This window comes from Sapajus apella, unplaced genomic scaffold (assembly GCF_009761245.1).
Source record: "Sapajus apella isolate SASKATOON/1434 unplaced genomic scaffold, GSC_monkey_1.0 scaffold1, whole genome shotgun sequence".
NCBI lineage: Eukaryota > Metazoa > Chordata > Mammalia > Primates > Cebidae > Sapajus > Sapajus apella.
This window is the reverse complement of record NW_022436941.1, coordinates 72,058,862-72,291,435: the sequence shown is the minus strand read 5'-3', so window position 1 is coordinate 72,291,435 and position 232,574 is coordinate 72,058,862. Positions and strand designations below refer to the sequence as shown.

At 36.9% G+C, this 232,574-nt stretch overlaps 1 protein-coding gene and 2 long non-coding RNA genes across 10 annotated transcripts; 2 read left to right on the top strand and 1 right to left on the bottom strand.

The window, feature by feature from the left end:
- Positions 1-30,067: 30,067 nt before the first annotated feature.
- On the top strand, positions 30,068-170,224 carry ERBIN (erbb2 interacting protein). 8 transcript variants are annotated; one of them, XM_032279398.1, is made up of 27 exons: positions 30,070-30,435; positions 84,842-84,889; positions 88,828-89,025; positions 90,899-91,016; positions 105,119-105,197; positions 106,607-106,696; positions 107,718-107,774; positions 114,747-114,810; positions 116,699-116,773; positions 117,402-117,546; positions 118,898-118,970; positions 119,886-120,015; positions 120,418-120,533; positions 122,604-122,673; positions 132,907-133,006; positions 137,608-137,729; positions 138,672-138,845; positions 142,171-142,356; positions 144,322-144,436; positions 146,126-146,309; positions 149,026-150,571; positions 158,866-159,009; positions 162,131-162,250; positions 164,933-165,139; positions 166,190-166,282; positions 166,760-166,834; positions 168,123-170,224. In XM_032279398.1, the coding sequence occupies exons 3-27, from the start codon at positions 88,837-88,839 to the stop codon at positions 168,228-168,230; spliced, it is 4,380 nt and encodes a 1,459-aa protein (XP_032135289.1). In that variant the 5' UTR covers positions 30,070-30,435; positions 84,842-84,889; positions 88,828-88,836; the 3' UTR covers positions 168,231-170,224. The 8 variants fall into 8 exon arrangements, with proteins under 8 accessions (XP_032135298.1, XP_032135341.1, XP_032135289.1 ...); XM_032279407.1 differs by lacking the exon at positions 84,842-84,889 and having other exon boundaries at positions 30,068-30,435; XM_032279424.1 differs by lacking the exon at positions 158,866-159,009 and having other exon boundaries at positions 30,072-30,435.
- Positions 64,258-81,239, bottom strand: LOC116552710. The gene is made up of 3 exons (XR_004269502.1): positions 81,228-81,239; positions 76,233-76,238; positions 64,258-64,342 (listed from the first exon to the last, which is right to left on the bottom strand). It is a non-coding gene; the product is annotated as an uncharacterized LOC116552710 (long non-coding RNA).
- A 3,674-nt stretch (positions 170,225-173,898) lies between the features above and the next one.
- On the top strand, positions 173,899-178,294 carry LOC116552712. The gene is made up of 2 exons (XR_004269503.1): positions 173,899-174,678; positions 176,222-178,294. It is a non-coding gene; the product is annotated as an uncharacterized LOC116552712 (long non-coding RNA).
- Positions 178,295-232,574: the final 54,280 nt, after the last annotated feature.

Genomic DNA, 232,574 nt, shown 5'->3' with positions numbered 1-232,574 from the left:
CTATGGAATTGCACCCAGAAGGAAGAATAGCATTTCTGTGGGAAGCAAAAAAAAAAGTGAAGCCATTAATACTTGGGTCAAATGAGTAGAGCACATAGCCCAAAGTTAAGCCAAGAGTTGTGTTTATTCATTTCACAGATTGAGAACTCAGGGGCCTCAAGAATATGGAAGAGAAGCAAAATACATGTTAAGTATGTCATACCTATTTTTAAAGTTTGTTAATTTTTCTTGATGACACCAAAATACAGAGCCTCTTCTTGTAGAAACATTGGGGAAAATATGAAGAAGAAAACAAAAATTAATGATAATCCCACATCACACCAACCTAATATTTTGCTGTCTTTTCTGACACTTTTTCTCCAAATATAAGTGTGTATGTATGTGTGTATTTAAGACACACATTCTTTCATGGTATAATTTGTTGGAAATTGCACTGAGCCTTAAAATTATTGGCTACATTTATTTTCTTTTCTCTCTCTCTCTCTTTTTTTTTTTTTTTTTTTTGTTAACTAATTTGGGGTCTTGACACATTTAATTTCTTTCTTTCCTTTTTTTTTTGAGACGAAGTCTCGTTCTATTGCCTAGGCTCACCATCTCAGCTCACTGCAACCTGTGCCCCCCTGATTCTCCTGCCTCAGCCTCCCAAGTGGCTGGTATTACAGGCATATGCCGCTATGCATAGCTAATTTTTGTATTTTTAGTAGAGACAGGGTTTAATCATGTTGGCCAGGTGGGTCTCAGACTCCTGATCCCATGTGAGCCACCCACCTCAGCCTCCCAAAGTGCTGAGATTACAGGCGAGAGCCACTGCACCTGGCTGACACATTTCATTTCATATTTGTTTTTTTCCCCGAAAAGAAAAAAAATGGCATTTTAGAATTGTGGAACTACAATGTATGATTTTCTAAAAATTAAAGTTCATGTCATTTTATTCAGAGGAAAGGCAATGTGTTTATATTAGGATAAAATATTATAAACTGGAATGAGGTTATTTAGAAGTATTTTATGCAGAGGTAGGAACTATAAGAGAAAGGGTGGCAGCGAGTAAAAGGTGACTTTCAAGAAAAGTTAAAGACCTCATCAGATAACATTAGCTGTCCAGGTATACTTATATACTACAAAATACCCTACAAAATAACATCAGAGCCAGCCCTTTAATGCGTATCCTGGATATAAATACACGCTCAACCCAAAGTAAACATTCTAATCTCTTCCTTCCAGGAATTCAGTAAAGAACAATATTCATGAACAAAACTATATTAACACAACTTAATAAAGTAAGCTGATAAGATTCTTCTTTTTCGTGGTTCCACCATTACCCAATGTGACAATCCTATTTTTCACCACAAAAGAAAGCATTCTTCTTTTTCCAGAGTATATCTTTAATTGATTTAAGTGCCTACTCATTCCAGGCCCTGTGCTAAGTTCTAGCGATATAATTGAACGTGTAAATAAGGTCCCTGTCTTCATGGAGCTGAGAGCCCTGTGTGGGAATCAGGGCAGTAAAAGACAGTGCAGAGAAGTAATAGACAATGATAGGAAGCACAGGGTGCTTTGGAGGCATAGAAGAGGGTTTTTAAAACCTAGATTTTGGAGACTGAAGGGATTTCCAGGGGTTATGATATCTAAGTGAATTCAAGGATAAATAGGAGTTAGCCAGGTAAAGATGGGGTAACAGACGGTTTCAGGAGCAAGAGAGGGCATGGTGAGTTCCAAGAATAGAAGAGCTGGAGCATAGAAGGGGGGGCGGTGGCAAGAGAAGATGAGGAGGCAGGAGCCACATCCTGAAAGACCTTGCAAGCTACAAAGGAGTCTAGGCTTCTCCCTAAGGACAATGAGAAACCATCCAAAGGTTTAGAGTGGGAGATACATGATTAGATTGCTGGCCACAATGTGGAGAAAAAATTAAAGGGAAAGAGGACTAAAGAAAGAGAGGTTTTATCATGGGGCTGTGAAGGTAGCCAGGAGTGGGCATATAATGTCCCAGGTCAAATTAGTAGCAGCAAATGGAGAAAATTAAACACATTTGAAAGGTGATCATTTAAAATGCTACTCTCGGCCAGGCGCGGTGGCTCAAGCCTGTAATCCCAGCACTTTGGGAGGCCGAGGCGGGTGGATCACGAGGTCAAGAGATCGAGACCATCCTGGTCAACATGGTGAAACCCCGTCTCTACTAAAAATACAAAACATTAGCTGGGCATGGTGGTGCGTGCCTATAATCCCAGCTACTCAGGAGGCTGGGGCAGGAGAATTGCCTGAACCCAGGAGGCGGAGGTTGCGGTGAGCCCAGATCGCGCCATTGCACTCCAGCCTGGGTAACAAGAGCGAAACTCCGTCCCAAAAGAGCGAAACTCCGTCCCAAAAAAAAAATAAAATAAAATAAAATGCTACTCACAATTTCTGCCTCAGGAATTTTCCTATCAAGGTGCCACAATCACCAATAGCAAGGAAAATAAGACACGTCTGGTTTAAGATCTTGTTCTCAAACAACATAGTAGATCACTTGGCTATTTCGGTCAACGATGTTAAAAAAATGATCCAAATTACGTAGAAAATGAGAGGGATTAAAACCAACAGTCAGATCAATGGAAAAAGGCACAGAGTTTTTGAAACTTTGATATTGACCCAAACAGGAATACAAGATTAATGTTTTTATTAATTAATAGCTAATGCTGAATAAGTAATACATATAATATAAAATTCCAAATAGTATCAAGAGGTCTGAAATGAAAATTCTCCCTCATACCCTGTAGAAATCTGTTCTTGCACTGCTACAAAGAAATACCTGAGACTGGGTATTTTATAAAGAAAAGAAGTTTAATTGGCTCACGGTTCTGCAGGCTGTACAGAAAGCATAGTGGCTTCTGATTCTGGAGAGGCCTCAGGAAGCTTCTAATCCTGGCTGAAGGCAAAGGGGGTGAGAGGCACATCATATGTCTGGAGCAGAAGGAAGACAGATTGGGAAGGTGCTACTCACTTTTAAACAACCAGATCTTGTGAGAACTCACTATTACAGGAACAGCACCAAGTGAATACTACTAAACGATTCATGAGAAACCTGTCCCCATGATCAAATCACCCCTGACTAGGCCCTACCTCCAACACTGGGAATTACAACTGAATATGAGATTTGGGTGTGAACATAGATCCAAATCCTATTATATCCCAGCTCCTGCAGTTTAGGTCTCCTTCCTAGGGGCAATTACTACCAATTTCCCACATGTTCTTCTAAAGATGTATCATGAATATAGAATCATATGTTAAAGCATAGTATCTTGATACTTTATATCCTACTTTGATATTTTCTTTACAAGTATCAGTTTATAACTATTGTCATAAACAGTAAATTGCCCAAAGACATGCAATATTTTAATACCATATCAATTCATTTTTCTAAATAATGTAATAATTCTTTTCCAGATAAGCAGATCTCATTTCAAATTTAAGGAAACATTTAAGAGCTTAAAGGAGTACACGACCTAACGTGTTTTGTAAATACCATGAGCCTGAATGAGACTCACTCATCAATGGTTCTGCCGTTGTCTCAAATTTCTGATTCATTCTTCTGCACATTTCTTGTTCTAGTCTAGTTAAACTGAGAACTTCTTACTATGCCCATTCTCTTTTCTCAATCCCGGCTGTATGATGTAGAACAATTTTTTATTGTTTTCCTGAAAATCAGGTCCATTCTGTTCCTCAAAGTATTTTAAAAATCAACCTCTTCCAAGACATTGATCTTAAAACTCTCCAGCCTTTGGAGATAATTTGGGATGACTCAAGAATGTTATGAATTCCTTATCCTTGCTGTATCTTACTTCATTTTCTCCTCAAATCTGAAGCGAATCATCCCTTTGAATTTTTCAGTTTCAAAAGACAATACATCCTCTTCAGTGTGCAAACTGGTTTGAACTGAGTTGCAACATGACTAATACAGATACCTTCTTATGGTTAGGTTCTCCCTCCCAGACCCAAAATGCCCTGCTAAAGCTTCCACTCATTTACATTTCCTACTTATAAAATGAGATTAAAACTATCCCCTCTTCTGCAGAACAGCTATTCATATACAGAATACAGTTGTACCAACTACACATCATTGCCTTCTGTTGTACAGGTTAAACTCCTCCAGTTTCACTAGGCTTTCCTTGTATAGCATAGTCTTTGTCAGTCTTTTGGCTAAGATCAAATGTGTACATATGATATGGTTTCCAGGTATTTCATTATCTTGGCTGCCCTTAGTTTATCAATGTCTGTCTCAATAAAACTCCCATACACAAATAAAATGTTCCATCATAGAGTTAACTAAGACTTGCCAAATCTCTTGCCAGATTACTGGGGCCCAAGTTTGATTCAGACAGAATTTGTGGGGTGGTCATGGGAGTAGACATTGCTGGCACAAAGCAATGACAGTTGGTGGCCATTTTCTGAGTGTGATAGTTAATTTTAGATATCAATTTGACTGAATTGAGGAATAACTAGAAACTTGGTAAAGCATTATTTTGGGGTGTGTCTGTGAAGGTGTTTCCAGAGAAGGTCAGCAAGTGAGTCTGAGTGGAGGAGTTGAGGAACATCTGCCCTCAATGAGGATGGGTACCACCGAAACAGCTGGGGCCCCTGAGAGCACAGAAACAGAGAAAAGGTGAATCTGTTGATCTACCTGTGAGAGCTGGGATACACTCTTCCTCTCTTGCCCTTGGACATCAGAAATCCAGGCTTCCCAGCCTTTGGATTCCAAAACTAACACAAGCACAACCTCCTCCCAGCCCCCCAAGGTCTCAGAACTTGGCTTTCCTTGTTCCGAGGCTTTCAGACTAGGACTGAGCCATGCTGGCAGCCTCCTATGGTCTCCAATTTGCAGATGGCTTGTGGGACTTCTTAGCTTCTATAATTGTGTGAGCCATTACCCTAATAAATCCCATATCATCCATCCATCTATCTATCTGTCTAACTATCTATTATCTATCTATCTATCTATCTATCTATCTATCCATCCATCCATCCATCCTATTTCTTCAGTCTGTCTGGAGAACCCTGACTAACACACCAAGTAAGGATAGGCCAGAAGTAAGGGAAAATCCAAAATGCCAAACAAGGGGAACACAGGGCAAGAATTGGACCTGAAACAAAGAACTGGTAATCAAGAATGATTAAAATTGGAAATCTTGGACGGGTGTGGCAGCCCACACATGTAATCCCAGAACTTTGGGAGGCAGAGGCAGGCAGATCGTATGAGGCTGGGAGTTTGAGACCAGCCTGGCCAACATGGCAAAACCCCGTCTCTACTAAAAATATAAACATTAGCCAGGCATGCCAATGGACATCCGTAATCCCAGTTACTCAGAGGAAGCATGAGAATCTCTTGAACCTAGGAGGCAGAGGTTGCAGTGAGCTGAGATTGGGCCACTGCACTCCAGCCTGGGTGACAGAGCCAAGACTCTATCTCAAGAAAAAAAAGAAAAAGAAAAAGAAAAAAAAGGCCTGGCGCAGTGGCTCACGCCTGTAATCCCAGCTCTTTGGGAGGCCAACGTGTTCGGATCACGAGTTCAGGAGTTTGAGACCAGCTTGACCAACATGGTAAAAACCCGTCCCTATTACAAATACAAAAATTAGCTGGATATGGTGGCATATGCCTGTAATCCCAGCTACCGGGGAGGCTGAGGCAGGAGAATTGCTTGAACCCGGGAGGCAGAGGTTGCAGTGTGCCGAGATTGTGCCACTGCACTCCAGCATGAGTCTGTCTCAAAAAAAAAAAAAAAAAAAAAAGGGACAAAGTCTTAATCTGTTCTTGGTTACTTTTCTGTATGAAGTGAAGCCTGCACATTTCCGGTGATAGTAAAACACAGGGACACAAGGACAAGGGACTGAATATTTTTACAACATCCTGTCCAAGGCATTGGTCAAGGAGATAAAAGTAAAAGGTGCTGAGCTGGGTTAAACAGGGCTTTTACTGCTTTAATATGTTGATTAATGTAGCTTCAGACAGAATTCGCTTTTCTAGTGGTGTGTCACACTGTGGGCTCAGCTGACATTGTGGTCAACCAAAGCCATGTGGTCTCTTTTATATGAGCAGTGACCATTAACAATACACAATTCTGCACTTGTGCAACTTATTTTTGCTTCTTCAGGGCAGGAATTTACATTTACCCTATTAGCATTTCTTTTCTGAGTACTCCACCTCGTTTAGAGGTTAAGTGCTCTGGAGTTAGCCTGGGTTTGTAACTAAGTTCATTCTCTTTTGGCTGTCTGAGTATGGGCAAACTCCTTTTTAACACTATTTGCTTAAACAACATTTTTAAAGAATTAATTATATTGATTTTGCCCCAACAGTCATTTTTCCATCTATCAATTCATTTACTCATTCGTTCAACAAATACATGCCTTTTAAGTGCCAGGCACTGTGTTAGATATGCAGTAAATGCCTTCTCTGGGGTCTTCATTAAGTTCACAAATAAAATTGTTTTACAAACGGAATTCAAGGATCAACCCCTGGACACATCTCTTAACTCTAGCTTTTTCTCTAAGTGGGTAAGTAGATAGAAATCTATTAATAAAAATGCAGAGGTTAGGCATGTCTGTAATCCCTGCATTTTAGGAGGCTGAGGCAGGTGGATCACCTGAGGTAAGGAGTTCAAGACCAGCCTGGCCAAAATGGTGAAACCCTGTCTCTAATAAAAATGCAAAAATTAGCTGGGCATGGTGGCAGTCGCCTGTAATAGCAGCTACTCAGGAGGCTGAGACATGAGAATCACTTGAACCCAGGAGTTGGAGGTTGCAGTGAGCCGAGATGGTGCCACTGTACTCCAGCCTGGGCGACGAGAGTGAAACTCTGTCTCCAAAAAAAAAAATGCAGAGAGTGTGATGGTAGCTGAACCTGATATGAATACAACTGAGTAGGCCGGGCAGGGTGGCTCATGCCTGTAATCCCAGAACTTTGGGAGGCCGAGGTGGGCGAATCAGTGGAGGACAGGAGTTTGAGACCAGCCTGGCCAATGTGGTGCAACCCTGTCTCTACTTAAAAATAAGAAAATTAGCCAGGCATGGTGGCACATGCCTGTAATCCCAGCTGCTCTGGAGAATGAGGGAGGCTGAGGCAGGAGAATTGCTTGAAACTGGGAGGCAGAGGTTGTAGTGAGCCAAGATCATGCCACTGCACTCCAGCCTGGGCCTGGGAGTGAGACTCTGTCTCCAAATAAAAATAAATAAATAAATAAATAATTACAACTGAGTAAACTATGTTCCAGTCCATGGGCACATCTGTATACTTTTTTCGTTAAATGTCTCACATTGGGCAAAGGAAAGAGCTCCAGACCCAGTCAATATGATTAATAGAATAACAGAAATACGGTCAACATACATGTTCTCCTAATGAATGTACCTTTTTAGCCTATATTTGTTTCAAAAAATAACTATTTTTAATATCTAAAACTGAAAACAACCCAACAGTAGAGAAATTAATTGTGGTATATGAACTCATTGGAATAACAGCTAGCAATGAAAAAGAACACATTACAATTATAACAATCTGGATGGATCTCACAAAACAATGTCAAGTGAAAGAAGATGTAATACAAAACAGGCAAAAGTTTATGCTGTTAGAAGTTGGTCTGATGGGGAAGGGCGAGGTAGTGACTGGAAGGGGGAATGAGATTTAGCCCATATTTTGTAGTAGTGGTGTTCAGAGTACCAATTCATCAATCATCCTGTTGTCATAACTTAAGACTTTCTCATAAAACTAAGACTTTTGTCCATAAAATATATACAAATATATAAAGGGGGCTAAAACACATTTTGTCTAAATATGGCAGAAACACCATCAAATTTATATTTAAGTTCTTCTTTCTTCTTAAAATCCTTAATCATCACCTCCGTATCTGCTCAGGCCCAATATGCATTTTGAGAATGGTTGCATGACCCAAGTGTCTGGCAGCCTTTCTGCTAGACCAGCTGTCAATGACTGAAAAACAAGCAAGCTCTCAATTGCACAATGTGTATCAAGTCATGCAGTTCTATAAAAGGAATACTTGATTTGATCTTCAGCAGCCAGAGACGGGCGGCCGGAAGGTGATTATAACTACGTCCGGTATTTATATCAACCTCAATCATTCACTGTCTACCAATTGACTCTAATAAGATGCTCTCAACCCTATATTTAATTCCCATGAATTACTTGTTGATTATCCACACTGCAGATTATCTGTAACAAATTTTCTTTGTCCTGGGCCAGCTTCATCTTGTTCTCTCCTAGATCACTTTCCCTATTGTCCAGCTGGTGTGTGCCTAGCAGAAAAGGTGAACTAATTTTTATATTGGTGTATATCAGTGGTTTTCAACTGGGAGAGATTTTGGCTCCAAAGGGGACATTTGTCAATGTCTGTAAACATGTTTGGTTGTCACAAATAGGGGGTGCTTTTGGCATCTATTGGTAGAAGCTAGGGATGCCAGTAACATCCTATAATGTACAAAACAGCCCTGAGAGTAAAGATTTGTCCAGTCTAAAATGTCAATAGTGTTGAAGTTGAGAAGCCCTCACCTAAGTAAAGATAAAATAGGAAAGCACTTTACAATTAACAAATATACTTCAAATTGAAGTATGAGTGATTTGGAGTTAACCTTTTGGATTCTCTATTTCATAGCTTCCCTTATGAACAAGGGTAATAGACATTGAATATACATTTATTATTTCCTGTACATGACTTTCAGTGGTTATTCAAGTTTATAGCTTTCAAATTAGGGTGGTAAACATGCCTTCTTTTCACATGGGAATTTTTTCAAGAGACAGGGTCACATTCAGGCAGGAGTGCAGTGGCACCATGGTAGCTCACTGCCTTGGCCTCCCAAAAGTGATGAGATTACAGGTATGAGTGGCCTTGCCTGGTTCCAACTGCGAAAGTTCGTCATTTGTACAATGGCTGGGGCACATTTATGGGCAGCAGAAATTCATGTAAAGAACTTCTTACAAGGGTTTATTAAGGAGTGTGGAAGACACTTTCAATGTCAAATATGTTGGACTCTATGAGGGTCAAGCCTGTAGGGGGTGGTTGTTGTTGGGTTTTGTTGTTGTTGTTTTGGTTTCTGCATGTTTGTCCAATTTTTATATATTCTTTATATGTCTCAAAGGGCCTATTTCATTATCCTCCTTTGATTCTGATTGAGTCACTTGCATGCTCGGACTTCAGTTCTGCATGAGTGGACAAATTCTCAGCATGAACTTTACTTTTTCATCCTCATACTAAAAGCATGGTTAATATTGATAATTTTAATTGTTTTTCATATTTCTTTCAGTAGTGAGTTTGCAAAGCTCCCAAATTTTCATTTGTGTTGACAGCTCTCAAAATAGCATTCTTTATTTTGAATGAATTCATTATTATATTTTATTGGGGGAAATTAAGTCAATGCAGTGCAAAGTCATAAGCAGGCTTCCTGTACACTGTTTCATTTCATTGCTCATCTGCACTTCAAACCCTAGGTAACTTACAGCAACCCAAATCTGAGCCTTCAGTATCCAAGGGGTCAGTACAAGGGGCTCAAAGAAACATGCTCCTATTAATTGCTCATCTAAGAGTGGGTCACATGTCTGGTTCAAAATTGAAATTCATAATAGCATTTAAGGGAGTGGATTTGTTCTAGGGTCCTTGCAGTAACTCTAAGCCATGCCAGAAGATCCTAGTGGGTATAAATTCTACCAACCCTTGACCAGCACTCACTCCTAAGAACTTTGGAGTATGAGGAAGAAGTAAGGGGCAGGTCTTAGAACTAACATGCTGCCATTCCGTTCCGGTATACTAGCAAAGGATACAATTTAAGCTTCCAAATTGGAAAAAGAATGTGTGAGCCAACTGTGTTTCTTAAATTCAGGACCAAACCTTGGTCCTCTCCCCAGACCCTCTCCCTAGACTCTGAATTGATGAATTTAGAAAGATGATTCCATGATTCTTTTCCACATCATTTCCAGAAAGTTGCTAACCTTGCTTCAGAAAAATGTGTTCAAAATGCATCTTAAATTGCACCTTCTTGCTAACCAAAATAAACATACCGTAATGATCATGTTTAGCATGATGATAAATAAGAATAAAGTTAATAAGAATAATAATCACGTGAATGATTTAATAAGAATAATAATCATGTGAATGATTTCCATGAACATTGTTAATCAGTTTTTTAAATATAATGGAAACACAAAAGTTTAAAAGTAAACGTGGCAGACATTTTAAGTAAACACATAGCTGGAAAGTTAGGAAATAATTTTTTAAAACCACAGGGATGCTGTGTAACAAGTTTCTCTATGGCAACACTGCATATAGCTGGTGTCGTTAAATTGCTATAACAAGGAGGTGAAGAGCAGTGATTTGATGTCAAATAGACCTTGAATCAAACCCTAGCTTTGCTACTTACTAGCTGAGTGGCCTTTGACAAATTACTTAAACTTTCTTAGCCTCAGTTTCTTCATATTCAAAATGGAGATAATAATGGTGTTGATCTCATGTAATTTGGGGACTATTAAATGATTTATTGTGTGTAAAATGTACACACATTTTATGTTTAAAAACTCAGTCCCTCTATGTGAAAAAATATATATACATGAGCCACAGTAGCACACACTTATAATTCCAGCACTTTGGGAGGCTGAGGCAGGAGGATCACTTGAGCCCAAGAGTAGGAGAGCAGCCCGGGTAACATGATGAAACTCCGTCTCTAGAAAAAATACAAAAATCAGCCGGGCCTGGTGGGGCTGCCTGTAGTCCTGGCTACTTGGGAGGCTGAGGCGGGAGAATCACTTGAACTCAGGAGGCAGAGGTTGCAGTGAGCAGGGGTCACACCACTGTACTCCTTCCTGAGAGACAGTGATAACTTGTCTCAAAAAAGAAAGAAAGGAAAGGAAAGGAAGAAAGAAAGAAAAAGAAAGAGAGAGACAAAAGAAAGAAAGAAAGAGAGAGAGAGAGAGAGAAAGAAAGAAAGAAAAAGAAAGAAAGAAAGAGAAAGAAAGAAGAAAAATATCAACTTCGTAGGCTTGTGGGGAAAAAGAAAAACTCAGCTGCTCAATAAATATTAATTTATATTTTTTACTCTTATACACCAAGCAGGTAATAATGTTTTGAATACAAGTCTAAAGAATGTACGTGAAGGATGGGAAGACCATGGTCCATAAGAAATTTCATTTAATTCTAGGGATCATCTGTAGTAATATTTTTAACCCCTTTATGTATTTTTTAAATTGTGGTATAATATTGCTTAACACACATTGTTATTTTAACCATTTTAAATTGTACAATTCAGTGACATTAAGTACATTGACAAGGTTGAGAAACAATCAATCACTATGCATTTCTAAAACTTTTTCATCATCCCTAACAGAAACTATACCCATGAAACAATAATTCTACATTTGAGTGGTCCTTTTAAAATGATTATTTTATCTTTTTATGAAAAGGAAAGGAAACTTTCTTTTTCACATTATTTGAGTATATTATCACATAGAAAATGAGAAAATATAGATAAAAACAAATGAAAATGAAATTATTTTAAATTTCTCTCCACAAATAAGTAGCCTCAATATTTTGTGATATGTGGGAGCTAAGCTATGAGGATGCAAAAGCACAAGAATAGTACAATGGATATTGGGGACTCAGGGGAAAGAGTGAGAGGAAGGCAAGGGATAAAAGACTGCAAATAGGAGATGTATATACTGCTTGGGTGTTGGGTGCACAAAAATCTTGGAAATTGCCACTAAAAAACTTATTCATGTAACCAAACACCACCTGTTCCCCCAAAACCTATGGAAATAAAATTAAATAAATAAAATCTTGGGGGAAAAAAAGAATGAGATTGGAAGTGTAGAGTTGAAACCAGAGATATCACACCGAATTTATTAAGCCTTAGTCAACTCAATGAAAGCTTGTCAACCTCACAAACTTAAATTGATATGAATTACTGACTTGAATAAATTACCCCAGTGCCCTGGGGGGGAAAAATGTGACATAGTTGTCACTAGTTTTCCTCTTGCAAACACCTACATATGTAAAACAAAATCCTATTACAAATTCTACTTTCTAACCATTAAAAAAAATCTTTTAACTAGATAAGCACATTTTAGTAGATGCAGTAGGTAAATAACTATGTGGAAGACAGGCAGAGAACTACCTCTCCATTTTAAAAAGACTTTGATGAGGAAGCAGTGAGGGGATAAAACCAAAATGACTTGTTGTTGTGAAGACCACTTCTTCGGAAGACTAATTCTTCCTCAATCTACCAGTGCCATGATCCTAAAAATTACGGTAGCAACGTGGCTTAAAGCCCAATTGTCATCTCTCATGGTGTTTCAAAATGAACATAAATGAATGAAAATCTTTAAAAAAATAACACCAAACAAAACTAATAGAAATGACACCTAAAGGGAGGGAACAGGATAGTGGAAGAATGAATAAAATGAGACTTCTCTGATATAAGATATGAAAGATAAGCTGGGCGCGGTGGCTCAAGCCTGTAATCCCAGCACTTTGGGAGGCCGAGGCGGGTGGATCACAAGGTCAAGAGATCGAGACCATCCTGGTCAACATGGTGAAACCCCGTCTCTACTAAAAATACAAAACATTAGCTGGGCATGGTGGCGCGTGCCTGTAATCCCAGCTACTCAGGAGGCTGAGGCAGGAGAATTGCCTGAACCCAGGAGGCGGAGGTTGTGGTGAGCCGAGATCGCGCCATTGCACTCCAGCCTGGGTAACAAGAGTGAAACTCCGCCTCAAATATATAAGTATAAAATAAGATCTGATACTAAAGATATAAGATAGATATGATAAGATATATCTTATTATATACTTACATATAATATATAGATATAGATATAGATCTTATTATATACTTATATATAATATAGATATAATGTATCTTATTATATATTTTGGCCCTGTAAATTACATGAATGTTTTATATGTAAAATAAAATTTTATTTATTTATTTATTTATTTAGAGACAGGATCTGGCTCTGTTGCCCAGGCTGGAGTGCAATGGTGTAATCATGGCTTACTGAAGCCTCCACTTCCTGCACTCAATTGATCCTCCCACCTCAGCTTCCTGACTAACTGGAACTACAGGCACAAGCCACCACTCCCGGCTAAACATTTTTTTGTATTTTTCGTAAAGATGGAGTTTCATCATGGTGCCCAGGCTAGTGTCAAACTCCTGGCCTCAAGCAATCTGCCCACCTTGGCCTTCCAAAGTGTTGGGATTATAGATGTAAGCCACCATGCCTGGCCTATATAAAATATTTTTAAAAATCAATTTATAACAATTTAAAACAAGCTGAAACAAATGAACCTAATGAGATAAGGTGAAAGAATCAAAACAAATGAACTTAATTATCAAGTTGATAACACAAAAAGACAACTAAAAAGACAGAAAGAAAATAATTATTTTAAAGGTATATCCTAGTGGAACATATTCTAAGAACAAATGAAGAAATAAATCATAAACCGTATTCTGTAGCCTAATTGTTAGAGGTAATATTGCCATTATTATTTCAAAACCATTTAAAATATGCTTAGGTGGCTGGGTACAGTAGATCATATGGTAATCCCAGCACTTTGGGAGCCTGAGGGAGGAGGATCACTTGAGGCCAGGAGTACGAGACCAGCTTGGGCAACATGACAAGACCCCGTCTCTACAAAAATTGTTTTAAAATTAGCTGGGGTGTGGTGTGGTGGCTCATGCCACACTTTGGGTGTCTACGGCAGGCAGATCGTTTGAACTCAGGAGTTCGAGACCAGCCTCGGCAACATAGTGAAACCCCATCTCTACCAAAAAAAAAAAAAAAAAAAAATTAGCCGGGAGTGGTGGTGCATGCCTATAGTTTCTACCTACTTGGGAGGCTGAGGTGGGAGAGTTGCTTGAGCCAGGGAGGCAGAGGTTGCAGTGAGCCATGATGGCATCACTACACTCCTGTCTGGATGACAGAGCAAGACACTATCTCAAAAAAAAAATAAAATAAAATTAAAAAATCTGCATTCTTTGGCACCTTCCTGTAGTCCCAGCTACTCCAGAGGCTGAGGTGTGAGGACAGCTTGAGCCCAGGAGTTGGAGACTGCAGTGAGCTATGACTGAGCTACTGCATTCCAGCCTGAGCAACAGAGTAAGACCCTGTCTCTAAAAAGATATACATATGTGGCCAGGTGTGGTGGCTCATGGCTGTAATGCCAGCACTTTGGGAGGTCGAGGTGGGTGGACCACGAGGTCAAGAGATCGAGACCATCCTGGCCATCATGGTGAAACCCCGTCTCTACTAAAAATACAAAAATTAGCTGGGCGTGGTGGCATGCGCCTGTGGTCCCTGCTACTTGGGAGGCTAAGGTGGAAGAATCACTTGACCCCAGGAGGCGAAGTTTGCAGTGAGCCAAGATTGAGCCACTGCACTCCAGCCTGGCGACAGGGCAAGACTCCGTCTCAAAAAATAAAAAAGATATACATATGTATCTATACACACGTGTGTGCGTGCACACACACAGACACTGTAAGTATTTAAGTAACCAAGTAAGCAAATATTAAATAATATTTATAAATAAATTTAAAACAAGTTGAAACAAATGAACCTAACTTGAAATAAGGTGAAAGAATTTAAAATATATATTTAATTAAATTAAATAAGTATAGAAGTAAGCAAATAAGTAACTATGTGGATATTAGGAACAAAGACTTTAAGCTTTAGTGAAACAAGTGGAAAGGCAAAGAATGTAAATTTTAAAATCCTACAGGATTACAGTTACAATGTTAAATTTGAACAAGAAATATGACTATAATAATTTTTTTCCTTTTCAAATACACTACTTCCTAGCACTATTGACTGAAAAGACCTAGAAGCAGTAACAACTCAGTAGCAATGATGAAATACTTGATTCAGGCAATGATCATGGTTGGATGAAACTTTAGTTGAAAGGCTGATGGGAACTTTATCATGAGGGTCAGGCTGTCAGCACAAGCCTGATCAATCTTCACACAACTAGATGTGTGCCTCCTGGTGTGATGCACTATGAAGCACACAGCACTTACCAAGTATCCTTTAAAAAAGAAAAGGTATTGACCTGAATCTAATCCATTCTTTAGAGCCAACTTTCATTTACAAATTAAAGCAGAAAAAGGAGTAGGTTAAAGGATACCAGGAGGAAGCAAACATTCCTGATGCAACTTATGTGGTTTATGCAACTTGTTGATGGGAGGGGCAAGACAGAAGGAGAAGAAGTGATTGTTTTAGACTAAAAGAGGCTAAGAGTTATAAGCAAGTGCCATGTGTGAACATTGTTAGGGGCCTAATTCTACAACCATAAGAACACATTGTTTAGACAATCAGGAAATTTTATCATGCCTGGATATTAGACAGCAAAGAATTACTGCTAATTTTGTTAAGTGGGATAATGACATATTGGTTATGTCAGAAAATGTCTATATTTTTTAGATTTTCATAATAGGGTATCATATAATAACATAACACAATATCTTGGATTCAGTTTCAAATATTTCAGCAAAGAAAAAAGGGGAAACAGATGAAGAAAATGTAGCAAACATTTTTAATAAGTGCTGAATCTGGGTAATGTGGATGAGAGCTCACTGGTCTCTCTACTCTAGGATGTCTCTGAAATTTTTCAATATAAACATATTTTTTAACTAAAATTTAATATTTGTTCTAGTTTCTATTGCTGAATAACAGACGGCCCCACACGTATCTATTTAAACTGCAATATCATTTTATCTGGGTCAGAAATTTGGAAGGACTTGGCTGGGCAGTTTTGGATTTTGGTTTCTCCTGGGATGGCTAGAGCTGAACAGTTCGGAGGAGGGGAGGGTGGGGCAGCTGGGGGCTGGTCAGGCAGCTCTCCCTTTTTCTCTCTAAATTCCTGTATGTAGTCACAGGGCCTCTCCAACTGGTCTTTCCATGTGGGCTAGTTTGGCCTTTCCCATACATGGCACCCTCATGGCAGTCAGAATGCTCACTTAGCAGCTGATGTCTTCAACAGCAAGTATTCCAGTGAGCAAGGTGAAGGCTGCATTGCCTTTTATGACTTCACCTGGGAAGTCACACAATATTATTTTTTCTTCTGTACTCTGTTGGTTGAAACAGAATAAAAAAACAGCCCCTTTTCAAGGAGAGCGTTCATAGGTCTCTCAGTGAGAGTAGCGTCAAAAAATTTGTGGACAGATTTTTAAACTGCCAGCTATAGCATCCTGAAAAACCTCACAACAGTACCCAACACAAAGGGCCACAAAAGCATGGACAGTCTACATATCATAGTTACTCACAAGTAGCGACTTTTCTGATTCCCAGGCCCAGGGAACAACCAGTGCTACTTAGAATTGCATATACCTTATAGATTTATCTAAAACATCATAACTTGGTATCTTTTAAATTACTTTATGACTTACGACATGTGAAATGCTCAGCCTAGTACTGGGTCCATAATAGACACTCTGTAAATATCGACGATAGCTGACATTTGTTTGAATTCCTCAGAAGTGTTTACTGATTGAGCACACTATTAATACATAGTGGTTTGCGTGATCTCATGATTCTCTGAAAGACTTGGCAAGAGCTACAGTTTGAAAGAAGAATGGACCTCTAGAAAACTAAAATTCAATATAAAATGTTGCAGTTAGCTGATATTTAGTGATAACAGAGAGTGCGTAGGCCAGAAAAGTGCCATTTCTCTCTCTCTCTCTTTTTTTTTTCTGAGACGGGGTCTCACTCTGTCACTCAAATTGGAGTGCAGTAGTGCGATCATGACTTACTTCAACCTTGAACTCCTGGACTAAAGCAATCCTCGCACCTCAGACGACTCCAGAGTAACTGGGACTACAGGTACATGCCACCAGACCTGGCTAATTTTTAAAAAATTTTTGTAGAGATAGGATCTCTCTATGTTGACTATGCTGGTGTTGAACTCCTGGCCTCAAGCGATCCTCCTGCCTCAACCTCTACTTTTACTTTCTATCAGCTTTCTTCTTCCACAGATTGCCTTTTGAAAAACTTTCCTGAGCAACAGAAAAAAAGGAGCATCTCCCTTATGTGAAATATGAATGTATCATGCCAAAGCCTTTTTAAAGAATACTAATGATGTTTAGAATCCAATCTGTTTAAAAATATTTCTGAAGATGAAGCAAAACATACACCAGATTTTTGAATCTAGAGTATTTCTTTGGCTTATAAGAAACCTCAGATTTTCTTTTAAGTGAGAAATGTCAAAAATGACTTTAAGTTATGGTGTTAGATACAGTAATTCATTTTGTAATGTAAATTGGTGTGTAATCTCCCAAACTGACAGAAATGTTAGATAATACCTATAGCCATTCAAAGAAAGAAAATCTAATACTAGCCGGGTGCGGTGGCTCACGCCTGTAATCCCAGCACTTTGGGAGGCTGGGGTGGGTGGATCACGAGGTCAAGAGATCGAGATCATCCTGGCCAACATGGTGAAACCCTGTCTCTACTAAAAATACAAAAAAATTAGCTGGGCGTGGTGGCACGGGCCTGTAGTCCCCGCTACTTGGGAGGCTGAGGCAGGAGAACTGCTTGAACTTGGGAGGCAGAGGTTGCAGTGAGCCGAGGTCATGCCACGGCACTCCAGCCTGGCGCCTGCTGATGAAGTGAGACTATCTCAAAAAAAAAAAAAAGAAAATCCAATACTATACTAAAGTAGAAGTTCCCTTAAAATTACAAGTCACATAAACAATGGGTAATTATAAATTATGAGTGTTTATTTATTAAAATACTCATCAATTATAATTGATGCTACTATATTACCTAATAAAATTACAACATAGTGTTCCAACTCTTTGCTAATATAGATTGCAAACAATTACATAAATTTCAGTGCTTTTACTTTTCCTATTTAGCAACTTTATTTACCTCAGAATATTTGTGGAATTGTTATCTAGCTCCACATATCTTGATCTAAGAAGCTTAAGAACTCTGTGTACTCAATCAGTCAATTATGATGTATCAAAGGGCACAAAATTTCAGAGGTTCAAAGCCTGTTGACTGAATTCAATTGTGCTTTTTATATCACAGATACACACCAAAAAAATCTCAAAAATTGCAAACAGATGATTCTAGAACTATGCGAGTCTCTTCATATTCTCTGCAAAATGACTTACTTTCTAAATTATGTTCTATAAGAAAAATGGTTTTTTTGTAGATGGAATTTTCTTAAAATTAGTAATAGGCCTAAAAAAAGAGAAGTACTACATATACTTTATTACATTCTTTGCGGAATATGTTCTGGAAAAATAGAAGGCATTACAGAAATCATTTAACTGAGGAAAAAGTTCTACTCTGCACAAAACTCCCATTGATGTCAGTGGGAGTTCTGTGAATGGAACAAATGTTGAACTTGACCCTGCAATGTTAAAACTGCAATCCTCCCTGCTCTTGGCAGAGCCTGGCTTCCCACTGAAAGGCGTTGTGGTCCGTGCAGGGATTACACAGCAGGTTAATAGTCTGGTTTTTTTGCTTCTTCTGGAGCAACAGATGAAATATGTAACTTCTTTTAGGGCTACTACATACTTTTAAACACAAAAGACTTTAAATGAGGTGGGGTGAGAAAGTAAAAGGTAGAATCTGTGAATGGAACCTTCTGTTGGGAATGATTTTTAACCTATGTCCTCCACTAGCGCCTGAGAAGCATCAATGAGTCCTATTCACATGAAAGGAAAAGGGAAGAATACCAAGATCTTAGAGACCACTTAGTATATCAGTATTGAAAATCAACATTGAGTGAGCCATGTTCAGTCTGTTTTTGTTATATTCCATTACACATGTATGCAGAATGCTTACCAGCAAGATTCCAATACAAGTGTTTTTTGGTAAAATAAGATGGTATGATTATAAATGAAGTTAAGAAAAAAACACACATTTTTACCACAAGGTAAGCTACTGCAGAACCAAACTGGAGTGGCTCATTTTTCACTCAATCTCACAACAAGAGATGTGACTCAAGTTATGGATCTAGCATAATCATGTATTGCTGCTACCCAAAAATGGGTATTATGTTCTGGAACAAAGGCCTTGAAATTACCTAGTCTATATAGTTACACTCAGGCACTTGAATGACAACCTAATCAGGGTCTTATTTTTAGTTGTTGGTATTCAGTGGAAATTTTTTGTCTTCCTGTACACTTTGTAAATCCTTCATTTTCTATGACACATACATACTGCTCTTACAGAGAGAAAATAATAAAAGAAAGGGATAAGCTTTTGTTTTAAAGGAGCAGAAGAGGAAGATGAAAAAACAGGAAGTATTTCAAGTTGAAATTAAAATTTTTTGTTTTTATTTGACAGAAGATTGTGGATTATTTAAAAAAAAAAAAAAAAACAATGATTAAAAGTGAAAATGTTGGCTTGTACATGTTGTGGGAAATCTGTTGCAGGCATTAAAAGTAGTTACAGGTTTACATATAGTTTATGCTTGGCGTTTATGCTCTGGTCTCTCAGGTTGCTGGGTTCATATTCCAGCTCTGTAACTTCCTAGCTACATAGTCTTGTACAGGCAGGTTATCTATTAACCAGCATCTTAATTTATTATTCTGATAAGAATGTATTGAAGAGGAGGAGGGAATGGAAGCCTTGGGAGAAGTTTACAGAGGCCAGACTGTGTTGCTTGTATTAGCTATAGAAGCTTGGGCTCTCAGGCGTCAGATGCTTGCTTGCAGAGGTAGCTGAGGACACTTGGGAGCCATGAGCTTCACGGTCCCAGGGCACTTTCAGAGTGGCCTTCTGTTTCATTAATTCTCTACCTAGGGGGCTCCCTGGTGCTGCAGGATCCCCTTTTCGGGGGAAATCAGACTCACTCAGAAACTGAATGGCTTCTAGCAGTTTTTTTCTTTTTAACTAATTCAGAGCTTGTTATTGTTTTATTATTTTTATATTATAGATTTAAGTTTTAACTCCATATGTCTTTTAAGGTTAGTGCCATTCTTTTTTAAATATTTATATTAAATTTTTCTTATGTATACATTATATTGAAATCCATTTCATGTTTTGGCTTTTATGAACATGAAATGGATTTCAATATAATGAAATCTACCTTTTTCCTCTACTTGTTCTTTTTTGCATTTTTAACTCTCACATATCTCTCTCATTTCTTGTTTTCTACAAACATTCCAATCTTTTAAAAAGATTTTATTTAAATTCCTAGTTTTAGGTCTGTTTTAGTCTTTTATTTTTTATTTCTATTTATTTATTTTTTGAGACAGTCTTGTTCTGTTGCCTGGGCTGGAGTGTAGTGGCGCAATCTTTGCTCACTGCAATCTCCACCTCCCAGGTTCAAGCAATTCTCCTGTCTCAGCCTCCCAAGTAGCTGAGATCACAGGTGCTTGCCACCATGCCGGCCTAATTTTTGTAGTTTTTCTAGAGACAGGATTTCACCATGTTGATTAGGCTGGTCATGAACTGCTGACCTTCAGTGATCCACCTATCTCGGCCTCCCAAAGTGCTGGAATTACAGGCCTGAGCCACTGTGCATGGCCTGTTTTAGTCTTTCAAAAATTTATGTTAAGCCTAGTTTTTTCCCTTCTTCTACCTGAGCCCATACCCATATTTTTTCTTTATTACTTGTCTTTTCAATAGCTGGCAGAAAGTAAATTCAAGGAAGTGTGAAGAGTGGAGAAAGTCCATATTATAAATAGAGGCAGAAAGACTTTATTCCTCTCTCTCTCCCCGATTCCTGTAGCTATTTCTGCACTAGCCTCCTTAGATCCTTCCACAGGATTCTTTAGCCCAAACAGAACCTTAATCCATTTAGCCTGGGAGAATTTGAGCGTTAATTCCCTTTAGGGTCTTAAACCCATTACACAAATAGCACTTTTCATTTGCTAGAACAATTTGCTGCCATCTCACACTGTTCAGCCCTTATTTTAAGGAACCTATTATCTTAAAATCCATGGTTTTCAAATTATACAATTATTAGAATTTGGGCAAACTATGGCAAATATGCACTCAGAAGCCTGATGGTCTGCCTAGAGGAATATGCCCAAGGAGGGATTCACTGAGATATGCCCAGGTCTGACCCTTTTGAGATGGTGCTTCCTCAAAAAAATTCCATGAAGTTCCCTATTGACATTCATGGAGAGTGGCACCAGAAAGACTCTTGTCTAGTTTCAGGAACCATGTTTAAACCGGCTTATTTCCAACCCACGATCATCAGATTGGTTCACTTCCCTTTTTGTTCAGGTCATGGGAGCACCCTTTAATTATAGTCCAGTGGAGTTCTTTTTGCTTGAGAGAACTGAAAAACAATCACCGCCCCAAATACAATAACAGCCGAAGCTGGCTAGAGTTTCATTATCCTGGTTTTCAAATGGGGTTATTCCTTACCCAGGTTTTTAAAGCTGCTACATGTTTTCAAATGTTGACTGGCTCTTTATATATCTTTTTTTGTAAGCTTTTTAAATGTCTTTTGTCAATAGTTTAATTGGATTGTCCAGTTGGAGTTTGTAAATAGTTCAACTGGATTGTTATTTTCTTCTGGACTTATAAGAGCTCTTTGTATATGTGGATATTAAATTGTTTATTTGTTTATAATCATTTAACTTTGTTTGGTGTCTTTTGCCAACAGGAATTTTAAACATTTAAGTAGTTCTGTCAAACTTTTGTTTGGTGGCTTCTGGGTTGATCCGTGTTTGAATTGCTATGTGGTAGCAATGTGGCATCGTTGAACATATACTGAGGTAAGAGAGAACTGAGTTCTAATTATGGTTTTGCTAGTAACCAGTAGAGTGACTTTGGGTAAGTCTTCAAACCTGTGTTCGCTCAGCTATAAAATGTAGTTGAAGCAGAAACAAAATGACCTCTGAGGTTCCTTCCTCCTTATTTATCTACTACTGAACATTCTCAGATTCCAGAATTTTAAAAGCTTATTTTAAGTAGGCCAATCATTCTCCCTGAAAAAAACACTTCTTATTTACCTAGTGACATTTTCATATTGCAAAATCTAGCTTGTGTCAGAATTATCAAAATTTCAGAATTTTTGGTATTTGGATGAATAATACATTTTTATATAAGATTTGATGAGTTTATGCTTGTTTTCTCTTATGGGTTATAGCACAGACTTTACAGAGAATAGATATTACATTTAATATGTAATCTAAAATTTGTGTATTATGGAACTACTAAGTCAATGGGCATTTAATATGGCTTATTTTGTCGATAATGAATTGTACTCCTTCTGATACAAAAAAAAAAAAGGGATAGCTTTTATTTGTGTAGTGTTGACAGTGTGCTTTCACGTTCATCATCTTGTTTGGTGTCTACAATAACCCTGTGAGATAGATTAGATAGGACTTATTCTATTTTATAAATCATGAAGCATTAAACAAAGAGATTAAATGATTTATCCAGTCACTAGCTAGTTAATGCTAATGTCAGTGCCCATACTTTACTTAAAGATGATAATACTGATGAGAAAGAATTTATTGGTTAGGTGTCATTACTACTAAGACAAAGTAGAAATATCAGTTATCTACAAGATAGGGTGGTCAGATATAGGTATACAAAATAAAATATCAAGAATAAAAAGTATTTCTATTAGTAGCTTGGTATGCCACATACCAGGAAATATGAAAGATATACTATATACAGTTTTGTGTAAGAAAAAAAAAAAAAGCCTCAGAAGGAATTTCAAGAAGTAGAACGAACCATCCATCTTAGAGAGAAACTAGAAGAACAAGAGAATTGAAAATAAATTAGAATTGAAAAACCATCCATCTTAGAGAACCACCCATCTGAGACTAAAACTAGGACAAGAGACTTGAAAGTAACTAAAAACTAAGGAAACTAGAGCCAGGCATGGTGGCTCACACTGCAATCCCAGCACTTTGGTAAGCTGAGGTGGGAGAACCACTTGAGCTCAGGAGTTTGATACTACAGTGAGCTATGATCATGACACAACACTCTAGGCTGGGAAAAAAAAGCTAAGAAAACTAAAATAATAGATCTGAAGCTAGAGAAAAACAGAAGAGAGAGGAAATATTTAAAATATAATTTAGGTTATATAATTTCCTTCAGCATTTTTGATGGAAATTGACAGCATTTATAGTCACTTCCCAGAAAATAAATTTCATCCCAAGGGAATAAAGTATGTGTGCCAAAGTATATTCAGAATTATTTTATAAAATTTGATGAAAAAAATATCATTTTCCAAATACCGATTAAATCAGACATAGGTGAGATTTGTCTAGTAGTCTGCTTATGATACAGTAGTTTTTGAAAATACAGAGAGAATTTACTCTGGCTTTAAAATAGGAATAATGTGATGCTTAACTAATAAAGTTTTTATGTAACATAGTTGGCATTTTTGAACAGGGCATTTAGCGTCTTAACTACACCTGGAATTATGTTTAGTAACCATTTATTGGCTATTTTCATGATATTTTTGATGCTAAACGGTTTTCTAAAATAAAATACTACAGAAAAATTTAAATTTATTAAGTATAGGAATAAGTGAGGAAAAGAGCAATTTCATTAACCAAAGAAAGAAAATATTAACTGAAAACCTGCATTGAAGGGCAATAAGCAGCCTAACAGAAGCCTAAGTAGAAGTCTAAATAAATGCCTTTTTTTTAATTTAATACTGCTCTGATTTGGAAAGAGGTAGGCATATTGTAATATGATAGAAATAGATTATGATTCATAACAGGGAGTATTGGAGAGGAGAAGTAAATCAGAAGAAGGAAACAAGGTTGAAAATTATTAGTTTGATCATTTGCCACAGTTGATCCAGGAAAGTCCTGGTTTTACATTTGTTGTCCTTTGTAATTATCATTTATTGTTTTGAGACAGGCTCTTACTCTGTCATCCAGTCTAGAGTATAGTGGCATGATCTCAGCTCACTGCAACCTCTGCCTTCTGGGCTCAAGTGATCCTCTCACCTCAGCCTCCCAAGTAGCTGAGACTACATGCAGCTACCATATAACCAGCTAATTTTGTATTTTTTATAGATATGAGGTTTCACGATGTTGCCCAGGCTGGTCTCAAACTCCTGGGTTCAAGCAATCTGCCCACCTTGGCCTCCAAAAGAGCTGGGATTACAGGCAGGAGCCACTGAGCCCTGCCCCTGTGTAATTATTAATAATGTCTTCATTCACTCTCTAAGTGTCCTAGTTTAGATGATAGACTATATGGTCACCTTAGAAATAATGGAAGCATAGTACATATTATTGGTGCCTTTAAAAGTACACTGCTAGGCCAGTATTGGCCGAGTAGTATATTAGTCCCAGTAACTCAGGAAGTTGAGGTGGGACGATCGCTGGAGCCCAGGAGTTCTAGGCCACAGTGTGCTATGATTGTGCCTGTGAAGCACCACTGTAGTTTAGCTTGGGGCAACATAGTGAGACCCTTGTCTCTAAAAAAAGAGTGCACTACTAGTAATAGCTAATACTTTTGAGTCTGCCAAGCATGGTGATACTGCGTTAAGTACTTCATGAGCATTGTCCTATAACTCCTAATAATCGGTAAGGCCATATTACAATCCCCTTTCTAGAGAAGAGGAAGCTCAAGTTTATGTTTATAGATGTTCAGGAACTTGCCCAAGGTCACTCAAGTAGCCAAGTTTCTAATTCAAGCAGTCTTGTTTCAGAAGCCACACAAATAATCACAATGCATTATTTATTTCTCTCCCCATATTTAAAAAATTCATAAGACATCTGAAAGAAATTCAACTTTGATCGTTTACAGAATATATATCATAGAAAAAAAGATTATTAAGCATTTACTAGAGGAAAAAACCACGAAAAGTTTTCCAAAAGCTTTTCACAAATAGAGGCAGACTTTCCATGCTATTCATAAAATATTACAGAAAATATGCTTGAAATGTCAAAACATGTTATGGGAGAGGTGATTCCATTCTTAAAGAATTACAGAATCCCTAATATTGGTTCTTGCATGTACTGCCTCTTTTGAGCCAAAGAACTTCTTTCCTGCAGACTTGACACCCTAACCTCCTGGCCTCTCTATCAAGGGACTAAGATGGAAGTGAAAATAGGGAAGTCAAGTTTCTATTAAAAGTACATGTTACAGTGCATTTTGGCTTAACTGATTCAATGCTTCTAGACTTCATTTGAATCTAACCCTATTCTAGCCTGAAGATGAACTTTTCCCAAACACTTCTCTACTAAAAACTGGTTTTAGGTAATCAGTTCTTTACTAGGGGTCTGGTAAAGGAGAAAAGAAGAATTATCATCCCAAACTTGTCCTTGACCTTTATTTTGTCTCCTCAGTGCTCCTGTGCAGGTGCTTGGCCAGTATGGGGAAGTGACAGGGATACCCTTTTTGTAACAGTGGATAGGCTCCTCTCTTAGAGCGCTTCCCCCTGCTGTATACATTCTCTGGAATGGTTAAGGCCTTAAGGCTTTCCTTCTGATAAAATGGCTTATCTCTGGCAGACAGTAATTCCCTTCCTGAGCCCAGCCACTGGGAAGGGGAATCCCCAAGAAAAGATTTTCTGCCCTTCACAGAGAATCATTCAGAGAATCACAACAGAGAACTTGAAGCTATACTATCAATAAACATTAGTTAACTTACCATCTAAGGTGGTCTTGGAATTCAGTTCATTGTTGCAGAATCACAGGCAGCCTTGTTTAAGGTGGGGTTTTAGATCTCCTTTTAATCACAACTGAAAAGTTAAGTTCATCTTAGTGTAACATCCTGCGGGAGGATTTTCAAAGGAAATGAATCTGTAAAGCATGGAATGAAAGTACCTTGTAGAATGACTGAAGATTTGGCTGTGTCTGTGTGTGCTGCCCATATGAAACAAAACTAAATACTCAGTGATTAATAACAAAGATGAATCGTTTGTGGTTGCTGAATACTCTGATCATATACCTGCCATTTCACCCTTCTGTATGAGCACAGATGCAGAATTCCAGAAAAAATACTTTATAGATTATTAAATACATATTTGACAAAATAGATAACTACATTTGATCTTTGAACAACACAGGGTTGAACTGCATGGGTCAATGCAAAATGTTTTCAATAAATACATTGAACTTTTTTTGAAGATTTGCAACAATTTGAAAAAACTTGCAAACTGTGTAGCCTAGAAACACTGAAAAATTTTTAAAAGTTACGTCTGTCATGAATGCATAAAATATGTGTAGACACTAGTCTATTTTTATCATTTACTACCATAAAATATAAACAGACCTATCATAAAAAGTTAAAATTTATCAAAATGTACGCACACACTTGCAGCCCAAACATGGCGCCATTTGTAGTGGACAGAAATGTAAACAAACGTAAAGATACAGTATTAAATCGTAACTGCATAAAACTGTCATACACATTGTACTGCTTTAATAATTTTATAGCCACCTCTGGTGCTATTGCAGTGAGCCTAAGTGTTGCCAGTATCCGCTTTAAGCTGTGTAATGCTAATCATCTCTGAGTGAGCAGATAATCTCTCCAGTAAATTGTGTATTACAGTAAAAAGTTATCTTTCATGGTTCTCACATATTTTCCATTGTGTTTAGTGCAATAGTGCAAAACTTTAATAACATTATGGCACCCATAGGAAGTGTCACTGTTAATACTGGAAGTGTTCCCATGAGGCAAAGTCACAACATTACAAGAAAAAGTTGAATTCCTTGATACATACCATAGACTGAGGTCTGTAGCTGAGATTGCCTGCTATTCCAGACAGACAATTCATCTTGTGAACAGACAATGTAAACTTATGGTATTGATATAGTACAGTACTGTGGTTTCTCTTATGATGCTCTTAATAACATTTCTTTCTCTACTTATTGTAAAAAGACAGTACATATTATATATAAGATACAAGAAATGTATTAATCAACTGTTTATGTTATTGGTTAGGCTTCTGCTCAGTAGTAGGCTTATTAGTTGTTCAGTTTTGGGAAAGTAAAATGTTACATGCTCAAGTGATTGGTTGGTGCCTCTAAATTCCATATTATTCAAGAGTCAAATGTATTGACAAATGTATCCTGGATTCCATCCTCTTTTTTTTTTTTTCTTTGTAGAGGCAAGACCACGTTGTTCAGGCTGATCTTGAAACTCTGGGCTCAAGCAATCCTCCCACCTCAGCCTCCAAAGTGCTGGGGTTACAGGTGTGAGTCACTGCAAATGGCCAGATTCCATCCTCTTAAGGCCAATGTATTAGGGGGCTCATTCTTACAATATGAGTAAGCAGGACTTATTTAACCATCAAAAGGGTGCTTTTATGGCCTATAATCTTTTACTCTCTATATATTACTCCAAGGAATGAGACTACATTTTTTTGTCCTATTAACTCAGCCTCAGCATATGTTATCTCTATTTTTCCCTTCCAGCAAAAGCTGCTTTAGGGAAACAATCTGATGAATTAGGTATAAATGACTAATAAGGCTTAAAATATTACTTTTCCCAGGATTATGGTTTTGTGCCAGAGAAAAAAAACTAAAGGGATAAAATTCTAATGGCAGAATTTCAGGTGAGTTGGAGAAAAGGTTTTTGGTTATAGGGACTTTTCTAGCCTGGATGGTAGTCTGCCAGATTGGTCCTGAGTATGAGTTTAAATTTTAAAAAGGCTAGGACCAGGGCAGGTCTTAGCCTAAAGCAGTGGCCTAATCACTTTAGGTTTGGGGGGCGGGGGTAGGTTTACTCGAATCTATGGCATCACATTTAAAGAAGTCTTGAATCAACCTGAGATTAGAGGCAACTCTGGAATCACAGAATGCAGCTGGTTTTCCACTGGTATGGGAGTTAGTCCATCCTGGGATGCTTTAGGAGAATGACGCTTTCATTTCAAAGCAGTGCCACTGAGTTCTAATCAGACCCAAGCCGGTTTTTGAAACGGAGAAAGAAATCTTCCTAGCGATGATTACAAATAGCTTGTACTTTAGCTTTGTATGCAATGGTTAAGATTCATTTTCACATAAAATAGATATGCAGCTTGGTATTACTGGTATAGCTGCCTGCCATTTCCTAGCTTCCAGCTAATACTCTTACCTCTAATCCAGCACTGAATCTATCTGAACACTTCAGTACTACTTCAACTTCTGCTCTGTGCTAAAGAAATAGTACCTGAATTAATTCTAGCAGTTCTGCAAGTAGTTAAAAATGCTCCCAACCTGAATAAAATAACTTGAATATCTTTGGCATTATTTCAAGTGTTTGCCTCTAATGTACAACTCATTTTAGTAAATAATTACTTAGTGGAATTTATAAAATTTCCTTTGCAAGCCAAAAAAAAAAAAAAAAAAAAAAAACTCTGTAAGGCATATAGCTCTTTATTCAAAAAATCGTCTGTAGGTGATATACCTCTTTATTCAAACTTGGTAATAAATAATTATCTCTGGAATACAGACAGAACCGAACCAGGGACTTCAGGGACTCAGAGGCTAATTATCATCACTATTAAGTACAGCAGAGAATGGGGGTGGCGGATGGTTTGCTCTGCATTACGCTCCTTCTCTGGGTAAAACAAGGCCGTCTTTTCTGTGAACATATTTAAAGCAAGAACTGCAAAAACTGTGCAATGTTATGGTTGAGGCTTTCTATTTGCCATATGTGTTGACAGAATGCTTAAGAGTCTCTCTCCGCAATAAACGCAGACCCTGCCAGGCTGAAATATTAGGGCCGGAGCAATTCAACCACTGCACCACCACCGAACCGCTGGGGTTGGAAGCCCGCGTTGCATCGGAGCGTACCCAATGTTTCCTCTAACAAAGGCATGATCTTGAGGCCATTTCGCGGGCCATTTTACCCCTCCCAGAGCCAGCTTTGTCTCCCCGCCGGTGTGAGGCTGAGACTTGGAGGCTGAGCTGCGCGGCTGGGGAACAAGCTCCAAGGGCGGGCGTGGGAAGCTGCGCAGCGCTGCCGCTGTGGTTTCCTGCGACCTGAGCGTGCCATTAGAGGAAGTTGGAGCGCTGCAGCTGCAAGAGATACCTGCTGCCTTCAAATAGGGGCTGGACTCCAGAAACCCCTGTGCACCGATTACTGTCGTACAAAGAAACTCAGTCGGCCGGGGCGGGGGAGGCCTGGGGGCTATCTGTCTCCCTGGCTGGGCGTGCGGCCGCGAGCAGACAGCAGGGTCGGCGTCGCCAGCGTTCTCCACCTTGGGGGGCTTCCGAGTAGGGGCGTGCGGGGTCGAGGAGCCGGCGGCGACCGGCAAAGAAGGCCTAGGGGACCTGGGCCGGAGCGGGCCTCCCGCAGAGCCTCGCACGCGAACCTGCGGCCGCCGGCGGCCCCTCCCCCCGGCCCCCGGCCCCCGGCCCCAGGCCCACCGCCCCCAGCCGCCGAAGTCGGGTCGCGCCGCCCCCGCGCGCTGACTGGCCCGCGCCAGCCTCCAGCCAGGCTGTTGGCGGTTGGGGCGAAGCCGGCGGGAGGGCGCCCCGCCCCCGCCGCGGATTCGCGGCGCGCAGCCTCTTTCCCCCCTCACGGTCGGGGCGGTGGCGCTGTAGCCGCTGCGGCCTGTGAGGCAGTAACTCCCCTCCGCCCCTGCCCCATTCCTCCTCCTTTCTCTCCGCTCCCTCCCACCTCCCTCCCCTCGCAGTCTCTCGCTCGAGTGAATGTGGCGCGGCGGCGCGGGACGCAGCCTCGGCCCCTGCCGCGGCCCCGCGAGCTCGTGAAGAGACGAAGCTGCCCCCTGCTCCCGCCCCCTGCGCGTTTCGGGGAGCCACCACTGCTGGGGAAGGAGAACAAGGAGGGCAGCGGAGGGACGGCGGCGGGAAAACGGGAGAGGGAGGAGAAGAGGGTTCGAGGACTAGCGGGGAAGGCAGGGAGGGACGGACGGAAGGACGGACGGCCCGACGAGGGGGCCGCCATTGAGCCTGCCAGGCTCTTCGGCTCAGGCTCCGGGTGGCGGCGGCAGAGGCGGCGCGGACGAAGGGCGCGGCAAGCACTGTCGAGACAATAACCCTGCCGCCCGGCTCTGGGGGCGGCGGAGAGGAAGCGGTGGCGGCCTAGCGCTGCGGAGGGTCGCCGAGCGCCTGGGCAGTGTCCTCGCCCCCGCCGGCCGGGTGCCGCCGCCGTCCGGTGTGGGGGGCGCGCCAGTTGCCCGGAGCCCTAGGCTCCCGGCGGCCGTCCCCTCCCCTCCCCCTCTCCGGTGCGCGCGGAGCTGGTTTTCCGGGTTCCCCTGGACGGAGCTGGATCTTGCTTCTCGCCAAGGCAGGAAGTGAGTTTCGCACTGCAATTCCGGGCGGTGTCACGAGTGAAAAGTTTTTTTTTTTTTTTCGGCGGAGATCCTAGTTGGGGCTGGGAAACTCCTGCAAAACTCGAGACCAGGAAGCCAGCCCGCACCCCAACCCCCACCAAAGCCACCTACTCTTCTTCTGCGGGAAGCCAGTCCACATCCGCTCTCAGCGGAGAGAGAAATTCAGCTGGATCCAAAGTGACTAATGAAGGAAAGGAAATCATGTCAAGCGAAGCCTTGAAAAAGCTGCCCTGAGACGCTGTCCCACCGAAAGGTAATTTTCACGAAAAGTGTCTCTGAGTCACAAAGTTCATGGGACTTAGTGACTCGGAAAAGAGATGAACTTTATACTGTTTTTCACTTTTCTCCAAGTTGCCCTAAATCCTCCTTTTCTCGTATAGAAGCGGATAATAATTGAGGGGCCAATCGGTCGAACTGCAGCCCCTCCCCCCACCCCCCATCTGGACTTCGGATTTTTTTGGAAAAGGTTCTAAGAATGCAGTGGGACGAATAGTTTTCAGCAATCCGAAGAACGAATGTCTTTGTTCAGTACAGGGGCCAGAAGTTTTGGCTTTCTGGAACGTATAGAGTGTATGTTAAGTTGCTCAGTCTGGCACCTTCTGTTTGGGAAGAAAGTTTGGTCGCTGCTGCGAGTGATTTGCTGTTATTGAGATGGCTGCCGCGTTTGTTTATACTTCTACCGATTATATTGGCGCTTGCGTTAATCGAATATAGAAGTTTTTATTTTTTTTCCCAAGCCTGATCAGTATATTTCGTTGGATTTTAGAAACAAACAAAAAAAAAATCTTGCCTTTCTTAGTTGTTTTACAGAGTGAGTAATATATTTCTTTAGTTGTATAGTAATGTTTTTTTTTCAGACGTTTAGCGCCACATAACTTGTTTAATTAATTGAAAGCAAGTATCGACTAGACTTTTCTTGTAACTGATCCATTAGGAAAAAAGGAATGAGGACTAAGTATAAAGAGAGAAGTATACTTAAACAACAATAACAGCAACAACCTGTAAGACGTTTGATTTCTTAGGATTTCTGTACAGTTCAGAACAGACTGGGAAGGGAAGTATAAAACGCTTAAACCGATTTTCAAGGGAATCGCAGTGATTGTGATAAAAAGCTGTGCTTTTTGAGTAGTACGGTATTTACATTTTTGTGTTGGCCCCAATGTGTTTGGTCGGTTCCACCTAAATAGTGATAGGTTCTGCCTAAATCTGTGGGGGCAGATTTCATGAAGCATGGCAGACATTCCACCAGTCAGAGCTATGAGCACTTCTGAACCAATGTGTCGTCTTCATAGATCAAACTAGTTTTGATAGCAGCAAACCCAAACTTTTTTTCAATGGTGGTGTAGTCTTTTTCTGTTTAGTTTTTTTTCCCCAGTACTTTTGTGGTGCAGGGAGGTGAAATACAATACTGTACTTTTGAATATATATGAAATAAACTTGGTATCCTGGTGGTAGGTATATCCTGAATATATATTGATGTTTAGATTGCCTTTGCTATTTCACGTAATGACCGGAAGCTGGAGGACAGAGTTGATTTTCCTTAGTTCAAAGAGGAAAAATTAGGTTTTAAAGATCAGGATAAAATTATTTCACAATTTGTTCTTTGCTACTTCAGCTTTATTAAGTACATCTCCAAAAGCAGTCTTCTATTTATTACTGTAGTTTACTTTTTTCCCCCCAGGGCATGGTCTTAGGAGATTTTTTTTTTTCTTTGTTGGTAAGATTTGTGAACCATCAAGTAATTCCTGTTAAGTGAAAATAGCTTTATCAAAGAATTTAAAGTGCATAACTGATCTACTTTATGATTTTGGAACACATCATTAGGCTGCAAAAGAGGTTATTCCTGGGCATCTGAAAGAGCTCAACAAAATAAGTGACATTGAACTTCAGTTTCCTTATATGGCTTATACTTGGCTTCAAAGCAGCAAAACCTTAATAGACCAAGTCCTTTACAGAGAATTATCGCTTTATGAAGATGGTTGTTTATTAGCAAATTTAGTATAAAAAATGTATTGCAGCACTTGAAAATGACTATTCGAACCTCTATTTTTAGATTTAGTTCTTGATTTTTTTTCCAGGAGAAGAGTAGTATGTTTCAGTGCAGGCAACACATTTTATAAAGTAAGGTGTTTACATTTGTGTTTCTTTTTTTCTTCTCAGTAAGGCATAAATTACTTCGTAGTTTACTTGGAATTCTGTTAATCACTGAATTAACTTAAATTTTAGTTTTTATACTATTGTCAAACTATAAAGATTTTTGAAGTCTTGTTTAAACCGTGACAGGTTTGAAAAGAGGTTAAAAGAACACAGTCAGTTAAAATATTTTTAAATGGCTTCATAATTTGGATATTTTTAGTATTGTGTGGATTTTCTTAGATTAAATTGGGAAATAGTACTTCCAAAGTGTATATTGCACAAAATGGATGCTTAAAGGCTGTATTTATTCAAGGTAATTATGAATTTTCAGGACTTCAGCTGATTCAAGTAGTACTAAGGTATGAAGTCTCCTTGCTGTTTGAGATCAAACTATTGTAAACTTTATGTATAAAAATCTTACAGTGGTACAAACATGGAATACAAATTTTTATTGTGTGCTGTTTGTTTAATGAAGTGGTAGCTAGAGATACAATTTAACATATATCATTGGTAAATCACTAAAATAGATTGTTTTAGACATTGTTGGTGTTGAACTATTAGTAGTAAATAATACTTTCTAATAAATACACTTAAAAGTTTCAGAAAATAGGTGTATATTTCAAAATTACTTATTTGAAATAACTGCTTATAGATAATATGATTTAGACTTTAAGCTGCTTTTGTTTTGGGAATAGATTATGGCAGTATTTACAGAGTATTTTGGGTTATGCAGAATTTTTGTGATGTTGGGTAGCAATTTTTTTTTTCCCCGTAATTGCTGCTTATCCAGATTCTCTTTAAATACCTTACTTGGCTGCCTGCATTTTGACTCTTTGCTTTGCTTATTCATTTCTCTTATCTGTTACATGCTTGCTTGAGTTTTCTTTTTCTGGGAATACATTTCTATTCTAAACCTCTAAAGATGTCTTTGTCTTTTCTTTTCCTTTTCTTTTCTTTCTTTTTTTTTTTTTTGAGATGGAGTCTTGCTCTGTTGCCCAGGCTGGAGTACAGTGGCCGTGATCTTGACTCACCACAGCCTCCGCCTCCTGGGTCCCAGCGATTCTCCTGCTTCAGCTTCCCAAATAGTTGGGATTACAGGCGCATGCCACTGTGCCTGGCTAATTTTTGTAAATATTTAGTAGAGAGAGATTTTGCCTTGTTGGCCAGGCTGGTCTTGAACTCCTGACCTCAGGTAATCAGCCAGCCTTGGCCTCCCAAAGTGCTGAGATTGCAGGCATGAGCCACTGCGCTCTTTTTTCTTTTCTGACAGCGTATATTTTACCTATGTTTAGCTGTTTGCAGTGTATTGATTATTCAGTTTTTGAATGTACACTATTTGCTGCTGTAGAATATGTGTACATGAATTATGCTCTATAATATCTGCTTTTGAGTTTTGAAAGGAAATAAGTTCAGCATTTTTGCTTTTTGCTTTTGTTTATTCCTCTACATTGTTATTTTTCTTTTTGGGTACCCAGCTTGCTAATTTTTTTTTTTTTAAGTTGGAGTCTCTCTCTCTCTTGCTCAGGCTGGAGTGGAGTGGCACGATCTCAGCTCATTGCAACCTCCGCCTCCTGGGTTCAAGCCCTCTGAGTAGCTGGGATTATAGGCCTGTGCCACCAAACCTGGCTAATTTTTGTATTTTTAGTAGAGATGGGGGTTTCACCTTGTTGGCCGGCCTGTGCTTGAACTCCTGACCTCAGGTGATCTGCCTGCGTCGGCTTTTCAAAGTGCTGGGATTATAGGTGGGAGCCACCATGCCCTGCCTGCTGCTAACTCTTGAACCATGCTACTCCTGTTTTTCAGATTTACCATTTAGTGTCTCTTCTTAGGTTTCCTAATTGTAAAATAGAAATAAAGCTGCTATTCAGCTTTTTCTTCTGATTCCTTTGCTCTCTATTTTTATAGTTTCATTGACCTAGCCTATTTTCTCTGCATTTAGCTGGTTCTTAATTATATTTTGCCATTTTTCTCTTTTCCAAACTCTGTTAGTCTGTGTTTATCACCTCAAAAAACTGTTTAAAACATGCAGTAGAAAAAAATTTATCTGATTTTATTTTATCAGCTCATTTAATTCTGAATTTTCACTTTGCATTTCAACTCAGTGTACATGCCAGTATTTTAATAAATTCATCAGTATATTGTTTTGTTTTATACTTTGTTTCTTTAGTGTTCTCAAAATTAACTATTAAGATAATACCAAGCTGTTATTTATTCTTTTGTATTAAGACTTTGTAACCCCCTCTGCCTTCTTGTTTTTATACTCTTGGCCTCTTAGAACATGCAGACTTATTTCTCTGTTCCTTCTTCTCTGTATCTTTCTCTTCTGTCCTACCTTCCAATTTAGATGTCTTCTCTGTCACAGAATCCCTAAAATTTTGAAATTATCTTCCTTTGAGTTCATCTATCACTCTATTTTTGTCATTTCAAATTTTGTTCTACACACCATCGAATGAAGACCTTGCCAGGTTTTAAGTAATAGTATGGAAAACAATAGAAAAGAAGAATATCTAAAAATTTACTTAATAAGACTTTACTTATTGAAGATTACCTATTATAGCTTTAAAAGCATATAGAATGTAGTACAAAAACGAGAAAATAAAAAATGACATCTTAATCAAAACGGGTATAACAATCTGGGGACCTCACTTTTAGGGCTAATATTCAGAGCCCCTTATGTGCATAATGAGCTGATTTTGGTTCTTTGGCGTCCTAGAAGGGGCGAGAAAGGCACGTTTACAGCATTGTGAAGTTAGGACCTGTGGCGTTACAGTGAAGCAATAGAAAAATAGAAAGATGACTGAATAGCTTAGAAAATACTCTGTGACAACTTACTTTGAGGAGAAGTGCCTTGTACATGTCATTTGTCTGTAGGAGGATTCACTCTGTTTTAACATGGCACAATTACAAGAAATAGTAAGAGCCTTAAGGCAATTGTTCTCTAACTTTTTTGTTTGGTTCAGAACAGAAATTTTAAAAAAATATTTAAAAATAACAAACTATTGCATGTTAATGTAACATTGTTTTAATAAAAATATAATTGTTTTCTAAAATACTTAGCAGAATGAGTGGCAGTGTTTTATATTTTTGCAGGTCTTTTATGTTTGACTTAATAGAGAAAGCTCAATTCTCATATCTGCTTCTTCATTCCATCTGTTGCAATATATTCTTTTGGCTAAAGTGTATGAAGAAAATCCAGCCTTATGCAGTTATTTGGTTGGAAAAGGGAGGAATATTTTCATATTGTTTGTAGATAACTGTAGATACTTTTTGGTAACAAAATTTGACAAGTCCTTTATATGTCGAAATTTGGTAGCTAGTAACTTTTTAAAAAGTTTGTGGCAATGTTGAATGTAAGACCACATCAGTGAATTTTTTATTTCTTGTTGTTACCTTGATACTCCATTGGTTTATCTTGTACTTTGGAGAAATCTTTTACCCATTCATGATTTTGTAACATCATGCATTTGATCATTTGGAAAATATTGGCTCATTGAGTTACACATATTTTCCAGATGTTGACCTGTTTCACTATACAGTAGCATACAGAAACAAAGTATCTTTATGAAAGATACTCTTAAGTGGCATTTAAAAATAAACCTGGGACCACGTGGTGATGCTAGTGTAGCTTGACGGCATTGCTTTTGTTCTCCTAAAGGCCTTAGCTGTTTTGTTCACCATTGCTTTTGAAAATCAGTGTGAAATGTAAATATAATGGAAAAGGGAAAAATGACATCTCAGTATTATTATAAACGCAGTGTTAAATTGGAAGATTCCCTGAAAGTATCTCAGAGACTCTCAGGGACTTGGACTCCCAGGACCTATTGACTGCACTTCGAGAACTTAGGTGGATGTTGGGATTTATAGAACTTGCATTAATTCATTTTTTATTTATTGTCTGTATTGCATTCTGAGAGAGTCTTGAAGCTTGATCTTTTAGCCCACTTAATCTTCATTTTCATTTGTTTTATTTTGTTACTTGTTTTTGGGATAGAGTTTCTAAGAATTCTAGCTTTTAATAGTTTATTTTTATTTATTTGTTTTTTGAGATAAGATCTCACTGTGTTGCTTAGGCTGGAGTGTAGCAGCATGATCATGGCTCACTGCAGTCTTGAACTCCTGGGCCCAAGTTATCCTCTCACCTCAGTTTCCTGAGTAGCTGAGACTATTGGCATGCACCACCATGCCCAGCTAATGTTTACATTTTTTTGTAGAGATGAGTCCTTGCTTTGTTGCTTAGGCTGGTGTTGAACTCCTAGCCTCAAGCAGTCCTCCCACCTTGGTCTCCCAAAGTGCTGGGAGCCACTGCACCTGGCCCAATTCTGTTTTTTTTTTTTTTTTTTAAGCTTTTTTTTTTTTGTTCTAGGTAACCTTTAATCGCTGAGATGTTCTTTTAACATTGTCTTTTGTTTCTTCTACTAACACTACAGAACATTTGATCTTACTGTGCTTTTGGTATATCTGTCATGCTTTTTCTTTTTTCTTCAAATAATTGGATTTTCATGGTAGTCAAAGTTTTATATTTTGACCTAGTCTCTACTGTATTGGTCATTTAAATGTATGTTCCCAGCCCAGTGAATCCTTCTTCTGGCTTTGGTGATTGCTTAGAAGAGGAAAGAGAGGACTATTTAAGGAGTTTCTCTTTGAAGGTATATAGGTAGCTTGACTTTTTGGTACAGGTGTTTACTGTTCCTCAGGAAGCAGTCTTCTTTTTTCATGGTCACACTGTCCAAGTGTCACATCTCCCACAGTACATAGAGCTGTACTAGAGGCTTTAACCACACAGTGTTCTATTATGGCTTGACTATCTGGCTGACTGCTCAGGACATACTTCTCTTAATCCTTCTTGCTAAGAAAATATCTTTTTTGCAGATCCCACTTTCTGCTTGTTTTGGGTATCTGTCTCCTTAAGTAAATTTTGTTTTATTATCATACTCTCTGACCCCAATCTACTTTGTATTCTCTGTAAATTCCTTTCTGTTCTTATATCTGTAAATATACCCCTCTCAGGTTTTCAGCACTGCTATAGATATCTTTAAGTTAAATTTTAATTTTAGAAACAATGACCAACATATGGAAAAGTTTGAACTTTTTTGTTCCTGATGAACCATTTGACTAAGTTGCTAACATGATGCCCTGTTGTCACCCCTAAATATTTTAATGTTTATTTCCTACCAACAAGGACTTTGTCCTGCATGCAATGATGTCATTACCATCAAAATCAAAAAGTTAATACGAATATATTACTAATATCTGAACCTCATTAATTGTCCCAAAATGTCTTTTACAGCAAACTGATCCAGTTTAGAATCATGTGTTACATTTTGTTGTCATCTCTTTATTCTCCTTCAATCTGGAGTAATTTCTTTCTCTTTTTTTTTCAAGGCCTTGACAGTTTTGAAGATATAAAGATGACAGGTCTAGTTATTCTGTAGAACACTCCTCAATTTTCATTCGTGTGATATTTTTCATGACTAGATTTTTGATTTGATTTTTATGATTAGATCTTTGGCAGGTTAATCATAAAAGTGGTGGTGCATTCTTCTCATTACATCTTATCAGGCGGCAGGCAATTTCAGTCTGTCCTATTACTGGTATTCACTTTATGTGATTAAAGTTGTGCCTGCCAGACTTGCCCTTTTTCAAAGTACTCATTCCCTATTTGTAATTAATATTTTAAGGCAGGTGCTTTGAAACTATGTAAATATTTTGTTTGTCATCATATTTTAAATTCACTTATTTACATCTTCCTAGGTTTATCTTCACAGGGAAATAATCCATTATTATTTATTTTGGTGCTCAAATTGTTCTTGATTGGCCAATAAGAACCCCATCTTCTTATCTTTTTTGTTTTTGATGTCTCTTCCTTTTTTGAGCACTCCTTGTTTTTTAGCACAATTAGATATTCTAAACATATCTTCTACTTTTCCTCATTGTTTTTAGTGGAAAGTGGTACTTAGAAGCCAAGATCTGGGCACTGTGTTCATTGTTGTTCTTAGAGTATTGTTACTTTCAGGCCCTCTTAATATATAGTGCTAGGAAATATTTTTATGTACATATACATGTTTACATCTATTTTTATTTCTATATCTATAAATATATACAATGGTCCTTGATTTATACTTCTTTGACTTTACCAGGAGTTTTATTGGGGTACTAAGTGCATTTTCAACCTATGATAGTTTTGATTTAAATGATGGATTTATTCAGTGGCATGATCATTACTCACTGCAGCTTTGAGCTCCTTGGCTCAAGCAATCCTCTCACCTCAGCCTCCTGATTACCTGAGATTAAAGGCATGTGCCACCACGCGCAGCTAATTTTTCTATTTCTTTTTTTGTAGCGATAGAGGTCTCACTGTCTTGCCAGGATTGGTCTCTTAACTCCTGGGCTCAAGTGATCCTTCCACCTCAACCTCCCAAAGTATTGGAATTACAGGTGTGAGCCACTATGCCCAGCTGTGGTTTTCATATATTGAGGTTATATTGTTTGCATGATCATGAAGTTTTAAAGCATCTAATAATGGTGTTCTTGGAGTCTCAAACCTTAGGTCACTCTAGACTCTTTGCGGGAGTGTGGAGGGGCGGGGGCTAGGGGGAGCAGGATGGGGAGGATATGTTTATATTAGGACTAGTGCAGGAAACTAGTGATCTAAAAATGTGTCTCCTTCTTGCCAAGGCTATAACCCAACCTAGAATAAGTTGGTTTGACTTTCCCCTTCCATATAGATTTTAGAAGTGATTTAAGAGGCATATCCTTTGAGACTAGAATAAATCTCTCCATCTTCTAGGAAAAGATAAGGATCCTGGCAGCATCAAATGGATTCTTTGGGTGCCCTGTTAATCCCTGGGGACTTCAGAAGATATATTGTCTTGATGCTGACTGCAGAATAGCAGGGACTGTGTATGGTAGATGCTTTTTGATTTGTTGTGGATACCTGGTATCAACAGTGTCCTATCTGCTCTTTCTTTTGAAAGCCATTTCCAAGCCAGGGTCCCTAGGAGTCATCTTGTTTATCTTCCTGACCTTAGTAATTGAAATTTCTGTCAATTCTGGCTTGTAAGTGTCTACAGAGTGTGATAATTTAGGGTAGGATAGGAAGGCTGGATAAGGTGAAGGACTTTTGATAGGCAAAGGGTGAAAACAATTACTGTAATCTTCTCCCCTTATAAAATTAATCTTGCTGTAAAAATTCAAATACAGAAGTATATAATATAGAAAATGAAAATTCTCCACGATTCTGTCTCCCAGATATACTTCTGTATGTGTAATTAAAATTGACAGCTTCAATAAAATTCTCTCTGAAGGGTGTGTATCAATTTGTACTTCCACCAATAATATATAAAATTACCTGTGTGCATTTTTTACCAAAATGGATATTGATTATCTTATAATACTTGTGCACATCTGAGAGAGGCAATATAGTATAGTATGTAAGAACATAGGTTTTAGAGTCAGATTGCCTGGATTTAAATCTATGACTTACTAATTATGACATTGAGAAATTAAATGTCAATTCTTTTAAATGTAGTAAATATGCAGTATGCCTTTTGTGTTTTACATGGTTTTTATTGATTTGTTGCTTATCCTTAGCATTGGCTATGGTGTTTGCCATATAGATGCTTAAATTTTAACGTAATCTAAAGTTCATGTCGGTCTCTTTATGTCTTTTGATTTTAATGTTATTCTTGGAAAGTATTTGCACCAAGATTATAAAAGTAATAACCTAGTTTCTTAAATTTTGGCTTAAGGAGTGAAAAAAATCATCTAGCTTTATGCTTCCCAAATTTCTAACTAGTTATAGCACCATTTGTTGAATAATCTTTACCTTTAAAAGTCTGCCTTTATCAATAGTAAATCCTCAATATGTTTATACTAAGTCAAGATTTTCTTTTTTGTTGTTGTTGCATTTTTTGATACTATGCTATTCTGACATCCCTCCCCTTTATAGTCTATTTAATACCTGGACGTATTGCTTTATCACTCTATTTGTAAAGGAATTTTCCAGGTGGCCATGAATCATTTTTTCTCAACTTCTAAAATAATTCTTGTTGGTATGTTGATTGAGAGGGTGTGAATTTGTAGATTAATTTAGAAGATAATTGATAACTTTACAGTAGCATATCTCTAGGAAGATAGATTTCTCACTTATTTGATGTTTGATGCCCTTCAGTGGCATTTATTTCATCTTGTCTTACCTGTGTTTCCTGTTGATATGCATATTTGTTATTTTTAAGAAACATGTATTTTTGTTAAATTTATTTCTAAAAACATTTTGGAGGGAGGGCAACCGCTTCTGTCATGAGGGTATTTCATCAATTGTATTATTATCCGGCTATTTAAATAAAGGAAGCAATTGCATTTCTTATTATCTATTCTAGTGATGACTTTTGAAAAATTGCTTATAGTATTTTAGTTCATATGCTTGTATTTTCTAGGTGTATAGTGATAGATTCATTAAGAGTAATACTTTTTTTTTTTTTTTTTGAGACATGGTCTCTAGCCATGTCACTCAGGCTAGAGTCAGTGGTGCCATCACAGCTTATTACATCCTTGACCTGGGCTGAAGTGACAGGTGTGCACCACTCAGCTTGCTTGCTTGCTTATTTATTTATTTGTTGAGATGTGGTCTCACTCTGTTGCCTAGGCTAGGACTGATTCTTTTTTTTTTTTTTTGAGACAGAGTCTTGCTCTGTCACCCAGTCTAGAGTGCAGTGGTGCGATCTTGGCTCACTGCAGCCTCCACCTCCTGCGTTCAATGATTCTTCTGCCTCAATGTCCTGAGTAGCTGGGACTACAGTTCGCACCATCACGCCTGGCTAAGTTTTGTATTTTTAGTAGAGTAGGTTTCACCATACAGGCCAGGCTGGTCTTGAACTCCTGACCTCTTGATCTGCGTGCCTTGGCCTCCCAAAGTGCTGGAATTACAGGCGTGAAACTCTGTGCTCGACCAGGACTGATTCTTTAAGTAGAAATTGGTCCCTTCTACTCTTCTTCTGTCCCTTGAAGGTGTCATCAATCATATGCGAATGGCCTCTTGAACTTTGTTGTTCTTTAACTGTTTGTTTATCGCTAAGAAATTAATACGAATTATAAACGTTTTCTTTGAACTGCTTAGTATTTAGTGTGATGTACAATAATATAGCTGGCCTTCTTTATCCATGGGTTACATATCCATGGATTTTGTACTCATGAATTCAACCAACTATGAATTGAAAATAATTTGAGAAGAAAACCAATAAAAAAAATAAAATAGTTGGGCACAATGGCTCACCCCCATAATCCCAACATTTTGGGAGGCCGAGGTGGGTGGATCATGAGGCCAGGAGTTTGACACCAGCCTGGCCAATATGGTGAAACCCCATCTATACTAAAAATACAAAAATTAGCTGGGCATGGTTGTGTGTGCCTGTAATCCCAACTACTCGGGAGGCTTAGGTAGGAGAATCATTTGAACATGGAAGGTGGAGGTTGTGGTAAGCTGAGATTGTGACACTGCCAAGACTCCGTCTCAAAAAAAAAAAAAAGAAAACAGTAAAGAACAGTACAAATAAACAACAGTATAACGGTTATTTATATAGCATTTGCATTAGGCATTATAAGTAATCAAGAGATGATTTAAGGTGTATAGGAGGATGTGCATAGGTTATATACAAATACGACACCATTTTTTATGGGGAATACTTGGAGCATCCTCAGATTTTGGTATGTGTGAGGGTTCTGGAACTAATCCCCCATAGATACTGAGGGATGACTGTAATTATGTATATCATTAAAGGACAGTTATTTATTTGATTATTATAGTAACTTTGATGTAATTTACATGTATGATAAATGCATAAATGTGTGACAAGCAAAAGGATTTTTGTCACTATTTATACCCTAAGGTTTATTTTTGTTCCATGTGTTTCATTGACCTAATCTTACCCTTTTTTGTAAAATATTTAAAAGATAAGTTTGTGTAAATGATAGTTGTGTCCCCCAGAATTCTGATGTTTTCCTCATACTCACTGTATCACTGAAAATGGCTAGTCTGGAATACCCCCTCTTTTTTTTCTTTTTAATTAATACAACAGGAAGCTGTTAGGCCAGTTGGAGAAGTGAAATATGGAGGTAATTTAGCTTATTAATGACATAACTCAGATTAGAAAAATACATCCAAGTTCCCTGACTCTTGTTGTTTTCTTTATACCAACATTTTACTAGGTATGTTCTGAAGAATATAGTTTTTTTGAATAATAGTATTCCCCAAAGATGTTTAATAGATGTTAGAGAAAAATAGAGTTTTGGCCTCATGTAAGTGAGGAAATTCTGGGTTGATAGACCTGTTTTTCCACCTTCTCTTTGGTGGATACCAGTTTGTTATAGATGATTATTTTTTAGTTTAGAAATAACTGGATACAGCTTAATTTACAAAAAAAAGTTCGCATCCATATTTGAGCCAAGAAGTTCCAGAGAAAGATTTATCCTAAAGTAGTGTGTAATACTTCAGCATGATCTCAAGTTTTAAAAAATAGACTTTAGACTGGGCAAAACAAAACAAAAGACTGGGTGCAGTGGCTCATGCCTGTAATCCCAGCATTTTGGGAGGCCGAGGCAGGCAGATCACTTGAGGTCAGGAGTTCAAGATCAGCCTGGCCAAAATGGCAAAACCTGTCTGTACTAAAAATACAAAAATTAGCCAGGTGTGGTTGTGCATGCCTGTAATCTCACCTACTCAGGAAACTGAGGCATTGGGAGGCGGGGGGGTGCCGCAGTGAGCTGAGATGACACCACTGCATTCCAGCCTGGGCGACAGAGCAAGACTTTGTCTCAAAAAAAAAAAACGACTTAAAGTTTTTTGAGTAGTTAGTTTCAGGTTTACAGGAAAATTGATTTAGAAGTATAAAAAATTCCCATACCCTCCTATTTATCCTCCGCTTTCCCTATTATTAGCATCTTGCATTCATGCAGTATGTTTGTTAAAATTGATGAGCCAGTGATGATACAGTATTATTAGCTGAAGTCCATCGTTTAATGTATTAGACTTCACTCTTTGTGTTGCACATTCTGTGGGTTTTGACAAATGTATACATATCCTTCATTAGTTGGCCTCTTTCTATACATCCTGTTCATCAAGTCCAATTCAAGTACTATTATTTCCACTGAAGGCTTCCCCCCCAATATTTAAAGTTTCCCATCTTTGGATTTATAGCTTTTTCTTCTCAACTTTTTTGTTGTAGTAAAATACAAATAAAATAACTATTTTTAAGTGTATTATTCACTGGTATTAGGTACATTCATATTATTGTACACCCTTCACCACTATTCATCTCCAGAACCCTTTTCATTTTGCAAAACTTTAACTCTGTACCTATTAAACAATAACTCCCTAGGTCTCCTTGCCCCTGGCAACTATCATTTAACTTTCTGTGTCTGTGATTTTGACTGTTGTAAGTACCTCATAAATCACTTGGCATATTGTCCTCAAGGTTCATCTGTGTTTTAGCATGTGTCACAATTTCCTTCCTAAGACCAAATAATACTCCATTTTATGTATATACCACATTTTGCTTATCCATTCATCTGTGGGTAGACACTTGGGTTGATTCCACATTTTAGCTGTTGTGAATAATGCTGTTATGAACATGGATTGATAAATATCTCTTTGAGACTGGGTTCACTTCTTTTGGATATAAACACAGAAGCAGAATTGCTGGCTCATATGGTAATTCTATGTTTAGGTTTTTTTTTTTTTTTTTTGAACTACCATATTGTTTTCCACAGTGGCTGTACCATTTTATATTTCCACCAACGGTATACAAGAGTTCAGTTTCTCTACATCCTCACCAAGCCTTGCAGTTTTTTTTCCTTGATAATAGCAATTTTAATGGATGTGATGGGTAACTCATTATGGTGGGTCTTTTTTTCTTTTGAGGCAGAGTTTGCTCTGTCATCCAGGCTAGAGTACAGTGGTGCAATCTTGGCTCACTGCAACCTCCTCTTCCTCCCATGCTCAAGCAATCCTCCCACTTCAGCCTTTCTAGTAGCTGGGACTATAGGCATGTGTCACCATGCCTGGCTAATTTTTGTATTTTTAGTAGAGATAGGGTTTCACCATGTTTGCCAGGCTGGTCTTGAACTCCTGGGCTTATCTGATCCACCTTGGCCTCCCGAAGTGTTGTGATTACAGGTGTGAGCCACCACACCCAGCCTCATTATGGTTTTGGTTAGCATCTCCTTGATAATTGGTGATGTTGAGTATCTTTATATGTACTTGTTGGCTATTTGTATATCTTTGGAGAAATGGCTATTCAGGTTCTTTGATTGTTTTTGATTTGGGTTGTTTTTTAGTTGTTGAATTGTATTAGTTCTCTATATAGTCCAGTCTGTTATTAGATACATGATTTGCAAATATTTTCTCACATTCTGTGGGTTGTCTTTTTAACTCTTTTCATAGTCTTTTTTTTTTTTTTAAATCAAAACAAACATCAAATTTTAAAAAAATCAGAAATTGTAAGAATAATGGAGCAAATGAACTCCTGAAAAAGTTCTGTATCTTGACCACATTTATTGGAATGGAGAAAAAATAAAAATACCTCTTAGGTTAGGAAGTTGTGAGTTATCTGCAAGTCTGTTCAGTTCAGGAGTGGAAGAATCCTTGAGTCATTTATTTCAAAATGTTTGCAGATTTCTCTTTTATTCGAATGTTTTACAGAGTTAAAGAGGCCATTGTACAAAGTCTTTTATTTTTTTATACAGGATAAATTCCTTGTTTCAGCCAGCTGTCAGTGGAAGGCAGCTAGTATAACACCGTTTCCATGGACAAAGAATGTTGGAATATTCCATTTCATTGATTTATATATCTCTTTATGTGTTTCTTCATCAGTTTCTACAATAGTCACAGTTTCTTCCAACATCTCCCAATGTCATTTAAATGTTGATCACATGACTGCAGTCTGCTTTTAGGTTCTTGGTCATTTCTCATTTTCACGTAAATTTGTTCATCCAGGATGAGCCTGATGGAGGTCCAGGAGCTCCTTTATGGTGTTGGTAATTTGTTTTGGGTCCATGTCACCTGCCATATTTCAAACACCGCACTGTTTTCCTCCTCTCTCGAATAGTGTCTTTGGATTTATAACTTAAAAACTGCTTAGCCATTCAATTTAAAACTTAAATATATAAACCATTTTATATAGTTTTCTAATTGTTCTTGGATATTTTGGTTGCCTCAGCTAATTTTCTATAAAGATAGTTAAAATTCTAATCTCTCTACTACCAGTTTATAAATATGTTTCACTTTAGATTTCTCATTGAAATTAAGTTTTTATTTTGAGATACCTATAGATTCACATACAGTTTTAACAACTACTACAGTGAGGTCTTGTGTATCTTTTATCCAGTTACCCCTAGTGGTAATATCTTGCAGAATTACGGTATAATTTCACAACCAGCATATCGGAATTTTGATAGTCAAGATATGGAATAGTTCCATCATCCCAAGGATCCCCCCCCCGCCTTTTTTTCTTTTATTGTGAACACACCCACCTCCCTCCTATATTCCCTTTACCTCCTGCATTTTGTCTTTTCACAAGTGTTATATAAATGGAATCAGGCTGGGCATGATAGCTCATGTCTGTAATCCCAGCACTTTGGGAGGCTGAGATGGGCAGATCACTTGAGCTCAGGAGTTGAGGACCAGCCTGGGCAATATGGTGAAACCTTGTCTCTACAAAAATCACCTGGGTGTAGTGATGCATACCTGTAGTCTCAGCTACTCAGAAGGCTAAGGTGGGGGGATTGCCTGAACCCAGGGAGTCGAGGCTGCAGTTAGCTGAGATTATACCACTGTACTCCAGCCTGGGTGACAGAGCAAGACTCGGTCTCATGAATGAATGAATGGAATCGTATAGTATGTGAGTTTTGGGTTTGGCTTTTTACTTGGAAGATTCCAGAGTTGTTGCTTATAGCTATAATTTGTTCATTTTTATTGAGTAGTATTCTATGGTATGCATGTACTACCAATTTGTTGAATCACTTCATGTTGAAGGTCTTCCGGATTGTTGTCAATTTTTGGTTATTAGGAATAAAGCTGCTATGAATATTCATGTAGAAGTTTTTCTGTGAACATCCCAGTTTTCATTTCACTGGGATAAAAGTATAAGATTATGATTACTGTGTTGTATTGGATACAAACTGCCAGAGTGTTTTCCATAGTGGCTGGCTATTCCCACCAGCAGTGTATGAGAGAGTTAGTTTTTCCACATCCTAGCCAGCAATTGATTACTTTTTTTTTTTTTTTTTTTTAACTATTTTAAAAACTATTCTTATGGATAAAGAGTGTATATCTCATCATGGTATTTCATGGTAGGTAGCTTTTTCCTAATGGCTAATATGTTGAACATTTTTTCCTGTGCTTTGCAACATCTGTATGTTCTGTTCATAGCTTTTGCCCATTTTCTAACTGGATTTTTTTTAACGGTTGCATCTTTATATGGGTCCTTTGTTGGATATAGTTTGCAGGTATTTTCTCCCATTCCATACCTTGTCTTTTCATTCTTTTAACATAATCTTTTGCAGAACAAAAGTTTTAAATTTTGGTGAAATCCCATTTATTATTCTTTTATGTATTGTGCTTCTGTTGTTTAGTCCAGGACTTTTTGGCTATTCTTGTATCTTGAGAAGTTTATCTTATGCATTTTTCCGAAAGTTTTTTAGTTTTGCACATCTATTTGTGATCCATTTTTTTTTTTGATACAGAGTCTCTCTCTCTCTCTCTCTCTCTCTCTCTCTCTCTCTCTCTCTCTCTCATCCAGGTTGGAGTGCAGTGGCGCCATCTTGGCTCACTGCAACCTCCACCTTCTGGGTTCAAGCAATTCTCCTGCCTCAGTCTCCTGAGTAGTTGGGATGACAGGCACATGCCACCACACCTGGGTAATTTTTGTATTTTCAGTAGAATCATTTAAAATAGGATCCCTGTATGTTCAACTTCATTGATTATTATTTTTAACATTTCTCCTTACAGAAGAGATTTGAGGTGACTTTTAGTAGGATGTAAATATATAGTTAATAGAAGTAGAAAATCAGACCCAAGGAAAAAAGTGAAGAAATATATTACTTTTAAGTAATTTAACATAGCTGCTGTGATAAAACATCAAATTTAGCTAAGCTTCCTGGGAGCTAGAATTTTCATTACCCTAAATGAAGAAATATGTGACAAATTCTCTGGAAGAGACAAATATTTTTCTTGCATTAAATCTTAAATAAGCTGGGTGTGGTGGCTCACACTTGTAATCCCAGCACTTTGGGAGGCTGAGGAGGGCGGATTACCTGAGGTCAGGAATTTGAGACCAGCCTGGCCAACATGGCGAAACCATCTCTACCAAAAATACAAAAATTAGCCGAGTGAGGTGGCAGGCGCCTGTAATTCCAGCTACTCAGGAGGCTAAGGCAGGAGAATCACCTGGACCTGGGAGGTGAGGTTGCAATGAGGAGTGATCATGCCATTGTACTCCAGCCTGGGCAATGAGAGCGAAACTCCGTCTCAAAAACAACGACAACAACAACAACAACAAAATAAATAATTTCTAATGTGTGCATTCTCTATGTAAGAACTTTTGAGTAATGAATGGACAGTGCTGTTGACAACGATTTCACAGCGCATATTCTGTAGCTGTTAAGCTCTTTTTCAGGAGGTTTTTTTGTTTTTGTTTTTTTTTGAGATAGGACATTGCTCTGTTGCCCAGGCTGGAATGCAGTGGGTTGATTACTGCAGCCTGGGTCTCCCAGGCTCAAACAATCTTCCTGCCTCAGCCTCCCAAGTAGCTGGGACTACAAGTGCAGGCCACAATGCCTGGCTAATTTTTTTTAAGTAGAGACAAGGTCTCACTGCGTTGCTCAGTCTGGTCTCGAACTCCTGAACTCAAGTGATTCTCTTGCCTCAGCCTCCCAAGGTGCTGAGCTTAAAAGGTCTGAGCGACTGCTTCCAGCTGATTTTTTTTTTTTTTAAATAAAAAGAGAAGGGTAAAAGTACGAAACACTCAGGGAAGATAAATTATATGTAAGGGTTGGCTAATGTATTTTTGCAAGTGTAGATTTTTTGTTTCTAACTTCACCTAAAGATAACATAGACATAGCCATTTATAGAAACAACATTTCTTACACCCCTCTAAACATCATTATTCTAATTTGGATTTTTGATGGCTGAGTAACAGTTTCAGGACTTTACTTCCTGATGAAAGGATGACATACTGGAATTCTGTTTTGCTTCTTTTTTTTTTGAGGTAGAGTCTTGCCGTGTCACTTAGGCTGGAGTACAGTGGTGTGATTTTGGCTCACCGTGACCTCTGCCTCCCAGGTTCAAGTGATTCTTACGCCCAAGCCTCCCAAGTAGCTGTGATTACAGGGATGCGCCACTATGCCCAGGTAACTTTTGCATTTTTAGTGGAGGCAGGGTTTCGCCATGTTGGCCAGGCTGGTCTTGAACTCCTGACCTCAGGTTCATCTACCTCAGCCTCCCAGAGTTCTAGGATTATAGGCATGAGCCACCGCACATGGCCATGTTTTGCTTTTTGATGCAAAATCAGTTGAGGAAATGGTATGTTGAGTATCATATTAAGAAAGTTGAGAAGTAGTTATGTCTGTGTAGAAGTCCCTTTCTTCTCAACAAGGGCTACTTGCTATTATGAAATTTATAGTTTATTCAGGAGTCAGGTTTACATCCACTCCTGGCACTTAATGCAAGTGTTTTGAAGACCCCTGAAAACACCAAAAAATATGACACAGATGATTTTTGCTTAGGAGATTTTCAGGCTTTATAATAGTTACCAGTCACATCTATGCTGTAAAAAAAATCCTCAGTCACAGTCCCAGGAAATATTTAATTTGGTCAGGGTAGTATCTCATTTTGTTTGACTGTACTAGCTAAAAAACAAGCAAAAAACCCCACTTTCTGGTAATTGAAGGAGGTGATTTGAAGTGAAGTGTTGTTTGACACTACTAAATGGTTGGGATATGAGTGCTGCTGACTCACATTATAATTTTTCTAGTTAATGTTCAGCCATTCCTTTTTCACAATAAGTTAAATACCTGGATTAGTAGTCCTTTAGAAGAACTTTATTTTGAAATAATTTTATATTTCTAGAAGAACTGTTCAATAGTCCAGAAGATTCTTATATATCAACATCTTATATAGACATGGTACATTTATCAAAACTAAGAAATTAACCTTGAAAAAATACTAGTAATTGAACTACAGAGAGCAATTCTCCTGCCTCAACCTCCTGAGTAGCTGGGACTACAGATGTGCACCTCCCACGCCTGGCTAAGTTTTTTGTATTTTTAGTAGAGACGGTTTTACCATGTTGGCCAGGAAGGTCTCGATCTCCTGACTTAGTGATCCCTGCCTCAGCCTCCCAAAGTGCTGGGATTATAGGCGTGAGCCACCATGCCTGGCCCATCTTTTATTTTTTTAGTTTTCATTTTTGTGGAGACAGGATTTTGCTATGTTTCTCAGGCTGGTCTCAAACTCCTGGCCTCAAATGATCCTTCTTCCTAGGTCTCCCTAGGTGTTGGGATTACAGGCGTGAGCCACTGTGCCCAGCCCAGTTTTCAGGTCTTATTTAGTTTCCTGCAATTTGTGACAGTTTCTCAGTCTTTCTTTCTTTGTTTTTCATGACTTTGATTTTTGAGGAGTACTGGTTGGATGTTTTGTAGAATGTTTTTAAGTTTGGGTTTTTGTGATGTTATTCAAGATTATACTAGATTGTGGATTTTAAAGAAGACTATCACACAAGGGAAGTGCTCTTCTTACCATATCAAGAAGAGTATATGATATTGGCATTATTTATTACCGGTGATTTGAACTTTGATCACTTGGTTAAGATGGTGTTTGCCAGATTTCTCCCCTGTAAAGTTACTATTTTTACCTTTCCATAATGCATTTGTTAGAAGCCCAGCTCACCCTTACGGTGAGGGGAACTAAGCTCTACCTTCCTGAGAGAAAAGTACCAAATAATTTGCAGGGATGTTTAGACCACCACATAGATATTTTCAGGAGATACTTTCATACTACTTCTCCTTAAAGGTTTGACTAGTAATTTTAGCATTCAGATGTAATTTTTTTTCCTGTAGGATCTGTTGTCTTTTAAAGAGTGTGTCATTGGCATATGAAAGAGAATATGGCTTAGTAAGAGGGCTTATATCTAGTTCCTGTAAAAACTTAAGCCAGTAAAGAATAGTAAAAAGGGCCAATCAAATACGGTCACTTTATACTTTTGAAATTCATTTGATGTATAAGATGGTTCTGGATCCTGATTCTTGCTGTACTATTACATTAGAATGTGGATTTTGTGAAGGTACTATCACCAATCAAGTGTGTGCTGGTCTGTAGCTGGAGTTTATATAGAGACCAAATTATGGTGACAGGCCAGTGGAAGCCCTCAGTTTAATCCCATTAGTGAATTTATTTCAAGTGAACATAAAATTGGTATATTAAGGGGTTGCTAATTCTAAAGACTGCTGGCCTCGTAAGTATTTTTCACATCTTTTTCCCTCTCTAGCAGTTTACTTGTTTAGTATTTAGACTACTTAGGCTATTTTTTATCTCCCTCTTGCATTAGAAATAAGTTTCTTGAGGGCAGGAATTTTAGTTTTGTTCTCTACCTCACTACCTTGAGCAATATCTGGCACATAATAAGTGCTCAATAAATATTTGTTATGTGAATGAAAAAAATATTAAGATAAAGAATTTCAGTTGAATGAAAAATCTAGTATGAGGTCTTGATATGTTGAGTTAAATAACTTCTGTAACTTTGAAGTTAGAAGTGGTGTGCATTTTTAGGTCCTCTGCAGAGACCTTTGCAATAATTCAGTAGGCTTAGTCACTGTAACTATTTTAAAGTATTATTTCCTAAATTTTTATAATTTTTGTAAACCTTTGACCTCAATTAAATGAAAAACAAAAATCAAGGAATAGTACCTCAGTGTTGAATTTTTAAAATAATTGCACTTAAATATCTCCATTCTTAAAACTATGTATAAAATCCTTGTTTTTTAGACTGTATACAATTATAACAACACAAGTTAATTGTATGTAAACTATAAGATTTAAATTTTCATTAATATCAAGTTCACATAAGTGATGTTTTGCTGAAATTTAATTGGAGGTTATATCATGACTGATTCATTTGTGTTTGACAGGTGTATGCTGTTTAGTGCCTTATGTTAATTTTCCTGTCTTTCTCTTGGAACTGTTGCAAATTTTGGACAGTGTGTCATCATGAATTTACTTTGCAAGTTTGATTCCGCATTTATAGATTTTCTACTTGGGTGATTTTCCCAGTAGGATGTAAATACAATTCAGACATTAGTACTGATGTTCTGTGGGGTGACTCCCGGGCAGATGGCTCTAAGTATAGTTGTACAGTATACCTGAAAAGTCAGAAAACACAGGATACTCTTATTTTTATATGTTATATTTTCACATGAAGAATCATTAGCTTATTTTTTTCCCCCAACCAGACCCCTTCACTGGTACTGAATTTAAAGCAGTATATTCTATTAATCTAGGGGGGAAAAGCATAATAGATAGGCTACAGAGAGTCCACAAAGTCTGGAATAACAGGTTAAATTCTGTATTGTACTTCTAAATTGTACTTCTACAATTTTTATTTATTTAGTTAGTTAGCTAGTTAGTTTTGAGACGGAGTCTGGCTCTGTCACCAGGTGGGAATGCAGTGGCGTGATCTTGTCTTACTGCAATTTCCGCCTCCCAGGTTCAAGCGATTCTCTTGCCTCAGCTTCATGAGTAGCTGGGACTACAGGCACGTGCCACCTCCCGCAGCTAATTTTTGTATTTTTAGTAGAGACGGGATTTCACCATGTTAGCCATGAAGGTCTGGATCTCTTGACCTCCCAAAGTACTGGGACTACAGGTGTGACCCACTGTCCCGGTCTTTATTTTTATTTTTTAAAGAGGTGGTATCTCACTATGTTTTTCAGGCATGAGTTCAGTGGTTATTAATAGGCATGATCATGGTGCATTGCAGGCTCAAACCCTTGGCCCCAATGATCTTCCCACCTCAGCCTGCCAAGTGGCTGGGACTATAATGAGACTACAGGTGGGCGCCGCTGCTCCTGGCTTGTGTATTTATTAAACTTTTTTTTTTTTTTTCCAGAATAATGATTGGACATACTGCTTTAAACTTAGAGATACTTTCCCTGAAAGGGTATATAGAAATAGAAGGAAAACATAATAAGCATATTCTATGAATATGTAGCTAGCATACTTGAAAATTTTTTGTTTCTTGACTTTACAGATACCTTGTATATTAATTTGTCTTAATTTGAAACTCATAGAACTTGTGATTTACAGTTTAGTGAATACTGTTAGCTTAAAGTATCTTTATCCAAGGGCTGTATTTAGATTGAGGTGATTCAGAGAAATAAGCCTTTCAGACATGCTTGCCCTTTTGTGGGTCTAGAAACAGGAGTGCAGATGGAGTCTCACATACCACACGTCTGATTTAAAAGTTATAAATCAAGCCAAAAAGAAAAACTTGCCAAAAAAAAAAAAAGTTTCGTCCTCTTTTCTTCGTTAGTGTACCATAATAAGACGTTGGGAGGCCAGGTTAGAATTTGATATTTTCATACTCATTGGAGTTTCTCATGTCAGACTGTGGTGGTAGAGTTACCATCTGGCTTCTGGTATACAACCCCTCTCTGCTTCTCCTTCTCCACTGCTTCATTACCACAATTGAGCGTATTTGGGCAGACCTGTATAGACATGCCAAGCAATGTGTCTAGCTGTTCACATCCTCTGCATACAGTTGCCTCTTGTACCCTTCAAGCCTAGGGTTACACACTCTAGTTGGTATAGTTTTCTTTCTGGAGGACTGATCTGGGGAAAAAGGCTTTGGAAGCTTGTTGAGGGCTGTTTGGGCAGATATTTTAGGTTCCTGCATGCCCATAGAATGATGTAGCATTAGCGGAGGAAACATGTGCTCCAGTTAGACAAGTCTTCTTGGTGCAGCAGACTCCTTGCTTCATGGGGAGGGTTGTACAGCCAGAGTGGTACCCCCTAACTCAGGAAATCTAGGGCTGGAGACACCGTTTTTTAGGTCTAAGGGATTCATGTTGCTACATTTCTCTTTGCTGAAAACTACAATGGTCATACAAGTCACAATACTTTACCCTTGGGAAAATTCAACTAGGATTTATTATGCTTTTGAAAAATATAAGGATAATACAGACATTGTGGGGAGATTTAATTTCAATTATTTCCTACGTTTTTCATGATAGTTCTACTTTACTCAACCCACCCAAGTGAATTTTTTCTTTCCAGTTGTTTTGAAACTAGAAGCTTACTGATATTAAGACATGGGCTACTTTGGAAAAGTTTTTGGTGGTCAGTCCTTTGATACAAAGCAGAAGCAGCAAATTCAAAAGCCAATATATCTCATGTTGCATATAAGCTAGGAATGTTTAGGCTGTGGGGGATTGTAGAACGTTAATTCGACATTCTTTTGTGCCTATACATGCAATTAGACCCCCAGCCCCACTCACAGACATTATAGACCTAGATTCTTTTTCAAAATGTAAAGCTTACTGATTTCAGAATGTTGGTTTCCCTACACTCTTTACTCCTCTACTCCCTACCCTTTTAAAACTGGTAACTGAAGAACACATTAACCTCAAGTTGGGTTTGGTTTGCTGACTGACATTTGGCTAATAATGATGCATGGAGAGAATCAGCTTGTCTTTGATTGATACAGTATATTAAAAGTGCATATAATCTCCCCTCCGCTCACCCTCAGATTTTTCTCGAGAGTAGTAAATTTTGAAAATAACCTGTGAGGGAGAGGAGAAGGGAAAAAGAACTGAGCTGCAATTCCTGTCACAGAGGTTGTGTCCTGTGCTTGAAAAACATCATGTAGGAATTGGTGAAAATTAGTCATTTTAGTCTATGCATTGACTCTTGGGAAAGCATGTTGTACAAGAGATGAGAGTATTGTACTGTATTAGAAAGTGAGGGAGCCCTTTGTTACATGTCATACTTAATCTTGCCAGTCGAGTTTTAGTTACATGTGAACCTGAGTACATCAAATTTGAGGATTCAGTTTAATGAAAATGATAAACATTGTAACATTTTAGTTTGAGTTTCTTCATAGTGCTGCAAATACTGCTTCATACTGTTTCTTTTTTGTGTTAATTTGCTTTTATAAATATATAACACTTATCTTGATAAATATACTACAAATGTGATTATTTATTGAGATTGGCATGTCCCAAGAGACAAAAGTTTAAAAATTGAATGTGAAGCAGTTTTAGCAGGAATATCTTTGCTCAAAGAATGAGTTTTTTCAGAACTGAAAAAAAAAAAAAAAAAATGTACTGTAGGCCAGGCACAGTGGCTCACGCCTGTAATCTCAGCACTTTGAGAGGCCAAGGCGGGTGGCTCACTTGAGGTCAGGAGTTTGAGAGCAGCCTGGCCAACATTGTGAAACTCCGTCTCCACTAAAAATACAAAAATTAGCTGGGCATGGTGGCGGTTGCCTGTAATCACAGCTGCTCTGGAGGCTGAAGCAGGAGAATGGCTTGAACCCAGGAGGCAAAGGTTGCACTGAGCCAAAATTGCCTCACTGCACTCCAGCCTGGGTAACAGAGTGAGATTCCGTCTCATAAAAACAAAACAAAACAAAACAAGAAAAATAAAACCAAAAGTGCACTTTAGATTCTTAGGACAGTTATGTTAAAAATGTTTTAAAATGGTTCGGATTTTTTAAAAATGCCAACCATTTTTTTCTAAAGAAAATTGTGCTAGCAAATATGGGGACCAATGAGAATATTTAGGAATTTTTGTGTCTGCAAAATATGTGCTGAATTAGAAACACTGAATATTTTGGCTTTTGGCATTGCTTCTCAGTTGCTCTAATCTGCTTCTTGAAGATGAAAAGAAAATCAACTCGGGGCGGGCGTGGGGGCTGCAGGGCAGGTGCCGTGGCTCATGCCTATAATCCTAGCACTTTGGGAGGCCAAGGTGGGTGGATCACCTGAGGTCAGGAGTTCAAGACCAGCCTGGCCAATATGGTGAAACCCCATCTTTACTAAAAATAGAAAAATTAGCCAGGCGTGGCAGTGGGTACCTGTAATCACAGCCACTTGGGAAGCTTAGGCAAGAGAATTGCTTGAACCTGGGAGGCAGAGGTTGTAGTGAGCTGAGATTGTGCCACGACATTTCAGCCTTGGGGAGAGTGAGACTCCATCTAAAAAGAAAAAAAATCATCAGAATATGGATTAACATATATGTTTCTTTGAGAAAATTTTCTCATATCCCACATGATTTTTGGCTATAGGACAAGAGATAACTTCAGGTTAGTAAGTTGTTAGAATTCAGTGACAACTACAATGGTTTCTCCTTACACGAGGCTTTTTGCCTTCTGCAATTTCAGTTATCCTTTGTCAACTACAGTCCAAAAATATTAAATGGAAAATTTCAGAAGTAATTCATAAGTTTGAAATTGCATGCTGTTCTGAGTAGAGTGATGAAACCTTGTGCCATCTTGCTCCATCCAGGGCAAGATGTAAATTATCCCTTTGTCTAGGATATCTATATATGATACCTGCCCATTAGTCACTTAGCGGTAGCTGTCACAGTTATTAGAACAGCAATACATAGTGTAAGTAGAGTTCGATACTATCTGTGGTTTCAGGCATGTTGAGGGATCTGGAAATGTATTCACCTCTAATAACGGGGGACCACTGTATAGCAAGAAGAGTTCACATTTGTCCAATGTTTTATGTTAGAATGTGGCTGTTGTTAGGTATTAGGAATGCTCTCTGTGGTAGAGTGTCTACTGCATTATTGAATCCTGTGGTGGTTGGAGATCAGAAAGTGAAGACCCTTTGGGGTGTGTGTGGGTGCGTGTGTATATGTGTGTGATGGTGGTAGTGGTGATGTTTTTTAAATGTCCATATAACATGCATGCATGCATTTATCTTTTCACTGAACTAGGATGATTAATAACCACATAGCATTCTTTAAGGTGATTTTTCTTTTTTCTTTGAGACGGGAGTCTTGCTCTGTCACCCACGCTGGAGTGCAGTGGCACGATCTTGGCTCGCTGCAATTTTTGCCTCCTAGGCTCAAGCAATTCTCCCACCTCAGCCTGGGACTACAGGCACGCGCCACCGTGCCGAGCTAATTTTTGTACTTTTTTTTGGTACAGATTGTGTTTTGCCATGTTGCCCAGGCTGGTTTCGAACTCCTCGGCTCAAGTGACCCATCTGCCTCAGCCTCCCAAAGTGCCGGGATTACAGGCATGAGCCACTGCCCGTGGCAGGAAAAAGTTTCTTAAAAAGAAATTTTCAACCTTCAAAACAAAAAGTATATAAACCTGAACACAAGCTGTGCATTTGGAAGAATTTGCTCTAGTCTGCTCATATTTTTTTACCCTGAAGCGCACAACACAGCTGGAGTTGGATTTCTGGTGAAGACTTTAATAATTCCACTTGGAAATGACATTGTCATGTCACCAGAGATCTTCACAGTACACCTAAACGGAGTTTTTGAAAAGTGCTGGGATTACAGGTGTGAGCCACCACGCCTGGCCTTCTTTAAGGCAGCATGACCATGCTGCTATTTGTGTTTGGTAGTAATATTACAAGCAGCTTAGAACATTGTTGTTTGGATGAGTCAGAATATACTTAACCAATCACTACTAAGATATATTTATTTAGCACCCTCTTCCATTATTTTTTGCTTTTATAATTTAACCCTTTTTGTGAAACTTTGGTGCATATGTCTAGGTGTACTTTTTATTACAGATGGCTTCCAATTTAGGATGGTTAGGATTTTTTGACTTTATGATGGTGTGAAGCAGTACATATTGAGTAGAAATCATACTTTGAGTACCAGTACAACCATTCAGTTTTTCACTTCCAATAGAGTATTCAGTAGAATACATGATATGTTCAACACTTTCTTATGAAATAGGCTCTGTAGTGGGTGATTCTGCCCAGCTGCAGGCTAATGTAAGTGTTCTGAGCATGTTTAAAGTAGGCTAGAGTAAGCTATAATGTTTGGTGGGTTACATGTATTAAGTCATTTTTGACTTAAACCCATCATAAGTTGAAAATGTTTAATCAGGATATAACCCCCATCATAAGCCAAGGAGCATCTGTACTTTCTAAGGATAAAATTTTAAAAGCAGAGTTATTTCATATACACATTATTTATACATGTTGTCAAATTGTCATCAAGGATGCTTATGCTATTGTATGCTTCCACTAGGAGTGTGATAATAGATGTGTCTATATCATGTTAGCTAACACATGGTGTTACCAGTTTTTTTTTTAAAAAAATTGCCAATCTGATGGAAAAAATGATAATTTGATCTCTTAAAAATTCATCTAATGAGGTGAGCATCTTAAATATTCTGGCTGGTTTTATTTCGTTTTAGGAGTAATTGCTCTTTGTTCATTTTTCTATAAAGGTCATCTTTTTTCTTACTGATTTGGAAGAAGTCTTAATATTTAGATTCTTTTTTTTTTTTTGAGACAGAGTCTTGCTCTGTTGCCAGGCACCAGGCTGGAGTGCAGTGGCGCAGTCTCGGCTCACTGCAACCTCCGCCTCCCGGATTCAAGCAATTCTTCTGTTTCAGCCTCCCAGGTAGCTTGGACTACAGGTACATGCCACCACACCCAGCTTATTTTTGTATTTTTAGTAGCGACAGGGTTTCACCATGTTGGCCAGGGTGGTCTTGATCTCTTGACCTCATGATCTGCCCACCTTGGCCCCCCAAAGTGCCGGGATTACGGGTGTGAGCCACCTTGCCTGACCTAGATTCTTTAATTTCATACTTTTAAAAACATCATTGATAGTGTCTTTTGTCATATGTTTTAGTAATTTAATATATTTTGTGATTTCTAGCTTTGGTCATTTACAAAAAATGAAGTCAGGACTCATAGAATTTAATGTAAATATTGTTATTATTAAGAGCAGGAATTTTAAATTTGGGGTTGGTCCGTGGACTTGTAAGTATTCTAAAGATGGACTTCATAGTTCTCAAATACAAATTGAACACTACATTGGAATTATACATAAATTTTTATTTTTCTGGTGACAGGTTCAGTCAAATTCATCTGGTTCTCAAATCATATGACTCTTATGACTGTGTGCCCCCTTTCATACACCATATATATTTAAATGCCCCCTTTTTCTGTTTCAAGTGAAGTTCATAGGTAGTATAATCTTCCAACCCACACAAGATTTAAAAAAAGAAAAAGCAACATAATTTTTTTTTTTTTTTTTTGAGACGGAGTTTCGCTCTTGTTACCCAGGCTGGAGTGCAATGGCGCGATCTCGGCTCACCGCAACCTCCGCCTCCTGGGTTCAGGCAATTCTCCTGCCTCAGCCTCCTGAGTAGCTGGGATTACAGGCACGCGCCACCATGCCCAGCTAATTTTTTGTAGCTTTAGTAGAGACGGGGTTTCACCATGTTGACCAGGATGGTCTTGATCTCTTGACCTTGTGATCCGCCCGCCTCGGCCTCCCAAAGTGCTGGGATTACAGGCTTGAGCCACCGCGCCCGGCCCATAATTTTTTATTGATTGGAACAAAGAATGTGTGACAGACAAAAATGTTAGAATACTTTGCTATGACCTCATTAGAAAATATTGTTAAGGCTTTGCATTGGAGTTACCTGGAACCTTCAAAAAATGTTGATACCCGTTTCTTTTAAAATTAAACATATAGCTACATCAGTTCCACTCCTAGGTATTTGCCCGAGAGAGGTGAAAACATGTCCCCAAGATGTATAGGGAGATTTATAACAGTTTTAATAGTCCCCAAATTAAAACAACTCAGCTGTCTGTTAACAGAAAGAGCAGATAAACAAATTGCAGTATATTCATACACTGGAATACTACTCTGCAGTCAAAAAGAATGAACTATGTTTTTCATGATGAAATGATTATGAATGAATCTCTGAAACATTGTGTTTAGTCAAAGAAGTCAGATACAGAAGAGTATATACTGAATGATTGATTATGTTTATATGAAGTTCAAAAATGAGGCTATAGCATTAGAAATATGAGGAGTGATTGCTTATGGAAAGTAGGAGCATTGATTGGATGTGGGGCAGGAGGGTACTTTCTGAGTAGTGGAAATGTCCTGTATCTTGATTGGGGTGTTTGTTACTCCAATAGAGTTGTACACCTAAGAACTCTGCATTTCACTATACATAAACTTTACCTCAAAAACAGTGAAACAAAGCAAAAATACTGATGCCTATGTCCTACCTTCTAGAGATTCTAATTTAATTGGTTTAGGGTGTTGGCCTGACATAGATGATTGTCATATACAGCCAGAGTTAAGAATCACTGATTAGATGCTTGCCTTTAGATGTATGCTCATCATGAATGCAATTGCAACTCATGCAGATTGGCAACCAAATTATAATTAAGAGAGGTATTGTTATCCTTGACAAGATTTTTTTGAAGTGGAGAGATAACACTTGGGAAAATTTCAAACAAAACAAGGTTAACTTTCCTTTAATTTACAGTCTATTAAAATAGTGTGTAAAAAACCCCACCCCTTTGTGTTTATATGTGTGCAGAGTTAGGTTCTAGACTCAGATAATTAAAATTTTTTTCAGCTTCATGGCTGGAGGATATTTAAAAGTTGTTACAGGATATTAACCATCACTGGCCTTTGGCAAATCCTTTCATTGTGACGACAAAAATGTTCTCATGTATTTTCAAAGTCTCTTTTTGACAACTACTGACAGTCTTAATTTTCCCTAAACCTTGCTATCCGTATGTGTTTAATTTCCATTAAAAAGGAAAGTTCTAAACATTTGATAAAAACTTTAAAACATTTTAATTTTAGGTGCACAGTTCTTTGTGTGCAATTCTGAAACTCAGAAATCCCTGAAATTGAATTTGTCTCTTTTTTTCCTGTCTTCACTTTGCTCCCAGTTAAAAGGGCTGGCTGAAGAGGGCATGTGGCCTTAGTTATGCACAAGCAAGTGTTCTGGCACTATAGCCTGACCCCTGGGCATGAACTTTTTTCCCTAATTCATTTGGTTGATAAAATCTGACTTACGCTGAACTGTGATGTGAGGCTGATATTGGTATTTATTTATATCATTTTTCCATTAGAGGTAATATTTGTAAATTATACTTCACTGTAGCAGTATGTTCCAAAATGAAAAATTCTAAATTCTGAAGCACACCTGCTGGCCTGAAGTGTTTGGATAAGAGATTTTAGATCTTTATTGCCGATGTAAATATATTAATTGTATTTATTAAGAGCAGGAGTTTTTAATTTGGAGGTTGATCCATGGACTTGTAAGTTAACATTAGCTAGCAATTAACGTTAGAGAAGGTGGTGTTTTTGAGGGGTTTGAGGGGTCTAATAAAGAGTATCTAGACTTATTTCCATTAGGAAATTCTAACTGTTTTATAATATTAAGTATGACTTGATAACAGTTTTTCTCAGTTCTTTGTTTCTTATTCTGCAGTCTATTTCTTTTGCATTTGAGGTAGAGAATGGGAGATGATGAATTTTAGGTATCTTTGGTGGGGAGGGTACTTTTTGGTTTTGAGACCAGGTGGTCAATTTGACTGACATGATTCCTATGTTGGTATCATGGGAGCATACACATGAGTCATCATGAGATTTCCTAGGGTGTCTTAAATAGTACTATACCTTTTTCGTGCTGCAGAAAGCTAATTGTCTGACATTTTACCAGACAGTTGTTGTAAAACCAAGTAAGGTTTCTTATAAGTTGTATGTATTTTAATATCTGAAAGAAATGCCTGTTAGAATAATTACTGAAGTGCTTGACTATGTCACATGTTTTAAAGCTATGTGGATGGAAGAGCAGTTACTTGTAAATGTATAATGTGTATTAAACATGATATCTTAATAAAGACAATCAAGAGTGAGTGATTTTGCATTTGAATGCAAAAGTTCTATAGGTCAGTGATTTCCTTCCTGACCTGTGTTCCAAAATGTACATAAAATGTGTTTGATTACAACATTTCTTATTTTCTTCATTAATTGCCACTATGAAAATTTTATTGGGAAATTGGAGAAATTGGCTGTTAAGCTACTAGAAAAGTGTCAGAATCCATCCGTAAGGCTTCAGAGTTTAAAACACAGGTTTACAGGGTGTGTGTGTGTGTGTGTGTGTGTGTGTGTGTGTGTGTAAAATTTGGATGTGGAATAACTAAAACCAAATATTAGGACTTATGTAATGTGAGAGAAGAAACAGTGAATTTGTACACTATGATTCTGCTTAAATCTCCTAACTTTTTATAATATAGTGTGTTAAATGATGGTATATTTATATTTAGACATTTCATAAATGAAGGTGTTTCATATTGCTGCTTTTATATTTAATGCTGAGGAGTTGAGTATCTTAAATTATTTTCCCCCTGTTTTAGTAATTTTCATCGGGGCCCACAATTTTCTTCAAACATATGGTTCATCCTGAGGTTAGAAAGGTAAAGAAGTAACACTTGAACTGGCAATATTATTTTTCCATGACTGCAGTATTCTCTAGGTAACTATGCATTTCTAACTGAAGCCTTTAAATCTGATGTTTTTCATCAGTGAACAGTTTGGTTTGGTAGTACTAATTAGGGATGGTTTTAAAATCTAGAACTTCAAAATCAGGATTGTTTCATTTAGTCTAATGCCTCTGACTTGTAATTCTTAACAGTGATTGTTCATAGGATATTAGCTTTTCCACTTAAAGGTTTTTTGTTTTCCAGATGATCTGTCTGTCCTACGATTAATTTTTTAAAACCACAAAAATACATTTGTCTCATTTTAGTATCAGGTCACAGTTCCATTATTCATAGAAGTCCCATCATGTGATTCATTACTTTTTAAAAGATAAGTTTTTGATAGAATTAATTAAAATAACTATTTTAGAGTAGCTTTTTATTGCATAACAATAATTCTCATAAATCCATCCAAATACATTACTTTTTTATTCTTTTTATTCTTTTCTAAAGTAGTTTCCTATATGCATTGGTTGTTATTATTTGGAAACTATTAACTGAATAATGTTAAATAGGCAACTTTGATGTAGAATATAACCAAACAAATGGAATTCTCAAGTTATTCTGTCAACTATTTCTAGAGTTTAGTTTTGAGCTTTAAAAACTTTACATGAAATTCTTAGGGAAAATAAACGAGAATGTACTGTTACTCTGCAAATGAAGATACCACTGCTAAAAGTTGTATTTGGTAGTGAAATTTTAATATAGACAAATTTTATCTTTTTATAAGTGATTTGGATTTTTGGTGTGACTATTTTCTTTAAAGATGAAAGTCAGGTTCCATGAAACTCTAATAGATGGATTTAGGTGAAGGTTAATACCTCTGGTTGTTTGAGGCCTGAAACATAAATAAGCAATAGTGAACCTTTTACTACATTTCCTTCAAAGCAGCTACTTCGTAATGGAATATATGTGTCATTAATTCTAGAAATCTGTTAAACATTGATTTTGTGTTGTATCAGAGGAAGGTACAGAAGAGGAATGACACTGACTAGTGGTTTTAGGCCACAATATTGGAATCACCTGGGGAGCTCATAACATGCATATGCCTGGACTGCATCCCAGGCCTTTTGAGATAGAGTCCTGCTGGTTGGAGGACAGGCAATGTAGTTTGGTAAACTTTTCAGATAATTCTGATACACTCATTTGCATAAAATTACTGAAATTAATTTTATCCTGAAGGAATACATAGTTTATCAGAGGAAGGAAAACTATATACTTGCAACAACATGGACTATGTATAATGATAGCAATAATAATGATAGCCAACATTTGTAGGGCACTTATCTTGTGCAAAAGCATTGATTTTCAGGTGCTGTAGACATTTGCACTAATCTTACCTCTCTATAGCCCTTTCTCAGTCCAGCAGCCAGAACAATGTTTTGTTTTTGTTTTTTTTTTGAAATGGAGTCTCAATTTGTCACCAGGCTAGAGTGCAGTGGTGTGATCTGAGCTCACTGCAACTTCTGCCTCCCAGGTTCAAGCCATTCTGCCTTAGCCTCCCAACTAGCTATGACTATAGACGTGCACCAGCACACCTGGCGTGTGTGTGTGTGTGTGTGTGTGTGTGTGTGTGTGTGTGTGTTTTATAATAGGGATGGGGTTTCATTATGTTGGCCAGGCTGGTCTTGAACTCCTGACTTCAAGTGATCCTCCCACCTTGGCCTACCAAAGTTCTGGAATTACAGGTGTGAGCCACCGTGCCCGGCCAGAGCAATCTTTTAAAAACTTACATTAAATATTAGTCTTCTTGTTTAAAACCCTCTAATAAATTCTCATTGTGATTAGAATAAAATGTGAATTCCTTATTATGATTTGTAAGGTGAGTACTTGGTCTGGTTGGGCTCTGTGATGTCATCTTACATGATTCTTTTTGTGTTCATTATGTGTTTATTCCCACCTCTAGACATTTATACCTTCTCTTTTGGCTGGGTTGCTTTTCTCCAGATCTGTGACAGGCTATTACCAGATTTTTTTTTTTTTTTTTTGAGGTGGAGTCTCACTCTGTTGCCTGAGCTGGAGTATAGTAGGCGATCTTGGCTCACTGTACCTTCCACCTCCTGGGTTCAGGTGATTCTTCTGCCTCAGCCTCTCGAGTAGCTGGGACTACAGGCATGTGCCACCATGCCTAGTTAATTTTTGTATTTTTAGTAGAGGTGGGTTTCACCATGTTGGCCAGGCTAGTCTTGAACTTCTGAGTTCAAGTGATTTGCCCACTTCAACCTCTATAAGTGCTGGGATTACTGGTGTGAACCACCGCAACTGGCCCTATTCTTAATCATATTTAACCTTCAGTGAGATTGCTGCTGTTCACTCTGTCTGAAGTTGCTCTTCCTCTGATTCCTCTCCCCTTAATATGTTTTTAGTTCATGGCACATATCACAGTCTGAATTTTCCTTATCATTTACTATTGTTTTTTCCTTCTTGGAATGTAAGCCCATTAAGCCCAGACATCGTGTATATTATATTCATGCCTATATCCTCTTTGATAAATCTGTGGGATCAAATAGTGTCCCTTGAAGCATCATCACATGCAAATAAAATGATGATTCAGTTAACCTCTACTATAACAAGGCATGTTAGGCTTTTTCTTTATCTTTTCTCATGTGAAAGTATGGTAGAGTTGAACATTTTCTGTAAAATTGTTTAATATACAGTCATTGCCCCATAATGACCTTTTAGTCAATAATAGACTGCATCAACAATGGTGGTTTCGTAATATTATAATGGAGCTGAAAAATATCTAATCCCTAGTGATTTAGCTGCTATAATTTTATAGTTTATTACATGACTCATGGGTTTGTGGTGGTGTTGGTGTAAACAAACTTTCTGCACTGCCAGTTATATAAAAATATAGTACAATTATGTACGGCACACAGTACTTGACAATGAAAATAAACTGTTAATGGTTTATGTATTTACTATATGATAACTTTTATTATTTTAGAGTGTGCTCCTACTTATTAAAAGCTAAATAGGCCAGGCATGGTGGCTCACACCTGTAATCCCTGCACCTTGCGAGGCTCAGGCGGGTGGCAGATCACCTGAGGTTGGGAGTTTGAGATCAGTCTGACCAACATGGAAAAACCCCATCTCTACTAAAAATACAAAATTAGCCAGGCTTGGTGGTCCATGCCTGTAATCCTAACTACTCAGGAAGCTGAGGCAGGAGAATTGTTTTGAATCCGGGAGGCAGAGGTTTCAGTGAGCCAAGATTGTGCCATTGCACTCCAGCCTGGGCAACAAGAGTGAAACTCTGTCTATATTAAAAAAAAAAAAAAAAAAAAAAAAAAAAAAAGTAACTACAAATCATCCCATGACAGGTCCTTCAGGAAGTATTCCAGAAGAAGGCATTATTATTATAGGAGATAACAGCTCCAATTATGTTGTTGCCCCTGAAGACATTCCAATGGGACAGGATATAGAGGTGGAACACAGGGATAGTGTAATGTTCCTGACCCTGTGTAGGCCTAGGCTAATTTGTGTGTGTTTTCATTTTTAACAACAAAGTTAAAAAATAATTTAAAAATAGGAAGGAAAAAGGCTTATAAAAGAAGAATATAGGAGCTGGGCGTGATAGTGTATGCCTGGTAGTCCCAGCTACTTAGGAGGCTGAGGTGGGAGGATCCCTTGAGCCCACTATGTTATCCAGCCTGGGTAGCATAGTGAGATACCATCTCTAAGAAAAAGAAAAAATATTCTGGTTAGTTGTACAGTGTGTTTGTGTTTTATACTGTGTTATTACAAAAGTTATAATTTTTCTTAAAAGTTTATGAAGTTACAGTAAGCTAAGGTTTATTAAAGAAATTTTTAAAATAAATTTACTGTAGCCTAAATGTTTATAAAGTCTACAGTAGTGTACAGTAATGTCCTACACCTTCACATGTACTCACTCACTGACCCAGAGCAGTTTCCAACCCTGCAAGCTCCGTTTATGATAGTTATACTGGGTATTTTTAATCTTTTATACCATATTTTTGCTATACTTCTTCTATGTTTAGATATGTTTAAATACACAAATACTTACCATTGTGTCACAGTTGCCTGCTGTATTCAGTACATCAGCATGTGGTATGTGTTCTTAGTCTAGTAGCAAATAGGCCATACCATATAGCCTAGATATATAGTAGGCTATACCATTTAGGTTTTGGTAAATAGACTCTCATGTTTATACAATGATGAAATTGCCAAGCAGTGCATTTCTTAGAACATATCTTGTCAAGCAATGTATGATTGTTTCTTCTAACAAAGATGTCAGACCTTATACCGGTTATCTGTTGTGAAATAAACCATCTCAAACTTAGTGATATTATAAACTAAGAAGAGTCATCATTATTACGGGTCATGGGTCTAGGGCTTGTCTTGGCTCAGCTAGTTGGTTCTTTCTCCAGTTCTTATGCGGTTGCAGTTAGATGGTTGCTGGGAGCCATAAGCCAGAGCACCTATATGTAGTTTCTCGGTAAGACTTGAGTTTCCTTACAGCAAGTGGCTGGTTTCAGAGGACAAGTGGATGAAAGGAAAAGAGCAAAAGCCTAAGTGGCAACTGTATTAGCCTCTTTATCCTAGCCTTGGATGTCGTGTAGCATCATTTTTTTTGGTTTTTTTTTTTTTTTTTTTTTGGTGGTGGTGGTGGTGGTTTTTGTTTTTTTGAGGAGTCTCTCTCTGTTGCCCATGCTGGAGTGCAGTGGCATGACCTTGGCTCACTGCAGCCTCTGCCTCGTGGATTCAAGCGATTCTCCTGCCTCAGCCTCCCGAGTAGCTGGGATTACAGGAGCCTGCTACCACGCCAGGCTAATTTTTATATTTTTAGTAGAGACAGGGTTTCACCATGTTGGCCAGGGTGGTCTCAAACTCCTAACCTCGTGATTTGCCAGCCTTGGCCTCCCAAAGTGCTGGGATTTACAGGCGTGAGCCACCACGCTTGGCCCGTATTTTGTTTTTAAGCAGCATGTTATTAAGACCAGCTCTTATTCCAGTGACAGGGAAGAGGATTTCACCTCTTGAGGGGAGAAGTGTAAAATACTTTGTGGAAAATGTAATACTTAACCACAGACCTCATTCTACAAAGTAGTGGCCTCTTGTTAGGGATTACGTTCTAAAGTCAGTGTAAATAGGAGATATCATGATGGGAGACCATTATACAGTGTCTGTCCAGCACAATGAGGATTTTTCTCTTGGTTCAAGAAAAAGTCACTGTTTCTTCCACTGAATATCAAATAAGATATATTTGGCTTGTGTTCACTGCCTCTCATGGAAAATAAGTACTAGAGAAGCATTCAGCAAGGTGCGATTATCAGATTTTGAGAGGGTCTGTGGAAAGGGAAATTGACATCACTATCAAACTCATTTCAAGACCTACATTTACTGAGTAAAGAAGGAAGGTAGGCAGAATTACTTGCATTATTACTTTTATTTTTAAATTAATTTAGAGAAATTATATAGCTCAATTCATGTAAATAAATACATGAATGATGCAACTACTTTCTTTTCCCAAATCTTTGTTTCAAATAAGAAGGGAAATAACATGATTGAGAGTTCTCTTCCCTTTTTATAGTAAAAATAATGCAATACAGTGTTTAAGGGCATATAAGTGAATGAGAGTTAGTGTTGACCTTAAGCTGCTGTGATATATGTCAGTTTTAAAATGCTAATGTGTCACCTTCAGGAGGATAAATCAAAAAGAAAAAAATGCTAATGTGAGAACAAGCGTGCCAGCAAGCCACGATCACCCCACACCTAATAAAACAGGTGAACAGGAAAACATAAAAAGTACCTGTGAGAATGAATAGTATATCTAAAATATTTTCAAAGAAATAAGTTACTCTTATGTATCTTCAATAGAAAGGAAAAACTATTATTTATTCAACTTAGGTATAATGTCATGTTTTCTGTTGCTTATGCAATTTCTTTTGGGAAAGATAACACAGGTAAAGCCCCTCAATATGGCTTTGTGTTGGGCAGTTAATGTTTCTTAGAACAGCTAACAAAAATGTAGCTTTTATGCCCCCCCTCCTTTTTTTTAAACACAGAATCTGAGATTAAAGAGGTAACATGTTCAGGATTACAGAATGGGAAATGGTGGAATCTAGACTCAAATGTAAAGCAGTATTATTTCCAAAGCAAGCTTCTTTTGTGTTCAGATATATTGTTTCATGAATTTTCGGTGATTTATTGATAGGCTTTTTGTTATCTTCTATTAAAATTATATTGTCAAGTGTTGAAATATGCAGGTTTTAACTAGTTGAATTGACACAGCTTGATTTAATGCTACTTTTAAACTCACCCCTCCTCCCCCAGGTAGCAAAAACAAATAAAAACCACATATAAACAGCTTTCTAGGAACAGTAGTTTCAGATACTGCTTCCTAAATTGTTCAGATATCTTAGCTCTTCAGTTCTGTTTGTTCCAAGGTGGTCATATATTGTTATTTTTCAATAATCAGATTTAGTTGTTTGCCATTTTTGTTTAGGGAATTACTATTAATTTTTTTAGACTATTAAGCATGGTAAACTTGAGATGTTCCTCCTTTTAAAGACCTGGTTCTTGTATATTCAGTGGTTGCACTTTTGTTACCTTGCTCCAATGTTGTTGAATCAGCAAACGAAGAAAACATGACATTTTAATTATTTGCATCAAATTACATAATCTGGGGATGTATGAAGACACTGTTAAATTACATTATTATGACCTTTGTTTATTAAACCAAGCAGTGAGAGAGATGGTATCGGGACATTCTCTCATTTTATAAGTCGTATTATTGGCTAAATAGTATCGAGACTGTTGTTAGCTCTGCCTTGCTAACTGAGTGATCTGTCTGCAACTTAAATTAGACTATGTCACTCCTTTGCTTTTAAGTATTAGAAACTGCTGCTTACCAAAGTCTATATTACTTAGCATGGTATTTAAAACTTTTAAGCTCTGGCCCCCTGCTGACTACTCTAGTGTCATTCCTATATATCTCAAAAGTCTATCCTACCTAACAAAGTTTGTCAGCCGGCAGCACCAGTTACTTTTTTTCTGTATGTAGAGATATTCTACACTTTGGTTTATATTCTATTCTGTCCTATTAGACTGACTGTCCCTTACCACCAGACTATTTGGTCTCCTTTATCCTCACATTTGTAACTTTCTATATTCTTTTTAAAATGTGCTCTTGCTCTTTTGCTCAGAATTGAGTACAGTGGTGCAATCATAGCTCACTATGACCTTGAACTCTTAGGCCCAAGTGGTCCTCCTGCCTCAGCCTCCCAAGTAGCTGGCTACATACATATACCACCATTGCTAATTTTATTTTTATTTTTAGAGACAGGGAGTTGCTATGTTGCCCATGCTGGTCTTAAACTCCTGGCCTCAACTCTTGCCTCAGCTGGGATTAGAGGTGTGAACCACGGGCTGGGTGGCTATCATGTTTTATCTAAAATTAGAAACTGCTTGAGGCAAGGACCATTGTCTTTTTTATCTTTGTATCTTCAATGCTCAGCACCTAGTAGCAACTCAGAAAACATTTCAAATCTTTCTGAAGTATTTGTCGTGTTTATATATGTCGTATTTAGCATCAGAAAGCCAAATGTGGTCATTCAACGTTAATTTGGCTGATTCCATTTATTTTAGTCCAGAACTGCTACTTAAGAGTTTAGGCTTGACCTTTTTGTGCCCGTGAAGTCTGGTTGTTTTGATAATAGATCTAAATTGGTTGAGGTGTAATGAAAAAGGCAGTCAGGTGTCTAGAAGTGACTGTGACAATTGCAGATTTATCTTGTTAGTGTATGACTGGTTTTTTCAGTGTTTAAAGTCTGTGTCACATTAGGTTTTCAGGTTTAGATTTCCTAACTTTAAAACACAAATTTCCCTTTTTAGAAGAATAGGTATTGAGCTCTTGAGCATGGGTAGAAAGATGGAGACAGAGCAATTTGCACAATAATTAAGGATTATATTTATATTTGAATTTTCACTTATTTGAACTTTCAGATTTCAGCTCAAAAGCTTTGTTATAAGTAAAGTATATTAATAAGACTCCTTGGATGAAAGTAACTGAAACCAGTAAAAATAAGGAAATAAGAATGTAATAGTGTCTTATGGACACTCAAGGACTAGAATGCAGTTAGCCTCAGAAAAGACATAGAACAAATAACTGGAAGGCCATCAGGAATCCAGAGCCATCACTCTTTTATATTTTTTTCTCTTCAAATGATCATTCTGTTTCTGTGTCCATATGGTAGAAGATGGCAGCTCCATAGATTATGGCTTCAGATGTTGCACACTAAATGCAGAGACAGAATTGCTGTCTTTCAGTCCCATAGAGGGTCACCCCTGTTCTGAGGGCTGTTCTCCCATTTGAAAGGGGTGGCCCTCTATGATACCAGGTAACACTGCTCTTCTAGATGGAGCACATTGGAAAGAGGAAGGACACCTGACTCAAGCCAGTCAATCATTTTCTCTCTCCCCAGGATATGTAAGTGGGGCTGAAAGGTAGTAAGTCTATGCAGGTTGCTTATTGCACATGCTGCTTGCCAAGCTGTATACCTGTAAGGGCTGCAGTTTTAAAATTTGTGCAAAGGTGCTTTATGGATTTGTGGTAACTTTTTCTCAGAGGAAGGAGGAGTCATTGTCAATTTGGGGGGCTATTCCAAGGGGGTCTGCTATTTCATTCTTTTGGGTGTTTATTGTCCATCTTAGTATAGCTAGACTCTTAGCATTGAAATATTAGGTGATATTATAAAGCTTTACTTATAAGTGGTAATAATAAACCTTTGAAAATCCTTCTGTAATATAATGCTGAGAGTGATCTAGCTTTCTTTGGAAGGTTTTTGATGTTCCTAATCATTCCCAGCCTAAACTAACCTCGAGGAAAATGAGAACTTCAACCTGACCTCTCATTGTTTTGCCAATTCCTGCCATTTTTTCTGTTTCCTTTTGGTTCTTTTATTTCTGTTCCTTCTGTTCAGATTAGGGAAAATAATAAACTTATAAAGAAATTCACCTTAGTAAATTAGGGCTCTGTCTCTTCCAGATTAATTTGCATTTTAATAGAGGATGTACGAAGAGGGACCAGAAGAAATAACTAATGGTGGAATTTTATGCACTGTGGCACTCACGTCTAGGATTCTCAAATCAGGTCATGCTTTTCAGCAGGTTCGGTTTCTAGGACAGTAGACACACTGCATAAAAACATTTTATTTATAGTCAGTTTCATTTAAAATACCACTTAAAGAACCAAAGAAGTAATTAGTATATTGAATTGGGTAGGCGGAGTTGAGGAGTCAGTAAGGCAAAAGGCCTCACCTGAACAAAGGATTTGATTCAGTAGTAAATTGTATGAAGGCAAATTGGGAATTACTAAGGAGGTTTGGGGATTAAGTAATGTATTTTAGGTTTTTAAGTAGGAAAGGGAGATAGTAAAATAAATAATTTTAAGGAAAAAAATTAGGTGCTGACTGAATAGAATTAGGGAATCAGTTTGGAATCTGTTGTGCTAATACATAAAACTGGGCTGAGGCCAGGCTCAGTGACTCATGACTATAATTCCAGCACTTTGGGAGGCTGAGGCTGGAGAATTGCTTCAGGCCAGGAGTTCAAGACCAGCCTGGGCAACATAGTGAAACTCTGTCTCTACAAAATGAAAACTAAAACAATTAGCCAAATGTGGTGGTGCACACATTTAGTCCCAGCTACTTGAGAGGCTGAGGTGGGAGGATCACTTTGAGCCTAGGAGGTTGATTATGCCATTGCCCCCCAGCTTAGGTGACAGAAGAGAGAGTCAGTGTCTCGAAAAAAAAAAAAGACATAGAAAAGTGGCATTAACTGATGTCCTAAAATTTTTCTTTTAAATATACGTTTTAAATGAGGTATAATTCACTTATAATTTACCCTTTTAAAGTATACAATTCAGTAGTTTTTAGTATTTTTTACACTTTGTATACCCATTGTCACTGTTTAATTCTAAAACATTTTATCAGGGCTTCAAAAAAAAAAAAACCAAACAAAAACCCATACTCATTGGCACTCACTCCCCATTTTTGTCTGTCCCCAGATCATGGCAACCTCTAATCTACTTTGTTGATTTGAGTATTCCTGACATTTGATAAAAATCAAATCATACGGCTGGGCGCGGTGGCTCAAGCCTGTAATCCCAGCACTTTGGGAGGCCGAGGTGGGTGGATCGCGAGGTCAAGAGATCGAGACCATCCTGGTCAACATGGTGAAACCCCGTCTCTACTAAAAATACAAAAAAATTAGCTGGGCATGATGGTGCGTGCCTGTAATTCCAGCTACTCAGGAGGCTGAGGCAGGAGAATTGCCTGAACCCAGGAGGCGGAGGTTGCGGTGAGCCGAGATCGCGCCATTGTACTCCAGCCTGGGTAACATGAGTGAAACTCCGTCTCAAAAAAAAAAAAAAAAAATCAAATCATACAATATGTGGCCTTTTGTGTCTGGTTTAACATAGCTAATGTTTCCAAAGTTCATCCATGTTGTATCACGTATCAGCGCTTCTTCCTTTTTATAGCTGAATAATACTCCATTCTAGGGATTGATGACATTTTGTTTTATTCATTGGCTGATGGACATTAAAAAAATTGTTTTTACTTTTTGGTCACAGAATAAGGCTGCTATGAACATTAGTTACAAATTTTTCTAAGAACACGTGTTTTCAATCCTTTTGGATACCTGGGAGTGAAATTGTATCATATGGTAATTGCGTTTAACTTTTTGGAGGAACTGCCAACTTATTTTTCAAAGTGACCACACCATTTTGCATTCCCATCAGCTGTTTTTGAAGTTCCAGTTTCTCTACATCCTCCCAGTTTGTTATGGCCTATCTTGATTATATCCATCCTAGTGTGTTTAAAATGGCATATCATTGTAGTTTTGACTTGTATTGCCCAAATGACTAATGATATTAGCAATTTTATGGGCTTTTTATGGCATCCGTTTTATCTTTGGAGAAATGCCTATTCAGACCCTTTGCCCATTTTTAAGTTTTTGATTTTGTTTTTTTGTTTAGTTGTAAGAGTTCCTTATTCTGGCTAACAGTTCATTATCAAATACACGATTTATATATATTTTCTCCCATTCTGTGGTTTGTCTTTTTACTTTATTGGTAGTGCTAATATTTTTTATTTTAATAGGAATATCTCTAGTGTTTGTTTTATTCTGGACACTGCTAGTTTCTTAATGAGGAAATACACTATTTCTAATATACTAAGAATTTTGTCAAGAACAGATGTTGACTTTTACTTAGATGCCTTTTTGATATTCCCCCTTTTGTTTTATTGTATGATGATGTATTGTCAGTAGATTTTTCTCACGTATATTCACCTTGGCATTCCTAGAATCAATTCTCCTTAGTCATATTTTACTATTACTATTGTATTTGAGTTGCTTCTGTGTAATTTAGGATTTTTTGAAATATTCTTTAAATATAACATTTTTGTTCTTGAGTCTAAATGTTAAATTTAGATTTCACATTAGATTTAACATTAAATTTAGATTTAAATGTTAAATTTAGATTCAAGAATACTTCAAAAAATCCTATATTACATAGAAGCAACTAAATGTTTGCTTCATACTAACTTTGAGAGGTGTTGGTATCAGAGTTATATTGAATTCGAAATCTTCCTTCTTTCTTGTGAACCCGGAACCTTGTGATCAAATTTCATCCCCTGAAAGTGCAAGCACTGAGTTCATGTTGTCTTTTACGGAAGTAACTGGCAAATATTACCCATGATTTCATCTATGATTTTCCATTTCTTGAGAAAATTTTTGTAATTTATATAAAGTCATATAATATAAAGCACATCGCTATTTGAGCTTAGTAATTTTTTATTTTTAAAAAATACTTTTTGTTTGTTTGTTTTTGAGGCAGGGCCTCGCCCAGTCACCCAGTCTGGAGTGCAGTGGCATAATCATAGCTTACTGTAGCCTGATAGCCTCAAAATCTTGGACTCATGTGATCCTCCTGAGCAGCTGGGACAATAGGCACATTGTCACCATGCCCAGCTAATTTTGTACTTTTTTTGTAGAGATGAGATGTCACTATGTTGTGCAGGCTGCTCTCTAACTCCTGGCCTCAAGTGATCCTCCCACCTCAGCCTCCCAAAATGCTGGGATTATAGATGTGACCTACTGCACCTGGCCTAAAAATACTTTTTATCTGTGTTGTTAAATTACCATTCTAATTACTACTTGTATTTTTTATTTCTTTAGATCTGCTGGGAAATTGTCTGTTCTTTATATTTTTCTACTTCCACCAAAAACAGAAAAGAATGATGGATTTAATCATCATTTTTACTGTTTTTCTTTTCTAAATAATTAATTTCTGCTTTTTTCTTTAAATCCCTTCATTGAATGGAGATACTGAATGGGCAGTTGGATATACAAGTCTGAGGTTTAGGAGAGCGGTCCAGGCTTCAGTGTAGCAGGCATTTCTAGTGTCCTGCATCACAGTTCTATTGGCTCACCTCTGATTTTTAACCCCTCCTGCAGGAAATAGTGCCATGAAAGCTTAGACTCGCCTCAGGCTGAGCTTCCTGCTGCAAACACACTCTTCATTTTTTGGCCCCAGTGATTTCTTTTCTGTGGGAGACCAACAAGATTAGAAAGCAAGCATAGTTTGGTAGTGAGGCAGAGGTAATGCCTATAGAGGCAGTGCTCCTCCTGTATCTTACTGGATGGATAAAAAGCTCACCTCTCATCCTATCTGAAGATAATTTTGAGATACCATCTGTATGCTTCTTGAGAGATTTAAGTAGATTGAACCCCTGTTGTCTTTAGGGATGATACTTTATATTGGCTTTTCTTCCATTCCTGTCTTATTCTTCCTGCTCCCTTAGGTCGTTCTCTAGACAAACTGCTTTTACTCAGGTTCTTACCTCAGCCATTGCTTTTGGGAGAACCCAAACTAAGACAGCAGTCATTAGCGTACTTAGTATTTAAAAGGTAGATAAGAGTTTAGGAATTGAAACGGGATGATCACCAAAGATGTGAGTATATATAGAAAAGAAGGCCAAGATCTATGTTCTTTGTATCATTAGGAATGTGTTAAGAGGTTGGCATAAAGAGGAGCAACTAGCAAAGGAAACTGTGGTTTGTCCAGTGATGTAGGAACAAAACTAGGAGGATGTGTGGTGTCCTGGAAGTGAAGTGAAGAAAACTTGTAAAGTAAGGGGAAGTGATGCTGCTAAGAAAGCAAGGGGGAGATGTGAATCTAGGTTGTCTGTTGAATTAATTAATTAATTAATTAATTTTGAGACAGAGTCTTGCTCTGTCGCCCAGGCTGGAGTGCAGTGGCGCGATCTTGGCTCATTGCAACCTTTGCCTCCTGGGTTCAAGTGGTTCTGCTGCCTTAGCCTCTTGAGTGGCTGGGATTACAGGCACGTGCCACGATGCTCAGCTGATTTTTGTATTATTAGTAGACATAGGATTTCACCATGTTGGCCAGGCTGGGCTTGAACTCCTCAATCTCAAGTGATCTGCCTGCCTCAGCCTCCCAAAGTGCTGGGATTACAGGCATGAGCCACCCACCCAGCCATGTTTTTTTATTTTATTGGTTTTTTTTTCCAAGATGGAGTCTCGCTTTGTCACCTAGGCTGTAGTGCAGAGGCACAATCTCAGCTCACTGCAACCTCTGCCTCCCAGGTTCAAGTGATTCCCTTGCCTCAGTCTCCTGAATTGCTGGAATTACAGGTGCCCGCCACCAACACCTGGCTAATTTTTGCATTTTTAGTAGAAATGAGGTTTCACCATGTTGGCCGGGCTAGTCTTGAACTCCTGGCCTCAAGTGATCTGCCCACCTCAGCCTCCCAAAGTGCTGAGATTACAGGTGTGAGCCACTGTGCATGGCCAGATTATATATTGAATTTAGACATTTTAAGAACAGTTGGCCAGACGCAGTGGCTCACATCTGTAATCCCAGTTCTCTGGGAGGCCGAAGCGGGTGGATCATGAGGTCAGGAGATCGAGACCATCCTGGCCAACATGGTGAAACCCGTCTCTACTAAAAATACAAAAATTAGCTGGATGTAGTCCTAGCTACTCGGGAGGCTAAGGCGGGAGAATCGCTTGAACCCAGGAGGCAGAGGTCTCAGTGAGCCAAGCCACTGTACTCCAGCCTGATGACAGAGGGAGACTCTGTCTCAAAAAAAAAAAAAGAACAGTTTTTCTTGAAATGATGGGGACAAAAGTGTGATTGGAGTGGATTTAGGAACACTTGATAGAATAATTGAAGACAATGCATATGGACAACTTGTTTGAGGAATTTTTCTGTAAAAGGCAGCAGAGTAATGGGTTGGTAGCTATAGAGAGAGATGTAGTTTCAGGAGAGGTTCTTTTTAAGATGAGAGAAAAAATATAGCTGCTTGATATAACATATTACTGTGTGTGGTCAAAATCAGTTTAGAATATTTTAGACTGTTTATAAGGATAAACTTAATATTCCCCATCATAATTAGGGTTCTTTCGGGTTAGTTTGACTGTCTTTTTCTGTTTCCATTTAGGGCTCCCTAAGTCATGCATAATGAATTAATGTAGGAAAAGAAGTTGTTAAAAGTTGCTAGGAGAAACAAAGGTGATTGGGAATTACTCTGACATAGACATAAGCATTAGGAAGTGAAGATAAGTGATGGAATATATGTAGGGAAATTAATCCTGCTACAGGATTTCGTTTTATGGGGAAAGAGTTTAGAATCCAGTCAAAACTGTGTAAGAAGCTGGGCGCAGTGGCTTGCTCACACCTATAATCCTAGCACTTTGGGAAGCTGAGGTGCTTGGATCACTTGAGGCCAGGAATTTGAGACCATCCTGGCCAACATAGTGAAACGCCATCTCTACTAAAAATACAAAAATTAGCTGCATGTAGTGGCACACATTAGTAATCCCAGCTACTCTGGAGGCTGAAGCATGAGAATTGCTTGAACGTGGGAGGCCGAGGTTGCATGAGCCGAGATCATGCCACTGCACTCCAGCCTGGTTGACAGAATGAGACTGTCCCACACACAAAAAAGAAAGATTATATGAATAAGCTATTTCTAGGTTTAAAACAATGCCATGATTTAATTTCCCTGTCATATTAAGCAACAGCATTCTGAATATACATATTTGTGATCCATATTGTCACAAATGTCTTTTTGCACAGCTTTTATTGACCTATTTGTTGAAAATAGCACATCAACTTTATGCTAGGAACAGGTGAAATTTACCCACAGACTTCCATTCTTTATTTTCTGCAGCTTCACCTTTTCCAAGTATTGTTATGAGTCACGTTGAGCTGTTTTTTTTCCCTCATTCTCTTCCACCTCTTCCTTCAGATAATAGAATGGTCTAATGTTGGTCTTTCAGAGTTAATTCTGTTTGAGATGTTTGCATTTGTAGTCATATTTCTAATTGTGGAATGAACAAGTTTTTCAGTTGAAAAAAAATTGAGGCTCTCTTTCCTAAATTATGTTAGTCCTCCTACACTGAGATAGAAGAGAATTCCACAGATTCTTCTTCTACCTTGACCTATACTTTTAAAAATAGGGCTAGCAAAAATTGGTTGACTCAAGGAAGTCTTAATGATCTGAATTTCAGAGATAACAAGAGTTCTGTGTAGGTGAATGTGGCAGTTTCCCTGCCTCGGGGCAGGTGCATGGTGTCAGTATAGGCAGATAATATGGGAAGACATTGAAGGGATAGGATAAAGGCATTCAAGAATTAGGATCCTTGAATGACATTGTGGGCTTTAGAGAAGATGTGGGACTCTTGACAGAGTCCCAAAGGCAAAAATCAAATAAATAAGCATGATACTTTGACCTATCTTCCCCTGTTACATTTTGACAAGAAGTTGAAGGAGAGGAGAGGATTGAAAAGCGTAGAGAAATCATGTAGTCCTGCAAATTCAAGGAGTGCTTGAAATTTGGGACCCTGTTGGACTTGAATCTGAAGGTAAACTGAACCAAAAGTATTTGGAACTGCAACCCAAGCTTCCATTACCTCAGATTTGACAAGGTTGAAAAGGTGGCTGTGGGTGGTGATAGGGGTTGTGGGTTGGGTTGATTGCATATGAATTCAGTCTGATTAAAGCTGCTGCCAGTCCCAGCTCAAATGGACTCTACTGGAAATATGAATTACCAACCATTTATCCTGGGAGAAGTAGAAGGACCTTACACTCCCTGGGAAATAACACTTAATATTATAGTTGAGCGTGGTGGTTTTTGTCTATAATTCCAGCACTTTGAGAGGTGGAAGCAGGAGAATTGCTTTATCCAGGAGTTCAAGACTAGCCTGAGGAACATAGTAGGACTCTGTCTTCATACAAAATAAAAAAATTGCTTAGTGTGGTGGTACAAACCTATAGTCCCAGCTATTTGGGAGACTGAGGTTGAGGATTGCTTAAGCCTGGGAGGTTGAGGCCGCAGTGAGCTGAGATTGTGCCACTGCACTCCAGCCTGGGTAACTGAGACCCTGTCTCAAGAAAAAAAAAAAAGAAAAGAAAACCCAAAACCAAATGAATCAAAAATTACACTGAATTTTTGACTGTTACTTTATAGTGTCTAGAATATTATAAAAACCATGAAACTTACAAAGACATGGAAAAGGGTGAATGTATAGGCTTGTAGATGACCCAGCTATTGGAATGAGGAGACAAGAACATTAAGGCAGTTGGCAGGATAATATGTGGGGGATTGAGTATTTCAGGAGAATAATGGAAATTTAAAAAACCAAATGCATATTCTGGAACTGAAAAATAGAGTATCTTAAATTAAAAAATTGATCAAATAGCCTTAACGGCACAGATCTATGATAAGAAACAAAGATGGAAGGAAAAGGTAAATGTGTGGATAAATATGAAAGTTTACTTTTGAGTTTTTAAATTTATATAAATGACAGTGGATAGCACAAAGCAAACAATAACAATGTATTATAGAATTTGTCGTATGAGAGCACAAAAGATGGAAGTAAATATACATATACTCTTTTATATATGAAATGGTATATTTGAAAATGGGCTATGATGATGAAGAATGCATATTGTAAATTCTAGAGCAACCAATAAAAGTAGGATAGTTAAAAGCCTATAAAAGGAGATAAAGTGGAATTTTCTAAAGGAAAACTTTATTAGAAGGTAAGAAAAGGGGAACAAAGAACAAATAAAAATAAATAATGATGAGGCTGGCACGATGGCTCACGCCTGTAATCCCAGCACTTTGAGAGGACGAGGCAGGGGGATTACTTGAGGTCAGGAGTTTGAGACCAGCCTGGCCAACGTGGGAAAACCCTGTCTCTACCAAAAATACAAAACTTAGCCAGGCGTGGCGTTGGGCGCCTGTAGTCTCAGCTACTCAGAAGGCTGAGGCAGGAGAATCACTTGAACCCAAGAGGTGGAGGTTGCAGTCAGCCGAGATCGTGCCACTGCACTCCAGCCTGATGACAGAGCAAGACTCCATCTTAAAAAAAAAAAAAAAAAAAAAAAAGACTGAGTATGGTGGCTCATGCCTGTAATCACAGCACATCAGGAGGCTGAGGCAGGCAGATTACTAGGTCAGGAGATTGAGACCATCCTGGCTAACATAGTGAAACCCTGTCTCTACTAAAATAACAAAAAATTAGCCAGGCATGGTGGCACATGCCTGTAATCCCAGCTATTTGAGAGGCTAAGGCAGGGGAATTGCTTGAACTTGGGAGGCAGAGGTTGCGGTGAGCTGAGATCACACCACTGCACTCCAGCCTTGCTACAGGGCAAGACTCTCTCTCAAAAGAAAAGAAAAAAAAGGAAAATAATGTGTAGTTTCAAGTTCTGTCATAGCAATAATTACATAAAATATGAAAGATCTAATCCCACCATTAAAACAGAAATTATCACATTTGATTTCTAAAAAGATCCAATATTATGCTTTCTACAAATGGTTATTTGAAATGTAAAGACATTTGGTTAAAAGTAATTGATGGAAATATATATCATATTAACACTAACAAAAGAAAGCTCCTATGGCTATAGTGACATCAGAGAATATATTAAAAGACAGGGATTACCAGCAGGAAAAAAAGCCCTCATAATGTTAAAAGGATCTATTCACCAAGAAGATATGAGCCCTAAATATCTATTCACTTTATAATGGACCTCCAACATGCATGAAATAAAAATAGACAAAAGAATAGACAGATTTACAACTATAGTTAAGAGATGCCTATACTTTTTGGTAACTTACAGAAAAAGCCATAAATTGGTTAGAATATAGAAGATTTGAACCCAACTGTCAACCAATTTTATCTAATTGACATTTATAGACGTCACTCTTAAATCCCCTTCACTCCACACCCACCAGGCTGCGTGCTCAGCCAGGCCTCCGATACTCTCAGTGCAGCCCGTGATTGGAAACTCATCATCATCAGACTCTGTTTAAGAGATGGTTGCAGAGGGAGCTGGGTGTGGATGTGGACTCGGATGCCCTGTGGGTATCAGTTCTGCTGACACTTTGACCCAAAGTAGATAAAGTGCTGAGCAAGCAGTGTACGCTGGAGCCTCAATGAGTCCATCTGCACAGTGGGGAGCATGAAGAGATGGTTTTGGCCTATACTTCTGCTTGTTCAGTTCTTCAGCTCACAAAAAGGATACTAGTCCATGAAGGTGACCTCGTAGTACTGGTTAATTAAACTTTATTGCTCACTGAAAAAAATATAGCCAGGTATATCTTGTGATCTCTTTAGGTAAATAGAAAATGTTCTGTATTTAAAAAAACAAAACATTTATAGTGATTTTACTTTTCAATTTTTATAGTAATTCTCAAACTGAGACTTTTGTCAAAATAATCTCCAGTAGAGGATGGGGAGAGCTAAATGATAGTGGCTATAGTATGGATGAAATAAGATTGACCATGCATTGATTATTATTGAAACTGTGTTGGAAAAAGGAATCACATGACATTTTGTTTAAGACAAAGACTTTTGAGTTTTATACTGTACCTAATTTACTAAATCAGAATTTCTAGGGAGAACATAATAGTATCTATATTTTTCAAAAATAATGAGTGAATATTAACTAGCTACTTACAATTACAGCCAAGTTTTGTTTTATTTTCTTCCTCATGAGCAGCTTACTAAATGGATGGCAGGATTTACTAGGGCAGTCTATGAATGGTCACCCAGATCCTACTTATGAAAATATCCATGAGCTCTTCTTTTTCTCTACTAAATTATTTCTATCTGCCTACAAATCCACTGTTGTATCTCTTCATTCATATTTGGTGCTAGCACCTAGTTTATTTTTCTAATGTTTTATGTAGCAAAACTATCTGAGTTGTCTATTGGTTTGTTCTTTCTTGAATTTCCTCCAAATAGTGTTTTGCCCCACCAACTAGAGGTGATCTTGTCAAGATAACCAGTCACTTTTATATTCATACACAGTGGCCATTCTAAGTCCTTATTAACAGAGTTTTGGTACCTTCTTCCTCCTTAAAACATTTTTTTTTCCACTTGGCTTTTAGAATGGCACACTTTTTTTTGTCAGGGGACAGGTGTTTCTTTTGCCCCACTTGACTGCTTCTCTTCAGTGTCCTTTGCTGGTCCTCTCTCTTCTTTCTAACCCTTAACTTTATAATGTTCAACCATTGAACCTATTCTCTTTTTTGTCTGCCTTCATGCCCCTGATGATCTCATCTAATTTCATTGCTTTAAATATCATCTATAAGCAGATGACTTTCAAATTTATATCCTCAGCTTGGATCTCTTCCCACATCTCTGAATGCCTATATCCAGCTGCTTACACAGTGTCCTACTCACATACCTTTCAAGTATTTCAAACTAAAGTTTTTGGATACAAGCATCTCTTTTTCTCTCTGCCCTGCTCCTACCATGGTCTTTTTCCATTTCAGTTTACTGGCAGCTCCATTCTACCAGACTGTCATACCTGGGAGTGTATAGGAGTGACAGAAGATTTGGTGGCCAACTTTGCTTGCAGTACACACAGGTTTTTTTGTGGCATGCAGAATATGTAGAATTCTTTAGAGAATGTTAAACAAATTAGTCCTATACCATTTGGCATAGCGACAGAGTTTGATGTATTTAGGGTAGTTCTGTAATTTTGAAACACATAAATGAATATCACTTGGGGTTTTTAAGAAAAAGATTATTATGTATACACTTTTTATTGACTGTTGTTTCGTGTTTTAGGCTGTCTCACTTTGGAATGTGTTGGCTGCAAGTACAGAAAACAGCAATAGTTTAAGCAAATAAGGGAATTAGTTTTCCCACATACCAAGAAATCCAGAAGTAGGGAATAGTTAGCATTAATTCAGCTGCAGCAGTGCTGTTTGAAACCCCAGCTTGTTGTGTCTTTTTCTTCTGTTAGTCTTATTTATTGGCTGATTATTAATCCTCATGCTTGTTGACTTACAGTAATAGGTTGGTTGTTGCAGTATTAGACACGTTTACAGATACAAGGCTAGAAAAATGAGAGAGTGGTGGTGTCAGATATATTTGCTCCGATTTATCAGGAAAGCAAATGTTTTCCCAGGATTAATCCCCATTTCACCCCCAAAGCAGGCTTCAGAATATAAGTCTTTGATATTCACTGTGTTATCCATTTCTTATTGATCCCTCCAGGCATGGAAAGCTCAAAAGTAGTAATTGAGCTGGGCCCCTTACTGCCCTGAATAATCCAGAGTCCTGAAAGGAAAGCCAGGTCACACCTGTAAACCCAGCACTTTGGGAGGCTGAGGTGGATGGGAAAACTGATTGAGCTCAGGAGTTTGAGACCAGCTTGGGCAATGTGGTGAGACTCTGTCTCTTAAAAAAAAAAAAAAAAAAAAAGTAGCTGAGTGTGGTTAGCTGGGTGTGCATGCTTATAGTCCCACCAGCCCCTCAGAAGGCTAAGGCAGGAGGATCGTTTGAGCCCAGGAGGTCGAGGCTGAAGTGAGCCATGATTTTAACACTGTATTCCAGCCTGGGCAACAGACCAAGACCCTGTCTCCAAAAAAAAAAAAAAAAAAAAAGGCAAAGTGACTCACACCTGTAATCCCAGCACTTTGGGAGGCCAAGGCAGGTGGATCACTTGAGCTCAGTTTGAGACCAGCCCAGCCGACATGACAAAACCCCGTCTCTACTAAAAATACACACACACACACACAAATAGCCAGGTGTCGTGGCGTACACCTGTAATCCCACCTACTCGGGAGGCGGAGGCAGGATAATCGCTTGAACCCAGGAAGCAGAGGTTGCAGTGAGCTGAGATTGCACTACTGCACTCCAGTCTGGGCAACAGAGTGATACGTCTCGAAAAAAAAAGAAAAAAAGAAAGTTTTAGAAGGGAAAATAAATCCCATAAGCATCATTAACAGTGCCTGCCAAATAGAACTATGAAAAATTACCAAAATATAATTGGTCATTCGAGTTTATTTGCATAGAAAATTATTTCTCAGTAAGTTCAGATTAATGGCATTTTAATGGTAGGTGAAAGAGTGTTTATATAATGAGGGCTCTCAATAGTTTATAAAGGTATGAAGACTATTCACTATAAAGATAGTCATTTAGCTGAGTGCAGTGGCTCACGTTTGTAATCCCAGCACTTTGGGAGACTGAGGTGGGAGAATTGCTTAAGCGCAGGAGTTTGAGACCAGCATAGCCAACATAGTGAGACCCTGCCTCTACAAAAAAGTTTTAAAATTAGCAGGGTAGAGTGGCATTATAAGTAAAATTTTGATGCCGTAAAAGAAACGGCCCTCGGAAGGGTGTGGTGCTTCACGCCTGTAATCCTAACACTTTGGGAGGCCGAGTCGGGCGGATCGCCTGAGGTCGGGAGTTCAAGACCAGCCTGAACAACATGGAGAAACTCCGTCTCTACTAAAAAATACAAAACAAATGTAGCCGAGTGTGGTGGCACATGCCTATAATCCCAGCTACTTGGGAGGATGAGGCAGGAGAATTGCTTGAACCTAGGAGGCGGAGGTTGTGGTTAACCCAGTGCCATTGCACTCCAGCCTGGGCAATAAGAGCAAAATTCCATCTTAAAAAAAAAAAAAAGAAAGAAAGAAAAAGAAATAGCACTCGAAGATAAATCCTCTTAGCAAGGCAGTTTACTTCTATAGAAGGGTGCAGTGTATGGATGGAGCAATGGTAGCCACACGCTTGGACAAGTAGAGAAAGGGTACTTATGCCTGATGGTGGGGGTGGAGGCTGGGGAACGGGGGTGGGGGGGATAGGGAGGTGGGAGAGGTGTTTTCCCCTACTGCTGTGTTGTTCCCCTACTGGCTAGGGTTAGACCGCACAAGCTCTAGACTAATTCCAATTGGCTATTTTAAAAAGAGCAGGGATCCAAGCTGGCGTGGCAGGGTGGGTGTGTTGGTGAAGGATGGTTATGGACAGGATCAGAGCAAGTAGCCAGGGGTGACCTAGGTCAAAGAAGGTGACTGGAGCAGATGACCCAGATGAGTCAGGATGGAGCCTGGGGCAAGAGGAACAGATGTGAACTACTGATTAGAACCAGTGGAGAAGGTTGTTTACTGGAATTACAAGGAAGTTAAACCTTAAAATAGAGGATTAAAGAATAAGAGAGCTGAACACACATACTAATTCTTTGAAGAGAAACTTGGGGTTCACTGTTACAGTGGTATGCACCTGTACTACTTAGGAGGCTACTTAGGAGGCTGAGGTGGGAGGATTGATTGAATCCAGGAGTTTGAGGCTGCAGTGAGCCATATTTGTGCCACTGGACTCCAGCCTAGGTGACAGAGGGAGAACCAGTCTCTCAAAAAAAAAGAAAAAAAGCCTAATCATTTATTTAGAAACTAGTAAATGTGTGTGTATGTGTGTGCATACACTTGTGTGTGTGTGTTTTAAGAGGCTACTATTTTGGTTTGACTATTTGGTCTTAACTATTTTCAGTTTACAAATTTAAAGTTTTGAGAAGTTTAACTTTTATATAAATTAGAAATTAAAAGAGACGTTTCTTAGTCATAAAGATCCATTTTTATTGTTAATTTTGGCTCTGTTTTTGCTTTCCATAGAATGTTGGCTCAATTAAGAAACATCAGGGAGATAAATTCAACCCAGTGGTAAGTAACTTTGATTTATTTTGGTAGAAAGTTTTCAGCAGCCAGTTGCGGGGGCACATGCCTGTAATCCCAGCACTTTGGGAGACCAATGTGAGAGGATCACTTGAGTCCAGGAGTTCAAGACCAACCTGGGCAAAATGGTGAAATTCCCATCTCTGCAGAAATTACAAAAAGTAGCTGGGCATGGTGGCTGGTGGCATAGCGATAGCCTCGGGAGGCTGAAGTGGAAAGATCCCTTGAGTCTGGGAGGTCGAGGGAGCAGTGAGCCAAGATTGCACCTTTGCACTCCAGCGTGGACAAGTGTGACCCTGTTTTTTTTTTTGTTGTTGTTGTTGTTTTGTTTGTTTGTTTTTGAGATGGAGTCTCTCTCTGTCGCCCAGGCTGGAGTGCAGTGTCGTGACCTCGGCTTACTGCAACCTCCGCCTCCTGGGTTCAAGTGATTCCCCTGCCTCAGCCTCCCTAGTAGCTGGGACTACAGGTGCATGCCACCATGCCCAGCTAATTTTTTGTATTTTTAGTAGAGACGGTATTTAACCATGTTAGCCAGGATGGTCTTGATCTCCTGACCTCATGATCTGCCTGCCCCGGCCTCCCAAAGTGCTGGGATGACAGGCATGAGTCACTGCGCCCGGACTTTTTTTTTTTTTTTTTGGAAGCTTATTACGGTGCTCATTTTCTGGGTCCATACTTTCTTTTGCATTCTGATTAGAAGATTCTTACGTCTACAGTGTTATTTCTGATTTATAAAGTGACTCTTCCTTAAGACATACCTGAAATTCTAATTAGCAGTTCCATGTTGATCAGTTCAGTTCTGATCAGGTGGGGCTTTTTTCCTTTTTGACTACTTCCTTGTATTATTGTGTAAAGGAGAATTGGTCTTTGGGTACTATTACTCATTTACTTCCCTTTCATATGTTACTTTCCTCCTCTGCCCTCAAGAATTAAGGTCCTTATCCTTTCTTATCAGTCAGCAGTTTTTAGTCTATACCACTTCCATTTGCAGTCCTATATAGATTTGGGGTTCATTTTTATATTGGTACCAGGCCTACTGAATTTGATCTGAGGTCTAAAGTGCTTTCTTTATAGTTTCAATTTATAGAAAGTTTTCCTTTGAGATGTAAACTCTGTGTAGCTTCCTAGAATCAAACATGTAATCTTCCTTTTCTGAATTCGTTCTCCTTTCAGAGAAGTTCTGTAATTTCTGTTTATCTGTCTGCAACGTAATTAGCTCCACAGGAAAAAACTTGGAAATTATTTTATCTCCATCAATAATTACTTGATCCTATAAATTGCCTTGTACCTCAAGTGCCCTATGTATTTTTTTTTTTTTGAGACGGAGTCTCACTCTGTTGCCAGGTTTGAGTGCAGCTGCTCAATCTCAGTTCAGTGCAGTGGCTCAGTCTTGGTTCACTGCAACCTCTGCCTCCCTGATTCAAGCGATTCTCCTGCCTCAACCTCCTGAGTAGCTGGGACTACAGGCACGAACCACTGCACACAGCTAATTTTTGCATTTTTAGTAGAGATGGGGTTTCACCATGTTGGCCAGGATGGTCTCGATCTCCTGACCTTGTGATCTGCCCACCTTGGCCTCCCAAAGTGCTGGAATTGCAGGTGTGAGTCACTGCACCCAGCCTAGTGCCCTGCATCTTTATATGTTATTTTTAATGTTTGGACCTCTTATTGTCCAGTGGCTATTAAGCATTTAAAATGTGTGACTGATAAGGAGTCTTAAATTTTTTTTGATTTGGCTTTTAATATTAAGTTTAAATAGCCAAATGTGTCTAGTGGCTACCATACTGGACATAGCAGACAGAATTCTTTCCCATTCTTAAGTGTCCTCCTAACTCAATATCAGTGTATTAAAATGTCTAGAACAAGAAATTTTGTGTTCATTTTTGGAATTTTTTAAATGATCTAATAAGCACAGAAGTAAAATCTAAATTCTCTTTTGGCAATTAAAATCTTATTAGGTGAACTGTTTATTCTTACTGGTAAAACATGCCTTAAAAACATAAATTGTTACTAATAAACTTTTCTGAATATTATTTGTTGACAAAGATTTTAGATGGAAATATTTAATGTTTGACATCTTAGTTTCTTTTTGTAAATTCTGAAGGAGAAACATGTAGTGAAGATTTACTGATACTTGAATTGTTTAAAGCAACTTCCTTCAAGTATATATTATTACATATTGAGAAGCAGTATAGAAGAGCACAGACTCAGTTTCTTCATGGAAAAATGCAGATAACAGTACATATTTTAGAAAGTTGTTGAGATGATGAAGTGAGAGTCTGCCTATAGTTTATCTAGAGAACTTTGCACAGTGCCTGGTATAGAGTGATTGAGTAAGTATAGTCAAAAAACTTTTTTTTTTTTTTAAGACAGAGTCTGGCTGTGTCACCTAGGCTGGAGTGCAGTGGCACAATCTCGGCCCGCTGCACCCTCTTCCCTCCCAGGTTCAAGCAATTATTCTGCTCAGTCTCCCAAGTAGCTGAGATTACAGGCATGCACTACCACACCCAGCCAATTTTTTTGTATTTTTAGTAGAGTTGGAGTTTCATCATGTTGGCCAGGCTGGTTTTGAACTCCTGACCTCAAGTGATCCACCTGCCTCGGCCTCCCACAGTGTTATGATTACAGGCGTGAGCCACTGTGCCAGGCCTAGAATAGTCAAATTTTTAAAAAGATTGCAAGGGAAATACATATCTTACTCATTCTCACTTTTAAAATATCATGTAGTATGAAGTAGAAGAGTTAGAAGCAGTGCCTTGCCAGATCCATGTTAATAGCCCAAGGCAAAAGGAAAAATCACTAATATCAGATCCTGTCTTTATTTTAACATTGGATATTTTGTTTATACATGGATTCTTTTTCAGTAATCTGTATTTTTAAAACATTATATTGAGATATTGTACTTATCTTGATTACTGAAGTTTTTGATACCTCCTTATATTTTGTGCCTGAGGCCTGACTGGTCTTAACCTAGTCTTGGTCCTGGGTAATCTAATACTCTAATAGCATCTTCTGTCAACAGCAAGAATGGATTGCTTTACATAGAATTGATAACACTAATTATCATTTTTATTTATTCCTAATATTGCTATAAAGTTGCCAATATATTTGTGTGAATTTTTTGGTTTAATTTTATCTTAGAGTATGCTGCACAATTCAGATTTTTAAAAGTCTGTTTTTAAACTTGTATTTCTTCAAGTGAATTGCTTTAATATTTGTGCAAATATAATCTTACTTTGCTAATATAATCTTAGCCTAGTTAGAATTAACCTATGTTCACTAATTCAAAATTGGCCTTTTCCCTCAATTAATTTGAAATCTTTATTTAAGCAAGTTTATGCACCAATGTGTTACCATAAACACATTTGAGACATATAAAAGTTCTTTAGAAAAACAATATGACCAATATTTAATTGAAACAAAATATACTTGGGGTAGGCGAGAATTTTCATGTGTAAATTTTCATGTGGAAACTTTGACTTTTCATAGGGAAGTTACAGGATGATTGATTCCTGATGGCTGGTTAGGAAGACCTGAAAATATCTTCACATTCCCACTTCCTACTCAAAACTGTACCTAATCAAGTCCTTAATGAAGACACATAGAACTTTTAGAGCCAGAAATTAAGTAAAATTAAGTAAAAGTCTTGCCATATTAAGAGTTTTTCTTACTTATGGTTTTTGAAGAAGCATGTAAATGGCCACTTCATGGATTGTTTTGTGAAGTACTAAAGAGCTTCAGTTTAATTTGAAATCCAGTAGCTGTGAATGTGGATATTAAAGCAATGTTAAATGGGTTCCATTGTGCTTGTACCGTGGCGGGAGAAGTATTCATCTGTGACATATGAACTGTAATAGATTGCAATGATTTGTGAAAAACCATTGTAATATGTATGTTTTAAATTTCTTTTTATTTGAATATTACAGTGTCTAAAAATGACTACAAAACGAAGTTTGTTTGTGCGGTTGGTGCCATGTCGCTGTCTACGAGGGGAAGAGGAGACTGTCACTACTCTTGATTATTCTCATTGCAGCTTGGAACAAGTTCCCAAAGAGATTTTTAATTTTGAAAAAACCTTGGAGGAGCTCTATTTAGATGCTAATCAGATTGAAGAGCTTCCAAAGGTATGCTAATACTTCCTTTCAAGAATTACCTTTGGATATTTTTATACCGAGAAATACAATATTCCTAATATTGCTATAAAGTTGCCAATATATTTGTGTGGTGTCTGAATTTTTTGGTTTAATTTTATCTTTTTTTTTTTCCTAATTTTATCTTAAAGTATGCCGCACAATTCAAATTTTTTAAAGTTGATTTTTAAACATATTTCTTTAAGTTAATTGCTTTAGTACTTGCGCAAATAACTTAAAGTTTTGTATTTAATCTTAGTTGTATCCATTAAGGTAAATAATGAGACTAAATAATTTCTGGAATCAGTAGTTTTAACTAGACCAATAATTGAAATTAATGCTGTCTTTTTCTAGTTTTCATAAGACATTAATGTGCATTGTTATAATTGAGGACAATTGCCCTTTTAGTTACCATATTATAATTTTATCGTTAAATAGCTTTTTTGAATTCATACAGATAATGTTTTTCTCCATTTACAATTTGTTTGGAAAGATTCTGGAGGACTTAGATTTCTGAAGTCTAGTAACATAACAACTGGAAGGAGAAAGTTGGTTTGTTGCCCTAAAACACCTTCTCAAGTTATCACCTTGTTTTTTTTTTTAACTAAACTTTTTTCAGCGTACTTTTTCTTCTTAAATCCCAGTCTCTCACTATCGTATAACAATTTCCCCTCTCATTATCCTATACCAAATTAAATTGCTTTAATTGTTAAGATCTTTTGCCATTGAAACAGCAGTGTTTTTGAAACTATGGGCGGAGACCCATTGGTAGCTCAAATCAATTTAGTATGTGTGGGCAGCATTTTGAAAAAAAGGACTATAAATCTGAACTATGAGAATTAGGAACAATAGGACACTTAGATAAGTTAGAATTTTCACATAAACAAGGAATAATTTGTTAGTGTCAGTATGTCCTGTATGATTAAAGTGTGTCCCTATAATTGTGGGATATACTTGTACTAAAAAAATTATTTGTTGTTTATCTGAAATTCAAATTTAATGAATATCTTATATCTACTCTTACAACCTTAATTATAAAAAATAGGAAATAGAGTGTGTTACATATAGCTATTGTTTCATGAAAATATTTTAGATTTGTGTGTGTATACATACTGTTTGCAACAGGTTTTTTTCTGGTGGTCAGTAGTAAGCACATTTTGAAAGCCACTACTATCCTAGGGGTTATCTTATACAGAAATTTTTATATGGCTTTGGATAAAAATTAAAGGCTGTTAGTCATATGTTTATGAACTAGAAACCTAGGTTGTGGTAGGGTAATTTACTGTTCTTCCTTATATGTTGTTTTTCAGCAGGCAATTTATCTTCCTTAGCCAGTTCTAGAGAATATGGAAGACCAAAATTGGTCTTCTTCTCTAATCACCACCAGTAGAGTCTTGGTTTAGTAGTTTTATCGAAAAGGGAAAATCTTGCTGTAACAGTGCAAATAACTGAATCATTTATGTCTTATCATTGCTAATATTAACATTTTTAGAAGAATACTCTTCTTAAATAGGGCTTTCATTTCAGAATAAGGTTGCTTGAAAGCCAACTCCAGAGCTTATCACATTTAATAGCCACTTTTTTTGTTACTAACCCAACAGAGGATATAGCCATATACTTATTCTCACTAAGTGCATTTTACTTAAGGTAGAAGTATGAAGATATAAATTAATCTGAATGGTTCAGTTGTATTCATATCCATAATAGCATAATCAGAACAATGAGACATCTTTCCTGGTGTTAGTGTAGATGTTATAACTCACTCAGTTTTAATATGGCTAATTTTATTTATGTGTGTAAAAGTTAGTACATGAAATATTTAAGGTTATATATATAATTGACATTCTTTCTTCCCTTTTTTCAATAGCAACTTTTTAACTGTCAGTCTTTACACAAACTGAGTTTGCCAGACAATGATTTAACAACGTTACCAGCATCCATTGCGAACCTTATTAATCTCAGGGAACTGGATGTCAGCAAGAATGGTAAGGTTTTTTTGCCCACAATTTTTTGTACTTGGGAACATGTTTCATTACTAAGATTTCTATTGCATTTTCCAAAAGTAAAAATATAAAAATAAGTTAAATCTAATGTATTAATACTAAATTCATCTAAGAATATGTTTGTTTTCTGTAAAGACATTTGCCCCACTTTAAAGGTTTTACAACCCGTTTTGTATCAAATACAGTAAAATTAAATGTTACAGCCTTGGCTTGGCATTTGTTTATGTACATATAAAATTCGTGATAGCTTAAAGCATGTGGAGAATAAATGTAAGGGCTTTTCATTTATATTTTTAATTGTGGTCATCATGTTGCAGGTTAGATCTCTTGTACTCAATTCTCCTGTCAAACTGAAATTTTATATCCTTTGAACAACATATTCCAGTCCTCCATCCCTGCTTCCCCATCCCCAGCCCCTGCTAACCACCATGATACTCTGCCTCTGCAAAATTCCATTTGTAAGTTAGCTTATTTGGTATTTTTTTTTCTCTGTCCCTAGCCTGTTTTACTTAACATAATATCCTCCAGGTTTCCCTATGTTATTGCAAATTAACAGAGTTTTCTTCTTTTTAAAGGCTGAATAGTACTCCATGGTGTAACATTTTCTTTATTCATTCATCCATTGATGGACACTTAGGTTGACTTCTTATCTTGGCTATTGTGAATAGCGCTAAAATTAACATGGGAGTGTAAATATTTCAACATACTTATTTTATTCCCTTTGATACATATTCAGTAGTGGGATTGCTGGATCTTGTGATAGTTCTCATTTTTTTAAGGAACCCCCAAACTGTTTTCCATAATGGCTATACTAATTTACATCCCCAGCAACAGTGTGCAAGCATTCTCTTTTCTCCACATCCTCGTCAGCACTTATCTTTTGTCTTTTTTACTCATTCTAACAGATGTGAGGTCCTATCTCACTGTAGATTTAATTTGCATTTCCCTGGTGATAATGATGTTGAACATTTTTCATATATCTGTTGGTCATTTGTGTCTTCTGTTGAGAACTACCTATTCAGGTCATTTGCCAATTTTTAAGTCAGGCTACTTGTTTTTTTTGTTATTGAGATTTTTGAGTTCCTTATATTTTGAATACTAACCCGTTATCAGATGTATAGCTTGCAAACATTTTCTCCCACACCATAGGCTGTTTCTTCTTTGGCTGTACAGGAGCTGTTTTGTGTGATGTGATCCCATTTGTCTGTTTTTGCTTTTTTTGCCCGTGTTTTTGGGGTCATATTAAAAAAAAATCATTGTTCAAGCCATTGCCAAGCTTTAGAATGTCATGGAGCTTTTCTCCTATATTTTCTTCTAGTAGTTTTATAGTTTCAGGTGTTATAGTTAAGTCTTTATCTGTTTTGAGTTGATTTTTTATATGGTGTAAGATAAGGGTTTAATTTCATTCTTCTGCTTGTGGGTGTCCAGTTGTCCCAACATACTTTATTGAGGAGACTGTCCTTTACCCATTGTGTATTTGTGGCACCTTTGTCAAAAATTGACAAAATGCATCGATTTATTTTTGGGCTTTCTATTCTTTTCTATTGGTCTGCATCTGTATTCCTGTCCTTACTACGTTACTTTGATTACGATTGCTTCGTAGCATATTTTGAAGTCAGGTGTGATGCCTGCAGTTTAGTTCTTTTTGTTCACCATTGCTTTGGGTATTCAGTCTTTTGTGGCTCCATATGAATTGTAGGATCGTTTTTTTCTTTTTCTATGAAAAATATCATTGGAATTTTGATAGGGATTGGGTTGAATCTATAGACCACTTTGGGTAATATGGACATTTTACAATATTGATTTTCAAGTCTATGAACAAAGGATATATTTCCATTTATTGTGCTGCTTCAATTTTTTTTCATCAAATGTTCTATAGTTTTGAGTGTGTATGTCTTTTACCTCTTTTGTTAAGTTTATTTCTAAGTATTTTATGCTTTTGGTAGCTATTATAAATGGGATTGCTTTCTTAATATCCTTTTCACATAGTTTGTTGTTAGTATATAAAAATGCTACTGATTTTCATATGTTGATTTTGTATTTTGTAACTTTACTGAATTTATTCTAACAGTTTGTTGGATTCTTTAGGGTTTTCTATATATAACATTCTGTTGTCTGCAAATAGGGACAATTCAGCTTCTCCTATTCAAATTTGGAATCCTTTTCTTTCTTTCTCTGGGTAGGACTTAAGTACAACATTGAAAAGAAGTGGCAGGAATAGATATCCTTGCCTTGTCCCAGATCTTAGAGGAAAAACTTTTAACTTTTTTTTTTTTTAATGGAGATGGGGTTTTACCATGTTGGCCAGGATGGCCTCGATCTCTTGACCTTATGATTTGCCCGCCTTGGCCTCCCAAAGTGCTGGGATTACAGGCGTGAGCCACAGCACCTGGCCAGCTTTCAACTTTTCATTGTTAAGTATGATGTGAGCTGTGGGTTTGTCACATATGGCCTTTATGGTGTTGAGGTGCTTTCCATCTATACCTGATTTGTTGAGAGTTTATTATGAAAGGACGTAGAGTTTTGTCAAATGCATTCTCTGCATTCATTGAGAGATTTTTTTCCTTCATTTTGTTAACGTGGTATATCACATTTATATATATGTTGTAATTATTAACAAGGCTAAGTAGTCTTGTTGAGTGTGTTTAGTTTGATATTCATTGAGAAAAGTATGGAAGATATATTTTAAAATGTTAAGTCCTTACCTCAGAAGGAGAGAAAAATCAGCGCTTGAAATTTTAGAATGAGCATATGTTTCTTTTATAATTACAAAAGAGAAATCACATGAGGATAAATTTTAAATGGTCTGACCACATATAGGACTTTCAGTAAACACTAAATACTGTCATGTTCAAATAATACTTCTCATGAGAATTGGGGAAAAAAACTTTAATAAGTACCACTAAGTTAGTGCAGCAGTGCCAGCAAGTATGTAGTAATCATATTCCACAGCCCTTAGCTCCAAAGTCATTCTTTGTTCTAGTGATGTGAGTATCCAGAAGTAATCCTTCCTAAATTTTAGGACTTATTATGAACCATTTTAGGGCTTATTAGAAGTCATTTTGTTTTCACAATTAACAGTTAACTTTGGCAAGCTAATATAACCAGGTGTCTGTCTGCGCGCGCGCGCGCACGCGCGCACACACACACACACACACAGTTATGTTGGCTCACACCTGCTATCTAAGCACTTTGGGAGGTTGAGGCAGGCAGATCAGTTGAGGTCAGGCGTTCAAGACCAGCCTGGCCAATGTGGTGAAACCCCATCTCTACTGAAAGAGAGTCGTTAATTTTTAATACAAAAATTAACCAGGTGTGGTGACTCACGCCTGTAATCCCAGCTACTTGGGAGGTTGAGGCATGAGAATCACTTGAACCCTGGGAGGTGGCGGTTGCAGTGAGCCGATATTGCAGCACTGCGCTCCAGCCTGGGTGACACGGCAAGACTCTGTCTCAAAAAAAAAAAAAAAAAATTAATATACATATATAAAATCCACTTACAAAGTTCTATTTATTTTAGTTTCAGGCTGTTGAAATATATGTTTTGTAGGATTAAGATCAAATTAACACTTCTGTTTTAAGAAATAAAACCTGTTTTTAGGATTTATGATTTACTTATATCCATCCTAGGTTAAGGTGAAGTTTGTAGTGGTTATTTGACTTTCAGTTCACAATAGCTAATAAATTTTAGCTTTAAAGGTAGTATTGTATTTTATTTTATCTTTTGCTATTGAGCTGTTTAACTTTAGGGCTATTTGTATTTTTAATAAATTTGTTATTTAATTTGTATTTAGATTGGATTTATTCATAGTGATGTCTTGCTTTTTATCTAGCTATCTTAAAAATTTTGAGCTGGGCACAGTGGCTGACACCTGTAATCCCAGCACTTTGGGAGGTCAAAGTGGAAGGATCTCTTGAGCTCAAGAGTTTGAGACCACCCTGGGCAACATAGCAAGACCTTGTTTCTGCTAAAAATCATAAACTTAGCTGGGCATGTGGCATGTGCCTGTGATTCCGACTACTCGAGGCTGTTGTGGGAGGACTGCTTGAGCCTGGGAAGTTAAGGCTGCAGTAAGCTGTGATCATGCCATGGCACTCCAGCCTGGTAAATAGAGCAAGACCCTGTCTCTCCCCCCCACCCCCCCAAAAAAAAACAAACCCAAATAAGAAACCTACATAAAAGGTAAAAGAACACCCATGGCTTGACCAGTTTTAGCGTTTTGTTACATTTGTCTTATTTCTCTTTTTCATGTACGTGAATTTAAATATGTTCAAGAAAAAGATATATGCGTATTATTGCTTATATAAAATGTCTTTTTGCCTGGGTGCGGTGGCTCACGCCTGTAATCCCAGCACTTTGGGAGGCCAAGGCAGGTGGATCACCTGAGGTCAGTAGTTTACAACCAGCCTGGCCAACGTGGTGAAAACCCATCTCTTCTAAAAATGCAAAAAATTAGCCGCGCGTGGTGGCAAGCGCCTGTAATTTCACCTACTTGGGAGGCTGAGACAGGAGAATTGCTTGAGTCTGGGAGGCGGAGGTGGCAGTGAGCTGAGATCACAACATTGCACTCCAGCCTGGGTGATAAGAGGGAGAATCCATCTCAAAAAATAAAAAAAAGCAACTTTTTGCTAAGTTGTAGGCATCATGTCTTTATTCCTAAATGTAGGAATATGTATACCTTAAGAACAGGGAAATCGCAATAACCACAACATCATTATCACTCTCGAGAAATTTAATATCACTTTTTTCCTGTTGCCTAATAATGCCCTTTGAACTCTGTCGGCCCCTTCTCCACATCCTGTCTTACAAGTTAAAGATGATGTAAAGCATTTAGTTGTGTCACTGGTCCCTTTAAATCAGGAACAGTTTGCTTACGTTTTTCACGACAGTTTCCATTTTTGAAGAGTTTAGATCAGTCGCCTTTTGATTTGTGTGACTTTTCCCTTCATGATTTTATTCAGGCTAAATGTCTGCCATTTCAAGCTTTTCCTTGAGGGCAGTGTGAAATTTGTGTTTCCATCCCTAGTACTTAGTATAGTGCCTGGTGGTGCCTGATAAATTCCAAGGTAAATGAACTTGATTACCATCCTGTCTCTACCTATGTTGACAGATAAATTAATCCAGAGTATTACAGAATTGTAGAATTATCATTTTAGAAGTCATCATATCTACCTTTTCATCCTAAAGGAGTATCTCTACATATGTTAACAGATAAATCAATCCAAAGTATTATAGAATTCTGGAATTATTTTCACTTTAGAAGTCACCACATCTCACTTTTCATCCTAAAGGAGTATCTTTCTCGTCTTTTTAAATGGGGGTTTTTAAGTCTAATATTCAAGTTTATCATAATATGCTAGGTACCGTTTTCAGATTCGTTGGCTGTTGTGCCCTGTTTAAAAGGAGTCAGGAAACTGGCGACATACTTCGTTATTCATCATATCATCAAGCTGTATTTCTTTAAAAGCATTTGCTTTTAGGATTTTTGCTTTAAGGCTGTCATAGTTTCTGATTTTTAGGTAGTTCTTTCAGTGTTTTTCAATTGGTAAGGTAGCATGGTTTAGGAATAAAAAGAAATGACCTCTGTTCTTTGTTTATTGGTCTGGTTCTTACCTTGGGGACTTAATCTAAATTTGTTAGTTCATCTGTGTGACTGTTAAACACATGAAATGGATCAGTCTAGGAAGTACATAATTTTAAGAGCTTTAATATTTGTGTTAAGAAATTCAGGTTTTTTTTTACAGTCTGTGATAAAACTGGAGTGTTAATTTGTTCTGAGTCTTATTTTGCTCTTTTCTTTCTTTTCCAAATTTTTAGTTTACTGTACATCTTTATTTTACTTAAAGTTTGGGGGAATACATGTGCTGAACACGCAGGTTTATTACATAGGTATGCATAGGCCATGGTGGTTTGCTGCACATATCAACCCATCATCTAGGTTTGAAGTTTCACATGCATTAGGTATTTGTCCTAATGCTTTCTCCCTCCTTTCCCCTCACTCCCTGTCAGGCCCTAGTGTGTGATGTTTCCCTCCCTGTGTCCATGTGTTGTCATTGTTTAACTCCCACTTAGAAGTGAGAACATGCGGTATTTGGTTTTCTGTTCATGTGTTAGTTTGCTGAGGATGATAGCTTCTAGCTTCATCCATGTTCCTGCAAAGGACATGAACTCATTCTTTTTTATGGCTGCATAGTATTCCATGGTGCATATGTGCCACGTTTTCTTTATCCAGTCTATCATTTATGGGCATTTGGGTTGGTTCCAAGTTTTTGCTATTGTAAATAGTGCTGCAGTAAACATACGTGTGCATGTATGCTTTTTAAAGTTACAAAAAGTTCTCCAAGCTGCTATCCCAAGACATTGCAAATGGCACCCAGTATTAGAGAAATGATCTGTTATTGTATTCAAATGGCTTTTCTTGTAGGGAAGACTGAGATGATGATGAAGACATTCTGTCAAGGTGGTTGATGGGGAAAGCTGGTGGGGAGGGGAGATAAAAGAAAAACTGTGTAAGCTATTAATTCTCTTATATGAACATACTGAATAAAACGCCAAAGATTACAAGGCAAAGAAACCAGAAAATGTAGCTCAGATCTTTCTGTCTAATATGGGAATACTAACGAGGTTAACCAAGGTCTTTCTTTTTAGTTGAGTCAAAAAGCCCAGGAAGAGTGAATTGAAAGTTTGTGGTCAAAGCACAAAGCAGTTCTTTGAACCTGAGAAAATCTGATGATTGGGGAGAAACTAGTGGAAAAGGCTTTTCACATTAAGCTAAAAGAAGTTAAATTGAGGCCGAGTGCAATGGCTCATGCCTGTAATCCTAGCACTTTGGGAGGCTCAGGCGGGTGGATCACTAGGTAAGGAGTTCAAGACCAGACTGGCTAACATGGTGAAACCCCATCTCTACTAAAAAATGCAAAAATTAGCTGGGTGTGGTAGCTCGTGCCCGTAATCCCAGCTACTTAGGAGGCTGAGGTAGGAGAATTGCTTGAACTGGGACCTGGGAGGTGGAGGTTGCAGTGAGTCGAGATTGTGCCACTGCACTCCAGCCTGGGCTACAGACGAGACTTATCTCAAAAAAAAAAAAAAGACGAAGTTAAGTTGATTGAGAAGATATTACAGATTGATGGAGAAGTTATGGTTTTTTGCTCTTGTATTTTAAATTTCTAAAATTACCATTTTGCTTTGTAGTTAATGATGTTTGAGCTTAGCTTTTTTAATAAATCACTTTATTTAAGATAATGAAAGAAGAAAAACCAGGTTTTACACTGTCCTAAAACTTAATGTTTAGACTGATGATTTCTGGCCACTGCCAAGTGTTTATATAAATGTAGACTGTTAACTAGAGTGTGCACTCACTTGTGTCCTATCATAGCATAGGCCTTACTACTCATTGTGTTATATCTGGTCTGAATCATAACATCTAGTATCCTCTGAAAGCTATCGTCATTTGAGTTTGCCATTTGCAGTTAGTTTTGACCAGAACTCAGTGTTTTATTCTGTAGTATGGTAATCATTGCCTTTGGAGTGCAGGAGCAGTAAGGGACTCCTGTTCACTTATTTCAACAACTGGGCCAGTGGGATGTTGACACCTGCCTGGCAAAGACCACCGGTTTAACAATTTGGATTTACTACTTTATAGTGAGCAAAAACTCAATATTATTGGGATTCTTGAGGGTCACAGAAGGTGTAGAAAAGAAAAAAGACATACAGGATTTGGGCTTTTCTTGGTGATACTGGGAAAGTTTCAGATAATAAGGGTTGCCCTGGATGGGATACTGTCAAGAAGTGGAGTAATTCTATGATGAGGTATCTTAATGTTATCTATAGGGAAGTTGCTTGGAGTACAACTAAAGCTGTAATCAGTAAACAATACATCAGTCACTTATTATCTAGGAAAAGGGGCTGTTGAGTATTTTTTGGCTTGGACAATAAGCATGTTTTGTCTTTTTTCAGACATGATTATAAATTTGTTTTTGTCTTGATACGTCATCATTACAGAATGGCGTAGTGTGATATTGATGTTCTGTGAAATAGTTTTGTTCAATAGGAGAATCTGAATACCAGGGCTTGTTTGTAGTAAGACCAAGGACCAGCTGATACCATCAGCCCAGGTCAGCTCCTAGGTGTCAGGAGGAGTTTTCTCTTTCTCAGAAGTTAAGAGAGAGAGTTCTTCTGTAACTAAATGAGAGTGATTTGAAGAAGACAGCTGTGTTTTATGATATCTAATCTAGTGCTTCATTTTACGTTTGAATGGCAGTCTTTTTCTTTCTTTTTTTTTTTTTTTAAGAGGCAGCATCTCACTCTTTTGCTCAGACTGGAATATAGTAGCATGATCATAGCTCACTGCATCCCAAGCTCCTGGGCCCAAGGGATCCTTCCACTTCAGCCTCCTGAGTAGCTGGGACTACAGCTGTGCACCACCATGCTTGGCTAATTATTTTTTAATTATTATTATTTTTTTTAAGAGATAGGGTTTTGCCATGTTGCCCAAGCTGATCTTGAACTCCTTGGCCTCAAGCAATACTCCTAATACTTCTGCATTGACCTCCCAAACTGGTGGGACTATAGGCATGAGCCACCATGCCTGGCCAGCAGAATTTTCTTACTAAAAAAGTATATGTCAAAGAAGCAGCATTATTTATTGAAGTTGTGATAATGAGAAAAGAACAGATAGTTGACACTGTTAGAGAATTAAGAAGTAAATTGTGATGAAATTCAGTCCTGCGTGTGTGTATGTGTGTGTGTGAGAGAGATAGTTAAGACAGAATCTTGCTTCGTCACCCAGGCTGGAGTACAGTGGTGTGATCTCAGCACACTGCAGTCTCCACCACTCGGTTCAAGTGATTCTCGTGCCTTAGCCTCCCACCTGTAACTGAGACTACAGGTGGAGGCCACCACACCTGGCTAATTTTTTTGTTTGCTTTTTTAGTATACATGGGTTTTTGCCATGTTGGCCAGGCTGTTCTCAAACTCATGACCTCATATGATCTGCCTGCCTCAGCCTCCCAAAGTGCTGGTGTTACACATGAGAGCCACCACACCCTGCTGGTGTACTTTATATATAAGGATAAAATGAGCCATCTTTGGAGAGTAGGTAACACAATTGTTGAGGGTAGGCCTTGAGCAAGAACTTCCAAAAGCCATGTGGATAACTAAGGTAAGGATGTACCAGAAGCTATTTTGTAAGGTGCAGGTGTCTATAGCATGTGTGAGGACTGTTGTTCCCAGGGTAACTAAAACATTTAGGGTAAGCAAGATGGGAGTGCAATAGGAATAGAAGCCAGGGAGGTAGGAATTTGGAGAAGCAGCTAATGAAGGGCCTTGGAGGCACTTTAACATTTACTGCCAGTAAAATAGAGTTACTTGGAAAGTTTTGAATATGATGTGACTTGTGTTTAAGTTCAGAGCATGTGACTTGTGTTTAAGTTTAGCTATATATATAGACAGGATCTGTGGGCATATGGGTGAAAAACAACCATTTCAAATGCTGTTTCAGTCATCTGAGGTGATAGTGATGGAAATAATGAGATGAGGACATTCCCTGGATATGATTGAAGGTGGAATTGACAGCAGTTCATGATAGATTGGATGTGGGATGTGAGAGAAGAGTCAAGGATGTCCTCAGTGATTTTGGTCTTGCCCTTGGAAAGACAGAGTTGCCATCAGCTGAGATGTGGAAATCTGTGAGAGTTATAAGTTTTAATGAAACAAATCAGGAGCTCAGTTTTTTTGAGATCTAGTTGTTCATAGGGGTCTGGAGTTTAGTCAAGAGAAAAGCTGCGCTAGAGATACATATTTGGGAATTGTCACTATATGGATGTTTAAAGCTTGAGATTAAATGCATTTGCCAAGGACATGAAAATGAATCAAAAGAAGGCTAAAGAATGAGCCCTTGTTGGACCCCAACATTGAACAGATCTAGAATAAGAGGAGAAAGTACAAAAGCTACCGAGAAAGAACATTGCTAATGTACGTGGGAGAAGCTAGTCAAGTAGAAATGTTTGTTTTCCTAACTACCTTTTAGCCTTAGTATTTGAGTTACCTAGCAGTTTCTAATACTAACACATTTGCTGAATAACTTTGAAGACAGGTAATTTCAGCTTGGGATAGGTCGAGTTTGAGGCACCTGAACAAAATGTAATGGGCTTTTGAGAATTCTCAGCAGCAGCTAAAGAAGAAGGTGGGAACTGGAGGTTAACAAACTGAGAACCTAGAAATGTATATGGTAGGAATTAAAGTCAGACTAAATGCATTGCTAGCAATTTTCAAAAGTAGAAAACCAGTGTTTGAAAACTATTTGCTTAGGGCAAAATACTACTGTGTATCTGAAAACCAATAATTATTTAGAATTTATAATTTCACAGGCATTTGTGGAGTACTTTTTATTAACAACATGCTATGGAATCAAGTACTTTAAAATATGAAAATATGAAGTATTCATTTGTATTTGTGGGAGATGATGCAAGCATTAATTTCCATTAAATAATATTAAGCTAATAAATATATTTTTATGTGAATTAAATATAATATTTATATTATATTTAATTATAATATAAATTATATTATATAATTTATATTAAAGATATATAAAATATATCTTGAAATTATTCTCCATATGGTATTTTAGATCAGTAGAACATATTATATGGTCTTAGGTCTCTTTCTGTTTAGATAGACTTTATCATATACTAAAAATGCTATAACTCCTAGAAATAATATCTTTATTTGGCTATTTCAAAAATACTTTATAGATTTTAATAAAAACCAATAAAGATGAGATATTTAGCAAAATTTTAAAATGAATTGGGATGCCAGTGAGAACAGTATAGAATGTTTTCCTGCCCCACCCAAACGTGGAATGTTTCACTTTTTAAAAAGTATACTGTATATTAAGAATTATATACCACAACCAGATCCATTCCATGTATTCAAGGTTGAATCATTATTTGAAAATCAGTGTAATCCACCACATCAGTAAACATATAATTAACTCAGCAATTCCAGTCTTAGGTATTTACCCAAGAGAAATGCAAACATTTTCACAGAATGACTTTAAAAAAATCACAAAAATGTTCAGTGCGACTTTTTCATAGTAATTCAAAACTCGCTCTGCTTACTCTGTAACTCTACAATTCTACCTTGGCCCTGGAGCAACACACATACCCTAGAATTCTAGCCCCACTGCTACCAGTTAGCACTACATGCTCTCCGTAGGCTCTGCAGCAGCAGACACTGTCCTTTCATTTAAAAAATATTTATTCAGTTCAGCAAAGGGGTGCTCTTGTAATATATTAGGAGCACCATTTTAATGCATTCTCAATGGACTGATCACTTAAAGACAATTTTTCGTTGAAGAACTAATAAAGACTTCACTCCTAAGGAAAATGTTCAATAACAAAGTATTTTGTATGTAAATGAATGAGAGAAAAGAAGATGGTAGGTAAGTGAAATTCAGCAAACGTTTGTTGTACAGAGATACAATGTACTAAATAGTTACATGTACTTAAAGTGGAGAATTGAGTCAATCTAAATAAAACCTACTAGTAATAATACAAAGAATACACAAGTACTACAAAATAATTCATTGTATAAATGCCCTAAAATGTATAATTGAAGTTTTTGGAGAGTTAGATTTCATTGAGTTTAGAAATCAGGACAGGTTCTCAGATGATTCTTCTGGTTTTACTGGGAGGAAGAGCATTCTAGGTAAAAAGAATGTCTTGTAGATCAGTGTTAATTTGGGGGCTTGGAATAGGATTGGCAAGTTTGTTTTACCAGTAAGAAAATTCCCATCTCCCATCTACAAAAGAAACATCTCCCATATTCCTTTTTGTCATCTTTCTATTAAAAATGAGTTTTTTCCCACTTAAAAGGGGAAGAATGAATGATGCAAAGCTACTAAATTTTGAAAGAGATTAAATGAAAAATAAATTACCAAAATCAATGTAAGAAGTAGAAAACTGAAAAGGCCAGGGAATGCAACATTAAATTGAAGTAGTAGTAAAAAAAAAAAGTTCCAGTTAAAAAATTCTATGTTTAGCATTTCGAACAACCACCAAACTATTTTCCATAGTGCGTATATCAGTTTGCATTCTTAACAGCAATGTGTGTAGTTCCCAGTTTCTCAACATCCTCACAAACACTTGTTACTTTCACATATTCCATTTATTTGTTAGGTCTCATGGATCCTTAGTCGTCTTTAGTTACTTCCTCAGTCTTCCTTTGTCTTTTTTTTTTTTTTTTGACCTTGATAGTTTTGAAAATTATTGGCCATTTATTTAATAGAATTTTTACTTTATTTGGATTCATTTGATGCTTGCTTATGATTAAATTCAGGTTGTATGTTTTTGGCAAATATATGTCTAAAGCGATATGTTATTGTTTCTCAGTACATCTCAGATTAGTTGCCAAATGATGATGATGTTAACTGATAATGCCAACTTTGAAGCAATTTTTAAGGTTAAAGTGGTGCTTGTCAGATTTACTATAAAGTGAATTTTTCCTTTTTAATTGCTAAGTATTTTGTGGAAGGAGTGTTTTTGAGTCTCTATTAATACTTTGTTGATCATCATACTTTTACCCACTAGTTTCAGCATCCATTGATGAGTTTTGACTGAAACAGTTACTACTGTGTCATTTCCTGTTTGGTGGTTTTGCATCATTCATTTTTCATCACCTGACATTCTATATATGATACTGTGGTAGACTTAGTGATGAAATTGAAAGGGTCTGAAATGGTTCTCTAATGACAATTCTGTTAATCATATCATGTTAATGGAGCAATAGGCTTTACAAACACGGGCTATGTAAAATTCATTTTTGGAATTTTTAAATGTTATTAATTAGCATTCCTTTAGTCTAGATTAGAACAGTGCATCTTAAAGTTGATCTGTGGACCAGTGGTAGTCCAAAAATTATTTGTTACTTTATTTTGGCTGTGATAATTTCAGGGAATGAGTAAATGTTCAGAATCTTTCACTGTAGTTGGACATTATTCTAGTCGTACAGTATTTTGTAAATGTATTGGTCCACAACAGATTGGAAAATTTGAAAACCGTAATCCTTTACCTCATTTGTCTTGAAAAGCACTGATCTAGGATACTCAAAAGCTGAAATGTCTAATAGAGCTATTGAATATCATCCATCATTGTATTCAGAAATCACTGCGTTTTAAAGCAGTTATCATATTTTGAGCATGACACTGGCTTATGTGAAGGGAAAAGGTTGAGAAAGGGGAATATAAATATAGTTAGGAAAAATAGGATAGGTGCAGGAAAGAGAAAATAATTCATTATTTTCTGGATAGACAATGCTGCCTTCAGGCATATCCACTGGCATATCTGATGTAGATTGTCTTCCTCTTCTGTGTGCAGCTTTATTTTCAGCTTTGCTTATGAATATTAGGAACCAGCTTAATCAAGAGCCCAGCATTTAATAAAAACAATCCTTGGCCTGCGTGGTGGCTTTTAGTAATCTCAGCATTTTGGGAGGGAGAGGTGGGTAGATCACCTGAGGTCAGGGGTTTGAGACCAGTCTGACCAACATGGTGAAACCTCATCTCTACTAAAATACAAAAATTAGCTGGGCGTGATGGTGGGTGCCTGTAATTTCAGCTACTCAGGAGCCTGAGGCTGGAGAATCACTTGAACCCAAGTGGCAGAGGTTGCAGAGTCTAGTTTGCGCCACTGCACTCCAGCCTGGGTGACAGAGCAAGACTCCCTCAAAGAAAAAAAGTCCTTTTTTAAAGTGAGAGAAACAGAAAGAACGTTAAATGTTCTACAATTTATGTCCTTAACATCACATGGGGAAGGCACTAATTTTCAGAAGAGGTAATAGAAGGAAAGAAAGGTAAAAACCAACCAAAGTAATCAGCAGTTATAAAGAGGCAAATGAAAAAAAGAGGAAAGAAAAAGAAATCGTTGCGGAGGTCATTGTTTAGTTCACAGTGGTGGTGTCAGTTCATCTAGTTCCTTATTAATTGGTAAATTACTTTAGAATCTGGAAAGTATATATTATTGTTACTGTTATTATTTAGGCCTTTGTAATAGATCTTTTAATTTGATCATTGTTTGTTTTCTAGGAATACAGGAGTTTCCAGAAAATATAAAAAATTGTAAAGTTTTGACAGTTGTGGAGGCCAGTGTAAACCCTATTTCTAAGTAAGTTCTGAGGTGAATTATAAATTACTTTTGTGAATAAAACAATTATGAAACAGTAGTAGATATTATTTTACCTATTTTAACAAAAATTTTATCTCAATCTTAAGTCTGTACAAAATACCAATTTTAGAGTTAAAAAGGAATCTTTTAAATAATCTTTCTAACCCCATATACTACTAACATAAAATTGTGATCCAAAAGAGATACTGAGAGTGTTTTACTCCAAGTTTTACAGATAGTTAAATGTCAGAAGTGAGACTAGAATCCTCATTTCTTATTGTTTTTTACCTGCTAGAAGAGTGTCTTTGCCTTCAAATCAGGTGTGTGGTGCCTTCAAACTTTTGAAAACAATAAAGGAAACCAAAAGTTTCTTCACAGTTTTAATAGAAGACAGAACAACAAGAAACAAAAACAACAAAACAATAACAAAAAAAGAAAAACTATGCTATTTGTTGCAGTGTATCAGATTGTGAATGTCCTTTTGTGATGGTGATGACTGCAAACAAAGTTTTCCTGGCATCAAGACTGTTAAATTTTGCGAAAATGGAATGGTGAAGCAAAAGATGGGTAGAAAGAAGCATACCAATCCAAAACAAACATGTAAAGATTATGTATAGTCTCACATGAAAATACTGCTCTAGCATCAAATTCTAGATCTGTACTCATTTCGTAATCAACAAAAAATAGAAGTAAAGCTAATACATGTAGGTTCTTACATGGCCCTGACATGTCATTCAGCTTTAAATGTTACTTGTTTTCATTTGCTTGTTATGAAATCGTATAATCTTTAAATTTAGGAGCCAAATGGTGAAATTGAAAATAATCTAAACCAGTGGTTCTCAACTGGGGGCTGTTGTGCCCCAGGAGACTTATGGCAGTTCCTGGAGACATTTTTTGGTTTTCATAATGGGGTATATGTGTGCATGCATGCACACTATTGGCATCTAATTTGTAGAGGTCAGTGTTATAGCTAGACATTCTACAGTGCACAAGATAGCTCATGTACAACAAAGAATTATTCAGCCCAGAATTTCTGTGCCAAAGTTTAGAATTTAGTCCTTTTAAGTGAGAGTAGATAAGGTAGATTTCAAATGATTTCAAGAGTGCCTGCTGATTTCAGAGCTATATCCTAAATATATTTTTATGTATTGTGGCTCATTCATAGTTGACTGTTTTGTTCAGATTTTACATTATTAAAACAAATATTACCTCATTTTCTGTTTACAAAGTGATGAAGATACATTGAAACAAGTAAGTTATTATAGAAGGCAAATCTTTGAAGGGGCTCTCATAAAAGTAAAGAAGTGATTATTATCTGTTGGAAAAATATCTTATGGGAGTCTTAGATTTTAATAAGAGACTGAATTTCTTATATGAAATTAATTTAAATTTTGATATGTTTTATATAGGCTCCCTGATGGATTTTCTCAGCTGTTAAACCTAACCCAGTTGTACCTGAATGATGCTTTCCTTGAGTTCTTACCAGCTAATTTTGGCAGGTAAATTATGGTTTCTTCTAAAACCTTTTATTATTAGCTCTTATAAAGTTTACAAAACTATAAGCTGCTTTGGTAGTACTAATTACAGTTTCATAGACTCTTTTTAAATTATTCCCAAGGATTGTGACTTTTATAGTTTCTTTGGTGACTTTGAATTAATTTTTCCAAGTAAACAATAATCAGTGAGAGTTTAAAAGAAAAAAAAAATGTTTTTTAAGGTGGCCAAAACAGGAAGTTTCAATGAGATTAATTTCTGTATGCTTGAGATACTGAATGTTACATTCTTAGCATTACATTCTAAAATGATTTAATAATTGGGTGATCTGTCTTCCCCTATAGAATCAAAATTCTTGAGAAAAGGGAATCTGTTTCTGGGGCAACCTCATTGTCTCTCTGCCACCCTCAAGTCTGAGTAATTTTTTTAAACAGATGAATGTATAATAGATATGAAGTTATTACTGAATTTAAATTAACTACTAGAGAAAATGGTAGCCAACTAAATGTTAATTTTTTTAGCCATCTTTTATCTAAAAATCATTGACGTACTTGTCAGGTTGCTCTTCAGTATCTGGCATTTACATCACTTAATCTGTTCATTTTCCCTCCAGTTTTAGTAGAATGTGCATCAATGAAGTGCCAGAGCATTTCTCCTCCTTTTGTTTCTTTATTTCTTCTCAGAGCTGCACTTTAGAGTTACATTATTGCTCTTGAATCTACCAAGAGTTAACAGTTTTTGGTAAAAGGTATGAAATGCTAGAGGATTGATACTTTTGAATAATCACTTTATCACTTTGAAAATGTGTGGAAGTGCTCACCCTTTTCCTCTGACCGTATTTCTGATGAGCAGAAATAGTCTTTTCTTCCTTTATATTTTATGTTGTATTCTGCAATTTTTAATATATTGCTTTGCATATAGTAATTATACAATTACATTGCTTCCTTTAAAACATTAGAATATGACATTAATTTATTAAATTCATTGTCTTTGTCTTAGATACATGATTTGTTCTTTGTATTGCAGATTAACTAAACTCCAAATATTAGAACTTAGAGAAAACCAGTTAAAAATGTTGCCTAAGTAAGTAAAGGTGCTATTCTTTTAAAAACTTAATTTATAATTTTTAATGCTTAAGTCTTTAAAAATGTAAATTTTTATTACCTAAAATGTGGTGCAAGTTATTTGTAAATCTTGTGTGGTCATCATAGTTTAATTAGTGGTGTTAAAATATTAAAATGTATGCATCTGTTGTTGGTGCTTAATGTGGTACTGTATTGGTAATGATTTATAGCTGTCTGAAATGCAGTCTTATGTGTGACATAAAAGTCAAAATAATTAAGTATGTAAAGCCCACCTCAGTCCTGAATAGAAATCCCAGGTTCATCTTCTAGAGTTCATACACATATTGCCCATTAAAAAGATCCATTGGGTCTTCATGTGAATCCTGATGATGATAGAACTTGATTGTCTGGACTTCTAGTGTATTATAAATTAGAAATGGTTCCCTAATGGTAAGCTAACATCAACAAGAGATGGCAATCCAAGAGCAAATAAAAAGATACAGCTGTAAAAGAAACAGCTCTATAAACTCAAAATGCACTGTAGTCTGTGGCTATTTATGGAACAAATGTCTTAAAACACTATGACTACATTGCTATGGTATTACAGTTTAAGGGTTGGCAAATTACAGTCTGTGATAAAATCTGGCTCACTGTCAATTTTTTTTTTTTTTTTTTTTTTTTTGAGACGGAGTTTCGCTCTTGTTACCCAGGCTGGAGTGCAATGGCGCGATCTCGGCTCACTGCAACCTCCGCCTCCTGGGTTCAGGCAATTCTCCTGCCTCAGCCTCCTGAGTAGCTGGGACTATAAGCACGCGCCACCATGCCCAGCTAATTTTTTGTGGTTTTAGTAGAGACGGGGTTTCACCATGTTGACCAGGATGGTCTCGATCTCTTGACCTCGTGATCCACCTGCCTCGGCCTCCCAAAGTGCTGGGATTACAGGTGTGAGCCACCGCGCTCAGCCTCACTGTCAATTTTTATAAATGAATATTTGATTGGAACACAGCTGCATGCATTCATGTACATATTGTCTGTGGCTGCTTTTGCTCTACAGTGATAAAGTAGTTGTCACTACTATATGCACCTGTTGTTGGTGTTAAGAGTGGTTGTCACTCCTCTATCACTGTAGGCCCTAAAATTTTTTACATCTACAGGACTTAAAATATTTACTGTCTGGCCCTTTACAGGAAAAATTTGCCAACTCACATTGAAATTACATCATCAAGATTTGTTACCACCCAGCCTGGGCAACAAAGCGAGACCCCCATCTCTATAGAAAATTAAAAAATTATTCAGGTGCAGTGGCATCTACTATTGCCTATCTTTAGTCCCAGCTACTTGGGAGGCAGAGGAGGGAGGATCGCTTGAGCCCAGGAATTTGCACTTGTAGTGTGCAATGATTGTGCCATTGCATTCCAGCATAAGAACAGAGTGAGACCCTGTCTCAAAACAAAGAAACAAACAAACTTCTCATCTCTTCAGAAGGAAAACATCTCCAGTTTCCCCAGGAGCTGTTCTGTTTACTCGGCTTCTGTGACATATTGATGTCTGTTGCAGTATTTGCTGGATAATGTTAATATATGTCTTTTTATTGTATGTCACTCTCTTCTTCCCTGACCAGCATATAACATGCATGTATGTGCATGTATCTTCCCCTCAATCTCCCTTAATTATCTGTGAGGACAGAGACCGTATCTATTTTTTTATTCCAAAAGACAGTATGTTTAATTGAGTAATTGACTGCCGAATGCATAGATGAATGTTTATAGTGATGATGTGAGTATAAGTTAAAGTCAAATTATAATCCATATTAAAATTCAAAAACATAAGTATATATTACAGATTTGATACTTTCAGTGATAATTCCTTAGCTAAAAACGTGACTAGTTTCTAAGAAATTTGAATAACCAAGATGTAAATTGTTTACTGTAATAGCTAAGCCTACAATTACTAGGTGATATCATAGGCAATTAACTGATTTTAACAGATTTTAGAGATTCAAATTAGACTCTCAGTGAGTTTGCAAGTATTCTTTTCTCCTTTTAATATAATGGTTTTTAATTGAGGTTTTTAATATGTTTTTATTGAGGTAAAATATATGTGTAAAATTTACTGTCTACCATTTTTAGGTATACATACATTTATATTTATATTCTTTTCCCTTCATTTCTTCCTCCACTACCATTCTCAGGCTCTGGTAATCACCATTCTACTCTTTATCTTTATGAGATCTACTTGTTTTTTTTTTTTTTTGACACAAGAGTCTCACGCTGTCGCCTAGGCTAGAGTACAGTGGAATGATCTCAGTTCACTGCATCCTCCGCCTCCCAAGTTCAAGCAGTTCTTGTTGCTTAGCCTCCGGAGTGGCTGGGACTACAGGCATGCACCACCATGTCTGGCTAATTTTTTGTATTTTTAGTAGAGACAGGGTTTTGCTATGTTGGTCAGACTGGTCTCAAACTCCTGGCCTCAAATGACCTGCCTGCCTCAACCTCCCAAAGTGCTGGCATTACAGTCCTGAGCCACTGCACCCGACCTGGGATCTACATTTTTTAGCTCACACGTATGAATGAGTACATGCAATATTTGTCTCTCTATGCTTGGCTTATTTCATTTAATGTAATGGCCTCCTGATCAACCCATGTTACTGTAGGTAGCCTCTTTTATGGCTGAATAATATTCCATTCTGTATATGTATTTTCTTTATCCATTTATCTGTTGATGGTTAAATGGATTCCATATTTCGGCTGTTGTGAATGGTGCTGCCATAGACATGGGAGTTCAGATAACCCTTCAATATACTGATTTCCTATCTTTTGTATATATACCCAGTAGTGGAACTGCTGGATTGTATGATAGTTTTATTTTCAGTTTTTTTTTCTTTTTGAAACTTCTGTACTGTTCTCCATAGTGGCTCTACTAATTTACATTCGCACCAAATTGTTCAGAGATTCCTTTTTGTTCACATCCTTGCCAGCATCTATTATTGACTTTCTTTTTGATATGCTGTCTCATTGTAGTTTTCTCTGATTAGTGATGAACATTTTTTCATATACCTGCTTGCCATTTATATGTCTTTTGAGAAATGTCTATTCAGATCTTCGGCGCATTTTTTTGCTATTGATTTGTTGAAGCTTCTTATATATTCTGATTATTAATCCCTTGTCAGATTGATATTTTGCAGATATTTCTCCCATTCTTTGGGTTGTTCATTTTGTTGATTGTTTCCATTGCTGGGCACTTTTTTAGCTTGCTGTAATATCCCTTTTGTCTATTTTTGTTGCTTTGGTTGCCTGTGCTTTTGAGGTCTTACATAAAAAATCTTTGCCCAAACCAGTATCCTTGTTATTGAAATTGGGAATTAACAATCTCCAATGTTTTCTTCTGGTAGTTTCATAGTTTTAGATTTTAGTTTTATGTCTTTGATCCATTTTGATTAATTTGTATATATGGTGATAGATAGAGATCTAGTTTCATTTTTCTGCGTGTAGTTATCCAGTTTCCCAGCATCAGTTATTGAAGAAACTATCTTTTCCCCATTTTATCTTCTTGGCACCTTTTCTAGGATGAGTTGGCTGTAAATGCATGAATTTATTTCTGGACAAATGATCCATTGGTCTCTATGCCTGTGTACTGTGCTGTTTTGGTTACTGTGGCTTTGTAGTACATTTTGAAGTCTAGTAGTGTGATGCCTTCAACTTTGTTCTTTTTGCTCAGTGTCAACGTTGGTTATTTGAAATCTTTTGTGGTTCTGTATACATTTTAGGATTTTAAAAATATTCCGAATGTCATTAGTGTTTGATAGCGATGACACTGAATCTGTATGTTGTTTGGATAGTATTGTTTTAATTCATAAAATCCATGAGCATGGAGTAGCTTTCCACTTTTTGTGTCTTCTTTAAATTTCTTATATCAGTTTTAGTTTTCCTCCTATAGATCTTTCACACCTTTAGATTGATTCTCAGGTATTTTATGTTTTTTTGTAACTACTATAAATGGGAATGCTTTCTCGATTTCTTTTTCAGATTGTTTGCTGTTGACCTGTATAAATCCTCCTGATTTTCATATGTTGATTTTGTATCCTGCAACTTCACTTTATTTATCAGTTCTAACAGTTTTTTTGATGGAGTCCTTAGATTTTTCTAGCTATAAGATCATGTTGCTGGGTGTGTTGGCTCATGCCTGTAATTCCAGCACTTTGGGAGACCAAGGCGGGCGGATCACAAGGTCAGGAGTTCGAGGCCAGCCTGGCCAATATGGTGAAACCCTTTCTCTACTAAAAATACAAAAAAAGTAGCTGGGCATGGTGGTGCATGCCTGTAATCCCAGCTACTTGGGAGACTGAGGCCTGAGGCAGGAGAATCGCTGGAGGCCGGGAGGTGGAGGTTGCAGTGAGCCAAGATCGCACCACTGCACTCCAACCTGGGTGACAGAGCAAGAATCCATCTCAAAAAAAAAAAAAAAAAAAAGTTGTCTGTGAACAAGGCTAATTTTTACTTCTTCTTTAACAATTTGGATGCTCTTTATTTCTTTCTCTTTCCTAATTGCTTTTGCCTGATGATAACTTTGGAGACCTCACAAACAAGAGGATACAGTTTTAAATATTACAAAGTCATGTGCATTTAGGTTATGTGACTATATCAAAGACTAGAGCCACAGAAAGAGCTGTTGCTTTAGATACATAGTTAAGTGAAATTTAATGCTGCCTAAAGAATACTGGAGGGCACAGTACCAAGTACATAAAAGATGTTTTACTTTGCCTTTGAGGAGAGGAGAAGGTAAACGGAGTTAAATACAAATGAATTTTAGAAACTGATGGGAGAAAATTTGAGGGATATTGTTTATGTTTTCTCCTTGACATAGGCAGCTAGATCTTATTCTGGGATGCAGTTTTATTTCTGAGATTTCTATGAGTACAGCCAAACTTGTCAGTATTGACTATAAAGAGTTGAAGTGGAGACACTTTTTTGGCATGACCATATATTTTCTTTTTTATTACATATCTGTGTCACATTTTTCTAAAATTGTTTTAAAATTTAACTTTAGTAGGCCATCATCTGTAATTGAATTTTTCCAGTGCACTACTTTTCATTTTTGTGCCCTATTCTAAAAGTGTTATGCTTTATTTTTCACAAGTTACCTCCATTGATATTATGTGCTCAATAGTTGCATGTGAATTTTCTGTTACCTTGTCATTATAACAATATTGAAGCAAGAAATGTAACAATATGTTTTGTTATTTCAGTCTTCCCTTCCTCCTCACACTCCTATTTACTTTTTGCAAATCTCTACCTGGTATAGTTATTTGAATATAAGAAATTACTAACATAGCATGTGATGTAATACATCTGGAGAAAGATCCTGGAAACACCTTTTGCTTATTATGAAGGAAGCTAGATCTTAACAGGTTTTCTGGGCAAAGATGTGAGTAAGGAAGTAGAATTATAGTACGTAAGAATAGGCACTTAGTAAGTCTCAGTGAAAGCAGTTTTATAAAAATTGGCGTTATAAGATGAATTGAAGGGATGATGACAGAATGGCATATTTAAAATGTAAAGGGAAAATTCTCTTCTAATGTAGACTAATAACAGTGTCATTACAATGATGGTGTTTGTTATATTTTTTAACTAAAAAACTGGAGAAATGTTGCAACTTTTATTTTACTTATTACTAATTTTTGTTAAAATTCCAAAGAAGATAGAAATAGTCTGTGTTGTTTGTGCCATAAATCAAAAGTGCCTGTGGATTTTAAATGATATTCATTTTCAATGTGTTAACATATTAATGTAATATACTGATATTGTGATTATAACTATATTTTGCTCTCATTTTGTCATATCCTACAAAATCTGTAATACAGAATTTCTTATCTGGGTAACTGGTATCATCTCAGTGTATTAAATAATAGGGGTTATACAAAAATAGCAACTTAAGAGCATAAATGTTTGCTTGAATTAGTTTCAAAAGTACCTTTGTTAAAGGAGAGATTAAAAGATAAAAGTGCAACATAGTTTATTTCATTACAAAACTGATTTGTGTATCTTTCAAGTTTCTGTAGTTTCCGAGAAGTGTTGATGTTAAGTTGGAAGTTAAGAATGGTATATTATTGCTGTTATTTAAAATAAGTGTCAACTACTAATTTTGATTTATATAAAACTTTATTTTGAATTGTGCTGGCTTTAATTTGAACATATGAGGTGTAATATACCATGTACCGTTTTTAGCATTTTGAAAATTTTCAGAGTTACAGTTATCTTAAAGTCTTAAAAATATATGAGCAGTTTAGAAAAAGGATTTTTATAATTATGGTAGTTATTACTAGGCATCTGCCAAAATTTATTAGCTGACTTGTACTATATGAAAGTTTATTATGTGAAGAAGTGAAAACTCTATTCATATTCTGGCCTGTGGGTTTAAATTTATTCCAGTTGCTTCTTAAAAATATAAATGGAAAGAGCGATGAAAAGACAAAATAAGATAATAGTGGATAATTCATTTTATCTAGAAATCTTTTTAAATTTTTTAGAAAATATATTTTTATGTCTGGGCATGGTGGCTCACACCTGTAATCCCAGCACTTTGGGAGGCTGAGGCAGGTGGATTACCTGAAGTCAGGAGTTCGAAACCAGCCTGACCAACAGGGAAAAACCCGGTCTCTATTAAAAATACAAAAAAATTAGCCGGGTTTGGTGACACATTCCCATAATCCCAGCTACTTGGGAGGCTGAGGCAGGAGAATCGCTTGAACCTAGGGGGTGGAGGTTGCAGTGAGCTGAGATTGCACTCCAGTCTGGGCAACAAGAGCGAAACCCTGTCTCCAAAAATATATAATTTCATATATTATATATGTGAAATATATACATTATTTTGTCAACATGTGAAAGTCCATAAATAACTGCATAGTCCATAAGAATGTTTTAAACTGTGTTTTGAAAGCTTCCATGTAATTGATATTTTTGTAGTTAATTTTTTATTACTCCATTATGAATAGAACCATGAATAGACTGACCCAGCTGGAAAGACTGGATTTGGGAAGTAATGAATTCACGGAAGTGGTAAGTTCTCATCAGTGTCACTTTCCCTAAATTCCTATATTTGATCAAGAACAAAATGTGAAAATTAATGTATTTCTCTTAAAAGTTAGATAAAGGTTTACTTCTTTTTTCTTTAGTTACAAGATATGAAAGTTCTTAGCCAGAACTTTCCAGACAGATAGAAAAATTAACCAGACAGATAAAATTCTGATCAAAAGTGAGGATAAAATGTAAAATCAGTGAGAGGTCCATGGAAGAGATACCTAAACAGTTTTTAGCATAGGAAGCAGAAAATTTGAGTGATTATACAGTGAGAAACATCAGTCTGGAGTGCAGCAGGTAAAAGTAGCTCTGAATCAGAGATAGCTCCATGGGGTATTGCTTGTGAATTTATTCAGTAATAAGATACTTCTCTATAATGTTACTTAATAGCTAAGGGGAAAATCATTAAGTGAAACAACTGTTATTTTTGAAGTGGTAATGAGAACCTTTGTATGCCAAGTGCACTATGAGGCTGAATCTAAAAGGAAAGGAGCAGTATGTAAGTAGTTTTTTGTCTTTAGTGAGTTTTCCAAGATTTTTTTTTTTTGAAGCTAGTTTTTTTTTTTTTTTTTTTGAAGAGGAATTAGTCAAGCTGAGTATCATTATTATTCAACTTTTAAATTAGTTTGCAAATTCGTTGTTTAAAATTGTGGTAGCTCACAAATGATGGTTTTAAGGATAGGAATTTCTCAGAACTGTTTGCTGTAGTATTGCTCTATGGATATTGTGTTAATAGTATAAATTTCAGCTGAGACTTGAGGAGGAACATGGTGGTTTGGAGTAGTACCTCATTCTCTAAAATACATGCTGTGCTTCTGAAATTACTTATCTATTATGTCCTTTCTCAATATTTGTTCTATAATCTGTTTCTGTATTAACTTTAGAAAATCTCATTTGTTCATTTTAAGAATCCAAAAAGATTTCAAAATCATCATTCGTTTTTGTACTATTTTGGCCTTCCAACATTGTACACTTTTAAAAACTTACAGTAGAATTATAACAGTAATGCACAAAAGGAAATTTCTTTTAAATTACATTTGGAATTTGTATCTATATTTATATGTTAATAGTAAATCTGATTGGCATTCCTTTTATGTAGGACTGTTAACTGTGGTCATTAGATATGATGGTACTCTGTGTCATCACATGATCATTGATTCACGTGACTTTGTGAGGTGATAGAAATAACTTTGAAGAGGGCAGCCTTGAAGGGACAATGCCCAGGAGCAAATTTTGCCAGGATCTGAAGGTCTGCCACAACACTTGGATTAATTTTTATGTCCTCAACACCATCTTATAAAGAATTTTCTACCATGTAATTAGAAGTTTTTACTAGAGGTTTAAATTACAGTATATTTGTATCATGTGGTTTTGACTTTGTTTACCTTTCCCTGATTATGAACATTTGGGATGTATATTGTCTTTTATCTCCCTCTTGATGAATGTTACCAGGGAACATTTGTAATTTTTCTGTTTTCTAAAAGACTGTATCTTCTTATTGATAATGAATAAGTGTATGTTTTTATTGTCTACTTCTAAGCAGTGGGTCCTATTTTTTTTATTTCTTTACTAATTATATAAATATTTGACCCTATTGTGTAATCCAAAGCTTAAATGTTTTTTTTTTGTAACCTAATTCTGTGGACTGTCTCTTTGATTTCTCCATTAATAATTTTACTATAGTAATTATAATGCAATGGAAAGGCTCACATCCTGGCCCTGCTTTTTTATTTTTCTTCCCCCTACTCCTTTAATTTAATGATTTGAAACTAAAGGTTATTAGAAATTCCCAGGGCTTCTTTTGCCAGATAAAGATATTCATGTAAATTAATTGAATTACTGCTATTCCCTACCCCAATCCCAACAGCCTGAAGTACTTGAGCAACTAAGTGGATTAAAAGAGTTTTGGATGGATGCTAATAGACTGACTTTTATTCCAGGGGTATGTATATGAAATTTTAAATGGCATCACTTATTTCTGGCTCTCCTTTGCAGTTTTGTGCATTGCACCTTTTATAATTACTTTTAATTAATAAAAAGAAATTGGATTATTCTTTGTTAAACAGTAGGAAATTATATTTTTTTTGCCGTGAGCACATCCTTGATTATAATCTTTCTCATAATAAACATTTGTAAATCTCTTTTTAATACTGTTGAGTGTGTCCTTTCCAGTGGTATCAATTGAACTTATGTCCCAATTTGGTTTTCCCAAGAAATTGGTAAACTGGTATATTTTCCATGAACTTTCTGTTTTAACAACTGACAAATTGTTTACTTCCATAAAGAAACACAAGAATCCCCATATATGTGGTCTCCTTAGGAGACAATGGACAGCTGAATTCCCAAAGTATATGTCATTTGTCACTTCTGCTAGGCTACAGTTAGTAGGAGATCTTAGCTTTATTACTGAATACATTTCTAATGGCATTTATAAAGCTGTCTGGGAGTCTTCTTTCTTGTATTAGCATTTAATTTTGAATTAAAACTTGGTATCAGATTTATTGCCTAAACTTTTTACAAATTAATGATGTTAAAGTCATTAGATTCATTTTTTTTTTTTTTATTTATAGTTTATTGGTAGTTTGAAACAGCTCACATATTTGGATGTTTCTAAAAATAATATTGAAATGGTTGAAGAAGGAATTTCAGCATGTGAAAACCTTCAAGACCTCCTGTTATCAAGCAATTCACTTCAGCAGCTGCCTGAGACTATTGGTTTGTACTGCTTTCAAATTCATGTAATTTTTATTAAAGTAAATTCAAGGCTTCCGCATAATCTCAAATTTCACTTGTTATGAGGTAGGTATACTGCATTACCACAGGAACAGATTTTATTTGAATTTTTCCCTGGTATGATCAGTTGTACAAGTTACTTCTTTGTCAACGTTACTGTTTTTTATTTACTGTAAGAAAATCTCATTTTTATTACTAATATATTTAAATTCTTTAAAATAAATTTATCTGAATTTGGTTTAACTCTTAGCTTTTATTATAGCTTTTGTTTTGGTAATTTTTTTCAGTTCTATTTTTTTTTTTTTTTTTGGTCATTTACAACATAAATCATTTAATGTAACATTTGCAACCTTAGAAAGGCAGACATATTTAATCCAAAGTCCGTTTATAAATTCCAATTTCACATGGATTAAAAACTGCAGATAAATTAAGTCACAATAATATCCTGTACATGCTCAGATAAGAAAACAGATCAGTTGAACAAATCATGAGAGATCTATAATTGAGTCTGTATTTGTGTAGTTGCTTGTTCAGTTATATGTCAGTGGAATCGAATTATTTTGTTGAAAGGACCCAAAACTTCAATCTTGACATCTTTTTGATGTTTTAATATAAAAACTAAAAATATTTTTATGTATTTCTCAAATCACATGGTGGTTGTAGCTAAAAGTACGTTTTTACAAGTTTGTTACGATTCTACTCTAATCAACACTTTTTAAACTTAGAAGATATTTTACTGTTTTGGTATTGAGTATATATGGAATAGTTTGTTATATACCTGTTATGAACTACCTTCATAGTACCGTTAAATGGAGTATTGTTCTGTCGCCCAGGCTGGAGTGCAGTGGCTCCATCTCAGCTCACTGCAACCTCCGTCCTCTGGGTACAAGCAATTCCCCGGCCTCAGCCTTCCGCGTAGCTGCAACTGCAGGCACGCACCATCGCGCCCAGCCATTTCTTTAGTCTATTAATTCAACAAGTTTATATTGTCTGTCTTTTCTGTGCCATGCCGTTGTTTTTAGGAACAGAGCTACAGCAGTGAGCAATGAAAGTAGAACTTTTAAGACTAAAAGTTCCTACTATCAATAAAGCTTATATTTTAGTCAGAGTTAATAAACAAATGTACACTATGTTAAATGGTGATGTGAATGAAGATTGAAAGTATAGGATGAGGGAATAGAATGTTGGGATTGGGAGTGGTATCTCTTTTAGATAAGTTTGTTAGGAAAGTTCTTTCTAATTTTTGTCAGATGTAATATGTCTCACATTGACTGTTGGTGGACTTGCTTATAGTTTAAGATGAAAAATTGTATGTTGTTTCTTCTCTCAATAGGTTTGTTGAAGAATATAACAACTCTTAAAATAGATGAAAACCAGTTAATGTATCTACCAGACTCTATAGGAGGGTAAGTTTTTTGTGAATTATACACCCTCGAAGATTTTTCTTTCAGTTCACCATGTCATATATATTTTCAGATATTTGCATAAATGACCTAACTTTTTTTTTTTTTGAGACGGAGTCTTGCTTTCATTGCTGGGCTTGGAGTGCAGTGGCCATGATGCCAGGTCACTTGCAACTTCTGTTTTCCGGTTTCAGGCAGTTCTCCTGCCTCAGCTTCCCATGTAGCTGGGACTACAGGCACGCACCACCGCGTGGCTAATTTTTTGTAGTTTTAGTAGAAATGGGGTTTCACCATGTTGGCCAGGATGGTCTCAATCTCTTGACCTCATGATCCACCCGGCTCGGACTCCCAAAGTGCTGGGATTACAGGCACGAGCCGCTTCGCTCGGCTGACTAAAGATTTTGTGAACATTTAAGTAATTAGTATACAGGTTGGGTATGTTTATAATAGTCAGACCTACTTATTGGTGAAATTTAGCTTTGTGAAATGGTTTCACTAGATTTTTTTTTTTTTTTTTTTGAGACGGAGTTTCACCCTTGTTACCCAGGCTGGAGTGCAATGGCGCGATCTCGGCTCACCGCAACCTCCGCCTCCTGGGTTCAGGCAATTCTCCTGCCTCAACCTCCTCAGTAGCTGGGATTACAGGCACGCGCCACCATGCCCAGCTAATGTTTTTTTTTTGCATTTTTAGTAGAGACGGGGTTTCACCATGTTGACTAGGATGGTCTCGATCTCTTGACCTCGTGATCCACCCGCCTCGGCCTCCCAAAGTGCTGGGATTACAGGCTTGAGCCACCGCGCCAGGCCTGGTTTCACTAGATTTTCAAAGTCAAGTTCAAATGTTTATATGTTATGAAATTTTGGATTGTATATAGGAAACCTTTAAAAAATAATATGCGTTTCCTTTTTAAATTAAAGGTTAATATCAGTAGAAGAACTGGATTGTAGTTTTAATGAAGTTGAAGCTTTGCCTTCATCTATTGGGCAGCTTACTAACTTAAGAACTTTTGCCGCTGATCATAATTACTTACAACAGTTGCCCCCCGAGGTAATGTATTTTAAATTAGTTTGGATTTTTGTCTTTTCATCTTTTTTTGATTATTTTAGCTATCCGTGGTGACTACATTTATTTCTTTCTAAAAAGAATTAAGTTGTTATATAGTTTATTAATATATAATTTATTAAATTACATAAACTATATATAGTTTATGTAACTTAATTATATATAAACTATATAATTATATGGTTTATTATTTTCTGAATAAGAATTCGTTTAGAAGAGGTTCTTAAATGCTTTCCTATGTACATGAAAATTAATAATTAAAAAGGGAAAGTCTATTTCTTCTATAAACGTGGAGTATTTTTCATAACTTTCAAAAATGTTGTTTTTTATATGTTGATCAACCTGTAGGCAAAATTTTTTTGTCTTCACTTTATATTTATCTTTCAGATTGGAAGCTGGAAAAATATAACTGTGCTGTTTCTCCATTCCAATAAACTTGAGACACTTCCAGAGGAAATGGGTGATATGCAAAAATTAAAAGTCATAAATTTAAGTGACAATAGGTTTGTAATACTATATTCATCAGTTGGTTTATAGGAGACATTGGTTAGATGAAATTAAGTTTCATATGATATGTGATAGAATAGCTAGCGCTTGTTTCTCTTTAAATATACATAGTAAGTCCTCATTGTTATTGATAGGCTCTTGGAAAGTGTGACTTTGAGTGAAACAACACATAATAAAACCCAATTTCTTTCGTTCATCAGTGTTATAAGAAAATGACATTATTTGAGGACCTGCCATACACAGTTTCTATAAAAGTTATGGTTTCCAAGAACCTAGCAATAATGTTAAATGAGGACTTGCTGTATCTTTTTATTTTTTCTTTAAATAGAAAGAGTGGTCTAATTGTATCTTATTTTAATTTATCATACAGTGGTTGTTACTGTTCATTTTGAGTTAACTTAGGTAGACAACCTTTATTCTTTCCTTATAGTTTCCTTTTATTCCTAAAGTCATGTCTTCACCTTAATATTGCTATTTAACAAAACAACTTTAGAATATATCTAGTATGTTGCTAATATTTTCCTGGGCAGAGGTTTGGTTTCAACAAAGCCAAGGTGCAGAGCAAATTGATCATTATTAAGTTATTTTCTGAATAATATTTAGTTAGGTTAATTCAGAAGAGGTTCTTAAATGGCTTTCCTATGTACGTGAAAATTAATAATTTAAAAGGGAAAATCTATTTATTTCTTTTATAAATGTGGAGTATTTTTCATAACTTTTTTTGCAATATATAGAGCATTTTTCAGAAAACCATTAGATTGAGTTCCAGTTGTAAACTGGAACAATGTTTCAGTTAAAAACAGTCCATACTTTTTCCTGAGGTAAAGATATTAATGATGATTAAACAGCATTTGTAGAGTGTTTTTACTTTTTGCTTTCATAGTGTCTTATGAAGCCTTCAAAACAGCTCTATGAAATAGTATTATAGTATTCCCGTTTTATGTAGGAGGGATTTAAGACTTAGATTTAAGGTGACTCACATAGCTTGTAAGGTAGAGCTTTAATTTAAACTCAATTTTCTGACTAGTTATGATATCCTAACCCCTGTTTTATTTAAAAGAACCACTGCTTTCTTAAGTCACTGTTCACTCTTTAATTCCTACTTCCAAACTAGAGCAGTAGGTTGTGCAAATTACCTTGAAAGATAGGCATGGAAGACTAGTTAGGCATAAGATAGCATGGCTGAAATAAGATGACTCTGTTAAATAGGATATTTTCATTTAGTATTCTAATGAGTATATTATAGTTGACCCTCTGTATTTGTGGGTTCTGCAACTGTGGATTCAAACAACTTCAGATCAAAAATATTTGGAAAAAAAATGTGTTGATACTGAAAACGTGTACCAACTTTTGCGTTGTTATTCCCTAAACAATACAGTATACCAACTATTTACATAGCATTTATATTCTAGTAGGTATTATAAGTACCCTAGAAATGATTTAAAATATATGGAGGTGGAGGGAGATGTGCATAGGTTATACACAGATATATACAATTTTATTTAAGGGATTTGAGCATCTGCAGATTTTGATATCTGAGGGAGAGCCTGGAACCAATCTCTCATGGATACTGAGGAATGACTGTACTTTGTTTTTACTCATTATCATCTTATGATAGTCTTCTAGATTATGTAACTGCTGGCTCACAAATAGAGAACAGTGCAGTTTTTATAATAAACTATCACTAAGAGTGCTTCCTATAACAGTTTGTTCTCTCTAAATACAAATAAACCAAAGCAGTTTTATGAGACATTCCTTAATGTGTCCTTTTCTAAGGCAGGGACAATTAACTTATTTTTTAAGAGATTTTTAAGGTTATTATTTACCCATTTTCTTGCCAGGTGAATTGAGTCAATTGAAGAATTATATTTTTGAAACTAATTCTTATAAAACTAGATATTTTGTCTTATGTCCTATACAAAGAAGTATATTGGACTGTTCTCTTTTTTTCTTCTATTTTCATATGCAATTATATAGCATTTTTCAGAAAACCATTAGATTGAGCCCTCATTCATTTTAAATTTTCTCATTTTAAGCTTAATTTTTGTTTGTATTTTTTCCTACAGATTAAAAAATTTGCCCTTTAGCTTTACAAAGCTACAGCAATTGACAGCTATGTGGCTCTCAGATAATCAGGTGAGCATTCTGATTTTATAAGTTAATGGAGTTCCTATTTGTGTTATATAATTTTGTACTCTTGATTTAGATAGGGTTATTTAAGTGCAGCTATACAGTGGTACACATGTAAACATGTATTTTATATAAGAAAAATTTCTGAATATTTAGAAGCAGATACTTTTTATAAAATAGTTATAGATTTATAAGTAATACATTCCATTCTACTTGCCTAATTTCTCCTAAATCTATGAGAATATTGATTAGGAAGTCAGACTCAAACTCACTGACTTTAATAGCATTATCTCATACACTTGTCATATTTTATAGTGAGAACACTTAAAAATCTACTCAGCAATTTCAAGACTGTAACATAGTGTTATTAACTGTAGTCATCCTGTTGTACATTAGAGTTCTTGAACTTACTCCTCCTGTCTAACTAAAATTTTGTACCCTTTGAGCAATATATCCCAGTCCATACTGTAGCCCACCCCTGCCAACCCCAGAACCCACCATTTTACTCTGTTTCTATGAGTTTGTTTTTTAGATTCCACATATAAGTGAAAACATGTGACATTTATTTTCTTGTTCCTGCTAATTTCACTTAACATAATGTCCTCTAGGTTCATCCATGTTGTTGCAAGTGACAGGATTTCCTTCTTTTTTAAGGCTGAAGAGTATTCCATTGTGATTGTATATGTATGGTTGTATACACACTACATTTTCTTTATCTGTTCATCTATTGATGGACAGTTAAGCTGATTCCATGCCTTGCTATTGTGAATTCTACTGTAGTGAACATGGGAGTGCAGATATCTCTTCAACATACTGATTTTATTTCCTTTGGATATATACCTAATAGTGAAATTACTGGATCATATGATAGTTCCATTTTTAATATTTTGAGGAACCTCCATACTATTTCCATAATGGCCGTACTAATTTACATTTCCACCAACAGTAAGGGTTCCTTGTAAATTTTTTTAACAAAATATAATATACAATTTGCTGATCTTTTTAATTTAAAAATTAATACTTATTATTTGATGTTGAGCAATACTTTATAATAATTTATTTAAAGCTCTGTTTTCCCAGTGTTGAATACACTGGTTTCATGTGATACTCATGAATTCCCCAGCCAATTTTTTTTTGGAAACTATATTACATCCTAATTCTGGATTATATTAACAACCCTAAGGTATTCATACCGTAAAGAAACCCATGAGAATTCTTCATATTTTTTAACTGGGGACCTCTTTACCCCTTCCCCTTGCTCTTCTCCTTCCCCTTCCCCTTCCCTTTCCCTTTCCTGGTCTCACTTTGTTGCCCAGGCTGGAGCACAGTCTTGCAATCTTGGTTCACTGCAACCTCCACCTTCTGGGTTCAAGTGATTCTCCTGCCTCAGCCTCCCTAGTAGCTGGGACTACAGGTGTGTGCCACCATGCCTGGCTAATTTTTGTATTTTTAGTAGAGGTGAAGTTTTGCCATGTTGGCCAGACTGGTCTCAACCTCCTAACCTTAGGTGATCCACCCACCTTGGTCTCCCAAAAGTGCTGGGATTACAGGCATGAGCCACTACAGCTGGCCTTGGGGACACCTTTTTTATTTAGCCCTTACTAGTATCCCAAAAGCCTTAAATTTATGTTAATCCATGGTTATGAATAAGATTGTATTAGTTAACTGCTTTGCAAATTCAGAGAAAATATTAAAATGATGATACATTTGCCTTTATTAGAGCTTTTTAAAGAGGCAGTTACTGTATCTATTATATGTGGAACTGATTTCTCTTAATCGAATAGCATATATTTAAACTTGATTTGAAATTTTGCAACTAGATTCAGAAAACATTTGCTGGACCCCATCTTATTCATGTACTGACCTCACAATGAATGAGACATATCTTCTGATCTTGAGGAACTCTTAGACTAATTCTAATTCTATTAGTACAGTAGCACTTTTTAAATTTTTGAAGCAGGGTCTTAGGCTGTCAACTAGGCTGGAGTGCAGTGGTGTAATTAAGACTCACTGGAATCTTGAACTCCTGGCCTCGAGCAATCATCCCAGCTCAGCCTCCCAAGTAGCTGGGACCACAGGCACATGTCACCACACCCACCTAGATTTTTTTTTCAAATGTTTTTTGTAGAGACAGGGTCTCATGATATTGCCCAGGCTGGTCTTGAACTCCTGGACTCAAGCCACCCCCCCACTTCAGCCTCCCACAGTGCTGGGATTATAGGTGTTCACCACCATGCCTAGCCTGCAGTAGCACTTTTGTGGATAAATCAGTGCCAAGAAATCATACCAGATGGTTTAATGAAATCAACCAAGTATCTGCTACACTTTCTTTATACTTACAGCATTCTCATCCTATTCACAATCTCCACTTGGTTTAAAACAAACACTGTTTGGTGGGGGGTCTTTGTTCTTCAGAGTTTGACAGAATGTTGAGTAAAACATATCAGATATACCTAGAAAATTTCTCTTACTGTATGAAGCAATAATTTTGCTGTGAAAGAATGACATGTAGAGGAGAAGGTGTACAGAGGTTTGGTTGTGAATTAGGAAAGTAAATTATTCTACTATTTAACATTTATGAAAGTAAATTGCTCTGCTATGTAGAACAGTACATACAGTAATATAATTTTCATGAGTTGCTGAAGGCATGAGCAGAACAATTATTTATTAATTTATTCCCTCGTCCATTTTGTGATTCTCAAGAACTCTTTATTGAACAGCTGCTTCGTGTCAGGCAGTTTAAGGAGGGAAGAACAGTATTTAGAAAGTAACTTTAATACAATGTGGTTAAAAGACTTAATAGGACTATGGCTGGGCGTGGTTGCTCACGCCTGTAATCCCACCACTTTGGGAGGCCAAGGCGGGCAGATCATGAGATCAAGAGATTGAGACCATCCTGGCCAGCATGGTAAAACCCTGTCTGTACTAAAAAAATACAAAAATTAGCTGGGCACGGTGGTGTGCGCCTGTAGTCCCAGCTACTCGGAAGTCTGAGGCAGGAGAATTGCTTGAACCTGGAAGGCGGTGGTTGCTGTGAGCCGAGATCACGCCCCTGCGCCCCAGCCTGGTGCCTGGTGACAGAGCAAGACTCTGTCTCAAAAAAAAAAAGACTTAATAAGACTAAACTTTAAGATCCAAGATGAGGAAGATAACCAAGGGATGTAAATGCAGATTTATCAGAAGAGGAAATGCATGCAATGCCTGAATTCTCTCTCAAAAGAGGAATGGGGTTAGACCTGATGGTTCACACCTCTAATACCAGAGCTTTGGGAGGCTGAGGTGGGAGAATCTTTTGAGGTCAGGAATTTGAGACCAACCTGGGCAACATAACAAGATCCTGTCTCTGCAAAAGAATTAAAAAATTAGCCAGGTCGGGTAGCACATGCTTGTAGTCCAAGCTACTCAGGAGGCTGAGGCTGGAGGATCCGTTGCTCCCCGGTGTTCAAGTTTACAGTGAGCCATGACCATGCCACTGTACTCCAGCATGGGCAACAGAGCAAGATCCTATCTCTAAGATAAAGTTGTTTTTTTTTTTTTTTTTTTTTAAATAGAGGAATAAGGGTTTTGGTCTATTTTTTTCCTTCCTTAAGATGGGGTTTTCCTGTGTTACCCATTCTGATCTTGACCTTCCAGGCTCAAGTGATCTTCCCACCCTACCCCCTTGAGTAGCTGGGATTATAGGCCTGAACCACCGTGACCAGGTAGGCATAGGATTTAAACAACAACAAAAAGAGAACAGTGTTCTGCTTTGGAAGAATATCATGAGCATACGCATTTAGGTGCAAAGCAGTCTTGTATATTCCTCGAGCAAGTTATTATGACTAGAGTATAACAATGAGAAGGAAAAAGTAGAAAACAAGGCTACAAAGTCTGATAGAGATCAATTGGTGGAAGGAGGCTCTTGTATGCCATGCAAAGGAAGTTGTATTGTATCTCAAGGATGGTAAATAAGATTTTTTTAAATCTTGTACTCTTATCAGTTATGAGTGGCTTCCTGAAAAATTGTGTTGCAGATTCTGACTCATAATCAAATTCAAGCTAGTGGAAAATTGCTGTGATTTGGGTGGCTGTGTAATTTATTGTCCATAGTAGGATACTTTCGGGGAGGGAAACGGGTTCCATTGATAATTACATGAGAACAACATGTGTAAATTGTGCCTGTCTTAGGCAAAATGGACATTTGATCATTCTAGTCATGATCAATTATTCATATCTGCCATGAACGTAAGAGGAAGAAGTGATTTTTGTGATACATATAAGATAATATGGGAACCAGTATAACATTGAACAGGCAAATAGTATCATTTCATTGATATTTTAGAAAGGGCTTTTTGGCTGCATGGTGGAAGATGTATTCATCAGGGGTTAGTGCCAAGCATGAAAGCAGGGGAAACTGAATTGGAGGACATTGCCATACCCTAGTAGGCAACAGAACATGTTGCTTTGAACTAAAGTAATGATAACAGGGCCAGGAAAAGAACAGGTATTTTTGAGGAATATTGAAAAAGTTGCATCAGTAGAACATGTGAAGAATGCATGTATGTGAGAAGAGAGTAAAAGCAAAGATGAGTATCAGAGATTTGACTTGAGTGACTAGGTGGATAATGCTGCCACACCAAGAAAAGGAACCACAAATGAAAGAAATATGTTTATGGGAAGATGTTAAGTTCTAGTTAAACATGTTGAGTTAGTAGTACCTTGGTATATCCAGTAGCCACGTATAGAACACACTGGTGACTGTGAACCTCCTGACTTCATTTTCTTCTATATGGTTTCTGTGCTCTTTTTTTCTCTATTTTTAAATTTCTAACCTTGAGGAATTTCTCAAAATTGGTCCTGAAGACTTCATTTTCTTTTTTCAGTACTATTATAGGTTTATCCTTGGTGCTTATTTGTAAAAATGTATTCACTTCATTTTAAAAGATTTGTGGCACAAGAAGAAATACACATTTTTGTTTAGCCCGTGATTTTAATTAACTTTTTAAGGGAATGGTTTCATAGCTTTTGTTGTTTCTCAAAAGGAATTATGTAATTTTTTAAATGTTAGTGATGATGAACCCTGAGGATTCATTTAAAAGGCAGTAGATTAAGAGGTGTAGGCTGGGCGCGGTGGCTCACGCCTGTAATCCCAGCACTTTGGGAGGCCGAGGCGGGCAGATCACGAGGTCAAGAGATCGAGACCATCCTGGTCAACATGGTGAAACCCCGTCTCTACTAAAAATACAAAAAGTCAGCTGGGCATGGTGGCGTGTGCCTGTAATCCCAGCTACTCGGGAAGCTGAGGCAGGAGAATTGCCTGAACCCAGGAGGCGGAGGTTGCGGTGAGCCGAGATCGCGCCATTGCACTCCAGCCTGGGTAACAAGAGTGAAACTCCGTCTCAAAAAAAAAAAGAGGTGTAAAGAGAGTAGCCATAGAAGTAGGAGGAGTACTGGAGAATGATGGTCTCAAGAGTGAAGAAACTGGCCTGAAGGAAGAAGTTGTTAATGGAATAAATGCTGTTGAGAAGTCAGTTCAGATTAAATCTGAAAAATATTCATTTCATTTGGAAACTTATACTTGCCAATTTAAATTGACTAGCTAAAGTAATTATAGAGGTATATGTCAAAACCCAGGTTGAAGGAGTTTAAGGAATAAATTGATAAAATGGAATGTTGATTATTCTTTAAGAAGGTTGGATGAGAAGGAAATGAAATGGAACATAAAGAAATTGATAGCAGGAAAAGCTCAGGGATCCTTTAATATTGGAGAGCATGTTTATAGGTTGTTGGAAAGAAGCTATGTGATAAGTAAGATTAAGAATATGAGGAATATGAGGGCTGGGTGCGGTGGCTCACACCTGTAATCCAGCACTATGGGAGGCCAGGGCAGGTGGATCACCTGAGGTCCACAGTTGAAGACCAGCCTGACCAATATGGAGAAACCCCATCTCTACTAAAAATACAAAAATTAGCCGGGTGTGGTGGCATGCACCTCTAGTCCCAGCTACTTAGGAGGCTGAGACAGGAGAATTGCTGGAACCCAGGACGCGGAGGTGGCAGTGAGCCAAGATCATACCACTGCAGTCCAGTCTGGATGACAGAGCGAGACTCTGTTTCAACAATAGCAACAAAGAATATGAGAAGCAATTGGATAATGGGTGCAAATTGATGGAAAAGCTATGACAGGAATTCTTAACCTGTTGGAGGGAGCTTGGGTCTGAAGTTTGTGAAAGGGAGAGCAAATAGTATACATTTGATACTCTTAGAATATAGCATTTTCCATACTCATAGCTGTTTTTCTTTTCTTTTTTTTTTTTTTTTTTTTTTTTGAGACGGAGTTTTGCTCTTGTTACCCAGGCTGGAGTGCAATGGCGCGATCTCGGCTCACCGCAACCTCCGTCTCCTGTGTTCAAGCAACTCTCCTGCCTCAGCCTCCCGAGTAGCTGGGACTACAGGCATGCGCCACCATGCCCAGCTAATTTTTGTATTTTTAGTAGAGATGGGGTTTCACCATGTTGACCAGGATGGTCTCGATCTCTTGACCTCGTGATCCACCCGCCTCGGCCTCCCAAAGTGCTGGGATTACAAGCGTGAGCCACCGCGCCCAGCCTTCTTTTTTTTTTTTTTGAGGAAGTGTCCCACTCTGTCGCCCAGGCTGGTGTGCAGTGGTGCCATATTGGATTTTCAGATAACATGTAGAGCTCAGATGAAGTATTATTAGTATCAGTACACAAATATGAGTACAAATTAATAATCACTGCACAGGTTTGTGGTGATACTAATTTGCTCAGCTCTGTAATATAGAGAAAGCACACAATTGGAAGGATTCTGGGCTGTAGTTTTGCCAAGCCAGGTGCAAGAAAACAATAATGCAGCAAGGAGGTCTTGGTTTATGGCAAGAAAGTGGTTTAAATAAGATATGGTGTGGTACAAAAGGGGAATCAACGACAGGAGCAAATGGTGGGAAGAATGTCAAAAGGTCAAGGGAATAGTAGTCTTGGTGAGGGTGATCGGCAAGTACTGTGAGAGCAGTGGAGTTGGAGGGCTGCATGTTATCTGGGTTACCATACTCTGCTGGTTATCCTTTTGCCTGACTGCTCCTCAGTCTCCTTCTCAGACATATTTCTTCTGCCTTTGTCTTACGTGTTTTTTTGCTCCTCATGGTATCCTAGGCTCTGCTTTAATTTCTTCATACTTTCTCCTGAAATTGCTGTCTGTATCTTCATTATTCCTAACAGTGTCTTCAGCCAAGTTCTTGTGCAGAGCCTCACATTCATATAGTTCAATTCCTACTTAACATTGCCACCTAAATGTCTCAAATTCAACGAACCCAAAATTGAGTATACCATCTTCTGCCCCAAATATATTTCTCCCACACTCCCCAGTTACTTTAGCTTGGTAAATAATACTTGATGGAGGTAGAGACCTTGAAATGCAACCCTTAACTACTGTTTTTTCCTGTACTTCATAGACAAGCGCTATTGAATCTTAAACATCCTCAGGTATTTGTATATTCTGCTTTATCCCTACTGCTACTTCTCTTAAATACTGTTCACCATAATCTTTCACTTAAACCTAGCTACTATCCAAATTGAGATTTGGTGTGAGTGTAAGATGGTATCTGTAACCTTAGAATGAACAGAGAATATATATGATCCCATTCATACTTTTTATAGCATGTTAAAATGATATTTTGAATATGTAAAGTTAAATGCATTATCAAAATTTCATCTTTTTTGCCATTTTAAAATATGTGGCTACTAAAAAATTATAAGTAATCAGGTGGGGCGTGGTGGCTCACACCTGTAATCCTAGCACTTTGGGAAACCAAGGCAGGAGGCTTGCTTGAGGCCAGGAGTTTGAGACCTGCTTGGGTAGTATAACAAGGCATTGTAATTTGAGTGATACTTTAATCTGATCCCAGCTCTAACTTACTTAAAACCTTTTCATTGTTTCTTTTATCTTTATATCATATGCCTGAAGAGCCTCTTCATTCTGTGGCTTCATCTCTACCCCATACACCTTCATTCTCATTTCTCCAAATCAGTTCTTTCTTGGGACTTTCTCCCTTCTTTTTCTTACCTGGCTTCTTACCTTAGACTTTTTTCTCACCTTAGACTTTCTTCCAGGAATGCTTTGCTAATCATTCAATATTGTGGTAAGTTAATTTTTCCTCCTGTTGTTCTCTTAGCACTCTTTACCCTGTCTACCCTGTAATTACAATTGCAATTGCCTGTTTTGTTACCTGTATTCTTCCTCTCATATACTCTCATAAACTCTACAAAGTCAGTATGTACACAGGGCCTGTCTTAGTGCTTTGCACTGTAAAAGGGTCTTAGTAAATATTTGTTGAGTGAGTGATTTTTATATTTCAGACAAGAATATTTACAGGTGATATTTTAGAAATTATGGCAAAGGAATAGAATATCTGAAATGAAATAGGATTAGAAATTGCTGAAGTTAGATGTTCAGGGAACTGAGAGGCCAGATATACTGTTCTCAATTCCATTTTCTGTCTTTGTGCCGCATAAATAGCAAGTGACTAGTTTTCTTATTATACCTTTGTTGACATGTAATTCACACATCTTACAATGAACCCTTTTTAAAGGATACAATTCAGTGGTTTTTAGTATAGTCACAGAGTTGTGCAACAATTATAACAGTTTTAGAAGATTTTCAGGGCAATGAGCTTTTAAAAGCCTCCCAGATAATTTTTATATGCTCATCTAAGGGGACTTTTTTTTTTTTTTTTTTTTTTTTTCTCCCCCTGACACATTCCTCATCTACTAAGAAGTCAAAGGTATGGAAATGTCATCTGTTTTCTAACATGACTTTGGAAAGATTTGATGTAAAAGAGCCAGGAATAGATGAATACCATCAGGAGGCCAGTGGATAATATGAAAGGAGATTGACTGTGGAAGGTGCTGGTTATAGTCCTCAAAGGAACAGGAATTTAAATTTGAGGATAGGGGCAGAATGATGTCACAGCGTTGTAAGTGCTACTCTCACCTCCTGCCTTGGGGTGGATGAGGTAGGAGAGAATAAAACACCTATATGTGAGGCTTAAGGGAAGCACTGTCTTTGGGAAGGGAATAGAGCTACCGTTTCCATTATTGGAGGAAGTCAAGGAAAACATTCAGGAATTTGAAATGTAGGGCAGTTTTTGTTTGTTGAGGAACAGAGGGGAATGTTTGAATGGGAGTAAGATTACAGGATGGAATTAAGTAGATGGAAAGTTTTCACAAAAGTCAGTGCAAAGATTTAAGTAATAGGGTGGCATGTGAGGGGAGAATTGGGTAGTTCTCTGCCTGTCTGGAACAGCCAAGGCTTTTATTGGTAGGATTTAGGTGAATACCAAAAGGAATTAGTTATATTAAAAAATAGGTGGATAACATTTGTTAAGTAATTAGGGAAAGAAATCCTAAGAAAAAAGAAGATCCATACTTTGGGAGGCCAAGGTGGACTGATCAGGAGGTGAGGAGTTCGAGACCAGCCTGGCCAACATAGTGAAACCCTGTCTCTACTAAAAATACAAAAATTAGCCAGGCATGGTGACATGCGCCTGTAGTCCCAGCTACTTGGGAGGCTGAGGCAGGAGAATCACCTGAACCTGGGAGGTGGAGGTTGTGGTGAGCCAAGATCATGCCACTGCACTCCAGCCTGGGCAACAGAGCAAGACTCCGTCTCAAAAAAGAAAAAAGAAGGTCCAAATTTCCTGTAGGCTCTACCACTAAGTAACTTACTGATATCACTACTATAAACAGGAGACACAAGAGGAAGAGAGAGAAGCAGTTTATGGTTTTCATCATTCTCTTTTCAGCTGCTGGCTAGAATAAACATTTAGATAACCAGGCTAACCCTTCCAAATAATTTTTTCCAAAAGCATCTTAGTGATGGGGAATACTAGATAGGGCAAACAATGGAAAGGCTTATTTTACAACTTCATTAAATATATCACTATGATAAGTAATTATTGGACTATGAATAAATTTGTTATCTGAAATCTTTTAAAACTTGAAATTTCAATAATAATTGCTGTATAGTATGAACTTGCTTTATACTAAAAACTAAATTTTATTTTTTGAATTTTAATAAGGTTTCGAATCAATGCCTAAAGTGTTATTGTGTATAGTTAAATTTGTTTGTAACCTGCACATTGGTGCTTTATAGAAAAAGTGATGTGTACTTATGCAGAGGAATTGCTAAATATGTGTTTGCTTTAGGGTTAATGAAAACTAAGTATTTATTTTCTTTCTCTAGTCCAAACCCCTGATACCTCTTCAAAAAGAAACTGATTCAGAGACCCAGAAAATGGTGCTTACTAACTACATGTTCCCTCAACAGCCAAGGACAGAGGATGGTAGGAATTTCAGAATCTGTTTATTTTTTAAAAACAAATACTAATTTAAAAGGTGTGAAGTTAATTTTAAGTCTCAAAGACTTTTACTAGTTTGATGGGACTTTAGAGAATTGATTTTAAAAGTTTATTTCAAAGTAATGGGAAAATAGGGCACTATTTCAGGGGTATAGACAGTTGAATTTAGAGGTATAAGTATAGCATATGCTTCCTTAAATGATTCCTTTAAATTAAATCACAGTGTTAAAATTGATAACTTAAAAACATTTAGCTAAATGCTAGAAATACATAAGTATTATGTGATTGGAATTCTTAAAGCAGGAAATATTTTCTTCACTTGTGAACTTAATACTACACGTGGATCTACACACTGAATCAGGGTAATCTGTAGAACTCTGAGTATAAATGCTATTCCTAAATTCTTTTCTTTCTTTTGCCAGACAAAGCAGAATATACTTTTTTCTGCTGGGCACAGATGTTTTTTATAGATTATGATGACCTCTTAAGGAGCAAATTGTTTCTAATATATGTTGTACTGTGTGTGTGTGTGTGTGTGTGTGTGTGTGTGTGTTGTGTTGCATTATACTTAAAGTAACTAGTTTTTATGTATCTTTCTGACAGTGAAAATCTCTGTGATTTGAAATTATTTATAAATTAATTCTTAGCACGTGGAAACACTGAAGAAAAAATGTAAATCAATCATCAGTCTTAATTTATAAACTATACCATGGGCAAGACAAATAAGTTTTTGAGCTTCAGTTTGCTTATCTTAAAATGATGATAGTAGTTCCTTTGGAGCACAGCCACATTCATTCACTGCAAAATACTCTGGTCCCAAGCATTTCAGATAAGGGATACTTATGCTACTATTCTGTCCTTTTATGTAAAAAGAGCAGTTATCCAAGTATATCGTATAGCTGACTATAATATTATTTAGAGGATGCCTACCTTTACTTCCTATTTTCCAGAAATCATCTTCAGAGACAAAGAAAAGTAGGAAATTGAGACCTAAGTCAGGGAATAAGACAAAAAACTTAGCTATTGATGCATTCGAGTATTTGCTGTAATGCCCCACATGGTACTGCTTACTTTTCTAATAGAAAAGTTTGAAATACAGTATCAACATAAGCAGAGTTTGCACGTCTATTTTTAACTTCTTAATTTCTAATTCATGAAATTATTGTTCACATAAAACTAATCACATTGACAGCTTAATATTAAGTATACTATATTTTGTTATGGAAAGATACTTTCATATTTTATCATACTGCTAAATTTGGAGGTTATGGGTGAATTTAAATACATGGAAGAGAGTTATTTGTAAACCTATTCTCAAAGCTTTAACTATAGAACCTCCCTGTAAATGAAGCTTTTTACATTTGATGTCTCACAAATTTTCTCATTTGATTAGGAAGCTGAATAGGTTTTGGTACATCTAAATAAAAGTCATTAGGTATACCCATGAAATAATAACTTATCAAAGCAAGTCTTTTATTTCTTCTAGCAGAGAACAGTAAATAGTTATCCTATAGAAGGTAAAGAGTTTTCTAATAGTTTAGAACTAGTTCTGGAATACAAGTTAGATGTGTTTTTATTCCAGTTCAGTATTTCAAAGCTAAACCTGCTATAGCAATGTAAGAATAATAGCCAATTTGAGTCAGACACAATGCTAAGCACTTTAGATATCCATAACTTCTCATCTTTACAATAATCCTTCAAAATAGATACTATTATGATTGGTTGTCTCTCACAAAGCTTAAAATATTTATCTGACCCTTTATAGAAAATGTTTACTCATTCTGCCTCTAAACTGTCTTGAATCATAGGTACATTCATGCTTTGATCTCTTCTCATACTGTTCTACTTTAATGATTGAAATCTACCTTGCCACCCTTTTCTATTCTATCGTTGTAATTTATCCCCTTCCTGTTTAATTTAAAAAGAGATCACAATTCAGATAAAACATTAAGTTTTAATAAGAATAGAAGTAGAAAAATCTTGCCACTACTAAGTTTTGATTTTGAGATTTGTTTTAGAATGGAAGACTTTCTAATAGAAAAGTTTGAAATACAGGATCAATTATGATATTCTGGGCCCTCTTAGAGTTCATGTGTCACTTAAAGTATTTCATGGATACTATAAGCAGAACACTAAACAAAGTGAATGAATTTTCTTTCAACTATCAGAAAGGGTTTTTTGTTTATCCCAATGCCTCTAAGAAATAGATGAATAAAAAAAATATTATCTTACTGGGTTTGGGTTTTATAACAGTTTGAAAGAAGTAGACACTGTTCACACTTATTTTTCATCCCACCTTTGTGACAGGTATTGTGCTAGAGCTAAGTAAAGACAAATATTCTTACTTTCAAAATTCTAAAGGTAGGAAGATCAAAAAAAAAAAAACAAGAAGGAAAAGAAAGATTCTAAAGGTAGACAGTGATGAATAAATGTGCAAGAGTAGCGATGAGATGTTGGGCCTAGATAGAGGAATCAGTCTTAATCAGAGAGAAAGGGAAGTATGTTTTCATATTAACAATACATTCATATCTAAGAAAGCAGGATATTAGTGGAAATATGAGTCAGAGGGTTTTTATTGCATTTCTTTTACACTGAAGTGAAAGAAATTTGCCTGTGGAAGTTGGGGTAAGGGCATTTCAGGGAAGTGGTAGTGATTAATGTATCATAAAATCTAAACTTAATAGAGAAAGAAGTAAAATCTAGAGTGATTTTACAAGGAGCAAAATAAAGGTAGTTAAGGAACTGAAAGTTTACCAGCAATAATAAGGAATTGAGTGATTTGGAAGAACAGGTGTAATGGTCAAAGAGGTGGAAAAGTTTTATGGAAGCCAAGGTCCTGAGTATGACTATGGTTGTGAATCATTTGACCGATGTGCATATGGGCATTGGGATTGAGGACATCAAGGAATTACAAAGTTAGGGTCTTGGGGTGGTACATTTGTCATCCCACATTGACATCATTCAGGAGATTAGCATGTGTTGCCAAATACTAGAGTCCTCAGTCTATACCTGGGTAATCAGTTTGAGTAGCCCCTAGAATGGCTGTAAAGTGATATTACCTGATGTCCTGAATCTTCAAAGATGTGAGATTTATACTAAAGAGTAGAAAGTTATAAGTGACCAGAAATTGACATGAATGAGAGGCATGGTAAAAGTTACTTATTTTAGGGTTCTGAATAAATTCTGGTATAAAATTGCTTTAGACATAAACTAACAGTCATTGGAATCTCTGGGCCAAGCTGGTGATTGAAATTACTACCTGAAATAAGGGAGAGAGTAGAGGGAATTATATGAATTCAAAAATAGACTTTGTCAGAAACTGCTGAGCTGTCTTTGCCCTTCCAATGATGCCACAAAAGTATGTCAATAGGAATTTGAATCACATTCCACATTTGTTTTGAACAAAAACAAATACACTATTTCATTGAGTACATGTTAAGCAATTATAAGGAAAAAAAATCTTGGAGTAATGAAAACAAAAGGCTAAATAAAAAAATTTCATTCCTTTGCTAAGATTTGGTTTCATGGCATCCTTAGTTTAGATATGAGATTTTAAAGTTAAGCCCTAAATAAAGGCTTAATAAAAAATGATAACTAGAAGTTTTTGTATTTTGTTATTTTTGCAGAAATAATTCAAATTGACCATATTTGGATACTCCAGGAGTTTCTAGGGTTTTTTAAAGCTTATTGTGGTTACTTGAAATCTCTGTTTTGAGTAGGGGATAGTAATTTTCTTTTAATGGGCAAAAAAGTTGTGATTTTTATTTTATATTGTACGACTTCTATGGAGTGATATATAGTAGTTGAATGAATTAATTTTTAAGCCTTATATATTTTTTTAGTTGCCTAACAATAACAAAAAACTGAGAGTTGTTAAATCTTTACTTTTAATATTACAGGTTGAATATCTCTTATCCAAAATGCTTGAGACCAGAAGTGTTTCAGATTTTGAGTTTTTTTGGATTTTGGAATATTTGCAGAATTCATATTAGTTGAGTATCCCTAATCCTAAAACCCCAAATTCAAAGCAAAATCCAGACCTTTTAGAATGCCGACACAATGCTCAAAGGAAGTGCTTATTAGTTTTTTGCATTTTTTATTTTTGGTTTAGGGATGTTCATCTTGTATATCTGATAGAATATATAAGTGTTGAGTTTACCTTAAAATTTCCATTTTCTTTACATTTTGACATAGAAAATATATTGTAAGAACTTTACTTAGTATATAATCCACATAATTTTTAATGCAGTGATGAAATTGCATTTCAACCATAGCACCTTTTAGAGCACTGCACAAAACCATGTGTCTGTGGTGTTTTAATGGGTAGATTCTCTTCAGGAATGCTTCTGGTAAGAAAACAAGATGAATCAGCTTCCGGGAAGAAAGGATATGTGGTTGACACTGTAAAAAAAAATCTTACATTCGCATTATAAAAAATCACAGCCTACTCATTAGGATTTCGAATTTCTTGCATTGACTGCAGTTAACTAATGAACATAACTCATACAGAAATTATGAGCAAGTGATAGATTTCCATAATTACAGTAAAATATAGAGGATTTTGTTTCTTCCTTACTTTTCTCTAGTTATGTTTATATCAGATAATGAAAGTTTTAACCCTTCATTGTGGGAGGAACAGAGGAAACAGCGGGCTCAAGTTGCATTTGAATGTGATGAAGACAAAGATGAAAGGGAGGCACCTCCCAGGGTGAGTCTGTTTTTTATTCTTTCAAATTTGAAACAAGTCTGCTGATATTTAAGTTGGTACTATATATACTATGATGTTTGGGGATATAAAAAACTATTGGATTTATTGTTTGTCCTCAAGGCACTTGAAGTGTTATTGCTTTAGAATATTTCACACATGAAAGAATTTGGGAAAAATATAAAACTATGTGATTTAAAGCTAAATTTTATAGTATATATAAATATAAGAGGAAAACATTATTATAGGCTAGAGAAATTAACCAAGACTTTATTTCAAATTAGTGCCCCTTATGTTTAACTTCAGTTTAGTTGACTCCCCCTCCATCATATTTGTAATGATTATTTTTCTCCCGTTTCCCTTTCTTTAGTGAATTACTTATATAAATCTAGAGATAAAGAACTCTTTGTTATGAACATTTTGTTTCTTTATGGAATTGAAAACGTCACAGTGATATGAATAGTAAATACATATTTTTGAGTTACTTAACGAATGTAATTATTTGCTCCTTATACAAACTAGCTGAATCTCAGAAAACGACAGATTGACCTTGAAAGAATATGGCTCTTGGCATGTGAGACATAAATATATGAATCTCTCAATTTTATCTGTGCATAGATTAATATCTAGCTGAAAAATATGTATCTGTTTCAAAGCTAAGTGACACAATTTTTGGCAGTATTCATACTATATATCTCTAAATGGAAATATTTGAGTCTGATGAAACTTTTAAAACATTGAAATTTACTGTGAAGTCTTATTATTTTGTTATAAAACCATATTTTTATCAAGCCTAAAATGGCCTCAAAGCCTATCATTGGTCTTCACAGTTATCCCTATGAGCTTGATATCTAATGTAATTCAGATGGATTCTAGATTAAATTTTGTTTGAGATTGACACAAGAAATATTCATACTTCATATTTCACTTATTTTGTTTCTCTAGGAGGGAAATTTAAAAAGATACCCAACACCATACCCAGATGAGCTTAAGAATATGGTCAAAACTGTTCAAACCATTGTACATAGATTAAAAGATGAAGAGACCAGTGAAGACTCTGGAAAAGATGTGAAACCACATGAAGATCAACAAGATATAAATAAAGATGGAGGTGTGAAGGTTAGAAAATTTAAACATTAACTAAAGCCTATTTCAAGTTATTTTAAAATGACAGTTGATACAGTGACCCTTTCATGTACTCTAAATGTGGAGTTGTGCACCACAGAATGATATTTCGGTTGACACACTCACATGCCTATGATGGTGGTCCCATAAGAGTGTAAGGGGCTGGGCGCAGTTGCTCACACCTGTAATCCCAGCACTTTGGGAGACCGAGGTGGGCAGATCACTTGAGGTCAGGAGTTTGAGACCAGCCTGGCCAACATGGTGAAACCCCATCTCGACTAGAGAATATAAGGGAGATGGCTGACCATGGTGACTTACAACTGTAATCTCAGCACTTTAGGAGGCCGATGTGGGACTGTCAGTTATACCCAGGAGTTTGAGACCAGCCTGGGGAACATGGCGAGACTGTTTCTACAAAAAGGTTAAAAAAAAAAAATTAGCTGGGCTTGGTGGTGTGTGCCTGTTGTCCTAGCTACTTGGGAGGCTTAGGCAGGAGAGTCATTGGAGGGCAGGAGTTCAAGACCAGGCTGGACAACATAGCAGGACAACCTGTCTCTACAAAAAATTTAAGCAAAGGAAAAATAAAATCTTTGGTGAACAAGCAAGCACTCAGAGATTTCATCACCACCAGGCCTGCTTTACAAGAGCTTCTGAAAGAACCACTACAAATAGAAAGGAGCAACCAGTATCAGCCTTTCTAAAAAATACCAAAAAATAAAGAACATCAACATAATTAAGAAATTGCATCAACTAATGGGCAAAACAGCCAGCTAACATTAAATGACAGTATCAAACACACATATATTGTTATTAATTCTAAATTTAAATTGACTAAATCCCCCAATCCAAAGACACAGACAGGCAAAAAAAGCCAAGACCCATTGGTATGCTACATCCAGATCCATCTCACATGCAAGGATACATAAAGACTCAAAACAAAGGGATGGTGAAAAATTTACCAACCAAATGGAGAGCTAAAATAAATAAATAGAAAGCAGGAGTTGCAATATTTGCTGATAAAATAGATTTCAAACCAACAAAGATCAAAAGAAGCAAAGAAGGATATTACATAAAGATAAAAGGATCAATGTAACAAGAAGAACTAAAGATCCTAAACATATATGCACCCAATACAGAAATACCCAGATATATAAGACTTACAAAGAGACTTGGACCCCCACACAATAATAGCGGGAGACTTCAACATCAATATTAGATAGATCAATGTGACAGAATGTTAACATCGATATCCAGGACTTAAACTCAGATCTGGAACAAGTAGACTTAATTAACATTCATAGAACTCTCCACTTTAAATACACAAAATATACACTCTTATCAGTACTACAGCACACGTATTTACAGGTTTAAATGAAATATTGGTTGGCTGCTAGTTAATTATTTTCTTCCCTCATTTTTTTTTTATTTTTTTATTTTTATTTATTTATTTATTTTTTTATTTTATTTTTATGTCTCTATTATTAAACACAATTACAGGCATACCCAGTTTTAGACTGCATTCTAGCCCAGGCAATAAAGCAACACCCCTGTTCTCTCTCCCTCTTCTTCCTTTCCTTTATTCTTTTTCTTTTTTTTTTTTTTTATTCTTTTTCTTTCTTTCTCTCGTTCTTCAAAAAAAAAATAAAAATAAAAATTTAAAAAAATAAAAATTTAAACATTTGGCTGGTCGCAGTGGCTCACGCCTATAATCCCAGCACTTTGGGAGACCGAGGCAGGTGGATCGTGAGGTTGAGAGATCGAGACCATCCTGGTCAACATGGTGAAACCCCGTCTCTACTAAAAATACAAAAAATTAGCTGGGCATGGTGGTGCGTGCCTGTAATCCCAGCTACTCAGGAGGCTGAGGCAGGAGAACTGCCTGAACCCAGGAGGCGGAGGTTGTGGTGAGCCGAGATCGTGCCATTGCACTCCAGCCTGGGTAACATGAGTGAAACTCCGTCTCAAAAAAAAAAATACAAAAATTAACTGGGCATGGTGGCACAGCCAGTAGTCCCAGCTACTCGGGAGGCTGAGGCAGGAGAATTGCTCGAACCCAGGAGGTGGAGGTTGCGGTGAGCTGAGATTGTGCCATTGCACTCCAGCCTGGGTAACAAGAACGAAACTCCATCTTAAAAAAAAAAATTAGCTGGGCATGGGCTTGTAGTCCTAGCTTCTTGGAAGACTTGAGATGGGAGGCTCCCTTGACCTAGGAGTTCAAGACTGCAGTGAACTATGATCATGTCAAACTGCTCCAGCATGGGCGACAGAGTGAGACCCTGTTTCAAAAAAAGAGGAAAAGTATAATGGAGCTGAAAAAATCCTATGGTCTAATGACATCATAACACAACGTTTCTATATTCAGATACGTTTGCATACACAAATAACTTTTTATTATGTTAGAATTGCCTGCAGTGTTTGGTATAGTAACATGTTATACAGGTTTGTAGCCTAGAGACCATAGGCTATGTCATGTAGGCTATATATGTAGTAAGCTATAACATGTGGGTTATGTAAGTAAACTCCATGATGTTCACAGAATGAAAAAAAATCACCCAACAAATCTCTCAGAATGTGTCACCGTTAAGTGCCACATGACTGCACTTACAAATTTATGGTTTATTCTCAGCTACCTGAACTGGGAAACTATAATAAGCAGTGAACTCTCTGATTACTGTCATTACCACTCTCTGGCTATAGAATGTTCAGTTGGCAGGGTAGTGTCAGCCTAGCCTTTAAAAAAATTGTCTGAACAAAGAAGATAATGAGTGTCAGAAAAGTCATTAATACGAAATTTTTTCCCCCTGGTAATATTTGTCCATTTTATCCCATTCTCTTTTTAAATGTAATTGCAATAATAGACATTTGGCATTTCTTTGGGATATTTCAGAAACTTTCGCAAATCCCTGAATGGTATATACCTTTAGGACTTTGCCACACACACACATACTGTATCACATAAACAAAAGTTTTACCATGTCATTAGAGTTACTATACAGTCCACAATGAGCAGAAAACAATTTTAACCATCTGGAGTTAAGTGTGCTGAGCCAAGTAACTCAGTTATCCACACTTAGAAGCCTTGCAGCTTCTAAGAGGAAAGTAACCTTGGCTGAGTTTTACATTATAATGTGGCTCATGGATCTTTGGGGACCATGTGCTCCTGAAATTAGCATTTTATCTGTTAGTGCTGCAGGTTTCTATGTTTAGTTTTCTTGTTTGAGATGTGTCCAGAATTGGAAGTTGGCAAATTGCTTACAAATTTTTATCTGAACTTTAAATATAGAAATTAAAGAATATGAACTCTTTATCTTTTACTTAGACCTCAGAAACTACAACTACAGTAAAAAGCAAAGTTGATGAAAGAGAAAAGTATATGATAGGGAACTCTATACAGAAGATCAGTGAACCTGAAGCTGAGATTAGTCCTGGGACTTTACCAGTGACTACAAATACGAAAGCCTCTGAGAACTTGAAACATATTGTTAACCATGATGATGTTTTTGAGGTATGATATTATGATTATTCTGGAGTAATCATAAGAACTTTCAATTTATATTTTATTGTTGTTAAAAAGCTGATATTGATTATAGAAAATATGTTAATGCATTCATCATTGAGAAATTTTATATCTGCAAAAATATCACTCATTTATCACTTTAAACTTACAATTATTATGCCCTTTGTATTCAGATGTTTATGCAAATTATATATGGATGGTCTAGTCTACTGTAAAATACATAATTGCTTTTATTTCTGTAACTTGAAAAGACTAATATCCAATTATTTAACTTATTTATGCATTTATCATTGAATGTGAAGGGTTTTTTGGTTGAATCTCTGAGACTTTTTTTGATGTGGAATTTCTCTAGTGGATCAATAAAAGCAAGAAGTTTTTTTAAAAAACAGCTTTATCGAGATATAACTCACGTACCATACAAATTACTCATTGAAAGTATTCAATTCAGTGGCTTTCAGTATATTTAGTAAATTGTGCAGCTATTACTACAATCACTTTTACAACATGTTTCTCACCCCAGAAAGAAATCCTGTACTCCTTAACTGTTACTCCTCAGTCTTTATCCCCTTCATCCTTAGGCAACCAAAAATCTACTTTATATGGCTCTATAAATTTGCCTGTTCTTGACATTTCATTTAAGTGGAATCATACAATTTGTGGTCTTTTGTGCCTGGTTTGTTTCACTTAGCATAATGTGTTCAAGTTTATCTGTGTTATAGCTTATATCAATACAGTGTCCATTTTTATGACCAAATAATACTACATTCTATGTATCCATACTTTGTTTATGCATTCTTCAATTAATATACATTTGCGTTACTTCCACTTTTTGGCTGTAATGAGTAAGGCTGCAATGAATATTTATGTACAGGTTTTTGTGTGGATATATATTTTCATAAATGAAAAATGATTGCACCATTTTATATTCCTTTCATATACTGCTGGTGGTAATGTAAAATGGTGAAGCTGTAACTTTTTAATATGAATATCTGAAGTGGTTCTGATTTATAGCTATGTTGTTCACTGTAGTATATACTAGCTCCAATTGGCCATTTAATACATCTTTATTCCTAAAAATTCAAAATGCGTTCAAAGCACACCAACTATTACTGTTCCTGGTTATCCTGTGAGCTGTCATTTACAACAGGAATACTTTTTTTTTAAAATGATGGTTAATGTCACTCAATACACTATGGTATGCACTGAAGCTAATGTAACATAAGCTGTGAAAAAATTGTTAGGTTTATCACAGTGAACTTATGCCTCATTTAGTGTAATTTCTATGTGTAAGGCACTGTGTTTGAAGGTATGGTGACAAAATGAGTAAGTGAATGTAGGGATTTAAATGAATGCAAATAAATATAATTAAGGATAAACTATGCTGAGTGTGTAAGAAAAGTACTAAGTGTTAACAGAAATTTAGAAGATTTATGGCTGCTTTAAGGAGAAGGGGGTGTTTGAACTGTGTTTTCAAAGATTTTAATTCACAGATACAGGAGAATGGAATGAAACGGAGAAGGAATGATGAGAGCCAAAGAATGGCATGTGGAACATACAGAAAATAACGTTTTATCTTACTGAATAAGTCAGAGGCAATATTATGAAATAAGATCAGTAGAGTAGATTGGGCTCTGATTATGAAGGCTCTTGAAAGCCAAGCTAAGAAGTTTGGACTTAATGTTCTGTAGGCATCACGTGAATATCTCAGTATAAAGAAGGCAGTAGAGAAAACAATATCCTAATGCTTGATTAGGATAATGATGCCATGAACAGGACAGAGGTGCTAAGAGTACAAACAGGCTTGCAAGGACTGGTTGTGTTTTATTACCATATCTTGAAAAGGTTTAATATGTGTTTGTAATATTTGTTATCCCTTTAAAGTCTTATGACTTAATATTTATTTGAAGAAACAAAAATTTAATTTTTAATCCCCTTCCCTCCCCTTTTGACCAGGAATCTGAAGAACTTTCTTCTGATGAAGAGATGAAAATGGCAGAGATGCGACCACCATTAATTGAAACCTCTATTAACCAGCCAAAAGTCGTAGCACTTAGTAATAACAAAAAAGGTTAGATGTTGAAGGAAAGTACTAAGAAGAGAAATTGCCTGAATAAATTTATAATTTTTTGGAATAAATTTTATTTAATATTATGTTATTTGAAACATTTTAGAAACAAATTTTTAGACATGGCTTTCTGAAAGGTTGTTTCCTTCTGTCACATTTTTAGAGAAAGGCTTTGATAGTCTTTTCTTTTCCCTCATGCATATTTACTTATAAAGGCATGGACTTCACAGACAGATAAGCCTAGATTGTAACTTCATTTCTGCCTCTTACCTGCTGTGTGATCCTTGAGTTACTCAATTTTATCCATGTGTACATATCTGATTTGATGTACAATGAGGCTAATGAAGGAGCTGGCATCAAATGGGCTAGATAACGCATCTTTCAGCACAGTACCTGATGTAGGTGCTCGTTATTTTCATTCTGTTGCAAAACACTTTTTTACACTCTATCCAACCTCTGACAGCCATTTTTCATATAAGAGAATCTCAGACTCTTAGAGATAAAATGGATCTTGAAGGGTATCGGTCCATTCCCTCAGCCCTCCCCTCCAGCACCTGAGTATCTTTACATCATCTTCCTCAAATGTTTAGCCTTTTGTCTTTGTGACATCAGTGATGCTTATTATCAAGGTGGTGCTTAGATAGCTCGGATTCATAATACTTGTAGTAATGATACCTAGAATTGGTTGAGCACTAATTGCTTAGGTACTATACTGAATATTTTACGTGTTATTATCTAATTGTCACAGTAGCCCCCATGATAAGGAAGAGGAAAAGGAGTGTATCTAAGAAAGAACTTAACCATATATTTTAATGATACTTTAAAAGTTAAGAACCCAAAACCTGAATACCTTGAGATCAAAGTTACAGAGTCCCATTTGCTACTGTTAACTGTAAATACAATCCAAACTACTAGATCTCTGCTCGTAAGATCTCAGAACATCAAAGATATCCTTAATTCATATAATCTGCTATGGATATGTCTGTATACACTGTTTCTGTGATTTGGCTAGAATTGAGTTAGTTAAAAACAACTTTTTAGCACTACTTTGAAAAAATATTACTTTTTATACTACCTATTACAGAATATGAACACTTGTCTGTTTCTGTTCATATAATTGCTATACACACAACCACCTCACATATTTAGAGTTTACCATTCATAACAAGTCTATGAAATGTTTTAAAAACATTAAGAAATGAAAGATCTGACTTTTGTAAATCCCTTGATTGTTTGGTGATTGTGTGTTTGTGGATTGACGGCTTATTATCAGAGTAGACGGCAAAAAATTCCTTATATGTATAAAATAATTTCTTGCCCAGATAAGTTTACAAAGGTTATAATCTATGTTTTTATTATCAGTTTTTAAAATTGTAAATGGGTGAAAAGTATACTTACTGGAATTAACTGACCTTAGAAAACAGTATATAATATCACCTTCCTTGTCAGTAACTAAATCAAATTCTTAGTAACTCCAACATTGGTTACTTTTAAAAAATAATATCACCATTTAAAAATTCTTTAATCTTTGTATTAGGACTGACTTTTCAGGGTGCCTCTGATTATCTTATCAATATAATTTATTACCTCATGTAGAACCAGGACAGTATAAATGCCATTTGTCATCACTGAAAAGCATTTCACAAAATTCTTGGCTAATTTATCACTGATCTTAAATTTGTTTTGTTTCAGATGATACAAAGGAAACAGATTCTTTATCTGATGAAGTTACACACAATAGCAATCAGAATAATAGCAATTGTTCTTCCCCATCTCGGATGTCTGATTCAGTTTCTCTTAATACTGATAGTAGTCAAGACACCTCACTCTGCTCTCCGGTGAAACAAACTCATATTGATATGAATTCCAAAATCAGGTACGTGAGCATCTTTTGTGATTTTTCATTTGTACAATAAATAGAAGTGGTAAGGCAGGTAACAAATACATAAACATAAAGGATTTCATAAATAAATATTATAGAAGTGATGTTTTCTTTCCCCATTTTTATTGCTGATTTTCTATTCAGTTTTATATATTTCCATTCTAAATTAGATTTTTAAATGGGAAGGATAGACTAGATTCTCTGTCTCTCAATTAAAAAGTTGAATATTTATATAATTTTTAGATATGGCAACATAAACAGCATAGTTGAGGCAATTTAAGTTGAAAGGAGTATTTTTATAGTTAGAAATGCAGAATCATTTTGGATGGCTGTCATTAGAAAGTTCAAATACTCAGCCAGGTGCGGTGGCTCACACCTATAATCCCAGCACTTTAGGAGGCCGAGGCAGGTGGATCATGAGGTCAAGTGATCCAGACCATCCTGGTCAACATGGTGAAACCCCATCTTTACTAAAAATACAAAAATTAGCTGGGCAAGCTGGTGCACGCCTGTAGTCACAGCTACTCAGGAGGCTGAAGCAGGAGAATTGCTTAAACCCAGGAGGTGGAGGTTGTGGTGAGCCGAGATCACGCCATTGCACTCCAGCCTGGGTAACAAGAGTGAAACTCCATCTCAAAAACAAAAACAAAAACAAAAAAAAGAAGGCTCAAATACTCTTGACTGGTGTTGTATATTTGACTTAGGCTTAATTTTGTAGGACAAACTCACTGAGAGAGAGAGAAATGTTAATTTGTGTAGCCTGGAATTTAGGTGAAGTCTAAAATACGTTTTATTGTTTAGGCTCTTGAGAAGGTTGGTTGTCTGTAATGTAGGCTATGGGTTTGAAAAGAAAAAAAAAAAAGAAGAAATTTGGTTATCAGAGTAAGGCCCTGCCATTCTACCATAGTGTTATCCTATCAGCTAAACTCTGCTTGTTAGAAAGATGGGAGTTGGCTGGGCTGGATGCAGTGGTTCAAACCTGTAATCCCAGCACTTTGGGAGACTGAAACAGGAGGATGGCTTGAGTCCAGGAGTTTGAGACCAGCCTGGGCAACATGGTGAAACCCTGTCTCTACCAAAAAAAATACAAAAGTTAGCCATGTGTTGTGGCACATGCCTGTAAAACCAGTTACCTGGGAGGCTGAGGTGGGAGGTGGAAGTTGCCGTGAGCCTTGATCATACCACCACACTCCAGCCTGGGTGACAGAATTAGACCTTGTCTCAAAAAAAAAAAAAAAAAAAAAAATTGGGGTTGGCTCGATGTGGTGGAACACCTGTAATCCTAGCACTTTGGGAGGCTAAGGTGGGTAGATTGCTTGAGTTCAGGAGTTCAAAACCAGCTTAGGCAAATGGTGAAACTATGAATCTATAAAAAAAATTAACCAGGTATGTTGGCATCTGCCTGTAGTCCCAGCTACTCTGGAAGCCGAGGTGGGAGGATAATTTGGGCCCAGGATGTTTAGGCTGCAGCGAGCCATGATCATGCTACTGCACTCCAGCCTGGGTGACAGAATGAGACCCTGTCTCAAAAAAAGAAAGATTGGCATTACTACTAAACCAGAAGTTTGATGTATGGAAAATTTTAACAATTATTTATAGTTGTTCTTAAATTTCAGACATATTTAAGTAAAATTTGTTTATTAATGTGTGTTTTTGGAAAAGAGAGATGAATTTTATGCCCGAAAATGAGTTCAGATATTGTATAGTTATAATCACAATCAGTCATTTTTTTTCTATTTGAATTTGTGGCTATGAGCTACTGTTTAAAATACTAATTTTTATAACCTCCTAGATGTTATAATATTAATTTGTTGAATAATAAAATTCTATTTATTTATTGTTGAGAAAGTGGTATGGTGTTTTCTAAATTCTGCTTTTAATATAATGAAATAAAGCCTAAGCAAGAAGTACAGCAGCACCTTTTTGTGCTGTATTTCTAGTAATGAAGGTTATCTTTTTTGTAATGGGAAAACCAGTATTAGGGAATTTTTGTGGAAACATAACTTGAATATGTATACAAGAGGTCACAAATATGTTCAGTACCACCAGGTAAAAATAAAATATTTTCTATAATTTTGGAATGACATATTTAAAAGTATTTGCCAAATACAGCTAGCTACTTAAAAGAGTGATTAGACTCCATTTATCTTTTTATGCCTTTTACATATTTTATGTAAAACTTTGGACAATTATTCACTTCTTTGCTTTGTACAATTTTCTTACCTATATATTTGAATGCAATAATAACTATGTACTTAGTCAACTATGATTAATTTGGTTAATAATGTAAAGCTTCAAAATTAACTATAAAATTGTCCTATGCTCATGACTCCACTATTCATGTTACTAGTTTTCTCTCCATATATCTGCCCTCCATCAAGCATTTCATTTTTTCCACATTCATGAAAAGATGTAGCAAAGATTAATAATTCCACTTTTGTTCATAGTTAAGTCCCTTAAATTATTTTGTGACAGACGGAGTGTATTGATGAAAATTAATTTTGGTATTATCTGTGAATTCTAATTATATTACTTGTCTCCAACTGAATATAAAGCTATATCATCTATTAAGATAATATTTTAAAATGACATGATAATAAATGCCTTTTATCAACTTGTCTACCTATACAATTTAACTATTTATTAATGTTCCCTGTTACTAAGAAAACTTGGCTTTATTATGTTTTTCATAAAATTATCTTTATTTTAGGCAAGAAGATGAAAATTTTAACAGCCTTTTACAAAATGGAGATATTTTAAACAATTCAACAGAGGAAAAGTTCAAAGCTCATGATAAAAAAGATTTTAACTTACCTGAATATGATTTGAATATTGAAGAGCAAATAGTTCTAATTGAGAAAAGTGTTGATTCAACAGCCACAGCTGATGACACTCACAAATTAGATCACATCAATATGAATCTTAATAAGCTTATAACTAATGATACATTTCAACCAGAGACCATGGATAGATCAAAAACACAGGATATTACGTGTGGAACAGACTTTTTAAGCATTAATTCTAAAGAGGAAACTCAGCACTTGGAAAATGGAAATAAGTATCCTAATCTGGAATCCGTAAATAAGGTAAATGGACACTCTGAGGAAACGTCACAGTCTCCTAATAGGACTGAACCACATGACACTGATTGTTCTGTTGACTTAGGTATTTCCAAAAGCACTGAAGATCTCTCCCCTCAGAAAAGTGGTCCAGTTGGATCTGTTGTGAAATCTCATAGCATAACTAATATGGAAATTGGAGGGCTAAAAATCTATGACATTCTTAGTGATAATGGACCTCAGCAGCCAAATACAACAGTTAAAATCACATCTGCTGTCGATGGAAAAAATATAGTCAGGAGCAAGTCTGCCACATTGTTGTATGATCAACCATTGCAGGTATTTACCGGTTCTTCTTCATCTTCTGATTTAATATCAGGAACAAAAGCAATTTTCAAGTTTGATTCAAATCATAATCCCGAAGAGCCAAATATAATAAGAGGCCCCACAGTTGGCCCACAATCTACACCTCAGATATATGGTCCTCCACAGTATAATATCCAATACAGTAGCAGTGCTGCAGTCAAAGACACTTTGTGGCACTCCAAACAAAATCCCCAAATAGATCATGCCAGTTTTCCACCTCAGCGCCATCCTAGATCAGAGAGCACAGAAAATCAAAGTTATGCTAAACATTCTGCCAATATGAATTTCTCTAATCATAACAATGTGCGAGCTAATACTGCATACCATTTACATCAGAGACTTGGCTCAGCAAGACATGGGGAAATGTGGGCCATCTCACCAAATGACCGACTCATTCCTGCAGTAACTCGAGGTACAATTCAGCGACAAAGTAGTGTGTCCTCCACAGCCTCTATAAATCTTGGTGATCCAGGTCCTACAAGGCGGGCCCAGATTCCTGAAGGAGATTATTTATCATACAGAGAGTTCCATTCAGTGGGAAGAACTCCTCCAATGATGCCAGGATCACAGAGACCTCTTTCTGCACGAACATACAGCATTGATGGTCCGAATGCATCAAGGCCTCAGAGTGCTCGACCCTCTGTTAATGAAATACCAGAGAGAACTATGTCAGTTAGTGATTTCAATTATTCACGGACTAGTCCTTCAAAAAGACCAAATGCAAGGGTTGGTTCTGAGCATTCTTTATTAGATCCTCCAGGAAAAAGTAAAGTTCCTCATGATTGGAGAGAACAGGTACTTCGACATATTGAGGCCAAAAAGTTAGAAAAGGTAATTGAACATGAGTTTTTCACTCTTTTCTTTATGAACTTAATTATTTTCCTTAAAAATAATTGGCATTCTCTGTTTTCTAAACAAGATGAAGCAAGGTACCCTGAATTACTGATTGTCTCTTTATATTCTAGGTGTTTTTTTTCTGGTACTGGGAATAGAGTTCTGAATTTGAACTCAGCTGGGACAATTGGGTTAATAATGTTTGTTTCTATCCTCTCCCTTACGCCCCACTGTTTCTAACAGAAATGTATTTATTTTATACGCTTATAAGTGTATCTCTTTTAGATTTTGCACACATACTAAATATACATTTGCCTCTGTTTAGCATTCTGACGTTTTCTATTAATAATTGTTAATTATTTAAATATTATAGGAAAATATAGTTAACAGAATAACAAAAAAATGTATTGCAAATGTAATTATTTCATTTAATATTTTTCCCCAGTCCACAGTATATGAACTAACATTGTCACTGACACAGATGGCTTCTGGCATGGCGTTTATTCTTAACTTTTCTGAATTTCTGCATTTCTGACCTACTTAAATTCAGTTAAGTGTTTCTATGGCTCTAGAGTGGCTTAGCAATAGTTGGTTAAATAACTAATGCTCCTGTTCAGTTTACAATTTTATATGTAGGTACTCATCTGTTGAAAGGAGTTAAAATGTAAATACAAATACACACAGACACACACACATTTATAAATATATATATCCTTGTAAAACCAATATGAGTGCCATAGTCATGTGGCCCGAGTGTACAAGGCATGATCTTTCTTTAAGATTTAACTTTTTATTTACTCACTAGATTTTACCCAAGCATTATCTTTCCTTGCTTATTAAATATAAAATGTGTCCTTTTTTTTTTTTTTTTTTCTTAAAGACAGAGTCTCGCTCTGTTGCCCAGGCTGTAGTACAGATGCGTGATCTTGGCTCACAACAACCTTCACCTCCCGGGTTCAAGCGATTCTCCTGCCTCAGCGTCCCAAGTAGCTGGGTCTGCAGATGTACGTCACCACGCCTGGCTATTTTTTTGTATTTCTAGTAGAGAGAGGATTTCACTGTCTTGGCCAGGCTGATCTCGAACTCTGTACCTTGTGATCCGCCTGCCTCGGCCTCTCAGAGTGCTGGAATTACAGGCGTGAGCAACCGTGCCTGGCCTGACATATGTTCTGCAACTTCAATTAGCCATTTAAAAAAATGTCTTAAATAGGCCGGGCGCGGTGGCTCAAGCCTGTAATCCCAGCACTTTGGGAGGCCGAGGCGGGTGGATCACGAGGTCAAGAGATCGAGACCATCCTGGTCAACATGGTGAAACCCCGTCTCTATTAAAAATACAAAAAATTAGCTGGGCATGGTGGTGCGTGCCTGTAATCCCAGCTACTCAGGAAGCTGAGGCAGGAGAATTGCCTGAACCCAGGAGGCGGAGGTTGCGGTGAGCCGAGATCGCGCCATTGCACTCCAGCCTGGGTAACATGAGTGAAACTCCGTCTCAAAAAAAAAAAAAAAAATGTCTTAAATAAAATTTTCAGAAATAAATGCCTAAAATATATAAATTGTATTTTATATAAGTTTACATGAAATGTGAGCCTATAATTGTTCTTTTTAGTGCAGTCCTCTCAACTTCAAGTAAACTTTAAATTGGTAAACATCCATAAGTATTAGGCTACTTCATTCTCATCTATCCAATTTATTTCAACTAGTAATTCTGTACACACTGTTGAGGCTATTTGAACTTGTGTGCTTTTTCTAAAGCACTTGGAAATTTCTTAAGCAGATGTGTTTTATAAATAAATTTCTGGTGATGGTGTGAAACTAGATTTTAGAGGCTATAGTCAAAGATATTGAGTTATGATGCTATTTAATGATCTAGATAAAAATGAAATATGAACTGTTATCAGTGGAGTTAAGATAAATGAGTTCAAGAGAGAGTTCTGAAATAGACTTTACAAGAATTTACTTTTGATTGAATATTCCTATAATCAGAAAGGAAAAGGGATAAAGCTTGAGATTATTGTGCCTTGAATGACTGGTTGTTGGGAATGTCTTTATCTATTAGTGGGCATAGAGAGAGGAGTAGGAGGTTTGGAAGAAGGGATGAGTTCGATTTTTATGTTCTGTGTAGTTTCCATCTTATATGGCTGTTCTCCTACTTTCATGTCTGACAGAGATATACCTGGGTAAATAAGAAGCAAGTAGTAACTATCTCATTGTTCAGTGTGCCACTCAGCTTTTTTAAAATTGCCTAAAATACTTACATATTTTGAAATTCGTGGTACAGTTTCTTGAAGAGTATATGGCAGTAGTTTCTCAGTTGTGTCCACTGGTAATTTAGAGGTGTGAATTAATTGATTGAAACTAAAGAGAAACCTTGTGAGAAAAGAAATAGGTCAAACTGTGCCTGAACACAAATCTGCAGCTGATAACTCCCATTTCCAAGGATATCACACTTTGAAGTTATGAGGGGTGCTGCTTCTCTCATATGCGTGCCGATACGCCCGCCTTCCAGACTACTAGTTGACTGCACTATAGTGTATTGTAGCTCATTTGTTGGGAAGCACTTCTAGCAAATACCAAAGTATATATCCTGCCGTTACTGTAGCTCTACTATATTCCTTCTAGGGTATTTTATTCTCCATGTTTTTCTTAAATGTATGCAATGTGTGCCTCTCGGTTCTTAAAAAGTATTCATATGTGAGACTGCTTTTACTTAACGCATGTGAAAGTTTTATTTTAAATGGATTCATATGTTTTATAAACCACGTTTTTAAAAGAATTTAAATTTTTAAAGAATTTTTTACTTTTTAAATTTTTTTCAAAAAACAGAGAGACATTTTAGTCTAACATTTCGGAATCCTAGCTCTGCTGCTCAGTTAGCTACTTGGACAGGTAACTTTGACTTTCCTTATGTTGGTTGCTTCATGTGCATATTAGGTGCCATGAAAGGAACTACTAGGACTGTTTAAAAAGTAAATGGGTTAATATATGCAAAGCACTTAGAATGGTACCTGGCATATATAACTAATTGCTAAATAAGTGTTTATTGCTATTATCTTCATCCTCATCATCACCATCTTTTAAATATAAAAAAAAAGTTATCAGCTGATTAAATTTGTTTTAAACAGTCAAATCCTTTATTGTGCAGTAGGTTATTTTATGATGGTAAAATAATTGTGTTTTTCTTAAAATTTTAAATATAGTTCCTAATTTTAAAATATAAACAGATTTCTTGTATCAAAGATTAAGGTCTTTTTAGAAAGTGAAGATAGTCTCTGTCTGTTTAGATTGTAAAAATTTGTTTCAAATACCTATTACGGATGATGATCTTGAATAATATTTCTTTTATATATATTTATCTGTCAATACCAATAAAATGTCAATAGAGACATTCGTATTTATACATACATACACACACAATAACAAAAATAGAAATTTCAAAAGAAATTTGATACATCATGATTTCATTATCAGTCATTATCTCTTCTTCAGAAAATACAGTTCAGAAAATTATTTCATAATTTAGGAAATAACTGGTTCAAAAGATGAAATTTTAATATATTGCTAGTAATTATATGCAATGAAATTTGGGGACTTTTTGATAAATTTCTAAAATGTTTTCATTTTGAAAAATAAAATGATATGGCAAATGCAAGAGTAGTCACAGAAGATGGGCTTATTCAAGAAACAGTGCTTTTTGAAAAACAAAATTTTGATAAATAGGATTAAGATTAATAGGTAAAGATAAAAGTTATATCAAGAAGGAGTTCTGAGAGCAGAGAGAGACAAGGAGTTCAGCCTGGTTGAATTAGGGATTTATTTTGAGAACATTTCATAATAAAGTTTGGGCCAGATTATGGATATTAGAAAGTCATAATATGTAACAGTTCAGCTTATTTAGTATTTACAAAGTGCCAGAACTATCACTGTAAAATAACCTTGCTGTACAAATGTTTTTCAGTTCACATGAGTCCTGTGTGATATTTTTATTACCTCATTTTACCACAAGGAAATTTAGGCACAGAATAATTAAGTAATTTTCCCAGGAAAATGTGTGTTATGTAGTGGAGAGGAAATAACTTTAAAGCCTATCAGAAGAATTTCAAGTTGGCACAATAAACAATAGAGAGCCACTATTATTTCTTGAGCAGATAGAGCATTTTAAGATCTCTTTGGGAAAAGGGTTCAGGATGAATTGATAAGTAGTTTAGGAAACAGTTTCAATAATAAAACAGCCAAATAACAGATACTTGAGCTAGGGTTTCAGCTCTAGTGGTGTTGAGTCTGAAAAACACTTGGGTTAAAATTATTTAGTTTTAGGGATTGAATAAGAAAAAATATTCAAGACGTAGCCAAGGTTTCTGCTTTGGGATATTTGGTCATCAACCTTATTTATTTTATTTTATTTATTTTTTAATAGAAACAGGGTCTTGCTATGTTGCCCAGGCTAGTCTCAAACTCCTGGCCTCAAGCAGTCTTCTCGCCTCAGCCCCCCAAAGTGCTGGGATTACAGATATAAGCTACCATGCCCTGCCAAATATTTTTTTAAAAAAGATCTGGTAGTTAGGGAAATGAAGTCTTTAAAACATTGTGGTATAGTATAAAAGTCTGGCAAAAAATTAACTTAGTTGGTTTTGAATATATTGAATTTGATGTGATGATAATGTGTGCAAGTAACATGGAACACAATTCGTTACTACAATTAGTGATGCAAATTTGAGATACAAACCAGGTGATGAGTGAATTTTTCTAGGCAGTAATTATGTGGGATAAGAAAAAAGTGTGTTGTTAAGAGATACTGAAAAGATGTATTGTTTTAGGTTAGGTAATGTTAAATTGCTAAGATTGCTAGACACGCTTATTATCCCAAAGAACAGGCCATTCCAATTCAGTGATACGTACATACTTAAGATTTCAGTATCTTTTCCCGTCCTGCCTACCATTAACTACTAGAAATTTATTATTTTAAGGCAGCATGGTTTGAATAACTAACTTAACCTAGATTTTACCTTTGTTCTTCCTTTAACTTAGGTCAGTGGTTTTCAAACATTACTATATGGGCTCTATAAATAAAACTGTATATTCTGAGTAGTTTCAGAGATTTTCAAAGATTCATTTTGACCTGTGTGTCTGTGTGTTTTACTTTGTATGTGAACCAGCATCATTTATTTATTATCCCATTTTGCAATAATGAAATTTAGGCACAGAATAATTAAGTAATTTTCCCAGGATGATATATATGCTACGTGAAGGAGAGGGAACAACTCTAAAGCTGGTCAGAAAAATTGCAAGTTGACTAAAGTGAAGCCACTGTTACTTCCTGCGCAGATATAGTACTTTAGCTTATATAATGTTAGGTATGGTTCTTTTGAGTTGTCTGAGAGTGGTTTAATGTGATTCTACCCCATTCACCTAAAAATAATTTTATTCAATAAAAATAATCCTTAATGAAGCATAATTTGAGTAATTTGCCAGTGAAAGTTAACTCTTTCTGTAAGTCTGTAGTGTGGGGTTACTTTCTTTTCATATGTTCAAAAAATTCTAATATCATGTATTGTGGTTCTGAAAATTGTCCCTGTTTTATTTATAGAAGCTACTTTGTGCTACATTCATGCCCTTAGGCATTAGATAATATAGTCAAAATGTGTGCGCATTATAAGCATATTGTAAGTGCTACATACATATATTTACTAATTAACTAGTGTAATAGCAGCAGGATTTAGACTCCAAACTTCAAAGCATTGGTTCAAAGTGTTAGAAGATGATGGAGAATCTCTATTCACTCCTTTACACCCACAATCTTAATTCTGATGGCTAAGCAGATGTTTACAGATTTTCCCTGGGGACTTTCACAATGCCTGCCTTACCTCATGAGATAAGTCCCCAAATTAAAAGCTAATTTGCTCAGCTGAGAGTAATAATAATCTGTTGAAGCTTAAGTAGTTTTTAGACCTTTTAATAGTCACCCCTCTTACCTCCCACTGCCAAAACAAAACAAAACAAAACTGTATCTGGAACCCAAAAATAGAAAGTAGATGTCACCTTGAAAATCTCAAAATTAATTTAATAAGCAAAATTTGAAAAGGAATAAGAACTTTTTATTTTAAAGTTGAATAGTTACTATCAGCATTTACTCAGATTCTTTATGAGAACTCAGATAATATGATTAACACAACATGGTGTAAGTGTTAGATTCACTTTTTATTATACAACTATCAGTATGTAATGAACAACGTTGCACAGGACATTATGCCTAGCATTTAATTGAGCTCTGCACAATGTATTATGACAGGGAGCAGTTTTATGTGGATGTCTGTGCACAAACCTGAATTTAAAACCAGACCTGTTTTGAGCTTCGGTCTTACTTGTCAGTGAAATATTTATAGTAAGCTCATATGTTTGGAGATGACAGAGAAAGCTTTTCTGCAAGATCTGTATATCATTAAAAGGGTTAATCAGGCCACTTGAGTCAATAACACATTAAAGCTCTCTGGATAACAAATGTGTGTGTCTGTTATGTATGTATGCATGAATGATTTTCTTTTTTATTCCAATCAAATGTTTATGAAACCGCCGAATTGCCTCTGCTAAATCATTTTCTTTGTTGAAGTGATTTGGGAAAATGCAGATCTGGGCTGTAAGTTCAGCTTTTTATTTATTCATTACTTAAAATTCACAGAATAACTGGAAGTATATGTGGTAATTCTATAGATCCTTTCCTTCCTGGAATCCTGTAATGTTTCTTGGTATTAGATGTCAACTTCAAAATTTTGAGAAGGAATATATTTGCTAAGAGTAATACAGAAATTCTTGTTATGATATTTCTGTATTTCTTAATAACAAGTCATGCTCAAAATGTGGTTTCTCCAGTTTGACCATTAAGCCCTCAGTACTCAGGGACATGACTAAAAGCACTCATGAAAGAACAGCAGTTCAGGAAACTGGGAATAAACAAGTGGAACAGTGGGAATCAGGCAGTGCATTTCAGGCCGTTCTGGGATTAGCAATTAGTTATTCATATGAACTCAGTTTGTGAGAGGATTCCATCAATGGCTCTTCAAATTTAAGCAGCAAAGGCCACCAACTCCTAAAATACAGTGATCTTTAATACCAGTTTATTTGGGGAAAATTTGCCACACATTTTCTCATTTTCTTCTTCTTGTAATTATGGAGCAGCAGGAGCATTTTAAAAGTTACATCCATCAGCCTGGGCAATGTGGTGAAACCTTGTCTCTATGAAAAATAAAATTATCCAGGCATGGTGGTGCACACCCATGGTTCCAGCTACTCAGGAGGCTGAGGCAGGAGGATGGCTTGAGCCCAGGAATTTGAGGCCAGCTTGGGCAACATAGCAAGACCCTTGTCTCTTTAAAAAGTAAATTTAAAAAGGGTATATCATAAATTTGTGTATGTTAAAACTATTTTCTATTGCAAGATATTTTTCTAAATATGGAAGGTAATTTTTAGAAATTGAAATGTGGTCAGGCACAGTGGCTCACACCTATAATCCCAGCAATTTAGGAGACTGAGGCAAAAGGATTGCTTAAAGGCAGGAGTTTGAGACCACCCTGGATAAGTGTAGTGATACCTCTTCTCTACAAAAATAATAATAATTAGCCAGGTGTGGTGACGAGGACCTATAGTCCTACCTACTCAGGAGGCTGAGGCAAGATCATTTGATCCCAGGAGTTTGAGGCTGCAGCGAGCCAGGAGCATGCTGTTGTACTCCAGACTGGGAGTCTACCTCTTAAAAAAGAAATTGAAATGGTATTTATACAAATACATTTTGTGCTGTGGTATGTATATTTAAATGCTCAGTTTAATATGTTAGAATTTTTATAAAGTGAAATAGAATCTCTAAAAATTCATTTGACTTAGAATTACTGGTTGTTAGTAAAATTTATCTTTAGATAGTGAAATTCGTTTATGTTCTGGGTATGACTTTAGATACACATACACTGCATATGGTGTCAATTCCTTTTTTTTTTTTTTTTTTAACATATATAAGATGTGTTAGAAGTAAAGGAAATAGCATTCCAAAAGCAGTATATGTCTACTTTCTTCCTTTGCTTAAACATGTGAATGGTTGTATTTACATGTAATACGTGTATATGTGTATGTCGTCATGTAAATACAGGTAAATGGTTCCAATTTCTTTCAGTGGCTCTTAAAATTTGGTGTTGCATGATACTTCTGTGGCTTTGGGGTTACTTGTGAATAAGTCTACGTATATAACATGTCTTGTGGATTTTGCATGCTACACTAATCTCTGTTAACTCTGTCCCCTCTTTATTCAGAGCATGCTGTCAAGGTCCTTTAATTCCAATTTTACTGCTGTAAGCAGTTTTCACTATGGCAGCTCTAGGGATCTGCATGGCAGCCAGGGCAGTCTTGCCTTGAGTGTTGCAGACGGAAGAGGTTCTGGTGGGCACATTTTTCGAGTGAGTACCTACATTAGACCAATACTTTTAGCTTGTAGAAGAGAAAACCCAAAATTTTAAGTGTTTGATTGTTTCCAGGAAACACTTCTAAGTGTTTTAATGTTTCTGGGTTAGAGTAGAAACCTTGATTTCCTCTGAGTTCTTCCATGGCTTAGTTCTAAATCATTCTTCAAAGCTGATACAGTCAGTATCTCTTGAGTTTCTTTGGTCATAAAATAATGATATAGTTAGCTCTTGTTTATGCAAAAAGCAGTGAACAATAGGAATAACTGAGAGATTTTTTAAAACTATTGTTTGTAGTATTTTTTCTTTTAATATTAAAATTTTCTATTCCTGACTAAAGATTTTAAGGCTATGCTATATGTAGTTCAGAGAGCTGTTAATAGGGAGGAAAAATTTTAATTCCAGCGATTGAGAATTGACTGAGAAAAAGCACTAACCTGAACTAAGGTTAATCATAATTCACTGAGCACAATTAATTGTGAGGCTGTAGAAATTGTAATAAGTATCAATGAAAAGACAAAACACCAGTCCTTTTTTACTCACTTTTTACCATATTTCCTTAGTAGTGAAGAAGAAAGATTTATGATTTTAACCAAAATTAAGTGTTGGGGGGATAAAAAGGCAGAGAAAGAAAAAGAACAACTCTGGCTTGGCCCTGTTTTAACATTTTTTTCCCACAACAACTTGAAGTGGTAGCATGGTCTCTAAAATATTTTCTTCTACCCCTCTCCTTCAATCCTGAAAATACTTTTTTCTCTCTAATAACCCTATTTTGTCCTTTCCTCATAGTTTCCATGTGAATTCTTTGCTTACTTCTGGGTCCTTCACTTCTACCTGAGCTATGGTATCTCCCATTTTAATATATCCCTGGGTTTGTTCTGTGGTGTTCTGGACTAGGAGCAGTCTCCTGGATTATCTTTGCTCTGGCTGTACCTGACCTAGATTACCCTGTCTTTTGTCACTTGCCACCATGTGATTCCTATGCTGTTAGAGTGGCAGCAGTCATGTTGAAATCTCCCAATTTATTTTATGTTATTTGCTTATTTAGAGATGGAGTTTCATTCTTGTTGCACAGGCTGGAGTGCAGTGGCGCGGTCACCGCTCACTGCAACCTCCACTTCCCGAGTTCAAGTGATTCTCCTGCCTCATCCTCCCGAGTAGCTGGGATTACTGGCACCTGCCACCACACCTGGCTAATTTTTGTATTTTTAGTAGAGATGGGGTTTCACCACATTGGCCAGGCTGGTCTCGAACTCCTGACCTCAGATGATCTGCCTGCCTCAGTTTTGCAAAGTGCTAGGATTACAGGCGTGAACCACTGTGCCCAGCCAGGAACCACCCAATTTAAAATATGTGAGAGAAGGGTAATAATTATCAGTCCCTCATTCCAGGAGTCCATGGGGGTAAAGATTGGTGGCTTTTATCGAGGATAATCTTTGCCATTTATCTCACCTGGAACAATTGTATTTTCCAGATACTTTTATAGTAACATTTTGTGCTTGTTTTTTTTATTTTTAATTCAGAGCCTTTGAGTCCATTGAATTTTACTTTTTCCTTCATGGTATGCTTGTTCTTTAAAAAAGTAGATAAACATACATTCACACTTGAGTTTGAATTTCAAGCTAGTGCTAAATTCATTATTATGTATTCTCAAAGCACATCTCAAAAAGGGAGAAGGAAAATAAAGTATTCATTGCATAAATACACAAAATTAGATCAAACCACATCTAAAAATTCTAAGCCATGGTTTGAACTAACTGCATATGATAGATCTGTTACAGATATAATTTCTATGATTAAATTAGAAATCCTTTATATGTATGCTGTAATATAACAAAGTAGATTTTAGATTATTTTTTCAATATGATGTAGTTTGCATTTCTTTGTTGCTAGCTGTAAATTGTTTTGAAAGTAACAGTAGCGCTATTTATCACAATCTGTTTTCTAAAATACATCTGGGATCTTTAGAACTAAAATTGAAGTGAAAAACATATGTGTCTTGCTTCCTGGCATATTTATAATAAGAAATATTCAGAGGCTCTGTGCAGTGACTCACATCTATAATCCCAGCACTTTGGGAGGCCAAGGCAGGAGGATCACTTGAGCCCAGGAATGTGAGATCAGCCTGGGCAATGTTGGGAGACCCTGTCTCTGACCCCTCCAAAAAAATGAGAAAATTAGCCAGGTGTGGTAACACCATACCTATGATCCCAGCTACTCAGGAGACTGAGGTGGAAGGATTGCTTGAATCCAGGAGGTCACGGCTGCAGTGAGCCGTGATCACACCACTGCACTGCAGCCTGGGTGACAGAGTGAGACTCTGTTTCCAAAAAAAGAAAGAAAGATGGATTCAGGGATAATGAGATTGAGTCTGTTTTTCCCCTAGTTTGGGAAAGTATAATACAGGGATATTATTTGGCCTATAAAGATATTAATCAGTTAATTGGTTTTAATAACATTTCTCCAAATCAGTACTTTGGAACTATCGAATTAGTATCAGTGTGGCAGAATTAAGCTAAAGCAAATTTTATATAATTTCACACCCTAATCTTATCCCAATAAAGCAAATTTTATAAGACTGTAAGTGTATTGGCTCATCATTAAAATTTAGCGGGGGGGAAATATCCCATGTTTTACTGTTCTGTTAGAAGAACAGCAGTTAATTTTTTTTTTAACCAAAAATCTTTTTATAATGCTCAACACAAGTGTGTTTTAGTTGGTCTTAACGTTTGAGACTCTAAACTTTTATTAATTAATAACTACATTTATTGCTCAAAGGTGGCAAAAGCTAGGTATTACTGTAAGTAAAACCCTAAAAGGAAAAAAGAACAAACAGAAGAATTTGTCTTCTACATGTGTGTATCGTACATAAATAGATTAACAATATATTTTCATATAAGCTTTTCATAACGTACAAAAACGAACATCTTGCTGTGTACCTTTGGAAGAAGTGAAAGATACTAATTGATGGCAGTGATGATGGCAGTGTTTGATTTGGGTTTTCATCTTTGCACTATTTGGCAATATTTTGTCCTAATCTTCTCTCAAGTGTCATCATTTTGGTTTCATATCTTAAAGAACATTATTTGTTTACTTTTTATTTCCTGCTCATTTGAAGCATCCCCAGACATCCAGTCCAACAGATCCTTGTCAAGATGGTATATTCATTTCAGGACAGCAGAACTACTCATCAGCCACAGTTAGTCACAAAGATGTTCCTCCAGACAGCTTGATGAAAGTAGGTGCTCAGAGAAAAAAATCTAGTGTCTGTGAGCTTTCTATATTTTGCAACTTTTGGAGTAGAAATATGTGCTTTAGCTGAAAGTACTTTTTTGAGGGCTTTCCTTCCTTGATTAGTAAGGATTTTAAAAATATCAGATATACAAAGTAGAATTTGACCCTGTCTACTATTTCTCAGTTTATTCCATGATTTTTCCATGCTGGAGAATTATTTTATTTTTGCATTGAAATTTCTATTATATTGTACCACCTATTTATTTTACCATTTGAATCAAGGCCTTTTTGGTATTCCTGATAGTAAAACTATTTGGAGAATTGAAGATGAAGTTGTGTTAAATTCTTCATTCTAGGATCTTTTATTATTACTTAAGTCAAATGTAATTACTTCAAATATACTTAGAAATCATCTTGAAAGACTTTGTATATGGTAGAATAGATGATGGTTGTGTTCTTAGTACTTTTGTTGCAATTAACTATATATGGCCAGTGCCAGAGAGAGAATTTTTTACTATCCTTCCTCAACTATTCTTTCTTATTTTCCTGATTCCATGCCTCTAGTATGACCAGATATAATTATGAAGCGTTGTTATCTATTACATAAAACTTTTCTGTTGCTCTTCAAAATAGCCACCTGATCATCTAATATATAAGTTCATAAGTTTCTATTATTTTACCCTTTTTTCTTTTAACTGAGCTTTGTCATCCAGTTTTTTGTTTGTTTTTTTGTTTTTTAATTACATACATTATTTTTGTTTTTTAATTACATACATTTAGTGGTTTAGGGTTACTGAGTTTAATACTTTTTAATTTCCTGAGCCATCTGCTAATTGTAGCTTAATATATTCCATGTGTATGTTTAACAACGATGTAGGCAAGACCAAATATCTAGTGTCACGGAGTCTTAAGGCCAGTAGTAATTATTACCTGGATTTTTCCCGGGAGAAAGATACTGAATTTGCATGCAGGAATAAATGGTATAAACATAGACAAAATCGTGGGCTATTTGCAGAATTGTGTGTAACTAATAAAGCAACAGCACAACCAGTTAATTACTCATGGGCAAACCAGATGCCTACAGTGATCAAGTAATAAACAGGTTTTTTCCCCCAAAAATGTAGGACTGATATAGCACTTCATTTTTCTTCTCTCTAACCAATATAAGATTTGTCGTAGAGTAATATCCTTGTGTCCTGTCACAAAATATGCATGTGTGTTCCCAGACATCAGAATTTAAGTTCTCAGCAATAACACAGGTTAACAGTGAAATAGAATGCCTTGTTTAAAAAATACAAATCTTCACCAAAGCTAAGCTACTTTGTATCTTTCAGCAAGGTTCACCAAGAAAAGCATGCAGTTGTGAAACTGTTGCCATATCTTTCTCCAAACTTTTCTACTTTTGGATAATTTAGGGAAATGAACCTCAACTGTTTCCCTCATAGTTTTCCCATAATTCCCTTGTCAATGAGATTTTCTTTCTCTTAATAACCAACAAATATTTTTTTCTACACACAAATATTTTTATATGCAAATATTTGTAGTGTGACTGTAACCTCTTTTTTTGTTTGTTTGGAGATTGAGTCTCGCTCTGTCACCCAGGCTGGAGTGCAGTGGCTTGCCCACAGCTCACTGCAGCCTCAAACTATTGGGCTCAAGCGATCCTCCTACTTGAGCCTCCCAAGTGGCTGGGACTACCTATGTGTACCACCATGCCTAGCTAATTTTTTTTTTTTAAGAGATGGGGTCTTGCTGTTTTGCCCAGGTTGATCTTGAACTCCTTGCCTGAAACAATCCTCCTGTGTAGGCCTCCCAAAGTGCTGGGAATATAGGCATGAACTACTGCACCCCACCTCTTAATTTTAAAGATATATTCCTCATGGTACCGAAATAAGCTATTAGCCACATTTCTACAAAGCTGATTTTAAGTCAGGTTTATTTTCTAAAAAAAAATGAGAGGCATTAAAACAAAGATCTTTAACAACAACAAACCAATAATTTCAAGTTTTTTTGTTTTTTGCTTTGTGAATAATAGGGTAGAATGTCAACATTTAATTTTTGTGGCTATTAGTCTATGGAATTATTAAGAGATTGTAAAAGTTTCTAACATACATACAAGGAATAAGTCAGTTTTCTACTACATAGATAGCTGAATTGACTTGTTAATTTTGGAAAGGAGGGAATAAAAGTAGAAAAGTATATTCAAATTTGGAAAGAATTTTTACCACAAAATTAGTTTTTTTCTGAAGAAAAACATCAGCAAATGTGTCTTTTGTGTATGTGTGTTTGATTTAGTATGAGAAAAGATACACATCTCATAGATTGGCTTAAATTTTAAAATTTTGACATACTATGTGCCATTTTAACATTTGGTTACTGTAAGATAGATCTAAGAAAATACAAATATTGCTCACAAAAAAGAATTTAAATGTAGACATGATGTACTTCCATTTGAAAGCTTAAAAACGTGAATTTAACAAGCACTCAGGAAACTTTAGAATTAAGACATTAATAGCTTATTGCTTTTAAGATTTAAAAGTATAGAAAAATAGTAAGTGGCATGGTATTGTTTGACTTCTTAGAATGTGAAAACTCTAGTGCTTTTGTGATGCTCCAAGAAGAAATCCAAATATTTGAAATAAGACATTATTATTGGTCATTTTAAGATACTTCATGTTTTTCTTAGATGCCTTTGAGTAATGGACAGATGGGCCAGCCTCTCAGGCCTCAGGCAAATTATAGTCAAATACATCATCCCCCTCAGGCATCTGTGGCAAGGCATCCCTCTAGAGAACAACTAATTGATTACTTGATGCTGAAAGTGGCCCACCAGCCTCCATATACACAGCCCCATTGTTCTCCTAGACAAGGCCATGAACTGGCAAAACAAGAGGTAAGAATAATCAAGACTATTTGAAATATGGGACTAAGCTTTTTATGTGTTTTTATAGGTTACTTAATTATTAGCAATAAATCCATATAGAATTTTAACATAGTTATTACCATTTTGTTTAAAGTTTTACTTTTATGTTACATTTATAAGGTGTTAAACTTGGTAATTTTTATTTGACTTTGTGATCATATAGGATTTAGGATTTTGGGCCTGATTTTTTTAGTACAGTTGCTTTTCCACAACTGGTTGATACTCCAGTAGTCAGACATTTCTTACGAATATAAATAGGAGATCATTAAGCTGAACTTGTTCTGTGACACTTAAAATCTTAATTCCTTAGATTTTGAAATTGGACTACAGACTTCAAACTACTTTGAGTATTTAATATTAAAAAGTGAGCCACACATTCATATATCTTGATAGTTATTAATAACATGATCAATAATATTAGAAAGTTAGGTAGAGATCAAACAGTTTATTCATTTTGGTTGTGTCTCTGGTGAAAGGGAGTGTTTCATTCTTGCATCTTTTTTTATAGCATGGTTATAAAAACTAGTTCCTGTTTTAAAATCCCCACTCCTTTGAAGCCTTTAAACAGATTCAATAAATGAAGAGTTGATAATCACAAAACCATCAATGGATCTTTTAGATATCTTATGAAACAAGCCAGTAAACAGAGATACTGTGTAATTTAGATGTCCCACAAGTGTAAACTGATATATATGTTTTGTTTTTATGTACTATGTCATTAAAATCTGTGATGTCTAAAAAGTAAAACAGGTTCAGTATTAATTGATTCCTTATCCTCATAAAACTAGCAATAAAATTAGGAGCTATGCTTTATATAATCCCAGCTCTGCCTTTAACTCACTAACTCATTAACATAATATTCTATGTTGTATTTCACTTCATCTGACCAAATGTTTATTTTTTATGAATTCTTATTTATGTTTGCGTGGACTTAATCCATCAATATTTAAATATGGATGTTGTTGCATTATAACTTTTTCTGAAATAGTAATGGTTTCCTTTATTTTCATATTAATTCAGATTCGAGTGAGGGTTGAAAAAGATCCAGAACTTGGATTTAGCATATCAGGTGGTGTCGGGGGTAGAGGAAACCCATTCAGACCTGATGATGATGTAAGTTTTCTTTGTATATTCTCAAAACATCTATAAAGCTTTATTTACTAATTCAATATTTCTTATATGTAAGTGAAAATCAAACAGATGTTTATGTAAGTCTAGGTAGACATCACCTTGATTTCCCTTGCTGTTTCTTAGCTTTCTGTTTTATAATTTGATAAGTTCAAGTTAATTGAAGAAAAGCAATTTAACCAAAAACTTTGAATGTTTATGATATTATCAAGTGATTTTTAATTGTCTTAACGCTTTTTCACGCATCTATTGAAGTAATTTTATTTAACAAATATCAGTAACGGCAGAATTACTAGGGGTAAAAAGAACTAGTTTGTCACAGTATTATTCAGAGAAGTCAGGGAGAAAACTCGTACCATGATTCAAATATTCGCATGATGTGGTGGAAAAATTACTCCTTGTTACTCTATTATTTATGCATACTGTTTTTAGTTAAATAATTATTATTTTTTGTTATTAAAGGGTATATTTGTAACAAGGGTACAACCTGAAGGACCAGCATCAAAATTACTGCAGCCAGGTGATAAAATTATTCAGGTAATTAAAATAAATATTTATTTATTTATTTTTCATTTTATAACACTGTTGTTTTCAGAGTTTAAAATGTATTCACTTTAAAAATTGTGATTAAAAGTGTGATACATCATAGGATTTTGTTTAAGTTCAGGAATGCTAATTTTTACTAATTTGAGGGGGATTAGAGTACCATTTCTTGGATGTGGGCTGTTGTCCTTTCAGAAATGGAGAAGAAAAATTTTAAATCTGAGAAACTCTTCTTATTTTTCTCTGTCCCCTCCTTTTCTTTGTTCTTTCAGCTACTCATTTTACCTAAACGCTTGTAGTCTTAGGAGGAAGACAAGCCTAGGACACAAGTGTAGCTCTCATTTTCTACTCTTACTGTCACTGTTCTTAGTTGAGAGCTAAAAAATAACCCTCAAACAAAACAAAACAAAAAAACCAGACAGACATTCAAGCCTAGTAGCTGCAGATTCTGAAAGCCAGACTGAGTTTGAATTCTAGTTCCAACACTTTTTTAAAATAAAATTAATTTAAAAAATTTTTTTTAATAATTTAAAGCTTAGAGAAAAGCCACGATAATTTGCTACATTGTCTTTAGCATTTATTCTCCTCTTTCTTCTCCTTTTCTCCCTCCCTGTCTCTACACACACACACACACACACACACACACTCTCTCTCTCTCTCTCTCTCTCTCTCACTCATACAGTTATACACAATTATTTTTGTGAACCATTTGGGAATCTGTGGTTTCAGTTTTGTAACTGAACAAGTTACTTTCTCCATGCCAGGGCTTTCTCTTCTCTAAAATAAGATGGTAAAAGAATCTTTTTTGAGCATTACGAGAATCAAAGGATCTAATTCATGTTACACACTTAGAATTCTGTGTTTGATACACAGTAGAACCTCAGTAAATATTAACCTTAATTGTGAGAAATACAGTGGACTTGATGTGATGGCTCACAACAATGGGAAGACTAGGCCTTGCCCTCTGCTACCCCACAGTTTAGTCACCTCAGATGCACATTATTATTATGTAACGCCATGTCTGACATTATTTCTTACATAAGTGATTCCTAATATTGAGCTACTACATAAGAATTCTCTGAAAAATTGGACAAAATACACATTTCTAGACTCCATCTTCAGAGACTATTCCTTGGTTTGGGTAGGGCCTGTGAATCTGTATGTTATTTTAAGTTGTCAAAGTGATTCATATTTTCTTCCAGGTTTGTGAATTACTTGACAGAAATGCAAATAAATTACTAGAAAATGTACTTCCTAAAAGCATTTTTCCTCTTTTTTCTAGGCTAATGGCTACAGTTTTATAAATATTGAACATGGACAAGCAGTGTCCTTGCTAAAAACTTTCCAGAATACAGTTGAACTCATCATTGTACGAGAAGTTTCCTCATAAGCACTGTGGACAAAAAAAAGGGGGGGAAGACAGCAAGATTTATTGGAAGATACTTGCAGGGGAAATTAATATTTTGACTATTTTTATATATAAAGAAGAACTCAAAAAATTATGTTCAAATTTGTACATTAATGAAGTAATGGAACTTGTGGTTAGAGGGAAAGAACCACTGTACAGAATATAAAGAAGACTGTTGAATTCATACCATATAAAACTTGTTAGGTTTTTAAACATAGCAATCAAGGTTACAAAAACAAACCTGTGTTGTTTTTGTATAGATTGTAGGTTTATTTTTGGATTTCATACATGACTGAACTGTGTGCAAGGCAATAGTTAGCCTTGATTTTAGCCCAGAGACAGATGGCAGAGCTATCTATCTCATAGCTTTTATGCCCTTATTTTTATTCAACTGGTATTAATGTTTTTCTCCTGAAAGTACTTTTTTTGATGTGGGCAAGATATTTGAAGTGTTGGCTTTTGCTATGTGCATATTGAACTGAAGAGTGAGTAGGTGAAGTTGGTGCTGGTGGGTTCACTTTCCAAGGCCAGATTAAAACAGTTATTTTCTATAAAAATCTGGAAGCAAAGAATGAGGACGGGGGAAGCTATGTGGCAGTATGTTTTTATTAAGAGAACAATGCAATAAAATATGTAATGTCTTTTTTAAAAAGCAAAAAAGACAATAATTGCATTTTATGAGCTCTACAGGATCTGTTCTTGTCATAGCCATTGACTATACATTTGCTACTGGTGATTCAGTTTTTAATTTTTTAGTCACAGGAAAATTTCAACTCTACTGTAGATGCATGTCCATGCATTTTCTGTGTTATGGAAATCCCCTGATTTTTTTTTTTTTTTTTTTTTTTTTTTTGCAAATGGTGGTACTTGCAATCTGTTTTATAATTAGTGCTCCGTTTAAATCTAATTTATAATTTTTATTTTAAGCAGCAAATGAAACAAAAATGGCCAGTTTTAAGACTGTGTTGCCTGTAACACAAAACGTAAGAAAGTTTAGTATGAAAGCCTCTTTTTTCTGTTTGGCCTTGCATTGCCTTGGTAAAGTAAAAAAGGAAACAGTACGCATGGAGCTAGGAAACCAAAGTAAGTTTGTGAAACTGGCACAGTGATAGAGAATTGCTGTGGAGAGTTGTAGAGCAAAGGGATGGGTCCTTGAGGCCTACCAGTTTGTAAAGGTGTTCAAATAAAGGGCTGTTTCTACAGGTAACATTAAATGTGAACTCAACACTTCAGAGTCTTTAAAGGGTTTCTACGTGTATCAGTGTAATAGTGTTTTACCACCAACTGCCTTTGTTCCTAGTTACTGTAACAAATATTTGATGATAATAGAGGTTTATTAATTTTGTTATCCAGACCATTAATTTTATTTGTTTTTGTTTTGTGTAATCAAATAAAATTTGAGTAACATGCAATGGTAAGGATTAATGCATGGTTATTTGGACCAGAAAAAGTGCCATAGAAGACCAATAACTGTTTAGTTGAGGCTAGTCTGGAACCTTTCATTAGAGCAATATTTGGTTATTGCACTTCATTTTATTTACTAAAATGCAATTTGGGAATTTTTAATCTGCTATGCTTTATCAACCTTGATTTTAATTAAGACTTTTATAAGACTAGCTTTAAACACCAACCCACATTATTTTTGCAAAAGCGAGTTGGACTCATGTTCCATTCTTGCTAGTCAGAGTGAATAGGCAGCACTTTTAAAAATATGTGAACTCAAATATTGCACTTCTTTCAAGATGTTATCAATTGGTTATTGTACTGTATAGTTTTAATAATTTTGATTGAAACCCTTTAACAACTCTTTGTAAATTTTAACTCATTTTAGTTGATTTTCAGTACTATTTACATAGGAATTGATTTTTATGGATATAGTAGAAGAAATGTGCTGTATTTTGATAAAATTCACTTATTGTATGTGTGTTGTAATCTCTAAAAAAAAAAAAAAAAGAATGACAGCTTCTTTAAGACAAGTCTCGGTGTTCCCTTTATTCTTAGTTTGTTTTTAAATATTAATTTTTTCCTTTTACTGATTTCAGATTTTCACAGTCATATTCTACTTTTAATCAGAAATACATTTAATAAGTATAGTTGTGAAGTTTTCAACTACTTTACCTTGAACACATACATAGATTATAATTTTGGAAAAGGAATTAAGCCTCTCAGAACAATGGATCTTCAGTTCCATTAACCCTAACTTCACTGTCTGCACATTACATTGAAGTATTCTAAGTGCAACAGATAGTTATATCACTGGTATTTTGTCCTACTGTAGTTAATTAAAATTTTATAATATTCTTGCAACACAAAGTTGAGTAAGAAACTTTACCAAGAGAAGTAGTATAGCCAAGTTTTCTTTGAAAATATTGGAAAATTAAAATTAAATGACAGGACTTTTAATTAGAAGTTTGTTGTAATAAATTTCAAAATTTGAATAAAAGAATAATTAAGTTTTTTGAGGAAGTGAAGAAGATATTTTTAGTTTATATACTGTTGAGGAAATTGTAGTTAAGGCTTATACCCATAACTAACTTTACTTTAATGAGTATTATGTAGCAGTTCCTCAAAACCACAACTATCTTTTAGTGGTTAAAATTTCTTACTCTGGCCAATAAAAAAATTTTAGCAGTAAAAATGATATGATCAATGTATGCAGTATACAGTTGTTGACATAATCTAAAGTTTTATGCTGATTAAGGAATCATTAGTTCATGTAAATCAGTGAAATTCTAAAATTCCCTACATATTTATTTTGTAAATATTCTTCTGACCTCTTTGGACTGGATATGAAGACGTACGTATACTTAATACTTTTAAACACAAAACTTGCCATAAGCAGAACTAAGCTTTTAATTTTCTGTACTTTAAATAACCCTATTAGCAGCTATGTTAACATTTTATCAACCAACATTTATTCAGCATTCCAAATTTTTGTGTATATTTAGCTGAAACAACACATAGAGGATAGATAACAAACTAATGATGCTTAAACTGTGGTTTATTTACAAAATTCAGGGTTAGAGAAATTCTCATGAAAAATGCACAGTTTTTTTGAGCATTAAAATCATGTATATCTGGGTGTAGAAAAAGTGTAGTTTATCTCAAGTTATTATTCTAAAGGAAACTATTAAGATGGGAAATGTTTCTCGGAGACTGACAAGTGAAATCTATTTGGAAGGTTTTTTTTTTCACTGAGTCTATTACATTCTTATGTAGCCTTTTAATATTCAGTGAATAGGTTTCTTATAAAATAGACATTGATATAATTATGATTCATCAATAGCTTTAATTGATGAACAAGTGAACAAAATGCCTCTTTAAAAAAAAAAGTAATCTAGACAGGCAGCCAACTCAGACCTCCAGATATGCATTTGTTTCTAAATAAGAACCTTCAGAAAAAGTTGACAAAATTCTTCTATCTAAAGCTGCTAATTTTTTATACCAATTAGATAATATATTTAAAAATATATTCACAACCACCACAAGAAATATAAACATCATAAAATATTTGCTGAGAAAAATATGGAGAAAATTATAAAACTTTATTAAAAGGACTGCTAATTCTATACAGAATTCATAAGTCCAGAGGATAGTAAGTAGTCATTTAATTTTGGAAAATTCTGAAGAGAATGCTATTTTCTACAGTCTCTTCAGGACGCAATTTTTCAAGGTTAGAATTTGTGGTCAGCCATAATGTACAGTCTAATATCCAACCACCTGAAAATCTCATGCTAAGCTGAGAAAGCCTGTTTTAGAGAAAACACCTAATTTTTTTTTTTTTTTTAAGAGAACAACCTGGGTTTTATTGTAGAGAACAATCAAAATACTTCTGAACCTTTCTATAGAATCTTTAGGAAAGAGACAGACACAAAGAATCCTGTTACAACTTTCCTTTCTAATGTAACAACCAGGGACAATGGTGATCTGTCAGGCCTCTGCCCATTTAGCTTCTCAATCAGCCCACAATTTCATTTCAGGATAAAATTTGAGAAACTTGCATCGCTGGGAAAGGAAGACATCTAAGCTGTAAAAGTATGCTTTTCCCCTCAAGGGATTCAATAAAGCTTATTTTTAATGAAAACAAGCCTATAAATATTGATTTTCCTTAAATCTAATCAAATTAGCCTTTTTTGTGTTCAACATATAACTTGAGAAGGATCTTTTTTCAGTTGCTCTTCTTTCAAACTTTTCCTTGTCAGAAAACTAAAGAAAAACTGTTAAAAAAAAAATGAAAGCATGAGCAGAGAACATGGATTTTAGGATGGATGATTTTAAGTTTCGTCATCTTCGTGAAAGGAAGAACCTAATACTTTGAGAACTAATGTTGGTCCAGAATGCATGCTAAACGTCTCATATTTGGAGCATCCTTCACTGCAGCATCCCTCAAAGGAACATTCATCCTCCCAAGAACAGGAAGAATTGTTTGCAGACTTGACTGTCAGAAATAAATTATTCAAGGTAGCAAAAATGGAGCATGCTTTAATCTCCTCGTCCTGTCCACATACCTATAAAGGATGTAAAAGATTATTAATACTCCGATAGGCAAAGGGGTTATGTAATAGTCTTAACCAGTTTTGCAAAACAAGAAGGGAGTACACTGAATCCATAGTTTTTGAGAAATTCTTTGAAGGGCTAGAACCAGAGAATTCTACCATGAAAGGTGGATTTTGCTTCAGATGAAAGACTACATAAAGGACCAAGAATGGTGGTGATACTGCATTATAAGGAATTGGTTTAGTTCAACCACCTTTTATATGCCAGGCTGTGTGCAGAAAGGACATCTGGTTCAAAGCAGGAGTAATTAGTGTGGGTACCTAGATTAAGAAAGAAAGAAAACCAGTATAGCCCTTTTGAGCTAGCATGGTCTGACCATTGGCATGTTCTTCCTTTTGTCCACCATTAGTGCAGATAGTTTGCAATAAGCAAGTAACTCAGGCTCACAGTAAGGTGAAAACAACAAAAGTAATTGAAACTGAAAAAAAGTAACACCGTGAGAGTTACCAAACAGAAGCACCAATATCTAAAGAAATCAATTTGTAAAATGATAACTTCCAAGGGATAAAGAAGGATATTGAGTTTAGAAAACAAGCTGTGTGAAAGGATTCAGATGTCTTTATAATGTAAAATAGAATGGTCAAACAGCTGGGCTGGAAAGTAGAAAGATACCTAAAGGGCAAATTAAAAAGCTTTAGGTTTAGATTCAAAAGTAATGCAAATGAACTAAGAAATAATGTGAAATGAGATATGGAAGAGAAGTTCTCATGTTCCAACATGAGCCTTCAAAGGAAACAAGGGAGAAAAATAAAATTTCCTAGAGCTGAAGCACAACATAGGTTTTCAGACTGGAATGAGGCCATTTAGTACCAAGCAAAACTATAAACATACACTTCTAGATATATCTTCATGTTTAGAGTAGATGTAAAGAACATCTTTGGCTAGGTGTGGTGGCTCACACCTATAATCCCAGCATTTTGGGAGCCTGAGGTGGGCTGATTGCTTGAGTCCAGGAGTTCGAGACCAGCCAGGGCAAGAGTGAAGCCCCGTCTCTAGAAAAAGTCAGGTGTGGTGGTGTGCACCTGTATTCCCAGCTACTCAGAGGCTAAGGTGGGAGGATCACTTGGCCCAGGAGACGGAGGTTGCAGTGAGCTGAGATTGTGCCACTGCAATTCAGCCTAGGCGACAAAGTGAGGCTGTACCTCAAAAACATTTTAAAAATAAAAAGAACATCTGAAAAGTTTCCAAAATGTAAAGGAAGTGTTTACAAAGTGAATAGGATTAGATTGACATTGGAACTGTCACCAGCAATTTGGATACAAGAAGCCTCAAGTTATTCAAGTTGGAGGGCAAAATAATGACATTTTTGGGAATTCAGGGACTCAGAATTTACCTCTGTAAGAAGTACTAGGGGATACTCCAACGAAATGGAAAATCTTAAAAGTAGATTTGGGATCCAAGAATATTGACCAAAACCACATGTTGTAGAGTAGAAATAAGTGTAACTAGTGGTGATAGTAAAATAAGAACGGAAGTAAAATACCAAATGATTCCTATAAGTGAGACAAGAATCCGACTTTAAAAACTTTTTATAGAGAATCACTATATTGCCCAGGTTGATCTTGAAGTCCTAGCCTCAAGCAGTTCTCTCACTTTCCTCCCAAAGTGCTGGGATTACAGATGTGAGCCACTGTACCCAGCCAAATAAATGGCTTTTTCTAAAAGAAACTACAGATTGGTTAATTTTAAGCACTTATAGAAAAATCTAAGTTGGAATTCTTGGGTGAATAATAACTACAGAAAGAATAGTGTTATGTATGTTCATATAAATAAATACAGTTTGACTCCACTGCATCTTATCTATTTTTCTAGTGATGAACACCTGTGATGCTGCCAGTTTCTCTACTTCCCCGCTGCCATAGACAATGCAGTGGTGAGTATCCTAATTCACGTCATGATATGGACCTGTGTGAAAATTTCTCTAGCATATATTTGCTAGAGAAAATACAATTGCTAAGTCACAGGACTATTTAATTTTAGTAAATTCTGCTAAATTACTTTCTGAAAAGTCTGTAATAGTTTATATTATCAGTAGCTAGACGTGAAGATTCTTATTTCCTCACATATTTTCAAACGATATGTGACTTTCTAACTTTGGCATGTTTGGTGGACATAACATTGTATTTTGGTATTAGTTTAAATTCCATTTTTCTGATTCCTGGGGTATTTGACGACTATCCAGCTATTAAGGTTTACCTTTCTGTAAATTTCCTATTCTTTTTGTCCATTTGGTTTTTTTTTTTTTTTTTTTTTTCTTTTTTCTCATTTTTCTGTAAAGACTAATTGGTAGTAGTTTTTTTTGTCTATTTTCTTTTTTTCTTTTTGAGACAGAGTCTCACTCTGTCACCCAGGCTGGAGTAGTGGTACGATCTTGGATCACTGCAATCTCTACCTCCTAGGTTCAAGCAATTCTCCTGCCTCAACCTCCCAAGTAGCTAGTCTTACAGGCACTCACCACCACTCCCAACTAATTTTTGTATTTTTAGTAGAGACAGTGTTTCACCATGTTGTCCAGGCTGGTCTCGAAATCCTGGCCTCAGGTGATCTGCCCACCTTGGCCTCCCAAAGTGCTGGGATTACAGGCATGAGCCACCGTGCCCAGCCAGTTTTTTGTCTATTTCAGTTATTGCATGCGTCATTTGAAACATTCAAAATATCTTCTCCCAGCCCATAGCCTGTTTCTCTTTGTTTATGGTATCTTGTTTGTTTGTTTACAAAAAAGATTAACATGGATAAGGACAAATCCATCGTTTATGCTTCATCATTATTAGTTAGTTTTCTTCATTCCTGAAGAAAGGGTTTCTGACACATTTACTTCTATTAATTACTTAGATTTACTTAACATTTAGATCTTTTCATCTTGAGTCTACCACTGAATATGGTGTAAGGTAGTGATCCAGCTCCAAGTTTTCTCTGCTCAAGGCTACTTTTTCCTATTAATTCTATGCAAACTTTATTGTATATCAATATAATTGCATGCCTATGTATACACAGGACTGTCACTGAGCTCCCTATTATGTTCTTTGGTCTGTTTTTCTGTCTTTGCCTCTGTATCATATTTTCTTTTTCAGCAAAGTTGTAAGTTTTATAATGACCACTTATCTACATTTTTTATTAACATTTTTCTATATTTGCTTTATTGTAGCATGTTATTTTTATAATTAAAACTTTGTATCTATCTTAATATCTTATTAGCAGTGAACCTCAATCTTCAGTGTATATCAGAGTCAATTGGAGGGCTTGTGGGCCCTCACCCACATGGCTTTTAATTAAGTAAGTTTGAGTTAGAACCCAATAATTTACCTTTCTAGCAAGTTATCAGGTAATGCTGATGCTTATGGTTTGAGAACAGAGAATCACCATCTTATAGGAGAAGTCTTTCTTTTTTGCTCCTGCTTCTTCCATATACATTTCAGAGTAAATTTTTTGGCATCAATTTTCTGGCCATGATGGATTTACCATATCTCCTGAACTGAATAAAAACAGACAAAATATTTGAAACAATGATTTTCAAAATACTGGACATCAAGCAATGAAGGACAGTGGTCCCTGAAGGATGGAGAAAAAAAGAGGTGAGCACTATGATTATCCTCAGATTACTACCTTGATAGAATTTCCAGGCCATGGAAAAAGAAGGGAGAACCCTGTAGAGCCTGACACACTTTCTATGTTGAGGAAGTGGAGCTAAGAGTTTAGAGAAACCAACAAAGGTACAGTTGACATGGTAGGATAATGGAGAGGACAAGGCTGCACACAGAGAACTCCAAAGAACTGCATAGGGTTGTCTTTGTGAAGTCACCCAAGTACTGCAGCACATGTGTGTGAGGAGAGTGCCCAAGATTGGGGAAAGAACTACCTGAAAGGATTAGAGGTAACAGTAACCTGCACTTGCAGTTAACAGTCCTCACACAAAATGGGTAATACCTATTCCTATCAGCAAGGCTGGAAAACTTCATGATTCACAAGCATAGGGTAGGGTATACAAAAGGATCTTGCATCAGTGGTGGGTAATAATTAACCCTAGATTAATATCTGCTTCAGTCACACCTAATACATCTTAAAAATAAGACCTAGAAGGATTACACTGTTTCCAAGTAATATAACTGTAAACCAGAATGAATCTCAAGAATATTTATAGGCATACAGTAATACCTGGCACCCACAACATAAAATTCACATCTGCCATCCAACAAAAAAGTACCAAACATGCAAAGAAACAGAAAAATATGACCCATAATGAGGTAAATAAATCAAAACTGACCTCAAAGCTGACACATATGTTCGAATTCAGATAATGGCATTAATATGATTATTACTATATTCTATATAATCATAAAGTTGAGACATTAAAGCTTTTTAAATGTGAATTGAATTTTTAGAAATGAAAACTACACTTGTAGAAGTGAATCCCACACTAGAAATGAGTGAGGTATATAACACAATGAGTAAGATTAACAGCAGATCGCACAGTGCAGAACAAAATATTACTAAATTTGAAGACAAAATAATAGGAACTCCAAAAAGAAGCTTAGAGATTTTAGAGAATTTTTTAAAATGAACAATAACTATAAATTATGGGTCAATTTCACTAATACATGTATAATTAGAGTTTTTGAAGGGGAAAAGAGGGGCCAGAAAGAAAAAGAAATAATAACTGAATATTTTCCAAATTTGATAAAAATTAAAAACCCATAGGCCCAAGAAACTCAACAAACCCTGAACACAAGAAACATGTAGGAAACTATACCAAGGAGCATTATAATCAAATTACTCAAAGCCAGTGATAAGGTGAAAACCTTAAAAGCAGCCAGAGGAAAAAAGACATGCACAGAAAAATAAAGACAAAGGTAATGGCAGATTTCTTGCCTGAAAGAATGCAAGTGAGAAGACAATAGAATAACACCTTTAAACTAATTAAAGAAGAAAATTTTCAACCTAGAATTCTATATGTACCAAAAAGTATCTTTGAAAAAATAAAGAGAAAAAAAAGTTTTTATGACATATAAAAACTTACACCATTCAAGCTCACACTATAAGAAATATTAAAGGAAGTACTTTAGGCAGAAAGGAAATTATACTAGATTGAAGTCTGGATTTACACAGAGGAATGAAGAGCACCAGAATTGGTAATTACATGGGTAAACATTTTTTAAAATTTTTATTATTTAAATGTCTTCAATATTATACAAAAGTAATAGAAAATTTCTTGCCTGAAAGAATACAAGTAAAAAGACAATAGAATAACACCTTTAATCTAATGAAGGAAAAAAATTTTCAACCTAGAATTCTATATGTACCAAACAGTATCTTTGAAAAAATAAAGAGAAAAAAAGTTTTTATGACATATAAAACTTACACCATTCAAGCTCACACTATAAGAAATATTAAAGGAAGTACTTTAGGCAGAAAGAAAATTATACTAGATTGAAGTCTGGATTTACACGGAGGAATGAAGAGCACCAGAATTGGTAATTACATGGGTAAACATTTTTAAAAAATTTTTATTATTTAAATGTCTTCAATATTATACAAAAGTAATAGCAGATTTCTTGCCTGAAAGAATGCAAGTGAAAAGAAAATAGAATAACACCTTTAACCTAATGAAGGAAAAAAATTGTCAACCTAGAATTCTATATGTACCAAAGAGTTTCTCTGAAAAAATAAAGAGAAAAAAAAAAACTTTTTATGACTTTTATCACCATCAAGCTCACATTATAAGAAATATTAAAGGAAGTGCTTTAGGCAGAAAGAAAATAATACTAGATTGAAATCTGGATTTATACAAAGGAATGAAGAGCACCAGAATTGGTAGTTACATGGGTAAATAATTTTTAAATTTTTCATTATTTAAATATCTTCAAATCTTACCTGTTTGAACAAAAGTAACAATCAATGTATGGTGGGATCTATAACATATGTAAATGTAAAATGACAACAATAACACAAAGGTCAGGAGGGGAGAGATGTAAGTATATTATAAGGTTCCTATATGTGAAGTAGTATATCACTCAAAGGTAAACTATGGTAAGTTAAACATGCATACTGTATATCATAGAAAAACACTAAAATAACAAAATACAAAGAGTTATAGCTAATAATGTAACAAAGGAGATAAAATGAAATAATAAAAGAAGGCATATAGAGGAAAAAGTGAAGACAGGGACTATAGGGACAAAGGGATGACATATAGCAAGAAGGTAGATTTAAGTTTAACCATATCAAAAGTTGTATTAAATGTAAATTATCTAAATATTTCAATTAAAAGGCAGTGGTATCAGATAGACTTTTAACAAAGCAAGAGGCCAGGTACATTCGCTCATGCCTGTAATACCAGCTTTGTGGGAGGCCAAGGCAGGTGAATCACTTGAAGCTTGGAGTTTGAGACCAGCCTGGCCAACAGGAAAAACCCCATCTCTACTAAAAATACAAAAATTAGCCAGGTGTGGTGGTGCACAACTGTAATCCCAGCTACTAAGGTGGGTGAGGCATGAGCATTGCTTGAACCTGGCAGGCAGTAAGCCGAAACTGTGTCACTGAACTCCAGCCTGAACAACAGAGTAAGACTCTGTCTACGAAAAAAAAAAGCTAATTGAATCTAGCTCAAAGCCCCCCTTGTTATAAATTTTAGTGTACTTGACATTGATATATAGAATGAGACATAGGTTGATGTTCATTTTTTGGTTCCAGTACTGTTTATTGAAAACCTTGTTGTTCTTTCCCAATTGAATTGTCATGGTGTTTTGTCAAATAAATTGACCATATATGTACAGGTACATATATGAATTATTTATGCTGTTTCATAGGCTGTACATGCCTATCTTTATGCCAGTACCACACTGTCCTGATTACTGATATTTACAGTAAGTCTTGAAGTTATGCAGAGTAATTCTTCTCAAATTTTATTATTTTTTCAAAATTGTTTTAGTGATTCCAAGCACTTGGCATTTCTGAACAAATTTTAGAATGAATTTATTAATTACACCACAAAAGGCTTACTTGGATTTTAGTTGGATTACATTGAATCTGTAGATCAATTTGGGGAGTATTAACTTCTTAATGATACTGGTTTTCCAATCCATGAGCGTGATATTACTTGAGGTCTTCTTTCATTTCTCTCAGTAATATTTTGCAGATTTTGGCATACAGATCTCATACATTTTAATAAATGTGCCCCTAAGTAGTTCATATTTTGATACTATTACAAATGGTATGGTTTCTTAAATTTTAATTTCTGATTGTTCATTGCTAACTGTAGAAATACAATATTGATTTTATATGCAGATGCATCTTGACTTACAATGGGGGTTACATCTCAATAGACCCATCATAAGTGGAAAATGCCTTCATACACCTAGCTTTCTGAACATAGCTTAGCCTAGCCTGCCTTAAATGTACTCAGAATGCTTACATTAGCCTACAATTGGGTAAAATTATCTAACACAAAGTCTATTTTGTAGTGTTAAGTATTTCATGTAGTTTGTTTAATACTCATAGGTACAGTTTTTACTGAATATGTATTACTTTCACACCATTGTAAAGTCAGAAAATCATTAAGTGGAACCATCAAGTTGGAGACTCTGTATTGACCTTGTATCTTGCAACTTAACTAAATGTATCAGTTCTAGTTTTTACATAGACTATCATATTTCTGCCATTTTTCATCCAATTATATCTGCCTTTATGTTTCTTGTCTTACTGCATTGTCTGGACTATTTAGGCCAGTGTTGAATAGAAGTTATGAGAACATATTTGCCTTTTTTCTGACCTTTTTTTTTTTTGAGATGGAGTGTCACTCTTGTTGCCCAGGCTGGAGTGCATGGCACGATCTCAGCTTACCACAACCTCTGCCTCCTGGGTTCAAGAGATTCTCCTGCCTCAGCCTCCCGAGTAGCTGGGATTACAGGCATGCGCCTGGGATTACAGGCATCTTTGTTAATTTGTTAATATGTTAAATTCCACTGATTAATTTTTGAAGGATAATCTTCCATTATTGGGTTAATCCCTATAAGGTAATGACATTGCCCATTTAATATGTTGCTAGATTTATTTTGATAATACTTTGGTAAAGAATTTTGTGTGGAAGTTATTGTTGGAAGATGACTCTATGAGTGTCTTTTTTCTGCACATCTTATGAGGTGAGGCACTGGTTATCTTTGAGATGAACCATCTTTTCCAAAATCTTTGTATAATGAACATTCTTTTAAGATAGAGATAGTTATGTCTCTCTCTGAAGCAGAGGGCAGGTTTGTTTACTATTCAATATGATAAAGACCATGTTTTGCTATGGGGCAAAGGTTAGCTTGGTTTAGCTGTAGCCCATTATACAAGTTTCAGATTTCTTAAACTCAGTTCTTCAGCTTTGATGCAAATTCATTGCGTATGCACCGTCAACCTGGGCTGCTCTGTGTCACTCCCATGGGTCCTGGGTTGGGGGAAGAGGAACCAACATATATATGAAACACATGATACTTGTTATACTGTCAATAATACAATCTTTTGTCTCTGACTAAAGAGTCTCGTGTCTTTTACCAGCATTCATGAAATTATGGCAGTCTAAACTATTGGCTTGCAAATGAGGTAAACTCTCAGACCCTTCACAGTTTTTGACAGTTTTTGGTGATAAAAATGGGATGCTGACAGCGACCTGACTTTCTGGAAAAGAAAGGAAAGAGTTCCAGTGGTACAGGTAAGAGGAAATGAGAAAATTTTCTAGCACGTGATCTTGCCCAGTTGGTTGGAAGAAGGTGGTAGAAGGATCCCCTATCTTCTTACCTGTTACTGTTTAGAGGCTGGGCAGCAAAGGTAGGATTGAAACAAGTCACCTGAATGGCGACCTAATGGTTGCTCGCTTTCTTCCAGGCAGGCTTTCAATGTATAGAAAAATATCCTGTTGGTTGGAAAGTCAGATGCCTTGGTCTCAATGGCCCTGAAGGCAGAATTATAGCACCTCCATCAGAAGGAATGGGCTGATAAACCCTGAAAAAATTCAGGAGCCTTCCTGCTAAGTGTTTTGGGACTATGTGGCACATTAACAATGCTCAGTCTTCCTGGAAGTGAAGGAAGAGCTGTTCTCTCTTTAGCATCTCACCACAGAAAACAACCCTAGCACCTTAATAGTCTCTGTGGAGTCTAATATTAGAGACAGTGTATGCGTTGCTTGAGCATTACACTTTGTCCTTTATATAGACGATCCCACAAACCAGTACATTTTGGTTTTGGTGAGACCCAAATCAAAATGCTGCATTGTAAGTGGTTCTGTGATTGCTGTGAAGCCATCTGTGGCAACCTCTCTAGTTAAAGACCCCCAAATCCTAATGACTTTTTTGAACAGTAAGTCTGAGTGACTGAAGATTTTGCCAGTTGGAGTTTCTTGCCGTGGGAGGCTGCCCCTGAGATTCTGAACTTGTCATCTCCTGTTTGCGGGAAACACCTCTTTTGAAAAGCAGCTATTAACTTGCTACTGGGGAATGACTGACCTATGGAGGCCTTGTGACTCTTTTCCCTGTATCAAGTTATTCCTATTTAGGGACTCAGTGACCTAACAAGGTAGGAAAGTTCCAACGTGCTCATTTGTCAAGTAGTAATGGTATATTTCAGATGTACTTCCCACCCCCATTTTCACAATGGTCATTCGGTCATTCCGTGGTGTGAATGGATATCATCCAGTTGAAAGCTTACAGAAACAGGTTAAATTGGATTGAGTACCCTTTAGGCAGCTCTTCCAAAATAAGGAGTAGACTTACTTACCTCAACTAATCTGGGACTCTTTCATTGCATAAGCCAGCCAGGAAGCCACATTGGAGGCATTGTTAATCTGTGCCAATTGGACCATTAACTTGCCTTCTTCCTGAAAACAATGTGACTTGTACTTTAGGGGTGGTAATGAGATACTTCTAAATGTTTATGGAAACATCACCAGTAGATCATGTATCCCTCAAGTGATTGCAATTATCTCTTCAAAGTAAGAATATTGGATATTCAAGAGAACTTCCTGATGGGATGACTGACTCATTACATATGTGCAGCAGATGCAGGCAGTTATCCCCAATTAGAGTTATTCAATTAGAAAAGGTAATATTTCTTCTTGAATTTAGCTGACATTTTCAATGACATCATCTTGAGCCTGGAGATATTCAGTTCAGCTTCAGCTCAATGGCCAGGGTTATTATGGATGATAGAATTGTCCTAGACTTCCACCTTGCAGGCCAGAGCAGTGTGGGCAATTGCTTAATATAGCTTGCTCTACCTGTATTAATGTTTCAAGACAAGTGAAAAGGTCAACAGAATCTTAAGAGGAAAACCACCTGGCTTTCAAAGGTAAATCCTAACCATTTATGGGGTTTGTTTAGCTGGTTGGGTCTAAGACCTTAGGGGGCAGGGTTGAGTTTACTGTTATATATTATATCATCCTACTGTTAGGAATCTTCATTATCTTTTTTATCAAGTGTTATTTTTAAGATATCTGCTAAGAAGCTGATTTAGATTCTCTGTTCCTTTATATGTAACAGACATTTTTGTGAGCTTTTATTTACATTTACATTATTTATTTACATTTCATGTAATTAAAAATTAATTACTTTATATTATTTATGTATATTTCATGTAATTAAAATTTTTATTTGATTGAATTCAGCCTTTCTATAATTTGACTAGGAATGGGGTTTTTCTTTTTTATCTTGAGCTTTTAAAAATTTGTGCATTTTCAATCTGAACTCCTTTTTTGTTGTTGTTAACTGGGTCACCCTTTGTTGCCCAGAGAGAGTGTAGTGGCATGAACATGGCTCACTGCAGCCTCTACTTCCGGGGCTCCAGTGATCCTCCAGCCTCAGCTTCCCAAGTAGCTGAGACTACAAGTACACCCCACCATTCCCAGCGAATTTTCTTTTTTTCTTTTTAGAGAGATGGTCTCACCATGTTGCTGAGCCTGGTGTTTAACTCCTGGCCATCCTCCTGGGATTGCAGGTGTGAGCCACTGCACCTGGCCCTGATTTCTCATTTTTAATTTTCAAAAATTCTGTTTTTATTTCCAATACTTCATATTTTTCAAATAAGTCTTAAGTGTCAGTAATCACAAAAACTGAGAAAGGTTTAACTCATCTCTAAGCTTGGATCTTTAAATACCCAAATATATCTTGTTCATAAGTGATACATGTTTAAAATGGCACAAAAAGATTGAAAATTAAAAGATGTCAAAAGATATACCTATAAATGTTCAATTAAAAAGTTATATATTAATGTTAGTAGTAGACCAAATAGAGTTCAAATATGAAGCTTTAAAAAAACACAGAGTTCTTACTGATATAAGGCATTATATAGTAATAGTATATAACTAGAGAACCACTTGGGTTTTTTTGTTTTTTTTTTTGAGTTGAAGTTTTGCTCTGTCCTGCCCAGGCTGGGATACAGTGGTGGGGTCTTGGCTCATTGCAGCCTGCGCCTCCCAGGTTCAAGGGATTCTCCTCTCTCAACCTCCAGAGTAGCTGAGATTACAGGCGCCTACCACCACACCTGGCTAATTTTATAATTTTAGTAGAGACGGGGTTTTACCATGTTGGACAGGCTGGTCTCATACTCCTGACCTCAGATGATCCACCCGCCTTGGCCTCCCAAAGTTCTGGGATTACAGGTGTGAGCCACCTCGCCTGGCCGAGAACCACTTTAGATTTAGTAGCCAGGGAATGTTTCTGAGAGGAGGTGACATTTAAGTTGGGATCTAAGTTACAAGGAAGAATCGGTCTTGTGAGAATCAAGGGAAGGAGCATTCCAAACTGAAGAAAGAGTTAGTACAAAGGCCAGAAGCAAGTACAAGGGAAAGGAAGCAATTTGAGATTGGAGACATAAGGAGAGGCCAATCAGATAGGGATTTGTGATTCAAAGAAAAGAATTAATAGACTTTATGTATAGTGCAAAAGGATTATAGTTCAACTTTTATAAATCTGTATGTGGAAATTCTTATGCAACAGCCCAATATAACCAAAGCTATAACATGTAGATGTCTGTAAACAATAGAGATTGTTTTGCAGCATTGTTTATAATGCCGAAGCTGAATCAATCAATAATTGATTGTATGAACTTATATTACACAAACACTATGAAAAGTATGACAATAATATTAAAGTTTTAAAAAATTTGGGAAGAGAGGAAAATAAGAGATTTGGAAGGACACATTGTTAATATTTCTCAGGAAATATTTGAGGGGGAAAGGTGTGATGGGACACTTTCAGATTTGCTCTTTATATCTCTGTATTATTTAGATTTTAAAGTAAATATTTATTACAGTCATGGAGCTAGTAATATTTAATCAAAGTCTTAGAATTACAAAAAATAATGTATTATTAAAATGTTCATGTTTTGGCTGGGCATGGTGGTTCACACTTGTAATTCTAACACTTTAGAAAGCCAAGGTGGGAGGATCACTTGATCACAGGCGTTTGAGACGAGCCTGGGTAACATAGTGAGTCCTCATCTCTATAAAAAAAGAAAATTTAATTTTTTTTAGTTTCCTTGGGCCTCAAATTCTTTTATTCTGTAACTATAAAAATCCTGTAACTTTTTAGCATGTAGTTATAAAAATTTTATAATTAGTTGTCATATAATTATAAAAATCCTATAGTTCCTTTTGTAAGAAATAACAAAAACAGAAGAATAATTTGACAAATTTGTTATCATAGTAAGAGACTTTAATATGCTTCTCTCGGAAATAGACCTGTCAAAGAGATATAGTATAAGCATTTCAATAGCACAGTTTACAAGTTTGATCCTTAAAAACACCACATACATGTGTATGTATATCTATCAAGAGAGAAGAGGAGGTGGATATTATACTCAATGAAAATGAAGAACATTAATTGATTTCAAATATGGAATATTTACCACAAAAAATTATCCTGTAGCAGAACACAAAAGAACTTTCAATTTAGAAAACATACACAACATGCAGTAAAATTAGAAATAGACAAGGAAAAAATAACAAAAAGAATCCATCTATCTAGACATTCTCAAACACCTTTGTCTTTGCAATATAACACAGTAGTTACGTTTATAAGTTCTGAAATCATACACTTTCTGAATGCAAATAATAGTTTTTAGCTCGGTAGTCTAAAATAAGTCATGATTTCCTCATCTTTAATGTAGGGATAGTAATAGAATCTCCCTCATAAAATTTCTTTGAGGATTAAATTAAATAATGCATGCCTAAGGTTTTGGCCTGATTTCTGACTCAATAACTATTAGTTCCTGTTGTTGTTGTGGAAATAAACATTTAATTAGAAAAAAATTTTAGACCAGGTGCAGTGGCTCACACCTGTAATCTCAGCACTTTAGGAGGCCAAGGTGGGCAAATTGCCCGAGGTCAGGAGTTTGAGACCAGCCTGGCTAATATGGTGAAATGCTGTCTCTACTAAAAATATAAAAATTAGCTGGGCATGATGGTGTATGCCTGTAGTCACAGTTACTTGGGAGGCTGAGGCAGGAGACTCACTGGAACCCAGGAGGCTGATGTTGCAGTGAGCCAAGATCGAGCCACTACACTCCAGCCTGCATGACAGACATGACTCTATCTCAAAAAAGAAATTTTTTTTAATGACTTATACTGAGAATGCTTTAAATCAAAACCCATGTAAAAAGAGACCCAAAGGAAGATTAGTAGCTTTAGATGAATTTCTAGGAAAATAATATATATTACAAACAAAATATAATTTTAACTTGTGAAGTTTTATAAAGATTAAATAACTAAGTAAGTACAATGAAGGCATTATTCAAGGTAAAATCAGAAATTATTAAAACAGAAAAAATCCAGTAGAATTAGTCAATGATAAAGAATAAAAATTAGTTTCTAATAGACCACAAAGTAAGCAAACTTACAGCAACCATGATCAAATAAAGTAGATGGGGAAGGAAAAGAAAAAATATGTTTGAAATGACAAATAGCACCGAACTGTGTACTATGTAGCTCTTCATAGTACTATATTTGAAACAAACAGCATAATTTCTAAACAATACTAATTACTAAAACTACCTCAGAAAGAATAAGAAATTTTAAGAGACCATAAGAGAAAATGGAGTCAGATATTTAGCCTTTAAAAAGAGGACACCAGGTCCAGTTGATTTAATGGGTGAGTTTACTGAAATTTCAAAAATTTAATAATTCTAAGAAACAGACTATTCCCAAATTATATAAATAATCTCAAATCCCAAAACTTATAAAAGAATGGAAGACTACTTGGCTCATTTTGCCTAGCTAAAATAACACTGGTTTTCAAATTTAACTATAACAAAAAAGAAAATGATAACTCAGTCTCAGTAGTATACGTACATGAAATACCCTAAATAAGATGACAAATCGAATGCAATAGTGCCATAGGCAGAATCATGACCACCCCCTAAAGATGTACATGTCCTAATCCTCTGAAACTGTGAATATGTTAGGTTACACACCCAAGAGGAATTAAGGTTGCAGATGGGATTAAGGTTGCTAATCAGATGACTTTAAGATATAGAGATTTTTATGGACCATTGGGATAAGCCCAGTGTAATAAAAAGGGTCATTAATAAGTGGAAGAAGGAGGCATAAGAGAGAACCAAAGAGATGTTGGTGTGAGAAGGATTTGACTTGACTTGTAAAGGAATGGGCCATGAGTCAAAAAATGTGTGTGGCCTCTAGAAGCTGGAAAAGGCAAGGAAATGGATTAGCCTATAAAGCCTCCAGAAGAAATAGAATCCTGCCGGTACCATAATTTTAACCCAGTGAGACCTGTGCTAGACTTTTGACCAAGATAAGATACTAAACTTATGTTGTTTTAAGCCATTAAATTTTGTGGTAATGTGTTACCAGCAGCAATAGAAAACTAATATAGATTATGACCAGTAGTGGAGTGTTTAGCCAGCTACTTAGTGACAGGTTGATTGTAATGTACTACTTCCATTGTGGAGTGCATTACTTTATTCTTGCTGGAATAAATTCTCTGGATATGGATTTATCTCCCCTATGCACAATGCTACTACCAAAACTACTATATGTGAACTTACAGAATGCCTTGTCCACTTTCACGATACTCCATACAGCATTGCTTTTGATCAAGGAAGTAAATTCACAGCAGATGAATTGCAACAATGGTCCCAGGCTCATGGAATTCATTGGTGTTAGCATATTCTCCATCATGCAGAAGAAGAAAGAGAAAAAGGGGTTAGAGAACTCATTTGAAGAAATAAAGGCCAAAACCTACCTACATCTGAGGAAAGGAGTAGATCTACAAATTCAGGAAGCTTAGAGAACTCCAACTAATCCCACCCTGGTAGCGAAAGACAAAGGACATATAATATTGGGTGTTCTAGGGCCCCACCCACCGCCAGTTCCTCTCCACCCTGCTACAGCTGATGCCTTCTGGAAAACGCCACCTCCTGCCAGGAGGCCAACCAGCACAAAAATAGAGCATTAAACCACCAAAACAAAGGACCCTCATGAAGTTCATTGCACTCTCCGCCACCTCCACTGGAACAGGCACTGGTATCCACAGCTGAGAGATCCATGGATGGTTCACATCACAGGACTCTGTGCAGACAACCCCCAGTACTAGCCTGGAGCCAGGTAAACTCACTGGGTGGCTAGACCCAGAGAGAGACCACAATCACTGCAGTTTGGATCACAGAAAGCCATATCCACAGGAAAAGGGGGAGAGTACTACATCAAGGGAACACTGTATAGGACAAAGAAACCTGAACAACAGCCTTCAGCCTTAGACCTTCCCTCTGACAGAGCCTACCCAGATGAGAAGGAACCAGAAAACCAGCCCTGGTAATATGACAAAACAGTGCTCATCAGCAACCCCCAAAAATCACACTAGTTTACTGGCAATTGATCCAAGCCAAGAAGAAATACCTGATTTACCCGAAAAAGAATTAAAGGGGTTAGTTATTAAGCTAATCAGGGAGAAACAAGAGAAAGGCAAAGCCCAATAAGGAAATCCAAAAACTGATACAAGAAGCAAAGGGAGAAATATTCAATAAAATAGATAGGTTAAAGAAAAAACAATAAAACATTGAGGAAGCTTTGGACACACTTTTAGAAATGTGAAATGCTCTGGAAAGTCTCAGCAATAGAATTGAACAAGTAGAAAGAAATTCAGAGCATGAAGACAAGGTCTTTGGATTAACCCAATCCAATAAAGACAAAGAAAAAATAAGAAAATATAAGCAAAACCTCCAAGTAGTCTGGGATTATTTTAATCCAAGAAGTCTGGGATTATGTTAAGAATAATTGGTGTTCCTGAGGAAGAAGACAATACTAAAAGCTTGGAAAACATATTTGGGGGGATAATTGAGGAAAACTTCCCCAGGTTTGCTAGAGACCTAGATGTACAAATACAAGAAGCACAAAGAATACCAGAAAACTTTATTTATTACAAAATTTATTTACAAAAAGATCTTTGCCTAGGCACATCGTCATCAGGTTATCCAAAGTTAAAACAAAGGAAAGAATCTTAAGAGCTATGAGACAGAAACACCAGGTAACCAATAAAGGAAAACCTATTGGGTTAACAGCAGATTTGTCACTAGAAACCCTACAACCTAGAAGGGATTGGGCCTATCTTCAGCCTTCTCAAACAAAACAATCATCAGTCAAGAATTTTGTATCCAGTGAAACAAAGCATCATATATGAAGGAAAGATACAGTCATTTTCAGACAAATACTGAGATAATTCACCATTACCAAGCCACTACTATAAGAACTGCTAAAAGGATCTCTAAATCTTGAAGCAAATCTTGGAAATACATCAAAATAGAATCTCCTTAAAGCATAAATCATATAGGACATATAAAACAAAAATACAAGTTAAAAAACAAAAACAAAACCAAAGTAAAGTGCATGATGAATGCAACACTACCTCATATTTCAATACTAACATGGAATGTAAATGGCCTAAATGCTGCCCCTAAAAGATACAGAACCACAGAATGGATAATAATTCACCAACTAACTGTCTGCTGTCTTCAGGAGACTCACCTAACACATAAGGACTCACAAAAACTTAAAGGGGTGGAAAAAGGCATTTTGTGCAAATGGATACCAAAAGCAAGGAGGGTTAACTATTCTTATATCAGACACACAAACTTTAAAGCAACAGCCCTTAAAAGAGACAAAGAGGGATATTATATAATGGTAAAAGGCCTTATCCAACAGGAAAATATCACAATCTTAAACATATATGCACCTAACACTGGAGCTTCCAAATTTATAAAACAATTACTAATACACCTAAGAAATGAGGTAGACAGCAACACCATAACAGTGGGGGATTTCAATACTTCACTAACAGCACTAGAGAGACAAGACAGAAAGTCAACAAAGAAACTGGATTTAAACTATACCCTTGAACAAATGGACTTAACATATATATATATAGAACATTTCATCCAACAACCACAGAATATACCTTCTATTCAACAGCACATGGAACTTTCTCCAAGATAGACCATAGATGGGCCATGAAATGAGCCTTAATAAATTTTAAAAGATTGAAATTATATCAAGCACTCTCTCAGACCACAGTGGAATAAAACTGGAAATCAGCTCCAAAAGGAACTTTGAAAACCATGCAATACATGGAAATTAAATAACCTGCTCCTGAATGAGCACTGGCTCAAAAACAAAATCAAGATGAAAATTTAAAAATTCTTTGAACTGAATAACAATAATGACACAACCTATCAAAACCTCTGGGATACAGCTAAGGTGGTGCTAAGAGGAAAATTCATAGCCCTAAATACCTACATCGGAAAGCCTGAAAGAGCACAAACAGACAATCTAAGGTCACACGTCAAGGAACTAGAGAAACAAGAACAAACCAAACCCAAACCCAGCAGAAGAAAGGAAGTAACCAAGATCAGAGCAGAACTAAATTAAATTGAAACAAACAAAAAATACAAAAGATAAATGAAACTAAAAGCTGCTTCTTTGAAAAGATAAAATTGATAGACCATTAGCAGGATTAACACAGAAAGGAAGAGAGAAAATCCAAATAACTTCACTGAAAAACAAAACAGGAGATACTAGAACTGACACCACTGAAATACAAAAGATCATTCAAGGCTACTATGAACACCTTTATGCACATAAACTAGAAAACCTAGAAGAGATGGGTAAATTCCTGGAAAAATACAACCCTCCTAGGTTAAATCAGGAAGAATTAGATACCCTGAACAGACCAATAACAAGCAGTGAGATTGAAATGGCAATTTTAAAATTACCACCAACAACAAAAAAAAGCCCAGGACCAGACAGATTCATAGCAGAATTCTATCAGACATTCAGAGAATTAGTACCAATCCTTTTGACACTATTTCACAATATAGACAAAGAAGGAACCCTCCCTAATTCATTCTATGAAGCCATTATTACCCTAGTACCAAAACCAGGAAAGGACACAACCAAAAAAGAAAACTACAGACCGATATCATTGATGAACATAGATGCTAAAATTCTTAACAAAACACTAGCTAACTGAATCCAACAACATACCAAAAAGAGAATTCACTGTGATCAAGTAGGTTTCATACCAGGGATGCAGGGATGGTTTAACATACACAAATCAGTAAATGTGATATACCACATAAACAGAATTAAAAACAAAAATCACACGATCATCTCAATAGATGCGGAAAAAGCATTTGACAAAATCCAGCATCCCTTTATGATTAAAACCCTCAGCAAAAACGGCATACAAGGGACATACCTTAGTGTAATAAAAGCCATAGGCAACATAATGCTGAATGGGGAAAAGTTGAAAACATTCCCTCTGAGAATGGGAACAAGATAAGGATGCCCACCCTCACCACCCCTCTTCAACATAGTACTAGAAGTCCTAGCCAGAGCAATCAGAGAAGAGAAAGAAATAAAGAGCATCTAAAGTGGTAAAGAAGAAGTCAAACTGTCCCTGTTTGCTGATGATATCATCGTTTACCTTGAAAACCTGAAGGACTCCCCAAGAAAGTTCCTAGAACTGATAAAATAATTCAGCAAAGTTTCCAGATACAAGATTAATGTACACAAATTAGCAGCTCTTCTATACACCAACAGTGACCAAGTGAAGTATCAAATCAAAAACTCAACCCCTTTTACAATAGCTGCAAAAATATATAAAATACTTAGCAATATACCTGACAAAGGAATTGAAAGAGCTCTATAAGGAAAACTACAAAACTCTGCTGAACAAAATTTAAATGACACAAACAAATGGAAACACATCTCATGCTCATGGATGGGTAGAATCAATATTGTGAAAATGACCATACTGCCAAAAAACGATCTACAAATTCAATGCAATTTCTTTTTTTTTTTTTTTGGGACGGGGACGGAATTTCGCTCTTCTTACCCAGGCTCGAGGGCGATGGCGCGAACTCGGCCCACCCCAGCCTCCTGGGTTCAGGCAATTCTCCTGCCTCAGCCTCCTGAGTAGCTGGGATTACAGGCATGCGCCACCATGCCCAACTAATTTTTTGTATTTTTAGTAGAGACGGGGTTTCACCATGTTGACCAGGATGGTCTCGATCTCTTGACCTCGTGATCCACCCGCCTCGGCCTCCCAAAGTGCTGGGATTACAGGCTTGAGCCACTGCGCCTGGCCTCAATGCAATTTCTATCAAAATACCACCATCATTCTTCAGAGTTAGAAAAAATAATTTTAAATTCATATGGAACCAAAAAGCCCACAAAGCCAAAACAAGACTAAGCAAAAATAAGAAATCTGGAGGCATCACACTACCTGATTTCAAACTATACTATAAGGCCACAGTCGCCAAAACAGAATGGTACTGGTATAAAAATAGGCACATAGATCAGTGGAAGAGAATAGAGAACCCAGAAATAAATCCAAATACTTACAGCCAACTGATCTTTGACATAGCAAACAAAAACATAAAGTGAGGAAAGGACATCCTTTTCAATTAATGGTACTAGGATAATTGGCAAGCCACATGTAGAATGAAACTGGATTCTCATCTCTCACTTTATACAAAAATCAACTCATGATGGATTAAGGACTTAAATCTAAGACCTGAAACTATAAAAATTCTAGAAGATAACATTGTTAAAACTATTCTAGATATTGGCTTAGACAAGGATTTCATGAATAAAAACCCAAAGGCAAATGCAACAAAAAGATAAATGGCTGGGATCTTATTAAACTAAAGAGCTTTTGCACAGCAAAAGGAACTGTCATCTGAGTAAACAGACAACCCACAGAGTGAGATAAAATCTTCACAATCTATACATCTGACAAAGTACTAATAACCAGAATCTGCAATAAACTCAAACAAATCATTATTGAAAAAAAAAACAATCACATACAAAAGTGGATGAAGGACATGAATAGACAATTATCAAAAGAAGATATACAAATGGCCAACAAACATATGAAAAAATACTCAAAATCACTAATGATCAGGGAAATGCAAATCAAAACTGCAATTCGATACCACATTTCTACTCCTGCAAGGATGGCCATAATCAAAAAATTAAAACAGTAGATGTTGATGTGGATGCAGTGATCAGGGAACACTTACACGCTGCTGGTGGGAATGTAAACTAGTAGAGCCACTGTGGAAAATGGTGTGGAAATTCCTTAAAGACCTAAGGTAGAATTACCATTTCATTCAGCAATCCCACTCCTGGGTATCTACCCAGAGGAAAATAAGTCATTATTTGAAAAAGAAGCTTGCACACACATGTTTATAGCAGCACAGTTCACAATTGTAAAATAGTGGAACCAACCCAAATGCCCAACAATCAATGAGTGGATAAAGAAATGGTGAGATAGGTAGATAGATAGATAGATAGATAGATAGGTAGATGGGACACTACTCAGCCATAAAAAGGAATGAATTTACAGTATTTGCAATGACGTGGGTGAGATTGGGGACTATTATTCTAAGTGAAGTAATTCAGGAATGGAAAACAAACATCATATGTTCTCACTGATATGTGAGAGCTAAGCTATGAGGATGTAAAGGCATAAGAATGATACAATGGAGTTTAGGGACTTGCAGGGAAGAGTGGTAGTGGGTGAGGGATAAAAGACAACATATATGGTGCAGTGTATACTGTTGAGGTGATGGGTGCACCAGATTCTCACAAATCACCACTAAGGAACTTACTCATGTAACCAAATACCACCTGTATCCCCATAACTTGTGGAAAATAAAATAATTTTTTTAAAAATTGAGGGAGAAATAGACAACACAATAATAGCAGGAAGCTTCAATATCCCACTTTTAGTTATGTGTAGAACAATCAGAAGATCAATAAACAGAGGATTTGAACTCTATATACCAACTGAAGCTAGCAGAGATATACAGAACACCCCACCAAATAACAGCACAGTACACATTCTTCTCAAGAGCAAGAATATTCTTCATGATAGACCAAATTCTAGCCTATAAAAAAAGTCTTAACAAATTTAGGAATGAAATCATAAAATATATTTTCTGATCACAATGGAATGACACTAAAAATCAACAGCAGAAGGAAAACAGGAAAATTCACAAATATGTGGAAATTAATGGGTCAAAGTAATGAGATGCAGCAAAATCAGAATTAGAAACTTATAGCAGTAAATGCTTGCATTAAAAAAGAAGACTGGCTGGGTGTGATGGCTCATGCCTGCAATCCCAGAACCTTGGGAGGCCGAGGCAGGTGGATCACTTGAGGTCAAGAGTTCAAGACCAGCCTGGACAACATGGCAAAACCCTATCTCTACTAAAAATACAAAAATTAGCCAAACGTGGTGAGCACCTGTAGTCCCAGCTACTCAGGAGGCTGAGGCAGGAGAATATGGGAGGCAGAGGTTGCATTGAGGCCAGATCAAGCCACTGCACTCATCCTGGGCAACAGAGCAAGATTCAAAGAAAAGAAGAAGTGGGGGAAGAAAAGGAAAGAAAGAAAAGAAAGAAAACAGATCTCAAATCAGCAACTTCATCTTACATCTTAAGGAACTAGAAAAAGAAGAATAAACTAAACCCAATGTTAGCAGAAATAAAGAAATAATAAAGAATAGAACAGAGATGAACAAAATAGAGAACAGAAAACAAAAAAACCAATTAAGAGTTAATTTTTAAAAGATCAACAAAATTGACAGACTCTTAGCTAAACTAAGTAAGAAAAAAGACTCAAATAGCTGAAATTGGTAGTGAAAGGGATTATTACAACTCATATCACAAAACAAAAAGGATTATGACTATTATGAAAGAATTATATGCCAACAAATGACATAATATAGAAGAAATTGATAAATTCCTAGAAATTAACATCCTAAGACTGAATCCATGAAAAGATAAAAATATGAGCAGATTTGTAAGTAGTAAGGAGATTAAATTAGTAATAAAAAATTTCCCAACAAAGGAGAACTAAGGATCACTTGGTTTCAGTGGAGAATTCCACCAAGCATTTAAGGAAGAATTAATACCAGCCTCCTTCAAGCTCTTCCAAAGAATTGAAGAGTAAGAAGTACTTCCAAACACAGTCCATGAGACCAACATTACCCTGCTACCAAAACCAGGCAAAACAAAACACACACTAATATCCTTGGTGCAAAAATCCTAAACAAATACTAACAAGCCAAATTGAACAGCACATCAAAAGGATTATATACCATGAACAAGTGGTATTTATATCTGGAATTCAAGGATGGTTCAACATATAAAAATAAATCAATATAATATACCACATTAATGATATTAAAAACAAAACCCACATGATTTTGTAATTAGTGCAGAAAAAGCATTTGACAAATCTAACATCCTTTCATGATGAAAACACTCAATAACTAAGAATGAAGGAAACTACCTCAATATAATAAAAGCCATATTTGAGAAACCCATCACTAACATCATACTCAACAGTAAAATACTGAAAGATTTTCCTCTAAGATCAGGAACAAGGCAAGAGTAACCACTCTTGCCACTACTATTCAGAAGTTCTAGCCAAAGCAATTAGACAAAAAGAAAAAAAAAAGCATCCAACTTGGAAAAGAAGAAGTAAAATTATCTCTGTTAACAGATGACATGATCTTAGATGTAGAATACCCTAATGATTACACAGACATGCGCGCGTGCACACACACACACACACACACACCATTGCCACTAATAAATAATTTTAGCAAAGTTGCAGTTTACAAAATCAACACACAAAAATCAGCTGCATTTCTATGCACTTGCAATGAACAGTCTGAAAAGGTAATTAAGAAAACAATACTATATATTATAGCATCAAAAACAAGAAAATACTTATGTGGTGAAAGACTTAAGCACAGAACATTGCTTTTTAAAAAAAAGGGGGGAAAAGGATACACATGGGAAGACATCTGGGCTCATGGATTGGAAGGCTTAATATTAAATTTCCACACTGCCCAAGGGATCTGCAGCTTCAATACAATCCCTATCAAAATCTCAGTGACATTTATTACAGAAATAGAACAAACCATCCTAAATTTTTTATGCAATCTTAAGGGACCTTAAATAATGAAAACAATCTTGAAGAAGAAGAACAAAATTTCAGGAGTCACACCTCCTGATTTCAAAACATAAGTACAAAGCAAGAATAAATAAGATGTGGGGTTGCTGAAGATAAGTATAGACCAATAAAGATAAATATATAGACCAATAGAACAGAATAGAGAGCCCAGAAATAAACCCTTTCATATTTGGCCAAATGATTTTTTACAAGGGTGCCAATGCTACACAATGGAAAAAGGACATTCTTCTCAACAAATTCTGTTGGGAAAACTGAATATCCACATGCAAAAGAATGAAGTTGCACATTTCCTTACACCATATACAAAGTTAACTCAAAATGAATTAAAGACCTAAACTCTAATACTCCTAGAAAAAAACCTAGGGGAAAAGCTTCAAGACATCGGATTTGGCAATGATTTCTTGGATATGATACCAAAAGCCCAGACAACAAGATCAACAATAGACAAAAATAGACTCACTATGTAATCCAAGCAATGTGGAAAGATGAGGCTGGAGCATCATTTGAGCTCAGGACTTTGAGACCAACCTATCAGCCTAGGGAAAATGGCAAGACCCCCATCTCTTAAAAAAAAAAAAAAATAGAATTACATTACATCAACTTAAAAACTTCTGTGAGTCAAAGGGAATAATCAATAAAATAGGCAACTTATGGGATGTGAGAAAATAATTGCAGATCATATCTCTAATAAGGGGTTAATATACAGAATATAGAAGGAACTTCTATAACTCAACAACATTATGACAAATAACCAATTAGGCCAGGTGCAGTGGCTTACACCTGTAATCCCAGCACTTTGTGAGGCCAAGGCAGGAGGATTGCTGGAGGCCTCAAGACCAGCCTGGGCAACATAGAAAGACCCCTTCTCTCCAAAAAAAAAAAAAACAAAACATTTTTTTAAGTAGCAGGGCATGGCCATGTATGTCTATATTTCCAGCTGCTTCATAGGCTGAGGTGGGAGGATTGATTGAGCCCAGGCATTCAAGGCTGCAGTGACTATGATAATACCATTGCACACCAGCCTGTGTGACAGGATGAGACCTTGACTCTTCAAAAAAGAAAAAAAGCAAATAACCCAGTTAAAAATAGGCAAAGAACTTGAATAGACATTTCTCCAAGGAATATATACAAGTGAAAATAAACACATGAAAAAATGCTCAACATCTATCACTGGGGAAATGCAAAATCTAAACTATAATAAGGCACCACCCCATATCCAGCTGAATGTCCACTATCAAAAGAACAGAAAATAACAAGTGTTGGAAAGGATGCAGAGAAGTTGGGACCCTGGTGTACTATTGGTAGGAATGTAAAAATTACCATCTGATCCAGCAATCGCACTTCGTAATATATGTCTAAAAGAATTCAAAGCAGGATCTCTAAGAAATAATTGCCATCCATATTCATCACAGCACTATTCAGAATAGCTAAGAGATGGAAGCAACCCAAATGTATCCATGGACAGATAAATGAATAAATGACATGTGGTATGTACATACAATGGAATATTATTCGCCTTAAAATATAAGGAAACCCTGGAACATGTTACAACATGGATGAACCTTGAAGACATCATGCTAAGCAAAATAAGACAGTCACAAAAGGATAAATACTGTATGATTCCAGTCATTTTAAGTATCTAAAGTAGTCAAAATAATAGAAGCAAAAGTGTTACCAAGGCCTGGGGGTGGAGATGGGGAAGGGGTGGAAGGGGAATTAGTTTTTAGTGGATGTAGAATTTCAGTGTTGCAAGATGAAAAACTTCTAAAGATTTGTGGCACAACAACGTGAATGTACTTAGCACTAGTAAACCTACACTTAAAAATGGTTAAGACAATAAACTTAATGTTACATGTTTTTTACCACAATTTTTTTCAAAAAAAGAAAGTCAAACCCAAAGGCAGAACCTTATATTTATTACCATTGAGTTTCACTTTGTAAGCTGGAGTTTATCATTCCTGTCTATTGATGTCTTTCTAAATTCTTATTCTACAAATTGAGGAAGTTGCTATTGTAACTTTTTGCAATCCATAAATATGATATATATGCCTTCTATTTTTCATCTAGGTCACTAGAAAGTGCAGAATGTTGCCCTTTATCACTCTTACATTCTAAAGGGATAAAGGCACTCATAGGCCCTTCATTTTAACAAAAGCCTTCAGGTAGATCTGATCTCATTATGTCTATGATGTAGATCCTGTTTGGATGGGAGGCTCAAGCAGGATTTAGTTACATTTCAGAGGAAATCCTAGGTTGACATTACTCTCAATGCCCCCTCCTGACACCCACATACCTATCACTGCAGAGAAAGTTGACTTCTTTCTCCAGCTACTCCTTCTGTATTCTTGTTCATTTAGGGTCCTTGTGAGCAGACATAGACTACCTAATTGCCTCCTCCCAAATGAACTGTCTTGGATTCCAGATCTACCCTTTAGCTAGTACTGATTGTGTGAACTTAGGCAAGTTCTTGGATGTTTCTGTGCCTCATTTTCCCACATGTGAAATAGGGACAGTAATAGTACCTAGTCGATAGGATACTGGATGATAGTAATCATTCAACAAGTTACCACAAAAAAGAAAGAAAGAAAAATTCCCCTTTCATGATGCATTTTTGCAGCTATTACCAGTGAGGAAAGAATAATAAAATGGAGAAGCTGCAGAAGCTAGAGAGAGAGAGCCCACATAAGACAGAAAGAATGAGTGAGTCCAGGCCTTCTCTGAAAGAAAGACTTGAAATAAAGAGATGTTCTCCTGTTGACCTTAAAGAAGCAAATAGCCATCTTATGAACCACTTGTGGAGAGGGACAGTCTCTAGGAGCAGAGGGCCTTAGTTGTACAACTGCAAGGAATTAAATTCTGCAAACAACCTGAATGAGCTTGGAAGAGGACCTCAAATCCCAGATGAGAATGTGGCCCAGCCAATATCTTGACTGCTGCAGGTGGGACCTTGAGCAGAGGTACCAGCCAAGCCATGTCTAGACTTTTGACCCACAGAAACTGTGAGATAATACGTGTGTGTTGTTTTAAGATGTTCAATTTATAGTTACATACGACTAGCCATGGTTCAGTATCTACTTCCGTTCTTCGTGACTTCTCCAAACTACCAAACAGGGCTAGTGCAGAGCCTAACTAAAAGCCTGAAACCCTGACCTTGGCATCATGTCTAGAACCGCATTTCTCAAGACCCTCCTCCAGACCTTGCTTACTCCCTCAGATTAAACACCCTTAACTAACATAGACTCCAATGGGAGTTGATAGGTTTAGTAGCTAGAAGAGCACCCCCTTCCATTCCATCAGCCCTAATAGCATCCAGAATGCCATCTATAAAGGGTGTGTTACAAGGAGTGTCAGGGAAATAAGATTTAGATAGTGGTGAAGATGATTTAGGGGTGACTTCCAAGGTCATGGCTGAAGTCAAGGTGGTGGTGCCACTAACTGAAATCAAGAATAATGAATTCTGTGTTGCACTTGCTTAATTTGGAGTATTTAGAAATGCCCACTTGGTACTCAGGAGAAAGGAATGGGATAGAGATAAAGATTTAGAGGCCTTCAGTGTATTGCTGTCATGATACTGGATATGAGGAGATAGTCCTCATCATGCCATTTCTGAACTTTGAACTTTCCCATTCCTTGTTATTTAAAATTAATAACATATAATTTAACACCAATTTAGTTATTATTATATTGTCATGTGTATTAGTTTCCTTTCAAGATATATGGGAAATTCTTGATGGAAGAGTCTTTTATATCCACTCTGGTGTACTGAATATATAATAGGTAGTCAGCACTGTGAAAATGACTGTTTGTTCTGCAATGGACTTTTTTTTCTTTAAGATGGAGTCTCACTCTGTTGCCCAGGCTGGAGGGCAGTGGTGCAATCTCAGCACACTGCAACCTCTTACTACTGGGTTCAAGCAATTCTCCTGCTTCAGACTCCTGAGTAGCTGGGACTACAGGCATGCACCACCACACCTAATTTTTGTATTTTTAGTAGAGACGTGGTTTCAACATGCTGGCCAGGCTGGTCTTGAACTCCTGACTTCAGATGATCCACCTGCCTTCGACTCCCAAAGTGCTGGGATTTCAGGCATGAACCACCATGCCTAGCTTGCAATGGAATTTTACATGCCATCTTCCCACTCCCTACTTCATACACACATACCCACAGAAAAGAGGTCATGATGTCAGATATATAAGGGAAGTTTGTATAGGGTCTCTTAGGCCATTGTAAGGACAACTTTGGCTTTTACTCTGAACGAGAGAGTATAAAAACTGATAAAGACCCTGAAGAGAGATGCAGGAGGAAGAGCTATGGGCATTCATAGGAAGCCTCATGCTGACTTGCAGCATAACCAACTTTGAAAACAGAAGATGTGGTATGTATATATTAAAGGACTCAACACAAGTTCGGTAGACACTTGTGAATCAATGAATAAATTATGTGTGTGTGTGTTCAGATTGTGATATACTCTCACACAAAACAACAGCATTGTATGTTAGCAGTATTTCTAGGCATAAACGTACATTCCCTGGAAAACTAACAATTTAGTTTTAGGATTCACTGTCAAAAGTGAATCCTAAATTGGCTGCTTGGCCCATAGGAGGTTATAGAGGAGCTGTTCTTGGCTTTAAGAAAAAGTAGTTAAGATGTCTTCTGACTGGCAAATCCTGGACAGCACTTCTTTAATTGACTGAGGTATTATCAGCACTGTAGGCCAGAGCATTAGCCAGTTCCTGCTGCCAGCAGTCACACTTGCCTAATGTTTGCCAAAAATCCCATCTGCTGTCTATCCTCAGTTTCTTCACAAGTCAATGGCATGTTCATTATCTTTAGGAAAAAAAGGCAAAAAATGTCTACTTTAATTATCCTATATATGGTTTTTAAATGAATTGGATTTAACTGGTTAAGTTTTTCAAGTATTATTAATATTTATTGATATACCAGGCAACTATATACATATATTAGGGTATAGAACATCAGCTTTTTTACCTAAATATTTTTGGAAACTTTCTTGTTATACAAGATCAGTTGTACATAATCTTTTTATTTTAAAGGAAGCCTACCAGTAAGCCAAAAGTTTTTATTTATCAAGCATTTTTTATAAAATATATTGGTAAAATATATATATAGGCAAGATATGTGTTATAAAATAAATTAGTAAAAGCCAGTTTGTGTTGAAATGTTTAAAAAGAGGGAAGAATTCCACTGGGTTGCTATAATAAGAAAAATCAAATGTTCATTTATTTGTAATTAAATTTCTGGGCATCTTTTATTTTGATCAGTAACAAAAATTTACTAAATTTTCCCGTCACCCTGAAAATCTAGAAATAGAAGCTTTCTGTAACAGTAAAAGATAGTTTAGATATTTAATTCTAAACTGTTTTTAAAAGTCTGTATTTTCTAGTTTGTTCTAAATTCTGGTAAATAAAAAAGAGATACACATTAGAATACTGATTTTTGAATTCATTGTCATCAGAAAAAAATAAGATTCTTGGTGTTACTGAGTCTTAGAAAGTTATTTTGATGTTTGTGGTGTTACTATACACAAAAGCAAAGAACTGATAGCAATGCAAACATGCAATAATATGAAAATGGTTAATTAAAGGAACCCAGTACAGAACTTTGTCTATTGTATATGTTGTAAAAGTGATAACTAGGAAGGTAGGAAGGCAACATTAAAAAATGCTTATGATAAACTAAGGTAAATGGCAAAGGCAATTTATAAAAATGTATATACTGTGATTCCAACCACAGAAAAATTAGGTGAAGACTGGAGTAACAGGTTATGGAAAGTTCTTCCCTTATTATCAAAACCTTTTGTAATGGCTGTCTTTCTAGATTTTAAAGGAAAGAAGTGACCTTGGGTCAGCCATTTTCAAATAATAGCAAATATTTGGCCACAAACAACTAGTGGAGAAGTTTGAAAGCAGGAATTGTGTATAATTCAAAACCAGATATGATTTTTGAAGTAGTCATTTTGAAAAGGATTGAAATATTTCTATAAATATGCCTTCGAATTTACTGTGCATGAAAGATAGTTATTTTTATACTAAATGATTTCTCTTCATGTATCCAATATTCTTCACGTTTAGTCTGTAAGTTAATAAATATATACATCCTGAAATTCAACTTAGTCATCTTGAATGCTTGCATAAATACCTTCTGTGACAGATAAGGTGACCTTTGGTTTCTTATGGTCTAATTGTAAGCCTGAGGGGATTTTGCCATAAGTCATTGGAAAGTTGATTTTCCCTTGACTTCCACTAGATTTTAGGTCCTGTCTGAACCAATTGTTTGTAGGAAAAATGTGACTAAGGCAGTTTCTAAACGAAAAGAAACGTAATTTAGTTTGATTTAATTGTGCTTCCCACAGCTTAATACTAACCTGTTTGATTCTAAGAAGGCTCAGATTAGGAACCTGTGTGTTAGATGGGAACATGGCCTTACCCTGTATCTGACACAGTGATCAACATGTGTACACATAGCCGTAACCTTCACAAGTGTCTAGGGTATTTGGAGTCTATTTTCATTTTTAAGTTGTTTATTTTATAATCCAATAATGAGGGAGACAGGGACAGTGCTTCCTGATGTGTCATTGCTAAGACATTTTCTGAGCTTTTCTAACTTTTGTAAGTGATTTCTCAAATGTAACAAACTTTCCCTAGCAAAATACTTTTAAGCAAATACAGTGAAGTAGTAAATGGGGAGTTCCTTAATATCAGAGAGTTAACTTTGTTTTTTGTTTCTTGCCGATACAAAATGTGGTATCTACTTAAATGAAAGGATGAAGTAATAATATTATTAAATTGAATTATGTCTTTGATGGTCTCCTCGAATGTTTACTATTTAGACTAGCACCATCCAGTAGGACTTACTGAAATGATGGACGTGTTCTGTGTGCTGTGCAATGCAGTAAGGCAGCAGCTAACAGCTGCATGTGGCTATTGAACATTGAAATATGGCTGATGCAACTGAGGAACTGAATTTTTAGTTACATTTCATGTTAATTAGCTTAAATTTAAATAGCCTCATGTGGTAACTATATTGGAAGATAAAGATCTAGACGTGCAGGATTTTATTTGTGTTGAAGTACAGAAGGATTCTCTCAAATGTTGAGCCTGATTAAACAAATTCCCTGTACTCTTCTCTTCTGTTTTGAAACAAATGCTTGGGAATTAGCTTGCTTTCTTCTATATTTAAATTGGCCTATAACCAAATCTGAAAATATTTGTTCATCATTAATTATGTGCTGTGCAGTTTGCAGGATGCTAGGGATATAAAAATAAGCAAACAGGTCCCTTCCCACAAGCAATTTACACCCTAATAGGGAAGGAAGGTGAGTAAGTAAATAAATGCAGTGGAGGTGGGACAGGGCCCAGTGTGGCCACAAAGGAAGGACTCATCAGTGATTTCTAGAAGATCTCAGAGGGTGCCATGAACCATGAAAAATGAGCAGGCATTTCTTTTTAATTTTTCATTTCCTAACCACTGGACAACCAGGGAGAGCAGGCATCACTAGGTGAACAAATGAAGGAAGACATTTGTTGTGGTTTGTAATATGTCCCCCCTACATTCATATTTGAAGTCCTAACCTCTAGTAACTCAAAATGGGTAACATATTTGGAAATAGGGTCATTGTAGATATACTCAGTCAAGGTGAGGTCATACTGGAGTTAGGTTGGTCTCATCTAATATGACTGGCATCCTTATAAAAAGAGAAACTTTGGGCCGGGCGTGGTGGCTCACGCCTGTAATCCTAGCACTCTGGGAAGCTGAGGGGGGCGGATCACCTGAGGCCGGGAGTTCAAGAACAGCCTGATCAACATGGTGAAACCCCGTCTTTAAAAAAAAAAAAAAAGAAAAAGAAACTTTGTATATACACACACACACAGAGAGAGAGAGAGATAACACCATTTGAAGACTGGAAGATCTTGTGGATCCTGTCACAAGCCAAAGAACTACCAGAAGCTGGGAGTCAGGACTGGAACAGATCCTTTCTTCATGCCTTCAGAGGGAGCATGGCCCTGCTAATACCTTGATCTCAGACTTCTAGCCTCCAGAGCTGCGAGATCATAAGTTTCTGCTGTTTAAGCTGCTTAGCTTGTGGTATTTTATTACAGCAGCCATAGCAAACTAATGTAGCAACCAGATTAAGGAAACAGTATTGTAAAAACAAGGCAAAAAGCTATGGAACTTACTGAAGTTCTGTTTTGTGATTACCTAACCCAGGAATTTTAGAAGGAAAAAAATAGAGCAAGCATTAGCCTGGATGCGAAATTTCTTTCTTTTTTTTTCCTTCCTTCCCCTTCCTTCCCTTCTTTCCTTTCCTCCTTCCCTCCCTCCCTCCCTCCTTCCTTCCTTCCTTTCCTACCTTCCTTCTTTCTTTTTTTTTGAGACAGAGTCTTGCTCTGTTGCTCAGGCTGGAGTGCAGTGGTGCAATCTCCCGGGTTCAAGCAATTTTCCTGCCTCAGCCTTTCGAGTAGCTAGGATTTCAGGCATGTGCCACCACGCTGAGGGGCCAAGTTGGAGCCCAGAAGGCACCAATAACCTGTAGCTCCTGAAAGCCATATCCCTTGCAAAAGAAGAATTGGCAGACCCCACCTAGCCTTCTAGCCCAGATTCAGGAGTGAAAGAATAGGGGACTGGGTGTTTGGTGCCATCAGTCTTTTCCTTTGTGTCCATGCAGCAGTAACTGCCAAGTGTTGATCAACTCATAGGAATGAGGTAGGGACAATGAACTGTGGATGGCATTTATTCATTTATGTAGTTTAAAAGTCATTCTGCAATAAATGTGAACAATGGTATGGCACCTTGGAGGAACTAAATGCAGCCTAACAAGGCTAGAGCATAGCAAGCATGGCAGGTGAGCGTTTGAGGGGTGCATATAACTGAAGAGGCTGACAAGGGCAAAAGAGAAGCAGGCTTGATATAGAGATCATGAATAGTAATGGCTCATCTTTGGACATTTTGAGTTTGAACATCTTATGAGACATTCAAGGGGCAATGACCAGGAGGCAGTTAGATATACTTAGTGCAGGGGTCTGGATTGAAGATACTGATTGGAAGATCTCAGTATAAATATCAAAATTAAAACAGATAAGGGCAGGTGAAATGAAAAGAGTGCCAACATTAGGTAGGTAAGAGAGGAAGATAGTCCCTCCCACGTCCCCCCAACAAAAAAAAAAAAGGAAGAAGAAGAAAACTGAAATACAAGAATTATGTAAGAGTTGTTTCTCTGACTTCATGAGAGGAGAAAATTAAAAAAAAAACAACTAATCACAGTGTTAAATCCTGTAGTATGGCCATGTCTGAGAATATTTGAAAAAGAGCTATCAGAGTGGGAAATTGTGAGCTCATTTTGTGATATGGTGAGAGCTGAAGTTCAACAGTAATGAGTGGGAAGTAGGTGGGGTCCAGTTCTGGAAACACTGCAAACTAAGTCCAAGTTGAAAACCTCCTGCTACCAGCCCGTAGACATTCTATATAAAAAACTTTAAAATGATAAGTACATAGTCAACCTCACAAAAAAGCAATAGTAATCAACAGGTGCCAGAAACAAAAGAATGAACAGAAAACCAATAAGAAAATCTGAAGAATGGCCTGTACAGAAGAGAGTCCCACATGTCCTGCCCGCTGACTCTACCTTCCAGCTTTAACCTGAGGGCAGATATGATGTGAAACAAGCATAAGCTCAAGAACTCTGAGGGAAACTCTGTTATTCTGTCCAGAGAAAGGAAAATAGGGCCCCTGCAAGCTGGAGAGAGTGTGTGGCAATCGCTGTTTTTTTTTTTTTTTTTTCCTATTCTCTCAGTTTTATGTCAAGGGTGGTCCCAGTGACAGAGCTGCTCTGAGGTGGTGGAGGTGCCGGTGCTTAAAACTCTCAGAGAAAGCCCATCTTTATGACCAGAGAAACTGGAAAATATGGGAAAGGGGATCCTGAGTCCAAAAAGTATGAAGGAAATCATCAGTATTTTTTCTCTCTCACTGCTTTGCTCTAAGGGTGGCTCTAGTCATGTGAATCTGTGTGGCAGTGTAGACAGCTACAACTCCAGGAGAAACCCATCTTTTTAGCCAGAGGACCAGAAAAATGGGGCTCTGGGGACTGGAGAGCGTGGGGGAAACGTGGAGAGGAGAGAGCTGGAGGAGGGGACCCTTTAATTCTTGGCTGTAAAATTACAAGTCTCAGGCCCCACTCTTGAGTTATGCATAAGCAAGACAGATGCAAAGTGAGATAGCAAAGGCTTTAAAACCTGAACTGTGATTTAAAAACAGCAGCAGCCACAACAAAAGAACACCTAGTCCCAGCCTAAGCCCTGAGAGGAATACGCATGGGACAAGTCCAATGCATCAGAGCAAAGGCTTTGAAAACTGAATTCATTGGATCCACAACTCATAGAAAATGAGACAGAACTTGCAGTCCATACTTCACACACACACACACACACACACACACACACACACACTCTCTCTCTCTCTCTCTCTCTCTCTCAATCTCTCTTTCTGTGTGTGTGTGTGTGTGTGTTTCCAGAGATTTTTTAACACTTTGATAAATCACAACATAATGTTCACAATACCCAGGATGTAATCTAAAATTATTTGACATTTATTATAAAGAACCAGATAAATGTCCCCAATTCTTAAGGAAAAATTCAGCAATACATAAAAAGGATTATACAAAATGGCCAAGTGAGAGTTATGTCAGAAATGCAAGACTATTTCAGCATTTGAAAATCAATCGACATAAGCTGGGTGCAGTGCCTCACGTCTGTAATCCTAGCATTTTGGGAGACCAGAGCAGGAGGATCACTTGAGGTTAGGAGTTCAAGACCAGCCTGGGCAACACAGTGAGATCCCTCTACAGAAAAAATGAAAATTAGCTGGGCATGGTGGTATTTGTCTGTAGTCCTAGCTACTTGGGAGGCTGAGATAGGAGGGTTACTGGAGCCCAGGAAGTTGAGGCTGCAGTGAATCATGATTGCACCATTGTGCTCCAACCTGGGTGACAGAGAAAGAGCCCAGCTCTAAAAACTTAAAATTAGAAAAGAAAATCAATGTAAGAGAAATGAAAACTTGCATTCACACAAAACCCTGCATGCAAATGTTTATAGTGGCTTTACTCATAATCAGCAGTATAGGAAATAACTCAAGTAGTCTTCAGCTATTGGATAAACAAACTGGTACACGCATACAATGGAATACTACTCAGAAATAAAAAGAAACTTATTTTTTTTTACTTTTTTGAAACAGAGTCTCACTCCATCACCCAGGCTGGAGTATAGTGGCACAATCTCAGCTCACTGCAACCTCTGCCTCTGGTTCAAGCAATTCTTGTGCTTCAGCCTCCTGAGTGCTGGAATTACAGGAGTGTGCCACGACGCCCGGCTAATTTTATATTTTTAGTAGAGACAGGGTTTCACCATCTTGACCAGGCTGGTCTGGAACTCCTGACCTTAAGTGATCACCCGTCTCAGCCTCTCAAAGTGCTGGGATTACAGGCGTGAGCCACTGCACCTGGCCACAAAAGAAACTCTTGTTGCACACAATAATTTAGGTGAATCTCGAAAGCATTAAACCAGATTTAAAAAGCCAGTCTCAAATGCTACCTACTGGATGATTTTATTTGTATGATATTCCAGAGAAGGTGAAACTATAGTGATGGACAACAGATTAATGCATGCAAGAACTAGGGAGTGGGGACATTTTGATTACAAAGGGGCAGCATGGGAGGATTTTTTGGGTCATGGAACTGGTTTGGTTTGCACGTTGGTTGGGGTGGGGTTACATGGTTCCATTTTCTCCGTATGTCAAAACTCATAGATCTGTACACCAAAAAGTGATTTTCATCTTATGTAAAATAAAAATAAATTACGATTTTAGAAACGTCCCAAGTTGAGTGCTGGATAGGGAAGTGAGTGGAGATACAGCTGAAACAAGAATAGCAACATGCAGGTAATAGTTGAAGCTGGGTAATGAGTACATGGAGGATAATTAGACTATTCTGTTTACTTTGTATAGGTGTGAAATTTTCCACTATAAAATTTTTTTAAAGAACATCTATAAAAGACTTACACCTAACATTATACTTAATCATGAGAAATTGGATACCTTTCTGCTAAGATCAAAAAGGTAAAAGGCCAGCGGTGGTGGCTCACACCTATAATCCCAGCACTTTGGGAGGCCGAAGTGGATGGATCACTTGAGGTCAGGAATTCCAGACCAGTCTGGCCAACATGGTAAAACCTTTCACTACTAAAAATACAAAAAACTAGCCGGGCGTGGTGGTATGCGCCTGTAATCCCAGCTACTAGGGAGGCTGAGGTAGGAGAGTCGCTTGAACTCAGGAGGTGGAGCTTGCAGTAAGCCAAGATCGTGCCACTGCACAGCAGCCTGAGTGACAGAGCGAGATTTTGTCTCAAAAAAAAAAAAAAAAAGAACGAGGCAAAGATGTTCCTCCCTCTCACCATTGTTATTCAGCGTCATTCTAGAAGTCATACTAATGCAATAATACAAGAAAAAGAACAGGTACACAGATTGGAAAGGAAGAAAGCAAGAATCTATGTCTTTGTTCATAGATTACGTGATTGTCTATATGGAAAATCCCAAAGAATCAACAGAAAACCTTCCGATACTAATAAGTGATTATATAATAGCAAGGTTGCAGGATACAAAGTTAACACACAAAAGTCACTAGAAAATCTTGACTTACAACAAATAGAGATTGAATCAGTAATCAAAAAATGTGCAAGAAAAACAGCCTAGGACCAGATAGCTTCACTGATGAATGCTGTCAAATGATTAAAGAAGAGTTAACACAAATCCTTCTCAAACTCTTCTAAAAATAGAGGAGAATGGAACAGTTAGAAAACTATAGGCAATACCATTATAAATATAGATGCAAAAATCCTAAACAAAATATTAGCAAATTGAGTCCAGCAGCATGATAAAAAAATTTGACACCATGACCCAGTGACATTTACCCCAGGAATACAAGGGTGAATCTCAAAAGCATTATACCAAATTTAAAATGCCAGTCTCAAAATGCTACTTTCTGGATGATTTCATTTATATGGTATTCCGGAGAAGGCAAAGCTACAGAGATGGAAAACAGATTAATGCATGCCAACATGCAAAAAGTAATCAACGGAATACACTGTATTAATAGAATAAAGGAAGAGATCCACATGATTACCTCAATTGATCCAGAAAAAAGCATTTGACAAACAAAGGAAGCGTCTGTCTTCCCTCCCTGAGCTTGCCTTAGGACACCTCCATTACTGTTTTATAGCTGTAGTGCCCCAGTCAAACTTCCCATCTGGCACTGTCTGTGTAACAGGTCATGCCCAGCTGCTGCAGCCGGGCTCTTAGTATCAGGAATGAGATTCCATCAGGACTCAACTCCCTGCCTCATCTGGTCAGTGAAAAACATGATGGTTTCACCTAGGCAGGATTTTGACCCAGAGGCACTCAGTTGTAATCTCACAGATGGCAGCTTCACTCCATTGGCTCCTCAGGCATGCACACACACCAAATGTTTGAGCCTAGAGTACTGAGCAGCATTACCATGGCAACAACACATTATCAGACCATCTCATGATTGTTCAAATTAACTGAAGGTCTCTACTTAAATAATTGATCTCACCCCCATTCTCTTCTTAGCCCCATATTTATTCTAGACATAAAGGTTTTTTTCATTCTGGCATTCAGCCTGATGGTTGGCTCATGGCTTTTTCACAGTAGTGAAACCTACAGAGTGAAACTCTCTGTAAGTAAACAACTCCAAGTTGACTTTCTAAGCTAGGCAAAGACCCATGAAGAAACAGGCCTACTTACATAACACATGAGGAAAATCACAATAGTCATTAGTCTTTCATTCATATATACAAATGGACAACAAAGAATCACAAGATATATGCCAGCACCCTGAAAGAAAACAGAACAATAAAAGGAAAATAAATTAACAATTTTATATCTGAAAGATTTTGAAGATTGTGCATCTATAAAAGAATGATATGCTATACTAAAACAAAACAAAAAACAAAACAGAAAACAAAAAAGCACATTAAGATGTTTAAAATATGGTTGCTGAAATTAAATATCCAAAGGAGACCTCTATCGGTGTTAATGCAATAGATTAAGTCCCTGGTCTAACCTTCACAATGAAAAAAATTCTGGTCCAGGCATCCAACAGTTAGGGAGGCTGAGTGGGGAAGATCACTTGAGTTCAGGAGTTAGAGACCAGCCTAGGGAACATATTGAGACATTGTCTCTACAAAAAAATTAAAAATAGCTTGGCATGGTTGCATGTGCCTGTAATCCCAGCTATTCAGGAGGCTGAGGTGGGAGGATCACTTGGGCCCAGGAGGCTGAAGCTATAGTGAACCATGATTGCACCACTATACTCCAGCCTGGGCAATAGAACAAGACTCTGTCTCCAAAAAAAAAAATTCTGGAGGCATGGTGGTTCATGCCTGTAATCCCAGCACTTTAGGAGGCCAAGACGGGTGAATCACTTAAGGTCAGGAGTTTGAGACCAGACTGACCAATAGGTGAAACCCCATCTCTACTAAAAATACAAAAATTAACTGGGTATGGTGGTGGGCACCTGTAGTTCCAGCTACTTGGGAGGCTGAGGCAGGAGAATTGCTTGAACTCAGAAGGTGGAAGTTGCAGTGAGCCAAGATCATGCCACTGAACTCCAGCCTGGGCAACAGCGTGAGACTCTGTCTCAAAAAAATAAACAAAAATTTTAAGAAAATTCTAAATGCATCTATGAATTGGTAAAGAATGACTCAGCTCTCAGGCCAAAACCAAAGTGAGGATGGACACTCAGGGAAGTAAATTGTATGGACACAAATCTACAGATTCAGAAAACAAATGAAATGTAAGCAAAAACAATAACATAATTATGAAACTTTAGAACACAAAAATAAAGGGAAGATATTAAAGACAGCCAGAACAAAACTCACAACAGCTTATAATTTAAGCAAGAAATAAACAGACTGACAGCTGACTCTCAGCAGCAAAAATGGAAGCCAAAAAGTAACAGAATGAAAGGAATTGTATACTTCAGGGAAGTATTTTAAAGAACAGGTCTGCCGGCTACAATTTCTTCAGCTTTTATTTCTATAAAAATGCCTCATTTTACTTTCATTTTATAATCATATTTTTATAGAATATGAGATTCTAGTTTGTCATTTGTTCTTCTTTCAATACTATAATTTCACCTTATTCTCTCTGATTTGCATTAATTTTGATGAGAAATCAGGCATTATTCTTATTAGTGTTCCCCTGTGCGTAAGATGTCTTTTGTCTCTGTTTTTACTTTTTTAATCTTTCTTTTTCAGTAATTTGACTACAATGTGAGTAGCTATCATTTCTTTTTTTTTTCTTTTTTAAGTTCTTGGATCTGATAAGATTGATTATGGTAACAAGAGAGACGGCAAAATATTAGAAATCAAAAATGGAACATCATTAGAGATCTTAGAAATCCATAAGTGATTATAAAGATATAAACAACTTTGGGCCAGGTGCAGTGGCTCACACCTATAATCACAACACTGGGAGGCCAAGGCGGGTGGATCACCTGAGGTCAGGAGTTCGAGACCAGCCTGACCAACATGGCAAATGCTGTCTCCACTAAAAATAACAAAAATTAGCTTGGCATGGTGGTGGCCACCTGTAATCCCAACAACTCAGGAGGCTGAGGCAGAATCACTTGAACCCAGGAGGCAGACGTGGCAGTGAGCCGAGATTGAGCCATTGCACTCCAGCCCGGGGAACAAGAGCCAAATTCTGTCCCAAAAATAAATAAATAAATAAGTAAACAACTTCATGCCAACAAACTTAGAACTGTTTGTCAACAAAACAATTCACTAAACAAGCATACTAACAAATGTAGCTACCTACAATAAATCTACATAACTCCAAGGGCAGGTCAGTAGTCCTTGGAAAATACTTCTTGACACAAACCTCTGAATATTACAGGAAAACTCTCAGTACTTTTGTCTTTTTTTTTTTTTTTTCAGTAAAATCATTTAGAAACTCAAATTTTGGGTGCCAAATACAGAACAAGTATAGGATTAACTTAAACTTTATGGTAAACACACCTGAGCTTGGGAGTTCAAGACCAGCCCAACCAACATGGAGAAACCCTGTCTCTACTAAAAATACAAAATTAGCTGGGGGTGCATGCCTGTAATCCCAGCTACCCGGGAGGCTGAAGCAGGAGAATTGCTTGCACCCAGGAAGCAGAGGTTGCTGTGAGCCGAGATTGCGCCATTGCACTCCAGCCTGAGCAATAAGAGCCACATCCCATCTCAAAAAAAAAAAAAATGGTAAACAGAATATAACATATTTTAACATTGTTTATTTTCTATTTAAAGATTGAGGACAAACCCAGTGCTTCAGATTTTCAAAGGTATTTGGGTCAGCAACTTCTCCACCAAAGAATCTTATTAGGTGCCAAGTAAACTTGTGGCTTGTAATTTCCAGTATAATTGTGAACAAGACTGATTTTATATATTTGAGGTATATAATAATTCTATACATTGTTATTGCTTCTTGCTCTGAATTCAGCCTTAACCAATACAAAGATCATGACATCTGCTTTTCTTTAGCCAACCGTTATTAATTTTAGACATTCTGTTTCACTTTATGTTCAGTATATAGTTAATATATGTTATTTTCAGCAGAAAGGAATTCAGTCTAGGGAACGTGGGGCTTACAAATCTCTGTAAGGGCTGGAGGATCAGGCTCTACGTTGCCCCTCCCTGGAATGATTCTCAAAACAATGTAACAAAACTAGCCTACTTGGGGAAGTGCTGTCTCTAACACAAGGTAATGAGCTGTTGAATCTGAAAGCTGACCCTGCAGCTCTTGGCTCTAGAAATTCACTACCTTCTCTGTATTCCAGGCATTGGAACTACCACAAAACCATCACATCCAGGAACAAACTGTAATACCATAGCTACAATCCAGGGACTAGGAATCTGCTGCCAGAATGTTTATGGAGCCATACTACACCTGCTCCATCTATACTGATAAAAATGAATACCCCTGTCCCTCTTCTTAACACATTTGGAGCATGGTCCTTGAGATCTTTTACATAGGTACACAAACAAACAATGGGCAGGCAGCAGTGGCTCACACCTGTAATCCCAGCACTTTGGGAGGCTGAGGCAGGAGGATTGCTTGAGGCAAGTTCAAGAGTGGTCTGAGCAATGTAGCATGACCCTGTCTCAAAAAAGAAAGAAAGAAGGAAGGAAGGAAGGAAACAAAAGAAAATAGAGAGGGAAGCGAAGGGAAGGGAGGGGGGAGGGGAGAAGGAAAACAACAACCCCATGCCTCCATACCATGCTTGTTAATAGAAGCAGCACAGATATACAGAAACATGGCCACATTCACATGTCCATCTTCCAAATTTGACTCTTATAAAATTAAAGAATTAACCATGTGATCCAGAAATTCTAGGCATTTATCCAAGAAAAATAAAAACGTTCCCATCTAAAACTTTCTTTTTGCCCATGAGTGTTATCAAATGTTGCTTGTTGGATATGCCATGGTACGACCAATTGGAAAATTCTTTGGCAGTTTCTTCCAAAGTTAGGTATATATCTATCCTATAACACAACAAAATACATCAATCTCAAAAATACAATATTAAGCATAAAAGAGCATGACTTCCTTTATATGAATAGCTAGAACAGGCCAAACTAATCTGTGCTGATAGAGGTAAAAATAATGGTTACCTTTGGGGAGTTATTAAGTAGAAGAGACATGAGGTAGCTTTTGGGGATGCTGAATATATTTTATATCCTGTTCTGAGAGGTTATAAGAATTCACAGCAGGGCGCCGTGGCTCATGCCTGTAATCCCAGCACTTTGGGAGGCCGAGGTGGGTGGATAACCTGAGGTCAGGAGTTTGACACCAGCCTGGCCAACATGGTGAAACCCCATCTCTACTAAATATACAGAAATTAGCTGGGTATAGTGGCAAGCACCTGTAAATCCCAGCTACCTGGGAGGCTGAGGCAGGAGAATCACTTGAACATGGGAGGTAGAGATTTCAGTGAGCCAAAATCATGCCACTGCACTACAGCCTGGGCGACAAGAGTGAAACTCTTGCCTATAGAGAGAAAGACAACAGAGAAAAGATGGGCACTAAGGACAAAACCCAGTTCAGGGGATTGGCACGTATTGTTTAAAATGTATATACAGCATATATATAAACTGTTTAATGTAAATATATACACACATACACAAAAGACTAAATGTACATACAACAAAATGTTAAGTCTTCTGAGTGGTAAGATATTAGGTGAATTATTTAGTGCTTCTATATATTTTTTTTAAATATCAAAGATGTATTACTTTTATTTTTTATTTTTTCAGAGACAGGATCTCACTATGTTGCCCAGGCTGGTCTCAAACTCCCGGCTCAAGCAATTCTCTCTCCTTGGCCTCAGAAAGTACTGGGATTACAGGTACGAGCCACTGTGCCTGGCCCAAAGATATATTACTTTTGTAATCAGATTTTATAAATGTTTTCTTTTCTTTTTTCTTTTTCTTTTCTTTTTTTTTTTTTTTTTTGAGACAGAGCCTCACTCTGTTGCTCAGGCTAGATCATGGCTCTCTACAGCTTCATACTCCTGGGCTCAAGCAATCCTCCCACCTCAGCCTCTCAAACAGCTGGGATCACAGGCATGTGCTACCACGCCTAGCAATTTTTTTTTTTTTTTTTTTTTTTTGGTGGAGGTGGAGACAGGGTTTCACTGTTGCCTAGGTTGGTCTCGTACTCCTGGGCTCAAGTGATCCTCCCCGTCAGCATCTGAAAGTGCTACTATTACAGATGTGAGCCACCATGCCTGGCCTATAAATGTTACTTTTAGAGAAAAAACATCACTGCTCTTTTTCTAGTCCCCATCTCAATTCCTTATATAAAAACTCTTAGTTAATTCAGTGCTAAAAATAATTAGGTCTTAATTAAACTCAGGTCTAAAAGCCTCACAGTGAACTTCTGTTTCTAGAGTGATTAACTTGGTTTTCTTTGCTTCAAACAAATACATTCTTGCCTCTAGAGGCAGAGAAACTTAAGTTTGATTTGTGAAATAGTTTGGCTTCACTTAGGGTACAAAGGGAAAAGTTCACATGAAATTTACTTTGCAAATTTTTAAAATTCAAAACTTTTCTAATTCAAGGTCTAGCTACTCAGGTATATCTCAGATTAGCTTTCATTAAGACTTCTACTTCATGGATTTCATATAAGGATTAAATAAGGTTGAACTGAAAGTTCACTGAAAAGCATTATTCCCACCTAAGTTATTAATGAGGGGGCAACGTGGAAAAGTGAAAAGGGTTTTGGAGTCAAACAGACTGGAGTCATCACTCAATGGCGAGGTGACCTTGGACAAGCTTCTTAGCCTCTGGAATTTAATTCACTGGAATGTTACCATGAAGGCGTGTTTTGCTTGCTGTTGTGTCCCCAGCACCGAGAATGGTGCCTGACATACTCTATGCTCAACAAATGTTTGTTGAGTAGAACTCTCTGTGCTTTAGTTCCTTCGTTTGTAAATCACAGAAAATTTGACATGTAATGAGAGTAATTTGTGTTATTTAAATCCATAATTCAGCTTTCTAGAACTTTGGTCATATGGCAGGGTCCTCCTTAGGACTCTCATATAAATGACAGGTATTTATCATGAAACTATTCCCAGAGGTGAATAAATGCCCCTTTAAAGTCCCTTTTTAAGTTGTCCATAATGTCCCTTTTAAAATCCCCTGGCAGGGACTTCTGGCCATGGTGAGGTAAAGAGGTTAGCAAATGTTCTCCTGATAAACAACTGGATGAAACTGTTAGAACCAGACATTTAAGCGCTCTGGAAAATTGACTAAAGGTGGGCAAATGAGAAGTGCTTATTTATAAAACACTGTTAAACCTCAGGTAAAAGCAGTGGGAGTCTGTGGGGTTCTTGCCTGGGGGTGACCGCAGTCCCATCCCAGTCCATGCTCCAATGGCGTGGAGGTTCCAGCAGGGTGGGACTGGCTGTGGAGCCTGGCAGCTTCACTGCCAAAGGAGGTTGATTTCTTTTAGCACAAAGGGCAGAAAATACCACCCAATAGTGTACTTAATAAAAGTAGCAAACTTGATAGGAAATGAAAGGGATAGGTCCACAGTTCTACAAATCTTAGTTTTTGGTGCTGGTTGGGATGAGTGGAAGACCCACCGACTAGCAAGAAATACAACAGGGATATATATTCTGGCAATAAGAGAACCAAGAGAGACTCGACAAGCCCTCCACACCACACATCTCTGGCTGACTGTAGGCTGTATGCATGTGCGAGGAGACCAGGCAGGGCCTAGAAAGAAGTAAGAACGAGGACAGACTTCAAAACTGCCTGAATTTGAATGTACTAGTAAACTCACATATGAACCCATTGCCAGGGGTTGGAAACCCTATTGGCTTTAGGAATTTTGGTACATCCTTAGACTGATCAGTGGCTGACTGCCAGGTTATGCAGAGGGACAACACCTAGGAAGCACATTAAAACAAAAGAGAATTTTTTTTTAAACCTAGTAGGGACATTAATGGCCACACACCACAGGGGAGACAGGTTCAGTTATCTGTCTACTGCCTCTTGGCTCCCAATTCACCCTTGAATGTCAGCTCTGTGAAAATGAATCTGAGTATTTTACTTTTTCTTTGCCGGATGGCACAATGTCAAAATCTGTCAGTAGAGGGTGCAGGAGAATCATTGCAACAGGAAGGGATTTTCCTTCCTGGTTGTGGTGTCTTTCACAGGGCAGCTCCAGTAGAACGCATGGTTTCACCAGGACACAGCCCCTGTAGTGTACATGCTTGCCTCTCACCATGCTTCTGCAGCATGGGCAGCTTCTCTAGCGCTAGGATACTGCAAGCCATGTCATACAAAGTTATAAAAGTCTTGAGCAACATTGTCAACCTGAGGGACATTTGAAGAACACTCCACCCAATGGCATAACACACATTCTTTCCAAGTGCACACAAAACAGTCTTTAGAATAGAACATATGCAGGGCTGTAAAACAAGTCTCAATGAATTTAAAAGAACTGAAATTATACATAGCATGTTTTCTAATCAGCACAAATCAATAACAAAAAGAAATTTGGATCTGTATCATAGGCTTCTGGTGAGACATCTACTTCTAAGAAGTTTTGCCCAAAACTGTGAGAAATAAAATAAGTATTTCTCATAGTGGTTAGAGGAAAATATATACATTAAGTGACAATATCAGAAAACAAAAAGTCTCAATAACGTAAGTTTCTACCTTAAACTAGAAAAAAAAAGAGCAAATTAAATCCAAAGCAAGCAGAACTAAAGAAATAATAGTCAGGCTGGGCACAGTGGCTCATGCCTGTAATCCCAGCACTTTGGGAGGCTGAAGCAGGTGGATCACCTGAGATCAGGAGTTCAAGACCAGCCTGGCCAACACTGTATCTACAAAAATACAAAAATTAGCCAGGTGTGGTGGTGCATACCTGTAGTCCCAGCTACTCGGGAGGCTGAGGTAGGAGAATTACAAAGGTTGCAGTGAGCTGAGATCGTGCCACTGCACTCCAGCTTGGGCGATAGAGCAAAACTCTGTCTCAAAAATAAATTAATAAAATCAGAGTTAAAATCAATAAAATAGAAACCAAAAAACATAGAGAAAGTCAGTGACATTAGAAGTTACTTATTTGAAAAGATCAACAAATTTGATAAATCTTTAGCTAGATTAACCAAAGAAAAAAGTAGGCACAAATTGCCAATATTGAGATTGAAAGAAGCTTTGGGAGGCCATGGTGGGAAGATCACTGAAGCTAGGAGTTCATGACCAGCTTGGGCAGCATAGTGAGACCGTGTTTCTATAAATAATTAAAAAAATTAGCTGGGCATGGTGGAACATGCCTGTAGTCCCAGCTACTCAGGTGGCTGAGGTGGGAAGATGTCTTGAGCCCAGGAGTTCAAGGCTGCAGTGAGCTATGATCATGCCACTGTTCTCCAGCCTGGGTGATAGCAAGACCCTGTCTCAAAAAAATAAAAAAGAATGGAAAGAGGGAACATCATTACTGACATTACAGAAATTGAAATAATAATAACGTATTTTAACTCTTTTTTGCCAACAAAGTATAGATTACATATAAATTAGATGCTTGCAACATGTAAAGATTACATATCGTAATCATGTGGACTTTATCCTGGAAATATCACATAATCATGTTAGTAGATGCAGAAAAAGCATTTGAAAAATCCAGCATACTGGCCGGGCGCGGTGGCTCAAGCCTGTAATCCCAGCACTTTGGGAGGCCGAGGCGGGTGGATCACGAGGTCAAGAGATCGAGACCATCCTGGTCAACATGGTGAAACCCCGTCTCTACTAAAAATACAAAAACATTAGCTGGGCATGGTGGCGCGTGCCTGTAATCCCAGCTACTCTGGAGGCTGAGGCAGGAGAATTGCCTGAACCCAGGAGGCGGAGGTTGCGGTGAGCCGAGATCGCGCCATTGCACTCCAGCCTGGGTAACATGAGTGAAACTCCGTCTCAAAAAAAAAAAAAAAAAAAAAAAAGAAAAATCCAGCATTAATTTATGATGAAAACTCTCAATAATCAAGGAATATAAGGGCATTTCCTTACCTATTAAACGGTGTCTTAGAAACAACAACAACAGCAAAACATAGAGCTAGCTTCATACTTGATGGTGAATCACTGATTGCTTTCCCCAAGGATCGGAAACAAGGATGTCTGTTCTTATCGCTTCTATTCAACATTGTCCTGAAGGTTCTAGTCAATGCAATGAGAAAACGAAAAGGCCTACAAATTAGAAGGAAAGGAAGAAAACTGTTCCTGTTGATAGACCATGTGATCCTATATGTAGAAAAATACATAGAAAATCCAAAAGAATCAACAAAAACCTACCAGAACTAGTTTAGCAAGGTCTCAGGACAAAAAGAGTAGGGTGCTGCTATAAAAATATCCAAACATTCCCAGCACTTTGGGAGGCTGAGGTGAGTGGATCACAAGGTCAAGAGATCGAAACCATCCTGGCCAACATGGTGAAACCCCGTCTCTACTAAAAATACAAAAAATAGCCGTGCATGGTGGCACGTGCCTGTGGTCCCAGCTACTCGGGAGGCTGAGGCGGAAGAATCGCTTGAACCCAGGAGGCGGAGTTTGCAGTGAGCTGAGATTGCGCCACTCCATTCCAGCCTGGTGAAAGAGCAAGACTCCGTCTCAAAAAAAAACAAAAACAAAAACAAAAACAAAAAACAAACAAACAAAACTCCAAACATGTGGAAGCGACTTTGGAACTGGGAAACAGGCAGAGGTTGGAACAGTTTGGAGGGCTCAGAAGACAGGAAGATGTGGGAAAGTTTGGAATTTCCTAGAGGCTTGTTGAATGGTTTTGACCAAAATGCTGATAGTGTTGTGAACAATGAAGTCTAGGCTGAGGTGATCTCAGATGAAGATGAGGAAGTTATTGGAAACTGAAACAAAGGTCACTCTTGCTGTACTTTAGCAAACAGACTGGCAGCATTTTCATCAAAACTATTCAACAAGTCTCTAGGAAGTTCCAAACTTTCCCATACCTTCCTATCTTCTGCTGAGGCCTCCAAACTATTCCAGCCTCTGCCTGTTACCCAGTTCCAAAGTTGCTTCTACAGTTTTGGGTATCTTTATAGCAGTACTCCCCTCTCAGTGGTACCAATTTACTGTATTAGTTCATTCTCACACTGCTATAAAGAACTGCCTGAGATTGGGTAATTTATTTTTTTAAAAAAGGGTCATTGACTCAGTTCTGCATGATTAGGGAGGCTTCAGGAGACTTACAATCATGGTGGAAGGGGACGTAGGCATCTTCACAAGGTGGCAGGATAGAGTGTGTGCAAGAACGAGGACGTGCCACACTTTAAAACCATCAGCTATTGTGAAAACTCACTATCATGAGAACAGCATGTGGGAAACCACCTCCACGATCCAATTATCTCCCACTTGGTCCCTCCCTTGATATGTGGGGATTACAATTCGAGACGAGATTTGGGTGGGGACACAAAGCCAAACCATATCAAAGATCAATATACAAAAATAATTGTAGGTTTCTATGTACTAACAAACAGACTAAAAATAAAATTAAAAAACAATTCCTTTCCCAATTGCATCAAAAAGAATACTTTTGGAATAAATTTAACAAAGAAGTGCAAAACCAGTAGAACACAATACTGAAAGAAGACTTAACTAAATAGACATTCCGTGTTCACAGACAGGAAGCCTCAGTATTGTCAAATGACAATTCTTCCTAAATTGACCTATGGATTCAATGCAATCCCTGTCACAATCTTGGCAGGGTTTCTTAAGAAATGGATAAGCAGATCTAGAAAGTGAAAAGAACCTAGAATAACTAAAACAATTGGAAAAGTAGAAAAAATCTGCATGGCTTATACTACCCAATTTTAAAACTAATAAAACTACAGAAAGACAGTGTATCAAAGAGTGTCCAGAAATAAATCTTTCAACTTATGGTCAATTGAATTTTGACAAAGATGCCAAAGAATTTAATGGGGGAATGTATAGTCTTTTCAATGAATGGTGCTAGAACAATTTGATACTATAAAAAGGAGAAAAAAATAGACCCATACACAAAATATAATTAAGGAGGGATCAAAGACTAAATATAAGAGCTAAAGCGATACAATTTCTGGAAGAAAACACAGAATAAAATCTTTGTGACTGGCCAGGCGTGGTGGCTCACGCTTGTAATTTCAGCACTTTGGGAGGTTGAGGTGGGCGGATCACAAGTTCAGGAAATCGAGACCATCCAGGTTAACACGGTGAAACCGTCTCTACTAAAAAATAAAAAAAAATAGCCAGGTGTGGTGGCACACGCCTGTAGTCCCAGCTACTCAGGAGGCTGAGGCAGGAGAATTGCTTGAACCCTGGAGGCGGAAGTTGCAGTGAGCCAAGATTGCACCACTGCACTCCAGTCTGGGCGACAGAGACTCCACCTCAAAAACAAAAATCTTTGTGACCTTGGGTTAAACAAATATTGGTTAGTTGTGACAGTAAAAACATAATACACAAAGGAAAATATTGATAATTTGAACTTCATCAAAGTAAAAACCTTTTTCTCTTTAAAAGATATCATTTAAAAAATGAAAATACAAGTTACAGATTGGGCAGAAATATTTTCAAGTCATATGTCTAATAACAGATTCGCAACTAGAATTACAAAGAGCTTTTAAAACTGTGTAATAGAGATCGATCCAAGATGGCCATTTAGGAACAGCTCAGGATTGCAGCTCTCAGTGAAAGCGCAGAGGGTGAGTGGACACTGCATTTTTATTGCCCACAGACTAGGCAATTCCCAGGCGGAGGAGCTCCATGGGTCACCAGCACGGCTGTTTTGGCCAGCACGGCTGTGCCAGCTGCGCCGCTGCTTTGCCCCCCGCGGCTGCTTTGTTGGCGCCCTGGAGCAGCGGTTCTCCATACAAAATACACCGGTCCAGGTGCCCTTTTGGCTGGCGATTGGAGCCACGAGAAGTCGTCCATTCGTCTGTTTAAAAAGGGGACTGAGCAGGGAGCCAGGACGGTAGATTCCAGGGCAAAAAAAGCACCATGAACCTCAGTGCCGCTGTTTAAACCAACACAGTGAGTTGCCGCAGGGGAAAACACACAGACCCCGGGGGCTCTTCAACAGGCGACTGGAACACCAACTTAAAAAAAAAAAAAAAAGGCTCTGAGGCAGGGAGACAGGCGATCAGGCTCGGCTGGTCCCAGCCCCACAAAAGAACAGCAATCAGAAACTCTCTAGATTGAGAGTTTAACAGCAAGCGCAGCTGAACCCCGGACGGTCCAGCTCTGTGGGGTAGGGGCGTCCACCATTACCGAGGCAGCCTACCACTACGGAGGTAGTCAGCCATTGCTGAGGCAGCCCGCAATTGCCAAGGCAACCCGCCACTGCAGAAAGACTCTGCCTCAACAGAGGCAGGCCACCATTGCCAAGGCAGTTCTAACCACACCCATATAAACAGGACTGCAGGGAAGTTCACTCGGCAGCTGGGCGGAGCCCACAGCAGCTCAGCAAAGCCGCTACAGGCAAACAGCGACTAGCCTGCCTCCTTGCTGGGCAGGGCAGCTCTGACGGAAAAAAAAAGAAGGCAGCAGCATAACGGAAACTCATAAAGCCGTAAATCACTGGGACAGAGCACCTGGAAACAAAAAGCGGTTTATGAGTTCTGCTGCAGCAGACTTAAACGTACCTGCCCAGCAGCTCTGAAAGAACAATGGAGCTCACAGCTCAGCATTTGAGCTCCTATAAAGAAGAGACCGTCTCCTCAAGCAGCTCCCTGACCCCTGTATATCCAAAGAGCCACCTCATAAAGGAGAGATCAGACTGACATTTGGTGGGTATCCTTCTGGGACAAAGATAGCAGAAGGAGAAAACTGGTAACAACCCTTGCTGTTCAGCAGCTGCTGCAGGTGATCCCCAGGCAAGCAGGAACTGGAGTGGACCTCAGCAGACCTACAGCAGAGGAGCCAGACAGTCAGAAGGAAAACCAAGAAACAAATAACCTCATCATCAACAAACAGAACGTCCACTCAGAGACCCAATCTGAAAGCCAGCAACTACAAAGATGACAGGTAGATAAATCCATAAAGATGGGAAGAAACCAGCGCAAAAAGGATGAAAACACCCGAAACCAGATCACCTCTCCTCCTAAAAGGGATCACAACTCCTCACCAGCAAGGCAACAAGGTTGGATGGAGAACGAGTGTGATGAAATGACAGAATCAGACTTCAGAAGGTGGGTAGTAAGAAACTTCTGTGAACTAAAAGAACTTGTTCTAACCCAATGCAAAGAAACTCAGAACTTGAAAAAAGATTTGACGAAATGCTAACGAGAATGGACAAAATAGAAAGGAATATAAGTGAACTGATGGAGCTGAAAAACACAACACGAGAACTTCACCAAGCATGCACAAGTATCAACAGCCGAATTGACCAAGCAGAAGAAAGGATATCAGAGGTCGAAGATCAATTCAATGAAATAAAGTGGGAAGGCAAGAATAGAGAAAAAAGGGTAAAAAGGAATGAACAAAGTCTCCAAGAAATGTGGGACTATGTGAAAAGACCTAATCTACGTTTGATAGGCGTAACTGAATGCGACGTAGAGAATGAATCCAAGCTGGAAAATACTCTTCAGGATATTTTCCAGGAAAACTTCCCCAACCTAGCAAGGCAGGCAAATATTCAAGTCCGGGAAATACAGAGAACACCACAAAGATATTTGTCAAGAAGTGCAACCCCAAGGCACATAATCGTCAGATTCACCAGGCTTGAAATGAAGGAGAAAATACCAAGGGCAGCCAGAGAGAAAGGTCGGGTTACACACAAAGGGAAGCCCATCAGACTCACAGCAGATCTCTCAGCAGAAACCCTACAAGCCAGAAGAGAGTGGGGGCCAATATTCAACATCCTTAAAGAAAAGAACTTTCAACCCAGAATCTCCTATCCAGCCAAACTAAGCTTCATAAGTGAAGGAAAAATAAAATCCTTTGCGAACAAGCAAGTACTCAGAGATTTCGTCACCACCAGGCCTGCTTTACAAGAGCTCCTGAAAGAGGCTCTACACATATAAAGGAACAAACAGTACCAGTAACTCCAAAAACATGCCAAATGGTAAAGAGCATCAACACAATGAAGAGTCTGCATCAACTAATGGGCAAAACAGCCAGCTAGCCCAAAATGGCAGTATCAAATTCACACATAACAATATTAATCATAAATGTAAACGGACTAATTGCCCCAATCAAAAGACACAGCCTGGCAAATTGGATAAAAAGCCAAAACCCATCGGTGTGCTGTATCCAGGAAGCCCATCTCACATGCAAGGATACACAAAGGCTCAAAATAAAGGGATGGAGGAAGATTTACCAAGCAAATGGAGAGCAAAAAAAAGCAGGAGTTGCAATTCTCATCTCTGATAAATTAGACTTTAAAGCAACAAAGATCAAAAGAGACAAAGAGGGACATTACATAATGGTAAAAGGATCAATGCAACAAGAAGAGCTAACGATCCTAAATATATACGCACCCAATACAGGAGCACCCAGATACATAAGGCAAGTTCTTAATGACTTACAAAGAGACTTAGACTCCCACAGAATAATAGTGGGTGACTTTAACACCCCATTGTCAATATTAGACAGATCTTTGAGACAGAAAATTAACAAGGATATCCAGGACTTGAACTCAGACCTGGACCAAGCAAACCTAATAGACATTTACAGAACTCTCCACCCCAAATCCACAGAATATACATTCTTCTCAGCACCACATCACACCTACTCTAAAATTGACCACATTATTGGGAGTAAATCACTCCTCAGCAAATGCAAAAAGAATGGAAATCGTAACAAACAGTCTCTCAGACCACAGTGCAATCAAGTTAGAACTCAGAATTCAAAAACTAACCCAGAACCGCACAGCTTCATGGAAACTGAACAACTTGCTCTTGAATGTTGACTGGATAAACAATGAAATGAAGACAGAAATAAAGATGTTCTTCGAAACCAACAAGAATGAAGACACAACATACCAGAATCTCTGGGACACATTTAAAGCAGTCTCTAGAGGAAAATATATAGCAATAAGTGCCCACATGAGAAGCAAGGAGAGATCAAAAATTGACACCCTATCGTCAAAACTGAAAGAGCTAGAGGAGCAAGATCAAAAAAACTCAAAGTCTAGCAGAAGACAAGAAATAGCTAAGATCAGAGCAGAACTGAAGGAGATAGAGACACAAAAAACCCTTCAAAAAATCAATAAATCCAGGAGCTGGTTTTTTGAAAAGATCAACAAAATAGACAGACCACTAGCCAGATTAATAAAAAAGAAAAGAGAGAATAACCAAATTGATGCAATAAAAAACGATCAAGGGGATATCACCACAGATTCCACAGAAATTCAAACCATCATCAGAGATTATTACAAACAACTCTATGCACAAAAACTAGTAAACCTGGAAGAAATGGATAAATTCCTGGACACTTGCCTCCTCCCAAGCCTAAACCAGGAAGAAGCCGAAACCCTGAACAGACCCATAACAAGGTCTGAAGTTGAGGCAGCAATTAAGAGCCTACCACCCAAAAAAAGCCCAGGTCCAGACGGGTTCACAGCCGAATTCTACAGACATACAAAGAGGAGCTGGTACCATTCCTTCTGAAACTATTCCAAACAATACAAAAAGAGGGAATTCTTCCCAAATCATTTTATGACACCAACATCATCCTGATTCCAAAACCTGGCAGAGACTCAACAAGAAAAGAAAACTTCAGTCCAATATCCATGATGAACATAGATGCAAAAATCTTCAATAAAATACTGACAAGCCGATTGCAACAGCACATCAAAAAGCTTATCCACCATGATCAAGCAGGCTTCATCCCGGGGATGCAAGGCTGGTTCAACATACGCAAGTCTATAAACGTAATTCACCATATAAACAGAACCAAAGACAAAAACCACATGATTGTCTCAATTGATGCAGAGAAGGTCTTTGACAAAATTCAACAGCGCTTTATGCTAAAAACCCTCAATAAGCTAGGTATTGATGGAACGTATTTCAAAATAATAAAAGCTATTTATGACAAACCAACAGCCAATATCATACTGAATGGGCAAAAATTGGAAGCATTCCCCTTGAAATGTGGCACTAGACAAGGATGACCTCTCTCACCACTCCTATTCAGTATAGTACTAGAAGTTCTAGCCAGAGCAATCAGGCAAGAAAAAGAAATAAAGGGCATTCAAATAGGAAAGGAGGAAGTCAAATTGTCTCTATTTGCAGACGACATGATTGTATATCTAGAAGACCCCCATCATCTCAGCCCCAAATCTCCTGAAACTGATAAGCAAGTTCAGCAAAGTCTCAGGATACAAAATCAATGTGCAAAAATCACATGCATTCCCATACACCAATAACAGACTTAAAGAGAGCCAAATCAAGAACAAACTTCCGTTCATAATTGCCACAAAGAGAATAAACTACCTAGGAATACAACTAACAAGGAACATAAAGGACCTCTTCAAGGAGAACTACAAGCCACTGCTCAACGAAATAAGAGAAGACACAAACAGATGGAGAAACATTCCATGTTCATGGTTAGGAAGAATCAATATCGTGAAAATGGCCATACTGCCCAAAGTAATTTACAGATTCAATGCTATCCCCATCAAGCTACCAATGACCTTCTTCACAGAACTGGAAAAAACCACCTTAAACTTCATATGGAGCCAAAAGAGAGCTCGCATAGCCAAGTCAATTCTAAGCAAAAAGAGCAAAGCGGGAGGCATCACACTACCAGACTTCAAACTATACTACAAGGCTACAGTAATCAAAACAGCATGGTACTGGTACCAAAACAGAGATATAGACCAATGGAACAGAACAGAGGTCTTGGAGGCAAAGTAACATATCTACAACCATCTGATCTTTGACAAACCAGACAAAAACAAACAATGGGGAAAAGATTCCCTGTTTAATAAATGGTGTTGGGAAAACTGGCTAGCCATGTGCAGAAAGCAGAAACTGGACCCCTTCATGACACTTTACACTAAAATTAACTCCAGATGGATTAAAGACTTAAACATAAGACCTAACACCATAAAAACCCTAGAAGAAAATCTAGGCAAAACCATTCAGGACATAGGTGTAGACAAGGACTTCATGACCAAAACACCAAAAGCATTGACAACAAAAGCCAAAATAGACAAATGGGACCTAATCAAACTCCACAGCTTCTGCACAGCAAAAGAAACAGTCATTAGAGTTAATCGGCAACCAACAGAATGGGAAAAAATTTTTGCAGTTTACCCATCTGACAAAGGGCTGATATCCAGAATTTACAAAGAACTAAAACAGATTTACAAGAAAAAAACTAACAAGCCCATTCAAAAGTGGGCAAAGGATATGAACAGATACTTTACAAAAGAAGACATACATGAGGCCAACAAACATATGAAAAAATGCTCATTATCACTGGTCATCAGAGAAATGCAAATCAAAACAACATTGAGATACCATCTCACGCCAGTTAGAATATGGATCATTAAAAAATCTGGAGACAACAGATGCTGGAGAGGATGTGGAGAAATAGGAACACTTTTACACTGTTGGTGGGAGTGTAAATTAGTTCAACCATTGTGGAAGACGGTGTGGCGATTCCTCAAGGACCTAGAAATAGAAATTCCATTTGACCCAGCAATCCCATTACTGGGTATATATCCAAAGGATTATAAATCGTTTTACTATAAGGACACATGCACACAAATGTTCATTGCAGCACTGTTTACAATAGCAAAGACCTGGAACCAACCCAAATGCCCATCGATGATAGACTGGACAGGGAAAATGTGGCATATATACACCATGGAATACTATGCAGCCATCAAAAACGATGAGTTTGTGTCCTTTGTATGGACATGGATGAACCTGGAAACCATCATTCTCAGCAAACTGACAGAAGAGCAGAAGATCAAACACTGCATGTTCTCACTCATAGGCGGATGTTGAACAATGAGAACACATGGACACAGGGAGGGGAGCACTACACACTGGGATCAGTTGCAGGGAAATAGGGGAGGGACGGTGGGGGGTGGTGAGCTGGGGAGAGATAGCAAGGGGAGAGATGCCAGACGTAGGTGATGGGGAGGAAGGCAGCAAATCACACTGCCACGTGTGTACCTATGCAACAATCTTGCATGTTCTTCACATGTACCCCAAAACCTAAATGCAATAAAATAAATAAATGGGAAAAAAAACTGTATAATAAAAGATTAATGTCTCAATTTTAAAATGACAAAACATTTGAATATTTGAATAGACATTTCATCTGATAAGATATATGAATGGCCAATAAGCACATGAAAAGTTGCTAAACATTATTAGCCATTAGGGAAATGCAAATGAAAACCACAATGAGATACTATTACATACCCACTAGGATGGCTATAATCAAAAAGGATGATAATACTAAGTGTTGGCAAGGATATGGAGCAAGTATAATGCTCACACATCACTTGTGAGAATGTAAAATGGTACAGGCTCTTTCAAAAGCAGTTTGGCAGTTTCTTAAAAAGTTAAACCTAGGCCAGGTGTGGTGCCATGTGTCTGTGGTCCCAGCTACTAGGGAGGCTAGGATGCGAGGACCACTTGCTCCTGTGAGGTCAAGGCTGCAGTGAGCCATGATCGAGCCACTGCACTCTAGCCTGGGTGACAGAGGGAGACCCTCTCTCAAAAAAAAAAAAAGTTAGACTTACCATATTACTCAGCAATTCCCCTCATAAATATCCACCCAAGAGAAATGAGACTTGTATGTGAATGTTTGCAATGGTATAATTCATATAGCTCAAAACTGGAAACAATCCAAATGTCCATCAACTGATGAATAAAAAGCAACATGTTGAATATTCAACAATGGATTGCTATTCAGCAACAAAACTTAATAAACCACTGATACACGCTCCAACATGAATGAACCTGAAAAACATGCTCAATGATAGAAGCCAGACACTAAAGACTATATATTGTATAATTCCATTTACATATACTTTCCAGCAGAGGCAAATGTACAGATAGAGACAAAAAGCAGATCTGTGCTTGCAGAAGCTGGGTGTTACTGGAGCTGATTTACCTTATCAACAGCACACTTGAGGTGGTCTATGATTGTCTGCTGCTAAAATTCTTAGAGCTTACCTGGTCACCTCCCTTCCTAAGATTTGTGCAATTTTTCCTGTAAATCTGTTAGATATCTTAGTCTTCTTATATATTTTGTTTTCTTTTATGTAGTCAAAGTCTGTTAAGGTTTCTAAACATGCCTTAGTCACATCCCAAATCAAGATTTGGTTGTGCAACTATTTCTTCCACCCCATGAAATACCCTTGCCATCACTGTGTATATTTTTTTTTTCTCTTTAAGTCAGAGTCATTTCTTTTGGTAAGAAAAAGTAATGCCAACGATAAGCTTCCAGAGCTAGCCCACTAGAGACATCACGAAATGAGAGTTCTAGATCCCGAAAGGCAAAGGTCACGTGGTTTAGCACAAGAGAAGATGAAGAGTTTCTCTGCATTTCTGGAAAAGTACTAGTCCAAAACACACTACACATGTGCATGCACACACACACATGCACACTTATGTATGCACAGTTCTCACTCTTTCTGATTCTTTCTAGTATAATTAACCTATTTAGCTTTCTTTTAAAGAATATAATCAGCAGTCCTCTTTCAAAGATGAGACTACTTACAGATCTTTCCTTGCCTGAAATTACTCCTAAATTGTTCCCTACTATCAAAATTTCCCTTTGGATTCCATAGATTCCATAGAGTAGATTCATAGCAGATCCCACCCATTAAAAGCAAAACAAGACTAACAGTCATCGAAACCTCTTCTTGTAAGTACATTCCACATTTACCTTACATGCCTTCTCAGCTCTAGCATTCTCTTCCTGTCCCTTTATTCCCCAGAACTGCTCTCTCCAAAGTCACCTCCTGCTTCTCAGTCTAGTAAGTACCTAATATCTGTGATGTATATCTTTCTTTTTTTTTTTTTTCTGTTACTTTATTTACTGGGGTTTAGTTTTTGGAATTTTTGGTTGCTGGTTGGCTCTTATGGACCTGAACCTTCCTGTGAGGAGCTCTTTATTTTTTTTTCCCCACAGAAACTTTGCCGTTGCTGGTCCTATTAGGTTGTTTTTGAAGGAGTTGGGTTCAGCATAAAGATGAAATCAAGAGGCCTGAAGATAAAGAAATAGCTGAAAATTGGAGCCATGAGAATGATTACAGAGTTTGGAAGCAGAACATGGCATGGAGGTTGGAAACCACATCAGTTAAGCACTGAAATCCATCAGCCTTCCCAGTAGCTGGAACTGCAGGCAAGCACCCCCACGCCTGGCTAATTTTTTGTTGTTATTGTTTGTTTGGTAGAGACAGGCTCTCTCCATGTTGCCCAGGCTGGTCTCAAACACCTGGGCTCAAGTAATCCTTTTGCCCTAGTCTTCCAAAGTCCCGAAATTGCAGGGATATGCCACTGCCCACGGTCAGTCATTTTAGAACATGAATCTGATTGTGGTCACTTTTCAGCTTCAAGGTCTTCAGTGGCTCCCAGCCTCTACCATGACAAATAATATGCTTATTTTTGCATGGGTATTAATGCAAAAATAAAGGCTTATTCCTTTGCATGTATCTCTAGTCATTCCCAGCCCAGCAACATTAGACTTTGAATCTTCTGGACCTCACTTGAGCTCTCTTTTAACTCCCTGCCTTTGTATATCCTACCTGCTCAGTCTGGAATGCCCTGTACTGCTCCTCCTTCCCTCCTTGCCTGGCTAATTCCTGTTTGTTCAATGTTTAGCTCAAGCAATACTTCTTCTGCGAAGTATTCCATTAGAACTAAGTTTAAGAGGCCCTCCTGTGTGCTCTGAACTCCCCCATGCTTATCCCTATGGTAATAATAGTTCTCAAACATTTTGGTCTTAGGATCCCTTTACACTTTTTTTTTTTTTTTTTTTTTTTTTTGAGATGGAGTCCCACTCTGTCACCAGGCTGGAATGCAGCGGCCCAATCTCAGCTCACTGTAACCTCCACCTCCCAAGTTCAAGCAATTCTTCTGCCTCAGCCTCCTGAGTAGCTGAGATTAAAGACAAGCGCCACCATGCTCAGCTAATTTTTGTATTTTTAGTAGAGATGGGGTTTCACCATGTTGGCCAGGATGGTCTTTATCTCTTGACCTCGTGATCCACCTGCCTCAGCCTCCCAAAATGCTGGCATTACAGGTGTGAGACACTGCGCCCGGCCCCTTTACACTGACTTTAAAATGCTTTTATTTCTATGTATATTAGAAATTAAACCAGAGAAATTTGATATTTTGAAATTCATTTAAAAATAATTATAGCCGGGCGCGGTGGCTCAAGCCTGTAATCCCAGCACTTTGGGAGGCCGAGGCGGGTGGATCACAAGGTCAAGAGATCGAGACCATCCTGGTCAACATGGTGAAACCCCGTCTCTACTAAAAATACAAAAAATTAGCTGGGCATGGTGGCGCGTGTCTGTAGTCCCAGCTACTCAGGAGGCTGAGGCAGGAGAATTGCCTGAACCCAGGAGGCGGAGGTTGCGGTGAGCAGAGATCGCGCCATTGCACTCCAGCCTGGGCAACAAGAGCGAAACACCGTCTCAAAAAAAAAATAAATAAATAAATAAATAAATAAAAATAATTATAAGCCCATTATGTTAATATAAATGATGCATTTTTTTCCTTAGAAACTGAGACTGAAGGCAAAAGTGATGCATTTTTATGATAAAATATTTTCCCAAAAAGTTGATGAGAAGAGTGGCATTATTTTACATTTTTAAAACTTCTTTAATGTCTGGCTTAATAGAAGACAGCTGGATTATCCCATCTATGTATTCTTTATATATATATTTTTTAACTTTTATTTTAGGTCCAGGGGTACATGTTAAGGTTTGTTACATAGGTAAATTTGTATCATGGGGGTTTGTTGTACAGATTATCATCATCCAGGTATTAAGCTGAGTACTCAGTAATTTGTTCTGCTCTTCTCCGTCCTCCCACCCTCCATCCTCAAGTAGACCGCAGTGTCTGCTCTTTCCTTCTTTGTGATCATGAGTTTTCCGTGTATTCAATCTGTTGTGATATGTTTTGGTTGAACTACTTGGGGGAAATCTGATCTCATAAAGGTAAGGAGTTGGAAAAAGGAAAACTATATTATAGCCTTCCCAGATAGTTCTAGATGTTATTTATCATACCAAACTTACATGTGGTAGTTTCTTAGCCTGCCTTGTAATGTAGACTGAATCTGAAACCTCATCAATTAAGCACTGAAATCCATTAGTCTATCTTGCACATGCAAGAAGCTTTTTTGCCTTTGTAATGACACCCATTGGCCATTTAAAAATAGGTGTCTACTAAGTTGTAGAGATCACAAAAATGTTGACATATTTCATTATATAATGCCAAAAATAAATTGTTAATATCATGTTTCTTTTACTAGAAAAGTCTTTAAGTACTGGAAAGCTGTCAACCTCAAGTTGGTGGATAGAAGTGTAACAAAATTTTGTATTTTTCAGTGAAAATTCAAACAATTTTCCAGACACAACCATTTCACTTGGGCAGGTAGTGGCAGTAGTTTCCATTCTTTCACACACATGCTTTAAA

Coding starts and splice junctions, on each gene's coding strand:
- ERBIN (XM_032279407.1), top strand. CDS start 88,837: ATGACTACAAAACGAAGTTTGTTTGTGCGGTTGGTGCCATGTCGCTGT. Junction 114,811..116,698: donor GTAATGAATTCACGGAAGTG/GTAAGTTCTCAT, acceptor CAATCCCAACAG/CCTGAAGTACTTGAGCAACT. Junction 120,016..120,417: donor TACAACAGTTGCCCCCCGAG/GTAATGTATTTT, acceptor TTTATCTTTCAG/ATTGGAAGCTGGAAAAATAT.